The 243,793-nt window shown below is 32.6% G+C and overlaps 13 protein-coding genes across 25 annotated transcripts; 6 read left to right on the forward strand and 7 right to left on the reverse strand.

Annotated features, from left to right (window-relative positions):
- Positions 1-431: 431 nt before the first annotated feature.
- LOC105255330 lies at positions 432-3,610 on the forward strand. The gene is made up of 3 exons (XM_011264551.3): positions 432-718; positions 1,886-2,010; positions 3,189-3,610. Exons 1-3 carry the CDS (start codon positions 680-682, stop codon positions 3,379-3,381), a joined length of 357 nt encoding a protein of 118 aa, XP_011262853.1. The 5' UTR covers positions 432-679; the 3' UTR covers positions 3,382-3,610.
- Positions 3,611-12,144: 8,534 nt separating this feature from the next.
- Positions 12,145-47,304, reverse strand: LOC105255331 (single-minded homolog 2). Of its 2 annotated transcripts, none has more exons than XM_025409639.1 (9): positions 47,141-47,304; positions 21,938-22,228; positions 19,894-19,979; positions 19,609-19,698; positions 19,044-19,265; positions 16,515-16,726; positions 15,293-15,399; positions 13,155-13,637; positions 12,145-12,890 (listed from the first exon to the last, which is right to left on the reverse strand). In XM_025409639.1, exons 2-9 carry the CDS (start codon positions 22,110-22,112, stop codon positions 12,199-12,201), a joined length of 2,067 nt encoding a protein of 688 aa, XP_025265424.1. In that variant the 5' UTR covers positions 22,113-22,228; positions 47,141-47,304; the 3' UTR covers positions 12,145-12,198. The 2 variants fall into 2 exon arrangements, with proteins under 2 accessions (XP_025265424.1, XP_019884371.1); XM_020028812.2 differs by lacking the exon at positions 47,141-47,304 and adding an exon at positions 40,936-41,160.
- A 5,412-nt stretch (positions 47,305-52,716) lies between these two features.
- On the forward strand, positions 52,717-54,813 carry LOC105255332 (CWF19-like protein 1). The gene is made up of 3 exons (XM_011264555.3): positions 52,717-53,580; positions 53,711-54,362; positions 54,447-54,813. Exons 1-3 carry the CDS (start codon positions 52,967-52,969, stop codon positions 54,744-54,746), a joined length of 1,566 nt encoding a protein of 521 aa, XP_011262857.1. The 5' UTR covers positions 52,717-52,966; the 3' UTR covers positions 54,747-54,813.
- A 63-nt stretch (positions 54,814-54,876) lies between these two features.
- LOC105255333 (probable methylthioribulose-1-phosphate dehydratase) lies at positions 54,877-56,285 on the reverse strand. Its single transcript, XM_011264556.3, has 5 exons — positions 56,032-56,285; positions 55,824-55,918; positions 55,485-55,753; positions 55,197-55,398; positions 54,877-55,096 (listed from the first exon to the last, which is right to left on the reverse strand). The coding sequence occupies exons 1-5, from the start codon at positions 56,065-56,067 to the stop codon at positions 54,976-54,978; spliced, it is 723 nt and encodes a 240-aa protein (XP_011262858.1). The 5' UTR covers positions 56,068-56,285; the 3' UTR covers positions 54,877-54,975.
- Positions 56,286-56,551: 266 nt separating this feature from the next.
- On the forward strand, positions 56,552-57,634 carry LOC105255334 (COMM domain-containing protein 10). The gene is made up of 3 exons (XM_011264557.3): positions 56,552-56,791; positions 56,945-57,308; positions 57,413-57,634. The coding sequence occupies exons 1-3, from the start codon at positions 56,763-56,765 to the stop codon at positions 57,620-57,622; spliced, it is 603 nt and encodes a 200-aa protein (XP_011262859.1). The 5' UTR covers positions 56,552-56,762; the 3' UTR covers positions 57,623-57,634.
- Positions 57,635-57,918: 284 nt separating this feature from the next.
- LOC105255335 lies at positions 57,919-82,563 on the reverse strand. Of its 5 annotated transcripts, none has more exons than XM_011264559.3 (11): positions 82,417-82,563; positions 77,919-78,360; positions 68,303-68,608; positions 67,673-67,903; positions 66,267-66,578; positions 65,378-65,677; positions 64,246-64,554; positions 63,833-64,135; positions 58,746-58,899; positions 58,507-58,667; positions 57,919-58,386 (listed from the first exon to the last, which is right to left on the reverse strand). In XM_011264559.3, exons 2-11 carry the CDS (start codon positions 77,989-77,991, stop codon positions 58,052-58,054), a joined length of 2,484 nt encoding a protein of 827 aa, XP_011262861.1. In that variant the 5' UTR covers positions 77,992-78,360; positions 82,417-82,563; the 3' UTR covers positions 57,919-58,051. The 5 variants fall into 5 exon arrangements, with proteins under 5 accessions (XP_011262861.1, XP_011262860.1, XP_019884367.1 ...); XM_011264558.3 differs by having other exon boundaries at positions 82,239-82,562; XM_020028808.2 differs by having other exon boundaries at positions 82,220-82,562.
- A 14,086-nt stretch (positions 82,564-96,649) lies between these two features.
- Positions 96,650-147,737, reverse strand: LOC105255336 (phosphatidylinositol 3-kinase regulatory subunit alpha). Of its 3 annotated transcripts, XM_025409128.1 has the most exons (18): positions 147,433-147,737; positions 147,284-147,363; positions 147,064-147,177; positions 146,845-146,937; positions 146,505-146,552; positions 120,139-120,248; positions 115,478-115,612; positions 107,116-107,413; positions 106,594-106,692; positions 102,727-102,915; positions 101,690-101,818; positions 101,369-101,576; positions 100,750-100,962; positions 100,194-100,518; positions 99,859-100,106; positions 99,481-99,657; positions 99,209-99,385; positions 96,653-98,952 (listed from the first exon to the last, which is right to left on the reverse strand). In XM_025409128.1, exons 3-18 carry the CDS (start codon positions 147,146-147,148, stop codon positions 98,661-98,663), a joined length of 2,826 nt encoding a protein of 941 aa, XP_025264913.1. In that variant the 5' UTR covers positions 147,149-147,177; positions 147,284-147,363; positions 147,433-147,737; the 3' UTR covers positions 96,653-98,660. The 3 variants fall into 3 exon arrangements, with proteins under 3 accessions (XP_011262864.2, XP_025264913.1, XP_011262865.1); XM_011264563.3 differs by having other exon boundaries at positions 147,284-147,737; XM_011264562.3 differs by lacking the exons at positions 146,505-146,552; positions 146,845-146,937; positions 147,064-147,177; positions 147,284-147,363; positions 147,433-147,737 and having other exon boundaries at positions 96,650-98,952; positions 120,139-125,411.
- A 1,436-nt stretch (positions 147,738-149,173) lies between these two features.
- Positions 149,174-152,839, forward strand: LOC105255338 (armadillo repeat-containing protein 6 homolog). Its single transcript, XM_011264565.3, has 5 exons — positions 149,174-149,455; positions 150,587-150,918; positions 151,429-151,724; positions 151,842-152,107; positions 152,243-152,839. The coding sequence occupies exons 1-5, from the start codon at positions 149,342-149,344 to the stop codon at positions 152,606-152,608; spliced, it is 1,374 nt and encodes a 457-aa protein (XP_011262867.1). The 5' UTR covers positions 149,174-149,341; the 3' UTR covers positions 152,609-152,839.
- Positions 152,840-158,596: 5,757 nt separating this feature from the next.
- Positions 158,597-229,775, reverse strand: LOC105255339 (ADAMTS-like protein 4). 4 transcript variants are annotated; one of them, XM_011264568.3, is made up of 19 exons: positions 229,505-229,775; positions 209,314-209,446; positions 174,180-174,255; positions 171,366-171,517; positions 169,152-169,254; positions 167,459-167,561; positions 166,650-166,828; positions 165,847-166,051; positions 164,972-165,138; positions 164,455-164,560; positions 164,294-164,366; positions 163,677-163,873; positions 161,709-161,838; positions 161,130-161,409; positions 160,532-160,711; positions 160,067-160,231; positions 159,558-159,734; positions 159,274-159,439; positions 158,597-159,110 (listed from the first exon to the last, which is right to left on the reverse strand). In XM_011264568.3, exons 2-19 carry the CDS (start codon positions 209,415-209,417, stop codon positions 158,995-158,997), a joined length of 2,679 nt encoding a protein of 892 aa, XP_011262870.1. In that variant the 5' UTR covers positions 209,418-209,446; positions 229,505-229,775; the 3' UTR covers positions 158,597-158,994. The 4 variants fall into 4 exon arrangements, with proteins under 4 accessions (XP_011262870.1, XP_011262868.1, XP_011262873.1 ...); XM_011264566.3 differs by lacking the exon at positions 229,505-229,775 and adding an exon at positions 212,299-212,684; XM_011264571.3 differs by lacking the exons at positions 158,597-159,110; positions 159,274-159,439; positions 229,505-229,775 and adding an exon at positions 212,299-212,685 and having other exon boundaries at positions 159,560-159,734; positions 160,018-160,231.
- A 444-nt stretch (positions 229,776-230,219) lies between these two features.
- Positions 230,220-230,857, forward strand: LOC105255341 (39S ribosomal protein L34, mitochondrial). The gene is made up of 2 exons (XM_011264574.3): positions 230,220-230,405; positions 230,589-230,857. Exons 1-2 carry the CDS (start codon positions 230,365-230,367, stop codon positions 230,815-230,817), a joined length of 270 nt encoding a protein of 89 aa, XP_011262876.1. The 5' UTR covers positions 230,220-230,364; the 3' UTR covers positions 230,818-230,857.
- Positions 230,653-232,784, reverse strand: LOC105255340 (mitochondrial RNA pseudouridine synthase Rpusd4). 2 transcript variants are annotated; one of them, XM_011264573.2, is made up of 5 exons: positions 232,487-232,784; positions 231,814-232,000; positions 231,554-231,743; positions 230,970-231,470; positions 230,653-230,844 (listed from the first exon to the last, which is right to left on the reverse strand). In XM_011264573.2, the coding sequence occupies exons 1-5, from the start codon at positions 232,683-232,685 to the stop codon at positions 230,827-230,829; spliced, it is 1,095 nt and encodes a 364-aa protein (XP_011262875.1). In that variant the 5' UTR covers positions 232,686-232,784; the 3' UTR covers positions 230,653-230,826. The 2 variants fall into 2 exon arrangements, with proteins under 2 accessions (XP_011262875.1, XP_011262874.1); XM_011264572.2 differs by having other exon boundaries at positions 230,716-230,844; positions 230,964-231,470.
- Positions 232,785-234,073: 1,289 nt separating this feature from the next.
- Positions 234,074-238,533, forward strand: LOC105255342. Of its 2 annotated transcripts, XM_025409684.1 has the most exons (12): positions 234,074-234,097; positions 235,253-235,513; positions 235,735-235,836; positions 235,931-236,061; positions 236,270-236,360; positions 236,456-236,575; positions 236,668-236,866; positions 236,933-237,068; positions 237,228-237,448; positions 237,529-237,797; positions 237,886-238,059; positions 238,137-238,533. In XM_025409684.1, exons 2-12 carry the CDS (start codon positions 235,273-235,275, stop codon positions 238,478-238,480), a joined length of 2,028 nt encoding a protein of 675 aa, XP_025265469.1. In that variant the 5' UTR covers positions 234,074-234,097; positions 235,253-235,272; the 3' UTR covers positions 238,481-238,533. The 2 variants fall into 2 exon arrangements, with proteins under 2 accessions (XP_025265469.1, XP_025265471.1); XM_025409686.1 differs by lacking the exon at positions 234,074-234,097 and having other exon boundaries at positions 235,248-235,513.
- Positions 238,534-238,750: 217 nt separating this feature from the next.
- LOC105255343 (mitochondrial import inner membrane translocase subunit TIM50-C) lies at positions 238,751-241,322 on the reverse strand. Its single transcript, XM_011264576.3, has 8 exons — positions 241,041-241,322; positions 240,257-240,597; positions 239,916-240,035; positions 239,727-239,834; positions 239,480-239,611; positions 239,275-239,398; positions 239,030-239,133; positions 238,751-238,967 (listed from the first exon to the last, which is right to left on the reverse strand). Exons 1-8 carry the CDS (start codon positions 241,180-241,182, stop codon positions 238,875-238,877), a joined length of 1,164 nt encoding a protein of 387 aa, XP_011262878.1. The 5' UTR covers positions 241,183-241,322; the 3' UTR covers positions 238,751-238,874.
- Between the last annotated feature and the right edge of the window lie 2,471 nt (positions 241,323-243,793).

The following is a 243,793-nucleotide window of genomic DNA, read 5'->3' on the forward strand; positions in this document are numbered from 1 at the left end:
ACCGAATTGCCGATCGAAAGTAATATTAATTAATTAATACGTGTTCTCTCGCGAGTGTTTTTCCTCTTTTTTTTTCTTTCTCCTTTTTTGAGGAAGAGAAAAAGGGAATTCTGAACGCGGTTCCACTTAATCAACGACATTGCTGGATTTTCCCGCGGATACTTCGAGCCGAATTCGATTTTTCGCGACAAATCAGGAGCGCGAATGGCTCGATGAGATGTTTCAATATTTTGGAATCCACAGTGTCGCGCTTCGATAGATATGCGATAACGATCGTGATAACGCCGATATCGATCTTCGCTGATATCTTGAGTAAGTGCGACATCTTACACGAATCTAAAACGATATCGTGCGCAAGGTATGACAAGACCACATTCGCGGGTTCAGCTGGTTGATTCATACTCACGATGGTAAGTACATATTAGTTTCTCCCACTTTCAATGTTTACATATCTTTCAAATAATCCCGAGGTCGATTGTACGGTCCCTGACCGCAAATCACGTTCTCGCGATACGTGCGTGAAATCACGTGTTTTCCTTTTTTCCGGCGAAATTCCTAACCGTCTCTCGTCTTTGACGAAATTATCCGAATTGTTTCGAGTATCGTAAACAGTGTAAATCATTTTATCATATTTATTTGTGTAACGTTATTAAAAATTACATCTTCGATATAAGCCTCCATGGCAAAGTTGATATTATTTAGTGTATCTTTAACCATCGTAAGTTTCCACATCTGACAGTCGTGTTGAAATGTTAATTTTATCTTTGATGAAGAATAATAATTGTGTGCTCAAGATATACATATTTGATAGGCTATATTGCTTTTTTCTCTCATTTTGTCATGTTATAATTGATGATTATTTCCAAAAAAGAAATGCTTATGGTTTGAAAAAATTATAATAATTGCAGAATATTTATTTATTTATTAATATATGTTTTTATACAAAAAATGATCATAAAATGACAATAAAAAAATTATATATAAAAACAAATATATAATAACTCATTCAGAGTTCTGTCAGTTTTAGCACAATTAGAACGCATACAACTGATATGCTTATAGAATTGTCAATAATTTTATATCGATAAATATATCCTTGGTAGCCGATAACGATATTATTTCACAATGAAATATGAAAAAAATGTGTATATAGATAAAAACGAGAAATTCGAGAAAAAATATTTAAAACTCATGCAACCTATTCGTGCAAACCTTTGCAAAACCATGCAAACCTTTTTCCCTATTTGATTGCTCTGTGATTTTTCTCCTGAAAATAAAATAAAGATATTTACAAATGCAGATTCCTCGTAATTGATCATGTCCGTTCACAGACCTCGTTGTTAGAGATGCACTATGCGCACGCAAGGTCGGATACAAACGAGTCGATGAGATGCATAAGATAGATATTCATGAAATAAATTCTGTTTAAAGATAACGATCGCGCGTACGTTATAATATTTGATTCGAGAAAGGTGTTTTAATTCGTCATTCCTAGTACCTTAGTAATCGTATATCACATTGATATTGAAATTGAATATAGTTTACGAAATTCTTCAAGGAAGCGGATATCAATCGTGCATGATGCAAAAATCCTTTCACAATCTTGCATTTCCGTTTCCGATATCTTTGTCATTTGTAATTTTTGCGTCAGTATTTTAATTAATTCATGCTTGATGAAATCGCGATAAGATGCATAATAATATAGACTTTATCACGATAACAGAACAGATAGATAACTAATCTGTATTAGTCTTTCTCCATATTAGTTTATATATTATTAACAAATGATTGATAAACAATTGTTTGCGCTTGCATTTTATTTCTGAATTTTTTTATTTTTTCAATTTTATATAATTAAAAAATGATTGCAAACTCTTCTTTTTAGGAATCTCTCGAAGATTGGACGCTATATTTTTACATTGCATGTGGTATCACTGCCGGTGCACTTATTTTACTTTTCATTTTGGTAATCGTGCTATTCATAAAAGTAAATCGATTAGCTGGGGATGGGTGAGTATTACTTCTGCTTTGTCAACTGATAATAAAAGTGACAATTGCAGGCTTTGATAATGCTATTAACATGGAAAGAATTTTTTTCATAAAAAATTAATGAATACAGTTATATTGAATCAATCTATCATTAGGTGTAAATTTAATGACTAATATTTACATTCCAATGCATCAATTATAGTATTCTACTTGCAGTGAAAGTGCGTTTGATAGACAAGAAATGACGTGCGTCTCTGCACTCGCGTAATGTATTTCAAAATTTCCGTCCAGCTAAATCATAGCTACATACATATTACTTATTTCACTAGGTTGTTACATGCGAAATGCTAGGTTTTAAAAGTCTTAATATTATAGAACATTTTCGTAAAACAAATGTTTTCGTAATTTGTTTAGAATTTTACATAGTCTTGTGTCACTTATCTTATAACACAATTCAGTAACATTGAAATAGTGAAATTTAATCGTAATTTTGATTGTTTATTTAAAATTTTTCATTAAAGTATATATCTAAAATTATTTCTAAATCTGTATTTTACTGTAATTATATGATTGCTCCCTCTGTTTAGCAATATTCTTATGCGGCGAAAGGAAAAAGTGTATGACGCACGTCTGTATCGACGATAGACATTTTCATATTTTCATTATAAGAATGAAAATCAAATATTCAAGTTTCGTTTATGATTCATATTTCGTCGGAATCCTTGATAACGTATCTTTATTGCTCGTAGCGCGATTATTTAGCTTATCTCATCCAAGAATGTAGAACGATAATGATTAAAAAATGCTTTTATTCGTGAGTAATTTCTTAATTGATCCTTTAGCATAAAGTTTAAAATATTTCCAAGTTTTTTCCAGATTTTTTTATTAATAAAAATTTTTATAAATCTTTTATAAAGTAGTAGTCTGAAAAATTCTCTTTAAGTACCTTTTTTGTTTCGTAATTTTCTCGATAAGCGTTCATTAATGCTATTCAATTAATTAATTCTTATTTGGATGTACTCCACGAATATGTGTCATATCTATAAAAAATGTTTTGATTATAATCCATAATTTAGGATCGACTTAAACTCAAATAGATATTAAGAGAATCATCTTTATCAAATCCTTATATTTCTCTTTTTGATTTATATTATATAAATTTGATCGCTAAGAGAGTGTGAAATTAAAAACTGATTTAGGTCCAACCAACTAAACAGGCAGACGAATATGATGGCGGATTTTTGTTATACCAATCCTACAATCGTGCCAGGAGAATTACTCTCTCGTCGTGGTTTTTCCATGTATAGTGGAGCCGATAATTTCGATGAAGACTTCGGCAAGAACAAAAACGTTCATTATGGGACTTACAACGAGGCTCGCTCGAAATTCTAATATATCAAATTCGAAATAATTAACTCTATAAAACGACTAATCATTCGTTAGTCATTGGTGCATTTATCTGCATCAATTAATCAACCATTGATTAATTCAAACGGAGATTAAGTAGAATTTCTAAGTAAACCTTAGTTTAATTTTGAGTTATTTCTAATTATTATTAATTTCCCTTAATGTATAGTATATCGTTATGTAATTTATTGCGAAATTACGTGTTCAAGTTTAATTTTTCTTAATAACTTTATGTAAATATTAGATTTAGTTGAAATAAAAATTAAGTTTATCATAATCATATTTCTCATAAACAGTCTCTGAATGCTGAGAATTTGGACATTATTTCACTGCGGCGTAAAATTACATTTGCCAGTTACAGTTTGATAAATAAAAATATATTATTTTACAAATGTATATTATTTTACGAAAGTCAATTTTAATTCAATTTAACTTTTATATGTATTTTTATACATCTTCGACATTGTTGAAGCAGAGATTAATAATTATCTTGAAATAACAGAAAAGAGATTTCGATGACGAGTAAATATTAGGTAAATGAATAAAATCACTTATTACACATAAGAATATATTTGATTTTGATTATTATCTATCTACTTTATCGGCTATTTGAATCGCCGACAAAGCTGAACGTTTACTAGAAAATGTCCAGATGTCTCTATATACTTTTGCGCTGCAGAAAAATTATATATGATACTCTGAAATTATTGCATTATTATTTTTGCAAGACTGAAATAAATTCGAAAATACTTTACGCATTTATCGTGTATAATTCTGATAATATTTTGCAATAAATAAAAAAATGTTGGAATGCTTTATAAAATATCTTACTCGACTATGATTGATTTTGTAATAGATAATTTGCCCATTGAAGATTTAGTCTTAATACAGATGATAATATAATATAATTAATATATAATTAAAATGCAGAATACCAAAGAAATAAACTTTGCTTGAAATCTATAAATACACATGTACACTGGAAAATAGTTAATTATAGACTTATAAATTGAGAAGATTTTAATAAGTTTAATATTTACAATATTTATATAGTAGTATAAATAATACGAATATAACATATATGTACACAAAGAAATACTTTTGATTGACTAAATTAAATCTAATAGACTCGAAGAGACGATCAAAACATCTACGCGAATTAAATCTAATTATTAAATTATAAATAAAAATCCAAGAGATGTTTTATTTAGAAATACACACATTACATATATTCATAAATATGTAATATATATATATATATATATATATATATATATATATATACTAATGATATAAATAATTATTTTCCAGCCTACATGTTAACTGTATTATTCGTCTATATTTTGTATTATTTTGTATATTAGTTGTTATTAATTTAAATATATATATAAATATATATTAAATGTATTTAAATATAATTAAATGTATTTAAATGTATTTAAATATAAATATAAATATATATTAAATGTATTTTGTGCCATATGTGTTTTACTCCAGTATTCAAGAGAAAAGAAAATCCTATTTTATCCAATTTAACTATATTATAAAACTCTAGCAATCTCTTAGAAATTGATATTATGAATTAATTTATTTATTTTATTAGAACATTCTCATAAATTCCCCTAAAATCCCCTAAAAAGTGAATTCTAACGCGTGTCCTTATCTAAATGCTACATAATTAAAATTAATTCTTAATTCAACGCAACAGGTGTTATGATATTATATTTCAAACATTGTGAAAAGAACTATATAAGAAATAGAATAAAATTTATAAAAATATTTTATATTATAAACATATTTATATTTAAAGGTACAAATACTATTTTTCTTCGGAATCAAGTATAGTATCGATTATCGGTACTCATCAATAGTAATGCCGATACCAAATCTATAACTTGCGGCGATTCAATATCGCATGTGCTGAAAGTGATGTTACTTAGTTGCCGCTTCCGATCCGGAAGTGGCGACGGAATCGCGCAATGGCAATGATGTAACGGCGGCCGGTGCCGGTAGTGTGTAGGCAATGGCACGGGGATAGGCCGTAATTGGTATAAAATCATCGAGCAAACACATCGGACAAGACAGCCCGGGATTGTGGGCGGCATTGCGTGCCGTCGTCCTGGTTACCGCGGAGGCGATTCCGCTAAAGCGGTCCCTTCGTCCCCGATTGCGCGCAAGTTCGCCGCCGATACAAGCTTGTGTGCACGTGTGCGTGTACGTATGCGTTTGTGTGTCCTACCGACACCCTTGCCAACGCACCGCCCTTGCCTTTCCTCCAGCTACACGCCAAATTTACCGCCACCAGCAACGCCAAAGATCACCTTCGATCAGAGGTGATCTTTTCTCTCTTTCTCATCTCGCGGAAATCGACCGGTGAAATTATGGTTTCGAGAATTTTTTAATGTTTATTTATGACGATTAATGTTTTGACACATATCTATAAAATAACTCTAGGATGGATAATTTGTAAAATTTATGGAGATAGAAATTTAAAAAAATTATTATCATTAAATTAGATAAGAGCGTGTACTCATAATTAAGCTTAATTTATAGAGATCTCTCTATTTTATTGCATTTTTAAATATTTCTTTTGTATACATACGTTATAGCCCTTAGATATTCTACTGGACTAAATCTAATCTTATCTTATTTTATTTGTGAAAACCACGATTTATACAGGAGCCCCATAAATCTCCATAATCCGTATCTTAATGATAAGCAAATACTATATCCCGCGATACAAATGTTTCTATAGCGCACGCAACCTGTCAAGTGTTTAGTTAAAATCCCCCTGCTCCACAAATCCGCGTTTATATCCCTAATCGCTAGAGATAATAGTCATTTCTGCGGTACCCACGATGTGGCCGATGCATATGTTACTTTTCGGAGAGTGTCATGCGCAATGTTATTTTTTACTGATATAATCAGAAAAAAAATCAATTTCTCATACTCTTTTGCAAAAATTTCAAATTTCAAATTTGATGCCGCAGATAAACGTCCTGGGAATAAACCTTCCTAATGGAATAGAATATACATATTTTCAATATTAAAAATGTCAAAATTAAATGTATAAATAGTTTTTAAAATTAATTCGATTATAAGAATAATTTTAATATTTTACTTTTTCTTTTTATTATGTACAATGTGATAAAAATAAGAAATTAAAAATAAATTAAATGAAAGACCGTGGAAAGAAGTTTGTAATTACAAAAATATGGCTTGCGCAATCGTTCTTTGCTGATTATGCACGGCCTCATTACTTTTCTTATGTGTGACCCAGCTCTCTTATACAATACTCGCACGTTTTACGATAAAGTAGACGCGTAGCGCGGAGACGTGTATAAAAGTGTAAGCCTCCCTTTCAGGTCTCATATTTTTACGAGCGACCCACGCGAAAAGAAACAAAACCACTTGCTGTGGCACAACAATTATCCACAGTCTACACTGTTCGAACCGACCTATTCACAGTTCTTTCCGCGAGCTGACTTTTAGTATATATATTATCCTATTTTCGCGTTCTATAAATAATCGCCGTCTGTATGCAAATGTTTTGACTTGCAATAACAACGTTATCACGTAATAAATGTCGTTTCTAACAAGATAGAATGGATAAATTAAGCCACTGAGAAGCTCCTTAAGAGATTAAGAATTTTAAAGAAATTAAAAGAAAATTATTATTTTATAATACATGTAATAAATATGCAACATATATATCATACAATGTATCTTTGTTTTATTATTTATAATTTGCCACATCAATTTTGAAAAATAACATTACTTGATTAATCAAGAAATATTATATTTTTTAATATATTTTTTAATATATATTGATAATCATAACAACTAATTCTTCCGTGTGATTCTACCGATACTTCTTGTCATGATAGAGCGAACGGAAGAATATGTCAGTCATGATATGAGAGTGTATAATGAGAACATTGGAGGCGGAATAGTCTGTGAGAGATGCCATTATCGGTCGCGTGCGACGACGCGTCGAGCCGCGTGCGGCTCATTAAATTCTTCGGCCGGTGAACGAAACGCGACCACAATTCTGTAAAATCGGGCGATCACTCGTTACAGGAGGTACCAATTGTCGAATATCGCCCGCGGCGTCGACTTGGAGCACGTGCGATCATATGTCTGAAATTTTTCAGGTCACAGCCTCCGCAATCAATTATTATAGATATAAAGCTAAAAGCTTTTAAAACATGTCACATTTAAGGTTTCTGAAATTTCTTGAATGATTCAATTATAATAATAGTGATGGAAAATATTGTAATTAAAGAGCCTCCAAGTTTATAGAGATTTCATTAAAGTTAGATATATATTTACAAGGCAAGTTTTGCTTTTCAGTATTATTGAAAAATTGTCTTATATCTTATTTAATTAATATTGATTTTAGATGACTATCTATTTTAATTTTCTTTGTATCTTTAATTTGTGGGAAAATCGTAACGGAGTAAATCGACTTTGGGGGAGTTAATGATTTCTAGAAAACTTGCTTTTTTATATGCTTGCTTTGATTGAGCAAGAAAGAGAGAGAGAGAGAGGGAGAGAGGAGAGCTGAATGACGATTATAAAATGGCACGTGTCTCTTTCTAAAGACGTCAAGGGACCTCATGCCGACAGGCACACGACCGCCGAAAGCTAAGCGACGGAGAATCATACGCGGTACAATTAATTTATTGTTTGTGCCAGCCGAGTGACAATCGGGATTGCGCGGCAAAAAAGCGGGATCGCTGCCTCGTCGTGTTTGTTGCACAAGGGATCCCCGCTGGATTTTGTGCGATCTAGATCGCTTTTATAAGCGATTCCGCTCTCTTAACTTAATGGTGAGAATCTCACGAATTATGTACGTGAAACCCATTATTGGGAAGGATGGGAGGGCTTTTCAATGCTTTTTTAAAATAATTCGTTTGTTCATGCACATTCAACTGAGTCTTATTCTCTTTTATTATATAACGCGCACTCGATAGAAAATAGAAATTTGAAATAATCGTAAACTAATATGAAAATTTGCATAACTAAATTACTTTAAATTACTTTAAATATACTTGTAAACATTTTTTAGATCTTTTTTTAATTGTGATATCTAATAATAATTTAATGAATTTTTTTATAATCTAGCTTTAATTCTATTATATACACACACATATATATATATATATATATTTATATAATTGAATTAAAACTATATATATATATATATATATATATATATATATATGTATATAAATATATAAATGTATATGAGATTATATAAAAAAATTTTTTATGAATTTTTCTGCAGTTGTTTTCTTATTACCTGAGAATGACTGTTAAATCGAGGAGATTCGAGGAGAATCGAGGATTAAGCAAAAAAGATTGTTGAGATTTTTTTGAAATTCAAGGATTCTTTTAGTAGTATTTCAAAAATGTTTGTTTGTTCTATAGCTTAACTTAGCCTGATCTTGGCTCAATCTAAAGCCAACTAATCCTAATAATCTTTATTCTAATAATCTTAGATTTTAGTCATCTTTACAAAAATTGTTATCCTTGACAAGAAATCACTGAAAATATTTCTTTTGAAAGAAAATATGTCTTTGTTGAAAGAATATAACTAGCTACATGGTATATGAAATATTTGTGAGGTTTATTTATCTTGCACCTGACTAGAACTAAATAAATTGACTTCACTATTTTCACGCCAAGATTATTTGTACATGACATAAATGTTAAATCTTATGTCTCGTTTATCAAAGAATATCATTATTTTATTTAGTCATTTTGTAGAATGCAAAAAGTTTTTGTTTTATTAATTTTTTTTATAAAATATTGCGCCGCATTAATATATTATTTTACACACAAAACTGCACTGTTGCAAAATGGTTTTAAAGTATAGAAGCAGGAATAAGGCAACAAGTAGAAAATATTATATTTTGTCAGAGGAAAATATGAGATATATTTTTTCTTGTATATATAGGTTTGCAGTGCACGCTCTATAGTTTTACATATTTACAAAACTTGATGCGGACACGTCATTTCCCTCGCTACGAAATTTCACACTTTACATATACGATATAAATAATTTGACTTGTGCCATGTGTGTGTATAATCAGCGTTAAAATGGTTGAGACATTTTTTTCCTTAGTGATTTTCGGAGTTGAAAAATTACTGAGAAATTACTGAATATCTAATTTCTCCATTTTGACACTGATCCTGTGATTTATATACGTGTAACAATCTACGAATTTCTCGTAATAAAATATTTCGCGATGATTAAAGTATACTAAATCTTGCACTACACGTTTATATTTACAACGTCATATACTTCTTTTACGTATTAAATACGTTCAATTGAAACATGGACTCAAATAGTTGTTTTTGATAAAAGTTTCAAAATCAGTCTGTGTTTCAGTTGAACATACCATATGTATATATTGGATACTCATTATTATTAAATAAGTATATAATATATAAATATAAATATAATGATACTAAGTTTTCGATAAAAAGAACGCGTTTCTTTGGTCGATTGGCACAAGCACCGGTCAGTCTTCGCGAATCAATGTAAATGCTATTTATATACATTTTATATGTATTTTGTGTACATCTTAATTTTACATATAATTAGGACAACTTATACGTCTACACAATTATTTACATATTTCGGAAGATCTCGCATTAATGGTGTATGTACAGCAACAATGCCAGTAACCTTATCAGCATATTTTTTTAATATTAGAACACTTTGTTTTAGTGCTCCAGATTGAAAAATTGAAAACATACAAATGATTTCTCATAATCTCACACTTATTAAACTTATTAAATATTATATATTTAATATATATGTTTAATTATATGTATATATATATATATATATGTATATATGTATATATATGTATATATATATATATATATATATATATATAAGATGTATATTATATGTTATATAAATACATATTATATATATTATTTATATTATATATTATATTATATATACATATATATATATATATATTGACTACATTATATAAATATATAATATAAATAATATAATATGTTTCATACGTATATGAATTCAGTATATATTGTAAAAGTTAATTAAAATAGATTTAAAAAACTATAGAAATAGATAAAATAGACTATAGAAATAGATTAAAATTTATTTAAAGTTCTTAATAAATTATTTGTATGAAATTTATATATTTAATTTCACGATATTTTCAATATCAACAAGAAAGCCTATGGAAATTGGAATATTATTTTGAGTTTTTATCGCACGAATTATTTTAATTTTTCTGATGTTTTCAATTTTTCATGCATCACCTTTAAATTTAAATGTTTTAATATTAATTAATATGCCATCCAGGGTATTCTCTTATTGAATTACTTTTTGCAGAAAGTTTTCAGAATACGCGTCCAGCGCGTGTAAAATATTCTTATTATCTTTCTATATAACATGTTCATGATATTAATGATTATGATCATTATTAGTTGTGAGATATTTAGTGTAGCTAATAAATTATAATATATCACAAACTAATAATTACTGTCACATTTCGAAATATGTGATACATATTACTGTCACATTTCAAGATATGTGATACACATTCGTATATAGAAATTTATAAGCTTATTTACTCCCGGTATTTTTTATGACGCATAAAATCATCATCGATCGAGTGTAATTTGTGCTAATTTTCGTTATCACGATCATTTAACATACCCCCTTTTAATAATAATTGTGCCATTGAGATAGTCATTTCTCATATTATCATCCAAATTTCATTTTCTATTAAAAAATGATATTAGAATTGTCAGTTGCGTTCTATAGTATCGTTTCTACAGTATCGTTTTGTAATCATATTGATTTCTCATCAAGCCTTCGTAGTTTTCCAAATTGTCATTTTTTAATTTAATTATTAAAAAAATTATAATTGATGTTATATTTATCATTATTTTTATTCTAATAATATTTTTAATAATATCATAGCTGATAAAAAATATTGAAGTTAAAAAGGTTATTTCGATTAGCATTTTAATCATTAATATTGCAATTTTACTGTGGAAATAATATGGGTATAAGAAAAATATATGCGGCGTAGAATTATGAGCAGTATTAGTTATATGTTTCCTGAAGTCTAGTCCACAGATGGAATTCGCCATTTTGTTGCAACTTTTTCCCACTACGTGAAACTTTGTGAAGCATCTGTCAGCAATAAAAGAAATATCCTCAAATAATATTATGTCATTCTTATCAAACACACTTTCGAAAATTGTTCACTTGTTGATAACTTTCATATATACAAGCAAAAGTAAATATGAAAATCTAAAATGATAATATGATAAATGATATGAAATGAATAATATTAAACTTTTAAAAATTACACACATCGGAGTATTAATTAAATCAATATTAAAAGATGATAACTTATTTTTATTTTTGTAACATGTAATTATTAATAACAATAATTTGCCATTTTTCTGGCGATACTTATCTTTTGCCATTGATTACGAGTTACCTTTCAAACTCGAGACGTTTCTTTCCTCCATCTTCCAGAGTCGTTTGTAGGGCGTCATATAAGTGACGTGAGATCCCGAAGCATTATAGGAACCGCTATTCGTCTGATGTCCAGAATATTGTTCTCCACTACATTCCGTCTCTGCGCAGTGACGCTGCTGTTGCTGTTGATGAAGATGATGATGGTGATGACGATGATGACGATGATGGTGATGATGATGATGATGATGATGATGCCCGCACGCGCCATCGTCGCAAGCGGCGTCGAAGTGCTACGTGCAAGGCACCTCAAATTGATGTCAGTGAACAAACTGATGGTGCGTCTCATAATGAGCCTGATGGTGCAAAGGTGGCGTACCACCACTGACTGGTGCTGTTTGATGCGCGTGTAAATCCTGAGAAACAGTGCTAGGACTATACTGTTGGGAATCGACAATGACACTGGTGTAGCCGGTCGATGATGTCTCGAGGTGATGCTGATGAGGATGTTTTACCGTTGCATTGCCATTGCTGTGGTGAGGCTGACTACAAGAATGATTTTGCTGGTAGCCTTCGTGATGTTGAAGCGTGTTGTAGCTTTCGTTATTATTGAAACCACAGTTCGGGTACATGATGACGCCACCTGCTTCGTTTAATGTCGTCGACGACGTCGAATCCGGTGGTATGTGATGATGATGATGCGATGAATGATATCCAGATGGTAGCAGAGAATTCGTCAAGTGCACATCCAAACCATCGGTACTACCGCAAGAACTCGAGGACGTTGAATAAGGTCGTTTCTGTTGGCCACTTTGAGGACTATGTTGTTGTTGCTGTTCAAGAGATGTCAGAGGGTTTGCCTGATGTAGCAGATGCTGAGGATGCTGTCGTTTTTGCTGGTTATTCTGCGGACTCTGTTGTTGAATAGTCAAGGAGGTGGCGTGATGCAAAAGATGCTGATGATGCGTCTCTTGTTGGTGTTGCAGGGTGTTTACGGGATCTTGGTGGAGATCTCAAAATTATAAAATAAATAATGATATTAGATAAAATCGGAAATTGTATAATATTTATTTATAATAACAATTTTATTGAAAAAAATTGGTGCAAACGATAAGAAAATACGAAGATGTGTGATTAAATTTTTTATTTTTACTGTTCTTCATTTGACCTTATAATTCTTATCTCATTCTCAAAATATATAATCTGAAATTTAAAAAAAAAATAAAAAATAATTTGAAATTTAAATATGTCATTATTAAGTCAATTTTAGACTCACCACTATATTGATAGAATAAATCCGGACTATAGTAAGCGCTGTCCTCGTGAGTTGCACCGTTGATGTGGGACGCGTACGGCGATGACGACAGGTAATGATTATGATTCGTCGAACCCGTCATATATTCCGAATTCGGATAGCCAGAGCTATCGGCATAATCGGTGTCGGGTGGTTCCTTGGTTCTACTACGATAAGAAGGCGGACTCGGACTGTGATTGTCCAAATCATTCGTGCCAATCGTAGGTGTTGAAACGGGAGCGCTCGGCGGATTTCCGGGACTCGAACACGACGACTTTTGCTCGCAATTCAGGATGAGACCGGTACTTTCGGTGGCCGTCAACACATAGTTTACGGAGACGATACAGTGCGGTCGCGAACTTCTTGAATTATGCACAATGGTCACGTATGACTGCATCCATACCCAGCCACCGGTCTTGGTCAGAAACCTGTAGTATCTCGTCGTCACTTGACCTTTGCGCAATACTGTCAAGAAGGCAATAGTGATTTTTAGCAAGGTTTAATGTTATAGAAGACTTATAATATTTTTATGAAAGATTTTTTTATAATTATAATCTATAGTACTAATATGTGTGCATTAATGTTTATATGCACATTATTATTGAATTTTATTTCGTACATTCCTTTCATTTTTATAAAATTCTTGATTTAACATCTTTATCTTTAGCAATCATTCTAGGAAAAATAAGCGGGAAGAAAGAATTGTTTGAATTTAAAGAAAAGAGTTTTAATAATCCAAGGAGGAGAAAAATTATGTATACGATTTCTTCGGAAAAATATCTTTCAGATATCCATGGTGTCGCCGTCAAATTGCGAAAAAAAAACCGAGCAGGAAAGAATTGTTTGAATTTAAGAAAGAAAGTTTTAATAATCCAAGAAGGAGAGAGAGAGAAAAATTATGTATACGATCTCTTTAGGAAAAATATCTTTCAGACATCCATGATGTCGCCGACATCAAATTGCGAAAAAAAACGAGTAGGACAGACACAGCGACATCGCAATCCGCAGGCGCAGACATTAGCGGCATTATGTCAGGTTCCCTTCGAGTCGCGCTCGTGAAACTGCGAGTCTGTTCAAACAGTGATAGCAGTAACAGCCTCCTACCTCGCTCTCACCTCTCGCTGAATCTCCCTCATTTCACTCCCTCTCGTTTTTACGCTATTCTCTCTTTCTCTCTCTCTCTCACACACACACACACACACACACACACACACACACACACACACACACACACACACACACACACACATATAGAGAGGTATAGACACGCGCATGCCGGCGACCTCCTCTTTTCGTCGGCGCACTATGGCAGAGCATTGTTCAATCAATAATGTACACCCTGGGTATACCACGTGTGCACGTACTTAGAATAAACGCGCGGGATGGCGAGGGAGAAAAGATGGAAAAGAGTGGAAATACATTATAACTATGCGACACGCGAGAAACGTGAGAAAAGATCAAAGAATATTTCGTAAGGGCGATGTAAGGCGTGTTAAGCAGCGTCAGCTGCTTTCGGTCCACGAAGAGCCTATCCTCCTCGAGTCTCGACTTGAGAGGACCTTCGTCAGACCATCGGTCGACGTGGAAAATATCGAGGAAAATATTTTCAAACGTTTGTTTCAGTTATTCCTTTGAATTTGCAATATGATTGAGTCTCTTGAAAATAGACGTTGACTTTCGGTCTAGAAAATATATACAGTGAAAATATATCCAAAACAGAATATGCGACCATTTCTTTCGCGTAAATAATTGCATGCATTACGCAAAAAGAATCTTTCTATTCTATTAATGAATGCTTTTGATAGAATTTTTTTAAACGAAACATTTTAAACAAACTTAAATTTTGCAGTTTGTTAAGTAAATAGCTAGAGTATCGAATTAAATTAAATTATTTAAAAAATATGAATAAATTTTTTACAGGGTATATATACATATTATATTTAAAAAAAAATTTTATTGTAGACAATATTAAATACATTCTCTTCATGCGATTATATCATTAAAAATAAAATTCTGAATAATAAAATTATTTAACCTGTCCCATAAAGTGGGTTTCACAACCCATAATAATGTATAAAGGAATACTTACAAACATGAATAATATGTAAAGGAATACTTACAAATATGATGAGCATGTCGTAATTGCAAGACGTCGCAACCATGAACGTAATGGTACAATGTCTTCTCTATGAGATCCGGCGGGTCATATCCTGTTAATTGCGCTACCCTGTAATAACACAAGATATAACGATAATTTTCTTCCAATTTTTTTGCGATTTTATTACATCTCTCTGCTTAAAAATTCTAACGTATATTAAAGAAGCTCATATTTTCCCTGGAAGGATTTTTTTTTTTTTTTAATCTAAATGTCACTTAATTTTTTTAAATCATAGAGACACGTCTATATCCGTTTTAGCCACGCAATTATTTTTCCCGTGTAATTCGCAACGCGTCATATATCACTCATACGCAATGTTAACAGAACTACAGTCCAACAGATCCGCTGATTGTTCTTCGGGCTTGTTTTCGTCGGGATTTACGGTGCGAGCGTCGCGAGTTTGCACAATGCTAGCCGATTCCGGGGACGTATGTGTATGTATAATATAAAATTTCATCGCGCTCTTCTATCCGTGCTATATTTATACTGCATCACGTGTTCGTTCCCAGTGAACGAGCGGGTGCGTAACGCGGGCTCGTCAGCCTCGCCGGTGGTGGATATTTATTTGCCGCGGATGGAAAGGAAAAAAAAGAGGATATATACGCGGTATATAGCGTTCGGTAACACGAAACTGATTTTAATGGCCGTACCCCGCTCGATCGGGGGCACCGCTCGCGGGCCTTCCATCGAAATATTAACGGCGCAATACGACACCCAACTATAATTACATTGGAAATAAATAATCCACTGTGTCCCGGTGCTCGAGTCAACACTGCTCGCTTCCTCTTGCAACGCGGGGAGATCCGGCTCCACCGATAAAAAGAAGTTTATTCGAGAGAAATCATTCTTTTATTTTATATATATATATATATATATATATATATATATATATATTTCTATTAATATTATTACGCAATTAATACCATAGATTTTGCTTTATCTATGTGATCTCTTTGAATGCACAATTTTTTTATTCATGTAATTATTATGATTATATGACTTTAACTGACTTTTTTATTAATTAAAATTAATCGATTAATTTCTATTTATTTTGTATTAACGACTAAAAAATATGGGGAAAATATAAAGGTGCTTATATTGATAATTAATATCTTAAAAATACTTTTATGAAAAAAAAATGGAGAAAAAATGATTTAATGAACAACATATCGTCAAAATCTTACCGTGCATCGAGAAATATGAGCTTCAAATCGAGCGATGCCCGGAACATGAACATGTTGTGGTGCAATTTGATTTCAGTTATAGAACTTGTCGGCAACGAATGGCCAACCGCCAATAGACCGACATTACGGACACAACGACTAATACCGTCCTCGTATTCAGATCCGATGGGTAGCTCCACGATACACTTTAAATAACCGGAACAATGTATGACCTGAAACATCAAATCAAAAAAACGTCGCATAAGCTTCACGTTTTTTCTTAAAAATATTACAAAGTTCCTTAAATGTTACAATTTACAATATTTTTTTAAAATTGCTCTTAACCAAACATATTCAATATACAATATTATAATGGTTCTTTCATTTTCAAATTTTATTCTTATTATATTCTCAAAGAATTGAAAAATTCGACATATATGTAAAATCTGACAGCTCATTCAGTCAAACGAATTTTTACAACACGTGTAACACGTTGCATGCAGTTTGAAATGCATACGAGCCTTCGCGATATTATTCCTTTGGTCGAACGTAAGTGCGATACTCGAATGACTCCCTCACGCGCTGCCGTTGAAGTACAGATATTTGCGTGGGACACAACGTCAAATTAACAATTCCTGCTTAATTGAATGGCCGATGATGCGAAAAAAGCCTCGCTGAATGTCACGCTTCCGTCTCGAGTACTAGGGCGAATTTGTGAAGCAAATAGGCCCCTTATTATGCCCGCGTTGCATATGCCACCTCGTATGCAATTCCGGTGCATCAACGTGCGTTACGACGCGAGAGAGACTCGAGGAGAATTAAAGAAGAGGGCGATCACCCTTAATCTTACTCCGAATTCACGCATGTCTCGCCAAACAAAGCGATCAAAGCTATCAATAAAATATTTTTAAGCTTGACTTTCTTTATTAATGTTAAAGTTGCATTATGTAATTTTAAAAAGAAATAATCAAATTATGTTAATTGATAATTAGATTGAAAAATTGATTAAATCAAATACAAAAGATAATTTTGATTAAATTGAAAACATTTTATATAATTTAAAAAGGTAATTTAGAATGGTATAAATTAAAAGTTGAAAAAACTTAATTTAAATGATTAAAATTATATATAATAATTAAAGTTATATTGTTATAAATTATACTATAAATTATATTATATTTCATATCTATATTATATCAAAAAATAAACTAAAATTAATCAAAATAAAATAAAATTTAATAAATTGCATCGTCGATTATCGGAGCTATAATTTGATGAAATGTAATAGTGTTTCTGAAAATTTCTTGACACATTAACTTGACGCATTATATTTAGAACAGGTATTTTTTGTCATCTAAACTTCATGCATTTGTTAAAGCATTTGTGTTATTCAAGCATTTCCGTTCGCGCATTGACAAAAGAGAAGTCAACTATAATCCGTTCTTTGTACGTCTATAAGCATCAGGGATAAGTCCGCCCCCTTGTCCTCACGCCTTTCGGCTGATCTAACAGTTCGCAGGGGTTGCATTCATGACTTTTTGTATTGGGGATCTTTCGCTAGGGCTACGGTCATCATGGCACTATGGTTTGAACGACCTATTTGCCAAACATTTTCCTGCATAAGAGCTTGTCTTCGTCGGTTAGCAAGTGCAAGGTATGTCACGGCTCATCCCCCTTTGTTCTTCATCAGAACGATAACGTTGCCCGTTATTGCCAGAGCATATGTTGAAAGTTTGGCAATGACGGGGAAAGTTAACTCAAGCAATCTTACAGATTTCGGAAAATTAAGGCCCCCTCCCTTCTTTCATAAATCGAGATTAATGTCGGTTTGCGATTTTTCGCAATTTGCGCAGCACATCCCGTAAGTCTGATTAATTGAGCTAACATATTGGTTGAAATCGATCCGATAAATATTTGAGAAGGTAAACAATCAAAAAAGTCATATTTTATGAAAAAATTACATAATTATATAAGCTTTTCATAAAAATTTAAGAATATTTAAAATTATTAAAATTACATACTTCAATGTTAATAATATATATTTCTTTAATTAATTCAGCTTCAAATATATAACATATAAACTATCGCTTTTTCCTCTTCAACTTTGTTTTTTCTTTTTCTGATCAATTCTCGCTTATCAATAATGTATGAATTTATAGTTCTTCGAAAAAAATTGATAGAAATATAAGAATATATATTTTAGATTGAATATGAATTTTAAATTTTTATATAATATCATCCACCACATTTGATGTTTATTTTTTTTATGAATCGCACAATGTGATCGATACAATAGCATCCCTACTTTAACTATTGTTTAGTATTTAATTTTGTATTCTCTTTTTATGATTTCTTGTACAATGCAAGAATACTACAGTAAAATTATAATATCTCTTGAATACATTTTTGAGAATAATAGAAGGTTAAGTTTCAATTAAATATAATAAGAGATATTAAATCCGTTTATTATAATTCCTTTTTGAATTATAGTAAACGTGATTTTCAAGACATGCTATTTTTTATGAAAATTTTGTTTTCTTCTCTATTTACCTTGTATCCTTCCGTGACAAGACCCGCATTTCTTTTCGCCAGAATGCATTTCATTCTGAGGAGAAAGGCACGTTCCAGCTCGATCTCGCCTCGCGAATTCGGTGGTGGAAATGTGAAACCCGCGAGCTCCGCGGGGCTCTGCGGAAGATTCAGCACGGAAATCATCTCGTTGCGATCATCCGGATAAATATACTCGAATATACTATTTCCTGTTAATTCCACCTGTACATACGAACAGTTATCGGTAATCATCATCAGTAGTTTTTGAATTAGTGCAAATTTTTTGGTGATATAACATATGAGTAATATATTATATAATATTTATATTGCATAATAATGTAATTTTGCGCGAGAAAATTTGATCGAGAATTGCATGCAAGATATTTTTTCATATTATCTATTTATTATCTATTTTTATGGTGAAATTGTTTTTCATATATTTATGAAAAAGTAATTAAATCAGTCTAATACGCAATAATTAAATATAGTTGCGTAGATTTATCATTCTCGAAATTACCAAAATAACATTATTAATTAATTAAATAAATGAGGGGATATCTCCCACCTGGGACAAACCTAAGTGCACGCTAGCTGTCTCGCTAATGTACATAATTTTTCCATCAGGCGCCACGACGAATATAAACCCATCCAGTGTCTGCAGTCAGAAATCATCTGTTATCACAGTTTTAATTCACAACTTGTATGCGAATATATAATAAGTAAAATAATCTCATTGAATTTTAAATCATTAAAATTTTGCGAGTAGAAAATATTATTGCGTATTCTCAAAGTGAAAATTTCATGTTAATGTCAATATAAATTGATAGGAATATAAATTACGTTCACACACTTGTAAAAGATGAGAACCTAATTCCTTGATAGCTGCCTCTAAAGGATTGTTGGGCGGCGGTGCAGCGCCCCATTCGTCTCCGAGACCTGAAAAATTTGGATTCAATTAAAAAATCAATTTCTTTTTTGTTATATTGAAGCGTGCATATATTCAAAAATATATCTGTATTCGAAAATATATTTTTTTCACGCAAAATATATCGAATAACACATTATATGTCTGACACGTTGTACTTAAAATAATTTATTAAATTTTTATATTTTAAATGACGATAATAAAGTAATAGTATTTCCATAAAATATTAGTGTTCCATAATTACAATTTTTTAAAACTAATTTGTCTATTTTAATAATTTAATGAAATTTATCTTTTTTATAACTTGTTAATATAATTTATTTTATTTCGAAAATTTTCAATGTTTATTTTAACGAAGATATTACACAAACAGACAAAGTAATTCTTTCTCAGACAAACGATTTTTTTTTCATTCTTTATCTAATATATATATTTATAGCGATATTTCATACATAGTATGTAATTAGCAGATGTGTTCTTTGTCTGTGCATTAATCACAGTGTGTATACATGCAACGGAAACATTTTTTGTCACGTAAAACTACAGGAAATAATTTGATTTAATCACTTTTTTGCTGACGAATTAATACTCTTTTCAAGTTTTTTAAAGCATTTACTTTATTTATAGTATTTATGTTTCATAATTATAGATTAACACAATCAATGTGTTTAATTGATTTAATAATAAATTATTTTAAATTTTACTGTGATATTTACCGTGATATTTAAAAAATTTCGGAAATCATATTCATTGCTACGTTTATATGTCACAGATATATATTTTGGAGCATATTTCTTTAGAATTTGATTGTCAATTGACACACTCCTAAAATTTTATTTTAAGACACGACACATATCATATCTTTTTTTGATCAATATACAATAGTACGCATTTGACAGACAGCTCGATTCATCTCAAAAGAAAAAAATAATCTCGATTCAAAATTCTTCGCTATCATTGTGTTACATCGAAAATTCTATATATTTGAAATCTAATGTAACAGGTCTGGAAAACATGAAAAATACATCTCATTTCAATGAATTTTATCAAGATTTGATAGATGTCGATATTATCTTTAAATTTCTATTGTGTATTGTTAAACTATAAAGAAAGAGAGAAAGAGAGAGAGAGGCAAATTATTATACAATAAATCATATACTTTCTAGAAATTCAAAATAGTGTTTATAACACATTACATTTAATATCAATTTCTTTTAAATCGTAAAAGGTTAATCTTGTGGCATATAATCGATGGCAATCGGCCTCTTAAAAAATTTTACGCTCGCTTTTCAACGAAGCGTTCGAGAAAGCGCCCCTAAAAGCGTCGTCGTGAGGACGTCGTGTCTCTTTTTCCCGAGAATAAAGACGGGACGATCGTTCTAGAGGGATGCAGCCACTTGAAATTCAATTCGTCGATGTCGTAAGAGGGAGAATCGAACTGGGGAAGGCCTTTGTAACACTATAACAGCCCCCATGCTTTGCTTACAAAGCGCCGAGGACTAACAATGCATTAAGTGCGCAATCACATCCATCTCATCCGATACTATTTGCCCTTTGCGCCTAAGAGTCCGGCTAAATTCACGAATACCAGTTCTTGCAGCTGGTAAAAACAAAAAGGTTATTAAATGAATTCGCGGTTATTAGCGCTCAATTATCACCGTTAAAGGATAGCGTAACAATATTCTCTCTGGTGGATTTAGAGTGTTTGTGATAAGGTTTAGGTTGTTTGTGAATGGCGTTGTAATTTACCTGAATCACCTTTAATATTTTTGCCTTTTTCTTCCTCTCTCTTTTTGGCTTTTTTATTTCTTTTTTATGTACTTTCGTAATGAGTAAAAAATATCATTAAAAACGTTTATTATTACTTTGTTATCGTAAGATAACGACACACACGTAACGAAATAACGAATATAAATTTTTAAATAATTATTAAAAACGGAAAATATTACTAATTTGCAATTTTCATTACCATGAGGGAAAACAGCTCTCATTTTAAGATAACTAGTCGTGAGTCTGATGACGCTGGCCTTATCCAGTTGTGTCGTAATGGCGGCTGGAAGAGGTAGCAGCTTCGCTAGCTCCTGAAATTCCGTATTCTCTTTCTCTCGGCGCGATCGCGCGGCGTTCTTGCTTTTTTCTTTCATCACGATTTCCTGCGGATGTCCGGATGTGGCGTGGCTACCGATTGAATTATTATTATTATGAAGACAGTACGAACGATGCGAGCTCAAATCCAATGTGTCTGATGAAGGGCTGTCGCCTGTAAATGAAGAAAAGTAGGCATTTTAATTTGTACTAATTACTTTACAAGAATAATCTGCAAATTATAGAGAAATTCTCAAGAATACAAAATACGTCAATCCATATCAAGAGTTTATGATAAAGTTAGGTATGCGTGATCTATGTGCGTGCGTGCAAAATCGATACAGCATAACATACATCGCAATTGTGTTGCACAAGCGACAGCGTAAAATAGTCGCACTATCAGCATACCGGGGTGAATTAACTTAACTCCGCTATGCCTGACACGGCTGACTACACGAGTTCCAGTTCCATGCCCGCCCGTAATCGCAATTCCTCGTCATCATTAATGTCGTCGGTAGAGATGCCGACGTAACACTTGATATCTCGGCAATGTTGATAATCGGTTGGAAAATATGGCTGTTTGCCATATATTTGTTTGCATCTTGTTGTCGCCACTATATCTATAGAATATTTTCCCTATATTTTGTCAGTCATCTTTTTCATGATATAAATACCAGTCACATTACTTAATATTATTATTGGAAAATTTATACATATATATATAATTTATTTATTTAATTATTTTTTTATATATTATTTTATAATGAGATATGGTTATAAAATTTAAATTATTTGAAGAAATATGAATTTGTGTGTTGCATATATTTATTATTTCTAAAATGAGATGAATAATCGTTTTATGTATGAAATAACCATAATAATGGTATAAAAATTTCATACATTTTTTACGTTTTATGGGAAAAAGTCGCATCGGATGATTGAAAAGGTCATCGGTCTGTAGAGATCGGAATTTTGCAGGCGCAATTATTTGTCTTGCAGTATTGGCGGTCGTGACTTTATTTCGAAATCACGTTCGAAGTTGAATTACATTTTTCCCAGGTGAAATAGAACCGTCTCTATGGACACATCGTGTGCAATCCATAAAATTGGGACTACGAATTTTATTTTAATTTTCCATAACTTTGCGGGCGCGTGACGAATTTCGAAAGTATAAAAATTGTAATCGAACCGGCTTATATTAACAGACTGTTGAACAATGTGAGAAAAAGTTATGCAATTCTTATGTCTTAAATATTTCTATTTTATATATGATTCTAATCACATATATATATATAAATTTTTATATTTTATTTAGAAATAAAATCTTTTAAAAGAAAAGGTAATTTTCTCTCCTCTAAAACTCCATGAAGGATGCGAAATATGAATCACTTATTAAACGAAATTAAAAGTAACCAAATTATTTTTTTGCAAATTAAATTTATTTTATTATTTATCTGCTTATATACTTTAGCCCATTGCACAATTAAGTTAAAATTTTTACTATATTATTTCTAATTCTTAAATTCAATTTTATATTGATAAAATTAAATTCGATTAAAATATCTCCTGCTTTAAATCGGAGGCCGAAATAAATTTCTTAAATACTTTCTAACTGCGGTCGATACAAAAGGAATTTTGATGAGATTTGACTTGTCTCGTTATTCGCGACTGATACTACGCGAATGTCGCGTAACGACGATGTCGAAACTCCTTGTTCTAAGAAATGAAAGCAAAGGGAGCAAACTGTCATTAAAATGCCAGCAAGAGAGCAATCTAACGACGTAGAGCTACCCAGACTTCTCTCGAATGGAAATTCGCCTGAATAATGCATTTTTTTGCCGCTTTGCATTCGGTGACTGTTCTAACCGACCTACACGCCTCTCAATTTTTTTAGAAGAATATTTTATTAAATATATAAAAATGTGCTGTATGTGTTTTTGTATTTGACTTTAGAAAAGTCATTTTTCGCTTTATCTTTTTAAGTGTTCCGTTTTTATTTAAATATAATTTTCTTTTTAAAACAATTTCTAATTTACATGTATATAACAATTTTTTATTCACGCTCTTTTTGCAATAAATAATTCGATGAGAATGTTAACTATTAGAATACTATTTCATTTATCATACAACGAGCTTTATTTGATATATTGAGTGGCTGCCATTGCGAGAAAATTTCAGAATCCTAGAAATTCTGTTTTACAGCTAATTGGTATGTCTAACTCCTCGACAAATGCATTTTAAGACGATTAAGCAGAGGAAAATATTAAGATAAGAGTCAAACACAACCGTACAGAATATTGTGACAAATTTACATATGCATTGTTATGCTACCTGGAAATATTACTTTTCCGCGATAATATGCACAACATAACGTCGGCTGCCACGATTTCTACATTCGCGGAAACCATACTCAAACATCATTCGTGCTTGTTGCGTTATTAGGAAAACTGCAGGTTCGTAATAGACCGTAGGAGTGAATAGGTCCGGGGAAAAGTAATTCTACACCGAGAATATGTTGCTTTCTCATTGGTCAATTTCAATGCAGTACTCCCACGTTGCAACTACGAGACATTCAAGAATTATCGTGGTAGAAATTAGAGGTGGCTCCCAGCCAAAGACGCCACTTCAAGCGCAATAGAACAATTTCATATAATTGCCAATAACCAATTAAGAAAATAATGACTCTGATAATTATTCGTATTTAAAAGTATTAAATATGAAAATCAAAAATATGAAAAATAAAAAATTAGCTGTTAAAGTAAAAATATTTATATTTAATAATTAGAGGGAGGCTTTGATTAAAATGTGAAGTATGAATTCCTTATGAATTTTTTATCATTTATCCTTATGAATTTTTATGAGTATTATTTTATTTTTCAATTTATTAAATATTAAAGAATTTTTAATATTTCATAATAATTATTTAATCTTGTAAGGGACTTCAATTAATTGTAAACTTTTAAGCAGATATATAAGAAATATTTAATATTATTTTTGTATACTTTGTTATACAGTAAAATTAAATGTGTGCTTAAAATTCCAGCGCGAGAAAAAATTTAATTATTAATACAAATATAAATATAAATATTGTTATTTTAATGGTTTTCATATTATTATTTTAATATTTAATTAGAAATGTCCTCTGATTCAAATTAGTAAATTTGAAAATTTAAATAAATTTAACTGCTCAAATATCAAAATTTTAGATATATTCACTTTTTAATAATTAACTTATATGTTGTATAACATGTAATTCGAATATTTTATATATGTCACTAGAATCCGAATCGCATTTATATTCTAGGTTGTATAAATACTTAGTACCTTTCTGATTCTTTTGTTTGTTTCTGGTTCTCCAATTTCGGATATGAAGATCGCTTCTTGAGATAGTCAACCCACGTTCGTGATTTTCCATTGGTACCATACTGCATTCTATTACAATTATCTGAACTCCAACACCATGTAGATTGTTCACAATATTTTGCACGTGTTCTTAACGTGTTAGAACTACTTAATCATCAATTCCAAGCACGTATATATTAAGAAACTGCTATACTGTTACTTTGATCACCTGATCTTGATATTCAGCGCATCAATTTACGTACATGTTAATGGTCGAAAGTACCGATCGATATTTGGGATTTCTGCAAAGAATCTTTTGCAAAAAAAGGTTTTACGCTCTTATTTATATCACACAAAAGTGATTGCATAAAATCTTTATATATATATATATATATATATATATATATATATATATATATATATATCCGTTTCGAAGAACACTACACACGACAAGAAGAAGGAACCTGTGTTTCTCGCGTTGAAATCTCGACTAGCGTGCATTGGTTTTAAAGCAATTTATTGCCGCTTCTCACAGCTATATCTTCCTTTCGTTCCTTGCTCATCTCAACCAAGCTGTTTTCCAATGGAGTAGGTAAGCTGGGAGAAGTACCACCCTTATTTTAAGCTCCACCCTTCGTAGTGGGTCAGCCCCAGGGACTCGACAGTATACACGCACATGCGAACATTCGTGTATACGTTCCCTCAGTTTTCGAAAAAATAGCTAAAGGCCGAATGACAAAGACAAATTCCCGAATAATATGGAATTTATAATATTATTAAAAATTATTATTTTCGAACTTTTAACATTGCTAATTCAAAAGAGAAGTGATATGAAAAATTTGAATTACATATTAAGAACTCTCTATGGTTTGGAGTTTAATATCAAATATACAACATATGCGATGGAGAAAAGAGCTTTATATATTGAAATGTGCAAAAAAAATAAATGATAGTTTTAATTAGAGTTTCTGATCATATGTAATGCATACAAAAAGATAAAGATAATATACATATAATAGCAAAAGGCTAAACTTTTTTTTTTAAACAGCTAGGAGAGTTACATATATTAGAAATTACATTATCGATGGCAAGGAAAACTGATAAAATATCTTAAAAAACAAAAACGGTATTATTTTTATTATTAATTAAATAATTATTAATTAAATATTATTAATTAAATATTATTTATATTTATAAAAAGAAAAGAATTATAACAATAGTTATACATTTTTTTAAACTTAACCAATAATGATATAAAATAGAAGTAAATTCTGTAAGAATAGAAACATTTCCATTTATAAATATTAAAATTGATTATGTCAAACATAAAAACAAAAATGTAGATGGAATGAAAATACAGAAGCAAACATAAAAAGAAATTCCTTAAGATATATATTAGGGAAAACTTATACTTTAAACATAGATAAATTCAAAAATATATGGCGAATCAAAGCAATGTTAATGGTGATCGTTTATATTAATTGACAAGATTTTGCACGTTTTTTTAATAATTTCATATGATTCAATTTATAGAAGTAGTCATAGGACCGAAAATTTTGCATGTGTGTGATTCTTTTTTTGTAAAATTCATATTAAAGTTATATTAAGCAGCAATTTCAGATTTATCATGTTGATAATTATTGTCAAAATTGTTAAGCAGGACGATACATTAATCTTCATGTCAAATTTTAAAAAGTTTTATACTATTATAATTATAGTATTATTTTATAATAATATTATACACAAAATTTTGTTTCTCTTTCTCTTGTTTTTCTTATATAAAGATAATATAATTGTAAATTGTTTTTTAACAAATTTTATTTCTGAAAAATACATTTGATTTTAAATTTTAAATTTTATACAATTTAAAAAGAAAAAATTTGGAGCAGAGTTGAAAAAATATTATAACAATTACACTTGTTAACTTATTGTACGTACATATCATATTTAACATGTTCCAAGCCGCGTAGTATATGTTCCAGTCTAAACTTTCCGTTCAAGTTTTTTTATTTAGTACATCTTAACTTCTATATTCTTTTCTTCATCATAATTTTTGTAGTATTAATTATAAATATTGTAAGGAATATGTCATTAGCAAAACTATTAGTCTTGTTAAGGAACGAAAAATCATCTAAAATTGATTCGGCACAGAGAGTCATTCAAAATCGACCCGGCACGGAACGTATATAATAAAATTGTTAGTGAAACTGTAGAAAAGTTTCACACTTTCCAATTCTCCATTTTAAATAATCTTTAATGAAGAACATATGTGAATGTGAGGTTGAAAACATGTGTTTGCAATATATCTTATATTTAGTATTTTATCTCATGTATTATTCCTTTAAGGCAGGTAGTAAACAGCTTTTGCAGGTAACAAAAATTACTCATTACTCTCATTTTTCATTTCGCATAATCTTGAGTTGACAAGACAAGCATACTAGCATGCGAACGCCATATGTTTGCAATAATCCTATGATCTTTTAATTCCATTGTTTTCTGTATATTATTCCCTCTCGAAGAAGCCTATAGGTAAAATTATTAACAGATGTTAAAATATACATTCATCGATTTTTCATTGTCATTTCATTGTTTCGTATGAAAAATAAAGATATAGAGAATAAAAAGCTTTATATTTTTATCTCTGAAAGTCGGTCGAAAATAGAATAAAAGTAAGGCTTAAAATGTGACAGAATAATCGCGAATGTTCTTCGTACATTTGTATAATATTATTCATTGTTTTATGATCAGAGATATTTGCAGATATCAAAAAACTCGTAGATTTCTGGACATACCGTATGTTTGTTAAATATTCGTTTTCGTGGAAACAGTTTGCAGGTTGTGCTTCCTACATAAATCTATTATTAAAAGAGATTTACCAATCTTCCGCAGAGATCCCTGGTTTTGTATTTAGAGTGTTTACTTTCTGACACGCCAGCTTCACCCTTTCGTATCTCCAGCTTTCCCAAAGAGATGCGTTTTACATGAAAACAGGTTAAGATTTTTGGGGATATTGATTCCAAATTTACTATCAAAATTTGAGTTCGAAATGGCAGATTCGAGATGGATCCATGAAAAACTGAAATATCGATATATCGATATTTAAAATATGAGCTGGGATTTTACTTTTTTAAATATATATTATGTTTTTTCTATATATAATGCTTTCTTTGATTATACATACACGCTCGTGGTGTTATACACTTTTTTTGCAAGCCACGCAGAGCTTTTCGGATGTCCGTCGTACGCATTATACTTTGCGCACACTTTGATTACCCGGAGGTATGAAAGGGTTAAGTAAAGATGAATGAAATCTATAAATACAGTTATAACGCTCTGTCACAATTGTAAAAATATTTCTCATCTTTCATGTATTTATTCTATTCTATTATTATTTATTTATTCTATGTTTTCTTATCGATTTTATTTCACAGGTAATCTGAAAATTCAGAAATATACAAAATTTCGATATAATTTAATATTTGGAAGAATTAGAATTTGCTTATGCAAATTTTACATTTTTCCTAATAGCTTTAAATAAAATATTGAAATTAATATCCGAATAATCCAAATTCCTTTGCATTACTTTATTTTCTTTCTTTATTTTCGACACTTATATTTTAGATATCATTAAATTCTGTCAGCATGTATAATTCTGTATGACATAATTTTTATAACACATTCAAAAATAATATTTGTGTATTATATATTTTAATATATTAATCGGCACTCTTTTCGATAACGTTCTCAACGTTCACTCATTTACTTATTCTTCGTTCATCAAAAACGTGGTCCATTCGCAGATTTTCACAGCTATTACATACCATTACGACTATAATCGATATCCACGGTATAGTAAGTAAGCGTGACGAGGGAGGATGAGGCAATCCAATTTGCGACCACTGGTCTGATCTGTCCCCGTCGTCCAATTAACGGATCTTTCTTCTAATCTCATGGATTCATTCCCCGGTCCGCCGGGGAAATCGCGACCTTTTTGCTCGGAAAAGAGAAACGAAAGAGGAACGACGTGGAAAGAATGACGTGCAATTATCTAGGCATGTCGATTGTACTATATGTACTATCGAAAGTGCTAAATTGCTATGAATTGCAGTATGTCGATAGTCGATATTAATCCGATAACGATAGTGTTGTATATTGGAGTAGACCAAAAAATTCTACACGAAGAAATAAAAGAGGAAAAAAGTGACGTTGTTTTAAGAAATAATAATTTTTTTTAAACATTTTTACGCAGAATACAGAATGTGTATTTATGTCATCCGATATTGTATAGGAGTATTATGTAAAATATTATATAAAATGCAATCTAAAATAGAATCCTCATACATACACTTTACTACTCTACTTCACTATTAACATTAGAGTGAAAAAAAACAAAATTTAGTCTAAATTTCATAAAAATATTAGCGAATCAAGTCGAAAGGCTCGCGTATCATTATTTTTTTATTTCTGAGCACTCTTCATCCGCGGAGAAGAAGGGATGTGCGAAATGCAATAGTCTGTCCGATGGTGTGACCGTGTCGGAGAAACTTCCTTCTCCGGAATAGAGATCAGTGCGACAGGCGTGCGTATATCGTACGCATCTCCGGTAGTTTTCGCGCAAATACGCGAGATATCTGTTTACGCGCGCGAAACAGGCAGAGATAATATTTGCTGGGATTTGCACACGTGCCTGACCGGCCGGACGTTATTTTCGTATCGTAATGCCCCTCTGTGCATCCCTCCTCGCCTCGCGTATCCGTGAGAAATGACACATTTGCACGCGTATGATTTCGCGACACACGCGTCTCTATTGCGTAGTGTGTGTAGACCAGAGTAAATAGGTGTGCCTGTACCCTGCGTCGCCGGGAAGCGCCGGTGTTATCCGAATTAGAGAGACTACGTGCTTGCACTCGCTGCTATTATCCGGCGCTCCGTAAATTCACATTGCGCGTATTTGATTGTTCTCTGTGCATTATGTTTCATATGTCCTCTTTGTCTGAGTATGCGTATCTCTCTTATTTTCCTTTATTTTGATAGTTGGTCCAGTGGAGGCAGCGACGGAAACCGAATGAAATTTATTTCGAGAAAAGATCGCACTATTCACTCCAAATATATTATTTAATTGATTATTTAATTGTATTATTATTAAATTGAGGTCTTCATTTATATTTCAGATTTTCTAAAAAGCACCTATCGATTTCGAATATCAAAGTGAAACTAAGAAAAACGGTCCAAACGGTCTATCTTTTCAGCCATTTTGACGGAATCGTGTTGTAACGCTACACAAAAAACTTTTTATATTTAAAAAAAAAACTAAAAAATGGGATTTTCGATTTTCGTAAGTTATAGAAAAGTATTGTCAGGTGAATGCTGCGACCTACAATAACTATCGCACATTAAGATGCGTAGTCACACGCGAGCTGTTGTGATATAATCGTTGAATGAGTTTTGGTTCAAATAGCGTGCCCGTTGGGGTTGATGAATTGCACCCTCATATTCTCTAATCCTTGTCTTTTTGCCAGCGGGAGTGAAACACCATGAAAAATATCAGAAGGTTTGCTGGCATGGCTATTCTAGTAACGCTATAGGCCACCGATGTAAACGAACTGCAGATTTAAACTTCAGAAGTACAAGACCGCGCCTGCCAGATTGTATTCATCCAGTCACGAACAACAATAATGGACGTATTGTATTTTTTAGCGAATAACAGAAGAAGTATAATAAAAAACATCTGGTGAATCTATTAGACACACACCTGAATCTATTAGAAACACTTGCTTTTGTAAAAATACAGTCAAAAATACTATTAAAAGAATTTTAACGTACATTTTGACAAATCAACCAAAACTTTTGCAAATACTATATAAGAATAATTTTTTTTAATTAATTTTATTATAAATTATAAAAATATACATACACCTATATGTTTATTTCGTATGAATTTCGAATTACTCTTGAGTTTCAGAGCTGATATTTCAGAGTTGAACTTTTTATTTTAACAAATTTTTATTTCTTCATAGTATTCTTCATTCATATTGAATAATACCTATATAATATACATAGTTAAAAAATATTCAGAGGATGTGCTGAAAACATCCTTCATTCTAAAGATGTTTTTATGATATCTTCTGAATATTTTTTGGATGTGCATATTGTATAGATATATACCATGATTAATGCATTCTTTATATGTGTATATGTCGCGTTATTACACAATTCCGATATATATTCAAATAAATTAGCTTGTCGCCGGATAGAATATGATCTGTGTAATCGAGATTTTTTTATTGCATTTGATGAAATTCTTACGCAAATATATCCCATAATATATCCCATAATTCGCAGTTTTAAATTTACCTTACACGCGATAAATATTAGATAAAATATAGATAAATTAGATAAAATATTAGATAAATTTAAATGCAACTTTTTTTTTAAAAAGATACCATTATAAATTCTCTCGCTATTGAAAAAAATACTACAGAAAAATATAAAATCCTCCAGATTTTTACAATATTACTGTTTCAACCTTATAACCTCGTTTCGATTTCTGTATACGTCGATGACATAAGATCAGTGGAACGGCGGCCCAAATTATTAGCATATTGCGTGTCCTAGCATACAGCGTGCAGTTTATGCCGAAAATACGCTACGCCGTTAGCCGTTGTAGCTGTCGTACTGAAAGAACAAACAATCGAATCACCAGATTTCATCTTCCAATCGTGCGACGAAGTATCCATTTTATCACTAGTCGTACGACAATATGGAGTATTCGCATTAGCTTTAAAGGTTGCGACTGGGGAGAAAGCATTTGCCAGATGCATATTATATTGTTCAGATTAATTAATTTTTACACCTTAATTGAAAGAATACATAATGATAATAAATATTAAATAGACACGCAATTCGAAATAATTGAGAAAATAATTATCAAACAGTAATTACTATATATACGTTATTACTAATTAAATTAATTAAACTAATTAAATTATAAAATTATTTTATTCATTAATTTTAAATTCGAAAAAGTTCTTAAAATATGTAGTTGAAAATTAATGAAAATTTAATGGATTATGCTTGAAGTGCATAAGATGAATAGATAACAAAGTTTTATATTCTTTCAATTAACTTTAAGCATTTTATATTTTAGTAGAATTTTAATCTTAGATTTAATTACCAAGATAATTAACGTTGAATATTAAAGAGTTACATATATGAAGAAGATTAGTATCCGATTAAAAATTTTCGCGAAAAGAAAATCAATTCTGTAGATTGTTCGAAAAATATAATCAAAATCAAATATAATTTAAAATTTTTCTTATTAATATATAAAACTATATTTTTGATTTTTCTGATAAGAGCTCTAATTTATTACTTTTAATAATACTTCAATTCATTATTTTCTCACAGACAAGAGACGATGATTCAGGATGTGTACCAGATAACGCGATTCGAGACATATAAGTAGATAATTCTATCGTTCCTGTCGCGCGGCGCATTCCTTAGACAGATAATCCCGTCTGCATTCGAGTTGCACTCGCGTGTACTCGCACGTGGAGTGCGCCGACTCGGAGGTACCTGGAACCGCATTCATCTCAAACGGCTCGCCATGTTTTTCTTGCATTGTGCTGACCATGTATGATCCTAAGAGACGAAGTATACGGACTAAGCGTTGCCAACCATAATTATAGAATAAATACATTAGAATGAATCAAATTAATTAGGAATTTTTTTTAAATGCAACGTCCTTTGGTTGGATAAAAATCCATAATATCTTTATCGCATTTTGTTTATTTTTTAAATATTAAAATATAATTTTTTGTTAATTTAATTTATATATTTTTTAAATTGTTATAAAAATTATTTTAAATTATAAAAGTATAGTATATTTCGTTGAAATTTATAGGAAGAAACTACTGACTATTATTCAATATTGTTTTCAAGAAATGTCATTTTTTCATATATTTTTACACTATCTCTTATATTCGAAATTTATAATAGAAAAATATAACAAGGAATATTTATATAAATAATTTTTTCTTTTTGTCTCTATTATAATTTTGATACTTTAAACGTTGGCAACGGCAATGTCCACGTTTGCACGTGTTGCACTCCATTATGTAGACGGTACAATGTACCCGACTTCTCCTCTTTTTTCTTATTGCAGTGTGCACTCCACTTACTCACAATGTTGTTCGTGAACCGGCAAACACCGTCTCATGAGTCGAGCAACCCAGTGCGCGTGCAATCCGCAATTCTACACGCGCAACTCAAATTTCCACGCGTCTTTCGTGCACGCCGTCTCGCAACAAAGCTGCTCTCATGCAAAACGTGCGAAAGTGCGAAGAAAGAAAATAAAGCACAAACTCGCCTTTAACCCCCTTAAAAATTAATGGTTCGTTGCGCGAATGTTACAGTTGTGGTGGGCTAATTATATTTGCAGTCTAAAAAATTCTCAATATTAAAAAAATTTTTTTCCATTTTTATATATCTACTTTCATATGATTTTATATATATATATATATGATTGACAAAAGGTGAGGTTATAATTAAAGTAATAGAACATATTGTTAATGTGTATTAATTAAAGTAATAGAACATATTATTGTATACCTTTGCTAAACAAAATATTAATATAAATATTCAAAAATTCTTTTCATTGCATTAGCATTTAAAATAAATAAATATTTAATATAGCGCTTTAATAATAGCTTTACTTAAACATTATTACTTAAACTTTACTAAAACATTGTTCAAATTTTCCCATTACATATCGTGTATGTGCGCCTATATCAAAATATATTTGATTAACAAATTATTAAACTTAGTATGACTTGGCAAGATTTATCTAAAGTGATAATCCCGAAGATTAGGCTGCATTGTGAGTGTTGTAGATTGATACAAGCGTGCAACTAAGTGTATTTTTGTTGCATTTTGAAATAGGAGAAAGCGCCATGGCTGATAGATCGCGTAGTTTATTGATCATAAATTCAAGTCTGTGTTTAGACGACAGTATCGCGACGTTGTAACGCGAGAACTGTGCTTCACGTAACACAACAAGAAGGCAATAGTCGGACCAAATCGTTAAATGCCTCAGCGCCACATTTAACTTTTAGCTAAACGTCATAATAACCGAATATCTTTCGATTGACACTTTATATCGAAAGGGTTCAAAAAAGAATCCAAATCAGGATTGTTATAGATTCTAAAATTATTCTATTTCTCTTTCTCGTTCTCAAAGAATATTTTATATTATTTTATATCATCTATTATGAATTCTTTGAGAAAATTTGTAGATTCTTAATAGAAATATAGCAACCTGCAATCAATGTCTTTGACAACAAAAAATATTATATTTTTGAAAGAATTAATTATGCGCATCGCATTTTCTCTCTTAGTTCTCGTAGATTTCACACGATCGATGGAAGTTCTGAGCGACAATTAGCGTAACGACGAGATCTGCTTTCTCTTGCAGCCTGCGGGAGGTTCTAACAACCCTACATTCGAGGGTGAAACTTCGCGCTCCAGGGAAGAGTTTGCCTCACGCTATGGATAGACGCGTGAACGCGTAATGAACATGCGTAAAGCTCTTATTAGACGGTGCAATATTTCCATCTATCTAGTCCATATTATATTATCATAATATAACTGATCATATTATAACTGAGAAAGAGAAGTTTTTTATTATATATATTTATTTTTCCTTGTCTTTTTTTCTGAAATGCATGAAAAATTGAACTTCGAATGCAAAAAGAATAGATTATAGTGTGATACAATCACTTTCCTGGATAATTATTCAGGTATTTACAATAATATTTTATTTCATCAAGTTAATATATGTAATTTATATTTAAGTCACGCATCAATTTATCTAGGTAATTAATTAATTCATATATAAATTACACATTTTTTGAATATAGGATAAAAAATCGAGATCGAAGAAATATTTCTTAATTGTATATGTGGAATGTACGAATCTTTCGATGGAAATCTTGGTGGAAATAGTCGGATTTCATTAGATATAATTAATATAATTAAATTACAGCAGATTGTACTGTATCGCAATAAATTTGTAGGCACACACACACACACACACACACACATATGAAAGCTTCTACATTTTAGAACGGTAAAAGAAAAGAACTAGGATTGGGCGAAAGCCACCCTTCCGTTGTCATAACGAAGGAATAGAGAGGGTAGAAGTGGCCGGGCACTCGCGACCCTTCGATGCCGAATGGGCGAGGCTCTTGTCCTTTCATACGTACAGCCCGCCCTTAAACAGCCCTAAACTAAGTCACTTTAGCTTTGACGTTAAGTGTGACTGATCGTCCAGGCGTGCTTTTAAAATGGCTACGCGACGCCTTGTGCATCTTGATATATTTGAAAAATAATAAATGCATCCGACTCGCAACTGCGACTCTGAAAACGTTTTTTCTTTATATTTTATACCGGATGTACAGAATATATACGCGCAGTCAAATGCAGCTATTACAATATTTTCCTGACTGAGAGAAGATATAAAATAAATAAAAAAATGCAGTGTCTCAAAGAAAAGCTGTGCTTTTCGATTATATTTTCTAAATAATTAATTTGAAATCAATTATTCATGAATTCTAATACCCCTAATCTTAACATTTCCTTTTCCTCGATATATTTTAATACGAAATAATTTTTTTACATATATTTACAATGTAAATATTGAATATTTTGAATATAATTCGCGGTAAATAAAAAAATTTTAAGTGCAAAACTTTAACTTTCCGTATTATTTGAAAATATATAATTCAACTATATAAAGTGTAATATTTTTTTTCTTAAAATCAAACTTACTTTTACCTCTATCTTCATCAAGATATTTTTACATGGAAAAAAAGATTATAATTCATCAACAGTCACTGTTTTCGCGATAACGCGTGTATCGAGATGACGCGTATTCGTACATTGTTGGAAAAATTCAAATGCATATATACATGCAAGCAGCTTTTGCGGCATAATATACTTTGTAAAGGACGAGCATGTGACATCATTCGCGACCGTATGTACGTGCCCAAGTGGTAAACACGCGCGGTACCAATTATCCATTTTTGCACGGAATTATCGCCGACGACCGAGATAAAGCTATCCGAGGCATATACAAATCATTCGCGACAATTGTATGCAAATTAATCGCGGATAAGTTGCGAATTCGTGAATGCTATCACTCGGACCTTGTCGTTATCGTACGCGCATTTAAAACTCGTCTCTCTATTTTTCCATCCGTATCTCAAAAATGATAAACTGAATAACTATTGCAATGCCTTTATTCTTGAAAACTCCCATCACTATTATATTAAGCAATTTCTAGATTTAATTAATCATAATCAGTATACGAGAAACCAAATGCGTCAATTATTTTTATTTTAAAATATCGAGAAATATAATTACATATGTTTTTTTTCATTAAAATAGAAATAATTTGTATCTCTGATTTGACATATAAAATAGAACGGGAATCGATGTTTCGAATGAAATATCGAGCGACGAGCAAAATATTGCACAGCCACGCGTGACATCGCGAGAAAAAATCTTTCGAGAGGACACGCGGTGCGTATGGCCCTTACGAATGCAGGAACGAATGCAGAAAACGTAAAAAAGTTGTCCGTAATGCCCGTGACGTCAACGAATCACCGGGCACAAGTCGGGTCAGCTGGCCGAAAGCCAAGCTGTAAAATAATGGTATGTTAGTCCCGGCTCTAATCGTCAGATCGACGTGTCTTAAATTACGGCCTAATAACGTTCGTAATAACGCGAACACAATTGCATACATTGCGCGCGTTGGCATTTTTTAACCCTCTTTAAATTCTTCGATATTTTACGCGATTGTGCTCTTATTATAATGTGTGTATTGTTATCACCTCCCTATGATATTTATCAAATGTGTAATTGTAAATTTTGTATAGCAACTCAAGGCTCTCGATATAGCGATGTTTCATTAATTAATTCTTCGCAAGTGCAATTATTTTTCAATTTAATAACATGTAAAATTATTTAATTCAGAAAAATAAGATATTTTTTCTGTAGACTGTCTTCATATTTATTTATTATAATAATAATTTAATAGCTCTAGAAATTTTTAACAAGTACGCTACAAATCAAAACATTATCTCTTTCTTAAGTAAGATGAAATTTTAGATAAATTATTACTTTGAAGATATTTTTCTTACAACTGTGTATATTTACTTGAATATTTACTTGAATATTTTGCAAAGCTTTGTTTAGTTTATCGTCTGTTTACGCGCTTAACTGCTGATTACGGTTTCTACTAACTAAAGTAATTTTCCTTTCGCGGAATCGATGCGGATCCACTCGCGGTATTTTTCTCGCTTTGTTCCGCGTGCGCCATCATCATCGGGTTGATGTATCACACGGGGTGAGAGGACGCAAGCGTGGAGGTGATAATAAGCCGTAAAGACTGTGAGACGCATCGGGAATGCGTGAAGTATTTACTCCCCTTATGAACCGAGTGATTCCGCCGGTACCAACAGACCAGGTCCAATCGCGGACCGCCCATAATTCAACGACATTATGGCAAAAGAAGATGTCATTCGAGAGCGCAAGATGCATTTAAGGAGCGTCGTTTGATCATCGGTTAACTGACTCTTGAATCATCATGTACATAACATCACATGCGTTTTATCACTTTTTCCCTCGTCTTTAATATTTTATTCATTTTTTATGCAATTTTTTATGACCTCCTATCATATGGTTGTAATATTTTATACGTCGAATACGTTTCATACGAGAAAGTGAAGATTTATTCGAAAATTTGGAATAAATAATATGGAATTTCTAAAAAAGGATTCTTCTAAAAAAAGAATTTCTAGAAAAAGCGACTCAATATTTAAGTCTTAGCCATTATCTGATTAGAATGAACGCATCGAGCATTCAAATCTCCGGCAAGGCAAGTGCAATTGTCGCGCTATCAGGGGAGTTACGTTTATTTTAAAAGAATCGCGCTGAGTTAAGAAATATGATGAAGGCGCGGGGAGAGAAAGGAAGAAAGGACGCAATATCCATCGCACGTCGGCTCGCGGCAAAGTAACGCGGAATAGAATTTATTGGCGTAGGCGAGGGTGTGCCGGTGAGTTTTTGAAGTCCCCGGACTTCGTTGCCTTCGCCATTCGACTCGCCAGTAAACCACGACTCGTCTCGTGGACGTTGCAGAATGGAGCAGAGAACGAGAAGGTATCCCGCGCATACAGACCCGGTTTAAAGGCCTTAAGGACTCTTGGTGTAAAGAGAAGGACGAGTCGTTTGACATCGAGAAGAAATCGACTGTTCGCCAAGTTCGCTTATGATCATGAAGAAGAAAGCAAATATTAATGAAAATGCAAATATTAATTAAAGAATGATTGTTCTAAGCGCATGCATTCCTTCGGCAAAATATAATTTTGCAAGCAAATAGCTTGATATATGTTTTTCACACATTGAATTAATTCATTGCACAAATTTATCTCTTGCAAAAATATTTTTTAAATGATAATATGTTAAGTATAAATTATTGACATCTATCATTTTAGATGTTTTATATCTTGATGTATTTTTATAGATATTCATATTTTTCAAATGGGTGCTGTAGAAAAGTTTAGTTGCAGCAATCCAATGCAGTAAATTCTGCTGTAGATAATTACATGCCCGTCACATATCCAATATGAAATGCCGCCCTGTCTGCGTGCCGTAGATATAGAACTTCTTTTCTTTCACCTTTACGCATGTATTCGCTCACACTAACGCATCGTCTTTCGCTATGGGCTGTATAGGGCTTATGGGTTGCGCGACGCGGAAATCGCTTAAAAGCATCAAATTGCACGCGTGGGAATCGGACGATGCGCGATGCTGATTAGGAAAGAAAATAAACTATTCTTTATATTTATTTGAATTATACAAAATTAGCAAGAATAACAATCGCACATTTTAATTGATGCGCTAATATTCTAATCAGATTAAGTGACTATAACAGAATGATTACAAAAATTGAAAAGAATGATAACATTAGAAAAAGATCATTAGAAATACATTAGAAAAATATTTCAATCAATTTTGTCATGATAATGATTGTATAAATCTAAAGATATAAACGTTGCATTATATAACGACTTTTAATCATGTTTATATATAAATAAAAGAAAATTGAATATTTCCAACAACATTAGAGTAATATCAGCATTTATTTATTAATTAAGAGTGTTCGAATGCTATTAATCATTTAGTTGCCGGAAAAATTTTCACAAGCAACAAATTCAAGGTTGACCCGTATCTTTCCGAGAAAAGCTTTAGGCTGAACGTGAACAGCGCAACCTTGGACACCGATACAACAACAAGGATGTCTGTTATGCTGACGAAGCATCCTCTATCGTAATCAAACTTGTGATGCTAACTGGAGGTATCGGCGAATCGCAAAATTAAAGTATCGCGGCGTACGAACTCGTGCGCGCGATTATATTTCGGGAAACGATGGCGTTGCTCATGTTTATCACACTTTGAGCACGTGCACGATTATTTTTGCACAATGTTACCATAGCAGATGGCCATCGCGATACTCCCGGATAAGGAAGATTTTCATGGAATTCAAAATAAAATTAAGAAATAAAATAAACAAGAGATAACATAACAAATTAATAAATAAACAACAAATTATTTACAAACTTAAGATTAAACTCTTTGCAGAAGCCAAGAAAAATAATTTAACAAAATATCAGTCCTATATAATTGCATATTAAACCTAATTAATTGTATCTAAAACCATTTTGTAGAAAAAAAGAGTATTCTTTGCTACATATATTATATATGACGTATTAAATTTTTGACATAAAAGTTATATTATTTAAATCCTATTATATTTAAATGATTTAAATTTTTGTGTCGGATTAATTTCTCACATTTACATGTGCAGTTATTTTCCCAAATTTCAATGAGACATTACGATTATGACAATCTTTTTCTGGCGCGAAACGGAACGATAACAAAAGCGTGCAAAGGGACCTGGCGAAATTTGCAAGTCTCGCGTGGCAAAGTGCCATAAGCACCGGCCAGGGGTTGACTACCGTGGCGACCCGCGATATTCTTTTTATTATTCCACCGAGAGCTCCCTCGGCCGTCGGTCGGTTCTTTTATTTCGCGATTTCTCTCTCATTTCGCTGGACCGACCTGCCGACACAACCCGCCGGCCGAACTTGGACCCGGTCGCTCTGCTAATTTAGCGGGATTATTGGAAGTCGCCGATCGTGTCCGGCAAGAATATCGTCGATAGTTACGACTATTAATACTTCCGATTTCATAGCCATTATGCGCGTAATTTCTCCTTTTCGCATTTTTACAGAAAATATTAAGTTCCCTATCTTTTGATTAAATTGCATTTGTCTAAATTACATTTTAGTCTCACATACTGCAGAATATAAAAAACATTGTAACAAACTCATATATTATATTATTTAAAATAAAAAATTAATAAATAAATGTTTTCCATATTAAATAAATGTATATAAAGTTACAAATGTCACTCACGGTTCATGACGTTGAGGATTGTGTCTTTGACGTTGGAAATTTTACTTATTGTTATGTTCAAAATGTCGGTTAGATACGGCATAACGCATGGTCACTTGTAGGCGCGAAATATCTTCCGAAACCGATTCCGAGAATCATAATCATCCCTGTCGACCGCGAAAGGACCGGGTCGGGGGACAAGAACGATGCAACTTAGGTTGTCTTAAGCAAAACTAAACTTCGGTTCTTGCGTCCTCGACATCCCGGCATCGCGTATCCCCCCACCATCGGCTTCTTTTTAGTCATGTGGGATTTACGCGTACGGGGAGTAGCACGAGTTTCTCACACCCAGGGCGGTACCCGTTTAAATGACGAGCACCGGTGTCAACGTCGCGCGTATGTTACGCGTGTCACATGCAAACGCGCGCGAAAGGAACTCTAATCGAGCGGTTAATCGTCGGAGAATATTGATATACAAAGGATGTTATCCTATGAGGAAAATATATCGTGCATATTATGTCGATTGTAACCTAAACAACATTCAAATTGTCTAATTGAAATCTTATCGGTTTCCAAACATCTTAATTTTAAGAAGACAATATTTAAATTATCGAGATTTTTAAAAATGAATTTTTTATATTGAAAAATATTAATATCTAAAAAGCCAAATTATTCTTATAATACCCAATTTAAAATACATGAGAGTAAATTTGATGTACGATCTTGAAATCAAACTGTGAAATAACAGTTTTTAAATTCAAGCTGATTTCTAAATTTGATAGGAAAATTTTGCGCATCGCCATCTGCTGAAGTGAGCTAAGCGAGCTAAGGTGACACAACAATCTTCGTCGTGCTTGAGATATCAACGTCTTAGTCATTACGCGATATGCTGATTCGTAGTCTTTGCGAGATTATCAAATCACAAATACACTTCGCTCATCCGAGCACGGTGTAGAGTCCTTTAAATTGTTATTATATCCGTGTCCTCCTTCAATTCGTGTTTCGCTAGTGATATTCTCGATATGTATGTCATATATACTGGAGATCAAAGTATCTCGGATAGTCAGCAACAATTAAAAAGGCCAATCGTTCGAAAGAGACATGAGATAAAATGAATCATTTTTCATAATATACAATATGATGTTACATTAAAGATGCTCGGCTATTAATTTCATAAGACAGCATGATAAATCAAGAATATATAAAGCGTTCGCTTCAAATATTACTCATTTTTTATATATAAATAATATTATTTGTCTATTATATACACTGACAGCATATTGAAGCATTTATTATTTTAAAAATTTTTTAAGAAAAGGAAGAAAATTTACTGGTGCTTTTCACTTATTTACAAGATCTCACAATTGACAGTTAATGTTGCTTAGCATTGACTCTATTGCAATATTTTTTTTATTTTTATCTAAAATATGATACAAAATTTATCTAGATTTATTGTTTTTTATGAAATTATCTTGGATATCATCCTGCGACAATATTTTAAGGAGATATATATTCATAATTCGTCGGCGATTTGCCAGTTAGTCCCGAATCTCGAGATCGTAGATCACCCATTAATATCGATCGGATAGCTATGTCCGGTAGGTATGTAGGAAGTATCGAGTTTCGTGTTTCTACACATGTCCAAACGCTTAAGCCGTCTTCACCTATCCAGTCATCCGGGGCGAGAGCGTGTCCCAGCTGCGGCTTGCGGCCTCTCTGATCTCAACCACCGCCGGACAGTTAGGGAAATCTGGCCAATGCGTCTGGACCAAAATCACGATTGAAATTCGTGTTCTCGCATCGATCTATATATTCGAAATCGAACACTATAACGAATGAGTCAAAGTGCCATTGCAATAACGTGAATCGATTATAATACTAATACTAATAAGAATTGGGATGTCTTAAAAATTATATCAGATATTAAGAGAAAGATTCATATATTGCAATTCGTAATTATAACCATCGACTTTCCGATTCGATTATCGTAATACATTATCGAAATCCGACAGTAAAAAAATGTTACTTGGGATACACAGTATGATATGTTATACTATAAAATCAATTGTAAGCTGTGAAGATAATGTTATTAATTAATATCGTTATTAATTAATATCATTAATATTACCAGTATGATTATAATTAATTTCTAAAAATTAACTATAATCATATTATAGATCAATTACGGAAATAATATTATTAATTTAATCATATCTTCTTGTATATTATAACGTTGCGAATTATTTGAAATGTTTAGGCGACACTTTCTCATTTATATCGCGAATTTTTAATTTTAGAAAATTCTAACCGTTAAAAATTAATTGTTATTAGCAAGGATCGTTCTCCGTTCAACAGTCCGCGTAGAAATCACTATCGATACATCATGCATCAAATCGTTTGACGCTAAATTAGTCGAGACAATAAACAAGGGAGAACATAAACATAAGCCGCAACGAAAATTTTTACGTGTCGATGCGAGATTTTCTTCCTTTCTCTATTTTTTTTCTCGTTTGCGAGAAACTCAATGCGCTATACATTGTGATTCCGCCAGACACGTTTACGTCCGCGCAGCTTTCGAGAGAGCTGCGAGACAAAGCCTCTCTCTGTTTCTGGCATTACTCCGTTTTATGTAATGCCCGTAGATTTTACGAGGTAGTAAAAGAAGACGCGTAAACTATTCCTAGGACGAGGGGCAGAAAGAGAAGGCTGGTGTCTCCAATTTTTTGTTCCACCTAAGATTTCGTTTCACTGATAAAAATTTTAACTCAAACGCGCCAATGAGCGCGAATAAATTTTATTTTGAGAAGTTTCCAAAATTTTATTCTCTACAGAGATGCTATTTAAGAATTCAATCTGTCAAGGATTCATTATATATTTCTTTATGTTAAAGTTTTATATTGGAATAAAATCAGAAACAAAAAGATTGTGAGAGAAACATTATTCATATCATATTTTTAGAAAAACAACTTACAATAAAAAGTATTTTACACTTTCTCTGTTTCACATTTTCTTCAAAACTCGTTAATATTGATTAGTAAAATATAATCTTCATCATCGCGTATCGTAACATTTATATTTATTTTATTATGCATACATTAATCTTTCTAAATGTGTCAATAACTTATAACTCTTCCGGTTGGTCATGCTTATAATCGTCCCTAACAAAGTAGTATAACGCGTGATATAGAAACACTAGTCGACTTTAATAACTCTTTCGTCATCGGAATATTTTTAATACTAAAATAAACAGCAATAAACAGTGCCCCCAAAATTTTTCTACCATAATATATTTTTATTATAATTTTATTTTATTAAAGAATTTATGTATGATAATAACGCGAATAAATTAAAAAAAATGAAGTCTATATTACGCATATATAAACTTATCGACATTAGTTATTAGAGATTTTTATATAGAAATTTGAATATTTAGATGTATGAGTTAAATTCAAAGGGTTAAAAATTTTTATCGCTCCCGCAGAGAAGTAATGATCGGCGCGTGTTTCTGTAGAAAAGCGCGCTGCTGTTTGCGAGCGTTTTGCATATACGCACATATACGCGTCAGGCGTCATCCTGAATTACCTAAGAGCTGTTTACGCACGTGCCAGGATGTTGTAAGGCGTACACCCGCGCGCAGTTCATTCAATTATTGCCACCACCATTACAATCGCGCTATTATTAGCCATCGCGACCGAACCACGCTCATGAATTACTATTATTATTGCCGTTATACATATGCACGTCACGGTGAATGCCCGCCTCCGACGATTCGCGGATTGCTCGATCAATCAATGCAACAATCTGAGCCATATATATGCAGTATGGACCTCTACGTGATTCTACTAAAAACTGCAAAAAAATTATTTTTATCACTCACATCGTATTTTTATGAAAAATTTCTGTTAATTGTCAAGTCTCAGAAAGAGAGAAGAGCAACAGTTTCCGTCCGCGATTAAAAGAATTCTCTCGCATTTTGAGAATACCTTGTGAATATTTTTTTTAGAGTTCTATAACCATCGCACAAAAAACTTAGGTTTATTTTTACGATGTAAAAAAATGCGTTATCCCTTCTCTGTCGAGAAATATTTACTCTCACGTTCTAATCGAAAGGATTTAAATATGACAGGAGTTTGGCTTCACGTCAAGCACGACGTAATTCGACATTTAAAAAAAAGAGTTTGAAAATAAAGTCTCGGGGGAGTAGATTCTCGTCCAAAGAGCGCAATCCGGCGATTCACGCCGTCGTGACAGCTGTAGACGTAGACGCCCTTAAGTCTTCGCGCGAGAAGTCTTCCGCTGGGTGAGTCGCGGAAGGGTACAGCGGCCCAGGATCACGGGCAAGGATCACGTTCGGCGGACCTAGGTCTCCTTGCTACAAATCGCTTCAGGAAGCGACACGCCCCTTCGCGGCTGCCGCGATGCGTTACACGCGCGTTTCTATTTACCTAACGTCGTATTTCCTTCTATTTTTCTTTTCTTTCGTCCTCGTCGGCGAAATGAGAATCCGGCGCTCGCGCGTTAGTACGGTGACACGAAAATAGTCCGTTTCACACGATCCGTTTCACAAGCGCAGCGCGTGCTCACGAGCGGATAAATCATGCTTTTCAACCCCTTTTCGCTACGACGGCGCTTTTAGACGCGATGTGGCGGCTGAGTAGGTGCATTCTCGATGCATGGATATTTTAATGGCACGCTCGGAAGATTTACGATTATATTCTCTACGAGAGAATATAGTCCTCTTGGAGAAGGACGACTTCTCTTAGAAAAATATTTAGATTGAGATTTAATGACCGGGGAATGTTTTAAGAGCAATTAACGAATTTGGGAGTTAATTTTTTCATGGAAGAATTTTATCCAAGCCCAATTATTTAGTTGTTTTACGTCTTAAAAGAAAAGCCATCCAAGAAAAAAAATCGACTAACACAATATTTTTTGTGTTTGATATTTTAAAGCATATTTTTATTTTCCTTCATAAGCTCATCTTCAAGAAGTGTATTAAGTCAATTAATTTTTTACATTCGCGATTGAGTGAAATGTTACGTGAGGTAGAAATGCTTTAAGGTATAAATTTTTAAGATTTAAATTTATTCAGCTTTTGGAATGAGATGGCATCCCTAAAAGGAAAATCAATCTCAAGAAAGTATTGGCAAAAGAATGAAGGGATACACTGTGTCGCGTCTGAAAAATCATGCGGGTGCCGTAACACAATATCAAGATAAATTCGATGCGAACAATTTACCTGCATCCGCACACTCGAATTACACTTGTGAGAAAATAATATAATATAATCTATATTTCCTTATTCAATTCTTATATTAGAGACTGATATTAAAAGATGTCTTTGCATTGCAATACTTAACAACTATCAATTTAAATATTAATTAATATCAAAATTTGCTAGAAACATATTAAATGTAATTACATTGTTATTCAAATTCTATGAATTGACAATTTTATGATAATGTATTTTCTTTCATCAATTCTGTATCAAGCTTACAAAATTTATTTCTTATTTACTTATCATTAACAATTCATATGCTAATAATGAGTAAATATGATGTCTATAATTTTATTAGTATTTAATGTAAATTATCAAATTAATCCGACACATGTATAAATAATTTTGATACACATATAAATATAAGATAATTTCAAATGATCGATTGCCTAAAATACTTTTATCTTTTTCTCACGTCATTTATGTGCAGATGCATGTCGTAATGTGCGAAATATGGAGATTTCAATGATTACGAAAGATCACTCGTGCGAAACATTAAAGATATCGAAGGAAGATATTGAAAATATCGATGCGAATGCGGGTTGACATCAGTTTCGACTTTGATTGTTGTAGATATGCGACGGTAAGGAACAGGCAAGAATATGCATTATATTCAATGCATATTTATCACTCAAAATATGTAAGTGTGTAAGAAAGAAAGGAGACAAAGTTATCATTTTATGCATATCAAAAACGTAGAAAATTTTCTGCCTTATGTAGAGATAACTATAAATTAACAATTTGCTAGGAAAAAATAACAATTAATTTTAATCATAAATTAATAAGCATTAATAAATTGATATTTTAATATTAACTAAAAAATAATATTGCATTTTTCATATCGAACGTACATGTATCTCTTTTTAAATAATCCCGATATTTTTTTCATTTGCGATATTAAACATCTACGCGTAATTCTTCGAATACACAATCGATTGTTTTACGAACCTTTAATGAGAGCGGGCCTTTCATCGGAATCCGCCGGGGTCGAAGGGGAGAAGAGAGGCAGGAACCAATTAGTCTCCCTCGGCAGGAAAGTGTTTTCGGTTCGGTCAACTTCCCTGGAGACGCGCACTCTTATCAAGCCGACGGTACTTGACACATTTTCAGAGATGCCTCAAATTTCTTCACCATTTCCGACTCGGTCGTCATCTTCCTCAATCGTATCCTCTTGCGTGCGGAAAGAGTCAATTGCAAGATTTCATTTTATCATTTTTATTCACTCGAAATTTTATTCCGAAGAATTTTTTTAATCACCTCAACTATATTTGTAATCGTGTTGACGTAAATCTAATTATTTATTGTACATTTAAATGCGCTATATTATAGTAATAGTAATTTAATTCTGATTTTATCTTTGAAAAATTTTGATAAGATAGATAAATTTATGAAATAGTTACTTGTATATAATATTGCCTAATGAAAATAATTTTATTAATTAACAACAAAATACATATTTTTATTTTAAAGTAGTATTTTGAATATTTCACGATTTACTTTTGCTATATTTTAATTTTATTGTACATTTTCACTGCTATTTATTCATTATACATATAAACGGCTGTTATAAGTAATATTATTTCATTATCATTATTATTATTTATGTTTTATTTTATAACTTCAGAAATAAAATTGCATTCTTTTTTTTTATGTTTCTAGACATTATACTATTTAATAATTTTGTGTTCTGCTTTCATTAAGCTATTAGAATTATACTGTGTGAAATATCCGTTTTATATCCGCGAATTTATCGCATTTTTTGCACATTTATTCTTTTCAATGTCTATTGATAAATGATTTCTTTCGTATTACAATTTTTTATTGCAACAGAAAATATTATTTCACTGATATATTATATTTTTTATCAGCTAAACTGATCACACTGTCACTCTTAGAATTCTCCGTCGGAATGGAAATATTCAACTAGTTTTCATGCAATTCATTTCGTTTTAATGAATTATGCACAACATTCCTTTAATAATCATTTACACGAGATTGTAATTTGCTAAGCAAATAACACAAATCGTTTTCTAAATGGCATTTAAGCGCATATGAATTATATATTTTTATTCCCATTTAATTAAAATGTTTATTATTTTTGAAAACACATAATCAATTCTTTGAAATTTCTTCCTAAAAAGAGATTTATTTCGCGACAATTTTTATCGCATGATTCACAATTATTAATGGGAATAATATATGTTATATAAAAACGCACATCAGTTAATTCGGATTCGAAGTAAAGTTAAAAGATCAACACGTAGTTTTTACAATCTTTTTCTTCTAATCCTTAGTCAATGTATTAATATTCACCGTATAATGATCCGTGACGGTTCGATAACTGAAAGCAATTCAATCCTCTCAGTCATAACGAGATGACATCTTGAATTGCAATTTGAATACAATATTTCGTTTTTTTGGAACGTTATTGAATTTCTGCAACGTTCTGCCTCTTCTTTCTTCAACAAAATCAATATTTGCCGTACACTTTACGATCGAACAATCGCACTCTCTTCGTTCAATCGTACCGAAATATCATTATCTCGAATAATCGCGATTCACCGACTAATCACTTCTTAAACGTACGTGATAATCGTTTGACGTTCGCATCACGGCACTTTCTTCTTCGACGATAATGACACTTGTTCTCCGGAGACGATTGCTGGATGCGTACCCGATGTTTCAGCTTCGTGAGGCTGTTAAAGTCTGGTGGTGCGGTTTCATCTCGGCCAGTAGCGAAGGATACGTGCACCTTACGTGGTCAATTCATCTGACGTTTACAGCACGTGTGTACCATTAAACAGTGCCGTGCGTATTTAGTACAACTGGATGCACTGTGCACGCTGAACTCCCCGCCGAACGTGGACCAACAGCCGTCAAGCAGCCGATCTGTCGCCCCCGCCTTCCGCTGTCCTTTTCTCATACCTTTGCGCATCTCCTGTCCTTCTCTCCATCCCTCTCCCTCTCCCTCGCGTACCACCAGTTCTGCTTTAACATAATACGTTCATAAAGAGAACATCGTGCGAATCTATCTAGTAGTGCTAACTATATCTTCTCATTGATAGAGTTACGTGCTTGTATCTTGTATAAATCCTGATCGCATTTTCCGCATGAATCTTCTGTAATTTGCTATTTGCTTCTTAGAGCTCTATCTATATTTTACGTAGCGTGGAATCAATTTCTCTCGCTCTCTCCGACACCCCCCAGAATCCTCATCTTTCTCTATCCGTCTATGACATGCTCATGGGGGATGATAACGCAGCCGCACACGATTGCAACTTCCGCTTGTGTATCAGGGTAGAGAGTAACTATGTAACCAAGATAACGCCTCTCGCATCTCATTGGTGCAAATTCTCCAACTTCTCGGTCACGCCCACGTGACATTTATGTAGGTATCCCCTCTGCTTCCGCGGGTGTATGTATATACTCTTCGGGTTTCTCTCTTCCTCTTGGTCTCTCTCGCAATGGACCTCTTTTGCCGCCGCGAGAGAGCATCTTCTCCATTTTGCGCTCGTTTTTTAACGCGCTTCTGCGCACACGATACAGGGGAGGGTATTGCTTTACGCAATACACGGGGATGCTTTACGCGAGATTGTCCGCACATTTTCTGTGCCGAGAGACGATGAACACGAGAACGGCACATTCTGTCATTGCAAATTTTTGCCACCCCCAGTAATATTTAAATTTCGGCGAAAAATGTAACAAATGTCGAAAATCGATTGTCTTCTCGACTACGCATATGAATACAATTTATTAAACCATCGTATGACCGATTAATTCGATTATGCTCACGTTCATTTACATTTTAATAGAAGATTAATGTATTATTCTGAAAATATTTATTTAGTATGTATACTTATTATTCTGAAAAAATATTGATAAGAGTTTTTGAAATTTAATAAGAATACTCAAACAAAGCAAAGAACGATCTGAAAAATATAATCGAAGAGAACTGCGACATTTCAAAAAGCATGCTCGATAGTTTAACATATTAAAATTCATATACGTATGTATCTGAATTTTAAAAATATAGTTTTAAAAAATAATTCCATCCTTTTGTCGAATTTAAGAATTTGACTTACATTATTCATTATATTTTTATAAAATTCATATAGAAATATTTTTTTTACATAAATTATTTTTCTTACGCTATTGTCCTTATATCCACTATTTTTACTAATTGACAATTTATTTCTTAACATGCACTTTCTCCTTCACCTTTTCGCTTTTACAGTTAGATTTAACAACTTTTATAACTTACATCTGGCCAACATGTGTGCACACTGAATGCTGCACGTGTTGTTTTTGTTGTCTTCACGTCAACAAAAGCAAACAAAAGAAGGGCATTTTTCTTCCTATCTTACATTTTCTATATGTTAATTTTTTTCGACAAAAGCTTTTTATAATTTTTCTCTTTGTTCATTCTCTTCCCTTTGTCCAATTATATTCTTATTAAATTTGAAAAATCCTTATCAATATCTTCAGAATTATAAGATTTTAATAAATGAAGTTAAAGTTAAGCACCATTTGTTTCGAGATTGAAATAATTACTCTCTTAAACTGATTGAAGATGTCATTGATTAAAGTAGTGACAAGATTTTACTGAAGATATTATCAATTTCATTACTCTTTAATGACACATTCATATTTTCACATTTTAATTTCATTGATTATAATAGTCAAATTTCATTAAAAAATCAATCGTTATCAAGAATTAATACTTTGCAATGAACGTTATTTGCAGTACTTAACTGAATCATTATTTATCATTATTTATCAGTCATTATTTATCAGAGAGTACATTGATTTTAAAATTTTAAAAATAGCTTTTTTTTAAAACTTTCATTTTTCTGGATGTTTGCTTGTCTTAAAAAATAATATCGCTCTTTTTTTTCTCGCCCTTCTTATTTTACTTCAATTTCTATGCAAAAATTTTCAAATTGCCAATATTATTTCATATTGTTATATTTAAATTATCGATAATCTTTTATGATGTCAATGTTTTATATGTGCTCAATTTGATTTTATTAATTTTTTTACAAAACAATAACGGAGTTTTGATCATCTTAACTTAGAACATTTAACAATCTTAATATTCAACTTCGAGTCAATCTTATTTTATTATTTTATATATTAAAACACAAATTTCGCTTTTCGCAAAAGACAAACTCATTTGTTTTGAAAATTGTCAACAACAAATTTTCTCATTCAATTTATTTTAAAATCGATCTTTGCTGTCACGTGTAGAATAAAAATTGCTCTATATAATTGTTTTTTATTTTATTTTATATATTAGTCATATGATTGAAAACAACTTCGATTATTCTATTTCTTTTTTAGAGAAGATAAACCCATTTGTTTCATTTTTCGAGTAATGTATAATAGGTATAAAAATATTTATCTATATAATGTATCTATATAATGTATCTATATAATTTAATGTAGGTATAAAAATATTTATCTATAAAATATTATAAAATATTTATTAAGTATGTAAAAAAAATATTTCATAGAATTCGTTGAAATTTTGTTAAAATTATTATTGAATTGGTTAAAATAAATTTTTAAAAATTCCTTAAATATATTTTCAAAATTTTTAAATTTTGTTGTGCCATTCTTAAAATTCTAAATTTTGCTAAAGATTAATGAAAAACTTTTTTATTTATCATATATGTCTAATCTTATTATTAGAAGCAAGTTATATGATCGCTATCGAGACAGCACAAATAATATTTATTTTTAGAAATTTGTGTCATTAATCCGTGATAGTTAATTAAAAGATCTAATAATTAATTTTATCTAAGATTTCAATTGATTATTGGATAAAGAAGTTTAATTTTAAGATCTTTAGAGAGGCTTTTGAAAACTGTTGTAAATAATCCTATATTATCTGATAACACACACTAATTGATATCTTTAATATAAGTTATATGACAAATATTATCATACAATATTATCTAAAAATTTAATATAATTAATTGTAGACAAGAAATATTTTTTAGATCTTTCTCTCTCTCTCTCTCTTATAAGTCCCCTAATCCAAATAGCCAATTATATCCAACATTCATATCTGTTCCCTGCAATCTCCCTTTCTCTTTCCACCAGTGATATTCTTTCTCTATATTTCATTCTCTATAGGTACAATTTCATTGACGTAAAAAGTAGCGTCACCATTGGTTAAACAATGAAGCAACTACTTACTTCTTTGGTCAATCAATGGTTGACGCTATTTTTTAGCGTCAATGAAATTGCCTTATAGCTGCAGTCGAAATGTTACGGATGCTTTGAAGCGTTTGATAGACGAATCAGGTTAAAGAAATCTTTATTCCTTTTGTCCTGATTGGTCAATCAAACGCTTCAAAGCATCCCTAGGATTTCCCCGATCGTAGCCTTAAGTCCCCTTGCACAATGCTAGGCAACAGGCAATAAGAACAGAAATAGTATCTATTCTCTGCTCTTATTGGCGAATATTTTCTATTCGCGTATTTATTGGTGAATAGTTTCTATTCCCTATTTCTATTGCCTGTTGCCTAGCATTGTGGAAGTGCCTTTAGAGACTCAGTATGAAAACGAACTCCTAGGTTAGCTTAACCTAATCTGACCTAATCTGGCTTAACCTACAGAAAAGAAAATATTTATAGAGATAATCAAGAGAGTTCTTTTTTTCTTGATTGAATAATCCGAAAGTGTTTGAAAAAAGCAATGAAATTTATTGTTAATCAATATTATTGATATATCCACATAAATTGTCATTGCATAGTTATATCATTAGACATGAGCGATAAACAGAAAGTTCTCATTTGCGGAGACGTGGAGGGACACTTCAAATTCCTCTTCTCTAAAGTGGAGGCTATCAACAAGAAAAGTGGTCCATTCGACTTCTTGTTATGCGTTGGTAATTTCTTCGGTGAAGATAATTCCGAGTTAGAATCTTATAAGTCCTGCGAAAAGACCATCCCTGTACCAACATATATTATTGGACCTAACAGAGAGTCTGATCTGAAACACTATACCGATGGTGATGGATATGAGATATGTCAAAATCTCACCTATCTCGGAAAACGTGGTCTTTATGCTGCTAGTTCGGGTCTCAAAATAGCATATCTCAGTGGAATTGAAAAAACATCAACCGAGAGCAAAGATATATACTTTAATGAACATGACGTTACATCCATTACGAACAGTTGTTTAAAAGGCCAACCAAGTTTTCGCGGTGTGGATATCTTATTGACATCTCCTTGGCCTGAAGGCATAACTAATCTTGATGGTAACAAGCCGGAATGCAAATATCAAGGTTCCAAATTAATTGCTTGGCTTGCAACTCATATTAAACCTAGATATCATGTAGCGGCTTTGGAAGGGATTTATTATGAACGACCACCATACAGGTAAATTTATTTTTCCTCAAAACTTTTCAACTATTTTTAATATGGATCTTACAGTTCTTGTATAAGAACTTGTAAGATCTGCATTTAAGATAAAATATGTATATTTCAAATCTGAATTTTTCCATTACAGGAATCAAAGTCAGAGTGATGAAAATATGGAAATAGCCACTAGGTTCATAGCTCTGGCATCAATAATGAATCCTCAAAAAAGAAAATGGTTGTATGCTTTGAATTTAACTCCTGTTGATAGAAGTAGATTGTCAGATTTAATTATGAAAACTACAGACGAAACATTAAGTCCATATCCAAAATCCATGCTATCTGATGATCCAACGTCACAAAAGCAAATTCACACACAATTCTTCTATGACATGGATTCAAAAGACAATGGGAAGAGATTGCGGCATCAAAATAATAATCACAATAAAAAACTAAAATTGGAGTTTGATCAATCAAAATGTTGGTTCTGTTTATCTAGTCCAGTTGTGTCCAAGCATCTGGTAATTTCTGTTGGTACAGAGATCTATTTAGCATTAGCAAAAGGTGGTTTGGTAGAAGATCATTTCTTAATTCTACCAATAACACATCATCAGAGTCTGTCAATTCTGCCAAAGAATGTGAAAGACGAGATGGATCTTTACAAGAAAGCTGTGACTAAATATTATGAAAGTACCAACAGAGTACCAGTATTTTTCGAGAGAAATTTTAAAACATCTCATTGTCAATTGCAAGCAGTACCAGTTCATAAGAATCAAGCACCTGCATTAAAGGAAATGTTTGAGGTATTTCTCTTATTACAGTACTAAAATTTAATGTCCTTTATTATCATCCTTAATATTTAATGTATACTAATTTTTGTTTTTTAGGAATTGGCTGAATGTAATAATTTTAAAATAACAGAATTGCCCCAGTATACTGATTTACAACAGATCGCAAAACCTGGAGTTTTATATTTTTATGTAGAACTACCAAACGGAGAAATGTTATTTTATAGGATTAAAAAAGATTTCCCTTTACAATTCGGCCGAGAAGTATTAGCGTCTGATAGAATATTAGATATTAATGACAGATCTGATTGGAAAGATTGTCATATGAGCCAAGAGGAAGAAACTGAATTAGCAAAAAAAATTAGGAAACAATTTGCGACATTTGACATAGATACTTGAAAATTTATACTACTTTTTAGAATAATGTAAAATTTATAATTTATATCAGCAAAAAATTGTATATACTGATACATGAAATATAATTATAATCAGTTCTGTATAATTCATTTTTTATCTTTTTTATAAAAATTTTTCACATGCATATTTAATATGCTAAATATGTCCATAAAGATACATAGATTTATATCAAAGTTGTGATATCAAGTTTGCATCAAAATTCCTGGTTATTCTAATCTAAATTATTCAATTCTTGATATTTTAATTCATAATCATTTGGAGTTGCTAGTGGATCTAATCCAGATTGTTTCATTTGAATTGCAATATCAAGCAAGTAATCATAACACTCGGTCCTGTTAAAAAAGAAAAAATATGAGATTAAGATAAAAAATTATTACAAATTAATTTTATTTTATAGAAAACATTTAATAATATACGGATAAAGTAACTTACATAGTTTTTGCCTGCTGCCAAGAATCACCCCATACATAAATCCCATGCCTGCGTACCAATACTGCACAAGTTTCGGGATAATGAATAATAGTGTCATCTAAATCATCTTTTAAATCTCTCTCAAAGGGAGTATTTTCTATGATTGGTATTACCAATTCCTCATCATAACGATATGTTCTACCCTCTGACTGATTCCATATACCTGTATTAAATTATTTTAAATCATCTTCAAATTTCTTTCTCATTTTCAAGTGTAAAATATTTTTATAAAATAGTTTGAGTGTATACCTTTTATCATTTCGAGATGAGTGAGTCTAACTTCTTTTCCAGGCCATAATAATGTTGCCATTACGGCAAATTTAGAATGTGTATGAATCACAGCACCTGCATTCCTCCTTAAATAAGCACACATAAATAGTGGAGTACATTGTGATTTCTTCAATTTTTTTTCTGATGGTGGCAATTCCAAATCTGTTCCATTGATATCTTGCACAAACATATCATTGGGCAACATTCGCTCTTTTTGTACACCAGAAGGAGCTATGTAGATCTTATCTCTGTAACAAGATGAACATTTCAATGAACATTTTTTATATTTCTTTCTAAATAAATATTGCAAATACTAACTCATGTTTGATGGAGATACCGCCTCCTGTACCAGTCACCCATCCAAGATGATAGAATTGTCTACACAATTCTGGAATAAGATTTCTTGGATGTTCCTGCATAAAAGAAATTGGTGTTATTAGAATAATTCGATAAATTCATAAATTATAAAATTTAGATTTCATAAAAATTAATTATATTTAATATGCATATATAAGCAGCTTCGTACTTTGTCATAATTTGGATCATAAGCTTCTGATGACATTTTCACTTCTGAAATGAATGCAAGATGAGAACTGCGAAGTAACTATCTGTGTTGTAACTATCAAAATAAAATCCTTATCACGTAGATAACTGAACATTGATAATAGAATATAAAGATATATTTTTGAATACTATTGCATAATGTATATGTGCAGATTTGCACATATGTGAAATTACAAACAATTTCTACACAGTATAAAAAATGTCTATTTATGTAAATACTAAATCTATTTAATTTTAATTAGACAGACACACACATATATAATCGTGGACAAAAAATTATTGACACTTCTCATCGAGTTTCGGAACACATAAAGCTCTCAAGGATGATTTCATTATGCATATTTACTAAATATGTATAAAAACTTAATATTATTATATCATCATATTGCAATTCTGACTTTCCTCTTGCAAAATAAATCATTATTTCTTGTAACTTTCGATACATATGTTATTTTTACCCACGTTGAGGTAAGAACATCTAGTTCATGCATGATCTATGGCAAAAGCGAGCGCATGTTTAGTGAATGAAAGATCAGGTGGTCATTCATGAGTGTTTACGATATCACATGAATGGTGCAATATAATTTCCAAGATTTTGTTTCTGTGACAGAGATAGAATTATGATGAAAATTAAAGTACTATAAAAGAGAAGTAATATATAAGATTTATTTTTCCAATTATATATAATATATAATGGCTGCTTGGATCAATGTAACTTCAAAGTATGTATATAGTATGTAGCAAAATATATTGTAAATTCTAAAAATAATTATGTGCATGATTATATCTTATTATTATCATCTTAGAATGGTCATAGTTTATTAAATTTAACAAAAATACATAAATGCAATTTTCACTTATGTCATTTATTATAGATTAGAGCAAGGTTTAATAATAGTGGCTCGGCTGGATAATAGCAAGTTCCGTCTTCTTGTCAACCGTATATGCCAAAGCCTGCAATCTAGCATAAATACAAAAGTATTTAATGAAGAGGAGGAAGAAAAACTGCTAGTTTCTTTAGACCTAATGAAAGATGAATTAATTCTTCTATTAGATACTATTACATCGATTTATATGCAAGCTGCATGTAATGTTGTTAAACCATCTCTCATGGAAACAGTCATGAAGGACAATTTTAAGATAGATGAAGAGAAAATATCCATTTTTATAAATGCATGGATAACTTATGGCAAAGGCATTGTGGAAAATTTTAGGCAAAAATCTATGTTTCCTATCCAGGTAATTTAACATTGACAAAAGGAAATTTTAATTAATAGCAATTATTCTATATTTATCATAATAAAGTAAGAAGAAAATTTAATTATATTTTTATATTTGACAAGGTAAAAGATATCAATTGGTGTCTAAATGTTCAATCATCGTCCTCTGCAATTTCCAAAGATGCACGACCCATAGCATTACTTCAACTTGGTCTGACTGGTGATGAGACATCTACACTAACAGTAGAATTTGATAAGAAACAGTTGACAGATCTCTATTATAATTTAGAAAAAATTCAAACTCAGTTAGATGCTTTAGAAGCAAAAATGTAAATATATTTAAAATTATATGTATGTTTATTATAAGTGAATAATGATTTATCATATAAAAATATATTTTGCAGTTTTTACATAATTTATATACAGATGTATTTATATGTATTTATTTATATATATTCATTTTCTTATATGCTATACTCGTGAAATTATATCTATACAAATTTATTAAACAATCAAAAAATTTATATATATAAAATATCGACGATGTTCGTAATTTTTATAGGAACAATATATTAATTTACTTTTCTAATCTCTCACTGTGTTTATATATGTGAAAGAAAAATTTTTCACAATTTTCTTGTATCTACTAAAAAATACATCTTTTCACCTATAGTAATACAGTTTTAACTTCTGATATAAAAAAAATAATCTTATGTTAATTCGTTAGAAACAATTTTTTATATCGACGAAGAAAATCATGTGTTACATTCCAACATTCTCAAATACTTTAGACGGCATTGCATGAATTTTCTCCATGCGATCTTGCAAGCGTGGACTTCTATTGGGTAAAATGCTTTTGAGACTCGATGTACGGCTGTCCTCGGTGAAGTGAAGATTTATCTTCCCCTGATCTTCGGTATAATTTTCACCACGGAATTTCACACTTTGTTTGTTTACGTTGGAGGGTAAGGTTTCCAGAACTTCGGACGTCTTACGGACGAAAATTCGCGCCTTACACACCACTAATACTACGACTATTATCATCAGGAATAAAATCATAGCCGTTAAGGCACCCACGATCCATCCTAGTTTTTCATCTGTAATGATACAATGAATAATTTTATTTTTCGTACTATAAAAGAAATATAAAAATAGAAGAAGAGAATGGGTATAAAAGAATCTAATATGTTTTTTATATAATTAAGATGTTAATAAACCTGCTACGGTGTTGAGCAGAACGAGTGTCGCGCTTCCTATCTCGATGTCAGTGTTTTCATTCGTTAGAGTAAATGTGCAAGTCCACTTTCCTAGATCGGAATGATCCGGTTTGAAGACTAGCTTGCATATACCCGTGGTGTAATCCATTTGCATGTTATGCCTGCATATAAAAGTACGAAGAGATGTATTAAATGAATACGTGACAAAATAATTATATATATAATGGGAGATTTATTACCTCGGCTTCTTCGCAAGCTTGCTATAGTTTTGATGTATGTGAACATTTGGAACGTGGATCCAGTGGCAGTTGGCTTCCGATGACACAGCTCCGATCCTACATGCAAGAGTAACCATCTGATGAGGCGTAGACCAAACCGCGATAGTGACGGGTTCTAAAAGTGATCGATATCTCATGAATTAAATTTATTTTTAATCCTTATAGCCTCAAGAATTTATTGATAAAATATTATTTCTATGAATTTTGACTGCTAATAATGATTTAACGAAAGAAGTCATGTAAATATAAGACATTTATGTGACTGCAATTTCTTTACATTATTTGTATATATTCAAACTACAAACTGGATTTTACTATGGATCTTTCTTGAGGCCATCGGAAAAAAAATGTTTTTTTTTTTAACTTTTTATCCCACTCACCAAAAACCGCTATCTTCGGTAGATTTTATTCGACGATTATTTTGACCACCAATCACCGTTTGTGCATCGATGACTTTCATGGTTTGATGTGCTTAAACGGCGTTATATAGAGCGTGTGCTGATCTCGTGTGCATTAATGAGATTGATTAATCCCAGAAAATATTATAAGCGCTAAATTTATCAGAAGTATTCAGACGTTAAAAAAAAATAAATGTTCGTATATTATGAAATAAGAAACATAAACTATGAAATATATAAGATAATATTTCAATTAATGATTTTTATAATTAAAATCAAAATTATTATGAAGATAATAATTTACGCATTAAAATGTCATCTAATAAATTAAAATGTCACATTAATGATTGTTTTATAAAGTGTAATAATTATATAAAGTTTTTTATAAAACTTTATAGTTTCCTTAAAAATTAGCATTTGTAATATTTTTCCAGGGATTCGTTGATTAATTATTATAATTTACGTTGATTAATTATTACAAATTACAAAGATTTAGATAAGGAGAACTTTTCAGTACTAATGCAGTTAGTAATCGAGATGATGGAAGTGAGAAGACCATCGTGGCGTTTTCGCACTACCATTTATTTCTTTATTTATTTTTTTAGACAAAACAAAAAAGTTTACAGCAACTCAAAGACTCAAAAACTCGCTTGAGAATGCGCGAATATTTAACGGAACTTAACGATACTTAATGGCACATGAAGATTCATATACTTTGCAAGTAAATCGTCGTTCTAGTTTGGTCTATGTACGTCATCTTTTTCTTCAGAAAAGATAGTACTGATATATTTTAATCTTTTTACTATTACATCAAAATTAATTCTAATTAAATTCTTTAAAATTTAGACTCTCTAAATTAAATTTATTCAAAATTCTTTATAATATTTAGATATTAAAAAAGAAATTTAAATAGTTAAAAATTCAAAATAAAATTATTCTTAAAATATACGAATGATGAACGATAACGTTTTTGCATTATTGACCAATGAGAACGAGCGTTACTCGTTGTAGACATGAATTTTCTGGACGCTGAAAATCTTAATATTAAAAATTGTCTACTTAGCATTAAAGTAGTCATAATAATAATGATTGAGTATATATAACAGACATATGTCAGAATTGGCTATGAATTAAGCAATAAACACATGAACATAAACGCGATGTTAACTTAAGACAGATGATTTTTTTATAATAAATAATATGATATGTAACGAGAGACGCAGTTTGCAATATTAATTGTGCCTGTGAGCAACTTTGTTAGATAACATCATCATTTAACATTCATTTGGACAATTCCTTGGTAATATGTGGCATGTTTCTCTCGCTTTTACCTAAAATACATACATTATGAAAGATTCATAGCACTTGTCACTTTACTAAACTATCTACAATAATTGGAAAATAGAATAAAGTAAACACACACAATAAACAATTATTATTCTATTATCTAAATATGAAATTATTTATGCGCAGTTTCGCTGAGAATATAAATAAGAATGATAAATGAAAAATGGAATTCAATGTTGGCGATCGAGAACAAGTATGTAAAATAAAAAATTTGATAATCTTTTAACTTTAAACTTATATTTTTAATAGCTAAAAGATTATTCTTATATTTCTTATTTTCGTTTCTTCATTATATTAATATTAAATGTTTCTTCATTATATTAATATGAAACAATGCAATAATATACTTTGTTTGGAATTTTCATTACAATAAATCATTCATTTTTTTAATATCGCTATTACTTAATTATAGATCGAAGAAATTATGCTGTGATACGAAAAGAAACTCTAATCTTCTTCGAAACTGTGGATCAATATTTGCATAATTTTTCAGATAAAATGTACTTAGCACGTAGTAATATACATAATGAGGAATGAGAAAGTTAATGCGGCGATATGCATTGCATAATAATGATGTGGATGGACGGATTACTAAGGAGAAAATCACAATAAATTGCGACTCGTGTGAAGCCTCCTTAATTAGTGGAGATACAAGAAAAGCTGACAAGATTGTTAATTCGTGGTTTACCACGCGGCGCACGACAAACCGATAAATCTCGTTTATCGGAGAACTGCGAGTGAGAAACGGATGCGCCAAGACTGAATGATAAGCTAGGACGATTTAATGCTAGTAAATGCAAATGCACGACAATGTAATTAAGTTAAAAATAGATATTACGTATTGTGGTAAAGCATGGGACTGATGACATAAATGTATGTTCGAATATTGCAATCCTTACGTGTGTGACATATAAATGTACTTGCACTCTCTTTAAAAAAAAAAGTAACAGAAAAATGCATGTACTCTTTCGTGTTCTGTTCAATGGAGATCTACTCAAGAAATACATAATTAGATAATTGAAATGTAATAATTTACACAAAATTTTTTATGTAACAAAATATTATTAAATTCAAATATTTTATGTACATTGAAACTGACCGTTCAAAATTTTTGTGCTTGGTATAAGCAGTTTATCTTCGTGTTATATCTTATTAAATGAGATATATAATACTGCTTGATACTGACAATTGGACAGAACACGAGAGTTGTTATTCTAAGCGTCTTAAAAAATTTGGCTATTCTCACAAGTAGCGTCGCGCATTAAATTAAATGACACAATTTAATCAGTGAAATATGACGATCGTAGTGTAAGATCATTCTTGTATGGATATCATAAAATTTCTCTTTCTCTCTCGCGGTCGCGATTATCTCCCTAACACACATGGGCTGCTCATGGGCAGCCCAACAGCTTCACTCACAGGCACTCACTTCCACCGCTAATCTAGTGGCATGAAGCTTCATCGGCATGCAAATCCATTACCTCCCATCCACGAAAGTCTTCGGGGCGTTCGCGAGGATCCGCGTTCGAGCGGCGCATACTTTCACTTTCATTGCAAATCCTGGCCGATTGCTCTCCGCCGATATCGAGCGCGAATCCTCATCACTCGGAATACACATACAGATGTGGGATGATGAGTTATGCACAGTTTGTCTTTCGATTGGACAGCTGGATAGCCTTGTGTTATAATGAGAGCTGAGCTTATCAATGTGAATCAATTCCGCATACATTGATATCGATCCTTCTTATTGGCGACAGACATTAAATGCGCTGCTTAATAAGAGGAATAAATGAAAAATTTGCAAAAGCAATCTTAGTCAGTAAAATTAAAATCTTTTTCTTTTATGGAATTTCGTTCTTGCAAAATTTTATGCCATCTATTAGTCATATCGAATATAAAAATTATGATACGTATTTCTGCGAATAAATAGCGAGATCGATTTCTTGGGGCCGGCTAAATATATATTGATCGCATTCGTTAATAACTTACTAATTTCGCTCAATAATGATTTGGCATCAAGAATTTCCGATTATTAATCCACTACGGCATGTAAAAACCGTTCAATCGATGCTCGTGTGCCGTGAAGCTTCGTCTACCGCAGATTGCAAAGACGTGCGTCAGGATCCATGGCCTACACTTATGTACACGCACACGCAGCGACGCGTGCAAAGCTCACGTGCAGCTCGTCTTGGTGCACTCGCGATCGCGGATGGTTGCGACAGTCGTCGCAACAATGCACAGGCCACGGATCCTAAAATATATATAATATATGTGTGTCCTACGATTTATTATACAGTAATATTTATCGTATATTGTTTTAATCGATCGAATGCTGAAGCGACTCTAGCCAGGCTTTGGGCGAAAGTTTTTCGGCGTATTTCATGAAACTCGACACAGAAAATGATGATTATGAACTTGATTATGAAAAGTTATAGATTTGATTAAAGATGATAATAAATGTGGCAATTTAAATATTAAAAATATTCAAAAAAAGTCTCTGATATGTGATTTAAATCTATATATCAATATATTGTTGAACTGCTATATATCGTGATTGTTCTCATTATTTGTTGCTTGTCAATATGAATCTCATGAAACAGATGCCTAACTGATGCGAACAAAGTCCTCCCACGTGAATCATCGCACACGAGAGATCCTTGTACACGTAACGACTCGTATACACAAGGTCCTTAAGTATTCCTATTGCACGCGAGATCCTTCTCACGCGAAACGAAAATTTATTATAGTCCATGCATATACTTTACGCTCTGTACGTTCAATAATAGCCTTCTCTAATAAAATAATTAATGAATTTTACTCACGTACGTCATTAATTATCTGTTTTAGTCATCTTTAAACGTGCTGCTGAGATAAAAAATTCTAATTAAATTAAAATCTAATTTTTTCGATGATTGATGATGCTTCAAGAGTATTATAATCTTCGCACATTAACGCGACGCACGAAAACGTTTTATTACAATAATTGAATGCTGTAAATTAAAAAGGATTTAAATATTACAGAAATATAAAAAAAATTGAGCAACGTAGGCTTCAAAAGAAAAACGTCAACAAGTGATATTTTTAAGGCATTACTAGATAAAATTGAATAAAAAAGTAGACGCGAGTATTGAATAAATTTTCTGCTTTCCAGATTTTCGACAGATCCTTTTTAATTTACGGTACTCAATAATTAACGAGTACGCGATTTACCGAGCCCAAGCCGAGCGCGACGATCGATTAATGGTGCATCCACCCTTCACCTGTGGCGGTGGAGAAGCGGCCGCCTTTAGGACTCGATGATACCTGGTTCGAGGAGGCTCAGCTTCGCGGGCGGCGCGTCCGTGTAATTTTGCCGGCCGTGTATTCTGGCACCGCAGGTCCAGAGTCCCTCCTGTTCGGCGAGCGCGTGACTCAGACGAACGCTGCAGTCTCGCGCCTCGTTGCCAGCCGCCGGAAATTGCTTCACCACTACGGTGGTGTTGGAGTTGACGGGGGTGAGCGACCAACGGCACTGATCCACCGCCGAGGATGTCACACAACGTAGCAGGACACTGCTACCGGAGGAGATCTGAATGTCCTGCGACAGCTCTGAGAACTTCACTTCGTCTGGGAAGAGTTATCAGAGAGATTTAGAATTAATTAAGACATTATTAGTGTCAATTAAGATGTCAAATTGAGGAGAGAATTCTTGTCTCTGAGTATTTTACTCATTTTACCTTGCTCGAAGACCGTGAGTTTGGCGGATGGCGACGTTAGGACGGTGTTGAGCGATGAGATGGACACCTGGCAGCCCCAATTTCCTTGTTTCTCCGCCTGCACCTGCGGAAGATGAAGCGAACAGTCGCGACCGAGATCGCCGTTGCTGGGAAATTCGTTGATAACAACGTTTTCGGAATCAATGCTGTTCAATGGTCTCCAGGTCCACGAGCATTTCTCGACTCGGCTGCTGGTGATGCACTTCAGTACGGCTTCTGTACCTATCGGCACCGCCGTGTCCGTCGGCAAATCGACGAAGCTCACCTTAGCTGGAATTGATCATCATGATAAGAAAATTGTACAAGAGAAGGAGTAAGGACGTTTGTATTCAAGTTGATAACGTGATAGATTTTTTTCTATTGCGAGTGCGTAAAGAACGTAACTTCCTCGACTTTCGAAAAATTTGTAAAATGATGAAAGAGCGCTGTTGAAAAAGGAAGATATTTTTGATAATTAAAACCAAGTGTGATTGAGATTATTTTTAATTTAACGCTTGATAGCTCTTTTCATTTCTGATTAGCATCAACGCGCTTTTCCAGGATATCAGAAGATTAAATCGGATTCAATATAATTAACAATTACATTACGTTTCTCGCTGGGTATAAAGTGCTACATAAATTAAGCGCGAAATGCGAGAGAAAGGTGAAATGTATATGAAGGGAAAGTATATAAAATCGAATTACGAGATTATTTCGAATTCCGACATCCATAATTGAACTGTACTCCCCTGCTTTTTTTCGATTGCGACTGCATTTGAATTTCATACATAGTTTCTGCATTTTAATGTGCAATTAGATAGAGAAAGACAAAAGTTTAAATCACAGATATTACTATGCACTACTACTTCGAATTTTTTACATCGGCATCTGATAGAGTTACACGTCATTGATTATTTTCCCTATGCAAGAAATCAATTTTTACATCATCTCACGTTAAGATGTCAATCAATCCGTAATTGCGAGAACATTAACGTAATTACAACGAGTATCGCCCGTAGCCATCATTCGCGATTGGATCGGACGTTTGATAACGACGCGTGATTGCAGGGTTTCGGGTGTATTTATTTCTTAATTAAAATGATCGTCACCGTACCAGTGGGCAGGAGGCTGACAGTGGCCGCGGGCGCCGTATGCAGGATCCCGTCTGGCGTTAAACGGACCCCACAAGTCCACAGTCCTTCCTCCTCGTACAGTATATTCTTGAATCGCACGGAACAGTCGTGATCGGCGTCCTTGTTTGGATTGAACTTCTTGACCAGCAGCGGTTCCTTGCTCGAGTTCGACGCCCTCCACGACCACTCGCACTGTACCACCGGCTTGTTCGCCAGGCATCGTAGAAAGACCGACTCGCCGGCCGCAACCTGTACGCCGCGCGACAACTGCACGAACTCGACTATAAAAGGGAAACGAAAGCTCTCTTGACGGCTTTTTCTTCTTTTCAATCAAGAAACGGGTCGCGTAGAACAGGATCAATCGGTGTGTGTGTGTGTGACGCGAAGTAGATGACGTTGAAATATTTTTCGATGACGAAACTTAATTATTACAGAATCGTTACAAAACTGATTAAATAAATATGATGCAATTAAAATTATTGCCGATTATTATTATTGAAAAACAGTCTTCGTCACAGTTTTATTACAAATTTTATTTAAGATATTATAAAGATATGGAAAATTTGGATATATCGAGTTTTCATGGTTGATTTTTGATTGAATTTTCCATCATTTGTCTTTTATTAAAATAAATATAAAAATAAAATAAAATGTCTTTTACTTATGTTATCAGAATAAAGCTTAAAACTCTACCTCCAAAAGTTACGTAAAGTGGATAATATATTATTATTATAAAATAATAATATATTATTGTTATACTTTCTTGAATTATTATATTTGCTATATTCTTATAATTAATTGCTATATAATTTTTTGTAAAATGTAAGTAAATTTATGTCAATACGAAAACAGCATAATTAATCAAAATACCTTCCGATATGAGGAAACGAACAGGAGTCGCCTGGGTGAACGAGGAATTCGGATCGATTCGCGCACCACAGGTCCAGTAACCCTCCTGCTCCGGCAGAACGTTTTTGAACTTGATGCTGCATTCCGTGCTGTCATTACCAAAGGCCGGGAATGATTTCACGTCGAGGTTCCAGGGCTGCGATTGATTCAGTTGCCGCCAGGACCACTGGCATTCGCGTACCGGCGACTTGGTCTGGCACATTATCTGCGCCGAGGATCCCGCGGGCACCTCGATGACATTCTCGTTTTGCTTCGCGAACGTGATGAGGATACCTGAAACGTACGAATGCACCAGTTGCACTTCTCGATATCCCTTACGCAATGCGACGTTCTCGCGTGGGATTCGAAAGTCGATCGAGAAGATTTCGCGAAAAGAATTAAGGATATATATATATATATATATATATATATATATATATATATATAAGGATATATATATATATATATATATATATATATATATATGAATACGTTATAGATCATTATTTCTCTTAATTCTTTCAAACGAACTTGTAATTTTCGTCTTCAGATTTTTTCTAATTTAATTAAAATTGATTTTTTTTCTAAAAAAATCTAGAAGAAAATTTATGTTTCATGTTACATGACTCATCCGAGATGATTAACAAAATTCATATGAAGGCGTTTCTCCGACCAGTCTTTCATTTTGAATGATTCACCCGGAATCGTTACCAAAATTAAGTGTAAATTTATTTAAACATAATTGCGAGATATTCGAAAAATATTAAATACTGACAATTTGGCGTTAAAATTCTTAAATAAATATTTAAATATAGTCTGTATGATAAATGTAGTGACGATATTTCTTATCGAAAAGTACTTGATGCGAAAAATATATTGTGACAGTTGGCATAATTGATGAAGACAAATAACGATGTCATATTCTGTCACCAAGAATTCGAGGTCGAAAGCAACTGCGCAAATACATCGCGCTTATTCACTATGCTTACGCGATTAAAATTCTAATTGAAGAACGGGACTACGACTTAAATAGCTTTTCCTCCTAGAATGCCAGAAAATATACAAGATTATTAAAAAATAATAAATGATAGCAAGATAATATTTTTATAAAATTCGCAAATAGTATTGTCTGGAAACATTTAATTTCAAACTTAATTAATCACGATCAATGTATATCAAATAAAAATACATAAGAAAATTTTATACAATATTAAGAAGAATGAAAGAAACCGATTACATACATGTGTTGTTTTTTTAATAAATATTTATTAAAAATATTAAAAGTTTTTTCTCTATTGTGAACTAAAGGTATGACAAGATATGATAATCCGAAAATATATTAAAGAGTGAAATTTGTGAAATCGAATTAAGAAATTTGAGCATTCTACCGTGATTGGCGTTGACGATGCTGAGTTTGGCAGGTTCAGTGCTGGTGAAAGGATCGTTGGTGGAGACTCTCGCCGCACAAGTCCAGTATCCTGTCTGCTCGTGTTTCGTGCTGGAGAATCTCACGGAGCAATCGTTGCTGTTGTTCCCGAATGCCGGAAATTGTCGTACCGGCAACGGATGGGTCGTAGGAGTTGACGTGATCGTTGAGCTCATCCACGAAATCCCCGTAGCTGAAATCATTGAAAGATTCGAGAGAACGACTCTCTAATAAATATTTAGCTCGAATATAAAATTATATCCTATATATATGTGTAATATAAAGAGATAAAATAATAATATCGTCTACAAGAATGGTTATTGCATAAACTAGAGGAGCTAAAACATTTTTAGAAAGAATTTTAGATTGATTTAGTTTGATTAACAAAATTTTTAATTCTGACTTTTCTTAAGAAACTTCTTTAAATTAAGAAGATACATTTTTTGCAATTTGCTATAAAATGTAATCAATCATCTTGAAGTTAGATCATTTATACGAGTTTATTATCTTTGTGATTTTTCGTGTATATCCGTAAGTCAGATATGAATATTCTTCAGGAAACTAATTGCGGAAGGAACAAATTCACGCTTACTCGTAGAAACTGATGGGCTTTCACTGATATCCGGAAGTGGCAGGTGTATGGGCGGTAATGGCTGCCAGGACCATTGGCACTCGGCTACAGGATTAGCGGTTCGGCATGCCAACAACACGGATGAGCCCAGTTCCGTTTCCGTATGTTCCGGAATATCGACGAACACCACAGTAATCGGTGGTGGCTTGGTTCCCGGCATTATATCATCCATAGAATGACCTTTCACTTCGGCAACAGTGGTTGCTTCTGAGACATTTCCGATATCTCCAATGGTGCTCGTATCAGCAAGCTCGTTGGCGGGAAGACCTGAGTATCAAACAAAAAATTACGAATTAAGTTCGATTACTTCTCGCTTCTAATATTTTTGAAAATGAATAATATGAATAATATGAATAAAACGAATAAATAAATAATAAAATAAAAATGAATGATATAAATAAATGAATAATAAAAAATGGATAGCTAGTTTCTATTTATAAAAACAATATAGTTATATGAGAGAAAGAGTGCGAATTAAAAAGAGGCTTATCTCAACATTCCAAAAATGTTCTTCCTTAAAACTCTGACGTAATATTCATCATATAGAGATTTCAAGTTATGTAAAATGAAATCATTAACGCACTAGATGCGTCAATAGAAAAATATTCTGGACCAAGCGTTGCGTGAAAAATTGAAAGCGCGGTCGGAAAACCGACGTCGCGAAGACACGAAGACACCTAGCACGAAGAAGAACGGATATGTGGGACACGTCGGGCAGGAAGCTACGAAAGTCACGTAGACAATCGCCTTGTGCGTCGCGCGTCTGTCACCACATGCAGATAGAATCAGGGTCGGATCGATAGATTGGTTCGCGGCAGGAATCGTTTGTGTCTCCGAAAATAGCTTTATTTCCATATGCGGGACTGATAAAATTTTATATTGTGCAAGAAATCGCTAAAACAGGCATGTATCGCACAAGTTACAACTGTTTACAGATATATATTTACATTAATATCATGTAAGTTAAACGGTTTGGCAGGTGAAGGAATTAATGTGTAACATTGAAATGAGTATAATAGATCGGAAACTTAAAATCAATGTAATAAATAGGTTCAACCTTGTAAATTAATGATAAGATAATTTTGACAATTTTTAGTAATATATAAACCTTGCCATCATGTAAATCTAAAGTAAAGCAAATAAACCTTTAATTTCATAATTTTTTAATAATGCAACAATTAATAATCTTTATTTAAGTTGTATTTCTTTTAATTAGATTTTTATAATTTAAAAAATCTAAGAAAAAATAATCTTTAAGGAATAAAGAGACATTTATTCTTTCGATTTCTAAATTGTCGTCAAAAATTTAAATTCTTGAAATGAACCAACTTCTAATAATCGCATTAGATTCGTTCATCGATGATCGTCGAAGGAAGAGCGCCCCTGCGATCCATCATCGCACGCTTTCTACATGACGGGTATGTAGTACGTGCACAATTATATGCCCGAAGTTGGTCCTTGGTATTGTCGCGTAACGTTTGCCAGCTAGCGTTAAAGCCGACGCCGTCCTCAAGACGGGCAGAGTTGGTCGCTGACACTGGAAGGTCGTTTCCATTTTACATTGACATACTGATCGGCAATTTTATAGCTCTACGTGCCGATCGATCGATTAGACTCGATCGGATTCCTCTGTCGCAATCGGGAGCTGCACCAATTTCGTAATAACTATAATTCCTTGTGAGACATCTTCTTGAAAAGAATGCAGTTTGATGAAAATTTGCAGGCAAATCGGAAATATTAGCGCATTATATTATGAAAATATCGTAAAAGAATTATTACGATAATCTCGAATGATGAGAGACGATTTACTTATCATACGACAGAGAGAGTAGAGATGAAGTAACTTTTTACAGATCTGATTTCATTTCTATTCCACACTTGATTTTCTTGTATTTTTAGAATATTTCATATGGTTATGCTTGCTAAACAAAAATATTTTTCATGGTCAAAAATATTTTTTATATTCTTTATCAGGGATATACTTCGTAAATTCGTTATTAATTTCACTCTTCTTCGCATCTAACTTTCCCGTTTGCTTGTAGAACATGGTTAACTGCGGGGAGTCAACCAAGAATTTTTAGGCTGAGGAAGTGTACGACCCACTGAATTATTCCGTCAGCTTTCTTACACTTTCTTTGACAAAATACGTGTATCTCAGCAGAAAAAATAGGCGTACAATATGTTCATAACGTATCGAACAACAGGTTAGTCACAATTAGTACGACTTTTTTTTATTTCATATTCGAAGGTTTTAGCCAATTGGGCAAGGACAGGACAGATTCGGGATTTTTCGGAAAAAGGAAGAAAGAGCTAAGTAAGGAGACAAAATCTCGAAACCTTCAAAAAAAAAGATGAATTAGGAAGTATAATTGCCTAGTATAAAACCAGTAGTAAAAAGAAAAGAGAATTAAAACGTTATAATGAATCTCGCTTTGTAATTAAAAATATAAAAGATGATCGTTAACTCGCGATTAAAAGGTGATTACGATCTGTTTTTTAAGACCAACTCGATTTCATCTTTGTCTTTAATTGATTCGCTTTGTCATTTATTGCGATGTACATACATTTAGTCATAGTATAAATGTGTATAATTTTAATGAAAAGTATGAATGATTATATAATAAATGTGTACACATATTATAAAATTAAAACTACTAATTACCATTAATAATTACAAACATATGATAAACTTGTATGATAAAAATAGTAGACTTAATATTATTTAAAAGCACAAAAGTAAACCATAAAAATGAATTATTTATTTCGAAAGTGTTACGCGCTTAAATAAAATTATACAAATTCAATTATATCGAAGATAATAGTATATTTTTGGAAGAAAATTTTCAAACTTTAACTTTCGATTTTTACGATGTTAATTTTCCTGAATGTATTCCTTTCAAAATTACCAAATATTCATGCCACATGATAAAATTATCTTCTGAAATTGTTTAACGCGAAAGTTTAACTGCTGATAATTATAGAAATTATTAATTGTTGCGAAAGATACGAAGTAACATCAAATTAAGTATAATTATCGTATTTTTATTTATAGGATATTATTTAAGATTAAATAAGATCGATTACAAATATATTATGATAATTTACTAATAATATATTAATATTTTTAAATAAAAATGGATTTATTGATAATTGATAATATATTGCTGTTTTTTAGACAGTTAGACATTGACAACCAACTGTGGTACGCAAAATTATTATCAAACCTATTGATTAAACTAAAATTATAAACGTGATAATAATTCGATTAAAACTGAAATTAAAGATATGAAATTTATAAAATAAAATGCTATGCAATAATTCTATGAAATATTAGTTTTTTCCTTAACTTATGTCTCGTTATTGCAAGCGCATTATATCATGTTTTTGTTATAAGATAAATCTTTCCGATAAGATCTTTAGTTGACTTCGCTATAAACGAAATTCTTCAAGAAAAGAAACTTTTATTTATCAAATTTCTTGGAAGACGTAACAATGATGGTCCAGAACCAACAGATTTTTCGTGCGTCAAGAAGTTATTCGAATTCTTCAAATAATTGAATCATAAATCAGCTGTTTTCTGCGAGACGTAAAAAATTCTTTGACGTCATGACTCTGGTTGCGATTTGAACAGTTTTTAATTGGCTATTGTAAAACTCTTATTAAGCTGATTATATATACATGAAGTAATAACGAGTGATATATCTAATATATCTTTTATTTTTTTTGTCATGAAAACACTTTCTACAAAAATATATTAATTATATTTATTTTTGACAAAACAAATAATATCAACAACTTCATCTTTATTAAATTTATCCTGTAACGTAAAAGCATTATTCTTCTTTTATAGTCCCGTCTCATTACTTAAAATAATTATCTAGGTTCCAAGAGAAATTGTTTTTCGATTCAGTTTCTCGTCTCTGTAATCAACCGCGGAAATGCGGTTGCAGCCCTCCGGTTTCCTGTCGACGGATCGACCCGCCGCGAATATTAATCGATCGCACCGTTACTAGTCAGACCTTCGCCATCACATTCGTTTCCGTTCAAGGGATCATTTTTACGAGTTATATCCGCACTTTCTCCATTTGCTATATTCGCACATATTTAAATCATCTTGCTCGTTAGATCTTTTCATGATAGATAGCGATACCAATCCCGCAAAATTTTTTAAAACAAATTTTTCTATTATTTCTTTTCTCCTTTGTTTTTTTTGTAATATTCATAACATTTAGTGTGTCATAATTTCGTCATTAATTTTTATTAAATATCTAGATAATATTTATTTTCTTATTTCGATGCACGCAGAGTTTGAAATAATAAACTTCCCTTACATGTTGCACATATCATTCATATAATGTTTAAATTTAATTTTTATTGATCACACACATAATATTTCTATTATTTACACATAATTTGGCTGACAATATTTTATGACACTAGTTTGTATTTCCTTTGCATATCCTGGACATTTATCCCAGTAGTAATTAGCTGATATTAATGGATAATAATTAACTGATTTTTCTTTTTCTTTCTTTCTGTTCTTCCTCTCTGTCTTTCTTTTCACGCACCGCTGGTTTCGCGTCGAGGCATGTGCACGTCCGTTTTTTATATTTGCACGGCGGTGACGACGTCGACGCCTTGAAACCTGAGAATTCCGTAAACGGTGAGACGCACGTCTGATGCGAGAACCGAGCGGATCGTGTCAAGGATATGCAGGAATGTGCATCCTTCGTTCGCAGGACTCGGCTGCTATTTTATGTTAATCGCGCGAAGTAAATTTTTTTCAAGAATATCGTTATGAAATATCGATCTCCTTCTACAATTCCGCATTTTTTTCACTTTGTTACGTCCATTTCTCACTTTTTTATGATTACCTAACATCTCGAAAAGAAAGTTTTTACTTCATTTTTATGGAGTGAAAAGTCTCTCACTAATATGATTGCAATCAATGGGTAGGATCATATGTATCGAATTATTATGACATCTTAAAATATATTAATTATATATAAAAAATATATATTATATTTAAAAAATTAAGATACTGTTTATTTATTATAAAATTGAAATCATAAAATGATTCAATATTTTGAGCATAATAAAATCACGGTGCAAAAACGGCAGATAATTTATGTGTCACTGTATTTCATATAAATTGCACAATTGTCTCCAACGATTGATAGTAAGACGCGGTTCAGTGAAGTTCGATCTATTGACGCGTGACGTTCGCGCGACTAACAATAAGTACTTACTACACGTGTTCCCGATGAGCATCCAGGTTACGCATTGCTCAAGTCTCCTCATATCTGGCCGCTGGATAGTCGAGGGCAGATTGCGAGCCGCGTAAACCATGATTTACCTCATTATACCCGCCTAACGTCTAATCTTTTCCGCAAAAACATCGCGCATGTACAAATCGCTATTGCATCATGCACTCTGGTAGTTGCTATTCTGCATGACAAGATATCCACTTTGCAATTTCCGCTATTTTTTCACCTTCAAATTCTGCCAGCGGTTCTTTTTGCCCTCTTCATTCATATTTCAAATTAATTCATTTTTTGTACACGTATAAAATTGTATAAAAATTTGACACATTCGAATTTCCTTGTTGCAGGCATAGTTTAATTGCATAAGCGGAGAATAATCCATGTTTAATTATGACAATAAAAATGCAGCTATTATGATGTAAGTGTATTTTTCGATATGGCATCTCTCCGAGATTGCACGCGTCTTAATGACTGTCGTGCAATTTTTATTATGCAAAGGATCTCTGAAAGAGACGGGGAGGAACAGTGGCAGATTGCGATGATCCGAGCGTGGAATGATAATTGTGGCTCATTCTTCTCGGAGTTTCGGCGCTGCTCCAGGTCTCTTGTCGTTTCCTTTTTTTTCAGACCTCCTTACAAAAAAAACGTTGTCTCGCGATGCGGCCCCGAAAGAACTGGTTCTCCCTCCGGGAGGGTGATTAAACCCGGTGCAATGCGTGCATTTAGTGAAACATCGCGCTGGAATGCAAACACGCGTGTTGGTATGGGCTGGGAAGAGGGGTGTGTGCCGCCTGAGGGCAAAGAAGAGAGGAATTCGTAGGAATTCCTCACCGCCCCCCGGTGGCGGGATGCATTTTACAGCATGTATGGCGTGATGCACCGGCCGACCTATGAAGATCGCCCAAGATATCTCCTTGACCGCGTGAAACACATATATACATACATGTCTGCATATAAAATATAAATATATAATCTTTGATTATTATATTTATATTAATATTTATTATATTTATTATTACTAAATTTATATTTATTATTATTATATTTATATTTTATATTTATATTTTATATTTATATATCAAGACAAATTATTATTTAACGTTATTATTATGTCTGTATGCCTAAAATTTTTTATCAAGATATTTTCAGTATGAATTTTTTTCTTATAATTAATCTTATAATTAATTAAACTATATTTCCAATCGGAATTTTGATTCTCCATTATTTGAAAAATTTTATTATGGATAAAGTAAAATAACTGTATTGCGATAAATGAATTTTCAGAGATGTATATTATCTTATATCATTAATTATTCAATTTCTGTATCCATGTGTTCTAACATCTTATAAGCTGGGCATTTATCATCTTACAGCTGGCTTATGCAAATAAACTATCGCCGACGAAGAAATTGCGCGCGAGGGATAGCCGTTGAAAACGGTGCACGCGATGCGCTGCGTTTCGCTCTGATTCCGTCCGCGTGAGAGATCTCGGCATAATTTCGCTTCGTCATCGTTGTCGGGCGAAAATCGTACGTTGCCACTGATTTATTATTCCGGCGACGCGCGGGATGAAAGTGAATCCGTTGGCATCGAGTTAAGACCCATTCAGACGGAATAATTTACAAACACATCGCGTGAGAACAATCAGTCACAGCGAATTTAACTAATTTTGAAGTTTGCTTTTTTTTGTACTTTGCTAGGTTTTTTTCTCTTTATTCAAATACGTTTTTTACATTTTATTTAAAAAAATTTATTCCCGAAGATATCTTATTTAATAAATATTTGTACATATATTTATATTGCAATAAACTACAAAGAATGATATAAGATTATAATATTGCAGTAAATAATAGTACAAATAATGGATTTAAATTATTCCAAGAGATAATACATACATTTTGTATAATCTCTTTTCATCAGAATCAAGATGTAATTTTTTTATTCAGCGCAACGCATTCCTTTTAAATTGCTCTTTAAATTAATGCAGCTGCGCGGCTACTGACATACCGCCGCCGTGCATCGCACGTGCTTCTCCCGAATTGCGTGCTGAACTTGTTAATGAAATACAATCATGGTACACGGCGAACACACGTAGAAGGAAAAAAGAGATCCCGAAACACAGATCGCGCGTGCAAGAGAATCGCCTCGGGCCGGTTTCACTGCCAAGGCATGGACTACCATAGAAGTAGACTTTAACGCTAGGAAAACAATGTCAGATCGAAATACTTTCTCTACTAATGCAAAGTTTTCAATATAGCAACATTTTAGAATATTTAATCTGTGAAAAAGTAAATTGAAGGGATAGAGTATAAAATAAAATTTGCAATATTAATCAATTTTGCTTTCTTCTTTCTTGTTTCGTTTAATTTCGATGATACCTCCCGAATATTGAAATATTGCAAAATGATATTTTGTATGTTCTATTTTGATTTTAAGGTGTAAATTCTAATATTTAAAGATTTCTTTTTTGAATATAATTTTTGAATATAATTTTAAAAATAAAATTATTACATATCACAAAATGATTTGTAAAGATATATAATTTCATTAGAATAATGATTAATAATATAGTATAATAATTAATAATATAGTATAATGATTAATAATATAATACTGTGAGACTATCAACATCTCGAGAATATGTACGAACAATTTTGAATAAATAATATGTGTATGTGTGGGGATATACACAAGGAATAAATTATAAAAAGGAATTGTAATTATTATACAACAACACACATTATAATCGCTTTAAACATATGTAAAAAACAAATGCATAAAAGAATATATGAAACATTACTGATATTATCACACGTTGCTTACAATGTTTATTAATGTCTCGTAACAGTTTAAATAGTAACCGATTAGAAGTGAGCAGTATAAAAGTATTATATTATTCAAGGTGATCCTATGCGGACATTGTGAAATTATATAATTCTACAAGAAGGTTATATTGTTAAGAAACTAGAGAAAAATGTTACATACTACTATACAATCTTTTTCTTTTTATTTAAATTACAGAAATAATCAATATATCGAGTTTTTTGAAAGTTATTTTGGAAATTAGTTTATCTTTTATCACAGATAAAATGTTAAATTAAAGAAATAAATGTTAAGATATTATTAAATATGATATATACAATCATATGTAAATTATTAAAAGTCATTATTAATTCAAATTTTTCAGAAATAAATATCTTTTAATTTTTCAAATATAATTGTAAATAAACTTTCTCTCCTTTAACAGTAATTTCATTTAAAGTTTATGTGTTAAGAATGTATAAAATTAAAATTCGGATGGCCTAATAAACGGATGGAATCCTCATTAATACTAAGTTTACAATTTTTCGAAAATTCAAGCTATAAACGTAAATAATTTTTCGAAATCTTATATACATAAAAGTATTCAAAAAAGCGAGAAATTAACATTTATTTTAAATTCAAATAAATTTATTAATATTAAAGATTATGTGTGACTCCGATTTAATGAATACTTTATTGCACATGTCATCGAGTGGAAAAAAAGTTTTTTTCAAGAACTCCGCACTTGAATGAAGAACGACGCATCCTGAGTTACATAACGCATTAATCTCCATCGCGAGTCCCTGTAATCGCTCAATTACGTAAGTAATTTTCATCGAGACGATCAATTGACGACGTATCAAATTTCTGTCATTACATACGATGCATATCCAAGCGGTTCATGTGACAACGAGTCGCATTGTCGATTTATAGCCGCGTTTATAAGCATCGCGTTTGCGCGCTCGATCACCCTATCTAGCCCTCTATTTTAAGACGTTGCGTTTCGATCAGGTATCATAAACTATATCGAGAACGCCAATTAAGATGCAAATAACCGGTCGTAATTTACGGATGATAACAAGTGTTGTCAAGATTACGTTTGAAATTTTAGAAAAGAGAGAACTATATCATATGTAGAAATTTAACTTATATTCCTTTAATAATAATTAATTAAAGAATTTTTTATCTTATAATTCTCTCAAAAAATATAATAATATTTATAATAAATTGTAAAAAATTGTAATGTTTGTTTTAAATTGTTGAATATTGGTATAAAGTGGAAATTAAGAGAGTTTGTTATTTAGCAGCAATCAATTTTTTTCTTAATAAAAAACGTACTTTTTATAGTTCCCAATATCTTTGCAATTTTAGATATCATTTTATTATTAATAATTATTTTCACGCAATTCTTTAATAAATTCTATCACATTTTTATAAACTTATATCAAATCAAATATAATTTAAAGAATTCTAATGATTAATTAAATCGATTAATAAACAATTGTACTCACCGTGACAGACGGCGCCGAGAGCCAGCAGGACAATCCAGTGGGTGATCATCTTGAAAAACGTACGGGACGTCATCCGCGGCAACGACGACGCATTTATTGTTGCACGTGCGCGACAATGGGACGGAGGCGTTGGCTGTCACAGCGTTCGATGCCAAACGTTGTGGTGCACGTGTTGTACTGCCGTTCACGTGCAATGCTCACGTGCGATTTGCACCCGCGATAGCGCGATGACGCATGTAAGGGCGTCCCCCTCTTCGTGCCTCGTTAAAGATACGTGTGTTCTCCGCACTGACTTCGATTTCTGGTCGTTACCTGACTATCTTAGGTGTTGAATGCCCGCGATTTCGTTGACCTATCGATCGATGTAATATTCTCGTTCTTCAAAGGAAAATTCTTGATCTTGCGGGATGAAATCGCGAAGGGCGTCTTATCAATTGATTTGCTAAATGGATAATGAAGAATATTATTGTATGTTAGTCTTTATAAACACGTTATAACACGATGTTATTAAGAAGGTTAAAATATCCAGATTTAGTACACAGAGAAAAATGTATACTGTATTCGAGTAAATATTATTTATTTTAAGTATATCATAAGTTTGTATATCCGCAAATATATCACAAATTCACCACAGGCATTAAATTTAATTGAATATATTCTAAATTTTAATAAGTGCAGTATTTTAATCAAGAATATTAAATTAAATTGGTTTGCTTACTACATGAGTTGGCGTAAAGTAAGTTTGATTTTTCTTTGATACAACTTTACAATATTCTTGAAGAGAAAATAATTTTTTCTTTTACATGATAATGAGATTTTCTAATACTTGTGATGAGTATAATTTAATAACTATATCAAGAATATATTCTTTATTGAAGAAAACTATTAATTAAAAAAAAAATTAATTGAGTAATCGCTTTTCTTGATAGTAGAATGATATTTTTCTCTGTGTGTTTATAAACATTTAAATGAGAGAAAAGCTAGGATCAAAAAACGAAATCATTTTGTTGATTTTAAAGTTTGTTCTTGCTACGTCTTCGATCGAATTTATTTATATTTTACAATTTTATTTTTTCGACTGATACAGCAATCTATTTTTATTTATCTTTCTTTTATTATATTTAATTTTAGTGGTGATATGTTATTATTTAAATTTATTCAATGTGTCAATATACTTTATATCCGTTTACATTGAAGAGGGTCCGAATTAGACCGAAACGTTTATAATTATATCTTTTATTGAAAATTAGGCTTTTATCATCTGCGCTCTATTTACTGCGTTTCTTTATTTTAATAGCCTTTCTCTCATTTATATGATTTTATCTTGTCGAACTTATAAGGATTTAGATTTACTAAATTATTGACAATTATTAATTTATATTGGTATGTTCCTATACATTTTATATTAGCATTATTTTATATTAACATATTATTTTATATTAACATTATCAAAAAGACTAAAATATCGAATTTTAATTTTTTCCAATTTTAATTTACTACAACAAATATAAAGTTAATTTTATCTTTAAAAAAAGTTTAAATGAGCCATCTCTTATGATTTTTTAAATATTCATTGCTGAACTAATATGCTATACTAATTTTTAAAGTTTTGAAATAACATTATACACTTTTTGAAATAACATTATACACATTTCACCAATGCATAAAATGCTCGTGTTAAGGTGTGTTGGTTTTGCTCAATCTTTATACGATATCTATGCATATGAACTTCTATATGAATGAATTATTCCGCGATAAAGTTTGAAAACTGTTCTATCGAAATAGGTCTCGAGCAAAGGAGGTGATTACGGAAGGATCGATGAAAAGAGGGGTAATGCTGTACAATGAGTGCCCTACTCTTTTGCGAAGCAAGATTAATTATCTTTTTCTTTACTTTATTGCTTCTTGAGATTTTATTTTATCGCGAAAAAACAGTAGAGGAAAATTTTTTAACCTTCCATATAATGCGTTATGATAAGAATATTATTACTTTTTGTTTTGCCATAACACATTATTTTAATATTTTATCTAACAGAATAATATTTATATTTTATATAACAGAAGAATCAATAATATTCATGATATGATTTGATATGATAATCTTTAGTGTGCAAACTTTTTTTAAAGTAAAAAATTGGATTATATTTCAATTTACTGAATTTTATTATGCAGAAAACTCTAAAATTTATAAAACTAGTATAAAAAAAATTGGACTTAATTATTTCTTTGAGATATATAATTTTCTCAATTGGTTTGTTATTATATAATAATTTGACATTGCTTGTAATTTCGTTATCTATGTCAATAGCATTTTATTAATCAAGATTTTTTAATTTATTGCATTTTTTGCTGACAGAAAATGAGCTCAATATCCACGCATTCAATAAGTCTCGCATAGAATTCTTGCGAGGATCGTGAGTAATTCCGTTTCTAACATGGGCAATTTTACTCGCATGTAAAGTAATGTGGTTAATTGTCGGGTTGCGGTTTCTAATCAGCATATAATGGAGTGCAAAGAGAATGTAAGTAAGTAATCGTCTAAATATAATACCAGCTTTCAGGAAATCCAGTACACTTAAGTACATTTCCTTGAACTTTCCATGGCTAAATGTGAAACGCCAATTAACTAGGTTGATTCATCAAATTATAAATATTTCACGAACGAGAGAGGAATGTATTAATTTGCATAAGTACTGTGAAATTATTAAGAACTGATCGATATATTGTTTTTGATATATCAATGATATATCAATTCGATGATTAACGATTCTCAATTTGCATTAACATATCGATTGTAATTTAAATATATATAAATAATAAATTATTAAAGATGTTAAAAAAATCTAAAATAATTTAATTAATAATATTCATAAGTTATTTAAACTTTATATAGATTACATTGACAGAAACATATAAGTAAAATATTTCATGTTATAAATATTAAACAATACATTGTAAAAAATAAACATTATCTACAAATACCTATTGATTATTTCTTTGTCAACGTATATTTTAAAATCAATAATTAAAAGATAAAAAGAATATTCCCATTTAATAAGAGAAAGAAATAAATTAGCATATTTCCGTTATTTTATATATTTTTTGATCCCATCTTTATATAAGAAAATTAAAAAGAAAATTAAAAAAGCATATGTGTATTTAAAAAATATTAGCGTATTTCTTTCTTTATGAAGGCGATGGAGTTCCGACGGGATACACGCACTTTCTGATTCATCCTACTGCATTCACTGACAATCGTTTGTGTCACGCACATACATCTCGATCGCTCACGCATCTCTATTAACGTAATACTGTCACTGGCTGTCACCATTATCGCACGCGCGAATACCGTACATTAAACATCTTCCGTCTGTGCGCTTTTCTCTCATTCCACTTAACGACAATATCTTCTACGTACCGTATGCATGTAATTTTGCGATTCACGCGTGTTAGCAATGACATTTACGACATTATCACTTTTTTGACGCTTAGCGTCATTAATTCATTAATGTAATCAATATATCTCTTAATCCATCGAAACATCATCTATAGAAGATTTTTTACTTCTAGTGAGGATATTGTTTATGCGATAAGGTACATTCAAATATCAAAATAAATAATTAATTAATTATCAAAATAATTAATTATTAAATTAATTATTTAATTAATTATTAGGGCATCCTTTTAAATTCTATTAAGATTTCTTAGAAGACTTTTATAAAGACTTATTTATTCCGAAACATTAGTTATAAAATTATTACAAAAAATATACTTTTTTCCTAAATATCTCTTAAGATATATTCTTTTCATACTCGTTTTATGCTCGTAAACTAACTAATGATCTTGACAATTTATGATTCTACTTTTCTCTGGAAATATTCTTGTTGTCTAACACTGGCTATAAAAATCCTATAAAATTTCTTCGCATTCCTAAGTTTTTTCAACATTATTTCTTTACTTTATCTTCAAAATTATTTGGTTCATTATTTAATGAATCACCAACACATCTTTATTCTATTAAAACCAACAATCCGAGTATAACATTGTATTTCTAATACTTTCATCATTACTCACTGTATTTTTTTTATTCTGGAAGATATCTTTTATCTCTCTCGATCGATTAAATATAATATTCTCTTTATTAAGTAGTGAATATTAATATCGAAAATCGTAGCACTGAATTTTTCGCAATTTAAATAACAAAACGCGAATTTCAGGCAATGCAAATGCTGATTATTCTTTGCTCTCGCTGATCTTCAAGTATTCAAATTATTCATTAATAGGTACAAGTATATCTATACGTAAAGTATGCGCAAGTACATCAGGCACGACTCCAAGATTCTTCGTTAAATCTTAGAGACGGAAAGGAACGCGTTGTTTCCGCCGATCCCGCCAGAAGCAATCCAATTTCTCACTGTCGAATACAAGTATTCACGCAATATCTATCACCGAAAGTGCATTTACATTACAATTACACAGGTAGAGGATCGCGTCTCACCCGATTTCCACCCAAAGTTCGGATATATCTCTACGATTTTTTTTTCTCGGTCGTGTGTCGAGAGGATCGGGTATTCTCGCGGGGTATCCGCCGCGCGCGGAATGTCGCGTGCTCGTGGAATGGTGCGCCGACTGCAACTGTAGGCGGCGGGACGCCACGGTCTCCTCGATGATGGTCATCGCCGGTCACAAGTGGGGGTCCAATGTTACGGGGGTACGTGCATGCCGTGGGAGCCCGAGGGGGGCCCCTACCTGTCTACCTGCCTGCCGACGGGGACCCTACCGAGACTCGTCACCCGTGACTCCACCTCCCACCTGAGCGGCCCCCACGACGGATAACCTGCGCCGAAGGGGATAGCTCCTCGCGAAAGACGAGCCGCGATAAGGTGTATCCGCCCGGTGAGGAATTCCTAAGCGGAATCGCTGTCGGCGCCCGCGTCGCGCTTCTCCGTCTTTTTACTCCGTTAAATGATTTTTATGGGACGCCAGTGGGTCTTCGGGATAGCTTTAATAGATAACCTTAACGCATTATTGAAGATAAAAAGATGCTTCATGCAGCAGGGTTTTTTTCAAAAACGTGTCGGGCAGCCAATAAAGATAAGAAAGCGTATTGTCTAGCGATATAAGCACAGAAATAAATGGATGGGTACACTCTTTATTACATGTTTAAAAATATAAAATAAAATATTCGAGGAGAGAAGAAAGAGAGAGAAAATAAATGGAAATAATAGAATATAAAAAAAGAAGCATGAAGAACTATTAAATTTATATTTTATAGGAAAATATAAATTTATATAAATTTATATTTTCCTATAAAATATAAATTTAATAGTTCTTCATGCTTCTTTTTTATATTTTATTATTTATATAAATATAAATTTATATAAATTTATATTTTCCTAAATTCAAGAATAATATAAGAGAAAAATTTTTATGTATTCCTAAAATAATTGATAGTAATTTTATTTTAATAAAAAAGATGAGTTGCTTCAGAAAATATTTAGTTTGATTTTTTTTATTTTCATTCTTAGAGATTGTTGAAAGATTTTTATATTAAAGCGATACTTATAACTTTTTTTGAAAATATTTATAAACTGATATATTTCAATTTAAAATGTGTTGATAAATTTTTGAGATTAATCAAGCTATTCAGATTCATGAGATGATTTTTCCATAAGCTCCAAGCGAGGAAGCGATATTTAGCTTCTTCTAATAGTCTGAAGCACGCACCCGGAAACGAGAAACGCGTACATAGATCGGATCTTGCCTTCGATCAAAGGCTGTGAAAAAAAATATCGCGCATAACAGGATGCGTCAGACGAGTATGTATCTCTCTCCATCAAAACGGATAGCATATTGCGAAATCATATTGCTTTCTGTGACGGTGATGTTCATCCCCGCGGGGTACGATAGACAATAAGGCGTATTTGCCATCACAGAACATTAATGCAATAACGGAACTTTTATTACGACTTGCCGTGAGTGATGATTAAATAATAACGCGTCTCGAAAGATAATGAGCGATGCGTTTATTTGACCTTTATCGACTAATAACGATCAAAAAATTGTATGTGTGTGCATGGAAGAAATATTTTTAAATGATTCACGCGATGACTGTTCGCATGAATAAAAGCGATGATACCGGAAGTAGAAACATCATAAATTAGAAGAATTTTATATATATAATAAAAATTTATGTATATAAAAATTTATTAAATATATATTAATAAATTATTATATATATTAAATATATATAAAAATTTTATATATATAATAAAAATGTCGCAAATGTCGAAAATCTAACATTATTCAATGTTAAATATAAAATAATATCACATTATTAATGGATTTTTTGCGATGAGACAATTGGCAAGATCGATGAACGCGCAGAATGTTTGATCAATCGCGATAGCTCCCTGACTCTCTGGATTATGACAGTCATATTTAGCTCCAAATGTAAAATATGCTAGAGGCCTTGTAAAAATTTTGAAAGAGGAAGAAAGAGAAGAAGAATGAGATATACGAGTCTCTCAAATCTTCGTCGTCGATGCAGACTTAAGTAAACCGATTTGGATCGTTGCCAAGTTCGTACGAGAATCTTCGACGTGCAAGTTCAAGGCTTGCAAGATGCTACGGATACCATCAAGGTCACCAAGTGTGCGAATACCGTGATTATGATCGCGCAAGTACGTCAGCTTTCACATTGTCGGTCCAGATCTGACATAAGTATATCGCGCGCCGTCAAAGTATCCCGAGGGGACGCGATCGATGCTCTATAATCGGCTTAATAACACTCGGTCATTAGGTAGTGAGCCTGAGAGAGTTCACGAGTTGTTCTCCCTTCCTCTTTCTCCTCTTCGTCCTTCTCCGGTACATTCCTCTGCACCATTTGATGAGAGAGAATTCCTTCGATTTCCTCAGATCGGATCCGTTCGAATTACTCAATGGAATTAGTCATCGTACACCGTGAGTCACACCGGCGCCCAAATTTCTGTCATAAGCGCAGGTAGAAAATACGTTTCGAGAGAAACGAACTATCGGCTGATCACTTATCGAAATTCATTCAAAAAATAACCTTTATTGTAAATAAAAAAATACTTTTTTTTTATAAAAAATTCTACTTTTCATTTTTTAATAGCACTAATACTTAGGCAGAATAAATACTATGTTTGCTATCAATTTATATTTCACATGCATATTATATTGGAAGTAAGAATCTAAATTTTTTTACAAGTCAAAAGAAAATAAAATAAAAATATTCTGCATTAAAAATTTGAAATGTATTTAAGAGAATAGATTTAGTTTTAGCACACGTTTCTAGATTTGAATATATATATCATGAAACTTGCGAATATTAATAATTGAAACATTCTGTACGATTCTGAAACTTGAGAATTAATCGTCGCGATGGAAAGAACAAGCATTCTCGTTAATTTCCTAATAGATATATAACCCGGATACGTGAGTACATATTTCTAATTCCACGTAATCGTCCATCATGTTTTAAACAAGGGGCACGTAATCACAAGATATATATCACGTTAGTACGCAACTATTTCGAGGCCGTGAGTCGGATCGTTTGTTTCACGAAACGAAAGGCTTCATTACATCGCTGGAGCATCGTGTACAATAACCGTGATAAGGTAGCCAGGTAGTATCGATCGTCGCTGTTCGCCATTGGTAATTATTCGGGTCGAACCCATCGCGGTGGTACCATCGTGTACCATTTTAATCCACGATCCGCCGTTTAACAGATTCCCGTAAACATGACGATGCAATACTGGTCAAATTGCCATAAATTAATTTCTTTTTGAATGAAATACAGCTGTTTTCTTAAATAACTTTGCCTGTTAACTGATAAATTTAATTTCATAAATTTTGTATAAATATATTATGGTTATAAATATTTGGTTATAAATATATTATTAAAATAATTACTGTTTGGAAGAAACAAGTAGAGAAAATGACTTTGAAAATAATGGGGAATTTAATACAATCTTTCTTTGAATCAAGATTATATTATTTTAATAATAAAATTTGCATTCTTAATGAATACATTATTGCATAAATATTATAGAAGTTAATTTAATTTACTTTTCAAAAACATAAATATATAATATACTTTATAATTTATTTTGTTATTATAATTTGAGATAAGATGATTCGGCAGACACTTGTATTTGCACGTTATCTTTCTTGTGTAATGCGATAAATAGAATTTTGACAGCTTTTAAATTTATAATTTAAATCTTAATGTAATCTCCGACATTTAGACTGCAGGAAACATTACTTAAAACACATATAAAAATTTTTTTCGCTGTTATCTTCTGTTGTTCGATTATTCGAGTAGACATAAATAATAAAAATATTATTGCAGTTGGGAAACGGTTACAAAACAAATTTGTAATTTAGTCTACTTGTCAGTATAGTCATTTAATTTATTTCCTCCTCAAATTGACAAGACAATTTTGCGGAAAACGCAAGCATAGAAAAGAGACTCGAAGTAATCTAACATGAATAATTATATTTGTCGTCTCTTGTCTGTTTGAATTAACAGCCAGAATATTCACGCTATAAAGCTGTCGATTTCATGCAAAATTATAGTTTCTCCACAACACGTTAATGACACATTATTAGACGATGAGTTAGTGCGTCATCATTTACATTATTTTCTTTTCAGCATTCCGAGTATTTATTGCTACTTGTACAAAAGCGATTAACGTCATCAATATCGCGAGAATAAACATTATCGGACCAGTCTTTCTTCTTGCATTTCTTGAGATAATTGTGATAAAGTACACGTATTGTGCGAGCAGTCAAGGAAATCAGTTTCCTTGATTATTTATAAAACGCGTGAATAAAAATTTCATAAAAATGTTTAAGAAAATATATTTATAACGTATTTTCATCGATGAAAAATATATTTTAAATTTTGTAAGTTCAAAAAAATTATTACTCAAGATTAAACGCGGACAGAATATCCGAAAAATCCGACTTTAGTCCGTTTAGAATTCTCCGTGAAATTTCTATCATGTTAGATATCATGCGATAATAGTAATATCAATAATTAGGCGTCAATTAAGTGTTTCCGGGCGGATTACATAATTATTCATGTACAACCGCACAGACACAGGATTCCGAGGAATGAGACAAATGGGAATCGACATTCCAAGCTCAAAGTCATCTCTAATATCACCTTTTCCTCTGTCATAATTGGTAAATTGCGGACGTGCTTCTGCATCTTGCGACGTTCATAGCTCATCTGTTAAAGAATCCATCGAGAAATCCGTCTCGTAATAATCCGCACGAGTCTCCATTTAATTTTCGATTGCATAACGCGAAGAAAAAAATATAGGCATTGAAAGCACATTTTATGATTTCAAGAATTTGAGAAATAATCAATATCTTAAGAGAATCTGTAATTCATTGCACGTTGATTCATATGAAATGAGTCGTATGAAAATAATCGTTAGTAAAAATATGATGAACAGCTGTTATTAAATCTCTTCTAATTTGATTAATAAATCACAAACATGATATTTGATTAGATAAATCTAGTTAATATTTTTTCTAATTTATTGCTTATTAAAAAAATTGTTTCGAATTTAACTATTTATTTATAATAGAATCTTCTATTCGAGAAAGGAGCAGAACATCCCGGAACCGGCTTCGAAGCCGGAACGAAAGATGAATAATACTTTTTGCATGTGTGCGGCTGAAAAGGAATGTAATTCAATTATGACATTATAATTGCAAGATCCTTATGACTCAGGCGTTTCGCACGATTAATCTTACTTTCAAAGCAGCTCTATGCTCAACTACTTCTGGTATTGTCGCGAACAGATCGCCAAGAATGTGTAGTCGTCTCATATAAATTTATGTCATCCGATAGATCAGTTAACTAAAGAATTCGCGTTTATTTTACAATCAGCCACTCAGTACGTGCTTGTTCTCGCTTTCGAGCCGTGAATCATATCTGTTTCTCGAGAGAAACTCGGAGAGTCCGAAGATCACCCCGGAAAAATTCATGAATGATTTGTTACCACATCCGGAAATGCATAATGGAGGATGTATATATATTATTTTTAAGAGTACTAGTTGCGTAAAAAACTGAATAAACTCGTAAATTGCACGTATATTAATATATCTATTATCATATATTTGGACTGATGGAAAAGGATGACGACGTTTTCAAAGGGATAGTGAAGCGACATATACGACGAGTTTATATATAAGTAAAACATATTAATCATATGCAAATATAAATGATTTTACATGGTAGTTCTAGCAAATAAACGATACAATATGAGGATGACCGTTGCGCAAAGAAGCGAGTAAACATCCATTATACCATCAGTTTTACGCATCCGAAGGGTAATCGAGAATCTCACCAGTTATCAGTTTCGCACGCCCATCTCGATTTCGATTGAAACGATTCGAACTTAATTCTTGATCGAGCGCAAATTCAATTCCGCTCGATTACACTCCTTCTTTACTTATTTTACAGAACTTTAGGATTTTAATTACGATAGCATGTCTGATAAATTTAATGCAAGTAGATAAATTGAAAGAATTATTTTTGTCTAATTTAATAATTAATTTTGAAAATTGAAGAAATTGACTTTATTATGTTTTAGTTTATTTTTATTTTCTTTCAAAATTTTCATTATTCTATTTTTTCAAAAATTTTTATAGAATAATTTTAGTATTTATATAATAATATAATTCTGTATTTATTTTTTTCACTTTATTAGAAAATAATTTAATTCTTTCAATTATCACAATCGTCTAATATTTGTGTAATTAAGATTTCATCAATTTGCTAAAGCTGTAAATAAGTAAAAAGGGAATGTATATAATTGAGTCGTGCAAGTTTTCTGTAACTTTCGTTCTTTCGAAAATTTCTACATGATACGATATGATGATCCATGGTTTTAAAAATCGATCTCGGTGACAATCGAAGAGGCAAAGGTAACGATCGCGTTGCTCGTCCCACTTTCGTTGAGAAAGATCGCTTTGCTTCGCGAAATAAGCTACAGCGAATTATTTGTCTCTCTTAATCGTTAATCTTGGTGCGATGCTGGACGAATCATCTGACTACGAGATTCTGGACAAAAATGTAAGAATTGACATTCGAGGTAATCGCAGGAATGGACGTTTCCTAATACGAGAAAACAGATCGTCAGCTTAGCCTCTTCGATTAACTCTGATTGATCGTACCCCGCGAAAGAGCTTGCGGAAATTATAGGTAATTCTCGAAAGACACCAACATAGCATCACGACAATCGAATTATTGCTAACGAACCTGAAACCGCAATTCTCCGCGAATCGATGTATGTGTGTGTATTTTTGTGTAATAAAGGATACAAAAGGATTGTGTGTCCGAGTGTGCCTAGTTCGATAAGAATGCTTCAAAATCTCGGTTGCACATCATCGGCGAACGGTATCCTATATATTCCGATATTTTTCGAATGTACTCTATTAACGGTAATCACAATCATAATTTGTCCTTCGTCAGCATATATGAAGATACGACGTACGCAATAATAAAAATCCGCATATATCTCTACGCTCGCGAAATGTGTACGATCGATCATACAATATACATACTTATATTCGCGTATATCGCGTATATTCGTGTTCATATACGTGTAAATGTATATATGTGTGTATGTGTGTATGCATATGTGCGCGAATACGGATATACACAGAGATTATCCCGATAGATCCGTCATCGTGCACATATATTGGTATACCTGTACCTGCGCGCAACATCATAACTCATACTCTCTCTTTTTCTCGCGCGCGCTTATGGCAATAATAGTAGTATATATTTTTACATGCAAAAACAAAAGTTTTTTTTTATCACAGTGGGACAGCATATATTCGTTAATAATGTAATATTATGTCAATAACGTTTTTTTTTTGCTTACGCCCACGTCTTCGTGCTTCCTTCCGACTTTCGCACACGGCACGATTCCCCTTTTCACCGGCATCCGCATCATTGATTAATGATCGATAATTATCGCCTTGCAGCAAACACCCATTCCTAATCAAACATACGATCAGACTCGCATGTGATGTGATGATTATTCGATGGATGATTATTGAGAGATGACGCGAATATCAACAACGGTATAATTTTATATAATCAATTAATTACATTGTGGTAATTATGCATCACTAATTGTATATCATGCGGATAATCAATTAATTATATGAAATTGTCCGATTAGCACTCGTTTTGCGGTTACATCGTTAAATATACAATGATTACATCGATTAACGGCAGCTTCGCGCATCTGTTAATTTCTACATTTAAAAATAAGTGCACATACTTTTTTTTTAATTTTTACTTTTATATTATATTTTTATTCTCTCCTTAAAAAAAAAATGGTTTTGTTTCGACGTTAAGTCAACGCGAGAGAATTTTATCATTTGTAACTCTGTGTCGTTACATGCTAGTACATACAATGTTCATATATAATTTGATTATCATCGTATCTCGTTCTCTCCCTCTCTCTCTCTCTTTCTCTCTTGCTGCAAGGCTATCTCTCATTTTCACACATTCACAGCTACTACGATAGTTTATTAAATTTATTAGTTCTTATCACACCATTTTATCGTCAAAATCGATTAGCCTATCGTCAACCTATCGCGAAGTTTCGCGCCCATCCGGCTCCTTCTTTTCTCCCTTTCAATTTCTCTCATACTCTCGTTTGCTTGTACAAAAGCTAAGGCAAAGTTTATTTTCATTCATTCTTCCTCTCTTTTCTTCTTTATTATTTTCTCGCTCTATCGCTACCGGTCAATTCTCGGAGATCACAATGTAACGTAACAAAAGTACGTTGGTCGACGAAACAATCTTCCACGTGGTTTCACACGCCTGTTTAGGGCCAGCCCTTTCTCGTCATTAAATCGCGATTCTCTCTCGCATTCATTGCGATCGCGTCTTTTCGATTCGTCCTGGACACTGAGTAAATATGAAAGACCAGGTATGCTTCATGCATGTATTAATATCATTAATTATCGACGATATTGTGGTTGTTAATTCTCTCAAATCGATGCACAACGCTGATTAATTTCTTTAAATCGGCATAATTGTAAGCAATCGATTTCGTCGATTCGATACCGCAAGTTGACTCGACGAATCACACAATCTCGACAATGCACATGTCTATGCAATAATAGTTAAGTATAATCAAGAAATATAAGCGTTTTAGCGTTTCATCTATCAAGGGATTTTATAATCCTCCGAAATGTAATTCGTTTTTAAAAATTTATTCGTTTATTCAAAATTTCATTCATCAAATAATTCTCATTTTCTCTTAACTATTATTGCATCATTCCCAACGTTCACATAGCTCAATCGTTCTACTTCGACATTTAGCATTTTTCATGGACCGGTCCTGCCGAAAACATTCGCGCCACTAACAAGTACCATCTTCGTCTCCTCTTTCTTTCGTTTTTTTGTACATAAAAGAGCAATCGGCTCGGATATCATGAAATGACACTGTATTTTCTCCTTGGCCTTCGTAAAAAAAAAGGAAACAAAAAAATATTAAAACCAAGTTCCAACAGTCATAATATTGACTCTGACGAAATGCATGTTTCACTCGTTACCCCTTTGATTTTGCCATTTTTTTCTAAATGTTAAATGATTATTGATGTGTGAATTAAAATTTATTAAAATTTCTAAAATCTCAAAGAATTCAGATTTAATACTGGATATAACTTTTAGGATTTGGGAGGAGCTATACATTATTCTTTATATAAAAAAATATTACACTTTATATAAAATTAAATCTTTTAATGAGTTAATTTTCTTTTCTTTCAGAGATAACAAATGGATCTGCAGAGTCAAAATATACTTAGAATTTATTGAATTTTTTCGATTTTAATTCCAGCTTATTAGCGCTTGTGATGATGCCCGCCAATCGCTTTTTCATGATCATTAATAATCTGTATATGCAATTTTTCGAGTAATGAGATGACAATAAGATTCTCTCAAGATGTTTCGTCACCTTCATTTCCGAAATATTCAAAATCGCTTTCGAAAGCAATTCTTCGAAAGCTCATTCTTATCCAAATATTTTTAATTTGAAAAATGTTTACGATGGCATATAGTATCGATCAAAATTCTGATTCGTTCACAGTTCAATGATAATATTTTTATTTTACAAAAAAAATCATTACACAATTCACAAAATTTATATCCTATGTTTAGATAATGAATCGTGTGAATATCATGATAGGAACAATCTTAAAATTTTTATCAAATAAAATCCTATCTTTTATTTGCTATTTTTTACATTATAGTATGCGATATCCCAGATTTTCGAGCAACACTATATGATCTCTTAAAGCATATTTTGATTAATTTACGAAGTGTTGTTAGTAAATTATTAATGCTAGTAAACAAATAATGTTAAAAAATTTCGTTGACTAAAAAAAATTAGAATAAAAGAAAAGTAAATGATAGAATTTGTTCGCGCACGCGCGAATAAATCATTAATGAAGAAATATCACAAAAGTTGAACAAAAAAAAGCATCGTACAAAATTGGACGAAAAAAATATTTAATATTGGTAAAAAATAACGCATCATATGCTTCGTCTTGGCAAAGACGATAAATAAATTTTAGTAGAATTTTCCTGCATACACCAAAGAAAGAATAATAAAATAGTAAATTTGATGAAAAAAAATATCACGCATTCTATTACCACGAATACTACTACATATAAGGCAAAGCAACACGTGACAACGTGTGCGTAAATTTAAAAAGGATATACGAAGTTCGATCGTATTTTCGCAATTTAGAATAAAAATTATTAGGCGCATAATCGACGCGTCTATCAAAAATATTAAGAACCAATTTACACTTACATTTTCGAAACGGTCGTATTCCGAATCGCAACTATCTATCTATCTCCGGAAGTACAATTCGATGTTGTCCATTGATCAAACGGATCTTTTGATCTTACGCTTTAATTCAGCGACTCGACTCAATCTATCTTCGAATCCCGTGGGATCAGGATCGCACTTGTGTGTGGCTGCTCGACACTTTTGCGCGAATCTCCTCGAAGAAACTCGCAATCGACGAGGCTCGCGCAAACGTGTGATTAATATAATATAATATGACACTTCATCACATATGATGTATATATATAATATGTGTATATATATATATATATATATATATATATATATATATATATATATATACACGCGTACGTATATATATTATAAATAATCAATTAAAGGTTGCTTTGAAAGTAAGTAAAAATATATATAGATATATTATATACTCGTATATATATATTTTTTTCATTTTCCTCTTTTCTCTTTGTCTCATATCTGCACCATATATATTTCTCGAGGAAATGCATATCGCATCTATATAATATTTATATATATATATATATATATATATATATGTATAGCTTTGTTTATATCTCGTACATATATATCTACTTTGTGTGTGTGTGTGTGTGTGTGTGGATGTGTGAATTACATGTTGCACCATGCGCGATATATAAATATGATCTTTTCTCACTGGGAGAAAACAACGACGAGTGCGACTCATGATAAATATCGAGATAAATAATTATATATTATTTTCTTTAATCCGAATTTTTCTTTACGAGTTTTATGTGCTATAAGAAATACGTATGCTCGTAAAATATAACTATAAATTAAGAAAAGATTTTTAAAAAGAATTTAAGAAAATTGCTCAAACTCAATTTAAAACTTTGAAAACAATAAAGAAATAGAAAATCATTTTATTTTAATGAAAATTTTAACAGTTTATAGAATTTAAAACACTTATTTATGTAAAGCGTTAAATTGAGATACATTTAAGATTATATAATATTAAACTTTATGTACAAATATATAATTGCATTAAAATTTGTTTCTATAAGATTTATAAAAACGGAGCACAATTCTCTTTTTCATTAAGCTCAACTTTTACATTAAGAATTTTTGGAACTATACAAATATGTAACACACACATTAATATAATACATAAAATATTCATATATTACATCTGATTATTTAATATTAATTATATTATTATTAATTATAATTATCTTTTACCATAACATAATTGCGCAGATATTGCATTGAATCGCATCACCAAAGATTTTATCGCGAGTCGTACTCGTCGGTCATAATATTTTTTATATAACTTGCTCCTAACATTATATATATATATATATATATATATATATATATATATATATAAGTCGTCCTTCGTCGTCGAATCATTTTCTTCGCACTTTTACACCAAAAGATTAATTATTTTCGTTAGAAAGATCATAAAGAGCTATCTCAACCCGCTTTGCAAAAAGATTCGATAACTTTCTCCCTTATCTCACTACAGTTTTACTATTGTCCGTTATGCGTAAGGTTTCATCGCCAAGACTGACATCTATTTGCCTTACAACAAAAATTAAGATAATACTTTATAAAAGCTTACACAACAGATTATCTTGACATAAATAAAAGACTTGGGCAACAATAACTTCCTGAGTAACATGCATAATTGATATATAGAAAAATTGAAGAAATAAAAGACGAGAAATATAAATAAATTTCAATTTAAAAACTATATATTTAGAGATTGTATCGATTAAGGAGATGAAGGAAACTATAAGACAGTGCCGTCTAATTTCCAAGCGCATGTTATTCAGGAATGAACCCTTTACAATAATGTGATTTCTGCGTAAATTTTTATAAAAATTTATCAAAGTTGAAATTCCGACAATAATAAGGCTTAAATTCTAAAAAATGGAACACGATGAATCCTTTTTTTATAAAATATTAATATCGTCGCTATCCTGCTCTTCAAAGCGCAAATATATGAAACGATATAAAATAACAAAAAGCGAACAAGGCTTCCAAGAGCAAAATAGCGAGAAAACACGAAAACATCAAAGAAAGTGAAAGAAAATGGACGGACGACGACGGACAACGAATTAGACAATCACGTAGTACAAGCCAGGCCGCTTGCCTCTCCTTTCCTCCTATATTTCGTTTGTATAAAAAGTCTTAAACTATTCCTAAGCCTACGTAATCCGAAGCATTCGAAATGAGCAACGAGCCTTTTATTCACCGTTTTTCTCATGCAACTTCCGATTGCGATCTCATCTTTTTTTATTTATTCATCTCGCGCGGCATCCCGTTCTGCGTTTTCTTTTGGGTTGAAAAAGAGAGACGTTTCGTCGATCTTTCTCGCTTAATACATAAAATATAATTATTGTAAAGAGAGAGAGAAGGAACAAATATATAAAACATCTATATTCATTCAATCTCACATAAACCGTATTTTATATATGTATAAAATTTATATATGTCAATGGAAATTGTGTTTTGAAACAAGATATTTTGTATCTTTTTTTTTAACGATGTATCTGGAGCTAAAATTAGTTATCCGATTTTTACGTGTGATAACAATTGAACAATCGTATTCTGCTCCAAATATCTGATGAAAGTACATCTATGATGCAATATATTGATAAAATTTTCTAACTCTACTTGCACCATTTCTTATCTGATACATTTAAAAGCAATAATAGCGAATAAAAGAATGAATCACACTGAATGAGAAATCAGGCTGATTTCCATTCATTTCGCCTTCCATACTTACAATGCAATTTATCTAATCAGATCAAATCTGTGTCGGCTTACATTTATGTTAGCTTTCTATTGATTACGGTAGCGCGAGAGGAATTCGAAGAACTATCGATTTAAACGTGTGAAAGCGTTCCCAATATATTCTCAACATTTACCGACCGCTCTGTAAACGTGAGATTTCTCAGGTACGCATTTGTATTTATTTTGTTTCGTAATAGTTCGGATCAGAACACAACTAAGAAATAATTGCAAAAGAGTAAATATAAATGTAAGAAATTAATGACAATGAATAATAATTATTCCATTGATGTACACAATAGAATTATAAAAAATAAAGATAGGAATAAACGTTTCCTACATTCTAATTTTTACCGAAAAAAATTATTATTCAATTGTGTTTCATCAAGAGTGCATTTTTCCTTGTTCATTAATAATCTTACTTTTCATTTCTTCTTTTTCTTTCTTTATTTTTAATTCTTGTTACGCCCTGATCTTTCCTCTCCCGTCACCGTTATCATTCGAGGTCGTATTTAGAATCGAGATAAATCAGCGAGAAAGATCGAGTCGATGCATTAATCGCAAGGGCATACATTGAATTTTTGGCAAGAAAAAAGCTCACGTACATTTGAGGAAAAAAAAGAGTGTAGAAAAAGAAGGAAACAAAGACAACGATAAGAAACTAGGGACAAAAGTGATCGGAAACGACAAACGTGATAACTCTTCTCCCCACTCACAGACAATCTGAAATCACAGATAATATTTATATCTCTTCTTCTCTTATTTATCAATCTGCTTGTGGCGCAGCGTCCGAAATCTAACGTATAAAAAGAAAGTTCTTACTGACAAAACTTTGTCGGGATCCGCTACGGAATGCGATCGGGAAAAGACGACGAGATATTCAATTCATCATCGCGTGTTTTAAACACAAAGAATTGACCGCAAAAATTGAGGATCTACTTTCTTAATGGTTTGAAGAAATTTGAAGTACAATCAGACATGGAACGTTGTAGCAGATAAAAATTTGTATATGTAATTTTCATAAAAATTAATATATATATATATATATATATATATATATATATATCATGTGCAATATTGAGTATAGTTTAAAAAGAACATTTCTTTAAATTTTCCATAAAAAAATGGATTTATCGAGTTCCCTCGCTTTTCAATTATTATCAAAACGATATAAAGACGCTTTATTCATATAAGATTTCGCTTGATTATATTCTATTATTATTGTAATTTAGCAAATTACATAAAAATACCGCCGTCTTCAATGCACGCGCTCTTCATCGAACTCGCGTATGTTTGCGTATGAAGCATTTAGGAATTTCGAGTAATAAGAAAGTGATCATTTAATTTTATTGATCACGTTTAACCCTTAAAAACCTAATGTATTATGACAATTGCATTGAAAATATGCAGATCTTGATTCATAACGGTGAATTAAAATTAATACATTGAAATTAACAAATGTAATTTTTGTAGGAGAAACAGAATATATTACATTTAATAAAGGCATTTAACAACATTGAATAGTAACACGTGAACTAGTTTAATTTATTGCACAAAAACTATACGATTCATTGTGAATCTTTCATCAAAAAAGCATTAACGTATTAAACGCTTTTACAGTAGTATAAATACTGTAATAGCTATAAATGAATATACCACTCTATTATAGCTTCGACTTATTATATAACTATAGCAAAAATGTTAGATTTTCATGAATATTTCATGAATGATATTTTAATTATCTTTTGTCAATAGTATGATTTAAACCATATAGAATTGATACAATCAATCCTACACAAAATCGAGCAATAATGAACACTAATTCAAAGCTAAATTTAAAACTATATTACCGCTCGATACGAGCTAATTAATTTCTGAAAATGTTTCAGGCTGTTAAGGGCTAGACGGTCATAGAGATATGACTACCCTGATTACCTGAACGATAAAATCTACGCGAATGAAGCGAGTTTCGCTATCCCCGTCGCCGAAACAACGACGCGTCCCAACGCCGATGATTCCGAGCGGATCAATTCTGCGCGATGACGAGCGTCAAGATTAAAAACATATTTGGCGGAGAACAAAATCGGTGGCGGTAATGTCGCGCCATCATTCCGCTGTAATCTCCGCATAAACCTTCGACAGGGCTCTCTGCGTTGTATAAATCCTGAGGGAGCGTTGATGACATCTGTCGTTGGTGTCGTTGGTCCTGTTAAGTGTCAGAGGTTTCCAAACCTTTTTGGTTTATAACGATTCTTTGAAACTAATATTCTTTTCACGTTTGCTCTATATGTCGAGATAAGAAAGTACAGATATACGAAACATCTAATTATTATTTGGTAAACATTCCGAAAATAAAGTCAAATCCTGAATCTTTTAGAAATTTAAGCAATTAACTACTATTAGCTTACTAAACAGAAGCAGTCAATTACTTTTAACTTGATATTCTGGTATCATTTCTAAATTCTGATTGAAAAATGTTTGAATATTTAATTAAAAAATCGCTGCTGATATAAAGATTCAATTTTATGAAATTTTCTAAGTTTTTAATTTGTTATTAAACCCTGTGAAAGAAGACTTGCTTATCTCTTTCTTGTATCTTTTCAGATAAAGACCATCTTTTAAAGTATGACGTTTGGAAACCTCTGTGTTAGTCAAAGCGATCATTACCACATCACGATAACGCGTGTACATCTAATTCTATCACTAATAGTTCTTATGTTTATTACTGTTGCGGCTATTAAACACGTTTTTTCATCGAAGGAGTTTTCGTGGATTTCGTGACTTACCTATCTATCGTTCGATGATGCTCAAGCATCTGGTTGCACGCTTTCGATTGCGCGCTTTTATGATGTCTATTCGCGCGAGATATTGTTTCCCCTGACTATGTGCATAATTATTGTACGTGGTTTTGGAAAATGTTCCTGAACGTTCTGTTTCACAGTGGAACATGTTCGAACTCATCAAGAAAGGCTTGCGTGATGCAATCGGATTCGCCAATCGTGTCGGCGCTTGTAGCAGCAGAATTCACGTCTGCGTAAACGTATTCGGATTCAATCGGATACTGATCGCGACGCTAATCAGCATGCCAATATTACGTATGCGACATGAGCTGATTCTCGTGGGGTTGTCGCGCAATTGGCATTTGGTTCTGAGCGTAAATCTGAAATTGCTTCTGCTGGGATTGCAGTTGCGCGAGCGCCGCGGGTGGCGCAAACGCGGGATAGGCCAAGGTGGTGGTTAGGCACTCGTTGTGTTCCTCTAAGGAGTTCTGGGCATAGTGCAGCACGAGATGTTTCAGGCTCTGATGGATGTTGTAAGGTTCGGCAAAACCATAGCCGCGCTCGGTGCCGTATATTATGCAATGTTGTACCACGCCGTTACACCTGCAACATTGTAATTCTCGAGTAAGTCATGACACAAACTACTAAATTATATATATATCTTGAAAATATAATATTTTATACTATAGATTTCGAATAATAAAAAAATTTTATTATTTTACTTATCACATGGAATGACGAATTATTTGATAAATACTATTATTCGTGTGTTATATTCACGGTATTCACAGTATTTATTCTAATTTATTTTTATAGATTCGAAACATGATGGTCATTGACGGCAGAAAAAAAGACTTACACTATAGAGAGCGCGTACTGGCCCGTTCTTGATCGGCGAACAAGAAAAGTACCGTCAGGTTTGCCCTTGAGAATGCGATCAGCATCGGGACGAGAACCCTGTAGATAGAGCCACGTTTTCTCGTCGGAATGGATCGCAAAGTCCTTATTCTGTTTTATCCCATTTTTCTTCAACCATCTGTGTTTGATACAAAATGCAAACAAATTAGGTAGTTAGATAATTTTCCAATGTAAATGAAAAGAAATATTTGATGCTTAAAACAGGATACGTACAAAGCGTAGCGATCCCTTTGTCGCGCGAGCTGTCCAGTCTCCGATTTCAACCTACATGTTTCTCTCTCGAGGGTTCTATTATAAGCAGTTTGTTGATTCAGATTCTCTTGCAATTGAATCTTGCTGTCTCTTAAGGCCTTTAGTCTTCGTTGCAGCAACTCCGAATTATCCGTTAAACTGTAATCATTTAACGCAATATCGATTAATAATTCTATTGATTTTGATATGTGCAGAATCAGAGTCTCATGAATATCATTATGCTTTTTATACATATTATGTTACATATTCTTTTAATCTCAATATAATTCTCAATGGAATATGTAATATCTTTGAATAAAATATAAAGATGCTTTGAAAAGTGAAGAGTACAATACTCACGTGGAAATCTCGTGGGGCTGAGCTTCTTTACGGAACTCATCTTGTAATCTAATCTGTTCTTCAAACATCTTGATGGCTTCCTGAAAGGCTTCCATCGCCTGAGTCTTCAGCTCAACTTCACTAGATGTTTTGGTATATAAATCCCAACAATTGTGGTACTGCCGGATACCGTCACTTACTTCCTTCTCTAAATCAAGAAACTTCTGCAGCACCTTTGCCATATCGGTCGTATTCGTGATTTCATCCTCCTGTTTTTCGATAAATAATATAAAATTAAGCTCAAAGATGAAAACCATCACTTTGTAAATTTAATCTGGAATGTTCGTGAAAGTTACCTGCTGAAATCGCGATACCGGGTAGAGTAGCTTAATGTCCAGCACGGCGTTGTATTGTGCGAGGGAGCAATTTCTATAGTAATCGACCAGCTCGATGACCGAATGGAAGTTGTAAGGATCCGAAAATCCATATTTCCCATTTCGATGGCTGATCTTGATAAGTTTGTTGGTCCCGCCCTTACGTAGTGTTAAAGTGTACTCGCCGCACTTGGAAGACGCATTGCGTACCAGAAAGGTGCCATCCGGTGAATCAATCATCATCTCGTTCACATCATCTCTCGTGATGTCACCCCAATACCATTCGGCTTCTTGAAGCGTGCGCGGCCTGGGATTTTTTCCAATGTTAATTATAATTATTCATTATCTAATTATACTGTTTAATTATATAAATTTTAAATAAAACAATTTGTATGCGTAAAAGGAACAAAACTAAAATTACAGTATCATGGTAGGTTGACAGAAAAATTCGAATTCGTTGCAGAATTAAAACTACAAACAAAAATTTGTAACCTAGATTAAAATTTGGACCGAAATCAAAACCGGACTTGAGAATCACCTGTGTGGTTGTTGGTCCGCGCCAGGTTGGACCGTTCTGTCTACAGCATCTCCTTCGAGACTCGGGTCCACGATTGAAAAATGCGGTCTCGAAACTTTACGCGGGGGTAATTGAGGAGGACTGGCAAACTCAGGCAACCTCTCGTTCCAATCGCCGTGTAACAACAACAATTCCATTATGCGTATATGAGCTTCCGTGTTGTGGACAACTTGGCTGTAATAAAATATGTGTGTAATTCTTTATACTTAAATATTATTACAGGTAATCTTAAGCACAATTTTATCTATAAATAGCAACGCAATCGCACAAAATCAGACAACTTTACTCATAATATAATAATATATTATAATCATTATATAATATAATTATATATCTTGAAAGTAACCAGAGTTATACAATCTACATGACGTTTCTTTTGCAAGAGAATTTAAACAACACACAATAGTAACGAGTTAAAAAGTTGAACTCTTTTAACTTAATTAGTCAACGAGGCGGAAAACCAATACCATCCTTGATGCTTTTTTTCAAATCGTTGTTAGTAAGAAAAAAAAACATCGTGTGAACCACGTTCTACTCTCGACTCTTCCACTGCAATTGGAGAAATTCATGTGGTACTCACATGATTCGCTCCCAAGGCGGCCTGAGAAATATGTGGCAGAGCATTTGCACGAGGATGGTCGGCTGTTCCGTGTAGGCTCTCGCGTGCTGCAACTGGCAGATGCGACAGAAGTGCGCCATCAAATGACACAATGTGCTACGATGATGTTCCGGTAGCTCGGCTACTAATTGATTGAGGCGCGCCGCGCATTGCTCGTCGCTTCTCATACCTACACAAACAATTCACGATCAACATTATGTCATTAGAGTTATATCTTGATGAAATCTCGAATTAATTAACAAGAATATTTAACTGTAAAATATATACGTATTATATACTCACTTGACGCCTCTAGGAATCTGTCGTACCATTGTACAGGGATCACCGGATCCGGCAATTCTCGCAGGAACTTCTTCAGGACACTCGCAATGCACTGCGGAGTATACGGACTTAAATCCGCGTTGTAGACATCTGAAAATATTATATCACGTGCGTTTTGTTTTATCGTCGATCGAGATTACTGATATATACTTCTAATGATAACAATGTTACGTGTTAACGATTAATTATAAACGCGCGTGAAAACTTTTAACGGGAAAGTACTTCTGATTATAAAAGTTTTGTTCATTTTTTTTCGAGATATCTGCATGATCCTGTTTGCTTTTTACGAATTGTCAATTTCTTGCGTAACAAGATTTCACGCGTTGAGAAGTTTGATTTATTAATCAGAAGTATGTAAATAAAAAAAAATATAGAGTGCATTTATTTTAGGTATATTATAAAAATTGCAAACATTAAATTGATAAATTCTGAATTTGTAGAAAGCGCTTTTCCAGTGTCGGGGCAAATAATTGCGCGTGCTAAAACGCTATAAAGCATCAAGTGCGACGTGAAATCTAGATCTAGAATCAATGCATAGATCTAGAATGAATGCACGATGTAGATAGATATAAATAGCAGTAATATATCTTTCTCAGAAAATGTGGGAAACTTACTTAACGCCACTCTGAAAACAACTGATACCGTGCACTTTGCGAGGAGTTAAAATAAGTTTCGACGATACGCACGAGTGAAATATTTTCCGCATAAACAGACCGGATCTTTAGTCTCTTAAAAGCCCGAAGGGGGTCCTGAATTCTCGTTTATTGTGTCCGTTTCGACCCGTCTCGTGCAAAATAAGCGCGCACTCGCAAGTTTTTCTGTCTTCCTCTTCTCTTTCTCGGTTATCGGGAGCGCCTCGGCAACGCAACTCACTCCGTGAGTGCATCTGGTAGCGCGCCTCGAAATTTTTGCAACACCCGAACATTGTGGAATGACTGCTCCGCCGGCTATTTATAGCGCGATCCGGCCTGCCGCGGTTTCGCCCGCACGCTTCTTACCTTCGTTCAGCTTTTGTCGCAGCTCGAGGGTCTGCTCATTAGGCGTATTGCTGTTGTGGTAAACTTTGTAGAGGTCCAGCTTTGTGTCGGCGAACGCCCGCTGCTCGAGGGCGTGGGTGCACCGCTCCACCAGAACCGGCGCCGAGTGGGTGACGATGTCGAATTGCAGGCACAGACCGCGACCGAACACTGTAAAGTGCGATAAATATCGTATATTGTTTAGTGCGACGAATATCGAGGTGACCGTGAACCGATCCCAACTCGAAATTCCACGTACGAATTCATAGAATTGCTTGCGGTGGGCAGATTTCTTTTTATCACGAGAAAGCATTTTTTTTTTCACACAACGCAGCGCGCTTAGAAATTGCGAAATTAATGCTCGAAATTTCAAAAATATATTTACGCGCACACACAACGTCAGGTTTATCGCGTCATTATAAAATGTAATGCACGTTATTATCGATCTTGAACTTTAGCCACGCAAGTAATTAGAGAATACAAATACATTTTATAATCGCATATTTTTCAACAATCCTTTATCGAACATGTTTCATCGGAGGAAAAGATAGAGCGACGCTTAAAGATACGCTCATTACACGGTTAAAATATAAACTGAAAGATCTTATCTACTTGTAAGATGTTTGATCGTATCTAATCTGATAATATCATGATTTTTCTTTTTTTTTTTAACAAAGTCAGCGATTTTAATATAACAATGTAGAATACGTTAGATCACCGGCCTGTATATAAACTTCAAGACAAAGTGTAATAAACATATTCCATTAATTTAATCCAATATTATCGATTGAAAGCACGCACGCCATATTTTTTGCTTCTCTCGTCTTCTTTTTAATAAGATCATCAATTATATCGAATTGTGAAACCAATTCATCTCGTTAATCTCACAATTTCAAATCATAAAAAAATAGCCGCTCCGGCACTCGCTTACTTAATTGAGACTTAAATCGTCCAACTTTAATCCTTACGAAGTTTAAAATGTTAAGGTCAAAGTACGCCATGCAAAGCGCAATCAATCGTGGGACGATATTAATTCGCAGGATGAAGCGAGAAGGCAGCCTTCTCGCTTGTCTCTTCATTCGAGAGACATTCGCGTTTAGCCGCGAAATTCGGCGAGGACAAAGAGGAATTCTCCAAGATTTTCTCGCGGTTCCTCGCAGATTTTCGCGCCGGTCAACTTTTCGGTCTACGGCCGTCCGTCTTTCTCTTCAATTTTCCCGGTTTTCTTGTATTTTTTTATCTCGACTGACGAACCTTTGACTTTATTTTCGCGCGAGGATATACGCGCGATCATATTTTTGCCGCCGCCGAACTCTTTTTCGCTCCCTCTCTCTCTCTCTCTTACATCACACACACACGCCACTTGTACAATCAAAGACGCGTGTATGCATGCATTATGACGAGAGAGAGAGAGAGAGAGAGAGGACGAGAGTGCGGCGAGCGGGTCGGACCTGGGCAGAGAACATTGCGTAGGAAGGGAGAAGGAGGAGGAGAAAAATTTATTTTTACGACCGCAACGGCGACGTCTTGTTTCTTCATGACCGTATCTTCTTCTTGTTCTCTCGAGAAGGACGAGTGACCGAGAGAGCAAGAGGGAGGGACGCAAAAAGGTCGGAATTAAAACACGATCTACGGGCGTGAACGCATGCGAATTTTATGCGCGGAGGATTATACCGCGGAGGACAGTCGGGCCATTCGATATTCGTCACGAATCCGCTGTTGCACACGCGAAAAATCTCGAGAGCCATCAGACTCGAATAAATCAATACGCGGAGACATATAATTCGAATTTTGGGGGTGACTCGCGGCTTTCGAAATTCAGTTTTATGGCGTCGATCTTAAAAAACTCTGTTAAAAAAAAAAAAAAAAAAGAACACGAAGCGAGAGATTCAAATAACTGAATCTTGGGAATGACAAATTACATTTGTCGCTGCGTCGTTGAATTTGCCGAAGTTAATGCGATGAATAAACGTAACACTGCAAATGCATGCATTATGCATCGAAAGCAATGATGTCGAGCCTTAGCAAATACAATTAAAGATTTAAATTGATTGCTGCGTCATTTTCAATCAACTTTTCAAACAGGACAGATGCAATGTGCGAGACTGTCAATGTCGAAGTCGCCGGCGTGCGGTCGCACGTGACTCGAATTTTTGCTCTCGCGGGTGAGGAGCGTAATTGCCGTCGTTACACCTCCACCGAGCGTGCAACCCGGTCGGAGAGACGGTAATGTGTGACTCGCGTATAAGCGATTAAACGCTACCAATTACTATAAATCAACCCAAGCCGATGCAACAATCGCATACACGTATGATACATGTGAAACCGCACCGGGGATTGTCGCGTTCGACGCGAGACACCGTGCCTTCTCTTTCGTAAAACGCGAAATTAGATTGTCCAATCGATGGGCCACATATTTTCGAGGGTTCATTAGATCTAAATGACCTCCGAATAAAGTGGATAACAAAATCAAGGCGTGATTAACGAGGCTCCCTCGCAATAACCTTCGTAATAACCCTCTCTACTCGTTGCTCGCCAAATTTATTTATCCCGTTGATACATAATTTATTAATTCATCGAGTTATATCTGAAAATTGTTATTATCGTCATTAGTCACGAGTGAGCATCGCGTTGGATAAACATTATCAGTCGGACGATAATTTCCAGCGATCGATGCACCGTCGCGCGATATGTACAAACGCAATTGGCAATGGGACCCGGAATAAATGAATGAAGGATCGGGGGCAGCGAGGCGACGGGGTGACACGGCCCTGAAGACTGGCGCCGTGTTCGCGGTTTTGCTATGCACAAATATTCGATTCCGTCATTCGTACCGCGGCGTGTGCAGCGTTAATTAAATGCATCATTGGAGGCGCGAACGTAGAGTCTCGCCTGCGTTGTCTCTACTGATTATCGTTGTCTGAGAGATACTCGCGTCGTTTAACTACCCGCTGTCAAAGGCACACGTCGCCAACTCCAGCTGGCGACTGGCGCGACTTAAGAAAATACCGACCATCTAAACAGTCCGTAGTTACAAGCACAAGTGAAGATAATTCATTATTGATACGTTGAAAAGACATCCAAGACGAAATTTTTTCAAATTTGAATCGCGAGATATCGTAAAGTTCGGTTATAAAAATTTAGAAAAGAAATGTTAAAAAGATTGGAGAAAACGAAATTTCTTAATTTCTCGAAAATTATTTCATAAATGTGAGGATATTTTGGTAAACTTGAGTCACTTTTAGCGATACTTAATTGAAAATTGATAAAACTCTATCCCTTTCTCTCTCTACTTTCTGTTAAAAAATTGTATCAAATGCTAAGATTTTGTAAATCGTCTTTCTCTCGTATGGATATTTTCCTCTGGCAGGGAATGCGTCGTAGAGCGAGGCACAGTCGTGTTGAAACTCGCACGCTTGGTTAAGAATCATTAAATGCCAGCAAGTGAGGCGACTCCCACGCGACCGCGAAGCGGAGGGATTTCAATGGAAGAAAGTCGTCAGCCGTGAAGTGCAAGTCTCCGTGAAGTGATCCAGGTTATCGTAGAGCGAGGTGCAGGAGGCGCAGCCAGGCGCCAGAACGCGCGTCCTTGCCTTGTTAACTTCGTAACTTCGCCATACGATTCGCCGGACCAGCCGGTTACGATGCCACCGAGCGTGTTTCTGACGCAACCTCCCATTTTGGAAGACAACTGAATTTCTCAGCGTCTCTTTTCGCATTCTATCTATTAGGGACGTGACGCAGAATTAACGAGCGTCCTGCATTTTACCTACTTACGACTGTGCCGCGCCATAAAATTTGCAACTGCGACGACGGCGCCGAGTCGGCGATTCAAACGACGTGACTTACCTGAAGTAAACCTGCCGATACGATTGTCCGTGTCGACCGATATGCAATTGGAAGGCAAACCCGTCTTTGAACACGTCCTGTGAGCGACCAGCCCGCAATCTATGCAATGCAGAAAATTCGCAAGATCAACAGCGCGAAACGCATAGTTTCTTTCTTTTTTCGTCTTATTGGTTCTAGGTTTAGAATTAATAACTGTCATGCAGGAATAAGCATGAAATTATGTGCTGCCGAGTATTTTCAATGATAAATTTTCCTTATAAAATCTAAAAGTCATACAATTATTTTATAAACAGGAAATAAAATCACTATGAAATATACCGCGGCTTCATTCAAAATTAATTAAAAATACAATGCAATTATAATTTGTAATTATCATGAAAAATATAGAAACCTAACGAATGTAAAAGATTAAATTGCGTGAAATGACTCTCAAGGAAGCTCCTTCGCGTCGACTATAAAATTCAATCAATTTTAAGTTTACTTGATGAATTGCGATTCGATAAAAGAGAAAACGGGACGTACCTTGACAGAGAAAGCCTTGATGTAAGAGACCCCTGAGGTATTTATGGCATTTGCCGCACTTCTCCAAGATGCTGAAGCTGTGCTGCGTGAGTTTGTGCGCCTTATTGACCACGTTGTTGCCCGAATAGTTGACTCCGAGCGAGCAGCCCGATTCCGCGGCGACGCCGGACGTCGGTATCGTTGTGACCGGGGAACTCGCCGTCTCCGTCGCCACTGGGGGTGGCGGCGACGATTGGCAGAGTTCCTCGATGCAGACCAAGATACTCCTTTGATGGAACTCATCTTTTATACCCATATTCTGCAACAGGATCACACGAGGCGATGTTCGCATGAAAAAGTATTCCAATGAAAAAGAACACTAATTTATCTTTAAGAGCGTTACGTTTCAGACTTAATCTTCTTGCGATGAGACATCGTAGTAGGATTTTTTATTTGAGACAACAAGATTCAAATAAAAAATCCTACTACGATGCAGCAAAATTCGAGTGCAATTATATACTTCAAATGTAAAGTTAAAGTACATAATTTTATTGGCTGATTTAATAAGCAAATGAAAAATAAATTATTGTAAATTAATAATTAAAATATTATTGAAGCGTATGTTTACTGATCAAATGATGGATCAATAGTTCTTCCTACTTGGCAAAAATTTTCATTGGATTATAATAACTTCGTAACAAGATAATTAATTAGTTTGAATATGAGTGTTGTAAAAAATTAAAGAATTAATTAGTTTAGATAAAAGCGTTGTGTGTGAAAACTTTCCTGCATAAAATATTATCCTATATAAAATATTTTCTTCACAATTTCTGTTACGACATCAAATTAAAATAAAAATAAAATTTTAGCGAATTAAAATTTTTTAATTATTCAAATTTTATTTTAGATTTGCTTATTTGTTATTATTCTCGAATATATGATATACGAAATATATAATGATACATATATAATTACATATAATACATGAAATATATAATAAATATATTTTACATAAACGAAATGAAAAAAATAAAATATCTCGAGTTAAATAATTTGAAATTACTAGTAATTATTATCACTTTTTTAAAAATATTTTTCTCGCACTCAATTTAACGCCACAGTGTGGCATCGAGTCGCAAAGATTTTTCCGTCGCATTATTGGTAAAAATGCGCGTGTATCTCGGTGACGGTTGTAAATCTGTAAAGGTATAACACGAGCCAAGAGAGCGACTATAAAGAGCGGGCGCATAACGCGTGTCAAAGTCGAGCGTGAAGACAGTTACATGGTGACTAATGAGGAAAAATAATGTACTCGTCATAAATAGCCGGAATGCTAACTAGAGTTCAACGTTTCAAAGATATAGTAGATTAAGAGATCTATCGGCTTACTTTTTTCTTTTCATCAACCACTTTTCATTAACCAATTATTATAATCTAATCTCTAATGACACTTTCGTTCAATTGCATGGTTCTGTGAAAATTAATTACGATCTATCATTTTATGTAGAAGCTTAAAACGTCTCTTATAGGTTTTTTTATGACAAACATAATTTGCTTGATAGAGAGAATCGAGTTTCTACTTTTGAAGGACCCTCAGAGATTTTCAGATAAAATTTTATTTTATTATTAAATATTAAAAATTTATTAACGTTATATAAATTGCAAAATATATTTTATATATTTCCTACATATTGTTTACATCTTCCAATTGGCGTCTAGTATATTTATACATATATAAGTTAGTTAGTTCAACAAATTTGCCGTAGTCATAGGCTTTCTAGATTCTAGCGATTGATCGCGATCGTTTGCGCTATAAATTATAGCATGCCTTTCTTTTCGCCAACGAAACTACGCAAAATACCTGCTCTCTAAAAGTAGCGATATCGCTAAAAAGAACGACAAGGGGGAGAAATAATTCGCGGGTACCGCAGCGGTAAATCAGTCAAGAGGAACTTTGAAGAGTCGGGGGCACCGCGCTCGTAAAAGGGGTGAACACACGGACGATCGTAATTTATATGCGTCGTTACGACCCTCGGTCTCTCTCACTCTCTCTTTGTTCTCTCTCCCGGCAAGCATCTCGTTTTCTCTAGAGCACGGCCGAGGCAACAGGTGTCGGGTGCACGCCGTTGCACAATACCTGCACTGCACTCGCGAAGAGATACGATGCACCCCGCGGTTCGCGAGTTAGCGATGCAGATCGCATTCGCATAATGGAAATCTTCGAGAGGACTTAAAATGTCTTTGCCATCTGCTCCAGTTTCTTTGTCACGAGATATTTCGTACGTTAATTATAGCGTTCGAATCGACACATGTAATTGTCAAAGAATGTAGCTGGTGCAAAGGACAATAGTTGATCGATTACGCAGCATTTTAAATATATAATTATATAAATATAAGGATGAGAGAGACATGTACAAGACTTGTTAATTGAGAATTAAATAAAAACTAAATTGGCGATGCAGATAAATATATGCGTATCGGGAAAAAAATATAGTTAGTGTATTATGAAAATGTCATAGTTCTCGAGATGCTTCATAATTAAAATATTGTAAATAAAAATATGATAGAAGATCGTTGAAGGATAAAAAATTAATGAAACATCTAAGTTGTTTGTATTAATATGAATGTATATATATATATATATATATATATATATATATATATATATATTCATCAATGTGTTGAGAACTCGTCAAATACTTTGACTGCTAATTGATTATAGGTAAGAATAAAACTGCTCGTGACCTTCACACAATGTAAAGCGATATGAGTGAATAAGTTCCATATTTGCTGCTGGGTGCGCTTGATGAGATAATCATCATGCGATTAATCGTATATTATAATCACATTATTTTAATTGACCTATATCGGCTAATCCAATGTCACGCACGTTTAGTTCCTCTATTAATTTTGTCTCGATGAATCACTTGACTTGTAGCTTTTTTTTTCTCGCGTTCAATTTAAATTCCTCGCATTCGCGTTGCTACATTTATAAGCGTGACCCGAACTGCATTGTTTTTGTCCTGTCGACGTGACTAACTGAAAAAAATTGCATTTTTTGCATTCTTATTACAATCTTTACTTTTTTTAAATATTTTAAAATTAGGATAGAAAAAGCACATATCTTATTAAATATAAATTTAAAAAACATTTTTACATAAAAATTACTTATAAAAATATTAAAAGTATCAAGAATTGAAAAATCAACGTACATATATTTCTTCTAAATATAAATTCTTGTAAATGTATATGAAAATGTAATTAAAAACCACTACGTTATATTGCAAACTTCGTTTTTGTAATACAGTCTGAAATGATGAATTGTTCGAGCAACGATCTCGTGAATATTAATTTTAAATCGGACTCCTACTCATATATATTATATTTATTATCATATCAATACATACACATGAGTTATTCGAAGTTTCAAATTTATATGTGAGTGTTATTTCCAAAAAGAAAGAAGCTGTATAAAAATTTCTTTAAGTGTTAAAAAAAGGAAACAGCACACGAGAGTACCCGTAATTATAATTTCATTTTACGTACACGTAGTCTTTATTATAGGAAAAAAAAAATAAATTCAATTCCAGAGAGAGATCGGGAGGAAGAGGAGGAGCGCTTCCGGCAGCTGGCTTCTTTTTCAGATTATGGTATTCGGTTGTGGGCGCACGTTCTCGCACGATGGCGCGCTATTTCGACCGGCGCCACGGCGCGCAGTGGGCCAAACGCTATTATTAGCGGCGACAAGCCAGCAAAAGTAAAGTGATCGATATATTACGCGGCCGTGCGAGAGCGCGGCGATAAAATTTGACGGGCTCGTTATTTTATTCCAAGTGCCAAGAAATGCTCGAGAGAATTCGCTGTTTCGCGACAAGGAGAAAATCCGCTCCGAGTAAAGATACATCTCCGCCGCAGTTTTTTTTCCCCCATAAAACGATATCGAAAGTATATGTGTATATATATATATATATATATATATATATATATATATATAAACACACATACATTTCTTAAAAAACAAGTGCTATTTTAAGAGAATCTATTATTGACCTTAATAAAGTAACTTCTTGATAATGAAACTTTAGCGACACGTCATTTCTGGAATGAAATAAATTCTTAATAAAATTGCGAATAAAACAAATTTCTCAATAAAATAACAATGAATATTTGAAATATATCTTAGACTATGGCGAAAATAATAATAAAATATAATAAAATAATAATAATAAAGTAACTTCTTGATAATAAAACTTTAGCGACACGTCATTTCTGAATGAAATAAATTCTTAATTAAACTGCGAATGAAATAAATCCTTCAATAAAATAACAGTGAATCTTGAAACAGTCTTGAAATATCTAAGACTATGGTGAAAAAATTAAGGGAGATTTTTTTGTCGCACGGTCAAAACAGGACAATTTCCTCTCGAAGGACGAGCCGAATCAAAGAATCAAACGATTTCTCGCACTAAAAGGATAAATTTATGACTCGATTAGCATAATACGCGATTTGCGTACGTTTCCTTGGCGAGGCGCATCTTTGTCCTGCGAGAAACGTGTCGAGGCTGAATTCGTGAATCCTTGAAAATCCGGAAAATCTAGAGAATTTAATTGAAAAAAACTACAGTGATCTATATATAGGAATAAATAATAATCCCGAGCGCGGACTGCGTTGATTTCACAATAATACGATAATATTTCTGCACAATTATTAATTCAAAGCCTGATTTTCAAACATGAATCTGTCGCATATCTTTGCAATTCAAGTCTCTTTTTTTTTTCATTTTTTTCATTACCCGCCCATACGTAAACGCGTGCAATTATCGTTATCGTAGAAATTGCCGATATAATTAAAGGCAGTTCGAAGAAACGCCCGTTTTTCCATACCGTATATCGATGCGAGAATACTTAAGCTAACACCGACCGGTGTAATTCGATTGTCCATCTTGACCCGTTACTCCGCGCGCAAGTTTCTTGCATAATTATGATAATGTGGCGCGTGGTAACGCACAGGGAAAACGCATGATACGATCATTACGCGCGACGTAACTGCTGAGAGTAAGAAAAGCGTAGGAATACATGTATGTGTGTGTTATAATGTGTATGTGTGTGTGTGTGCTTGTACATACATCATATCGAACTTTTCTCTTTTTTTCTAATACTAAATTAAGATGTTGAAAAAATGCCAATAGTTGAAATTTTTATACTGTATCTCGCTATAATATATTAATCTTATGTGTGTGTGTGGGCAATAAAATAAATATTGAAGTTACATTGGCAACTTGTTCATTTTTTCGTAGATATTTATATCAAAGGAAAGGTTTTGCAAATTTATTTAAGATTGATATTATAATAATGATATAACACATCCACGAGAAAATATGATAAAAGCAACATTTAACATTTGCATATTAATTTTATCCACGCAATTGCGTCAATCCAATATGAACGAATTCTCTGATTGGATATAAAATATCGTGTCTCGCAATGCGAAAAAAAAGCATCTTTATTCTACGTTTTGTAGCGTTGCATTTTATATCTATACCTCGGCGATGTGTGCGTTTTCGTTGCGACAGCGTTTATTTAGCATTTTAGCATGCACATGGCGAGATCATTAAGAAAAAAAAATTAGTCAGCCGATATAAAAAAAATTACGATTAATTTTAAACGATGAAACTGCTTTTACGATATATTTTGTAGCATTTCGTTTTACGTTTTATGCGCTAGCGATCTCTGCCTACGCTTTCAAGACCGCAACATTTATCTAATATTGTTTCAGCGTTATCAATCGCAAGATGTATATTTCGTATCTTATCCTCTAAAGGTTAAAAATATTTCTTTTCTAAACTCTTTGCATGCACAGTATATATATTTTATATAACAAACATCTTATGGTTATATTAAGAGAGAAGCGTTTATAATATTTGATTATTTGCTAAGTATTTTTTGAAAGAAATTTCTGAGAAACACCGCTAAATATTTCGATGTAAAATTCGTATAAAATAATAATAATAGCCTCCATGATAATAAATGTATCGTTACCTATGTTGAAACACCAAACTCCGCGAGTGGAGTTATAAAGAACATTATCGCGATATTCCGCGGCGCGGTAAATTATACATTTTACATTTTCATGCACTACGCAGTAATTCTACCGCAATGTTTGGCACTGATAGCGATACAGAAAGCGCCGCGATTGCATTGGATTAAAGTAGACGTGTGGTAATAGGATGCGCGACAGATGTTCATTCAAAATCGTGTCGGCCATCAAACGTTGTCAATAAAGACTTCTCGTCGAATCGCGTCTATTAAGAAGATATTAAGAGAAAAAAAAATGATAAGTGCATCGGGGAGCTGCGCCAATAAGTGATCTCATTAAATCCACCGCATACCTCGTGTCGATTTTACGTGTTAGACTTTACAATAAGCATGTAATGTTGCGAAGATAAGTCAAATACAAAAGCTTCTCGCGCGGCGACAAGAGGAGAATCGTCGAGCTGTAAGCTCCAAATCGTCGCTTCGCGACTCGAAGAAAAATCAACGCTGAATGGATGAAAGAGAGAGATGTGTAGAGAAAGAGAAAGAGAGAGAGAGGGATATTCGATAAAGACTCGACTGTGTGGCGCACTTTAGCAGACGCTATAGGGCAATTACAAGGTCAACGGGCCAAGGAAAACGTCGTCCAGATACTCTCGACTCGAGGTCATCGTCTCTCCCGAGCACTAGCCGAAGAATTTTTGATCGCGCGATTCCAACTTCGATCCCGACACGACCCAAAACGAGCAAAAAGTAAGGGACTAATGATTCAGAATAAGAAATAGAAAAATTTTCTCTTATAAAGATTTTCTCTTATGCTATATAATTTAAATTTTTTTGTTTCTTTCATCTATTATTTTATTTCGAAATTCTGAGTTACATATTAGGACATTTTTTATAGTATTTTTAGAATAGTATTGCTGTATGTGTGAAAATGTTTCTAATATATTAATAGATATCCGAATAATGTAATTCTCAAATTTTACGCAATTTTTAGACGGACTAGAGGAAATGATTTATTTAATGGAATGTTAAAATGAAATGTACGTATTTCGCGATATACTCTTCCTCTTTAAAAGATTAAAGATTTTGACAGAGGATAAATAAGTGGGATTTTTTTATCGGTCATAAGACTGGTCAAATATACAACGTTAAAGTTTGAGAAAACGCGCCGGCGATATATCGAATTTAAACCTGAAGAATTTAAATCTGTGCGGATTCTAAAATTAGAAATACAGCACATAGCAGACTGCTGACGATTACATGTCGCAGAATTAAATTTCAATCAAGCAGGATCCAGGAAAATAAAGAACCTTAATTTGCAGTTTAGTTTAGCCTACTTCGTGAGAGCGCGCGTTTCATGCATCATTAGTATGCATCGTAAAAATCGGGCAGCGCCCCGAGAGTACATTCGACTCGCCGGACAGATATCTCTCTCGATTATAAGTTAAATAAACAATCTTTCATGCGATCGTTTCCCGCAGCAATCGCTTCGATGTGGCACATTAATTCTTACTGCTAATTAGTTTTAATAAGCATCTAACAGTCGCATTTCTCTAAACCTCGGTCGATTAATGGGACGGGATTAATTAATCGATCGAGAAGAAAACGGCCGGCTATCATTAGCGAAATCGTCGGCCGGTGAAGTCTTGGAGCTGCCGGTGAATTCGAGAAAAATTCCGTAATAATGTAATTAACTGTTGGCAATGAGCTACGGTAAACTCGCGCGCGAACGAGGACATTGCACTATCGTTCATTAACTCAGAAACTGTGTGTTTCGAGATTAATATTAAGCTACGCCTTAATCGGTTCCATGTCACCGTTCTTTTGCAATTAGAGGAATACGAATGCGTTGGAAAATAAAAAAGCCCCGCTCAACCTTTCCTGCAATATACCAGTTTTACGAGTTGCTCTTTAATTAATGATTTCTAATTGTAATTGACTTTTTAGTTACTTTATATATCGCATCTTTTGTTACCGCTTCTCCATATCGATGCATTAATCTTGTAACCGGAGTAAAGTAGGGTAGAGTACATTATAATGACTCTACTATATGCCCTACTCTCTATTTAAGTATCTGCCTATTCATTAAATTAAATTATTGTAATCTGCTTGCTATTATTAAAATAACTATATTAGAGTAAAAGCAGAAAGTAAAGTGGCATGATAATGGAATAAAATTTATCTTGATTATAATAATCTAATATCGACGGGAATATCCTGAATGTCCCACATTCAAAGTTCTTCCGTTCGAAGCGACTCCCAAGCCGCTAGAATGGCATTGGTTACTTTAATCCCAAGATATATAGACGACCGATATGCTAATATATAATTAAGATGATCGGCTTACCATGAGCTTCTCCCGATCCAGATGAAGCAGATCGCTGCCTTTGATGTCCTTCGACTTGAACACGTCCGCATAGCGGTACAGATTTAGGGCTGACATCCATTCAACTACGTTTAATGACGTCCACTCACTGACGGGCTGTGAACAGAGAAACGAGACGTAGATTGTAGGTGGACATCGATGGCACGAGAATCAGCGACGACTAATCGAGCCAAGTTCACTTGCGCACACACGTGAGGCGCATTTACACAGCTTGTGCTACTGGCTATCATCCCGGCTAAATTGCGCGAATTGTAAAAAGATCAATCGAAATAAAGTACAATCAGAAGGTTTTCGGCAGAATAGAATAACGGAATAATTTCCACTAATAAAAAAAATTACAATAAAAATATATATAAGATGTCTTATTTCAGTCATGCATGAGAGATGCAGAATCTGATTTTTTTCTATCGAGGAAAATCAATTTCTCGTAATTATCCAATTTTCCAATATTAAATATTTTTAATAATATTCAATAAATATTAATAAATAATAATAAAATAATAATAAAGTTAAATATTAATAAATAATTTTTAATAATGTTTAATAATATTTAATTTTAATAATATTATTTAATAATCCAATATTAATTTTTAATTATTGGTCAGAGACACGATATTGTGTGAAACTAAAAATTTTTATTTAAAATTATGTCGCGAGTGAATATCATTAATGATTTGTCCCCGCTTTAGAATAATTATCATGATATCAAATAAACATTAATAAGCATTAAACTCTATTTTTGATAATGAATAAAAAATTAAATCCGTGAAGAACATCAACAGCGAATCGTGTAAAGTCGTCTTTAACGCGTATGATTAATCGATTCTCTTTGCAAGCGGAAACGAATAATGAGCCGGAGCGTTCCGTCCGCCAGCCAATATATACACGCTTATTATCCTCGAGATTTTCAAATGAGGACGTGTGGCAATTTTCCGGCTTCGCCGAGATCCATCGAGACTCGTGAGTTTTTATTCTAGCAATCGTCATGTTAATTCCTTTCTAAATCTACAGTTCCGAAACCGTTTTATGGAACGATTTATATAGCAAATTGAAGTAATATTATAGCTAATTGTTCGAATTAGAAGAGTGAAAGTCGGAATAATTTAGATCTCTTCAGATATGTAATTTCAGATACTCAATTTTTTCTCACTAGTAAAGAGCAATGTATTAATCTAATATGTATTAATCTGGTATTTGGAACTGTTACTTTTATCAGCATTACATTTTCGATAAAATAACAGCTGAAATATATATATTTATGAGTAATTTAACTTAAATAATGCCTCAATTACGAGTCTCAAATAATCTTGTTACTAGCAACCTATATATTATCATTAAGATAAAATCTTGATTCGATTAAGATGTCTTCTGTGTACAAGGAATTTTAGCAAGTTTTACAATTCTTGTAATTACCTCTGCAATAAACGTGCAAATTTTTTTAAATTTAATTGAATCACTTTTATTTGCTTTTGTATACATACTTAAAAAATATTACGATTTAATCATGATTTATATTATCTCTATTATAGCGCACTTCAGAGAACACATCTATAATCATATTTCTCTTTATCATTATATGATCATTTAAATGGAAACTAAATTGCTTCTATCACTTCAATCACAATAACGATTTTTTATGAAAATTTTTAAATTTAATTAAATTAATCTCCAATCAGAGCTTTTTTTCTGTAAAAACAACACAATATTTTAAAAATTTGTTTCATTCACTTTACTTAAATTAAAAATAAATTAAAAATAGATTAATTCATATTAATTCAAAATCTTTGTCAATTTGAATCGAATAGAAAATTCAAATAATTTTTATTTAATTATCGATAAATTATGCCTTCGATGATAAAAGACACACATGTAATGTTATCATACAATTATAACATTATTTCTACTCCTACGATCGATAATTATGATTTCCACATTAATGATTATTTAATGCATACACATAATATGCATAATATAATACTTACACGTGTTTGACATTTATTTATTTATGTACGTAAGCATGTAAAAAAGCGATAAAAGGAATAAAATGTTTCTTATTACTTTTTTCCCTCTTCTGAATGGCTCTATTCTCTGTCTAGACAAGCTGTTGTTATCTGGTGTCGATCGCCGAAGATTACGTAAAAACCAAGCTCGCTCGAGCGCGCGCGAGGAGCATCTCCCGATTTTCTCGATCCCCAAGATACGGAGCGTCGAACGAACGATGCGATTGAACGCACCATACGAGCGTCCAAGTCCGATTAGATAAATCGACGGATTGCGATCGCGGAGGCGCGGCGAGACGGACGGGGACCGCGCGATGCGATACGAGAAGAGAAGAGACGTCTCCATGTATCGTCGGCTGCCGTTATCGAGCAACGCGCGCCCGATAAAGCAGGAGAGTGAAAAAAGAAAAGAAGGAAAGGAAAAAGCGCGGAAAAGAGAAAAATGTAACCTCCCCAAGTCGTAACCCCGAGCCCGCGATGGTGACGACAGTCGCGAGATAAGGCCTCGTCCGAATAATTCACGTCGATCAGCAACGCGTGTACATTTGCGCGTCCGCTCGATCGACACGCTCGGTTAATCCGCGCCGAGATCATTTCTTCCTCGCGCTCTGTATCCCACGGATCGCTGACGTTGCGAATTTTTGCGACCCGATCCGTCATCAGTTGACGGAGACGCCTGCCATGGGGAACTTATTTCGCGGAAGTTATCATCTCTGCGACGGAAATCCTACCGCGATAGAGTGACATGCAAATAAGGATGATTTTATCGGAGTCATTCTTCGAAAAAAGTTTCGTAATAATCAATGGTGTTCGGACGGTATCTCTAAAATAGAACGCAAAGAGGAGCTGAGAAAAAAATCGCTCATGATCTCAATAAGTTTTAGATAGTCACGAAAAATGATTTTTATCTTACACTCATTAAATTTAATTGATAATATCTATAATCTGCGCGAATGCGTGTACTCCGTTCCATCGTCCTCTACTTTTACGCTGCAATTAAATGTAAATGCACCAGACTAACTTCATTTAATCTGTTCAGTCATCTGTGACATACTTGTATGTTTTGTATCGCTGCGAAAGGTTATTTTAATTTTCTTAAATTGCGATGGTTAAAAGATTTAGAAGGCATTCATCTCGCATTTTTCATGTTTAAATGATTAATTTCATTACAGCTTTCACTTATCGATTTTCATTCTGTACAAAAATAGAATAGTAAGACGTAATTATTTAAACTCTGCATTAAATCTATGTTAATTTATGTAAAAGAATTATTTTAAAACCTGCATTATTTTATAATTTTGTCTAATTTATATTTTTGCGAGAATACTATATTTTTTTAATATTATCGTTTTTTTTTAAGTACACCGTGATTATTAAATTTTTAATGTTATTAATTTTGTTTTTCCTCTCTCTTGTATTAATAAGAAATACTCGTAATCTTGATTTTAGTTTGATATTTCATTCACTTTAGTTCCAGCGTATTTATACCTTTCATAAAAAAGGGACAGCGTTCGAATCTTTTGCTCCTTTTTTCGCTTCAATTTTATGCCGAGCGTTGTCGAATCTCGATCGTTACTCCATCGAGCCTTAGGCAAGTCTCGCCCTGATAACGAAATGCTCACACGTTTATGTAAAATTCGCGACTAGATACGCGCCTCGGGATAAACTTTCGTAGTCGACAAATAACGGCAGCGCTATGTAAATCTTATATCTGGACAGACTTCAATTCAAAACTGAAACAGTTAACTTTTCCTTTATATCGAGACGATATATAATATATAAAAATAGATAAATATCATTAATTTATAGTTAATGCTTAGTGTTTGAATATCAATTATTAAATAAATCGAAAAACTTCAAAATTCAAAAAATAATAGAATTAAATAATTATTAAATAATATAATAATATAAATAAAAATAATTAAATATTCATCGCGTGTAAGAGGACGAAAAAAAATCTCAACAAAATATAAAATTTTTTCACGGCGAAAATTTTGTACATTTTTACTATTTTATGCATTACAAATTTTTATACTCATGATAGAGCGCATTAAAATTTTCTGCATTTGCTAAAATTTGCCTTAATCACTATAAAATATAACTAAAAATATATTTGCACACGTAGACTGGAAATACTTTTTCTTTTTTTTTCGACGTTCTTTGCATCGTCTCGATATAGGTAAAAACTTTTTATTTTAGCATTGAACATTATAATTTTGCCTTGGGCATTACACGAGATTTCTGCATTTTTGTTTCGTTAAACTGTGATAGTGCATGCGCGAAAGATAATTCGATCATGTGAAATTCTTGTATAGAAAAGCTGTGACTTGCAAGTCGATTGCAAAAAAATACCGAATAGTACTAGTAAAAATAAAAATATTTACTGCTAAAATGTGTGGATTTCTCACAAATCAGCATTTTCTTCAAGACACGAAGAGAACTATTCCGACCAAGGTATAATAATGCAAAACATTTATTTGACCGATCGACGAAAAGAATCGTATCCCGGGACGATTCCTGGGAAATACTTGGAGACGCGGAGACTCGACTCGAGTCGACGACTAATTCGAATGCGCGCATCGTTCGTAATGTAATGAGAAGGCATTGAAGGCGTTTACTGACCTTGTCCTTGTCGTGAACCTGGCCGGGTAGCGCGTGACCCTTGGTACTCCATTGGCACAGGTGCTGGCTGCTGTAGTCCGAACACACGATGTGGAAACACGCGTGGCACTCTGCGGGACATAGAGAACCGCACATGCAGCAGCATAGACTACTACTATTAAAACTATCGTCGCGCACCGTTCGTCTCGCGGCCGGCCCTTCGTACGGGGTGGCCGCGCTCTTGCCGCCCTTGGCGCGATCGCCGATCGAGTTCGCGTCAACGGCCTCCGCCAGGCCACCGGCAGGCTGGGTGCCGCACCAACACATGTACCGATGAAAGGACACCAACCTCGCGCACACGAACTTCGTGAAACCGAGCTCGCTCTCGACGCCCTCCGCCAACGTCGCGGACGTCGTTGCCGTACGCGATTGCAGCTGCAACTGCTGCTGCGGAGATTGTTCCTCGGCCGTCACCGTTCCCTCTCGATGCTGCCTCGTCACCTGGTTACCATTACCACCGGCGTACCATCTGGGCGACACGTACGTCCCCGTCGATCTCGACGTCGTACGCGTGACATCGCACAGCTGACCGACGTTGACGTGGTCGCCGCCGCTCGTGCCGTACGTTGTCAGGATCGACGGCGCGGCGGCCGAGCCGATGGCGAGACCCTGCATCTGCCGTTGCAGTTGCACGCTCGCGGAACCGTTCAACGACGACGACGGCTGCGACGACGAGGAGGCGGTGGACGACGTCACCGGCGTCGCCGTCGTCGCCGCGGCGCCCTTGCGCAGCATGTAGTTGTCGGAATCGACGGCTAACAATCGCGACATCGCCGTCGACTTTGCCTTGTTGTCGTCGTTCGTGCCGGGGCTGATCTTCGGCGAGCCCTTCGGCTCGAGCCAGGTGGATATCGTCGCAAGTTGCTTATCCTGCTCGTCGGCGCAGGAGTCGCCGACCATCGCCGTGCTCGCACTCATCGTCGTCGATATTGGTCCGGGAGCGAACAACTCCTGGACCCTGGCCTGGTGATGCACCTGGGTCGCGGCGGCCGTGGCGGCCGCAACGGATGCGCTCGTCACACGTTTCATCGTCACCGTAGCCGATCATCAAGCGAGCGTACGCGATGAGACGGCTAAGTTTTCCTCGACGACGTCGACGTTCTCGCAATTGGCGCCTCGCTACTCGACCCGGGTGACCAGGAGTCCTGCTCCTTCCGCGGGCTACCCAGGTCCCCTGACATCTTTTCGAGCTTCTCTCCTCAAGATTCTCTATTCGGTTCTACGCGCTCGATCGATTCCGTGATACTTGAAAACACACTTGGTCCTTCGACACACGCTTTATGATTAAACGTAACGCACTAATTCACATAAATGTTGAAATATATCTTATATTTTTGTTTTCTGTCTTTCTAGAAATGTTCGAGTTTTTATTCCGTTATAATTACTGAATCGATTTCATTTGCCTACGCGATCGAAAATTTTATTTATTTTACTAGCTAATTCTGGCATCAATTGTAGAATACGGTTTGACGGCATAAAATTCTTCTTATCGTAAATTTCCTGATAAGTTAATTCTGATCTTAGGTATTCTAAAGACCTGAGTATTTTCACTTTTGTTGGCAAATTTATTCCTCGACTAAATCTTGTGGATTTTATGTCATCGAACACTTCATTATCCTCGTGCCGCCGTTAATTCTTCGCACGGCGACCCGGAGAAATTCTTCAAGGCCGTTGCAAGTATGGTATCTTTATCCGGCCGATTGATATCGTTCTCTCATCGATCGAGATTCCGATTCTTTAAGGATTCGTCAACGTGATCGACGCCCGACCGGTGTGACTTTCGCTGTTATCGCACAGATTCCGCAGTTGTTATTAACAAAGGTAACGTGCGGATAAAATGATAGATGAACAGTGGGAAATGAGGGAAGAGAGAGAGAAAGAGAGAGAGAACGAGTTACAAGGAGATGGACGAATAAGAGAGACCAAGATACAAAAAAGGAGAGAAAGAGAGAGAGAGAGAGAGAGATAGACAGCCGCTCCCGTGGGTGTGACTCGTGTAAATTCGTTTTCCATAAATCTCACTCCTACCACTCTCTCGTAGTCGCGCGCTCAGCGCGCTCTCACACACGACCTTTGTATAAACGCCGAGACTCGCCGAGCCGAACGAAACCGGTTTTGTCAAGCAACGACACCGAGCGATTTTCAAGCGTAGCCCCGCGCGAGTGCGAGCGTACAGGCGATGATCTTCGTGGGTTATCGAGAGCGCGAGATCGGGAGTAAATTCCGGATGATATCGGAGCAAGATCGTCTGGGAAGGAGAATCGTCCTGGACGAATCAATCGAACCGATCACCGCCGGATTATCCTCGATTATTAATGGTGGTCCGTGCCAAGCGAATCTATGGCGCGCCCGATCTCCTCGATTTTCAAAGAGTCGTTCATCATCACGTCCACTCGCCAAGATCCAGGATTTTGCTCGCCTTCTCGGGGAATCGTCGACAGTGCGCACGTGGAGATCGAAGAGTCTCGTTCTGGTTCGATTCCGTCGAGGAAAGTGTTGATCCGGATCGAACGATCGTCCACGATCGTTGTGTGCGAACGTGAAAATTACTCGCGGATAATCATGAAATCATCGCGGGCACTAATAACGTTGAAGCAGTCGGCTCTCGTGTCCGCCGAATCAGCAGTTGGACTCAACTCGAGACGGCGAGAGCTCCGCTTATCGCCCGGGTTCGCGCTGATCAGCAAGTAGATCCTCTCTTCGCTTCGTCCCGCCGTCCTCGCCGCGTTGTCCGCCGAATGGTGCGAGTAAAACGTGGGTCGCCTCCTCTAATCTCCCCCGATGTGACGATGGCGAGCTAATGTCGGTCGCGATACAGCTCGATCACGTAGCGCCGGATGGCCCATCAAGGACACTCGGTTGCTTCCTTTCTTCTTTTTCGGCTTCCTCTTGCCTTCCTCCGCGCTGTCGACCGCGATTAAATCCACCTAGTGCCAAATCGCTGACCAAGGACTCGTTTTCTCCTTCGCAGATCTCAGTTCCTCTTTATTCTTTCGCTTCCTCCCTCGCTCTTCCTTTAATTCGCCGATTCCTAACAAGATTATGGCACACGCAGCATCGGACGTAATATCAAATTGAAAAGTACTGCGTTCCCCTCGCCGGATATCGCCGATCGGCTCTTCGTTTCTTTCCTTCCTTCTTTCTTTCTCTCGCAACTCGTTCTCGCACGGTCGACCGCTTTGCTCGCCGGATCGCACCGTTCGTCCTTATCACGTCCACCAGAAAGCCGCGACTGCCAACCGCCGCGCTCGTTCGCGAACGCTAGTGTCTCGCTGGATCACCGCCACCGTCGTCCCGATGCTTTACCGACCGCGAGTCAACGCTGAAGTTGGAGTCGGAGTCCGTGTGTATCAGGTTCGTTCGCTCGCTCACTCTTGTTCTCTTTCTCTCTCTCTCTCTCTCTCCCTATCTCGGTTCCCCTCTCTTGCTCTCCTTCTATCTTTCTCTCTCTCAGCCGGCAAGGTAGACCTTGGCGGACGATCCTATTACCTCCTCTTCTCTCTGTCGACGAATCGCGCTCGTTTCCACCCGGTAAAACCGTCCACGTAGGTATTCTGTCGACGTCGGCGCCGCGACGTCCACCTCCTAGTCCCCCTCTCGAGGATATCCCGCTATCTCTTTCTTCCCTCGCACTTGACGCGCGTACTCTACGAATCCGAGTTAGCTGCCCTTCCGACCGCTCTCTGTCCGCTTTCGCCCGCTTCTCCTCTCATAGCGGAATTACCATATAAATCATGAAGAAAGAGAAGAGTCGGTCGGTCGGTCGATCGGTCGCGGCTCTCGCTCGTCCTCGTTCGCAGGTACACGGCCGAAAACTCGCCGGTGTGTCTGTCTCTTTGCGAAGGCGGCGCACGCACTCTCGCGCATACATGTACGGTGAGGAGGGGGAGAGAGAGAGAGAGAAAGAGAGAGAGAGAGAAAAATAAAGAGAGACAAAGAGAGAGAGAGACACGTATACACGCACGGACGGCACGGACGGACGGCACGTACGCACGCACGCACGCACGTACGTCGCACGCACGTACGTACGCACGCACGCACGCACGCAGTTCTCTTCTTCGGTGATGAAAAAGTCTACGGAGCACTGCACTTTTTGCAACCGGCGGTCTGCCTGAGCCACGCGCGCACACCTGCACACGTCACTCGTCGCACATAGATACACGGACACCTATCTATCTGCCTATTCCTCTCTCTCTATTTCACTCCGCGTCTTTCCCACACTCGATCTTTCTCTTTTTATCTCTCTCCTTTCCACCATCCCCTCCCACCGTCTCTCTCTTTCTCTCTCTCTCTCTCTCTTTTTCCGGATCGCTCGTTGCCGCTCTCTTCGTTTTCTCGTGGGATCGTCTCTGCACAGCCGGTCGATCTCTATATGTCGAGTGTTGCCCGTGGACCAAGACCCTCCTTCTCTCTTTTTCCTCTCGTCGTTATCTTTCTCTCTCCCTTTTTCTTTCTCCGTGCTTCCTGGTTCACTCTCCTACTCCGGCTTTATCTTTCGCGGCGAGATGTAGCGGATCGTACGTTTTGGGGCTTTCACTCGGACTGAGCCACCGACGATGATGATGAGACCAGGCAGTGTCTTTGTCTCTCTACTTCCGACTTTACTCGCTGATGTATGGCGAGGACGTGGTGCGAGAACACACCCGGAGATCGTCGACGCGATCTGTCATCCATCTGTCCATCTATCCGAAGCGAGAGCGATCTTGGGGCATCGTCGCCGCCGGACTACTCTTCTCCTGGAGGGTTCTCTTGGTTGGCTCTACCTCGATTTGACTGGACGGACAGGCTCGTTTGCTCGTTTCCGGTTCTTCGTCACCGATTCTCGCGACGACACACCGTCTCGTTTACGTGGACGGCTTCTTCCTGACCGCGTAGGAGAATACCACACCGCCGGCGAAGCGCACAGCTGACCGGCCGGTCTGCCAAGCTCGGTCAATAGCCATAGCCAGTCGTGAGCTGCTGCCGAGGGTAGCTCGTGGCTCGGCGCAACCACACCTCGGCCATCTCCGACACTTGTCGGCTTTTCCCGTGGCCTTTACGATGGCAGACTCGTATCGGGATGATGCCAGGGCCCCGAGTCGTTCTATACAACCCGATCGAATCGCTTGAATGGAAATTTCCTGCCGAACATTCCTAGGCAACGAGCGAATCGACTCGGTTCAACTACCGAGAGTACGCTTGGATATATTATCCGTTTCGAAATCTGTGATAACTTTTCGAAGCTTTCGTAATCATTTTATATTGGGTCATCGTAATCTTTTAATAAATGATTTCCGATATTAGAAATCGGCAGATTAATTTCTGTGATAACAAGTAGATAACATAAATTTTTTTGTTCGATCCAACTTTTAGTTTACCAAGAAATCTCTATTATTCAATGTTTATATCAGGTTAAGTAACTTGGAGACTAAAGATCAGATTAATCGACTACTTCTTGAAGTAAAGAGTAAATAAAAATTATCTGTTTGATGAAACTTGATTGTTATATTTAATTTTTCGAGATACTAGGAGATTCTTCTTACTTGATAGCGATGTTAAACTACAATAAGAAGTCAGTAAAATCGGTTCTGGGATTGAAAAGATGCTTGATTATACGAGTGCATTGTGCATGCAAAGTCGTGCTTTAAACGGAGCTCGGTTGCGAATTTGCTGATATGCTTTCAAGATTTTTGTCCTTGTGGCCAGCTTCTCTAGAAGAATCAGCGCTAAAGATACTATCCTGGAAAAACTGGAGCAGTTTCGAGGTCGAATCTGTCTTGTCGTAGGCTCTGCCGGGATGGCAATAAAGATAATAAATTGACGTGTTTTCAACTTCTTTGTCTTTGCGCTCAGTTTTTCAAAAAAAAAAATGACTAATAAGTCGAAAAAGATTTTGACGTAATATTCTCATAAAAAAGAAACAAAGACATTAATGTTGCTTCCAGGTCCCTCGGAACGATGACTATTTTCTTGTACACAGATTCGATCGCAAATGGAATTTCATCGCTATGTGAGGGTTCAGATCTTCAATGAAAAGACTTACAATATCCGGCGTTCTTCTTACTTATTTTCCAGTTAGTTGTGAACTGTCCATTTTCGAAATTGAAATTAATTCTTTTGTCTTTTTTCGTTTTCATGACAATGAGATTAATCGCTTGTTCGTGATGACTTTGTGCGCGATAGCTTCGACGACGAAAATTCCTTGTTCGTTTTCATGCGAATTTTTAAACTCGCAGCTTGATTTTTTTCTCGAATTATTTAACGAAACTGCGGCGAGCGCGCACGAGAAAACCGCTTCGCAACGGATATTGATCGGGCAACGAGAGCGAGCGTTGACATGAATTTTATAGTTAACATGGCATGCATGGCTGGCGGAGGTTGATAATGCTCAATCAAATTCACAGACGTCATTAATAATAAAAATAAATAAATCTTAGAAACAAAAGCGGAAAAAGTTCTGTCTTAAAATTTATAAAAAAAAAAAAAAAAACCCGATAGATATCTCTACTGCGCGAGAAAAAATGTGTTTTCATTCCTATCATAAATATGTTATATTTCGCACACACAATAAAATAAAAACTGTCCATATTAAATTTGCAATTAAAACTTTGTCGTTGTCAGTCAAGGATTTTTTTCAAATTACAATGATTATAACATCACTTATCGGAAATAGCAATTAAGAAATAGCATTTAAAAAATAGCAACATTTAAAATAATACAACAATTTGTAATAATAGGAGAGAAATTATGGAGAAAAATTATCTTGCAAAATGCATGTTATTAAAATACGAATAATATATGTGTGCGAAACATTGTAATTTTAACGCTTTATAAAACCGTTTACAAGACCGTTTCTTTTTAGAAGATTGTTTGTCCGCCTTTATTTGACCTGATAGTTCGATCGATTGCCTAATATATAAATACGATTCGAACGATTAATGAAAAATTATCATCGAATCGTAATCTATCAGTTCTCTTATCTAACAAGAAGACCAGCTGCGATAAAAGACTGAGCACTCATCGGAAGCATCTGCATTAGCTTGTGTATATAAAGATCGCTGTTAAATAGACAATACAACGTTCACGTAACGAGAAAATAATAAATTAATTTTATTACGTACATCGATTCTATCGATGTACGTAATTCGCTGCTCTGTCCTAAAAGCTCTGTTTGAAACTTTTCGTGAAATTCATTTGTGTCAGACAAAATTTTAATTTCGTCAATGGTTGTGATTAATTAGCTTAATCTATATTTCTAGATAACAATTTTTTAAATCCATTTCGCAACGAAAAAAAATTATAGTTATTCGTAATCGAAATAGATGCAATATACTAGAGATATTTATTATATTTTTATTCAAAATTATATATTTTCAAGACTACTTATATTATAGTGTATATATATTGTAGTACAAAATAAGTTTACTTGGAAAAATAAATAAATAAAAATAGTAATTAAAAAATATAATAGTTTATATATAAAATAAGAAAAAATAATAAAATTTGTATCACTTGTAAAAACTATGTTCTATCGCTTATAAAAACAATGATAATGATATCCAATAAATAATTGATCGCGAAAGCTTTGATTTTCCAATCAGTTGAACGGAAGGAGGCGAAGACCAGCTAACGAGGCAATTTAAGCCCGAATTTCAAGGATGCCCTCAAAGGGAAACACGAAAGGGCTTTTGATCAGCCCTGCATACTCGATCGAGCGTCAACGTCGATACCTTTCGTCCGCGATCGTTTGCGCAAAGCGTATGCATTTTTTTCGCTTTTTTTTCAGGCTGAGCATATATCCTCGATTGCGCTTCCCCGGCCTGCCACGCGAGATTCTTTTACGAGCGGATCCGACATTCGCTCTTATCGTAAAAGCGCGCTGCGTGGGACGACGCAAGCGAGCGGACGAAGGGACAGGGAAAGGGACGTGAAAGTGAAAAGCGACTTTCCAAGCCAGCCGGTGCGGCGAAGGGTCCCCGGCGACGAAGGATGATCGAACCCTGCGGGCGAACGCGCCTGCGCATCGTGACAGGCACGTCCTGTTCAAGGTCACAGGGCCGCCCACGCCGCACAACCGTCCCTTCGCCCAGCGAAGACCCGGTGCCCTTTATTGAAATTCGGCGGATCGATTGTCGTGATTGTGCGAGGAACGCTCTCGACGACCCGCCCTCTCGACGATCGCGAGAATATGTTTAAACGCGATTGCTCAGAGTTATTCTATTTTGAGATTCTATTCGAGCACATCTAAAATATGCAATTTGTCTGCAGAAAAATTACCATAATGACGGAATGTTGAACGATCAATGGGAAAGAGGAGCTTGGAAAATATTTTCGTTGTACAGAAAAGTGTATGTGAATTTCTCAGCTTATATATATTATTTAACAGATCCCTCTATATATTTCATTACAAAATAGTCATCTAAATTTTTCTTAGATATAAAAATCGTCAAAGTTTTATAAATATTGTATATTTATCAATCAAGTTTTTTGAAGCATTTGAATTAAAATAAATATCCCAAACCATTTTAGAGATTTAACTTCTTTAATATTATCCTAATTATAAATCCTATATTTTTTGAATATATTTTTAGAAAACAATTTAATGTACCTTTAAATGTTTAAATTAAATGTTCAAATTATCCACATTGATCGAAAAATTCTTTTAACAATTCTTCTACAATATTTGCTGTATCGCTTAGCAAAAAATAAACGCAATTAACGCTTTCTCTTATCATTTTTCTTTACGCTAACAATTACCGAGTTCGTTGCACCGTTCGCGTTGCATGCTCGCCGTACTTATTCTCATCGGGTGCAGATCGCAAAACGCGCTGCGAGACACGTTTCGCGGCGATTTCGCAGGCCGCTAGATATCTCTAACAGGCGCACTCACGAATCGCACTCGATAATGTCCAACTATACACAATTCCAACAGGCAGCTGAAATAACACGCGACAAAAACTGGAGGTCCCGGATGCCTGCGACGGGTGTTTACTCGCGAATTTATGGCGCCGATTCGCAAGCGATCGCAGATTCCATCGAACGTGATGCGAATTCCCGAGCAGCGAGCGGGCCATCGATCGCGTGTTCGCATAATCCAGGGATCGATCAGCCGAGCATATTGGACTCCGCTCGTTAAGTTTTGCTCCAAGATGAGAGAAAACCGATGTGGAATCACTCGAGGAGCCGAAAGAGTTAATGAATTATTTTTATACTTAAAAAAAAATTTAAATTTGAAATAATCATTATGTGATAGTTCGTGACAGGTGATCATTTTCAAAATTCCCTAAATAGAATATAATCTCAATTATATTAATTTCAGAATTTAAAAAACATTATTTCCCTCATTGTACTTGTTTGTTAAACTTAAAAATACTCTAAAGGTCCTAAAGGATTAGATACTTCGCTGTCCTGACTGAGATAAACAACAAGGGAGAGCACTTGTTTTCGTGGCGAGGTTGCAGCGCTGGTTGCACGTGATGCGTGCGGTACGAAAGTATCAAGAGGACAAAATGGAGCAAAAAGGAGCCGTTCGCTCGTATTATACGGGCGCGGCCAGCCGCGTCAGTGCTGGTTGCACTTAATGATCGACGGAAGCTGCATCGCATCGTATTCGTATTATGCGAATGTGATTGCTATGCCTTTATTTAAAATATGAAATATGGAATATAGAAATTTATATATATATATATATATATATATATATATATATATATAGAAATTTAAAGTACAAAAAAAAATATATATATATAATTCTTATCAGGTTCTTTACTTTTCTCTTATCTTCAAAGCAAGTTAAAAATAAAATAATATTTATGCAAAATAAATTTCATGCTTTTTTAAACATGTTTGAAAAGCCGAATCTACTCTAACAGCATAAAAAGTTGATAATTTTTAAGAATTTGTTTTTGAAGAATATTATAAACTGATCTTTTTGGTGTTTTATACATGTTTTTGTCGATATTTAAACAGTACGTCAGTATTTTTACATCTTGAATATGTAGCTCTCTTTTTGCTCTTTTAAGCTTTTGCGTGTTCAAAAACAACGGTGACATGCTGCTTCTCGTAATTATCGTATAATTATCCGAAATGAAAAAACTCGGTTTAATTTTATACCACAGGATACTTTTGGAATATTGTAGACTTAATTAGAATTAGAAAATAAAATTAATATTATTGTGATCTCCAAGAAATAAAAAAATTTCAGCAAAATTGAAATATCTAATTTTGAAATGACACTATTTTGTTATTTTTCAATTTTATCTAATGAAATTAATTTCGATATTTCCAAAAATATCCTGCGAAATAAAACTGGATCGAGTTTTTTCATTTCAGACAATTACACGAGGAGCATGTCACATGATCCAACCATGCATTTTTGAACACGTTATACAGAAATTTGATTCGAATTTCATTCAATACAAAAGTACTCAACATTTAAAAATACTAACGTACTGTTTAAACATTAATAAAAAATAAAAACATTAAAAAGATTGATTTTTAATAATTCTTAAAAAAAATCTATACTGCTAGAGTGAATTGGATTCTTAGTAAATTTATACTTATCAAAAAATTAAATAATAATAATATCTCTTCGCATAGTCTTATGTAATGCAAAGATATAATGTCAGTTCTAAAAAATAGCCTTACGAAAATTGCGACAATAATTCGTGAAGAATGCACATCCTTGTCAGGATGTGCACGATAAATACGACTAATGAGCTTTAAATTCTAATAAATTATACTGTAGCTATTTAAATAGGATTTTCTTTCGAAATAGCCATATTAATCATTGACGCCGTCCTGCGTTCTCGGTGTCGCGATTATCTTTCATGGAAATGTCGACTCATATTTACGCATATTTCTCTAATCGTTGAACACACAATTAAGAAATAACGAATCTGACAGATCGAATCGATTCAATTGGTATCAAAGATATAGTCGTAGAAACAATGTCGACCAACAATTCTTCGAGAGCTGACGCAAGCTAACTTTCTTTATTAATTCATTTAATTGGATTGGAAATAAAATGTGCAGGATAAATCCATTTTCATGGTCGCACTCTTTTAAATACACTATTCCCCAAGACTGCGCGATCGGATCTTATAAAAAACTCGCGAATTAGACGAGGCGATAAATGTGAATGCTACTTCGCAGTTTCGCTTTGCGAGTGAAACTCAATTATGCATTCCCTCACGCTAGCTTAGCATTAATTTATCTGTACCGAGAAATGTCTATCATTACAAAAATCATACTCAGCTAGTGTTATTATAACCCAGATTTCTATATCTCTATTAATCGCCTCTCTTAAGGAAAACTAAACAGATGATTGATGTGTGGAGAAATTATAATGCAATTCGCAAACGTGACAAAAATTCAAATTTTTTATCTTCTTATATATATAGTTCAATTGAACTGCATTAATAAAGTACGAACAAAATTTTTATTCTAATTATATTAAGCATAAAATAAAAAACTGAATAATTAAGGAATAATTTTCGCACGTGAAATTTATTGTATCCAATTAATAAATAAATACGTCTGTTAGAACCTTTAAAACATTTTTTTTTGGCGTGAAAATTATTCTGTTTAATCATAAAAGAATTTATGCGATTCGAGGAAGAGTTGAAATTCATGTTATCTTTTATCTTAATCGCGGGCAAATGTTACACATTCTGAGAATCGATAGCTAAGTTCTTTCGGAAGGTTTAACGTCAGGAAGATGATCGCAATTTATTGGATTATTATGTCGCAATTTGCAAAATCGCGCACAAGAGGAGTCGAGCGAAGAGTTGTTAACGCGTTGCATTACAATGACACGATGTTACATAACTCACCGAACTGCGGATACTTCGAATACCGATAATTAGGCATGTAATCGTCGTTGATGACGAATCTACCGACTCGCTATGGCAATTTCTATTTTTGTAACATTTTTAAAATTTTGCCGAGCAGCAATCTTTATTCCGTGTTACAGGCTTGGTCATTTGCACTTTATTAAATAATAAAAAAAGAATAAGAAAGGAATAATTTAAATAAATAAATGAAGATTATACTAATAAATTCGATTCATTAAATCTGCCACTCGTATAATATATAAAAGTCATTTAAATAATCAAATACCGAATTAATTGTCCCGTTTCCTTATTTAGCAATTAATTAAGTCTCTCATCAATTCCTAATTAAAAACATAAATACAGACTGCGCTTACCCTTTTTTTTTGTTTAAATTATAAAAATTACAAGGCATAACTTTCCTCACGCGCGCTCGTTTTATATGATTTTCGCTTAATTCATTTTTAATTTATTCGCAAGGCAGTTTGGCTCGACTCTAATTAATCTGTCATAGCCATCGGACGGTCGGACGAAACAATGGAGCATAAAGCACATAAATAGCGATCGTCCGAGGCAGCCTTTCAATATCGCGACCAGCTATCCTCTCGCTGCCTCGACCCTTACCCGGGGAATCCCGAATTTCCCATAGCAACGTGACGGTGCACTCCATTGCCCATGACCTCCGCGCCCCGAGCGCACCTCCGCTGCGCTGCCTCTGTATCTGCGAATCAATGCAGCTCCGTCGCGTGCATCCCGGCATTCCCCGAAACGCGGCCGTAGGCTAATTGCAACGGAAATTACGATGAAGAAAATCGTGCGCGCGTCCACGTACTTGATGCCTCATCTCCCCGTAAAGCGCATATTCGCCGATATTCGTCGCGACGTAACGAAGGCCTGCATTTTCAACGTGCTCCTGACGTTAAACGTTCCCGTATTTATAGAAATTAAATGCGAGCAAAAAAATCATAACATTTGCCCGCACTCAGTCACAAATAGAGCATATAATAAACGTTATTTTGACTCTTTTCGCGCGTTAAATGTTTGATGATCATCGTAAGAAAATTTTTATTAGATGCACAAAACTTGAAATTAGATTGATGAATCTAGAATTGAATACAGTAGTAAATATAAGGAAGAATAAACGTCGATATATATTTTCGGTGTTTTAAATGTCAAATGTGTCTGAATTTCTGAATTTCTTCAATCTTAATTTGATGTTAAAAAATTCATACAGTTAAATCATTGTGAGCTAAATAACATTTTCAAGTTCGGCAAATAAAAAGATACAACGGTTAAATTATATATATATATATATATATATATATATATATATTTTTTTTTTTTTTTTTAAAGTGAACGATCGAACAAGATAATCGCATTCGTATTTAAAATAATTGAATTCACGTCACGGATCGATCGGAATTAACTTACTCATGGTGACAAACTAAGCGAATCTTATGTTAATCCAGATAATTGATAGATCTAAGAAATTCTTAATAAAAAATTATTACAATTTAAACTGTATTATTACTGTTATTTTATGAGTTTCTCGATGAATCTCTTCATTGTCTAATATTTAAAATAACCAGACAAAACGTTATGCTTCTTTCATATGACAACTGAAAATCATTCATTTTTCACTGCCATGAATAATGAGAGACAAAGTTTATATGTGACAGATTATCTGATTAATAAGCACGGTGCGGCTTTTAAAATATAAAAATTAAAAATTGTAAAGGATTGCAGAAATATGCGAGAAATATACTATATGAAAAACGTATTTTTGATAAAAATTTCAGATTTTTATTTATATAAATTGCTTGCTATGAAAAAGAGCTTTCCTCGTTTAGTTACAAAGAATTTTATTTGATTAAAAAGTCATTTGAAATGTATTATATCAAATGACATTTTTTAAATATACGTCACGCACATAGTTATTTGAACATATTATTTTTATACAATCATGTCATGATATATCATTTAAGTATCATTTAATCATCTTTCTACTAAAATCATACAGAAGCATTCAGTTCATCAGTTATATAAGAAATTATATAAGGAAATGAAAAAAAAATTAATGGTAAGGCAACGTTTTCGGTGAAAGAAAAAAACTTATGAATAAACAATAAAAATAAAATGCAAAGTACTGATTATTCTAATAGAATGCGCATTCGCAAAGTACAAGAAAATATATTAAATCAAGATTAGTCATTAATCTCGTCCAAGGCACGAGCATTTAAATAGACACGGGAGCAATATAGATTCGCATAAAGAATACTTAGAAAAATTATAAAGATATGCAATTATCGATGAATATCCAACGCTAAAATTAATTCCAGACTTGATCATTATTTATCTCAATCTTTCAATATTAATCCAATGAGAATGCATTATTGATAGGTGTTGAATATTGGATATCTCGAGACAAACGCTTTGAAGTGATTATAAAATTATACATTTATTTAAAAAATATTAAAATTAATTATTTTATATTAATCGTTCTAAATCAGAATTGTTCTGTTAAAAACAAGATATAATCTCGAAATTAATTTTAATATCATAAAGTAATACTTCTAATTCAAGATAAGAGATTCTTATAAACTGAAAATGTTTCAAATGAATAAAAAATACACATTTGTGCTACATTAGAATATAACTTATTAAAAAAAAATAATGTTAACATTTAAATTTTTTTAAGTTAAGAAGCAGTTGAACTTACATTATAAAATTTGAGAAAATCATAAATCATAAAAAATATTAAAAATATACAAAATATGAAAATGATAAAAATTTGAAATCCACAATGCCTAAAAATTTGATATGTTAATTATTTTACAATACTATTAAAAATAAAATTAATTAAAGAATAAATGTATATTTTATCTTATATGCATTTCCGGATAAAGGTCAGAATATAAATTTGATGGAAGAGCTTTAGGACGCTTAAGGACACGTCAACGTGAATGCATTGCTCGAATGTGCTCCGAAAGAGGGAACTCGCTCGCGCAAACGAGTTAATTTTAGTTTAATCGACCGACCCGATACGGAGAGCCGAGCGTACGAGCAGCGATGCACGTACGAGCGTGCACACGACGGCGAATTAAACAAAGTGTCACTAAACGAACGCGTCTCGAAGACAAAACGCGCTTTCGATGACAAATACCGCACGAGCAATCAACGGAAACTACATCTGAAAAAATATTGATTAACGAAGAAAAGAGAGAAGATAAATATGCTATAATATATATCATAAACTTATACATATATATATATAAACGCAATAATAAATTTAATATAATAAATAGTATAGCGAATTTTTAAATGTCATTTATATAAAACAAAAATAGGCTTAAGTTAATGGAGAGAAAAAAAAGAACACACGAGAGATATATACTATATTAATAATAATTTCAAAATGTATAATGGACAAGAAGCTAAAGAAGTTAAAGAACATATATCAGAAAAAAAAATCATCGATATAAAAGATATTGTCGGTTGTCGGAGACAAATTATTATATATAGCGATGACTGTATGATATATATATATCGATAGGTTACGTGCATATCGCCACGAGCCTCATTTTCTCCTACCGCGGAGTATATTTCCGAGTTTTCCGACCCTTGGACAACGAGCAACGTCATTAATGCCTAGGATGCAAAATCCTTGACAAGCGTAGCTAGTCAAGGCCGACATTTCATTATATCATCGTCGAACGCGATAGTGCGTTGAGAGAACTTAACGACTTCGGTTCTCTAATATCGGCCAGGAAACCTTGGCGCAACTATAAGTTGGGGTATTTATGTGGATAGATTTCTTAATAGTTTTATCATGGTTTCGAGCTTAATGATTGATCAGATTTTGATAAATTTACTTCTGACGAATTAATTTCTCTAGGAAAACTTTTAATAATAATTCCTAAAGTGTATAGTCTCAATTTAATTAAACTATCAATTTAATTAAATTATTATTTTATAATTTAATTCGAAACTTGATATAAGTATTAATTATTAATTAATTTTAAATTCAATTATAAAATGATATTGTATAATAGACAAAAATATTATATTTTTAAATATTTCTTTCGTTTTATTATCTTTGCCACGTCTTTTAAAAAGCTATTATATTTCCTTTCATTAAATTGTCATATTTTTCCGTCAATTTCTAGTTGTTTGAGAAACATTTTTCAACAATTATAAATCGATGAAGAATTAACATAAATTTTTCTCTTGCAATATTCAATATAATCTTTTCTTCAATCAAAGAATTCTTCATCCTCTTTTCAAAATTGAACAAAAATTGATTTTATTTATCGGAAAAAAACAATCTCTGTCCTTTTTTAATATATTCTTTTTTTACATATCTACACGAGATCGATCGCTTTTCAGACAACGATTTACACCGCCCATGGATCTACATCGCTCGATTTCGATCCCACAACCTTTCGTTCCGGCCCTATTCTTTCCAATGGATGATCCATATGCACATCAGCCCCCGAGGGAGCGAGGTAGCCGGAGTTATGGCGTATAGATCATCGCGTTGAAATCAGATAAACGGCGATGCCGGTCGGGCTCCAAAAAAAAGCAAAAGAGGCACTGTCGCAATGCAGACCTCCCCCCTTGTCACGATAAAAATGAAAAAGCGTCGTGCGATTTTCGATCTTTTCTGAAATAATTCCATCTCACGGTTCTATCGTAGATCATCGTAGATGCCGAGGTTGTTAAAATATTGCATGGATAAGATTGAAGGGATACTCTATCTACATATGGATAAGATATGGAAAAATATACTTTCATATGCGATAAAAATGTAGATGATTTAATTATTACTACAAAAGAGTAAAAAGATCGAAATCGTGTGACACTTATCGTTTGTTCACGAAAAAATTCGTGGAAGATTTTTTTCCGGGTCTAGAAATTATTAAAATGAAGACACTCAAGATTGATAAGATAGAAAGATAATATATCTAAAGGAAAACAAAATTAAAGAAGGAGAGAGATATTGTATCTCTCTCGATATGAATAAAATCATGAGAGATCCCTTTTATATATATCTTTTATATATAAATCTTTTTATAAAAATCCAAGACATACTACTAGCTTTTTATGGAATACTCTTGATATCAAACTTAAAAAAAAAACATTGTCTATTTAATTATAAAAAATAATCGTGATATAAAAATTTCTGATTTTCATAAATTTAAAAATTTTCCAAATAAAAACTTTGCGCTATTTTTTATAAAAAATTCTGGTGGTGAGGAATACTTCAATTTTGCAATGCGGGTTCACATTTAGACTCGAATTGCTCCCGTAATAACATCAGCTGACATCGGGACAATTTTCCTTCGTCAATTCGCGGCAATTTACGTACGCGGTCACGTAAGAGCGATTTTCGCGGGCGGCAGAGGACTTCTCATTACAACCAACATCGTCTAATTAGCTCGCTCCTTTAGAAATACGGTAGTCTACACAATGAATTACGTCAGACTCGTGCATTTTTTCCATCGCTTTTATTCCCGCGGCTGACGAGATGACGTTGGGATATCTCTGCGAGACATTAAGCCGCGTGACTTGCGAGTCAATCGACAGATCTCGGCACACTGCTCCCTTTTCGGCATGAACATTAGTGACCGGCGCGAAGGTAATGTCGCGTCTCGAAAGAAACGCAATTTTGGATGCATTAGTGGCTAATCGATCCAAGAATGTTAGATAACTCAATGATTCGCTAAATTATTTTCGTCATGCGTTTAAATAACTAATGCTTAAATTCAAGTTCAAGCTATGTTGATTATATAAGCGATATATTTAATTTTAATAATATATTTAATTTTAAGATATATTTTTTATTTAATTTAAATAAAAAACAGATATAAAAAAATATGCAATTCATTTTACACAATTTTCTTTCGGATTTATGGAATTAAAAATTTTTTCCGATTTTAAAATTTTAAATGTTTAATTCCTTAAATTTGTTCTTTGAGATATTTGTACATTTTTTCCCTTGAATTTTATCCACATTTTTTGCTAATAAAACTATTAAATTTTATCAATTTTGAATTTTAACATTCTCGAATTCTCAGAATTAAAGTTATATTTGTCATGAACGAAATTTGTCGAATACAGTCGCGTTGCATCTCGATTTGCACCGGCGCCGGTTAAAGTGCAACATATGCTGGTCGCATAAACGGAGGAAGAGAAGAGAGGAAGGAGGGCTTTGAGGTCGGTCGTTTGGAATTGCTCGATTAAGGCCATAGACTGCAGGGCCCACTATCAAAAGACTATCGCACGAGATATGTGCAGTGAAATGCAGTGATGCATCGAGATTGCCGGCACGGAAAGCATGTATCCGCCCAAGATCGGTAGGAAGCTCGAATGATCGACGAATTTTCGCCAAGTCTGCAGAAAAGTTCATCGGAGTTTCCTGATCATTTTTATGTTACTCGCTAGATTTCGATTATATGGAGATTTACGAGATAAAGATATGACTATAAAGAAAAGAAAAAGTTACTGGTATAAAATATCAAAAGGTTATTTCTTTTTAATATAAGAATTAACAGCAAATCAAATAAATGTTGCGAGAAGAAAAATTTATATTAAACAGATTGATTAAAAATAATATATGCATAATTTGCAATCACTATTGAGCAAGTAAAATGAAAATGAAACGATGCACAAGGGAAAAATTTAATAGTTAATATTAAAATCTGAATATGAGTATTATAAATAGTAAATAGATAATGTAAAAAAAATTAAAAGTACAAATTAATCTGTCTTAATTTAAATTTAACGCGTACGTGAATAAAATATGCAATATAAATTTTAATTAAATAATTGATAACTAGCAACGCATCTTTATTTCTCGCGGATGCAAATTTGTCAGGGAAATGGAGTCTTCAACAATTACATCGCTCTTGTGTGTGTGTGTGTGTGTGTGTGTGTGTGGAAGGGACGAAACGATTTTCAGGGATGGCTGGCGATAATTGCGCGGCCCAAAGCGCAACAGTAAATCGTACAAATGGTGCAGAAGAGAAAGGTTTTGTCGTTGGAAATCGGTCGATTAAGGCCATAGACTGCAGGCAGTGCCAATCAACTATCAAAAAGCTATCGAGCGTGTGAAATGAAGTGCGGTGATGTGCCGCGGATGCGACAAACTAACGCGGAAGTTACGGAAGAAAGATAAAATTGATATTATCTAGTTTTGCTATAAATCGTTACTAACCATCTAGCTATTATTTTGTTAGGAACAACACGTGTAAATACGTAACGTAGAAATTAATAAATAATATGTATAATCAAATATGTATGAAGTTTTTTTTGAATAACAAAAATATAAGGAAAATATATTTTATATCAAATCTAAACTACATTAAAAAAGCTTTTTTTATAGTTCGCAGATAGTGAATATCTATAATAATAAAGTATGTGTGTGTGTGTGTGTGTGTGTGTGTGTGTGTGTGTGTGTGTGTGTGTCTGTGTAAATTACTTGTGAAGTAAAAAAAATGAAATCTTATTTTGAGATGTATATATTTAAACATTTAATATTTTAAAAATATTTTTCCTGTCATTTTTATTCCCGCATATTTATGATAGTCTTTAAATTAGTTATTATATTAAATAATAAAAAGGATAAAATGCATAAAATTTCACATAAAGCTAGTCTTTGAATGAAAAATGAATTTCACTAATAGATCAATATCTATCACTAGTAGAAAAATGAATTTCACTAGAAAAAATTTAATGTTAATTAAATAAATTAAGATACAGCGTGCGCGCATTTTTCCATAAATTAAAATAAAATAAAAATTTGACATTAGGAAGATAAAATCAAGAAGATATGATCAGAAAAATAACACTCGTTCGATATAAAAGTGATGGATTTTCACTGTCACTGGATAATGAATAATGATTAAAGAGTGCAACCTGATATCTGCGATGGCAAACTATAAACTATGCATGCAATGGCGAGATGTAGCGTGACCGATACATTAAAGACAATATAAGAATGCAGGTACCGGCTTTATAACGCGATAAAAACGATTATACCACTATGCCTAGTCACAAATAATTGATTGAAGTCATCCTTGAAGTCAATGAACAGTGGCACCATTTTTAGCCATCGAGTGGTGAATTTAGATCGTGCTGTTTGACCCAATATTCGTTGCGTGATGTACCGTTGATCGATCGATCACTATCGCATACACGCACGAATTCGCAAACATTATTCTGCACGATGTGATTTAAATTTTGTCCAAAAATTGTACGGTAAAAATATAACATAAATATTCAAATTCTTCTTTTTGCTACCTATTTAAAAAATCAGTAAATTTCAAAATTCGTTATTTCACAGAGAAACATGTTTCCATAATTATGTTAATATCAAAATTTTAATCGTAAATATTTTCCAAAATACGAAATTCCCAATTTTAATTTTATCTCTCTGTTTCAAACTAAATAAAAATATGTATAACTCATATAGAATTTGCAAACTTTCTAACTTTTTTTAAAAAAACATAAAAAATACATTTTTCATCAATGAATTTTAATTGTTTTAATCTTCAAAAATTTAACAAAATTTATGATTAACTATATTTTCCATATAAAAAATATATAAAAAATTTTAATTATTTCGAAAATTAAAAGAAATTGATAAATTAATTATAATTAAAAGTGATCAATAACAAATTTAAATTGTCTAAAAGATAATTATTGAGCGAGCAATGAGAAAGTTTTGCAACAAGTCAAGAAGAACATGACTTTCGTTCTTTCATAGCGGTCAACAGCCGTAACTGTTGCGACATCGCCATTTTCACCTGCGCTGCTGCACATGCACCCTTGAGAGGCTAACTATGCATCATCCGCCGACACGATTTTCCACTATTGACTCGCTTACTGTGGTATTCTTACTTCCATTTAGCACATTGGACGCTAAAAACTGCTATGCAATTGTGAATTTCAAATGTTAAATATGAAGGATAAATTAAACAGTCACATTTTTAGCATTAAATATACAACTGAATAAATTTATAATATTCATGTGTTAAAAATAACAGTAAACGAATAGGAATTTTTTTTATTTCATAGATTGTTATCTATTTCCATTTATCAAGAGAGAATTTTTTTATTTCATAGATTGTTATCTATTTCCATTTATCAAGAGAGAATTTTTAATTTGACTTTTAAGAATTTTTGTGGAAACTTAAAAAAACTCGATTTAATATATTCTTACATAAATACATCACTTAATCTTATTGTTAATATCATTTAACTTAATATATCTCTTAATGTCATTTTTTTATAAATATATTTTAGTGAATGATTTATATTTTAGTGAGTAATTTATATTTTAATGAATAATTTATATTTTAGTGAGTGATTTATATTTTAGTGAGTGACACGCTTATGATAAAAATAGAAATTGTATATATGTATGAAGACGAAAAACGTGACAAGCGAAGCGACAACGATTCATCAAGATCATCATAATGTCATATGAAAATCTCTACATTCGTTATATGTGCAGGATATCGAATAAGCGCGTTATGCATTGACAGAAGAAGCTAGATTTAGATATTAAATGTCGAGGAGCGGGAAAACTCGCAACTTGCTTGGTCGGAAATCGAGGAAAATAAAAAAAAAAAAGAAGAGCACAATAGGAGAATTCGGAGGGGAAAATGCAAGGCGCTTGCGCGACCAGCTCGTTTCCATGGCTTCATAACGTTTCGCGTAGCAACGCGAGGACTTTTGACCCCGTTCGATTGTCCTTCGAAACGGCTTCGTGCGCCGAGGAAGCGAAGCGCATCGCGGATCCACGGTGCCTTTTTTTTTTTAGTCTTATTGCCTTACTGACGAAGTTGTCGATGCATCGCGATGCGCCCTTGGCTACACGAATCGCGAACCTACAAACTTCACGGACGAGAAATATCTTATTGCTATCTTTATTGCATATTTGCTTTTATCAAATTAATTATTTTAAAAGTTTCAAACGAGTAATTACTAAACCGCGGTAACAATTTTTCTTTGTTATTGTGTTTCTAATAAAAATAAAATGTTTATTAATATTTTTTAATTTTTGTGAGATAGATTTTCAAGAAAGACATGTAAAATATAAATGGAAATTTATTTTTCAGTTAATTTTAAATAGACTTTTTAGTCAATTTTAAGCGGACTTTAGTTTAAAAAAAATGAATATTGACATATAATTACTGTTGTCTTAATTAAATAATTAGAAGAGATAACGAAATGCAAATGCAAATTTTTATAAAAAATCTATATTAAGAAATATTTATATTTTTTTGATCGCGTCAAAATATTATAGTATGATAAAAAAATTATTTAATAAAATATTATATAATAAAAAATTAAATATCATATTATAAATATAATTATATATATAAAGAAAATTAATCTCTCCAATGAATATGTAACTCATATATAATAATAAATGCACATTGTGCGATATTTCTAGTTTTGCCTCTAGTCAATTTTTATGCTTCTGGAATCGTCTCACGTTTTAATACACTTATGGGATTTACCTCAGAAAAATGCACAGTAAATTCTCTCCCTCTCTCTCACTCTCTCATTCCTTTCGCGCGTATTTATTCCACGGAGGTATTCTGTTGACATCGGCCGGTGATTTATACCGAAGCAACTGATCGCAATTTGGCATAAAGCGTGTCTCACGAATATTCGCGCGCGCTTTATGTTAAAGTATCAGGAAAATTTAACGGAATGTGCGCAAAACGTACGAAGGTGAACACGATCAATTAAATTCTCTTAGACGTTCCGCGGAGCGTCATGCAAACGCTATGCAATGACTATGTTTAATTGTTTGATCAATTAATATTTCATTTTGTGTACCACTAACTTCATCATGCGATCAATTAAACATATTATTATGGAATATAATTAAAGAGAGCACGCTGCCAGGATAGAAAAAAATATAAAATTATTGTTTTTTGAGTGCAAATTATATATATGCGGCACTTTCACGAAATTAAGAATGACAATGAGATATTAATAATGAAGATATTTCATACATATATGTACACATGTCAATATATAAATAATCTATATTAAACACACTTGGCTATACATATAAAAAAATTTCTTTCTTCCAAGGAAGACATTATTTTAAACATTGTTTCTTGTAAATATTAGAAAAATAAAAAGTGTACTTTCTATGAAGCCAAAAAAGAGAAGAAAACGTCATTGATAATATTCAAAATATCTTTCTGCAAGTCAAAGTAAAATCATAATCGAAGTAGAGCGAATCCAGGTCAAATCTATCGTGACTATTATTTCGGAAAAAAAAGAAAAAAAATGGATTTGGCAGCGTTCGACAAACAGTTCAGCAATTCATCGTTCGATGCAAAAGCAGCGTCGCGTGGGCGTGTAAATGCGTCTTGCTCACTCGCTAGCCCGCTCGTTCGTGGCTTCATAATCGAACGCGCCGATTTTCAAGGATTACCACGTGCCAGCGCTATTCCTTCGTGTGTGAAACGACCACACTTCGAGCGTCACTACTCCCAGAGAGAGTGAAACACCTCGACCATATAAAACTGCCGTTGTATATGTCGCACACGCGCGAGCAAAGTTACGCCGAGCGTGTGCGACGATTTTTTTTTATGCTACCAGAACAGCAAAGCTGAAAGCGTAATTAACCCTTAACGCTCCCAAAACCGGATCGCGCCAGTTTCCATAGTATTTTTAACTCTAAGTACACTTGTCGTTGCATAAATATTGAAGAAAAGTTAATGCGATAGGATTTCAATATGCGCAAAATCTGCTGAGAGTCGAACTATTACGTATCATTTGAGTGTAGTAGAGTTTATATTTAAAAAAAGAAAGATCTATGATAATATATTGCAAATTTGCATTAATGTGATTTTTAAAATTGCTCGATCAAATCGGCTGTATCTCCCAATAACATCTCTATTTGACTTTTAGTTACATAAGATCGTAAAATATTTATCGGCTCGATCTTCTTCCATATTTTCCTTGATAAAAATTCTATTAGCTACAAAGCTTCTATTATCATTAAAATTATTGTAACGGAAATGTGACAAAAATCGCGGAATTATTTTATTATTTTGTAGCTATTTATAAAGTTACATGACAGAGAGAAAGAGAGGGAAAGAGAAATAATATAATGGTAGTATATAAGCAATTAGATTCAAATTATAAATAGAAAATCATTATTAAATTTGCTAACGATATATCGAATAGTATAATTCAATCGAAGAATTAAACCTGTTACTTGATATAATTATAGCGTTAGTTTACTTGTATGAAAGACATGCTGAATAAGTCATGTAAAAACGACAAAAATTAAACTAAAAACACTTGTTTTATTGCCTGAAGCTTAAAGCGAAGATATACTCCACGTGCTGTATGAATAATGTTTAGCATTTTATCGCAAAGTATTTGTGCTTCGTATTTTATAGCCTGTACTTCTGTTATTGCTGTCATGACAAATATCAATAAAACTTAGCCATATAAGTTAGATTCGTGACATACGATTAGCAAAGTATATGCAATTTTGTTAGACGTGTGAATACATATAAATGTAAATATGCAATCGAAACAAGTAGACAAAAATCATCAACATAGTTGATTACATCTTTAAGACATTTATTTTTTTATGTATTTAATAAGTACTTTTCTTTACTCATATATTTATTTTTATTTCTTTCTATTTATATGAATAATTGAACTAGAGTAATTGATTTTTTATTTATTAGTATTATTATTATTTATTTTTATTATTTATTTTATTTTTTTCTATTTATATGAATAAATAATTGAACTGGAGTAATTGATATAATGAGCATAATTTGATATAATAAACGGTCCATTATCAAATTAAATAAAAATTCATATTTTTCAAAATATTTAGCTAAAATCGAAAATATTTTATTCAATATTTACTTCATTTCAATTCATCTAATCAATAATAGAGCCAAATATAAAATATATTAAATTAGATCAATTATATATAGAGTATGGAAATAAAATATGCATCTGTCCATTTATCAAATGCATCATCTGTAATAAACTAAAATATTACTTTCATATTCCAATTTCTATAATTCAATAAAATATTGTCAAGTAAAAAATGAGCTTTTTCAATTAATTTTTCAAGAAAAAAATTGTTGAAATTGTTAAAAATTGTTTTAATTTGTACAATAATTTTCTCTCTTCTCTTCTTTTCTTTTTCCAAAAATATTTTATTTATTATAATTATAATAAAAACAAAATAATCAAACAAATATAAAATAGACTAAAACTAAAATATCTTCTTAAGACACTGTTACTATTGAAATATAATTGGAGCATGATTGTAATTGAATGTTCAAAAAACATAATATTTTTCATAATGCTATTAAAAAAATGTATGTATGTATGTGTATGTATAAATATACATACATACATATATTTTTTTGAGATTTCTTAATTATTTATTATATATATATATATATATATATATATATGTTTTTTTTAAATATATATTCTTTAAATATATCATGATGTATTACCAATTTTATATGTATTTCAATTTTATATTGAATCGTATAATCATTTAATTATGTTTCGATTCTAATAGAAACATAATTAATAACGATATGACAAGGATAACATATGAGAAATTCGCACGAGAATAGTGCCGAATTGAGAAAAAGACATGATACCTGCGACTGAATCGGAAATTTGCACTTTCATTAGGCACGGCCCTGAGCTCGTACGATGTCGAGAGGAGGAGGATCGGTGGGACCAGAGAGGGCTGCGGAGTTTTCGGGAAAGAAACCGGCGCGGCGAGAACACGCGGTAGTGAAGGTGAAGGGGGACGATACCGCTCTCGAAGATCGGCGCGACTCGCCGGCGTGTTACTATGCTACAGTGCCGCCCTCGATGGTGGATCCACGCAAAATTCACATATGATCCATGCCAGCGAAATCCACACGTGATCCACACACGTGCGGATCTCACGACGAGGGTATTGCTGCGATCTAGCGGACGCTCGCATTAACTTCATCGCACCTGGCGACTACTGTCACGTGACATCTCGCGCGATCGTATTTAAATCGCGCACAAAATTATACGAAATATTTTTTTTATAATCAAACAGGGCAACGTTTGCGTTCATAATAAACCTATAATAAATTCCCAGGAGAATTGATGTAAAAATATTTTTCATTTATATTCTTCTAAAATTAAACAATAAGTTGACTATCATACCTAAATTTGTTTATAATGCAATTGCCTATACAAATCTATATATATGAGATATTAAAATTAAAATTTCTTTTTTTAATTTATAAAAAAAATATCAAGAGAATATATTTTGTGAGAAGAAAAATCTTTAGACCCATGCTGATAATACCATTGTGCAGGTCAAAGATGCATTACGTACTTCTATATATAGAAGTTTATGTGATTACATATCATACAAAAAAGTATGTCTGACACAAATGAAAAACACAAAATTTTGTTATATTTAATGATTCTAATAAATCGTCTTACCTTTACATTTGGTGCCCACTCTGCCAGTTCCCCAGATATAATCGTCACCTGTAATAAAAAGATTACAGATAAATATTTGTGTATTTTTTTTCAAGATATAAAATTTTCTCAATTACATTAGAATTTTTTGAAATAATATTAAAGTTTTGTTAAACTTTATTCAAAATAAAATTAAATATTTAAACTACACATTTTTGACATAATATCTGACAAAATATTTGACAAAATTGAAAAGATATAATAAATTGATGAAAATTACTTTAATAATATAATAAATCTTTTTATAAATTGCAAGTTAATCTGTTAATTTAGTTTACTGTGCTATTGCAGTGTTACTTACAGTGCTTGCAGAGGATAGGCGTTACAAAATACACATCTACGAGGATGTGATTGTACGAGTTGTGTTCTGCACTCGTCGAATCGGCTACATACGCTGAAACAAGGAAACAAGGAATTAACAGATTTAAATTAAACAAATTTAATTTTCAGTTACCGAAAAATATGAAAATAACGTTCGCTATTATGACGGTATATATGTATTAAAATTGTTAAAATTTACCGTACGGTCCATTGCTAAGCGTTACATAAGACGACTCTTCTTCATTGTGAGTGTCGAGGTACGGTGACAAGCTTCCTTTCAGCATTAGGGATTCGTCAATCGTATCTTTCGTATCTACACACAAAATTATACAAATATAAATTAGATAAATTGTGGAAATGAAGAAGCATCCAAAAACAAAGTGCGTTAAATATAATGTATAAAATGAAATTATTCATACCAGGCACAAAGTCTTCCACTAAATTCTGGTATCGTACACTAATGTGCTGTTTCCAATCTTCACAGATGTATCAGCAGGTGCTGTGTTTATGAAGGAATGATCATATCAGCAGATCGTCTTCATAGAAAAATGTATGTAAATTTACTCACTTGTTTGTCATACATCATATGTAGGAAATATGAATGATTTTGTGCAATACTATAATCACGAAACATAATCTCTTTTGGCCCTTATGCATTCTCTTCAGAGACTCAAAGCACTTTTTTTTATGGCTTCATAGCTATCAAGGAAGGCATTTATTTCATGTGCGATCTCAGATTACTTGCAGCTATTTGAGCATTATTTAGGAAGGCCGATCTTTATGTAATCGACGATATAGTTTATCTTCTTATTGGGCACATACGAATCTCACACATTGATTTGTAATTATTAAAAATAATGATTTGCTCTCTGTTAAAAAAATTATTATATCCTTATACACTGCTATTCTTTTAAAAATTATCTCTATTGCTGTACATGAAATATGTAAAATGCAGTGTGACAATGTTATTCCAAAGATGTTGGTTAGCCAAATATCTTTGAGTTTCTCCTCAATAGCAATGTGATATGAACACTATGATAATTATTCATGCGTGACGATGCAACGCATCATAATGTTTATCATTCTCCTTTGCATTTCTTTCGTGGACATCCGCTCTGCAAATGTACTTCTTCTTGCTTGTCACTATTTCTACGTTTCATATCCAAGATATCGTGAGCCTACGATGGTGATCTGCGTAACACATAAAAATCATAATATTACAGATGGATCAAACAATTGTCGTTTTTTAACTAACAATAATTACTGTTTTTAACTAACTAACGACAATTATGTAAATATCATCTTATTCTTTTGTAAATTTGATTTCAAAAATATATTTGACACTTGGATTAGTAATAATGAAGTTAAAGATATTACTCCATTGATTAAACAAGCTGCTTCCTGAGAAGCTAAATGCAAAGTTAAGATCATATTTTATACATTAAAAAAGACTTGTGTGTCTTATAATATTTACAATTGTTATATACGAAAAAAAATCTCTAAGCTAACCTCTTCCACCTCTTTTTACAGAAGAAACACAAGACTTCTTTTATGTAAAATACATGTTCAATGTTTGTTTATTTAAGATTCAACAATACTACGATATTCTATCGATATCCTTAATTCAAATCCACAAAACTTTCACTTGCCATTTGCTAGATAACTGTCACCAGCTTAAAAAACATATACGACGTGCATGCGTGAACCGCATGCCTCGGCGAAGCCGTAAACGAAAGTTCACGTGCCAAATATGTGTACGGGAAAGAGAGAGATCAAGATAGGTAGAGAGAGATAGAGATAAAGAGGGAGAAAAAAAAAGATCATAGCGCGAACAAAAACGCTTACCTTACTCAACGTTGCCCTCGTCGAGCGGAAGGCGATGGGAGCGGCGAAAGGGCGAGGTGGATGCGCTTCACCACCTCGCCAACGGGATCCTCGACGACGTGAAGCTCGCGACGCGGATACTCGGGTCGGCGCGCGTGAGCGACAGCTACGGTGACAACGCTCGGCGACTCGGTGGAGCTCCTCTTCTCGGATCGACTCCGCACTCGTGTTAACCGCACACGCCGGAAACTCGCGGGTGAGACCGTCGTCGTCACTTACCAGCGACGGGGGTGCGCACAATAATAATATCGTCGATCGTGTCGCGACACGAACGAACACGGTTAGGCCAGCTTAGGCAGCTGAGGTCGCCACCGGTTGTCAGCTCGAAGAGCGTAGATCGACCGCGCGATCGAGACTGCCATCTCGAGCGAGCGGCGCCCCCTCTGACGGCAACGACTCGCGTTATCGCTGGCGGTGGGGGCTCAGCTGAGATGAGTTTGCGAGCGCGAGTCGCGTTGACAGGTCTACTCTTTTTGTTACCACGTGGACAAAGACAAACCAGTGCACGCTCGCCTCGCTCGCGCGACTCACACACGATCGTTCATCTCCTTATATAGCGAATTGGAGCACCGTCTGAGAGAAATCTCGTTATCATGAGCAGGATTACCCAGGAAGCCTACGACGAGGAGATCAGGGAGCTGATGGAGGGCCTCGGTATGACCGAGGAGGAGGCGGTCGAGGACGCTATCAAGTGCTTCGAGATGAAGGTAATACCGCATCCTTTGTTTACACTGCTCGATGATCAATGAAAAATATCCTTTTGGTCCTTGCGCGCGCGACTATATGACTCATACTTCAAGTGGTCAAGAATTTTCACTCTCGATGTATGTACTAGAAATAAAGAAAACAATGAGAAATTTTTCAAATTTTGAGGAGAACTTTATAAAATCCCTTTTTTATCTCGAATTTTTTAGAAATTAATCTTGATGAATAAGTTGTATAATGAATAAATAGAAAGTATCTGTTTTTGTTTCGCTTCTTTTATACGAGAAATTATGTGAGAAAATTTATAGAGCTATGTGAAATTTTATAAAACATTAGCGAGAATTTATTTGGAAATTTACATTGTATTTTTATACTTTAATCAAAAATGTTTTGCTTCTGATGTATACATTTACATGAGTCATTAGCGAATAAATCATCGAGAATTTTCATCGATGTCATTGGAAACACGAAATATTAAATCAAAGCGAAAAACTGCACGGTTAACTATAAATTGTAAAATTTTATTTTATTAATTGGAGAGCAAAAATACTATAAAAAAGTTTAAATTTTAATAATACTTTCGTGAATATTTTTTGAAAGTTTTAGGTTTTTTTAACTGATTTTTTTATTATATATTATTCTTATTAAAAACGAAACTTTAGCACTTATAGAAGAGTACTTACAAAAGTATTCTGTGGTATAAAAATAAAATTTGTTACGTGTTCCTTCCGCATTTCTTGACGGTTTTAGTTTCGGAGCACTCGGTGTCAATTGCTATCTTAAGACATTGGCCCATTCTTTATCGTACTGTATCTATCTTAACGCATCTTTGATACTGTAAAAAAAGAAAAGATAAATTTGTATAAAAAAGATGAAAAAAGAATTTACTTTAAATTATGAAGAATATTATAACTATTATCTACTTCGTCACAAATAAATTATTGTTAAAGAAAGTGATTTCATTCACACAAAAGACATTAATTATAACATAAATACATAGATCTTTAAATATTTATAAAATAAATTAATTGAAACTTTTGTGCACAAAATTAGAGAAAATTTCATATATTTGATAACAAGGCTTAATGATATAATTGTTGCGATATAATTAACATGGAGTTTATTTCGTGCAGGGGATAGATTTGAGCAACATTATCACAGATTTAGTTCTTGAGGACAAATACAAACAAATAGTGATATGTCTGGAGAAATTAAAGCGCGCTGTAAACGACAAAAGTTATGAATGTGTGCCCGAGACATTGCAAGAATTGCGAACTGAATTGGATAAGGACATTCGATACAGAGTTTTTGCGGGTAAACGCAAATGTTACAATGTCCTGCTCGATCTCTTGAAGGATTGCAAGAAAAATCACGTGATATTTAAATCCGCGCTGGAAACGATTACCTCATTAATGTCCGGTTATCCAGATTTATTGGACGACGACGGGATTGCATTGCAGACAGAGTAAGGATTATTCCTTGCAAGACTGATTCTAAAAAATATATATATATTAATAAATATATTAATATATTAATAAATATCTTTCAAAGTCACAAAAATATAGAATATTATAAGTATTATAAGAAAAAAAAGATCATACTAATTTAAAATCGAGAAGAACAAAGTAATAAAGAAAAAGTTTCTTAAAGTTTTAATCGGATAAAAAGATCGAAATCAGCTATTGATGTCATTTATGAGAATATCGAAATATTCAATATTTTTCCAAAAATATATTTATACATTCTTGTTTAAATTAAATATTATAAATATTTTTATATGTTTATTTTATAAATTTTATTTTTTACATTTTTTAAATCCAATAATAATTAAATAATTTAAAAAAAAACTGACATAAGATGCACAAATATAAAAAATCGTGATTGAAAAAGTAAAAAATATTTTATTTCTATTTTATAAATATTTATCTTCTTTTTTATCTCTGAATCTTTTTCACGGAATATTATTCCTTGTCAGGATTTTAGAGAGGCATCATGATACTGCGACATTGCAGTGTCTGTTGCATTGGATACGAGAATGCTGCATAAAGCATGAGCTAAACAGACAAAAGATCTTTGACACTAATATCTTTGAAAAACTCAAAAAAATATTGGTGCGCGAGGACGTAAGTGCGTACGAGATCAAGGATGCATGTTCAGTGATTCGAGCATTGGTCCTGGATGATGATATCAGGCATGAATATGGAAAGGCTCATGAGCACGCAACTGTCATGGCAAAGGGCGCTCTCGATGTCCTTACAGAACTGTTGACAAGTAGATTATATTTTCAAATAGATTTACAATTAATCTGAATTATTTTTGATGATTATTCTTTTATATTAAGTAAAAAACATTACATTGTGATAATATATGCATTTGTCACGCGAACAGGATTTAAGAAAGACGCGAAGGTCGTAGGTGATTTAATGATCACCTTGGCTGCATTAATCGTTCGAAATGAATTCTGCCAAGAAGTAGAGGATGCTGGGGGTTTGAAATTTATTCTGGATATAATGACTGATCATCCAGACTCTGAAAAATTAAATTGGCAGGCTTTAAAGTTACTCAAGGCGCTTGCTGGCAATGACAATGTGAAATCTCATATTGTGACTTCCGGATGCGCACCTTTAATCGTATCCGTTATCAGTAGAATGAAGGTAAATTTATATCTGTGGTAAATACATGAAATCTCTTTTTTGGAGAATAATCCGTCTCCAGACATATTTCTTTTTATCATACAGTGAAACAAATAGTTTTTAAGACGAATTTTCATTAAAATATATATTTGGCAGAGATCGGAAAATGTTGTGACTGCCGGATTAGGTTGCATATCCGCATTATCTTTACGAAGCACTTCAAACTCTGGTGTATTTTACGATTGCGGCGCAGCCCAAGTGATCGTAGATGCTATGAAGGCTTATCCTAACAATGTAAATGTCCTGAAACAAGCCTCGTGGGCAATTAGAAATATGTCAGTGCGAAACAGATCCGAGTCCAAGGAGTTTTTAGCATATGGCGTTGAAGAAGTGTTACGGGATGCGTTACGTTTGCACGGTCCCAAGTTGGAGGACAACATAAAAGCAGCATTGAGAGATCTAGGACTGAAGGTAGATCTAAAAGAAAGATGGACAGGAAAAGGTATCGGCGTGAGTAACTAGCGTTATTAATAATTGTTGTCAACAATATTATTGATAAAAGTATAGTATTAAAATTATATTTACTATACATTGATAATATGAATTTTGTACTTCGCTTTATCACCTCGCAATGCTATATTTGATAATAGTCTTGATTAACATAATTAATAAGATTTTTGTGCTCAAAAAATATGAATTTTGTAAAATAGCCGCGATTCTTCAATTTCATAAAACGTCAACATTTTAATTTATGTATATTGTTTTTGTTGATTAGAATTATATTTTTATTGGAATGTTTTCAAAGCAAAATTAAATCGTAACAATATCTAATATAATTTCGTTTATCGTGATAAATTGTCACTCATTATATAAAATAATTAGGGATTTTATTTATACACATATATAGTGCCTGAAATTTATATAATATACTTATCTAATACACTGCCAGAATTTATATATATATATATATATATATATATATATATATTGCATATTTTTATTTAATTAATTATGTTATCTGTACTTAGTACAGTCATTTTTACTCAATTTTACTTTTATTAATATGTATAGATAATTCTATGAACTAGATTTTAAACAGTGAACACACACTATAAATTATTTCCATATATACATAATTTAATTATAGTTATTAAAGATAAACAATTAAATGTTTTCCTCAATTTGCATTATAATTAAAATTTTGAGATAGATAGATAAAATATTTTACTAATTAAAATTAATAATCAAGGCTGCTGGTACAATCATAATGTACCTAGGTAATGTAAACATTGCTGAACTGAAAAAAAGACAAATTAATATCGAATAAAGAATAGTGATACACATATATACCGATTGCATTTTATAAATTATTTTCTATAAATGTAATGAAAAATTTTATATGTATGTAATATATTGCATATGAGAAATAAAAATTCATTTTTAATTAGACATAATTTATTAAACATGATTGATTCATTAAAGGCTATCTCCTCTTCTTCTTTCGGTTCACTTCTCATAAAGACTGTCTCCTTTTTTTCCTTTTCCTTTTCTGTTCACATCTCATGAATCTAATTTTATGCAGCATAAATAAAATGCAAAAATTATTAAATATTACATAATTCGAAAACACTTATTTTCGGGGACTTAATTATATCAATTAATTAATTTACACGAAAACACTTACTTGATTATTTGTTGATATTAAAAAAAATTATTACCTCGTTTGATATATAATAAATTAAAAATAGATAGTTAAAAAGAATAAATTAACTCTTTCAACGATAGTATTGGAGAAAATATTGTGAAAAAAAATATAATAACATATTTTTATTCGACCCATTATATATATGTTCTGTATAGAGAGTTTTTCCTTCAAATATAAATGACATAAAAAAAAGGATATTTTATTTTCAACCAATCTGTTAATATTCATTTAATTCCTTACTTTTTCAAATTTCCTTGAGCAAAAACAGGTGTTCATTGAACCGCTTTATTAATATCTAATATAAGAGAGAACGCTCGAACGTCAAACATGTAATTACAATCTGTAATACATAAGTAACGCATGTCTATTCTTATCAGTCTGATTCTCTTCGCATCTTAAGTAGAAACATGATCTATATTATTCCAGAAGATATTATAACATATAAGATTCATGCGTAGGATAATGATTTTTAGTAAAATTGCTTATATATATTATTTCGGTGATGTTGCAAGAGAAAAGTGCGGAAAATCGGATTGAACGATTCTTCATACTGCAAAAATATTATTATAAAACGCATTATAAAACGTACGATAATTAATTAAATGTAGAAATTAAAGTATTGATTTAAATTATTAGAAAATAAAAAAATAGTTGCTTTATTCTTATTAGTCATGTTCTATCTATGTAAATTAAATGCAAATATTTCGAATAGATCCGATTTTCTGCGTGTAATGATGAGTCTTTTTATACAAAGAGACATTGTAATGTTATTATATATATGAGCAAAAAGATTGACGTAATATACTTGCAGATTATGAAGTAGCCAAATTTCAAATTTTCTATTTGCAAGCAATCATTCTCGTTTTTAATTATAACAATTATATTTTTAATAGTGTATAATTTCGTCACAATTAATTATATATCGATTGCAATATGATTGTCATATGATACTGTTTTCGATTAAGGCTTTTATTGCACTACGAGTGACACAAAAGCAATTTTACAAAGCGCCAAACAATTTTTCTTTCTCGGAGAGCAATTGATTTATTGTATTAATCATTATTAATCATAATTGTTCGTTATCGTTCGTTGTACTTCATTCCTGCAGACTACGATTGTATCACAGTTCTTGACGAGATCACACTCGCGATAGTCGAGCTACGCGATTGAGACATATATGTGCTTGCGATGACATAGAACATATATTTACGGACACTAGTGGACGTTTTGCCTCGATAAAGGAGCACGATAATGATTTTATTATATTCATTTTCGTACTTCTTAATGTTAATGATATTGTACAGTGTACTGTCTTAAAAATAAATTTGTTTTTCGTTGAAAATGACTTTTATAAATTTACATTAAAACTTACGTAGTCAAAAGAATATCCGCTACAATCAAATATGTAATTATTTATATTAATCAATCAATTAATAAATTGTATATAATAAATAAAATATTTTTCCAAAAATTTTTCTCTACAATTTCTATAAAATGTTTACTTGTCAGATATAAATATATTTTAATGCAATATACTACAAATATTTTATTTATTATACGCTTTTTTTCTAGAGAAAATAGAAAAAACTTAAAGTTTTAAATACTTATAAAATATTTAAAATGATATTTGCAGTAATTTTTTTTCTGAGAAATAGATGCAATTAATTCGAGTGGCAATTGTTCTGTATTTTCCAATCAAAATAAAGTTGATAAAGTGATTTAGTTAAATATATAAGATTATATCACAGCCATTGACATTTAACACTCAAACAATTACTGTTACACAATTGTAATAGACCTTCGCCGCATTTATACATTCACGTTAAAGCATTTCTCCAAAGCATCTCGCATAATCTATCGTTTTGCATGTAAAATTGCGTTATTCGATGATGTAAGAAACTGTAAATATTTATAATATCATTATATTCAAGTGACATCAGCATTATTTCGTTATTTGATAAAAATCCAGACACTTGTAATGAATATTCAATTGAGCAATTTTCGTTCTTGAATTGAAATCTCAAAGAGAATTGAATTTTCAATTTTAAATATAATGATAACAATTAAATATAATATATATTAAAGAATTTTATATAAAATCTCAAAATCTATGTATAAAAAAATGGAAATTGTAACAATAAAAAAATATATATATGTATATATATAACATTTAAACAATGAAAATATATTATGATAAAATTAATAAAACAATGTGAAACGAAATCAATCTGAAACAGTTTTAATTTAAAATTCTAAAATTCTATAAATTCTTATATGTTTTTGACTTAAAGATACATTAATTCAAATAAAATATAAACATAAATCTCACATTTATTACATAAATTTTATAATAATATAAATATTAACATAATTTGAAAATATGTTAATTTGTTAATAAATATATTAATAAATATGTTATAATTAATATGTTAAGTTATCAGAAAAAGAAGATAAAAATTATGAAATATACACTTACCTGTAATCAAAATAAATAAATCGATATAAAATTAATAATCGAAAAAGGAATAAATAAAATTTTTGTATAAATAATTTGTAATTGCTAGAAAAATAAAAAATCTAAGCGAGATATGAGAAATACAACTCGATACAGAATTCACTTGAATAATCCTTTAGAAATGGTAAAGGAATTTAATCGATACAATTTGGATTAATTAATCCAAACACTTTGAGACTATAATGGCATTAACAACTTGTTTCCAATGATATATTAAAAACGAGTTTAACATTGAATTAATATGCTGACAATATACATAGAGGATTACTCTATTTTTTAATTTTATATATATATATATATATATATATATATATATATATATTTATGTATTTATTATCTAACGACGAGATTATATAATTTACACATACGAGCATATATTTCTATTACTGTATATATTATCATGCTTAATCAACTTACTCGAATGAATTCATTACCTAATGACATATGCAGAACGAGAGTTTTAATATCGTAATTCCTTCGAGATCAATTAAAAAAATTTGTTTCATTTCAAAATTTGTTAATTTGAAATATCTTATCATGTAGTTTCATTAATCAATTTCGTCAATTATAAATTTTTATAAAAAAAAGCACACTTTTCTAATTTATATGCTTATTTTCTGACTTATATGTATAAAAGCTGTTATTAACATAAAACATCTAAAAAAATTATTAATTCTTAATAAGAAATCAAAATTAAAATCATGAGGCCACACTGAATACAAGGAAACGTTAACAAATATTTACGCTTTGTTAGAAGAAATGCTTTCATAATTTTATCGCGACGTTAGCACTTTATTTAGTACATTATTTTGCAATATATATGTATAATAAACTGCGTATTTTCAGAACTTATTTACAAAAAGAATATTTCTTTCCGTTTAGATTAAACTCGTATTCGAGTACCAAGTGTGGTGTAGTAGCATTGTCACATTAAATTGTCATCTGACGGATTTTCATATTTTAACACAGAAGATTGTATTTCCGTGACAAAATGTTTCTTTTCGGAAACAAGCAATGTCGATTTTTTATAGCGATGTATTTTCTGGTCTGTGTAACACAAACCTGTGTGCTCGAATGACACCTTTTACATCGTTTCACGTCGATTCTGGAATACAAACTCACTGGAAACTCGTTTAGTTTTACGCGATCGATGCAGAGATGGATATAGCAGCTTCAGAGATTTCCATGAGCATACAGGTTTTGCGCAAACATGCATGCAAAGAGAGGCTCGTTATCCAGGGATGTAATTGGATATATTTGAGGCTTCATCTTCATCTTCGAAAATATTATTACTCTTTAATAGGACTGTTTCGTGATGTATATCGCTTAAAGCATACATCAGATTTAAATTAAAAACGCATTAAAAGCACGTATAAGCACTTTTTTTATGTTGATGCTATGAATTAAATTGAAATGATATTTAGAGAAGAGTAACATTTTTTCAGTACGTATATTCATCTTTTATATGTATATATTTTTTTCTTTTTTATTTTAATTCTATTTGTAGAATAAAGTAATATATGGCAAATACTTCTAAATGCATATTTTAATTAAATTTGACAGAAATATCTTTTTTAAGCAATAAATTAAATTAAATTTTTTATTGAATTAAAATTTCTAGCTACAATTATGGCGCCACGTTTAATACGAAATGTAATAAAATTTACCTGATTTACTCATTATACATAAATTTCATATTTAATAAATAAAATTTAGAAATAGCTATATATGTACCGTTAAATACAATATTAAATAGAGATAAAAATATGAGTCTTCTTATTTTTCTTACATGAATCATTAAGATATTTCGGGTCTTCAAGAATGAAATCCTCATATAACTTTCATTTCGAATACAGCAAATATGCCGCTCGATAAAAAGCACATAAAAATTAAGCTTGCGATACTGCATATAAAAGCATCAGAGCCGACTGCGTGTATGCATAGGCGCCTGTTCGAATCGATAAAATTACGGTCCTGCATCCCCTGTTCGCGGCGATGATAACACAGATATCGACATTGTACATGCACGCAACGCGACGTAAACGACCCGTACATGTATCTGCAGGTGGATGTATCATATCACATCGCACACAGAAATATCAAACAATACAAAATCTAAACCTTCTCGCTATGTTCGAGATCCTCGAAAAAATCAAGATTAATTTACCGAGGATTAGTTTCTCTCATAAAAATGTCTATTTTTAATTCGAATAGAGAGAAACTTATTGTGTTTTTAATATATAATATTTTTATACCTATATTTTATCTTATTTTATTTGATTTATTTGTCTTCAGAGCACAATTTTAATATTTCTCCAAAAGTTGACTCGTAAAACTAAAATGAAAGATTAAAACGAAGAGAAAAAGAAATAAATTTTGCGTTCTGAATTCATCGATTCTTTCTGATTCGTCGAGATATTCTTTGAAAAAAAAAAAAAGAAAAAATTCTGCAATTCTATGAAAATTACATTACTCTGATTGGCAAAAGAAAATATGACTACATAAGAAAACGTGTAATTCGAATCCATGTCGCGTAACATAAATAAAACTATACATATATAATCATCTTTCTGTAGCAGTCTTACGCTCGGCATGATTTGCCTCTGTGACATGATATCTATATTTTATTCAATGAATACTAACATCGCATTCATAAAATTGTGAATGAACGCAAAATTACTGCCTTAGCTACTGGCGACATTGGCAACACGAGTGCTTGTAATATTTGATTCGGCATAAACCGTTCTTTACTACTAAAGCGCAATTCGGATATTTGTCAACGCACTCGGATGGTTCGTGCACTTCTGAAATGTAATATTAAAATATATCTATCAAGCACATCTTTAAACAGAACTGATAAAGAGATAATATATCTTACTATTATTATTGAATAATTATTAAATAATTACTCGAACTGTATTTGCTAAAATTAAAAAAAATTGAAAGAAGTAGCGTAAATTTTCTTACTTTTCGGTGGTTTGTTCACTCCTAGTATCTCCTTCTTACACGGTTCCATATTACATTGTTGCTCCATGGTTGGTTTCGTGATTTCTGAACAATTGATGCTACTGATACCCTCGAAAATGCATCGTACAAGTCGTGTTTGTACTCCAATTCCGCATGTTACAGAACACTAAAGAAAAGACACAAGAATTGCATTAAATACACTTCCTAAATATAAACTGATAAAATTCTTAAAGGGAAAAATTTCTGTAACGAAAGATTCTTTAAATATAATTCATGCATTTTACCGACGACCAATTCGAGGTGAACCATTCCGGCGAACATGCCGAATTTCTGCAGACTTGTTTAGTCGCTGGCTTCGGATCACTGCAATTTTTTGCAGATAGTATGACAAACTCATCATTGGTTCTAGCTATGCAAGAAATATCTCGATGTTGCATACCATCCCCACACGAGACAGAACACTAAAAACATACAAGATACAATTAATATAAGATATTACATTGCTATAGTGATTAAATTATATTATATAGTAATTAGAAAAAGAATAAAAAAAATTTTTTATTAAAAGGGATTATTTTGTGTGATTCTATTGTCATATTAAATCATCTAGAAAAATAAAATTATAATGTAAAAATTGTGCAACTTTGTAATCTGTATCTATATAATTAAAAATGTGCATTTTAAAATTAAAATTAGATTTATTTAAAAAATTAATGTCATCTACGGTGATCACTTTAGCATTACGTGTTGCCACGAAGCGAGCGTTTTATTTTCTGAGTCATCTTGTACTAACGGAAGTCCATGGACCGATGAACCATTTGGCCCGATCACAGTTCATTCCTCGTTCGAAACAAGGGATCTCCGTGTCCGGTCTCTCTTTGGGATTGCAAAATAATTCGCTACCGTCAGCGCATGCCACTCGTCTAATTTTCAAACCATTTCCACATTCCGCAGAGCACTACAACAGTGACAAGTAAGTCTATACGCTGCATATCTCCCGAATAAACGTATATATTTTATTTTTATTTTAAAGACAAAAAGTATAAAATATATAAAATTCAATGTTTGTGTCAAATATACATATTTTTATACCAATTGTCATTGAAAATATTAGATTATGTATTTAAAGTATATCGAATGTGAATATTCTTAAAATGCATGAGAAGAATCTATAATTTTTGAATAAAAATATTCTTTTTTAAATTTAATGTTTGCTTATGCTTAGAAAAATTAAATCAACAATGTATGTATTTTATACTTTAGAAGACCATTCTGAGTACAGCCAGGGTGAATGATGTCCTATGTCCGTTACTGCATTACAAGTTGTAATTTCGCACGCTTTTTCAGATTCCGGCTTATTGGCTAGTGAACAAGGTTCTCCGGTCGTTATGCAAGTTACTGTTCGATTTCGGATTCCACGACCGCATGTCGTCGAGCACTAAAAAGTTAGCAATTATGTGACAAATCAGACGCTCGATAAATAGAGGAATTGAAATCAATTTTGATAGTATAAAACAAAAAGTTCCGTTAATGTCATTTAACTACTCGTTAGAGAATCATAAAAAGCGAAAAAATATTGGCATAAAATTAATAATAAAGAATTTATAAAAAATTAATTTTATAATATATTTATATAATGGAATTTTATTATTGCGCTATTATTCGTCGAAACTACATAATAATTTTTGAGCTCACATTTTAATATCTTTTTAACTAGTCTGTATCGCGTTACACAGACATTTTAATAAGAGATTAAGATAAGAGATTTCTATTTTCTAATTCCTCATTTTCTGACCTACTTCCTAAACTGCTAAAGATAAGCGTCAACAAAAGTATTTAACAAATTAATGACTCACCGGACTCCAAATGGTCACTTCCCACCTGGGTGCGTCGTGTTGTGAGAGCATATGCCTCAATTTTGGGCCTACGACAGGGCCTGCGACAGGGGGCTCTGTGTTGGGACAGGGGGGCAGATTGCAAGCTTCCGTGGTGTTCAGATCTAGCGGTTGAATGCACGCACCGGCAGCGACGGGTATTGTCAATCTTGCATTCAACTCCTGAACGCATTCGATTTTCCGCGTTCTGATGCCTTCTCCGCAAGTGACCGAACATTTGCTCCACTGCTCGACTCGCCATCTAATAACATTTCCATTTCATTGAATACGAGAATTAAACTATCTGAATAAATTAAATTCCAAATATAAGATTATCTTTTATTTTTGTTTTATCAGAAATTCCTTAATATTTGACTCTTTTCTCAGCAAAAATGATTAAGCATTGCAAGTTCTCGATTTTTAAGCAATTAAATACGTGATAAAAGAATATCGATCTTGTGAATGTATTAAAAAAATTAAGTGAAAGAAGATACGATGATGATCGGAGGATTTATTGGAAAATCACTATGAATAAAAAATATATCGATGTACAATAGATACCTGGCGGAGCAAGGATGATCGTTGCATCGCAGCGGGGGAGGATTCGGTTTTGCCACGTTGCGACAACGTTTATCATTGACAGGAGTCTGATTACTCTCACGAATGCACTTTAGAATCGTTGAACGTATGCCTGTAAATAAAGATATAGCGAATAGCTTAAATGATGTGAGTCAAGTTTTCTTATTTGATTCTCGATTAATTAAAATTTTATTTCCTTGGCAAAAAATTGATATTAGCCTTGTAGGAAAATTGTTAATATAAGATATAAAATATTATTTTAATAGAATTCTATTAAAATATAATTTCAAAATGACAAGAAGATTAAAAAAGATGAAAAGAATAAGATTATAATTCTGTAGCTTAAATTGCAAAAGACTTTTCATTTTCAATTAATTAAATCAGTTAAATTCATTTTCAGCTAATAAAAAATAATAAAAAAATCATTAATTCCTTATCTTATTGTTATTAAGGAAATTTCAATTTCTCATTAATTAAAAAATTAATGGATAAAATAAAATGCGAGAGAAATAGCTTGTATTATGATCGACATGTATTATGATCATCGCGTTCTTTTTCTTCATTGCTTTCCGCCCGTATCGTGTCAATTTGAATTACGACATTTATTTAAATCACAGCATCGACTAACGGATGCTGTCACCTGTAATGTCTATATGTCAAATAAGTGAGCATGGAGCGAATATCAATTATAATTTCCGGCTAGAGCATGCTTTAGCATATCTTGGTAAATGTTTACGTCTACAGTCGTCTGTTTCATTCATTTATATTTTTCATTTTATTTATCTAGTCCGATTTATATAAAATGATTTTTAAACGCATAGATTTTTTTCATTATTGTATAAAGTAGATTCAAAATATCTCATTCGAAATATTTGATTATCACACGCTAAAATATGTACAATTGTACCGAAACGAACATATCTCGGGTCACTTCCCACGCAATGCCACGGTGATGTCTAGACAAAGTCGTTTTCGTAATGACCTTAATTATCCAGGCGCTTTTTGCTTAATTGTCCGTTTAATCGACTTCTTACGACAGATCCAAAATGATGACTTGAAATTACATGGCCTTTTTACATCGACGACATTTTACATTATCGTTGAACTTTACATTGAAATATGATATAACTATCATACATACTTTCAATTTATATATTTTGCAATAATATTTATTTTTTATTAGCGATGAATTATTGTGTATTCTCTTCAAGAATGCTTTTATTATACTAGAAAAAATATCGCAAGAAGTAATTAAATGTTATAAGTAAATAATTATAAATAAATAAATAATTAAATGTTATGGAAACATGCCTCATATATTAGGGAAATGCTTATACATCAAGATACATGACGGTGACTATTAATTTGACCAACAAGCTTTATACTATGGCGGTCACATAATTAAACATTTATGTTATATAATCATAAATATTTAATCGCATGCAATTTAGAATATATTTCGCGTAAATTAATAGTACTTATTTGCTAAATTCATTTATTTCGCGGACACTGTAATATTTCATAAAATATATGAGAGATACACGAAAATGCATTATCAGGGATACAGAAGTTAATATCGAACGAAATTCAATATCAATTTCAACGTTGGAATTATAATATCGCATATCACATCTCAAAAATTACATGTGTTGAAATATTTATCAGTGTTCGCACAATCTAAGCATAATAAAATTTCGTTTCCACCTTAAAATTCCATAAAATCGCGAAATATGAATTTTACTGAAAATTTTTTATTTTTCCAAACTATCACTCATTATTTGCCATATACTGAATAAATCGACATTTTAATTATTTTATTTCTAAATCACTAATGCCTTTTATTAAATAATATATCACCAATATGAAACTTTTCCTGTTACAATACACAATATTCTAGCACACAAGTATTACTTGATATTGATTACGTGCGATTAATTATTGCATTCTTACCTCCTCCGCATTCCTTCGAGCAAGGAGAGTAGCCGATTATTTTCCAGGCAAACTTTTTTTTCTTTTTCTTCATCGTCTTTGACTTTAGCTTATTACCCACTATCACGGTAGTCGGCGGATCCGTCACCTCTTCCTTCCGTCCGCCGTGTAGATTGCGATTGCGACGCGTCGGAGATAAATCGGTTCGTCGATTTGATCTGGAAGATAGAAAGAGCAACGTGCTGTACGAACGAAGACAAATCGTGCAGTTTGATTCGCGAGAAGCTCTCATAGATTCCTGTGTCATGCAAAGGAGTATCGGCGAAATCTGAGTCGAACGATCGCTGCATGAAAGACTTGCCACAAGATATATTACAGATGTTACAATAAAGATAAAAACGAAAAATTAAATGTTAAAGATGAGAAATGCAAGAAAAAGGAAAAAAATGTAAAATTATTCAATATAATTAAACTATAAATATATCTAATATATCTAATAAACTAATATGCTATAAATACACAATTTGTAATTTTAATATTTGATGTTAAGAGAGCATCTTTGAGAATCAGTATCTCCAATAACTCGTGTAATATATCGCTATAGAGATTTTAATAAGAGAGTGTGTGTGTGTATTTACATTCTTGTAACTGGTACCCGCACGGTCACATGAGCATCTGGACTAGGTATCTCATTGCCCCGATCATTCGATCCTGCGGAAAGAAATAAAGCATTATAAATTTATGATCTATAATTGGCGATTTTTAATTATATATAATTAATTGTCGAGGAAGCGATTACCTGCGATAAGCAGCGGCGGTGCAATCACCGCTTTACTATCCGGCACTTCCTGTATAGGTAGCATGTATTTGTACACAACGCCTGAATTTAATTCTATGGATAAAATCTATGAAATGTATGAACAATAATATTAGTAACAAAGATTCAATTATGGATCAAAAGGTTTAAATGCATTAAAAAAAAAATATATATATATATATATATATATATATATATATATATATTACGTAAATGAAAATTGCAATGCAAATATAAAATATACAAATAATAAATCAACAAATAATAAATAATAAATCATATAAAAAGCAAGCAACAATTACTTTATCTTCAAATTATATAAAAATGGTATTGGTAATTACATAATAAATAAGTAAACAAAATTAGAGAGATAAAAATTTATGAATAAAATTATGTTCGTAAACTTTCCTGTAACATAAATTATCTACATAATTAAACTGCTCTGGATAATTAATCTGCTCTGGATACGATTAACGAAAAGACGATAATGTAGCAGTACCTCTAAATGTAAAGACTCGTTCAACGGTCCAGTCGCTAAGATACACTCCATACGGTTTCTATCGCCCCTCTGGTATGTTAATGTCGTACCAGCCGCTTTATAAGTACCACTGGGACTGTAAGACCGCGGACCGTTTAGGATGTAACTGCCGTTACTGTCTTTCAACGCTGCGAATAGATCGATCGTTTGTTAACCAGCATACCACTATTGTAGCATCGCGAGTAAAAACCGTCGCTTAATATTACTCGCCTCTGCTTTTACTAGTATATTACTAACATTTTACTCCAGAAGTAAAAAAGTTTATGATTATTAGCGATTATCAGTGATTATTTTTATCGGATTATTTTTTTCTAATGTAACATGATCTTTTTAAATAAAAAATTTAAGAGAAAAGAAGAGGATATTATAACTAATATTTTTAACTAATATTTTTATATTTTATAACTAATATTTTTATTTTTAAAATTATTGTTTTAATTTCTTGAAAAAATGCATTAAATCAAACAAATGCAATTTTGTCAATCGATTTTGTTGATTGAATAATAAATTGTTGATTGCAAGTTTCCAATGCTGTTGCATCTAATCTACTTAGGAAACATAGAAGATGCGATCTCCCTTCAATTTTGTCAAACTCAATTCTCAAGTTCTATTCCCGATATATTCCAAGACTGCATTTCACGATATTTCTAGATAGAGATATTAAATAGACTCTTATTCTCTAACATATAAAAATATATTTTTTTTATATGTTTTTCAAAGAAATTTTCTAAAAATGATTTTGTTAAATAAAAAAATTTTTCTTTAAATCAGAAAAATGATAATTACTTTATATTAATTCATAAAGTTATTTTACATTGATAAATCATCAATGTTACCTAAAAAATTGCTGCTGAACCGTAGCTCGGATATGTTGAGTGACATGGCGCCCTTTGGAATCGTGGTCACTTGCTGATGACCCTTGGGCAAATTCGGTTCCATGAAGATACCTTCGAACAATCTGCATTCCTTACCCTGACCACCACACACACCGCAGGCATCCATCGTCACTCCGGATCCCACTACCCCGTCACATCCTACGGGCTAAATGACAAACACAAGTTTCCAGTGCAAGTTTCCAGTGCTGCTGCACCTAATTCACTTAGGAAACATAGAAGATGCAATCTCCCTTCAATTTTGTCAAGCTCAATTCTCGAGCTCTATTCCAAGACTGCATTTTACGGTATGTTTTTAGATAGAGATATTAAATAGACTTATTCTCTCTAACATATACAAATGTATTTTTCTTTCATGTTTTTTAAAGAAATAATTTTCTAAAAATGTTCTAGATGTTTATCGAAAAAAAAACCGACTGTGTTAAATCAAAATAACAAAAAAATAACTGAGAAACACACGGGCTTATTATTTTTTGTACAGTGCTTGGGAAACTTGTCAAATTCGGAGAAGTTCCTAGCATTAGATAATAAACGCCTGGTGTATCGAGCGTAAGGTACAATGAACCCCGATGCCGACAGGAAAAAGAAATGAAAGAGGGGGTCGTCGTGCGCGGCAAAGGGCCGAAAGCACGATTAAATGTACGGGTCAATAGCGATCTCGTCGATCGTATCGTATCGTATCGCACCCCGGTCGGTCATTAATTTCCGGCATCGTTCCTCTCGCATATCGCTCGCGCTATTCATACCTTGCATTGTCCGGCGACGCAGAGCCACCGTTCGCCGCTGCGTTCCGTCAAAATCCCGTTGCTGCCGCGTCCGCGAAGATTCGGAGCATCGCAGGGCGTGCCATCCATTACTGCCGGTTCAAGCGTTGCGTAAAAACGCTCGCCGACTGCACGGCAATTGAGCGCGCAGGAGTTCGGCGCTGGAGAACAACAGTGATCGCGATTAGGCCAGGCGGAAGTTAGGTCACCGGGCCTGGCCGTTAGGCTACGCGTCATCGTCGCATCGGTCGGACACCGACGTCACCGGCTCATTTAAATATCGCACAAACGTGCCTTCTTGTGTTATTTTATAAAATAATATTTTATAAAATCGCACTTTTCGAAAGGCATAGAATTTTACATATGTATCTTATATATTTTGTATACTTCGACATCATTAGATATTAAAATTGATAATCGGCATATCGTGACGATCAGCTGATTACTTGAAATTTTTTATAATTTTTTTATAATTCTCATATATAATATAATAATAATGAGTAAATTAAATAATAATAATAAGGAACGAATTAAATTAGACTCTTGAAATTAAATCGATAGTGTAAAATTAATTTCTTCAAATTTTAAATTTTCTCCCGTAATGTTAAGAAATATAAAAAATATATTAAAATTCAAATTATTATATCTATGTGAATAAAAAAAAGAATAATCTTCCTTTTCTATAATGTAATTATTCAATTATATTATTAATTAAAGGATATTTCCTAGAGAGCGGTCTTTCTTTGCCTATCTGAAATTGGAAATTATCACGTCATCGTTTTCAGACTCACCGTCCACGAAGGGTACCCAGACGTAACTGCGACCCTTATACGTCTTCACATTGTACTTGGCGCACTGTTCTGCCCGCAGGTCTTCCGCAAAGTTCGGGCATTCCTGCACAAACGCATATTGGATTAATTAAACTTGCAGTAATTAAGAATCGATCGAGAGGGAGGACGGAGGGGAGACGATGGTCGTCGAGAAAGAGACGGTCCGGTTTCCGGGGAGGAAAAAAAAACCCGGCGCGATCGATCGCGTCGCTTTTTACAGCACGTCGTGCTTTTCCCAAAGCGCCGAGGGTAAATAAAGGTAAAATTATTTGCGGCCAGGCGAAAAAAAAGAAGAACTCGCATTCCGAGCCGCCGTGCACGCCGAGAGGAAGTTCGTATATTCGCGCAAACATGCGAATACCGGCACGTGTAGTGTGTTACGTGCGCGGCCGCATTGCAATTTCCGGGTAGACTATTAATTGCCGGCGAACGAAACGGTGGTTACTTTGCCCGGGGGCATGTTTGCGAATCGCGAATGCAGCTCGGAAATGTAGTCCCGGGTATCGAGCTCGAAGATAAATATTACTGCACGAGGCGCCGCCGCTTTTTTTCCCAGGTAATAACGGATAACGAAGCCGTATGGTTCGGTTAACTTTTCAAGCCAACTTCATTGTATCGCTATTTTAATTTCAGAAGCAATTCAAAGCGATTTTAATTTAAAGCTTTAACATTAACGAAAATTGTTATTTTAACAAGAGAATATTTTAAACTGGCAACAATGTGCAAAATAATACGTATAATTGGCCAGGAACACCGATGAGTCTGATCGGAACGCGTCGAGAAGTAAACAGACCTTCTTGTAAAATTTTTATTACCACGAAGGACTAATCGACACCAGCAAAGCATTCTTCTCTCTCCCTCCCTTTGTTCGATACCAGGCAAAGCCATCCATTACACGGGGATCTTTAGTCTCGCAGATGGTGATTATTCTTATGAATTTTACAACACACGCATGCCGGGCCATGGTATATAAATCGTCGTCGTGCGCATCCTTAATTGGCTTACGCGATGATTTGTTCGCGACTCGTGACGCACCGTCGAGAGGAAAATCCTAAGGAGCGTGCCCTACACACGCATGGGTCTACGTGATATGGACACATTCATTGATATATACGGCATCGTAGAAGTAGTGATACGTATGAGCATGTATATAAATTTTATGGACGAGCAAGTTTACATGGTTAATCGTCGGTTCAGAGCTCTAATAACCGCATAAGAAACAAGGCCACCATCCGACATGAGAAAATGGAGCGAGTGCTTATAATTCGAAAGAATGCTTACTTCATAAAAAGAATGTGATTATCTCTTTTTGCGTTGCAAATATTTTTCTTAGAGGAAATTTAAATTTTAGATTAGAGCATCGATAAAATTACACAGATACTGATATAATCATAATTGACTAATCAACAAGATACTATTTATACGAACTAATCTCATTGTAATGTCATTTCGAGAAACTTCGCAAAAATATATCTCTAAAATAATTCTTCAAATGCATATGCTTTATATTCTAGTATCTGGTTTTTATACAATTTAAAATTTTAATAATTTTAAAATTAATTTAATTAATTTAAAATTGTTTAAAAAATTTTTAATTAATTTAAAAATTCCTCTAATTTTTCTCAATAAAAGCGAAAATTATGCGACGACTTACCTGTGTATTACACGTGTGGTAGCGCTTATATGTGCCGATACAAATAGGTCTGACGCTACTCGTATCATTCTCCGAGATAATACTTCGTCTTCTTAAGAGTCTCCTAAAATGAATCGCTCGCATTAGCTCATACATCGACTCAAACGAGTGAATGGCACGCAGTGTATCTTGATTTTTTTAATGGCGAGTGTATAAGTTTTTTATACAGCATCATGCTAATCTCGAGATCAAAGGAGAGAGACTTTATGCGATAAAAATGAACGAATCGATTACCTGCGCATCTCATTTAATAATGTTGCTGTGCTATGCGAAAGAAACACACACGATTATGCTTATTATTGCATGGAAGGATAATTGCTCGATATATTGTACTTTTTATATTTTCTGTAAAATCGAGTACAATAATTGGAGTACTTAAATTTATATTTTTTCTCTCTCTTTTTCTCTCATAAATTATTTTATCTTTATTTAAACATTTTAATATCAATTAAATTGCCCCCTTAATTTTTATTATCTGAGGTGATTCAGTAATTTTTATTGTATTAAAGGGAACTCAAATTTAAAGCCACGAAACGATTTGCAATTACGAGAAATTGGGTATCCCTCATTTACTATAGTGAACTCGTCGCAAGATTTATACTGCAAGTCACGTAACGGCTCACAGTAGCGTTACGAAGGTGTAAATGTCAGCGGCGATAACAACACGTTTCTGCCCCCGAGAGAAACTCGCGAGAGTCCTTCTCTCTTTTTCTCTCTCTCTCTCTCTCTCTCTCTCTCTCTCTCTCTCTCTCTCACTCTCAACGGCCTGCCGGTATATAATCTTCTTACGCTACTGATCCGTAATTTGCACGCTGCTTTATAGCTAACCGGACAGAGCATATAGGGTGTGCGGAACTTGTATGCTAAACTTGTATCTTCTAACTTGAAGCATATGAATTTAAATCACTCACAAATACTTTTTATTTTAATTCCATATTTTTTTATTCTTTGAGCTATTTTTTTATTTTAACAAATATATAATCTTGAAATAAAATTTTACCAACGACAAAATTCGTTTAAAAAATAAAGTTTCAAAGGGAACACATTGTATTTACTTAAGTAAGTAACGGTTCGTCAATTCGGTTTCAAATTCATATGCATGAGTGCATAGTAAATATTTATACGAATATATGGCAGTATACAATCTTAATATAAGTTTCAAATAAGATAAAAAGTTTCATCGACGCTCTCATGTTTATGATGTAAATAAAAATATATATGTTTATGTTATAATATATAAATACTATCCTATAAGAGAAAACTGTCTATATTTTATTCAAAGGTCTATATTTTATTCAAAGATAAAAAAAAACACGTTTTATAATATTGCAAATAATTTTTCTTCAAAAGATAAAAAATACATTTAAAAATCAATCTTCAGACTTATTCTTCTTGCTCTATATTTTATTTAAGAAAGTTTTCATTAAAAGATTTTAAATAAAAATCTAATATATTTTTATGGCTGCTACATAACATGCTGTATTATAGTACAAAAGAAAAGAATTAAATAATCTGTTTAATAAGATACGCGAGATTCGCGACGAATCCGAGGCACCCTGTATGCGTTTTATGGATAGGAAGAAACCGAAGAAGATCGATGGTGATCGATCAATTGAGGAGCAACTTGTAGGAATAGCGTACTCGCGCACGTGAGTTCAAAGTTCCGCGCGGTTATGCAGCGACTTCGCCTTGCGAGTGCTTATGATCTAAATTGCGCGAGACCCTAACGGTATCGTGAGGCGTGTGATTATTGTTAGAATCGACCGGGCATTATCGCAAGGTGCTTTGCATTCGAACCGCGATGCCATACGATTACCGGTCCCGTCATGACCTCCCGCAAAAGATGCGTGGCCTCCCCCGTCCCGCGAGGACAAAGGTGAAGCAAGGTGTGGAAATCATTAATTGAGCGTGAAGATATTTGGCGTACCATATGGTGTTCGATCTTCGTGCTTAACAAGCGCTCGTCGCTTTTATCTTATTTAAAAACACGAACAAGTGTGAAACGTCAAGGAAATCAGCTGTAATTTATGTTTATAACATCGTGCATTTTTTTTTCTTATTAAATTGTCAGCTTTATAATATGATCGGCTGTGTCATTTAGCATTTTATATTCATTGTGTATATTTTAAGATTTTTGATATAATTCATATTATATTAATGTGCATACACACTCACCGTAAAGGAATGCATTCTCGAGATTGAGACTGGACACCAGTGCCACATGATCTGGAGCATTCGTTCCACGAGCTCCATGTGCCCCAAGTTCCTCTCACCCTATTATCACGTCCAATTCCAAATTGTGTTCTTTCTTGTAACATATGATACACCTGAAAAAATCAACACAGTTGCATTAATCAATCTTTTAGCGAGCGATAATTTTGAAATTTAGAAGCAAAATTTATTTTAAAATCATAAAAAAGATAACAATTTTCGCAAATAAAAAGAAAAAGAACTTGGTATATGTATGCATTTTTACATTAATAATAACAATGCAAATTTATAAAAACTGCATTTCATTAAAATCTATATCTATATATATTTTATCTTTCAAAATTTACAATACTTTTCTATTAAATAACTTGTATACACTTGATCATAATTTTATATAACAAATATATGTTTATATAAAATTATCTTGAGAGATATTATTTCTGGATCTTCAGTTATCATCTCTGTATCTCTATCTTTTTACAAGAAATATCTTCACGCTCGCGTGAAGAGCGATGATAGATTTGTAGAAAAAAAAGTAGCAAGTATCCAGGTGGTAATTAAACGATGGAGATAGATGGAAAAGGATAGTATGCCTCTAGTATTCCTGTTAATCACACGCCGGCATCATAGAGCACAAACTGTTTGTTCGGTAATTAATATCGCTACCGCGAATGAGATTCCAATTAGACCGTGCGCTTCGGTATCGTGGACTCTTGTCGTGATTAATTAAACGAAGGATCGATTACCGTATTGCATACACAGAGCTGAATTTACAGTACTTCGATCTATCTCTGAGCACCACGGGCTGTCCGTTGTATTAACTTCTGCCGGAAGTTCGCTAATGTAGCATCGCTCTACGGTAAGAAAGGCTCGATTCTCACGTGAAGATTTCCCGTGCTTCACGCTTCATATCCGATCCTCCCTCCAATCAGGCTCGTCTAATTAATCAAACGGACGAGTCGCATATCTCATGCTCGCACGCGAATTATACGCGTAATATTTCGAGCCTGGAATACAAATTGTCGATTTCGACGAACCTCGCGCGAGACGAATAACAACCGTTAAATCTTGAACGGCTTCTTAAATGCGACTTTTGTTCCACCCACGTTCGTCGACCGTTGCTAGATCACTTCTATTTTTAACGGGCCGATAATGATTCAGATTTCGTAGAGGAGAAAATACATTACGCGCGATTAAATTTTTCGTAAACATCATGCAAAAATATACGTCTTTGCTAACGGCGAATTTTGGATTCGGGCGGGAGCATTTAGTCGCTTTTTTGTAAGTCGTTAACCCCGAGACCAACAGACTAATACTTCCTTAATGCCCCGGCATTAACTCCGGAACGTTAATCACAGCACTTATACAGTACAGCCGTGCACATAGAGGAAAATATATACTTCACGTTAGATATACATAAAAAAAAGTTTATAATGCAATATAGAGAACCAAAAGTTGATTGAGAATAAATTCATAGTGCAAAGACACAGTATTAAACAATAATAAAAAAAACTGACTATACGATTTAATCGAAATTAATCAGAGTCGAGTCAACATTTTGTTTAAAATCAATGAAAATTATGGGAAAATGATACATGCATCTTAAAAATAACAGATTATGATTAAATATTATTCGTATTTAAAAAAGATTTAAAAAAATTAGCTAACGAAAAAAATATTTCTTACAGAAATATCCAGATATACAAATTCTAAGAAATCCACAATGTATGAAATATTATAATAATTATAATTAAATAAATAATAATTAATAATAAATAATAATTTAATAAATATTATAATAATTATTTCCGACATTTTATATTCTTCTTATTGCAATACCGATTCGGAAACATGCATATACATATCAAACACTTCAGAGAGGCGACCTTGACGTAAGCTCTTGCGATAAGGGTCGCAGGTGTGACTTCAAGTGGCAAGAATGCGCCGCGTTTTCTAGGCCGTGCCGTCTATTTTCGTGTCATTCGTAATGCCACAACGTTTTCCAGAATAAACAGACTTCTTAAGTGTAATTATAACATGATACCGAAGGAACAACGCCGGCAATACGTAATGTTTGCATTCTCAAGCTGTGCGACACCGTGGCCTTGCGCTTTGCGCCAGTGTAATTTAGGAACTTTTCCTCGGTGTCGATTAATTATCCTCTCGGCGCAATGCCACCCAGTATAGTGGCCATGTAATTGCATATTAATTCTCGCAGATGAATTGAATTAATATGCGCGCACGGTGAAGGTTTTTATTGAGGAGATCGGACAGAGATCTCCATAATAATCAATTGCGAAAGCAAATCACGAGCATTATTATTTATTAGTGTTTTTCATCATTAATATTGGTTCTCAATGAAAATTAGCTTACCAAGACTGTGTGATAAATCGATATAATTAATATCTCTTCTGTATTACTCTTTTTATTACTTATTATTATACTTATTTGTATACTTATTATTTATTACTGTATGTATATTTATTATTATTTATTAATAAAATATCCGACGATATTCTGATTAAAAACTTCTTGTTTTAAATTTTGTGTTTATATTTGAATATAGAAATTTTGTTTTTATCATTAATAATATTTTTAAAACACACATAAATTTAAATTCGGAATTCACATAAACAGAAATTTTCAAAGAATTTGGAAGAAAAATTGTCATGGATAATATTTTTATAATTTAATTTCTCACAAAAATATTTGTTTGCCAGTTAGACACATATGCTAATTACTATCAATAAAATAGAGAATATTTCTACGGAGACTTACTTCTATGGGATATTTGTCGGGCATGTGAAAGGACGAAACACCGGCCGCACTTAGTATCATCAGGACTAGAATCGATCTGCAACAAAGATAAAAGAACGCATATAAATCGATCCATTGTATAAATACGAAGATCGATGAACATAATTTACACTTTCGCGAACGATAACTATTCGCGTCGAAGCAATTATTCTTTCATCGCATCCTCTTTCGTTTGCTTTCATTGAGTTAGAAATTTCAAGAATGCGATCTTAATCTTTATTGAATGATTAACCGCGCACTTTCGCGAATGTGCAATAACGCTGGTGAATTAAAGTCGGTAATGCCAGCGATAAATTTATCTAACTCTTTGTACTCCAATTTTTTGTACTCTATATCTCTTAATACTCCATATTTTTCAATTAATACGAGAACAACTTATAACAAATAAAATAGAAAAAATGTATATATTTATAATATACATTATATAATAAAATAATTATGTAATTAGCTTATCTTTCTTCTATTAAAAATTAACGATTATTAAAATACAATATTTATAATTTTATAATTAAAAATACAAATATTTGTAAATAAAATATTTATAATTTTAAATATACAAAATATTATATTTAATTTAAGATATATGATTTCTATACTGTTATATTATTCAAAGTATCACGTGGCTGGAACGTATTTGACAAGCCTCGGACACATGTTGCTTCTGTTGGCATAATCATCAGTATGTTGATCACATACATAGATGTAGATCTTGTGATCGATATAATCGATTCGCGTCGTCTTATCTCGGCTCGATCAAACAACACTACATGTACGTCCCAATTTTTCCCACCATATACAGTCGTTCTTTCTTCCATCTCTATCTTTCGTGCATCCCAGGATCGAGGTCGACATGCAATCTCAGCATCCGTTGCTCCACGGGATAACGATGGCGCACTGCGATCTTTGCTTTTACCGCTTAGGTGGCTACGTAAACTGCAGACTAATGTCGGCTCAATTCGTCATGTTGATTGTACCAAGGTAAGCGTTATGATAGTATCTTTCAAAAGTGGGGGTATCGCGGGTAGTCTTTAAATAAACGCAAAATTGAACACATTAATTTAGTCTAAACAATAGAATAGTAGGTATGATTAATAAAATTAATAAATAGTAATCTTTATAGACAAAAAATTTCTATAATCATTATAAAAATTGATAAGATTTTTATAGAGATTTCTAATATACGAAATTTACATTAAAACACATTAGATTTCAAAAAAACGTTTTACTTTTAAAATTTTTGCATTCATGTCTATTCCCTTTTATATATTTAACGAACATTTCTGACATTCTCCCCAAGGAAAATTTCGTAGTTCAAATAATGTGTCTTATAATTATTCACAAATATATTTTTAAAAAATGCCATTCTAATAACAATCATAAATCTAAGGAGAATAATTATGTCAATATAATATATTTTTTCTAAATTTTGATATTTTTTTCTTTTTCTTTAGCTTTCAAAATGTCTTCTCAGTATCCTGAATTTTTTTCCGTCAAATTAAGAAAACAGAAGGAGTAAAGTCAGAAGTGTGAGTATGAGCGATGTTCGCTACGTAGAAAATACATATATAGGTACCGCGAAGTATGCTGATGCGCCTTCATGCGCGCAAGAAGCGCAACTGTCTTGTCGCTTCTCCATACTAATTATTCATGAGCGTTAGCTTAAATACCGTCTGCGAGTTGGGAAACGTACGCGAACAAATAGAAAACGCACACGGCGATGATAGGTCGCTGATGCGTGCAGACGGCAGCCGCCGTATCATCTCTCCGCGGAAATTATTCAAAAGCGTGCAAGCTTTAAATAAAGATATCGATGCAAATAGGAAATAAAATAAAATGCAAAATAATTTTGACAAGTCGCTCGATTTATGCATTTATTAATTAATTTTGTAATCAAAAGTTGAGATGAGCCAAAAACTTTTACCTTTAAATTAAGCAAAGAAACATTCAACACTAATATTAATAAACAATTATTTGCAGATTATTTATAAATTATCAATATCAAAAAATATCTCTTTAAAACAAATTCACCGATTTCTTGAGTTTTCTTTAACTTGTAAAATAGTAATCGTTAATTTAGATTTTAAAAATGTTATTAAAAAGAGGGAAAGTTAATGAATATGATAACATAAATCTTGCTTTATCAGAGCGTAAACAATTAGAATTTTTTATTCCAATCAGACCGTAACGACACCTAACCTTCACACTTTAATTATTTCCAACAGATATTAAAAAAAAAATACATAATATAATTATATCATGTTTAATTACATTTAATACTTTGATAAGAAATAAATTTTGATCTATAAGTGCATTTCTTACTATTAAATGGAAAAGTTTACAAGCCAAAATTATGCATATTATATATTTGCCCACTTCATTGATCAATGTCAAGTTATTAAAAGCTGATAAGGAGTGGGGAGGAACTCAGACGAACAGGAAGTGCGTACAAACCAATGATTACACATAAGAGGGCGAAGGGGAGAGACCTCGACTGCCGCTGATCCGAATAAACTGTGCCACTAAGCACTAATAACGTTTCACTTGTTGCGTTTTCTCAGAAAGCTTAATTAATCATTAGACCATGCCGCGGAAGGGGGAAGGAGTAAGGGAAATGCAGGGTCCGAATGAGTCGCGATGCAACCGCGGGATGAGAAGAGCGAGATGCGCAGACCGCCCGTCGCGGCATTGCGTACATTACGGGAATGCGTGCGTGTGTAATCACAGAAAAACGCACTATCTCGACTTTCCACGCGATGCGCTCGTAAGTGGTGCATCCGAAGGGCGGCATGGATCTCGCATTGCGATGCAGCGTGTTAGTTGGCAACGGCCAACAAGACGCGTGGGTTCTTCTCGGCAAAGCTGAGAGCTTCGCGAGCTCGCTTCAAGAAGATTGCGCGAGATCGGAAACGAGGAATTTTGATTTTTATCCACGACCCAATCGAGCGAGAGACTCACGTCGTCGTTCATTCACCTTCGCGCATTAATTCTAAAATCGCTATAATATGTGCTATCAGATAGGGCATTTGAACTAGAAAGTAGTCAATATTTATCTAATGCATCGAATAAAAAACTAAAGTATCAGGCTCCTGTTGATCATGTGATTTCAAAAACGCGACTGTATAAAAAATCAAAAATTAACAATCAGTTGGATTATTTTCGATAATAATATTTTTTTAGTAATTGCATATCAAGAGAATCCGAGTTTATTCTGAGATAGAAAATTTACAGTAATTTTCAGTTATTCGAGATTTCTTTTAAGTGAGTTTTAGCTCTTTGAGCGAAACGACTCCAAAGAATTCTATCATACCATGTAACATATCTAAAGTTTAAATGTCCTTTAAGATTTCATCATTTGATCTTGATAATAGTTAAGTAGCTTATATAAAAAAAAATCGATATTCGAAATATAAAATATTTTGGTAATAGTTGTTAAGACATTAAAATATAAATAAAAATATGCATTACATCTATTATAATTAAAAATTCTCATTTTCTTTTAGACTAATGTAAAATAAAAATCGAATTAAATACAAAAATTGCTATAAATAAGTATATACTAATTTATATAATTTAATTCTGAAGAAATTAAATTTCACAGGAGTAAATTTAAATCCAAAGAATACTGATGATATTTATAAAAATGACATTTATATTCATATTCACATTTTTTAATAGAAATTAAAACAACAGTATCATCTAATTCCCTTCAATTTAATTGACATTAAATCTTGGACTTTCTGTATCAATTTGCTTCCGCAATCGCTCCTTTTCCGTACTGTTTAAAGTACGGTAGGTCTTCAGTAGAGATTCCGCGCTTATCAGCGACAATATGATCACGAATTGCGCTTCGCGATGCAAGTTGTAATGCAAATACATTCTTGCCGAAGGATCGATCTCCGCAACAAGAGCCTACAATGTTACGGGCAGCTATGAACCGTATATCCGCGACCCGTTACGACTTCCCGTATCACGCGGCTCGTCTATCGCGGCTCGTATCTTGCACTTACAACAAACAATGCCAGTCTTGTACTCAATAGCGTAGGAATGCGAAAAATCGATCAATAAGAAACAGCAGCTCGCCTCGGCCGGCTTTATAAACCCGGCTAGAATCTTTCTATTGAAGGCGAGAACAGCACATCAATAGCACGCCACCATAAAGTCGAGGAGGTCTCAATGGATCCCATTAAGAAGAATGTCGAGCTCGCTTTTTGTCGTTAGAGCGAAATTACTAACGCTGTATTCGATGCGACTCGCCACTTTCGCAGATCTATTCTGTAATATCTGTTTGTAAACACATTAATATATATATATATATATATATATATATATATATATATATATTCTATTTAATTATATTTTAAATAGAATATTTAATTATATTTAAATTGAACAAAGAGTGAGCGAAGATTATAAAAATATATTTAATCGATAACTATATAATTATGTTTTTATCAAATTCAATAAAAAAAATTTTAGTGCTACTGCATGCGCAGCAATCGGATAAAATCAGTGCAAGTCATTCACTGGGAATCATTACACGACGGCATCATTAAATTATTGTATTACGTGGCCAATGAACAAATTCTCTTCTAATGATATGTGCTCAGACGGAACAATTGCGGGTCGCGCGACGGGTTTAACGGCGTCATATATTAATACAAGCTTTCGCCGTGTCTTCAAGTTGCGGCTGCACATTGTAACTTTTACGGCGGTATTATAAATAAACGGCACTTGCCCCGCAATTACGGCGGATCGTAAAAATTACGCTGAGTTCTGCGCGTCCGCCGAGTAAAAAGTTATATATACCGTTGCAGTCTTAACATTGTGTATAAGCTTTCAAAGTTTGAGTTATGATTCACAATTTGAAATTATATAGATCATATTGAAATCATATAAGACAATGCAACGTTAAATCCAACTAAAATCGAACGACCATGTTTAATATGTAATTTCCAACTGTGCTGTTTTATATCTTTTCAACGGAGAGCTCTCTCTCAAGTATTCCCCCGTAAATTTCTCATATTTTATTTTAAAATATTTCGATATTATATGATGCATTTAATCTACTCTTTTCAATTTTGAATTGCCATAAAAAGTCCTCTTATTAATTTTAAAATAAAAATCATTGTTTTTTTCTCTCATTTTCAGTCAAAATTTATATGTGCCAAATTTCAAATATTCATGTTTCCCAAAGTCTTTAAGGTCTCTGATGCGGCAAAATGAGAAGACGCGAAAGCAAAAGGAAGAGATGCAGCGTTGGCATCCGGCGGCACGGGAGGCCCGCAAATTCGGTATCACGGTGGTCCTTTGAAAAGAATTTTCGTCGCCATCGGGGTTCGGATTGGAGCGATGCACACGTAGCGGGCATAAAAAGAAATGACCGTGAAATATGATGCACGATACGCGGCACGGTATTGTCTTGGGCACGAGGGCCACCGTATCCCTTCTCGAAGAGAAGTCGCCATCGGACAAGGGGGAGGAAAGGGATGTGCGTGCGAGTCTCGAATGGTCTCTCTAATGATACCGGAGCACTTCGATCGGCTTAAAGAGGATTTCTACTACTGCCCTACGACGACAGCTCGAGCTCTATCCCAATCCCGCGCGTTTAATCCTCCTCCGGATCCGCCAAAGCTCCCGTTTAAACGGAGTTACCCGTCGTTAAATGTCGCTATATTTTACTGTAATCTAATGAAAAATAAACAGCCACCAGAGAGTAGACGTAATTAGCAGCGCTATCTCCGGAAAAGTTTCTCCAGAGAAATACATTCCGATTCAAAATGAAATAAACGAGTCTAATTCTAGGTTTCTCATTAAAATTTCTTATATAAATTTAGAAATTGGTGGTTGTTTTCTTTTTTTCAAATATCAATAGAGAAATATTTGATTCGTGCATCATAAAAATCCGAAATGTAATTGCAACATACAATATGAAAGATACGAAATATGTATCAATTTACATATGACATTTTGTAATATTAACTATTTATCAACAAATTATAAAAAAATTACATAGTCGTTTTTAAAATTCTGACGAAATTGCGACGTTGTTAGCATTTGTGATAAATTTCCCAAAAAATGTAAGAAATTAGAGCTCACTCAATCTGCATCTCATGGGGTAATTCTGACGAAATATCATCAAATTGTAAATCAAATTTTATGTGTGCGTATATGCGTTGCTGTCGCACGCAGATGTGTTCGATGCGAGATACAATATGCCTTACTGGTGCACTGACTGCCTCTTACCAAGAGGCGGTCAGCGCCAATTTCCGATAACCGAAACGGCTCCGCATTGCTGCTGTTGTATTGTGTCGCAGCAATCTTTCTTTACTTCGGTGTTTATCTTTCATTTTCGAAAGGCCGCCGATCGTCGGTCTGGAACCTCGTTATATCGAGAACCTCGCCCGAAGGTGCCTTCCGCATGCGGATGGCGCCTGTGCAAAATGCTTATGATATCTCGATACGATTGAAGTATCGATACTACGCTTTCGCATCGAATATTTTTATTATTAAGTTTTTATAAAATTTGCTTATTATATTTTATTATCATTACATATTAATAAATACATTAATATATTAATATATTAATAAGAAATTTTAATATTATTAATATGATTAAAATTATTATATATATTATTTAATTTATTATTATATTATTATATTATTTAATTTATTATATTAATATATTAAATATTAAATAATTTATTATTTAAGTTATTTATTATTAAAAAATTTTATTACTAAAAAATGTTACGACATAAAATCTTGTATCCTTTTTTTCTTAATTGCATACTCTCAATAAAATAGAAAGGGAAATGACTAATGCGACAATTAAATTGAAATACCTTGCAATGGTTCGCGCATATAAATTTATTGTAAAATAAAAACATTTTATTATTATGAATTAATCCAGAATTATAAAAACATTTTATTATTATGAATTAATCCAGAATTATAACTTTTAAGTAATCAGATATGCAAAGAGAGCACTGTTAGAACCAATCATGATGAAGCACATAAACCATTCAAGGCCTTTCAATCGCGCAATAAAGATACTACAGCCGGCTCCGCATTTGTTGCGGCGCATCTGTTTAAATTTACGCCGCCACGCTGTAATGTGATATCGCAATCAGAGTAATACAGTCGCTAACTGGTCGTTACTTCGTTCATTATCGAACGTGCCGCCGCCGATCGACGCAATTCGAGGCGTCTGCCAAAGGTGTTTAGTGACCCCGTTTTAACGTTTGTTATCTGTGTTAACTGTTTCAAGGCAATCATCGTCTATCTAGGCGAGCATTGTTCTTTTCACCCGTTTCAGATCAATTCACCACGCGAGTGTTAGGCTAACAACAGCAGCCACTTAGATGATGTAACGGCCTCGTTCGACCAATAATCGACCATCATTGACTAGGTCCGCTATTACCCAGATATTCGGAGAATGCGGATACTACCCGAAGATAAAAGGGTAATTGTCGATTAAGCTTTTAGACGGAAAAGAGTTTATTAATAATTAAATATAAGATCAGTAATTAAATATAATTAATTATAAGATTCGAATATCATGCAAGAAATTGATTCAGTATAAAAAGTCGCGAATAAACAATTCCATATAATTTTGATAGAGTAAGATTAAGATTTTAGATTTTAAATATTAGAGGGAAATAAAAAATAAAGAAAAGAAAGGATTATATATAAAGTAAAAATCTAAAGTAAAAAATATATAAAGTAAAAATTATAAAAATGATAATCTAATATATCAATTTTTGAGACCAATTTATAACAAAATTTTACGTTCTAGTTTCGCTTATCAGAAGTGAAGCAATTCGGCTGAATCGATTTCCTTGTAAGACCGATGCATCCCCGAGGACCTATATATTACGTTCGCGAGGCGCATCGCACGACTTTGTAGATATGAGTTTAGACATATAGCTCGCGAAAATAGATAAGGAGACCATAGTATGTACACAGTGGCAAAAACATTCGGAAAACCGGCCTGCCAGCCGACTGCGATGGCGGGGCTTGGCGGGAAGTAAAATTAGCGCGAATCACCCGCGGGCGGTATACCTCCCTACATGAAGACGGGCCATCAGACGCCAAACAGCGTCTTGTTAGCTGCACGCACGACTGCGCGTACGTGTATCTCCGCATGAAACTTAATACATCGAAGTCAAGCCGAGACGGGCGGTTAGCTGGATCAAGAGATGGACGGGGAGATCAAGGAAAGAGGGGGGGGTGTCCATTTGATGACGGTCGGAGCGAGGGACGGAAAGGATATACTCAAGCTTAGACTCAACGTGTGACCACACGCGTGATTTGGGTCAATTTTTGGGAGCCGGATACGCGCAAACGTGGACAAGATCAGTGATAATAAAGGAGAATGTCTTCCCCCCTCCCTCTCCCATGTGGTCGCAGACTGATCCGATTAAAATTTCTCCGTAAATTATTCGATTATCACACGAGTAGTATTAATTGCCGCTAAATTTTTTTGGTAAAACAATAGACGAAAAATTTACACTTTCACAATTTGTAGAGGCAACGTTTTAAGAAATTATAAAATTATAAGTGAAATTAATTTATAAAGATATTTATAAAGAATTATAAAATCATAAGCGATTTATAAAGATACAATATTATGCAATTTGTGTATATTTACGAAATAAATTATATGTATTTATTAGTAGAGTGGTTTTCTTTCTCAAATAAAACAGTTAATATAAACCGCGGTATGTTTCAATAATTCTTTTTCTTTGCACAAGTGAAACAATTGTAAATAAATATATTAAGAAAATGAAAAAAAAAATATAAAACTAAAACATAAATTTATAATAAAATTCCAAAACCATGTAATATCGATATCTTTATGCAAATGATTTATTTATCCAAAATAATATCGATATGTGAAGTTACTGTGAATTATAAAAATCTATCGCTTCATACAAATGCAATATTCAATTTTTTCGCGCCAAGATTATATGATCCTATCGAAGATTTGATCGCAAATGTCAGAAGGCCAAGACGCCTGTTGATAAGATAAAAAATGTTAAGCTACTCGACGTACACGCGCACGGATGTCAAGAGGTCGAAAGGATTGAAAGGATCGAAAGGATCGCGAAGAAGTCAGAACAAATCCTTCGGAGGAGTCCAAGTCATCGAGTGACTCATGATTTCCTGTACAATCAGGATTTAGAAACTTAAAACCAACAAGCGAGATCCAAAGTTATTTTAATACATTTACGTGAAATATATTGAAAAAAATTTTGTCTTATTGTAATTATTTTATATATAGATTTGCCTTGTAACAATTAATTTAAATGTCAAATTATCAGTTAATTAATTTAAATGTCAATAATAAATTTTTATTGAATTAAAATCAGCGACAAAAGAAAGTTGATAATATATTCACCGAGACTACTTCATTAAATTTAACTGACACTTTATATATTTATCGGAGATTAATATAAATATTTTGAATATTACGTTACTTCTTTTGTAGACATATATGATGAAATTAATTTTCATGGTAATTTTCCTTTTATATTTTAAAATCAATTAATTCTATTCCAATGTCAATCTTTGAACAATTTTGATAAACTCTTAAAAAGTATGTAAAAACATAACAGTTATAAAATTTAATAGAAAAAATGGTTTTGCCCATGTTACCGTACTTGAGATGCATTCATGCATGTTGTCAGATAAAAGAGGTGTCGCGAATCGTTCGTTATTCGACGCGTGTAGCGTTCTCGCATCCTCCCACGCTTCTATTAATATCCGCGCACGTGTATACACGAACGTCATGCGAACACTCATGTATTTTTCCGTTTATGGGTACCATAAATACAAAGAAACTTTAATTCCCTTTTAAGAAACGCATATACGAAATATGTATTTCACAAATAAAAAGAAGAAAAAGTGTAGGAATTATATATTCATACATCAATTTTCTGCAAAATTAATTGCATATTTCAAAATAATATACTGATTAACAAATTTCATAATACAGAAAATAAATTGCGCTATATATTACGATATACTCTCTCCTATTTCATCGTATTATATATGTAATTATGTAATTTATAATAACAAAAATATTGTGTTATAATATTAAATGTTTTATCATAATATTAATTAATTAATATAATAAAAAATTGCGTACACGACTTTGTGCGACAAACATGTTGTACATGCACTGTTTCCGAGACATAAAGGATTAAAGTAAAATACCCTTGCGTGAGAAAAGTTTCAAATTCGTACATCAATTATGCATGGAATTAATTGCGAGCCACGAAACAGCATATTATGTTGGCCATTTTAAAATGACTATCGAAATAATTGAATAACAGTAAATATTCATTACATTATATTTTATAATAATATGATAATTTTACTTCAGAATTTCTCTCGCGCGTATTTTTATAATCGTATAACTTTGTACAAAAATTTATTTTTATTCTTGTTATATATCTTCCATCATTTTAATAATATGCATTGCAAATATTTTTGTAAAATTTTTCTCCTTCTTTGGAATAAAATCAAAAAATTAAATATCCTATTTAATTTTATCTTCATAATTTTTCGTGTGAAAAATTTTATTTCTAAAAATTACCTTATAATATCCTTAAAATATAGAGAGAAAAATCATATTGAATATTTAACATTATTCGATTATTAGTATCAAATATTGCAGTTTAGTTCCAAGATTAATTCTTTCGTGAATAAATTTATTATCAGAAATAAATATTATTTTTTCACGAAATAAAAAAATTATAGAATAATTATGTATGCTCCAATAAATATTATAAAAAGAATATTACACAATCATATCGCAGTGCATCATTAATAATCAATATCGTTCTATCGAAAGAGTTAAGACCGTTAATAATTAACAATACTAAAGTGTTCGTCCTCATGCTTGAATTATTTACTTCTAGAATTGAATTATTAAAAATCGTTCTCGTCGCACAGGTCATTGCCATATACGTTGCATCATCGTGTATTATTCACGCGCAATTCACGGGCATCGTCACCGCGAACTCTTGGGATCGTCGGAGTCATCCCGGCGACTTATTAATATTAGGATCCATTGAATTAAGATTCCTCCGTGCCGGAGGCAGTCACGCATAGATCATCCGATTGCATACGACAACAGTGAGACGATCGAAGTCTTACATTCTATTACTTCTCGACACGGAACTCGTGGCTGATTAGCGAGCAAGAAAGGGACTGCTGTGAATCGATAATGATCGACGGCAGGAGCGTTCCTTTTAATGACTTGCTGTACGACACCGTCGCGATTATATTTCCGCGTTGAATTATTCGTACAGTGCGAGATAATGGAAATTTTAATTATTAATATAATAATAAATGTAGATTAAATAAAATATTAGCACACTTTCTCGTACAAAAGACCGTAATTAAAATTGCTTAGTTTAGCGAAATTAAAAACTACACAGAGGAAACGACTCATTAGCAAAACCGCGATTCTCTAATATGCACAAATAATAAACATTAAAATAATAAAGTTTTATTACTAATAAAGTAATGAGAAAAAGGAAGATATGCAGATAAATGTTTATATTTTTATTAAATAAAAATATAAACATAAAATAAAAAAGATACCGTTTATATATATATCAATTTTATAATAAAACAATATTGTGTGTGTGTGTGTGTGTGTGTGTGTGTGTGTGTGTGTGTGTGTGTGTGTGTGTGTGTGTGTGTGTGTGTGTGTGTGTGTGAGAGAGAGAGAGAGAGAGAGAGAAAGAGAGAGAGCAGTCTATTAGTTTAATTCATTATGATTTTAATATCAAAATATAATTATTAGAATAAATGCAAATAATAATTTGAATAAAATATATATATATATATATATATATATATATATATATATTACACATAATTGTAATAAATATATTTTAATTATTACGTATATTAATTACTAATAATAAATTGCTCCAATGCAAATAAATTCCAGAGAAATGAATGACAGAGACCTTCTTTTATTACACGGCTTGTAATAAAGCACGGATCTCTGATCTACCAGTTAATACTTCAGAAGCAAAGCCATGAAAAAATGGTTGGCATTTCCCAAGGGAAAGCTCGTGCGCTGTTTTTAATTTCAGAAATATGCGACGCGACATTTCGTCATAAAACAGCCGATATACGCTTCTCCAAAGATAATTAAATCCATGCCGCATACACATGTCATGTCGACAAAGACGTGCGTCATCAAATTTGGAAGTCTCATCTCACGAATATTTCATGTTTCGAATTATTGCCATATCAATGTCCAATAGATGCCGTCTATATTTACTGGCAATTGTAACACGTGATACGCGATATCGCTGTATTATTTTATATTTACGTCATAGGTACAAAATTTATTCTTTAATTTGGAGTTACAACTTTTCATAACTTTTGTATTACGATAATTTCTAAAAGGATGTTATGATTATATATTATACTTTATATTATACTTTAAAGTTTTTAAACACAATATTTACAATTTTTAAAGGAAGAAAATGTTCCATGTTTCTGAAGTAGGAAAAAGAGAAAAAGAAAAATATATAAAATTGTAAAGTTTTAAACTACAAAGTTTCAACAAATTTTAAAGATTTACTTCGTTACTATTTGAAAAAAACATATTAACTTTAGCTTTTTAAATTAATATGTATTCAAAATTCTTTATAAGAGAATTTTCGAAATTAGTTGGAATTTTTTCCTGAACATTTAGGAGAGATTTAATAATTTGAAAAACTTGATATTCAATATCCCAACAATAAAAAATCAAGATACACAATATCGACAGTAAACAAAAAAAAACACTTATATATCAACGATTAACTATTATAACTCATTGTGCTAACGATGACAATTAAAGTCCGCGGTACTCAGCCCGATTATGGCGATTAATCTCCTATAGAGCAGATGATCGAGAAAGGTGCAATATGATCTGAGGGATCAACCTTTCGCGGATTCGCAGTAGCCAAGAAAGATATGATTGACCTTCCCAACTTTTCTTTTCTCTTGCTTCTTTGCCTCCTCTACACGTTCCACGTATTACGTTCGGATTCGTACCGAGTGACGTGAAATTATAATTCCGTAAAATTAACGTTGCATATGTTAATTACTGAGAACCGGTCTATGCCTCGCAGTCACCTTCAAGGTTCTCCGTTCAGTCGGCGGAACGTATATATATACGTGCACGAGTTATGATGCACGACTTATGTGCATCCTTGTGCATCGAAGTGGTGCACGGTTGCATTTGATCCTATGAATGACGCTAAATTTTTGTGGAATTCAGCAAATTTTTTTGAATAAAAATTTTTAAGAATAAAAATTTTGAATATCAAAAGAATAATAATTATACCTCAAAAATCTTTCAATTCTCGATTTTTCGAAACATGAAAAATCCTTCAACTTCCAATACTTTTACTTTCTCATAGATATAAATTAACGAAAATTAATCTAATAAATGTTAATTCATAAAAATTGTAGATGCTAAAAATAATTAAATTTTTACATAGAGTATTAATTTACTATTCCATATTCGCAGCACCTATTAGCGAAAAGAAAACAATATATTTTGCACAAATAAAAAATGTAGAAAAAAATTAATTATTCTCAAATATTGAGTTTTTTTAATATATGAAAATTATCTTCGAATATGCAAAATCAAGGAGGAAAGCGGTCAGGAAGCGCCAGGATGGACTCATCGACCGTTGCACTTTTTTCGTCTATGCGAATCACCGACGTCTGGAATCGAAAATGAAGACGAGTCACCTCGAAGAGAAGAAGGAGATTGCATTAGGCCGCGGTTGTGTGCCATGGGCAAACAAATCCGTAGGATACATAGACGGCCTAATGTGTACAAAGCCGGTGTTGTCCATCGTGTCAATAACGGCCGACGAGAGAAGAAAACGCGCGCGTTTGGTCGGCAAACGCGCGCCGTTTTAAAGCGAAAAATCGCGATTTACGGCGCCGATCTCTTTGCGCTCTTTGCGAGAACAAAAGGCCCAAGCTCGCAGTGTCGTTTCAGAGCGGAAAATCGCTTCGACGCGCGCTCGATAGCTCGCAGCGAGTAATATCGCGAGGAAAATGGAAACCAGCCGCCACAAGCGTTCGCAAAGAAACCAACGTTTCGCATTGAATCTAAATTTAACAATAGCGCGCTGTTACAATGCCGCTATATGCGTCTGACTTAGAGACATCTACATTAAAATCAATACTGGGAAAAATTGTCATTGAATAATATAAAGTGCAAAAAATTGAGAGAGAGAAGTTTGCTTTTCACGATTTATATATATGCGACAATGATGAATATTAAAAATAAATATTAAAAATGTTTATAATATATTTAATTCTTGGCAAGATTTAAACTTTTTTTCGAAAAATTTGATCCTACTCAATAAAAATTAGCTTTATATAATTTACGAAAATAACTATACAAAATATTTTTGACTTGCAATGTCAATTTTGTGAGAAAAAGATATGTATATATACTAAATATATGTACATGTATAATATTTTTTGTTTATAACTTTTTTGTTAGATTCTATTTAAAATTAAAGTTTCAAGAATTAATACTCGAGATCAAAAAGTTGTGACGTTATAATGTCCTATCAACAGAGTTTATGGACCAACAAACTTTTACCGCATGAATCTAAAATAAAATTTAAAGTTTATGGACACAGAACTTTTGAAGAAGTTGCGTAACTCTGTATTAATAGTAGTACGATTTTAATCAGAAATTATTTTAATCAGAATTAATTGCCGATGACAGCAGTCACGGTCGGATACGCTCGCACTTTGCTAATAGCTAATTAGTTGGTAAGTTCTTCTAACAAGAGCAAGCATGGATTCCTGGAAACGATAAAAATAAAAGAAGTATGCGCTTCAGAAAAATACTCCAAGTGATATGTCTCAGAGTTAAATTCATGGAAATTCTTTTCGAAGAAAAATCGAGTTTTATCTACAGCGCATCCTTCTCTCTTCGAATGAAATAGACATGTTCGCCAAAAGAGAAAAACACGATTTACGAGATAGAGAAGTTGGTATTGAATGTGCAGTTCGTTGGTACGTATATTTCTCGAATATCGTGTATTGTCTCTTTTGGAATGAATCGGGAATTTAATTTTTTCTTAACAAGCGGACGACAATTATATTCACATTTTATTCAGCTCGTGGAGAGCTAAGCGGAAACGGAGAATAAAGAAGAGAATAATCTTCAACATTATATTATCCGAATTTTCTAGTTATTTACAGTTTGTTAAATTTACTGAAACTCCAAGACTTTTCGAAATATTTCCAGAGAATCAAAATCAAATCTTCTAAAAGATCTGATTCAATTTATAGAAATTTTCTGCGTAATTAAGATCTCAAATCCGACATCAGCGCAGCAATAGCATGTAATAGATTATTATACGGAATAAACAATAGTAATCGTTGAAAATAGATTCGAAAATAAGGCTGACATGCGCAGCTTTATTCTCGATAAATGTCGCGAGATCGAAATCGAAGGGAGTCTCGATAAGAACCGCGCTTCCGTCGTTGCAGCGGACAGGAACAAACGGTACACGTGAGCTTACCGATATATACGTGCCTCGCGGTTCGTTAAACGCGACTGCCACCGACGGAAACAATGGCTTGTACAATGGAGGGATACGTGTGTCGTGTATTCGATTCGACCAGAGGGGGATTCCATACGAGAACGGCATAGCAAGCATAGGGACGGACCCAGATATCGCCATCGCTTTACATCGTAAGCGTCGGTGCGTACCTATAGTAATTTTCGGCCACGATTAATTGTGTCCTGCAATAATTAAATCTATTCGAGTCGATTATACTAGATGATTGTTCGAATTTTTTTTAATATAAACAATATAAACGCGCAAATGTTTTCTATAATATCAAAATTGATTAAAAAATATGATTTCTTATTGTAAGATATACTCAGAGTCAGAGATCTCGACCTTTATAAATTGAAAAAATAAAATATGTATTTGTTAATATATATTTTATTTTTTCAATTTATACTTATAAAAAATAAATAAAAGAGAAAAAATAAATATTTGTTTAGCTATATATTTTTTCACCGTCGATGTAGACGTATAAAATAGAAAGCAAAAATTTGGGATAAATTAAAAAAAAATAAAATTATGTAAATCTTTTATCTCTGAAATAAAATAAAATTATTTTATATCCATAAAATTATTTTATATCCATAAATGTATATAAAAAGGGGTTATATGAGATTAACATGAGATTAGCACATCATATAATAAATATGGGAGAAATTTTTAAACATAAAAACTGGGAGGGCATTGCCCTTCAGAAGATTTCTCGGCGGAAAACATCTCTGCTGTTTCGAAAGGATTTAACCGTGTGATTCGATATAATTGAATGCCAGATTAAAAAGTCAAACGCGTTCGCTCGCGCATAAATGGCGATGCATATCTTGTCGAGGAAGATGGACAAGTCCGGCTCGTATAGTGGACATCGCGTTTAATGGCCGTAAATTTCCATGTCTCACGTCTTTATGAACTCCGGATTTATATGCGCTGTTGAGTGTGATGTCACGTGTAAAGATGTCGATAATATGCGAGATAATATTTCGGAAGCGCGAACAGTGTGAAAACTATACGCGTGTCCGCGTGCATAATTAATCCATCAATTATAAATACACAAATCCGGATAAATATCAACATATTAACAAAATTTTCAAAATATGCAGAATTTTTAAAACAATTATTGTTACAAGAAAAACTGAGTTTAAAGATAAATATTCGAAGTATCTAATTATTTGATTATATGTATTTAAGAATTTGCAAATTTAATATCAAAGAAAAGAGAAGGATTATTAATATATACTTGGCGTATATATTAAAGCTCCAAGTATTATAAAATTTACGGAAATCCGTATTCCTATTACATATTTAGCGTCAAATATATCCGGTTTTGAGTTTTGTTTTGTATAATTTTTCTTACACGTACGTAATGTAAATATCCTGTTTTCATGAAAATTTTTTGTGTTGTACACAAATTAAACATTCAAACATTCTTATCTTGCAGCAATCGCGATCGTCTTTCCTGAAAGGTGCGAAATTGCTAGTCATCACGATCGCTTGCATCGATGCAACATCAGCGCTGCACTAACTGGGTGCAATGCACGATGTAAATCTCGGCGTAAAGGAGCATTCACATATAATCAGGCAATATACGATTATAATCACTACAGACAATATAAGTGGTAATTCAAAATACGGATAATAACTGTTAATCATATAAGAATCTTTCTACCTAAATTATTCTACTTGTGCGTTATTAACAAAAATTAATTATAATATTATGGATATAAATAGATTGTGTGAAGAGACCTTAAAAAGACAAAGATACGCAACAAATCTTAAGCGATAGCTCGCTCAATATCTCGCGATCCCGGTACAACGACCGGGAATGTACGACTATGTACTACGCAAGTACAAGCCGTGAGCGTTGCTCGGCTTATTTGTGCAATTGCACGTGTACACGCACATGCGTAAATGGTGGGAGGAGACGCGTGATGTTCTCCATGTAACGCTAATGCACGAAAACGATCGCTAGAATCGCATAACATACTAAAGATGCCCAAGTTAGAGTCTGACTAACGCAACGATTTGCTGCGACTGGCTTTGTTGCATTCGCTTAGCAAGTGAAATAAAAAAAAGCACACGTCATTGAACTAAAAAATACGCATTTAAAAAAATTCCCAATTTGTTTCTATAGAATATATAAAAATAATTTCACTAATTAATAGAATTATATATGAGACAGTCTCACTATTTGTTATAATAATAAATTTTAAAGGCATAATTTTTTCGTTTATAAAAACCTCTTTTTTAATATATATTTTGTATAAATTTTTTAATAATATATTTTAATATATTTTAATATATTTTAATATCTATTTTTTAAATATATTTTAATATCAATCAAATCATTTATTGAGGAATTTTAATAAATCGGAAAATAATGGTCAATGTAGCGGCTTCTTGTATTGTCTATTAATTCGATTTGGATGTTTCTGACAGGTACGATACGCTTTCGCAAATTCTCTGTCGTATGCTGCACTTTATTGCATCGTATGGTGCAACGCGTGGGCGCGCGCGGTGATATTTACTGCTAAGTAGTCGGCGCGATCTTGCCGGGTGGCAAGAAGATCCATATGTCTGGCTATACGTATCAGATTGCCGATAAATCTTCGAGGGATTTCATTTTGGTTATTATGTCGCGTGGAAGAAGGACCATGTTTGAATTCATTTTCGAACAGCCTGAATCTGTGGATCTTTCGAAAGATCTTAAGTGAGGCAATTTGAGGCGTTGGAGAAATTTGAAAATAAACTTGTGTATATGTAAATAAATGAAAAAAATATATAAAATCATATTATAAAATATTATATTATATTATAAAATTATATCTTTAACATTTTTATTTCAATATATATAAAATGTTTAGATATTTTATTTTATTACATATTTAGATTTTTAAATATTTACATAGGGAATAAAAAAAAGAATATATATATATATATATATATATATATATATAAATTGTGACATTTATAATAAATTTAAATTTCATTTATCTTTCAAGATTTAATTTGAAGAAAGAATATCACATATTTAAAATAAATCACAATACAAGATGCGTTGTGATTTATTTTTTAATTTCGTGGGATTATTTATGATTGCAATGATTCAACTTCACGTTAGATAAAATATGCCCAATAGTTTGGATATTAATCATCGTACGAAATCCTGCTCGGATCCATGAAATAATAATTGCGATAATACCGCGAAAGCTATGGGATATCGCGGTGAATTTCGCATGAAGCGTTCAATCTCTTCAACCTAAAAAGTTTTTGTGCGATTTTTCATGGAAACAGAGCGCTTTCGGAGTCTGCTCTTTGACCTTATATAATTGCAGCGAGGCCACGCGGCTTCTTCTTTGTCTCTTTTTCTCTATCTCTATCTCTCTCTCTCTTTCTCTTTCTCTTTCACCGCATCGCGCGTAATACGCGCTCCATTCTAGCACAAGGAGGTTTTATTAAACAGAAGAGAGAAACAACCGCACGGTCGTCGTAAATTTCAAAAAGCGGCGAGTATATAGACGGCTGGCATAAACGGCGAGCAGCAACGCGATACGCGCTCTGCGTATTTTTATGAGGAGCTCTTGCGCGTAAGTTCTTTTTAAAGGCCATTCTTCGCGCATTTTGCTTATGCACGGCTCTATTAAAATCGTCATCCAATCGCACAAACATGCTCGCTATGTGTAAATAAATAATAACCGCGCACCGCTCAAGGCGCTCTCGTACACCAATGTTGCTGCATTAATGTGTTCTAATTGCACGCATGGAAAATCTATTTCTATTTAATCTATTTCTGCAAGGTAAATTATATATCTCGTGCGACAAGATTGTTTATTACATGCAGAAATTATGAACTTACTTATGATGTATGCTTATATAAAAGCTATATTTATAAATGACTTCTATAAACCGAATTAAATTATAATTTCTCTTCGTACTTTGCAAATGTAATAATTAATATTATACAATATTAATTATTATATCATGTAATATTAATTTGATATTATAGTAAGTATCTAACAAGTATAAAAATTTATTTACAAATAAGAATATAAAAAAGAAAAAAAAATTTATTTAAAAGATTGATAAGAAAAGATTGTATTTCAAATTATTTTAAGCTCATCGACAAAATCAAATCTTAAAATTTAAAAAATTCTTGGAAGAACTTCAGAGAAATTTATGATATAAATATCGATATATAATTCACGTATGACGACATCGACAAAATTGTACCGCAAATTTAGCGCTAAGTGGGGCCGTCTGATTCCAAGTGTTATTCGCCTAATACAAAGATCGCGTTCAACGTTAACGTAAATGCCAGCAGAATCAGATAGTTCCATTTAACGCTAAATATACGCGGCTCCAAGTGCTCGCTTCGTTGTAATGCATGTTACAGTAACGCGATAAATTACGAAGGGCAGAAAGCGCGTTCCAGCGGGTCAAGATCGTCTCGAAACGCTAACGATCTCAAGGTCCACGTGCGACGAATCAGAATTTCGCGTCTTCGTTCACGTTGCAATTCGCAAGAATAATTATATGTTTCGGCAGAAAAAAGAGGCAGAAAAAAAGAAGAGAAGAGAAAGAGAGAGAGAGAGAGAGGCACGATAAGAGATGAAATGACGAGATGGCACCGGCGGCGGTAGCCAGCATAGTCTCTTTCGACGGAGCTCACTGAAAAATAAATGGAATACGCCTGTTCTCGTGCCTTCCGGTGCATCGATGAGGAGAGACCACGCGCGTGCACCGTATCTCCTTATCCGAATGCATCCGTCCAACGTCCATCCTCGAGACGCGTCCCAAACGTCCTGCCGTCTCACTCGCGGCTACTCACTCTCTTTCGCGATTGCACCGCGGTATGCAATTCTTTTTTGCGGCAATTACATGGTTGATAAACCGGCATTTCGGGCCAACGATCCATAAGGTCCGTGTCTTAATCGCGCTCTTAATCGCGACTGTAGGGAAAGGAGACTTGAGTACCTTTTTGCGAAAGCTGGATCTATATCTACGTATATAAAGCAACAATAAAGTGAAAATAAATAACATAGCCAATTAAAGTTTTCATCATCATGATAAGAAAAATGCAAATAAAGTTTTAATTAATTAATATATTAAAATAGAAAATAAAAAATAAAAGATAAAATTAGAAATATTGATATTATCGAATAATTTGGAAAAAGCAATATAAAAAGTTTCATGTATCCGAATGACGTTTAACTTCTGAAGGAGCGTAGTTTAAATTAAAATTATTTGATAAAATTTGAAACACACGATATCCGAATGGACACAATTACCGAATGGAATTATTTTTAATCTGAGTGCAGCATTCAATGGTGGCAAGCATCCGTGGGTTACTGTGTTTGCACTTTCGTCACACGCACTGTTGACCGATGACCAGGCCCGAGTCATTAAGCTGTCCATTTAACGACCGACCGAAACAATGTGATTAATAACAAGGCTGCGCCTTGCGTCGTAAAGTACATCGCAAACGAGTGCTTAATAATATTCGTTGACAAACGTTAAGTCCGGCTAATTATGAATACTATGCGCGAGATTGGGCGTCGCGAGCTTCTCCGATGAATCCCGTTGCTCGCGAGATTTATGGCGATCCAATTTAATAAAGCCGCAAGTGTGAGATCAATTGCTATAACACGTTGGGAAAAATTATATTGAATCGATCAATATTTTATTTCGGACAATTTTTAGGTATTTAACTCAATCTACTATCAAGTGATTTAAAATTGTTGTATATGTAATGTAATATAAAATGAAAGGAAAGACATTATTTTCATAATATACATTATATATTATCGTACATAGAAAAAAAATAAGTGTCAAATCAAAATTTATATACTTAAATTAACGCGTTCTTTCATATATTGTTTCATACGCAACAATTTATAATCTTCTTAGAAGAATTTAATAATTTTAAATTTCAACAGTATTATAATCTTATTTCAATATAGTAATTGTCATCTCAAGAATATATAATTATTTAATCCTACTTTAAGAAAATTATATATAATCTTTGATTTAAAAATGTTATTTTCTACCTAACATTTTTTCCTTTCCATTCAAGAAAATTAAATCTTAAATCATAAGAATATATTTTTCTTGACTGAACTATATAAAATGACTTCATTCAAGCAATTATATTTTTCTTTAATTAACGCAATATAATCTCATTTCAGGATTTCCATGTTAAAACTAAAGATATTTTCAAAACAAGAATATCCTTTTTTTCTGTGTAGGTATGCAATTGTATTAATTATTACTTTATTAACGCCGAGAGAAAGTTAAATTTTATATTTAATTTTTGCGGAAAGGGAAATACTTGGGAAAAAAAGTTCAATAACACAATTGATCGAATCAATTAAATTTCACGATACGTATTGGCGTTAGAAGTGATACACTCTCTCTTGCGTTCAAGGGCTGCTTTTGTCAGTTTCGAACAACGGGAATGTTTCCTCCGTGATGACGTATGTTATCGACAAGGTATCAAGCACTGTGTTCCCACGAGCGACGTCGTCGCCGAGATTGCAGCGATATGTTGCACACATGTAGCCCCGGCGCCGGTTATTATACGGCATAGCGTCGAAACAGAACCATCAATTAGGCATTTGAAGCGAGACGAAACCGTTTCCGCATGCGGCGGCGAATCGCGCAAATTAATTCCTGCCAATTCGCAGAACGGATTAAAGCTTCCTCTAGCGAGAAACGCTGAAGAATGTTCGCCGCAGTGATTAATTTAACACATGGACCGACAATGACCAGTGTAACGAGCGTAACTATGTAAAGTTCGTCCCATGACACCGGCGGTCAGATCCGCATGCTTTTAACACATGCATCGGTCTTTTATTTTCGACGCAATGCGTTTAGAATAAAATAAATTTCTTGCTATTTTTTTAGGCATTTATACACATTTATGTATAATATATTTGCATAAATTGCAAAATGACTAGAGAATTTTTTTTTAAATTATATAATTAGTGTTGTTACAGTGCGATACAAAATTGCACAAAGATTCGCGCAATTTCCCTTCGAATGTTACCGCAGAAAAGTCATTTTAGCGCGTCATCCCCGCGTTGTTATTACAAACGTCTTGAAATAGACGCGCGCATACAACGTTATGCCGGAAATCGCTGGTTTTCCTAGTCAAGTTGCGGTATGTCACGCACACGACGGTTTATAGTCACGTCGTGATGTGTGATTCCATGGGGAACATAGTAATGCATTGCGATTTTGCAACTGCTGAAACAGTGGTAACAACCACATCCGTTCAAGACACGCGTGCGAAGATATTTTTCATCGGATAAGTGATGAAATCGTGAATTCATAAATAAAATTGATGGAATAAACGTTGGAAAAATTTGATTTGTCTTAACCATGATGGATGAATATCCGTAGAATTATGTCGGAGTCAATCTCGATTCAATCTTGCAACACGCGTATAAAAATAAATTTCGATACAAATGAAAAATATATAACGAGTAAAATGATTTAAAATTATATAAGGTATGAAAATATAAATTAATAAGTATTATTTATTTTCATATTTTTGCAATTATCTTTCTTATTTTAAATTTATTTTATATTATTTGTTTTTATCTGCAATTAATTAATTAATATTTGTTTTTATCTGCAATTAATTAATTGTTAAATAACTGACAATTATATCGGAAAATATATATAAGTAAAATATATATTTATAAATATCTATTTCAATATTTGGAAATTGATTATTTAAAAAAAAAACAAATATATATTTTTACGTGCAAAAAGTAGAAAGTATGTATCACACAACAATTCACGTTTATTCTGGCACGTTATATGAAGAATCAGTAACACAAATAGAAACATTTGATAACATATATCCCTTTAATCACTTACGTTATAGCACTGACGTGTCTAATCAAGATAAGACACATAACCGGTAACTCACTTATGAAATCATATACATATATTCGTTAATAAAATGCAAATTAAACCAGTATCAAACATATACATATTTGCAAATTAAATTAATTAATTCATGTTATCATTGACAATTATTTCTTGCTAGATAGATAAAGAAGTTTCAGACATATTATACAACAGACTTGTAACATAATTATAAAGTAAGAGATAAATAATCTTTCATACATTTTAGTTCAGAGAAATTTAAATAATTGAAACAATTCTTGAGTTGATTTTTAAACATTAGTTTCTAAGTTATCGCGTGCCGAATCGTGACGTCAAACGTGATCAATGCATTCGCAAATCCGAGAAATTATTTTGCAATTTCTCCAAGAATAAGCGGCACGGTGACCCTGTTACAATCAATCATGAATGACATTTCAAGATTTCCCCGAACGTTATCAAACATGCGCTCAAGTTTGTTTATCATTTTGTACTCACATATTTTATATAATTATAAATTATTTCATTTTCTTTCGTATGGTATCTATTTATTATTATTATTTTTTTTTATGCGTGTACAATATTGACTCCGATATGAAATATTTATCATATAGTTGAAATCAAGATTTAAAAAATATTCTTTTACTTTTGATTTATTTTATAGTTACAATTTATATAATGTATTTTTGCATTTAATTAATTTTATTTATAACTTATTCGCATTCATATTCTGAAGTCACTAGTGCTATCAAATTCCTATTCATAGGATAACAAATATATTTTCAATAGCAATAAATAAATCAGCAAAAACCTATATAAAAATTTCAACTGTCTGACAGTTCGTTGCAAAATATTAGACTTTCAGTTCTGAACTAACTTTAAAGGAATGCTTATCAGGATTACGACTTTTCCGACAACTTTGCATGTTAGATCCGACTCTGGCGCGACAACAAAGTCGGCGACGCCGTTCGTCGAGTTCGTCGGGCCGTCATAAAGTCCGTCGGGGCAGATAAGAGCCGTGTAACCCATTTTTTTCGAAATTATCTTACGACGCCGGCGTTCCCGAGCCTCCCGCCCCGATGTCGTACAATAGCCGCGTTGTATGCGTGCAGCCTAGGGAGAAGTTTATAAATGTTACGCGAGGTTTACACGATTTACACTTGTCGCCGTCACATCGGAGTAAGTGAGGAAACGGCGTTATCGCTGCACGCTCGAGTGCAATGCCGCCAATACACGTGCGCGATGCGATGTGGCTGCTTATCACGATTACAATATTATATATGACATTTTATGTTAATGAGGTTACTGATGCTTGGCTAGTTACGTTTAGAATGCAACAAAAATTATTTTTAAAAATCCGATATGAGATTTGCCCTATATTTAATAAATTAAATAGTTTTTAAATAAGAATAATTAAACGCCTATTTTAAATTGAAAAAGTCTTTTGCATGTTGAACATTTATTATTATAGAAAAAATAAAAAATAAACATGTACATAAATTAAATAAAAAATATCTTATAAAAAATATCTTATTAAATAAATATTATAATGCATTTTAATACATGTACGATATTTTAAGTTATGTTACAACTACTCTGTAAATTATTTAATTATTGTTTAATTGCAATATTAACTGAAGCAGTTAATAAAACGCTAAACTTTTAAACTAAACTCGATTCTCGAGTGACTTCTTAATATGCTTCTTCCTAACCGTTATTAACTTAATTTAATAAAATCTCTATGAATTTCAAATATAATAACGTTATTAGAAATGCAAAAATTTGCCATGAAAAGCGGCACCTCATTGACGAGGCCATTAATAATAATTTTTAAATTGAATTAAAATTGATCTCTCATGCTGCTACCGGTCGTCTCGAGTTGAATCGGGATTGCCATCGAAGATAGCGGGACGGGGAAGGTATTAAAGCTAAAACGGGCCTGCTCGTCGATCGCGCGCGCGCTGTAAATTACAGGCTCCGCGATAAAAGTTCGTGACGAGTTTGAGGAGAGGCGATGTAAATCCGCTATAAATAACGGCGGCAAAAAGCGAGAACCGGCGCGACGGCAGCCTTCCCGTCAATATCCGGCGGTTGATGGGAGTCTTGTCGTCGCCGATGCGATTAGCCCGACGCGAGCAGATTCTCTCAAATTTGTTTCAGCTGACGAAGCGTCGAAAGAAAATCGGAGTACCCTGCCAACTCGAGCCTGCTACTCGTGATTCCGCGCCTTAAGTAAAGCCGTTAACGCCTCCTCTACGCAACGGGCGAACGGAGCAAACACTGTGTTAACGCAGTGTAAACGCATCGCTCAAAGTGGTAAATTGATGCTCTTGACCCGTTGATAATGCACGGAGGTCTCTAACTCGTTTGCACGCGCGCCGCAAACCCGGTACTGAGCAATTTAGAGCTCTCGTTTCTCGGAGAGACACGAGTTTGCGTTTATTTGAAGATACGCATTGCAACTTCTCGTCGGTAATTTGTTTGTTTTTCATAGAACTTAAACCTCTTTATATTCTCTACGCTACGTTAGGGATCTTAGTGTTTCCAGAAATTCTACAAATTTATATTTATATTTATTTTCCATTTAATTGTGATTCAATTAACGCATGAAATGAACGTTTGCAGATAAAGAATTAATATTTTAACAAAGTATTTTTTGAAAAAAAAAAGAGATTCTTTATCGTTCATAAAATTTTTGTACCTTAAAAGAAACACGCAAAATCTTGTATATCTTTGCTTTGGATAATTTTTCCTCCCCTTTATTGTAAAAATAAGAGTTTTTTTCTATTCTTGAAGATCAGTTCATCCCCTTATAATAATACGGGAGGCTGAAAAAAATACTAATAAACAACCTTTTTATTAGTAGAAAATATCCACCTAATTTCATTTCTTTAACTTGTTCCCAATTTAAGAAAAAAATAAAAACCTAATTTTTACCTCTATTTTTGGAGGAGTGTAACTTCACAGGGATATAGGAGTATATGTTTATGTGAAAATCCCCCTTAATTTTTGACAAAGAATCATCTTCTAAAATTTTTCGCCTTATTAAGAAACACTGTATTTTAACTGTATTTAAAGTACTTTTTGACAGGAAAAAGGATCGTTCATAAAATTTTTGTACCTTAAAAGAGAAACACAAAATCTTGCATATCTTTGTTTTGGATAATTTTTCCTCCTCTTTATCGTAAAAATAAGAGTTTTCTCTGATAGAGGGAACGCGCGCGATGCGTATTCTATCAGCGTTCGCGTGTAACTCGCGCGAATCTCGACAGTCGCATGCCGAATGAACGCGTTCCTTTACGCCGACAATAGGCGACAATAGGATCTATGCGACGAGAAAGATCGCGATCGACGCCAACAAAAGCGTAGAATAAAACAGTGGGAGGATCGTTCGGGATCTGAATTGATAGCGAACTAAGAGAGCACCGCGGGAATGGATCGCGGCATTAAACATGCAGCTGGTCGACGAGATGTAACCCAGCACTGCGATTCGTTTGGCCGCGTTAGATGGAATTTCCGAGTGGTCACCGCAATTCCCCTGAGATTCGTTTGACGCGCACCACTAGAAATTCCATGACGGGAAACTCGCAATTTCAAGTTCTTCCAATGAAATTAGTTTCATCTCGATCGATTCCCTTCGCAGTTTCATGCGCGTCCGGTGTTTTTTAATTATTATTAAAAACATTGTTTTTATTCTCCAATGAAATTCCCGTTTTATATCAAGCGATAAAGTTTATATTCCTTTCACTTCATTCTAGGTATACTCTTATACGTGTCAATATTAACAATGCGCTCAAAATATTTTATATTTAGGGATGAAAAATATTAAATTATTAAGGATAAAGATATTTCTTTTCTCTGAAATATATTTATGGATAATAGATATTTCTTTTCTCTGACATATATTTATGCTAAGAAAAATAGATAATTGATAAAATTATCTTATCCTTGATTAAAAACAAATTTTTCTAACATAATTCAAAAGGATTTTATTTTTAAGTTTTGAAAATATATATTGAGAATTAAAATATCAGTTCTGAAAGAGAACTCAATATAATCGACGACCCAGAGTTCAACGCACTCTATGACAAATGCAATTGTAGACAATGCATTTGTCAAGATACGCATCTCTGCTAAGATACGCGCAATGACGTGAATGAGCGTCATCGAGTCGTCGTCACGATCGGCGTCGCAACTCGATATTGCATTTAGTGCACTTGAATGATGACTGGTCAATGTGCAAGCACAATGCTGGTAATGGGGTGTGGATCTTCTCGAGACACAAAAATCTGACGTGTGCATTAGTGTATGTTAAACGAGCGATACCTAAACTGTACACAATTGACGAGAAAAAAAGAATCATTTTCGCGCGCACCGTCAAACTTCTGTCAGCGGGACTGCTTTAACGTAAACGAAAGTCAATGACTCGCTTGCAGTAACACGCGTTACATCGCTGTAGCCACAAATAGCTGCGAGAAATAGACGGATTATTTAAGAGGAGCTTAGAAAATTATCGATCACCGGAAGCGAACGCACACAGATAAATCTGTTTGCTTGTAATATAAATACAAGTCTTCAACGGAATCCCACCACACATCCATTATCTTTTACTATCCCCTCGTATAACGTTCTCTCTTTTTTTATAATTGTTTTGCTTGACAATTTTATTTCGTTCACAATAAAAAAGTTTAATAATATCGCCTTAGATCACTCATTTGTTAACAATTTTATAAAATTTCAGATAAGTCAAAATCGGCCATATTATGATATATCGATTAAAAATGATATAGTGTAATTTCAATTCGATAACGTTGGCAATAAGGTAAAATCGATAAGGCTGACGAGTACTATAAATCTCTTACAAGTGAGATATTATATGTATCGTGTAACGAAATTTATAAGCGTGCTTTATAACACAACAGCTGTTCGCAAATGATTTATTCGCGGCAAAAATCATTTCACTCGAATTCTACGACGGATTGCAACGAGTTTCGCCTCTAATGGCAAAACGGAATCGACTGAGAGTAGTCGTGCCTCACGCAATTTCCTAGCCGCTACAGGGTCGACCGTATTTCAAATTCTCTCAGTTTACATCGCAACCACCTGTTCGGCACGTCGGTCGCGAGAAACAAGGAGCAACGGGTGCAACGCGAGTGCATCCCGTTTACAGATGCCCGGCGCACGATGTGCAATGTGCATTACTTGCCGCACTCCTTTCCGGGAACGCAATGTGGGAATGTAATAACAGAAGCAACACATCGCTGTATAAATTTCATCTAATTTTATTTATTCTGTTGATAATGTTAATTTTTTATCAATTAACGTATGGCATTATTAGTATTTTAATTAATATTTCATTAAAATAAAAAACGTAAATCTTTAATATTTAAATAAAATTATATTTTTAAAATTCACTTTGTTGCGTAAATCATAAATATTACGATTGAAAGTAAAAATGTCGTATATAAAGATATTTTTTTTTTTAATGTGAATGTGGGACACGAGATTGAGAAAAATTATGCAGCATATTAACGGTCAGTATCATGTACGATTGTATTTAATAGACCCAGATAACGACATGGAAATCGACTTACCGAGTCCTCGATAACGAATTCGTGAGAGGTCCGAGTCGGCGTCTCGACATCCTCGAACCGACAAAGCGCACTGCGACTCATGCATGCATGCACGATTCCATGACGGAGAAATATACACTTGACAATAGCTGTAACCCGCCCATGACTTCAACGCGAAGTTCACTCTTGGGAGATTAATGTTATTCGCGAGTGGAAGATAACCGTTTTATTATACGAAAGAAAGCTAAAGTGCAATCGTGTGAGATTTATTTATTTGATAATTATTTTTCAAAAATATATTCCTTATAAATATGTGTTCTTACTTTAAAAGAATATTTTCTTTTATTTTTATTTTTATTCTTCATCTTTCATACATTATTTTAAAACAAATTTTATATTCATAAACTTTACATTTTTAAAAGTAAATTGTAACTTATAATTTCCGAAACGATTGTTAGAGAGAATTAATTATATACAATTTACTACCTGGACGATTACAATAAATAATTTTCGCCAACGCAATTTCGTTCCGTGTATTTCAGCCTTGATAAAACGACAAAATCACGCAATGTCGATGTTCATAAATGCACGGCCGCGAAAAAAAATTTTCCGATGAAAATAACAAGATGATTACACGTCGAGAGGTGCCATGAACAACCTTTAGGCCCGTTCGATTTATGAATAGTATTTCTTGTATTATGTATATACTCGCGAGACGACTTCATTGCGGTGTTTCTATCTTTAGTCCCGATAGGATGTTCTCTCTTTCTCTTTTGCAAGAGTCTTTCAATATTGCCTCGAAATAAATTGATCGAGATGCGCGTTCACGCGAAATAGAAACGCTCAATTTACAATTCGCGGCGAGTCTGCCTCGAGCATCATTAAAGAGTTCTTTAACAGTCGCAAAGATACAACGCTCTATTAAACCGTCTAATGATATTAATCGGCCCCGCCATCGAGAATTATTAATTGCGCGCGTGGAAAACACGTAATTTTCTTTTAAATCTACGTCGCCACTGATAAATGCACGCATAAGCCTGTGACAAAGATTTTAATGATGAGTTTCATCGTTTGTCGGTTTAATGATAGATGATCGAACAAACAAATTACGTATGCATGCGATACATTTCTATATTATTATTATAAAATAAATTAATTAATTCTTTCCACTCTAAAATAACATATCTATATCTTAATTAGAATAAAGCTGTTATATTATGTTTAAATATGTTATATATTAAATTTAATCGCTTACACTTTATATATTATTAAATAATTATTTTGTAAAAAAATAAAATATATAATTAATAAAATTAAAAAATTAAATTAAAAAATTAAATAAATTAAATAATTATAAATATATAATTCAAATAATTCAAATAAATATATAATTTTGTAGAAAAAATAAAAATTGTAAAAATGGTCACATATTTTTTAGTTTTATGATTTATTGTTTTATAAAATTATCTTAGAATATTTCATATTCCGAAAGTCATGAAATATGTATTTAGAGTATTTAAATAAAGTTATTTGCAATTCTTTCAAATGCACAAGGACGCTTTTACCTACATTTTAGTATTAATTTTTTACATTTTAGAACTAATTTTTTTACATTTTAGTACTAATTTTTTTAAAAAAAATTCTTATTCGCATTTATAGTATATGATATTTCATATGATTATTTGTTCATTAAAAGTGGCAGCTTCATCAGATTCTCATCACGAGGGTCTTTTGCCATTAGAGTACTGACGGATTAAGAAATGCACGGCGCAAAACGCTAACGCGATCCGATTGCATACGAGTGCATCTCGGCGGGATGCACGACGTGGAAACGCGGTGTCTACGCGTATTTCGCGCGTACGGCGGCAAAGATCAAAAGACGTTCGCACGTCGCGACGTGGCACGCCGGCTGCCCTTCAGATTTCTGACACGTTCGTTTTCGAGGCGCGGCTAATGGACGTAAAACGCCGCACACGTGACGTTTACGTATCCGTTCGTCCGGTTGTCGTCGCCGCGCGATTAAGCCCCTTCTCGCTTATACATGCGAGTGCAACGCATCGTAAATAATCGATATTAATCGCATCGCGTTCTCTATCTTGGTTTTAAATTCGCACCTTGCGACTTGCCATCCATCCTCATTCGTTTCAGGTTTCAGGTTTTCGTTCGTCCGACCTGATACGATATGAAGCGTATGTATAGAGAATTGTTATGTATGCATTTTTTATACACATTCATGTTTACCTTTGCGATTGAATTATACATGTTGGAATTTGCAAGTCGTTCGAAAAAATATTGAAAAAAAATCACAAATCGATTTATCGAAATATATAATTGTTTTAGTCACAACACAGCTCAACTAACTAAATTTATTTTTAAATATATTTAGAAATTTTATTTACAAATTTGTATGAATAAATTGTAAATTTTTTTACGAATATAATATGATAAAGATTAATATGACAAATATGATTTTTATAAGAAATTACTTATATAATTACATGTATCAGTTATATACATGTATTCATATAGCATTTATATTTTAAAAACTTATATATGGTTTAATCTTTTTTCTTTTCTATTAATATAATAACATTGGAAAAAAACCTATCAACGGTAAATATTTTTGCGCCGAGTATGCTACATATGCAATATATAAATATGTACAGAGCATTGCAGAAATATTTTTCATGTACAAAATTTTTAATCAGTACAGGTTTTGTAGAGATATCGAATTTTTGTCATGTACAAAATGTTTCAACCAAATTGCCAAGATAAAGAGAAATATCGTATTTAAATATCTTGCTGATTAAATCGTAAATTAAAATTTTATTAAATTAAAATTCGTTTAATATTAGCCGCGGAATCAAATTTTTTTAATTACTCATATCGTTAAAGTATGATTCGCTATAATTGTGTATCATTCAATTATCTGTCATTCTGGATCTCTTAGTTTTTTTCGAAAATAAGTAAATGAGGAAAGTATGTAGATTCTGGAATGCTCTGGATATTGCGGTAAACGATTAGCGCGATTATATATCGTATGTACACGGTACATATCGTATGTAATCTACGGAAGGAAAGCTGTATTCGTGCGAAGTAATCGTGCGCGTATTGATAGACTGGATATAATTATTATAGGGATATGCTACAGTTTCCTTGTTCACATCGATTTTTTTCCCAAGAGGATTCATCCTCTTGAAGGGATTAACGTTATAGGGTGATGCACGAGTTATTACATTTTCACGGGCGTCAACGTCGACGAGCTCTTGAATCACGCTGAATGATTTTATTCGTTGCAGCGTTATAAAAACATATTCGAGATAACCGAAAGATTTAACCTCCCGCAGTTTCGGATCATCTCCAGAAATGGATTCATATATAAATTATTTTATTTTTATATGAATATTGTCGTTATGTAATAACTGACTCATGTATGTTATAGTGATTTGTAAAGATTCGAAAAACGTATATAATTATAATCATTTATCAATTATAATCATCTATTGTTTATAAACATAATAATACAAACATATCTTTATTTTATTCAAATATGAAAATATTTGGTAAAAAAAGATATGTTTACATATTATTACGTGTTAAATTCTGAAATTATGAGTAATTTCGATATAAAAGTGAAAACGGAAATTATATTATTTTTATGATTAACTCTGTGCATTACATTATAAAATATTATACACGTAATCTCTGATAGAAAAACCAAGCGCTTTTATCTCGGTAATACTTGCACGAGATAGCAGATAACCACAATATGGCATGGCTAATTTTTCGCATTTCTATGCTTTGTGTCCGTTTTCACTGTTAAAGCTGAAGTTTAATAACCCCGCTGCGAAAATTTTTATGCGCTATAGTTATTCCGCTGTAATTAAAACAGGAATAATTAGCATTTATTTCGTACTGCAAAGAAATTCCACATAAAGAAGCGGAGAATTTCTCAGAGATTCATATTCTTTCATTTCTGATTCATTTTCCATTTCTGAAAATAATCTGCGTTAAGAAATAATAAATTTTAACAATTCTAAAATGATTAATTTATTCATATAAAAAAATTAAAAAAATAATTAAATGATTTGATAAAAAGAATAATTGTAGAAAAAAATGCTAAATAACATTCTTCAAACAAACTGATACATATCAACTTTTAAATTGTATATCACGTGGTTTGATAACTATAATAAAAATTATATAGTCTACACGTGTATTTTAATTATATAACTACAGATTTAATATAAGTTATCTTTTATGTAATAAATATTTTGTAATTTTTTCAAATAAATAAATATTATTCTAAAAAAATGACAAATTTTACTTACAATTCGAGAACTTTTATTTTTTAAAATTCTACAATTTTCTTATATAAAGTTTTCAATAAGATGATAACGTCAGAATAAAATGAGGGCATAAGAAACGGATTTCATGCGAGAGCACGTCTCGGGAGAAAAAAATCAAATGGAAGACAGGATGCGACCGGGAGAAACAGAGCTGCGCGTTTTTTCGAGAGACGCGGAAACGCGATGATGCACTTGCCTGATCGAAAACCGGTAATTATGCACCGACATTGGCATACGCACGGAATAAAAAAGGAGATGGAATATCGCGAATAACAAGGGCCCCTCTGCCCGAAGCATCGAAAGTAACGAGTATGACGATTGATGTCCGGTTTTGCGGGTGTAATATACACACATCAAGACAATTATTATAAGATACCCGCGTATTAAAATAACCCGACGTACTTGCGGCGCAGAACGACGAGGGAAAAAAGAGATATTCTCTCATTAAGATGAGTTATCGAAAGATTGTCTTTTACTAATAGATGCTCTCTTATTTATTTCATCTTGAATTTCCCTTCCGTACAAGATTGATCGCGGTTCTCGAATTGCACGCCATCATTACGCGGATATTATGCGGATCATATTATGCGAATTTGTCTTTAGACAATTCTAGCTTCATAGCTTAATAAGAACTTGTCAATTAAAAAAAAAAAAAAAAAAAAATTATTAAAAAATTATTTTTTTATAATATAAGAATAAATCATTCTCTTTTGAATTCTCAAAAAAATAGATTTTAAAAAATTTTTAGAATATCTTTACATCATCTTTTTTTATTTTTATAATTTTTTTAAAATCATATCTTTTTCTCATATTATTTTTTCAAGATTCTACACTGCTTTGTGTTAATCATCATATAAATTTATTTTAACAATGTGTGTATACAAAAATTGAGAATATGTATTCTATCATATATTTAAAGATTAAGAAATACGAGATGCTATAAATGTCTCGTTTTAATCGCTTCCTTCACAACGACACTTATAAATTCATCAGTGTTTTATCGAGTATCTCCCGTTTTGCATACCGGCGCCTAATTATATCGTAACTCACTCGCGTGCAGCGAATTACTCTCGATGTATCTACCACGAATGCGCTTCATATTTTGCACGTAGAAAGTGCGTTTTCGAGTAATATCTCAAGCCTGCGTGTTATTCGAAGATGAAGCTCGATGCCACACAAGATGTTTGGCTCCAACATATGTTCAACGCGAATATCTTGAATAATTTAAATATCCAGTTTTGTTTTCAAAAAGTGTAAAACAAGACTTTAAAACCGAAAAAACGAAATCTTAAATTTTTCTCATTATTATGTTAAAAATATTTTTAATATTTATATTTTTTTCTTGCATATTTGATATTTTTTTCTTGCATTTTTTAATTTTCATATGATGAGTTAAAGAACAAGAAGTTCATGCCAATTAAATTTAAATCATGTAATATATTTAATACATGTATCATATCTTCAAATTGTATATTCAGATAACTGAATGGTTATACTATATCGTTCTATTTTCAATCTATTTTGCTTGCTATTTCCTTGTTTTCGTTTTGCGTTAAATGTATGTATTTTATAGCACTTTTATCCGCATATTTGTGAAGGTATCTTACTAACATGCTTAGAATACATATTCTAATACTGGAATAATGTCGTTACTTACCCCAGATCCATCCTGATCACAGTTGATCGCCAGCAGCATCGTCGATGCGAAAATCCTGGAAAGATGCACAACGAATCATCCTCCGATTTTCGTGGACGGTCCATGGAAGATTCGTTCCGAGGCTCAGGCCATCCTGCGTAAAAGAAGAAGGGCAAAGTTCATTATCAGACGAATGATATAGAGAGCGTAAGGAAGGACGCAACAAATCACGATGGCCGCGTCGGCGGCGAAGGGCAATGCGTGAGGGACAGGAGGCGTCGTTTGGGCAGACCGATCGCCTTAACTTTCAGAAGATTAAGCTTCCCGTTTTTTTTCTCGCCCAAACGTCGCGACCAAACTTTAATGCGCCATCCGTTGCCGAACTGGCGCTTATTAGATTCGCTTCGAGTTCCACTTAAAGTTTTACGACTTGCTTGAAAACACTAATGGTTCAGAACGTCAATGATCCAGTAATTATTTCAACACATGTCGTAAATATATGTAGACGTTAATGAATAAAAAGATTCGAATAAAAATATTAAATATATGTGTTTTTTTTCTATAGACAATATACTATCATAATCGTTTAAAACATTATAAATAAAAAGAACGACATACACACTTAGTAAACTGACTTAAAATTGATGCTATCTAAACTGATTAAATATGCTAATTATGTATTTTCTTATTCTTATATACGATAATACGATTATTTTATTAGAAATTAATTAGCAAAGTTTCTTTTGATAATTTAATGACTCTACAGCAAATTATAAGCACGATTAGCATTATTTATAATTAGATTATGTTAGAAAAATAAATTGATATGAAAATTACATCAAGACTGCAGATAAAGTTATTGAAGTTATTTTAAATATCGAGAATACAATTCTCGATATTTGAAATAACTTCAATAACTTAGTACATATATATGAGCATCAAGTATACATATAAATTAATATTAAATTTTAAATATATATTTTCTGTTAGACGATATAAATTTAAAATTTAACATTGACCAAAGACATAATAGAATTACGTAAAATTTCACGAAATATGTATTATCAATAAACAATCGATATATATCTCTTTGTCGCTTAAATAGATATTCTCTGTAATTTTGCTTGTCGCGGAAAGTAATTTATTGCGCGGAAAAAGAGCTACAAAGTAGAAATAAAGATCCGAAAAAAACAATTTTTAATTTTTGTGCTTTTCGTCGCTTTGATTTCTACTCAAAATGTAATCACACTTACATACTTTGATAGATAGTCTTGATACGTTCTTCAGTTGTCAATCGTGGACATTAATTAATCGCACAAGCTGATAATTGTTAATAGGAAATAATTACGTTTCATATCTTTTAATATATGCTCGTACGTACTTCTTACGATCGTGTGTCATAAATGTGACAACATACAGAATATCTCGCGCTGATACCTGCCGCTCGAGTCTCATCGTGAATGACAACAAAGCGATGTAAACAAACACTGTACGGTAACGCTGTGGAATTCAGAGAGTTCCCCCTCTTTGCCTCCCTCTTTCTGTCTCTCTCTTTTTAGTGAAAATATGTTCAATAATACAGTATATTAAATACAATTATATTTAATACAATTATATTAAATATATTAGAGATTTTAATATAATTCAAAACAGCAATCAAATCAAATAACCAAGTATAAACGACCAAGTATAAAAAATATAAGCGAATAAGAGTAAAAAGACATTAATTATTAATTTCTTTTATCTTTATAAATTATAAAATAATTTTAAAAAATAATATATAATAAATAATATATAACTTAATAAAAAATTATAAAATAATTTTTTATTAAGTTATATATTATTACAATATATTATATATAATTAAATATTAATAAAATTATTAATTAATTATATAGCTTACACTTTTTCATTGATTTGTGACTGTTCATACTCATTCTCTTGGTATTCTTTTAATACAACAAAGCCCTGAATATATAATTATCGCCATGTTATATGTACCTTTCTTGTGCGAAAATATGCAAGTAGAATTTTCATAATTCCCGAATGTTTTCCAATATGTAATCTCGATTCTATTTTAGCTATTCTATTTTAATCGGGAAAACCATGATATGCGCGATACGTGAGAGCACTTGCGGAAAAATTGGTTAGATAAGAGTCATAAAGGCATAATTTACAGCACTGATGTATTAAGTCACTATCCGACGGGTATAAAGAGGTGTCTATGTCGCGGTTTTCTGATCGCGAGACAGCGTATGCGATTCGTTTGTGTGAACAGCTGCGAAGAATATACATCGTTTCGTGTGTATATGCAAGAGAGAGAGAGAGAGAAAACCAAAGAGAAATACGGCCCTTTGATAAATTACGTTACGAAAAATTCACGGTAAATTCGTCCCAGTCCTCCTCCTACGTCTCGTGTCCTCAGAGTCGTCTTTCCGTCGACGTGCTTGGCGTCTTTGACTCTTTGTCCGCCAGACGATCTTTGAACGCGTGAACACGTTCGAAGATCACATACATAAGATTAGCGTGAGCATTATACCGATCGTATCGAGAAGCAAAATAAATAAGTCATATGTAAAATACTTGAGAAAAAGAATTTAAAATGCTCTGCCGCGAAAGAAAAGTGAATAAAAATGTTATATTTATGAGATTATATTTTAATGCGATGCTAATATTTTTCGACATCAAATAATTACACAGAAACATTTTTTTTTAAATTGAATTTAGTTTTTTTTAATATTATTCTCGTATTAGCATATTTTTATGGAGAAACAATATTTTTCGTGTCTCCAAAAATCAATTGTACGTCCCTTTAAATTTTTCGCTTATATTTTATAATCTTGCAATTTCCATATTAATCGAAAAATTCACAAAAATTAATAAGACATAATTCATATCATTAAATTTTCTTTACAAAATATAAACGAACATATAAATTTCCTGATTAGGTTAAATAGTGCCCCTCAATTTCGGAGCAGCGCTTTATATTGTTCCCTCGTCACTCACCGTCGTGCCTGCTCGCCTAATCCCACTCGACAGCGCCAGCAGCAGGTGGATCTTCCGGCTGGATCCACGTGGCATACATGTCCCATATAAAACCCTCGCGCACCCCCGCGTGCAAAAAGATCTACGTCGTACGATCTCGATTTGAAATTCAAAAGAGCACAATTATTTTCTTTTTATGGCGTTAAAAAAACCGCGTCACTGACGATTTCAAAGAGAGAGGGCACAGGGGGCGAGGGGTGGACACGCGTCAAGGAGGCACGTCAAGACGCGTGTACGCGCGAACGGATCGCAGCTTCCGGTCTCCGCGTGAACTTGCCAGGAAGGACGGACTGCCGGGCGTGTGTGGCGCGTACGAGCGCCGCCGCGACAGAAATGATAGTGGCGAAAGTGGGAGACTCTCCGTGAAATATATAAGTCCGCGGGACTCTGGTGGTGGACCACACGAGTGAGCGAAGAAAGGAGGAGGAGGAGGAGGAAGAGACGCGCACGCATCGCATCCCTTGGTGCGCGCACCGGTTGCGCATCGTGCGCTGCATCGTGCGCTGCATCCCAACATCCCGCGAGACTTATGGCAATAATTCGACGATTAACCCGTGATTACTCGCGTTGCCAAGCACATGCTTAGCTTAAAAATAGTACGTTTGTAAATGTTTGAATTATTTATAAACATACACAATAAACATACACACAGATACAAGATCTATCAACAAGGTTTATCTGGTTTATTGACATTTTTACTTTATTTTATTTTATTTTAAAGAAAAGAGGAACTAGATAAATATATAGATTTATATATTTATAATATTTATATATATCATTTATATTATTTATACATAATATTTATATATTTAAATATTTATATATCGTGTTTTTTATATATTGTGCTGTGAAAAATAAAATTTTAATATCTATATATTCTTCATTTTTATTGAAAATAAATTTGTGTAAAAAACTTCTCTTTTCATTTTTTATTGAAAGCAAATTAAATTTTTAATCTTTAAATTAAATAATAACTTTATTTATATTTTATTATCATTGATTTCAAATATTCACTTGCAGTGTAATAATATTTTTATTTCAGTTATATATTAATATAATATAAATAATGTGATAAATTTTCTTTCATAGATGCATCTCGTATTTTATCTTAAAAGTATTCCCTTAAAAAGTAAAATATTGTTCTATATTTCGATATATTTATATTTTAGATACAACACAATTATATTGCAACATGTCGTATCTCTTTCTTAGGAGATAGCACAGAGAGGATCATTCAAAATGAAATTTTTCACTAGCAACGTAAACATTTCTACACAAAACAGAGGCGCACGTTGACTATGTTATCACTCACTATCACGCCCATTTACCGGTGAATCTCATCTAGATAATTGGAAGTATTGTTTAAAATGTTATCTGCGCGCTAAATAGACTGACGGAAATCCCGACGTGCCCCTTTTCCTTTCTCGCGCGCCCTTCGCTCCCGGTTCAACGAACTGTAATTGTGGTACGGATGGGACCGTAAAATTTCTACCTACGAGATTAGACTCGTGCTTTTCCTTTATCATCCCGATGTAACGTTGCAAGGAGAACTGCCCGAGCACAGCGTTCCCTTTTTCTCTTTGTTTTTCCGTCCGTTCTTTTTCGTTTTCTCCTAGTCGCGCGTCGCTAATCGTTCGCGAGCTTTTCTTTTTTTACTAGCGCGACGGATCGCACGTAAAATACTGTGGCGAATTGCGACGGAGCCGAGAGAACTGGAAGTGTCTTATAATGCGATACAATGTAATGCAGAACCAATTACGTTGGACGATTAAGTCCGGTAATTAACTCACTAGCAATCAACGTCCCTTGTGAATGTTGAACATAGCTTTTTTCACAATGTTCAATCTTAAAGTCTTTAAATTTCATCTTCTTTAATAAATTAAAGTCTGAAAAATGTAACAAACGTACCAACAATAATGTAGAAATAACATAATAAATTTTTAAATGTAAAACAGAAAGTAACCGAAATAATGAATAACAAATGTAAGTAGATAAATGTAAAAATTTAAGATATAATATAAAAAAATATGTATCTTAATTAAAAATAAGTGAATACGATAAATAAATAAAAATTGAAATTAAAACTTTTCAATTGTGATTCTGTGCAATCAATTAATGATTGAATTCAGATTGCATTCTCCAACTTAAGAGCAACATCACTAAATAAATATGGTATACGATAATTCGAGGAACACTTCAAGCATTTATTTATTTTCTGTCGGATATAACAATCCAGCCAGTGATATACCAGTAGCCTGCACCCTTGAAGCATTAAGCTTTTTTACCGTACAATGGACTACAGTTATTGCATTTTACAGCATATTTAATATTCTTAGAGTCACAGATCATAAAATATTGCAATATATTAATACGGAATTTTTAACAAAATTACTAATTTGAGTAAGAAATAAACTATAAAATATAAAAAATATAAAATTAATATATAAAATTAATATAAGTAAAAAATAATATATAATTTCTTTTAATTTAAATACTTTTTGTGCAAATTTATATAAATATTTATATTAAAATATGCTGGACGTGACAATATATAAATGTATACCTAACATCTGAAATTAAAAAAAAAATTATAATTTTCTTTTTTTCGATTTTAGTACATATTATCGAATTTGTGAGTGCGTTTCGTCGAACGATCGACTCTCGCTCGAGTCTGTTAACAAAGAACCAGTCATGGCGATTATATGTCGAATGCTATTGTAAAATGCGACATCCATAACCATCCTTCGAGGTGGTCGGGGCCTTCGATAAAAGTTCAGTCACGCTGTGATTTATTAATTATAAAGCATTGTGATCCGCGCGAAGCCGCATAGTTGCGGTTTCACGGTGATAAAGCAGCACGCAGCGCTAAAGATTTCTACCTCGAAAATAGATTGCCTGATCGACGCTAAACACTTTCGCGATTTATTTAATACATTGGCTTTTAATTGATGAGTTAATATGGAATACACTTTTTTTATTATCTTTCTCCCTTCCAAAGATACATTCACATTTTTAAAATTCCAATCTTAAATTTCAAATCCTAAAAATCAAATTAGAACAATTATGAAAAATATTAATGCATACTCAAGATAAGGAATATAATATCTTTATGCATTATAAAATTTAAAATATAATAATATTTTTAATCTTTTTGTTAGAAATTCTAACAAACTAAAAAGAATTTGAAATAATAAATGATTATAAATGTTCGTTGCATAAATATAAATAATCGAGCTTAAGAAAATTATTAGATAAAATAGAATAAAATTGCATTTCATTATAAAGCGATACATACACATACAAAATGTACACTTAATTAAGTGAAATATAAACTGGGTAACAATCAAGTTTGAAATTAAGATGACATTAGAGAAGTTCAGATTAAAAGAAATCTTAGATGACAAAACAAGCAAGAGACCCACGATGCTTCATTGCCTCGTAGGCCCAGATTGCAGCCCGTATGTTTAGCCCAATAGCTCCTTAACTGGTTATATCATAGTCTTTCAGGCCGTTTCTTATCCCAAACTTTATCAACATTTACATACTGAACGCGTGTATGAACAATAATTTATGATGTAACGTGATAACGTGATAACGTGATAACATACAAAACAAACAGTAGGTTATTAAATCAATCTCTTTGATTTAAGTTAACAAAAATTATTATTTTCAGTTATATTACAATATTATAATATGTATAATTTATTATATAATTTATCAATTCTGATTAATTTATTACATATTTGATTAGTTTGGAAATAATTTTATTTATCTCATTCTCTGTCTTAAAAGCGTTTGCCAACAGTTGTATAATTTAATTTCAGTAAATTATATTGCACAATAATACTGACTTAATTAAAGAGGAGCATACGTAATTTCGAGATAGATTTTGAATCATCTATTATATAGGATGGCGCGTTTATTGCAATCTGAAATGATTTATTGACATCTATATTTGCAAAGAAACTTTTACTTTCATCATTAAATCGTCGACAAGAACAACTCTCGATTTTCATATCTGGTGTTGAACCTTTCGCCACGTGGAAAATTGAAACCGCAACGTCATAAAGCCACCTCGTTCAAACGAGCAAATATAGTGAAACTTGGAGAAAAACTGACTTCTTATGACTTCCATTAACCTCCTGAGAGAAATCGCGATCGTTTGCTATGCCGATAATATTTCAAACAAGTTTGTATTGTAATTTTTCGAAAGTGATATATACGTCTAGATTGTCGCGTAATGACAAAATACCGCATGAGATTAAAACGCAGTCACTGATTAATCGTTAATTGATTATCATGTTTTAACGCAGTATGATAATTTACACACGAGTCAATCTAAATAATTAAATCGTGATCGACTGAGAGAATTAAATTAATCGCTCGGAACAACAATATAATAATAATATAATTAATTTGTTCAACTAAAAGAACATTTATTAAATAGAAATTGAATGATATTAAACGTGATTTCGTTATTATTGCTTTATTGTCAGTTGACAATTATTGTCTAATTATTTAAATTTAGACTGTTGATCATGAATTATTGCATTGTAGCGTTAATTTATTGATATCGGCGAATAGAATTTGTATACATATTTAATTTGTCCTTTATTAAAATATCTAGTCTTCATTATATTTTAATTGTGAACTTTTCATATTATTCTTCGCACATCTTTTACAATTCTAAAACGAAATATCACGCGATTAATTGATTAATTGCCGGTTCTTAATCTTATTAGCGGCGCGATTCTCGGGAAGATTTAAGCTGCTAAAAAGCCGTGATTTCGCGTATCTACGAAGAAAAATGGGTACGCTTGTTCCCTGGATCGCGCCCAACTTACTTTTTTTTCGGCAATGCACGATTCTGCTCAACGCTTCGTCGAATTATACACCATGACCTGTAATTTGGACACTATTTCACATGCCGTAAGCATGCAATCACGAAAAGGTGTTCCCTTTTGTAAGTGGTTCCACCTAGATGAAGAATTTATCGGCTAACAGCCCTTCCTTTAGAGAGATTATAATACACGTTGCACATATGATCCGATCGAAGATCACGGCGTTATAATGCATCGAGACGCCATATGAAGCGTTTAGTACTTTCGTCCTTCTGACGGTATTACAAAACTTTCTTGATTCCACGTTAAGAAATTCTTACGTAGATTGTGCAAGAATCGCAACTGTTGTATCTTTACTAGTTGCAATTAATTTCTCATCTTAAAAGTTTAAATTTATGAAAAAATTTTTTGATTTAAAATATTATATAAAGGAGAATGTACTCTGTATGTATAAAGAATTATTTAATTTTCTTTGTCAGTAAAGAGTGATGAAATATTTCTATAAATTAATTTTCTTAATTATTTCACTTATATAAATCGTATTTGTGTACTTAGATTCATATATTCAATATCCTTACATAGATGTATATGTCATTGAGTAAATTCTCGGAAGGAGGATGAGACAGTCCAGGAAATGTGAGATCTCGAATGCGGGAGACCGGAAGAAACGCAATAACATCCAAGAGATTTGATTTATTCGAGAGGAAACGAATCTCCAGAATGCGTCGTGTGTGTTCGAAGAACAAATATCCGGTCACTCGAATGGCAAATCAATCGGAACAAAGATTGGATATATGCATTTGATTACATTTTGTCCTTCTAAGCAATTTTACGTTTATATACATCTATTATTTCTTGAATAAATGGTATACAAAATCAAGACAATTTACAATTAATTCTAAATATCATTCAAAAATAATTTTCACTTGTGTAGCGTAACTGCAAAATAATTGTAATTTTTTAAAAAATATTGTATTGTGCATATCTATACGTAAATACTAAAAATAAAATAAAAAAATAAAAATAGAAACAGAAATTATGTTGATATTTATTAATTTTATATCTCTATTAAAACTATAAAATTTTAATAATATAACATTACAAATTTTAAATTAGAAAATTTTCTAATTATGCAAATATTTAATCGAAAATAAACTACTTAGTTACGTAATACTTTTCAATTAATTCTGAGCACATTTTTATCCTTTTTCTGACAAAGATACTATTAAGTTCATTTCGCAGCAATCTCTGCAAATCGAGTAAATACGAAAAAAAGGATCGAGAATCTTCATTAGCCGGCGATTTTCTGCGCAAACGATTATTTGGAAAGCATCGATTAACGTATACTGATCGTTCAGATTGGTTCACAGAAACAGGAAGTCCTTTCCAAAAAGAGCAAGATAGAATTAGACCTCACATGTCGAAGGTAAAACGCGTTCGTCAAGTTTCTTGGATCTTGCCGACAAAAATGCGTGCATCGCGCTTCATCATAAAAAAAATTACATTCGTATTAAAAAATATTCCGAAAGCACGCGCAATTTATGGTACAAATATAAAAATATGTAATATTACCTTGAATAAACAAAGCTTTGCTCATGGATATTTGTAATTTATATATTTAGATTTTATAAAATACAAGATTTATTTTTAAAAAAAGTTTACCTTTATAGAAAAAATTTTCATTTTTTTAATGCTATATAAAGAAATATTTGTCATCTTCATGTAAAAATAGACTGAATTAATATAACAATTTTTACACCTATCTCGCGCTAAATACTTCCTCGTATTGTCAAATCAAATCCGCCTGATTAATCAATGGGAGCAAAAAAGGCCCGCAAAAGAGACGACCGGAAATTTAACGCGCGGCGAATTGTCGCTTGTTAATTGTATCGCGAATGTATAAGGTGCGCCGGGGCGCGACGATAAATCGATATTGAAATTTCAACATTAGCCGGATATATATATATTACACATACACACATATGGTTGTGCACAACTCGCAAAATACACGCGGGCGCGGATTAAGGCATAATGCAGCCGATCGAGAAAGCGAGAGGGAAACTTGCAGCGATTGGACGCAATGTTCAACTTGGTCTCGAAATGAATTTATGGACCCGTAATCAACCAATTGAGATGGGTACTTGTTGTATGCGGTCGGTCCGACCAAACCTTCTGGCAAAGCATTGCACTCTCCTCACACTAAGAATTATACTGTACTACTGCATGTCGCATCGAACGCTGCAAAATCATGCGGAAATTAACGCATGACCATTTCGATCGATAAATTTACTTGATATATTATGTTTTATCATCTAACAATAAATAAAATACGTTCACAATATATTTCGTTATTCTATATATACCAAATTTAAATTCTTATTGGAATACATAAGAGAGTATTATAATATATAAATATTACACTATATTAAGTATAAATTATGCAATTTTTTAATCGCAAATGCAAACAGTAATAAATAAAAAAAATTAATATGTAAAATCTAAAATGTTGATTTGCACAAAATTACATTTCTTAACCGTTATCATTCTTTATCTTTATATATAAAAATAAATTAGATAGTGAATAACAAAATTTTAAATTTGCAACATCCTGTAGAGCGAATTTAGCATCGATGACGCAGAGACGAGTATGCATTGGAAATGTCAAGATTAGCTATAAGTTTAGTTAGAACCTTAAATGAGAAAGATTCGACTGTATCTGTTTTATGTAAATGATCAGTTGAATGGAACCGCTCACATCTGTAGATTATCATTTGAGATGTTTATATTACTGCATTTCTCTCGTTTTGCAAATACGCCTTTCAACGATACATTATGGCATGTCTTCGAAATATAAGGGAATATCATAGATTCGTTAACTATCAGAGTGAGACATTTTTAAAAAGATATATTACAAATAGTTTTTATGCACAAAAGCAACGAATTTAATTCTATCAGATTAAAAGGATTTTGTAATTTTTTAAATGTTTTAATCGTACATATATAAAAGGAGAATTAATTAGTTTGTAAAGCACATAAAGTGTCAATATATATTATATAGTTATAACGTGCTCGAAAAAAATTTTTCTTTTAATATTAATACTAACAGATATTATATCGTGTTTATGTCGCATTGTGTTTTATCAATATATATTGATGTGAACATACTAGACAATGTTAATGTAAAGAAAAAATTTGTAGAAATCAATTTTATTTTAGAAAATAAAATAAAATAAAATAAAAAATATAAATTACCATTTAGTTTCATTCTCTCTTTCAGTACTCTCTTGCACTTTTATTAGACATGTTTCTTTCTACAAGTTGTATTACACACATATAGATAATTATTTTACTGCCAACAAAACGATACATTTAAGAATTAAATTGCATACGATCGATGTCACAATATGTCTCACAAATATGTATTTGTTACACGTCAAATATATATTTATGTTATCTCTGAATATGGTTAAATAGATTTATGAATCGGTTATGGGTCATGTGTGTTTTTTCTGAAATATGAACCGTCATTCACTCTTGGTAGCAATTTTTTTAGCATGTCTCGATAATGTCATACACTGACCGAAGCAACAGCGATTCTTTTGAAGGTTTTTTCTAATAATAGCGCATATCAGCGCGCTAAATACTGATTAGAAAAATCGCTCGATAATATGTCAGCCAGGATATCCCATTAACAAATTAGCACAGACTATATAGATAAAAGCATCGTTACGACCCGTGTCTTATCTGCATTTATTTGGCCATAAAATACTACACCGAATCTTCCAAAAATAATTATATAACATCAGAATAAAATGAAAATTTGTTTAAAAATTAAAAGGGGCTAAAAATGTATTTCTTGCACTAGCATGAGATGTTTATTAAATATAAGGATTATAAATTAAGATTTTAAAAATGAATGTTTATAAGTTGTTAAAAGAAATAAACATGATAATTTCAACTATTTTGACATCTTTTGATCGTTTTGATTTATTCTGATTAATCATAATGTAATTAATAACATTAGATAAAAATTCATGAATCTATGATAAAAATGATATTATGATAAAAATCCCACAAAATTAAGCCTATGTGTACGTGTCTCATAAGATATTATATAAGCAATGGCACAAAACGTGATTTATTTTAAATGAACAGACATTTATTAACAATTAATTCACAACAAGTAAAACATGAAGAGTTTAGCAATAGCAAATAGTTTCCATCTAATTCATAGGTCTTGTCAGACAAGTTATGTTTCCTATACGAAAAACTATTTTGATAAATTGTATTGCATTAGTTTACATATACAGTATACACATTACGTTTATTACATTCATTTAAGATTTGCATGCTGGTTTCCTCTTACTTTATGCACGGATATTACAGGAATCAATATCCTTTAGTGAATGTCGGTTATCCACTTATACGTAAATGCGAGTAAGATTCTATTGCATGACGAGTTATTAAAGGTCTCGAGATGAGACTCGCAACTTGATTATTCAATTAAAAATTAAAAGTCAAAATAAAATTATACTTGAATTATAATAAAATTATAATACAATATACTTAAATTGTAATAAAAGAAGATAATTTTTAAGAATATATCTCTCATATAATTAAAAAATATGCGTGCAATGACAAATCTGAATTATTGACAAGTTCTGAAAACAACTTACTTTATACTGATTTTTATATCTTTGCGATAACTGCAATCCATTATATTTGGAATGTATAATATCCGCATATTAAACAGTGTCTTTTTACTTCTCGCTATTTTATCGTGATAGGCGTCGCAAGTTTATACCGCGGGCAACGTAATCACTATTATTTCATCGTGAACAGTAATGCTCCGGCTTAAAGCCGCTCTACTTATACGCATTATCTCTTGGTAAGAGCAATACACAGAGAGCGAGAATAAGAGCGAAAGAGAAGGAAAGAAAGAGAGAGCCAATCCCCGGGCAATCATTGTTTTCAAGCGTCATTATGAAATTGCTTTGGTAAATGAAATACGCGGTTATATGCGTGCATACGCTCAAATTGAGATTTATTGGAAAATCGAAAATACGTTTTCCCGCCTTCCCATGCATCCTCCTACCTAGTAACGGGTCCAGCTGATGTTCCGGTACATCGAGCTGTATCGCCCACGCGATGCATCGGGTTACACGGAGACGGCTGCAATGCATGCAATTACGTCGGTAGATTCGAGGGAGATTCAAGGAATCGCTTTACCGAGGGTCAAAATTACTCCAATTTTCGCCTGCGCGTCTTCTCTTTCAGCATTTACTACGTGTCGAAAAAAAAGTGCGGACAAATCAAGGATTTAAAATAAAAAAATATTGTGTAAGTTCAAGAACAATGTGTGATTATATTTTTAAAATTATATTTCTAAGATTTATTTTTATAGAAACTTTTTTAAAGCTTTGTTATTGTGTATATATATATATATATATATATATATATATATATAAAATTTAAAAATTTTTATAATATAATAATATTTTTACATGTATTATGCAATAGAGATTCCTGTAACAATTTAATTTCGTGCGATATAATCATAGTGCGACAGATATGTCTATCTTGCCATTCGAATTAAAAAATGATCGATGATTTTATAATCTATTGCAATAATTTTAGTCATACGATATCGGTTAAATTACCTTTTTTGCAATAAATTAATTAAATTACACTAACTGCGATGTATCGCAAGATCGAAATCAAGAAAATGATCGATCGCGATGCGACCAAGGGCAATTCCGAGTCATTCTTTATCATTGATGCATCTCTGAACTCGCCGACTCCATGATCGATCGATCAAGCAGCGGGTGCCTTCAATTAGTCGGCCGAACTAATTAATTTGACTCGATCGTGATTTACATAATTAGACACGCCAAATGCGCCCTTCAGCTCTCTCAGAAGCGTCGTAATTGCCGCATCGAATTGCGCACGCTTATGCAGGTTGCAACTACGAATGATTACTGAGAGATGCTTGCTACCTTCCTGCTTCTGGCAGCATGAAACTACCCGATGACTACATCAAAGTGCGCTGATTGAAACGCACGGAACTGCGGTACATCCCGCGCATCTATAATAAGACGATGCGGTTAACTTCAACGAATCGACAGAGCAATCCTTGCAAGTATACCGGCGATATTTCATTGCACATATCGCATACTTATGATATAATAACGGAGGTATATCAATTTCTGCAAGTTATGCAGCAGTTATACAGCAAAAAATATATGACATTTTATCCTTTAATGAATTAAAATTAACAATTTCAAATGTAATTAAAAAATCCAATGTTTAAAATTTAAAAGTTGCAAAGTAAAATAGCGTTCTACTAAATTTTATACATATAAGAAAAAGTATCCAAGTTTGATACTAATCTTGATATCCAATGCAACCTAATGAATCAATCTTTAATCATATATTTGAAAGAATATGTGTGTGTGCGTGTGCGTGTGAAGTAGAAAATACACACACATACACACACACACACACACATATCTACATATCTATTGAAAGGAAGAAAAGAAAACCGAAAGTTAAAGACCATCTCTGAAGCATACAAATCTAATTCCCATCACTCGTCGACTGTCAACTCATCAATTTTCTTGAAATAGGGCTCAGCTTGTCATAAAACGTGAATATAATATATTCAAGAACTTATCCATTGATGAAAACGACAATCCTTACAACATGAGCTGCCTTTAGAGTCAGATTTCCACGGTCAAATTTTTTCGATATATTTCTAAGGGACTCAATGGAATTCGTCGCGACAAAGGGCAAGCCTATAGTGAATTTTTTACATTCGCATGATCGAATTTAAAGAAACGTGTTCAGCTGATGTATACGTGGAAGATATATTTTCGCATAAAGAGCTTTTCACGCTGACAATGCGACGCTGTCGACACAACGAGACCGATATATTGTGTTTAAAATGTCAAGGGGGCGGATGTTGTATCATATATAAGTCATAGCATTAAAATGTTTGTAAAGCTCCGTGGAAAAATGGAGCAAGGTATGAAAGGTCGATCAATGCACGGGGCGGTTACATTGTATGATATAGATAGAAATTGTACAAGTAAGATGTTAAATTTCTTTATAAATAAAATAATAAAAAGTTATTTTTCTAAATTAATAAAAATCTCATTGTTAATTAATAAAAATATTAAAACGATGAAGGATGATTTATATTTTTATGGAATAAATTATATGTAAAAAGAGTCTGCCTCTAATCTAAATTATCTGAATCTTTTTATTAAAAAGGATGTTATATCTAGTCATTATATTTAATCATATACGTAATTTAAAACACGAATAAGAGAAAAACCTAAATAAATTTTTAAAAAATACGTAAAATAATTTAATTATAAAAGAATTTTAAAAAGAGAGATGTGTGACATCATTTTTAACCTCTTTTTATTTTCCAATTCAATTTTATTTTAATCTTGCTTTATGACAAATGATAAAAAATGATTTATATAATCTGAATCGACTTAGAAAGATATACATCGAGCAATCTGTCGATATATTTTTTATTAATCAAAACAAAGTCAAAGAAGATTGTCTGTATAAATCTTTTATATCCTAGTCATATATAAACAATGAACAATCTCTCAAGCATATTTTTCAGCTTCACGTATGTCACTCAATGTTTTGATATTATTGAAATTTTATGTTATCCATAAATTTTTAGAAAATAATTAAATAAGCGCACACACACACAACACATAATACACACACATATTCATTCAATTCATAAAGGATCATACATACACAGAAAATTCAGGATAATTGTCAGATTGTTATTATATTCTATTTGCATTTAAAAATTTTATGTTTAATGAGTCTTTTTTCGCTGAATTTTTAAAATATAAAGAAGAAATATTAACTAATATTACGTACATATTAGTACATCATTCTGCGCTTTAAACACTAGATTTAGTTAGAGACCATAAGCAACTATAGTCGCAGCATACTAATATTTTTCGGTACCGCACATTTTTATCGTTCGACTGCGAGCACAATGAAATATCGACGACGTAACATAAGTATGCACATAAGTTACTGCGTATGCTTTGGCGGTAATCGCGAGCCCCGCGGTCGTAGGAAGAATTATTTGACAAGTAAATTGTCGCTGAGAGATGCGTGTGTCACGGTCGAGAGCCGCATCATGGCTATTTCGAGATTCGGCCGACAAGAAAAAGTAATGTTTTGCAGTCACAATCAGTCTAAATGAAACGTAAAAAATTACTTGTTATTAAATCCTTTTCATCAAATTGTACTAAAAAATTCGGGCGGAATAACAGAAATATTAAAAAAAATTAATTAAATGTATTTGATAAAGCACATACAGAAAACTTTATGACGTAAGAAAACAAAAAGATATGCATGCATACGCGCGAGATGATCGATAATAAGTCTGCCGGCGCTACGACACGCTCATGTTGAATCGATGGACGATTGAACGCGATTCTATGGGATGGGAGTGCCGGTTCGGAACTCTTACAACGGAAAAGGCGCATCCTGTATCTTGTCAACTGACAGTTGACAATATACCGGGTGCCTGATATGCTTTCCTTATTTAAAATAAAATTAATAAACTCGTGAATTTTTTTAATTTAATGTGCACAGTAAAACGCTTTGATTTTGAATTGTATATTTACATCAGCGCACGCGCATATAAGGTATCTACATATATAAAATTTCTATTTTCCTATGTAAATATATTTATTAATAATTTTTTCATTAAAATAATTTAAATTTTAGTATTTTTTATAATATTTATGTAGTTTCAATACTGTAAATTATCATGATTGTACTCTTTTATCTAATAATAGAAAAATATAAAAATATCAAATGATGTTATTTTTATTTTATAATTTATAATTTATTTTATAATACATTGCAAAATACGTACTCCGTATTTTGCAATAAAACTTTAATATGTAATTTCTGTAATGTTTCGATTTACTTTTTGGAGAAAAAGAAATTACATTTGAATTGATGTTCGCGAGAAAGTTATGAAAATTATTATTATTGAATTTAAAAATTATTATATGTATGGATTGATGGAATTAATTAAATTTTTACTTTATATGTTAATAATGTAAAGTTTAATTCATTAGATAATTAAATAAGGCTAAGAACTATAAACCAGAAGATAATGCGTGATCAAAAGCGAAATGTAAATATTAGATATAAATATGATTTGAAAATTATCGGAAACGCTGAAAGTCAATCCCATGAATCCAATGAATTCATTAATTTTTGATATTGAAAAAGATCTGGAAGAAGGTCGAAACGTCTGTCGACAGATTTTCAATTATGTATTATAATTTTTGCGTTTATATTGTATGTAAAAGTCTTATGATCTATATGATTTTTTTCTTGTAATATATTTTACTTGTATGACTATCACGCACTACCTTCTGCGTTTATGATTCTTAATTTTATTTAATTATCTAATGACTTAAATCTTATGAACATCTCGTTACATAAATCTTTACATTTAAAGTTTAATTATAGATAATTAATAATAAACTTATCAAATGTAACGAATGCTCCATGTATATTGAGGTAAATTGAGGTAAATTTTTAATTAAATGAATAACTAAATTATAAACATATATAATTGTATACCATATATATATGTTTCGTCTTTTGAATTTGTAAAAAAACTAAATATTCTTTATCTCAATAAAAAATTAACAAGACATAGCCACGCTTTTTGTTCTATATTATTAATAGTCACCTTTTTCTTGAATTTTTCCATCTTCGTTTGTATAATTAATGAGAGAAATAATTAAAAAAGAAGTTCCTTTTGCTCTAGTACCTTCGGTACAGCGCTTTCACGGATTGTTGGAGATGTTCTCAACATTCTAATAAAAGCGGATATTAATCAACGCAGTGATAATTCAATTTACCAACATCATAAAGTAAAAAATAATATTCCAATGATATATGTTTCAATTTTTCCATTGTTAAGTAAAATAATTTTAAATATTTTAATAATTAATAATAGCAATAATTAATAATAACAAAACTATACATATATATAATTAAAAATATTAAAATTTTAATTGCAATTAATTGTAGTTAATTGTAGATTAATTATAGATTATGAAATTATAAATAGATACATTTAAATAAAAATATAAAGATTGTATAGAAATCTAATATAGAAATATAGAAATATAATATACGGATTTAAAAATTTTACGTACAATTTAAAGCCAATCTACTTTAGTACCTCTATGTATTAAATGAAAAAAATTAGCAAATTTGCTAATTTCAATTTAAATAATATCAATTTTCTCTTTCTCTCTCTTCTCACACACACACACACACACGAACACACGCGTGTACACACACACAAACACACATGTTTATTCTCTCTTCACTATACTTAATCGATGTGGTAATAAAAGGTATGCGATAATATATTCGGTGATACATATTCGTATTCGAAGAACGACCGCGTGCATGTTCCACATGATATAGCAGCTAGGTCACAGCCCTATCACGGGTATAAATGAAAAAATTTATCCACCCACGGGATATAAGTTTATTCTAACAATATCTAAGTGTGCCCTTTGAATGACAAGTATATGCATCATTTTCCTATGTAACCAAACCCGGCTGTATCCCATTAACTTATTCATTAAATTGATTAAAAATAGTAGAGATAGTATCATTATGTCATTCTCGATAATCATATGATAGTATTTTCATATTAACATAATAATATCAAGATTTTAAAAAACATATTCAAGTAAAAACGATGAATAAAATTATTGTTAAATAGATGGAATATTATTCTAAAATATTTCTATAAAAAATTAAAATTAGAAATGAGTTTTTATTCTGTAAGTTTTTTTTAAAGATATTTTAGGTAAATTAAAAAAACAAATAATGAAAATAGCTATTAATTTATGCTAGTACCAATATGATGTATTGATCTATATTATTATTCCCTCTAGCATTATTCACATGTCAAATACATCAAAATCTTATCGGGACAAAGGACCCATGTGATCTCAAACTCAGACAATCATCGCAAGATGGTGATGTCATGAGTGTTCGTATATTTGACAAATGTGTATGCGTTCACGCGACGTGTTAAAGGAGTCACAGCATCGACATTCGATTACTATCAATATAGAGGCGAGATCAATTCTTTCATAAGGTATATTAGCACTATAGGACGCATTAGATGAAAGAAAAAATTTCTCAAAGTAGAGGATACACGACAAAGAGAAACTGAAAGAAAAATTTTATTATCGAGATACTATTACATCATTGAGATTAATTGTTAGTTTAATCGCGCATTTTTAATGTGTAATAGACTTTTCAAAATATCCTAAGCAATATAAAAGATGAAAATACGGATGAAGAATTTGAAAAATTATTTTATATTTTTTACGTATATCTTTTTCCTGTTTTTTAAGATTAATATTGCATAAAATTAATACATATGAGATATAAAAGAAATTTTATATGTTAATGTGTATACTTTAATTAAAAACTCGAGTAATGAACGATGAAAATCAATTTTAATTTCTAGAATGTAATTTATCTCTAGAATATAATTTATTTCAAACTATAATTTCAAATACGAATATAAAACTAAAATAATTATAAAACTAATTTCAAAAATAAATATGTATTAATTACACAATAAAATATCATAAAACTTTTATTAAAATTTATATAATAAAATAAAAATTAAATTATATTTGAAAGAAATTATGCACTTTTTCACAAATATAAATTTCAAAACATTGTTATTCTAAACGAAATAATCAGTTTACTCAATTGATTTAAAGTTGAATGAATTTCTATTAATCTCAAAGATAAATAAAAACCAATATTTAAAAGAGATGCTTTTCTGTTGGCTGTTATTTTCAATTTTTATATTATTTGAAATATATTTTGAAAAATATTGTCTAATACTCATATAGAAATGCCATGATTAAACTCAATAATAAATTGCAATTAATAATTAAAACTATTTTTATAGTTTCTCTGTATCCTCCTAAGGATATTTCACCTGTATTCTTTCTAGAATATCCTAAGGAATTTTTTCTTACGATTAATAAACCGATTACTTAATCAATTAATAAAAAGATAATCGGATATACATTTTAAAATTGTATATGTATATAATTTTTACATATTATAAAATTATCAATTTTCTTGATAAAGTTTTAAATAAGAATAAAATTTGAATGAAATAATTTTTCCAAGATTGTTTAAGTCATCGGTGTTCCATGCTTCTATTTTTAACATGACACACAATTTTCAAAATATATACATACCTATCTATCATGCAGCGATGTTCCTCGTTTGCTTTTCTGCTCGGAAATTTGTCGGATGCCTTTTACGATGCTTATATATGTTGTCGATCGGTCGAGGTCATCGTTGTCGTGTCGCATTCTCGAGGGTTGTATTCTTTATACTGCTACGCCCTTTAGCAACCTCCAGAGTATATATTGTAAACCCAAGAATAGGTTAATCAGTGAACACGGTCTTCACTGATAAACCGATTGAAGTCAACCGGACCAGGTATCCATAAATTCTTTTGATGATCTGTAAATATTTGACGTGCCTGAAACGAAAATGCCAATATAAATTTAAATTTAATGATTTATTCGAAAAATCTAATAATTTCATTACATTTACGATTAAAAAAATTACGACAGCCATCGAGATATTTGATTAAAATTAGCGCCCTAAAGTTGGTTCCTAAAATTTTATTCTATATAGGCTGTCTTATAATTATTATTACACTAATTTAAAATCATACACATTCGGTTTTGAGAAAGTAACGAAAATATAACAAACAGTTTAATTTAATACATACTTTTATCCTGCAAAATGTTCCAATTTTTTGACGATTAATTGAAATATCTCGACAGCGATAATTAAAACCGCGAACTTTCGTTCCGTTGTCATAGTAACTACGTAACAACGCGTTCTTCAATCTTCGGAAATGTTCGGCAATCTTCGACAGATGCGCATGATCACGTGATTATGACGTAACCGAGCTTATGTATACAGAAGCAGAAGGCGCAGAATTAACCTCGAATTTCACACCTAAAATTTTTCGAGATACACAACAAATTGTTCAAGCAACGATCTTGACCATCTTGTTGTCACACGTTTACGATATAAAAATATGATCGGAAAATTAATGTCCGGCATATTTCAATCTTTACCGTACGTATATAAAATTTTATTTCTAATTATGTGACAATGTGTTGTATCATTTCGTGTTGTATCATTTTACATAAAATTAACATAATATAGATACAAGTGTATGATCTCGAGTAATAAAATTATCTTGTAGATAATAAAGTAACATACTAAGTAATATATTAAGTTTTATTAACATTTTTTCAGACGTGTGGGAGTTTCAAGTCAGCTTTCTTCAACAGTGAGCGTGACATCTGCGGTATGGAATCCATGGAGTTTGACACTCGTTAGAAATAGAATGAGGTATCACTTTCCTCAACCTAATGAACGTAAGCGCATTAAGAAACATGGTTGGCTTGCAAGACTGGCGACACCAAACGGAAGGAAAATTCTCCAAAGAAGAATTTTAAAAGGCAAACATGTATTAAGTCATTAATCATAATAATCATCCAATTATTTGAATCTGTAAGAATGTATGTTAAGAAATAAATACTTTCTCATCAATTCAAATAGAAATTCTTTTTATTACAATACTTTGTGTAACTTATGAACATATATATTCATCGTATATTACATAACTACCTTTACCTCATCTTCCATATTGTCATTGTTTAATTCAGGTATGTTCTTAAACATGAGTTGTCTGCAAGTCCAATCAAAAGGATGTATTAAAGGTGCTTCTAAAGATATATCTTTTTTCTCTTTGCCAAAAGATATTAAGTGTATATTTCTCAAATGGATATGAGCTGGAATAATTTCTTGCTGATTTTTCTTTATATCTAGCAATTGGAGCAGTTCTTTACTTATATGTGGCATATCCCAACAAGATTCTGCAAATGGATTGACTTTTATCCATGTACCCATAATATTTTGAACTCGTGAACCGTGATAATTATCTCCAAGAATTGGACTATACAGCATAGTAGAAGCAAATAATCTAATCGAGTGCCATTTTCTTGTAGATGCTTCTATTTCTATTAAGGAACTTAAATTGTGTGTTGAATTGGATATAACTTTATAATTTATATTTAATATTTGAACTTCGTCCTTTTTTACAGCATTGTTAGACCATTTTGTTATGATAATAGGCTGAAAGGTATGCATAATTATTAATTTAATAGAAATGCATAATTAATTTGTACATAGCATATGTAAAACATAGACAAATGTACCTTTTTAATTCCTAATGAAGATTTTTGTAAAATCATTGCCAAATTATAGTTTCCTTTGATCTCGTTTGAAACTCTAGTCGTAATTGCCCAGTATTTTCTAAATTTATGAGTGTGAAATCGTCTTCTCGCTTTTTCTAGCTGCTGGCATACATTGTCATTAATTCCAAAAATATAGATGCCAGTCATATATCTATAAAAAAAATAATTTTTCGTAAAAGTTATAAATATATTTTTAAAACAAAAATGAGATATATACACACTTTTCCGATCCCATGGATGGTATTAAGGCTGGTACATCTAATTCCTTTGCAAGATGTGGCAAAACATCATGTACAGAATAATTAACTGGATTTACAATCTTGTGACAGATTTTTGATGAGGACTCATCATATAATCTTTTATTATGTATAGGTATACCATATGGTTTGTTTATTGCAACAATTCCATCTGAAAGAAAATATCTATGCATTAATATATAAATGTAAAATGTAATATATTGACATACCATTTTAATTTAAATAAGCCGTAAATTTATAAAATAAGTATCTCTCTACAGCTGGCAATTAATAATGCAGCATTAAATGTTACTGCTTCTTATAATTTTTCATAATAAGACTTGACAATTACGTATTGTGTATTTAAAAAAATTATCGTTACACGTATTGTGTAGCGAAAAAAATTTAGAACTGTCTTCTTTTAAAAAAGATTTAAAAATAAGCACATTTATAAATTATAAAATAGACATTTATAAATTATACAATAGACATTTATAAATTATACAATAGACATTTATAAATTAAAAAAATAGAAAATCAAGAGAATACAAATCTTGATAAAATCTTATTTTAAGATAAAATTTCTATTTACATATTTTATTATATATGGATAAAAATATTATCTTTAATCTGCTCTAAACAAAGAATGATAATTTACCTGCATTGTAAATAACATTCTTTAACAAATCATTTACAAATTCGTTTTCCGATTTCCATGGATGGATTCGACGATACGGATGGACCAGGTTTTTCGTATATTCATCCCCCGCAGTACAGTATTTTTTATAACATGTGCAAAATGCCATCGCGAACTCATTGTTTCGCGTAGTTCTAAGTAACATCATTGTACTCATCATTTTTCTAATAAAATTTAATATTATTCCTTTTTTTTCTCTTGCAGGAATATTTACAGAAATACTCCTATATTAGAATGATACACACACGAGGTCTGTTCGCATTGCTTGTACTCTAAAGGTGCAATTTCATTGACGCTAGAAACCAGCGGCAAATTAAAATCACTAGACTTTCTCTAGATATGGCGTCAATAAAATAAAGTTCAAACAGTTTCAACTTTTTCAGTGTGTAAAGCGGCCTTTTCATTGACGCTACTTTTTAGCGTCAATGAAATTGCACCTTAACAGTTGGCAGCCCTACGAGATAGACTGTGCAGCACTGCGCGTATATAAAATAAATTTGAAATCGCTTCTAGCCTAACCATCTTCACGCGATCGACTTTATTTGAATTGCACGGCATCGCATCGAATTATGATGCGGCGTCGATTTGTTCGAACGTAATTCGGAACATCGCGATGCTGTATAAGCGTCGAATGAGCACGAATTGTCACGTAAATATGATAAATCACATCTACTCACCGCTCTTCACCAGCTGTTCCACAGGCCGCTCCACTCGCTCGCCTCGGGATGTTCCATTCCGATCTTGATGCACACGATATCATCAACGCGAACGCGCGACACTTTATTCGGCACTCCCGATATTCGCTCGCATCCGATAATCATCATCAAGGGCGCAAATAACGCGACGCGACTTCGTTCCATCTTCGCGATCGCGCTATCACTGAACTGTGAAAAATAGCTGTCGCGCACTTTCACCGACATATTATGAAAGTCGCGCGATCATCCTTGGACACTTTCGACGCTCTTTCACTCGCGATATTCGTTTAAAAACGGTTAAAAGACGCGAAAAATGCGGACGTACGACGATCCGTGTAACTGCGTATGACTCCGATTCACGTATGACGCGTATGACGTAGCGATCACGCGCTAACATGGCGGCCGAACCAGTGCGCATTCGTTTTTGCGCACTGGTTCGGCCGCCATGTTAGCGAGTGACTGCTACGTCATACGCGTCACTGCTACGTCATACGCGTCATACGTGAATCGGAGTCATACGCAGTTACACGGATCGTCGTACGTCCGCATTTTTCGCGTCTTTTAACCGTTTTTAAACGAATATCGCGAGTGAAAGAGCGTCGAAAGTGTCCAAGGATGATCGCGCGACTTTCATAATATGTCGGTGAAAGTGTGCGACAGCTATTTTTCACAGTTCAGTGATAGCGCGATCGCGAAGATGGAGCGAAGTCGCGTCGCGTTATTTGCGCCCTTGATGATGATTATTGGATGCGAGCGAATATCGGGAGTGCTGAATAAAGTGTCGCGCGTTCGCGTTGATGATATCGTGTGCATCAAGATCGGAATGGGATGTCCCGAGGCGAGCGAGTGGAGCGGCCTGTGGAACAGCCGGTGAACGGTGAGTAGATGTGATTTATCATATTTGCGTGACAATTCGTGCTCATTCGACGCTTATACAGCATCGCGATGTCCCGAATTACGTTCGAACAAATCGGCGCTGCATCATAATTCGATGCGATGCCGTGCAATTCAAATAAAGTCGATCGCGTGAAGATGGTTAGGCTAGAAGCGATTTCAAATTTATTTTATATACGCGCAATGCTGCACAGCCTATCTCGTAGGGCTGCCAACTGTTAAGGTGCAATTTCATTGACGCTAAAAAGTAGCGTCAATGAAAAGGCCGCTTTACACACTGAAAAAGTTGAAACTGTTTGAACTTTATTTTATTGACGCCATATCTAAAGAAAGTCTAGTGATTTTAATTTGCCGCTGGTTTCTAGCGTCAATGAAATTGCACCTTAAGGCCCGGTTCCACAACTCACTTAATCCGAGTTTAATACGTTAAACTGGGTCCTGATTGGTCCATTTGCTACTTAAACTCGGATTAACTGGATTGTGAAACTGGGCCTTAGAAGCCTTAGAGCTTTTATCAATAAAAAAGGCTTCAGAACATGGATCCTAGTATATAGATATCTGTGGATTCAACCCAGGATATAGTTTACTAGATGTCACTAACCAATCACATTCCATGTAACCATAGATTCTTCAGAAGAATGGCTATGATTGGTCGATGATGTCTACTAAACTATCCCGGAATCGGACCAAATCCGACCATTCGAAAATGCTATTAATGTCTAACAATAAGTTTCATTTCTATATTATTTATTCAATCTATGGTCGTACAACGCACGTGTAAAGCATTGAAAATTGAAATTAGTCTGATTAGAAGAAATGAATTTTTCTTTATTTTAGGATATTCACGTGTTATATATGCAAGTTTTTTCTCTTGTTATATAAGGATTGTTAATATTAATATTAATATATTTTTTTTCTCTGCTTCGAGACAAATTTCTCATAATATAGGTATTTCTGATCATATTTATATTACCTGTAAACATAAAAGTGTTGTAATATATAGATATGTTTATGATGGAAAGAGTAAAGAGCTTTTCAATAATCTTTCTATCGCTTTCACGAATATATTTAAAATATATTTATAATATTATATATAAAAATTACTTTTATATATAAACTGTGCATATTTTATAAACAGATAAATAGATTCAGTAAATTATGAGTCAACAAAAATTAAAATCAAAAGGATTGAAGCGTGCTGAAAACAATTTACTTAATAAATTCAATACTACATTTTTGAAGAATTATCCACATCATGTAATGCCTGGTTATAATTTAAATAAGTCACCGTGTATTGAAGAATGGGATGAGGAAAGTGCAATGGGTCTCTATCAAGATTTTCCATATAATTGTAATTTACCAAAACCATTATTACCACCAGCAAGATTATCAAGAACAGGTAATAATAATACCGATATGTGTGAATTTTTAATTTGTGAGATATTTTTGAAATATAATTTTTATATAATTTTATTCCATTCTCTCCAGAGAGATATTTTAAAAATATCTTAATTATTGTCGTTATAATTTTCTCTCTTTCCTTTGTAATATTTTCTTTTTTTCTAATTTTATTAAGTATATTTTATAAAAATATAAACATCTCCTTTTTAAATTTTGCAGTGCTTATTGAAGAAGATCCAGCTTTACAGCTTCTTACTCTAAAACAACACTTAAAAGATGATATTGACAGAATAATGGGTTATTATGAAAGACATAAAACAGGTTTATACAAAAAAAAAAATAAATAATTTGTAATGTTAATAATAGTAATAATTTTTTATATTAATTTAAAATAAATAAAATTTATTTTTAATAGAGTTTAATGAAGTACATAAAAAGAAAATAAAATGGGACAGAGGAAGTAACGGATATAATGCACAGATTCCCAGATATGTTGCAGATATAGCAGAATTACTTGACATGGATCCTGATCCTTATTTTGAAGGGGTATATTTAACATATATCTTTTAGAAATTTTTATTAAATAAAATGAGTGAAATACCTAGAAAAATAATTAGTTATTAATAATAATTGAATAAATAATAATAAATTTATAAATAATAATTGAATTATTATTAAGTAAGAATAACTTGAAATAATATATTTGATAAAAATTAAATTTATTGACTTTATTACTAATAAAATATCATTTTAGACTTATAACTGGTATTATACTGGTGGATCATTAAATAATATTCAGTTAAATGGCTTGGATGTTCTGCTATTTCCATTCATGGGAGATTTAGGTACTATTTTGTATATAAAACATGTGTATTTATATAATTATATATAATATTCTGTGTATGATTAAATATGTTTTAATTTCTTGAAATATTTTCAGTTGCTGCAAATATTACACCCATGAAAGATTCCATATGGAAGCCATTACTGCAAAATTCAGCTAAATGTAAATTACATAGATTATTATATGAAATTAGACAAAGTGAAAATAATAATACATGTATGTATGATAATTATGTAGTTAAACAATGTAAAATAATTACATATATAAATGTTTATTATTATACATTGATATAACAATTCATATTTTAGGTAGAATTCTAGGAAGGCATAGAAATCAATGTACTATTTATATGCTTACAAATTCAGAGAATCATATGGTGCTTAATGAAATTCATAGGCAAGCATCAAAAGTACCATATGTCAGTGCTGATTTGAGTTTAACTAATGTCAATTATCATTGTACATTAAGTGCAGAAAGAAAAATATGTTTATGGGATATAAATAATATGTGAATATCTTTTCATCTTCAAATATCTATTGTGTGTTCACAAAATTGATGTTTTGTCTTTTGTAGGCATTCTATTAATAGTGGTTCTCTGTTAAATAATGCTAAAACTTATGATGCTTGGGGATGTATAAGATTTCAACAAATGGATCCAAATGTCTTGATTTATATGGATAGATGTTGTTTACATTATGTTGATATAAGAGTAAGAAATAGAAAAATTTTAAGATACTTATCATTTATACAACAATACAGATACACAAATTAGAAGTTATTATTTATTAGCATTATTTATTAATAATAAAAACGTATTTGTTTCTTAATTTTTATACATTAATGGTAATTACAATTTTACTGTTCTCAGACTGCTTTTGACCAACCATGTCTTACATTGTGTCCAAAATTTAACTTAGAAAATTGCGAGAATCTCTCTGTCGAAGCACCGAGTAAACACAATTGTTGTCGATATGTGGGAACTTATCATTCTCTTTTATTATGTGATAATCGTTCTCCAAAGCACTGCATACGACAAAAATGGACGCATCAATTCAAAGATACTCCACTATTGGCAACTGTAACTAACAAGTAAATAATATTTTAAATAAGAATTTCTTAAAATAATCGCTCTATTACATAATATTAATCATATTGTTCATTAATTGCAGCAATGATAAGGAAATTATTGTTTTGTCATCTCAGAAAATCGGCGAAAACGCTATAATTTTGAATACTTGGATGGGCGAGGAGGAATCTCATTCCTTTAATTTGCCTTTTATACCTCCATGTATTGTAGAAACATTAAATGAATCTCAAATTCAAGGAATGTGCTTGAATCCATATTTACGAAGTAGATTTGAATTGTCTAATACTGGTAGCACATTAGTCACAAATACACAAAAAGGAGAAGTGTCTTACTTTGTTCAAAATTCAATTGGTACAATTAATATTTTTTTATATGTAATATTTTCTAGATAACATTATGCTGATGTTTGAATATGAATATATTTTTCTATTATTATTAGGTGACATATTTTATCAGTGTATAACACATGAAAATATATTGGACAAATATTCTCCTGTAAATGGTAAAGCTTGTTACGCATTAAATATGTGGGAAAAAGCTTTATCAGCTCAAGCCGAACCCTTAGTACCTCTAACGTTATCCAACAAATGTAATATGAGACATATATATGAAAGTAAGAGAATATATTTTTATATTTAAATATATTTTCTCACAATCGATATAATATAAATTATGAAAATAATTTTACAGATTTTACAAATAAAAAGCTCTGTTTAAAATCCAATAAAGATGATGCAGACGATTTTGAACCAAGTTGGAAACAATCGTTGGCTACATTAGGATCATACATAGATTTATTAGCACCAGAACTTCTTACAGCTTGGGAAATACGTGAAGAGGTACCAGTACCTGAAACTGCAGAATCCCATCATAAAGTTTGGAATTGGTTGGAATCGTCAACTTCGAATTATCCGATGATGCAATCAGAAGATGATTCTGGATGTATATCTACATTCATCAACACTCAAGAATTCTCTCACATTTCTCAAGAACAAGATCTCATATATATTGAAGATGACAATGTATTACAATAAAAACTATTACTGAAACTAAAATTTAGAAGTTCAATAAAGACACATTTAAGTAATTTATCTAATTGAGAATTAAAAAAAAGAAAATGCCACATACAAGTACAAAGTGTTGATTATTTAAAATTTATATTTTATATATCTATGAGAGAGGGAGAGAGAGAGATGTAATTAAAATAAATTATATAGATACAAAAATACTTTATTGTATTTATATGTAATTGTGATAATGAACTGTATAAATATGTAAATAAATAGAACAAATTTTGGAACGTTGTTTTTTATTACAATAAAAATTATACAGTAATCACAATATACATATTCCTTTTGCAATGAAATGATTGAATGTATTGCATATTCAAAAGATGTACATTTCTCAATTTGTAATGTCATTAGTTGACTAGCGGTTCCGTAGGAAAGATGGTTTCCATCTCGAAGTAAGTACTTTGCTACTATCTTGTTGTGCCTTATTCTGCTCTTCTTCCATTTGCATCTATTAATTATCATTATACTTGAGTATTCTGATTATATGCTGCTTATTTTACAGTAACTTACCAATAATTTTCGACGATTTTCTTTAAACATTTCCAATGGATTATCAAACTGTCTATAATAATTCAAAACATCTCGGACATCTTGCACATTTGATGTTAATATTGCTAAAGAAAAAAAAAACATTAATACTTATTAAGAAAAATTATACATAACAATGTGTTGATACTTAAAATGTTAATAAATAAATTTGCAGGAATGATGTTAATATGAAATTATTAAGGCAAATAATTATAAAATATATTTACTTTTTAGGAATGCCGCTAAGTCATACAGTGTAGTATCATCATCATTGCCTGTCCATCGAGGAAGTTTAAATGCATTTTCTGGATGTAACTTTACACTTCTGTCATTCCAATCAACAACAATGACCTATGTATTTAATAATTTTAATATAAAAAGCACCACAAAACTAACTAAGAAGATACTTTTTTATAATGAGAAAATAATTACTTTACTAAGATCGCGATTAAGAGCTCCCAGATCTTTAACATGATGTCCATCCACAAAACGTGTCGCATCTCTAACTAATCTGAACATTATGTACCCATTTGGATCTAATGCATCCAAAATGGGGAATACCGTCTGCAAAAATCAAACAAACATTTATTATAGATATTATTTATACAAATTTAAATAATTTTTTTATCAATATTAAAAATAATGTCCTATTTTTAAAAGAAGCAAAGATTACAATTACCATTCCTTGCTCAGCTGTATAAATCACAATTTCAAATTGTGGGGGTGCTACTGCTTCTAAAAACTGATCCACTCCAGGCCGTTTTTTAAATCTCCATCCAGTTTGATACTATAAATAAGATACATCCATAATATCCAAGTATCAAATTAAATTATATATTCTATCTCTTTAATTAGATTAAAAACCTACTGTCCAATCTGGATGCACAAGAAGATCTGTCAATTCCAAAACTAGAGTGTATGGTGGCTGAATATATGGATACTTTAATGGATCGGGTAATAATTTTTCTCTACTAGGTTCCTGTACCAGCTGTAAACATCAATATAAACATTATAACAAAATACTTTCCATATATATGAATAATTTCATATAATTATGTTTTTAAAATTAGGAAATATATATGTTGTATAAAAACTTTAATATTAAAATAATTATAAAAATATTTTTTATTATAATACAAAGCAAAGTATATATGTATATATTTTTTCTTTTGCAAGTATGAGCACAATAAATTAGAAAAGTTATCATACTCTTGTATAATAATTGAGCTCTCTCTTAACCCTCTTGTAAATTTGTTCAAAGAATGGTAAATTGGAAAATTCGTCCTCAATGACATTCCCATGTTCATCATAGTTAGGTCTTCCTAATTCATATATTAAATAAGTGAAGCCAATACTCATGACTGCACCAAAAGCTGCAAATCCATAATTCATCATTTTCTTCGATCGCTCACGATTTGCTTTCTCTTCTTCATCTTCTGTTTGTGATTCTTTCTGTTTTTTTTGAGTCGTTGCTTCTTGTCCACGCTCAGCTTCATTTATTGACGATTGTATATTTGTTAGATTACTAGTAATTTTTGGACGATCTGTTGCTGTAGATAAAAATCACAAATTATATATGAAATATAAACATGCAATATTTTTATATATGTATACTTATACAAATAATGATTTAATATCTTTTGATTACATGTGATTAGCTTAAGTCATTTACAAATTATAGTTAAAGTATTTTCGCGCATTATTATGTAGTAAAATAAACAATCTCCTTTAATTAATATATATCTTTATCAAATGTTAAAATGTAAAAAGTATTTATTTCTTTCGTATTTGTCGTTTTTTATTTTTTATTTCGATATCATTAATCGATACCATTTCGATATAATTAAACGATATTATTTGTAATTTATGACTGAAATTATTTTAACAATAAGATTACCATGCTTCCCATTTTTTTTAAGTATATTTAATGTGCCTTCAATCAGTTTAGATTACCATGCTTTCTATAATGCATAGAGGTTATGTTGGTACTTACTTTCGGTACTGTAACGATATTTTTGTGCCACTTGAACAAGCGATATTCGATTAAGTGGTCGTCGTAAGATACAATGCGTTGTTCCCGCATTTGCATTGTATATTTTACACAAAATTCGCAGACTTCGCGTCGCAAATGCCATACCTTGAAAATATCATGAGAGCTTTCCGGCACCCTTTTGCGTACAAAATCTAACCCCAATCTCAATTCACTCTCACATTTTCCGGCCAACTTCTGCACGGCCGATAAATCCGATCATTCATCTTGTCGGCCAAGAATATTAATGTATGTCGAAATAAACAAAAGTATTACTGAAAATTTGAATTAAAGATTTTAAATAAAGAAAAAAATAACAGATTTCGAACGGCAAAATTTTATTTTGTTATATATGGATAATTATGTTTATATAAACGAATGATTAGTCTCGAAAAAATGATGAATAAAAATTTTCTGATTCTACGATCGATATTATATATATATATATATATATATATATATATATATATATATATCTTTTTCATTGCTTCATCAACGATCCTGAATTAATTAATCACTGATATTATTTATATACATGAATGTAAATAAAAAAAGACACTTCCTTCGGACGATCCCGACGACCCGATCTTTTGTGGAAGAAGACGCGAAATCGGAAAAGGAAATGTATAAGAATTTATGAATTAAAATATTAAAGAAAAATCAGAGAATATATTAATACTTTGTACTTTCATTATACTTTATTCGAACAGGCTTTACTTTCGAGAAAAAAAATCCTATAAACAGTAACCCCAAATTTCGCCCATTTTTAGCCCTCGAATTTCAAATCAAACTATATGCCAAACAGTTCTATATAATGGGACATTAATCTCAGAAAAAATTTAAGTTGAGCATAGGGGTAGTTTTGGAGATATGGGGGAGTCAAAGTGCCCAAATTCTCAATATTTCCAATATTGTCCAAGCGCTGTAGACACAAAAAGAAAGTCAATACTTTTTTGATAACAGTGGGGATTTGATTAGAATTAGTCAAAATAGTTTTCTCCTCCATCCCTGTTGCTTAATATTTTAAGGGTTGCTTAATATTTAAAACTATCCTCAAAACAGTTTTTACTGAATTTCTCGAAAACGAATGCAGATACGAAAAAATGTTTTAAATAAAAGATGTTTGCCTTAAAATTCTACACAAAAAAGGTCTCTTTCATTTTTTCGATAGGACTATCTTTGATTTTTTTTGTTTTTTATCTTGCAAATACTTCTGCATTTTTCCTGCATCCATTTATTGTATTCTTTTGCACATCTATTTTATTTTATTTTTCTCTTCTCTCATCTTCAAATTAGTATTAACATTAGTTCAGCAAACACCAAGTAACACTTATATAACTGTTACATGGTGTTTGCTGAAAATATCCGTTGGCATGTATCCGCAGATAAAATTGAAAGAAAAATTCGTACCTGGATGCAAGTGCTTTGATTTTCTTCCATGTTTTATTTTTTTAAATTGCTGCTTCAATGATTCATCATCAGATTATCTTTGTCTGTCTCTGCTTCTTTTCTCCTGTGAGTCTAATCAAGTGTCTATTTGGTGATATTATTGACGAACGATGTAAAATCCATTTTTCCTTTTAAATTAAAAATTGAAATTAAAAGGAAAATTAAAAGTACCTCGAAAATGATTCAAGTAAAAATTCGCTGATTAATTTTTACTTAAACAATTGCAATTTGTATTTTATTGCGAACATTCCAGAAAATTATCGAATTAAATTAATATTTAAAAATTTTTAATATTTTTATATATTATTTATTTTGATTTATAAAAAATAGTCGATTTTATTATAGTAAAAAGTCATTTTCATTTTGATAATTTAATATTTCTAAAGATATTTATTATTTTACAAATATGCAATTGATGAATAAGAAACATGAGATCTCATTAAAAAATAGTTATTAAAATAATAAGTCTCATTAATAATCATTTTCTTTTCAAAATTTTTTAAAATTTCATATTACATCAAAATTATAATAAAGATGTGTATAATCATACAAATAACATGTAGCAAAAACATTCATTGTTATTTTTTTGTTTTACCTTTCTCCTGTAAATATTTTTGTATTTTGTTCTGTGTAAATGTCTTGGTTTCCTTATATATATTTTATTTTATGTTCGATGTTTTCAATTTTTGCTTCAATCATTTTTCAATCGTTTGCTTTCAATCATTTGTCTACCTGTTTTTCTTTTCTCCTACAGGTTTCAATCAAATCTCTTCAGAGACTAATTATTAGAGTTCACTGACATATCCAATAAACTGTCAAGATTGATGAAATACGAGAGACCAGTAAGCACCGGTATTTTCATGGACGATTAGTGACATCGATTGCGTTCGTAATTCGGAGTCGAGTTAAGCATTAATGCGAATATCGTCGCATAATTGGCGACGACGTATCCGTCACGATGAATATCAATAGCAGTAACAGATATATCTGGCGACAATTTATTCCCAAAGCGGTCAAGCAACGTAGAAGCTAGCGTAATATTTTGAACTTATTTGCGATCCAGCCGAGCGCTCGATTCCTATCGCATAATATCGACGTATTATTAGACGTTATTAGAATGTGTGTGGTACGAAAATTTATATCTCACATATCTGAAACGCCCATACACGGTATCTCGAAAATACACACCCCGAGCGCGAACCTAATTAGGTCGCGTGTTTATGCTTGCCTCTGCATCTTAATTTAATTTGATCATAATTGAATCTTAA

Source organism: Camponotus floridanus, unplaced genomic scaffold (assembly GCF_003227725.1).
Source record: "Camponotus floridanus strain SB8 unplaced genomic scaffold, Cflo_v7.5 scaffold10, whole genome shotgun sequence".
In the NCBI taxonomy this organism is placed as follows: Eukaryota; Metazoa; Arthropoda; class Insecta; order Hymenoptera; family Formicidae; genus Camponotus; species Camponotus floridanus.

Coding starts and splice junctions, on each gene's coding strand:
- LOC105255342 (XM_025409684.1), top strand. CDS start 235,273: ATGAGTCAACAAAAATTAAAATCAAAAGGATTGAAGCGTGCTGAAAAC. Junction 236,576..236,667: donor AAGTGAAAATAATAATACAT/GTATGTATGATA, acceptor TTCATATTTTAG/GTAGAATTCTAGGAAGGCAT. Junction 237,798..237,885: donor CTTTGTTCAAAATTCAATTG/GTACAATTAATA, acceptor TATTATTATTAG/GTGACATATTTTATCAGTGT.
- LOC105255335 (XM_011264559.3), bottom strand. CDS start 77,991: ATGACGTCCCGTACGTTTTTCAAGATGATCACCCACTGGATTGTCCTG. Junction 68,609..77,918: donor TCTCGGCGCCGTCTGTCACG/GTGAGTACAATT, acceptor TTTGATACTCAG/GTCTTCCCGCCAACGAGCTT. Junction 65,678..66,266: donor TCGTTTCCTCATATCGGAAG/GTATTTTGATTA, acceptor TCCCTTTTATAG/TCGAGTTCGTGCAGTTGTCG.
- LOC105255332 (XM_011264555.3), top strand. CDS start 52,967: ATGAGCGATAAACAGAAAGTTCTCATTTGCGGAGACGTGGAGGGACAC. Junction 53,581..53,710: donor TATGAACGACCACCATACAG/GTAAATTTATTT, acceptor TTTCCATTACAG/GAATCAAAGTCAGAGTGATG. Junction 54,363..54,446: donor CATTAAAGGAAATGTTTGAG/GTATTTCTCTTA, acceptor TTTGTTTTTTAG/GAATTGGCTGAATGTAATAA.
- LOC105255334 (XM_011264557.3), top strand. CDS start 56,763: ATGGCTGCTTGGATCAATGTAACTTCAAA. Junction 56,792..56,944: donor TGGATCAATGTAACTTCAAA/GTATGTATATAG, acceptor CATTTATTATAG/ATTAGAGCAAGGTTTAATAA. Junction 57,309..57,412: donor AATCTATGTTTCCTATCCAG/GTAATTTAACAT, acceptor ATATTTGACAAG/GTAAAAGATATCAATTGGTG.
- LOC105255331 (XM_020028812.2), bottom strand. CDS start 41,017: ATGCCGTATCTAACCGACATTTTGAACATAACAATAAGTAAAATTTCC. Junction 22,229..40,935: donor AATCCTCAACGTCATGAACC/GTGAGTGACATT, acceptor CTTCATTTACAG/GCGACAGCCCTTCATCAGAC. Junction 19,980..21,937: donor GAGAGCTGTTTTCCCTCATG/GTAATGAAAATT, acceptor CAAATTTTTCAG/GTCTCGGAGACGAATGGGGC.
- LOC105255338 (XM_011264565.3), top strand. CDS start 149,342: ATGAGCAGGATTACCCAGGAAGCCTACGACGAGGAGATCAGGGAGCTG. Junction 149,456..150,586: donor TCAAGTGCTTCGAGATGAAG/GTAATACCGCAT, acceptor TATTTCGTGCAG/GGGATAGATTTGAGCAACAT. Junction 152,108..152,242: donor CCGTTATCAGTAGAATGAAG/GTAAATTTATAT, acceptor TATATTTGGCAG/AGATCGGAAAATGTTGTGAC.
- LOC105255333 (XM_011264556.3), bottom strand. CDS start 56,067: ATGTCATCAGAAGCTTATGATCCAAATTATGACAAA. Junction 55,754..55,823: donor GGTATCTCCATCAAACATGA/GTTAGTATTTGC, acceptor ATCTTGTTACAG/AGATAAGATCTACATAGCTC. Junction 55,399..55,484: donor TCATCTCGAAATGATAAAAG/GTATACACTCAA, acceptor AATTTAATACAG/GTATATGGAATCAGTCAGAG.
- LOC105255343 (XM_011264576.3), bottom strand. CDS start 241,182: ATGGCATTTGCGACGCGAAGTCTGCGAATTTTGTGTAAAATATACAAT. Junction 240,036..240,256: donor AGCTCAATTATTATACAAGA/GTATGATAACTT, acceptor TGATGTTTACAG/CTGGTACAGGAACCTAGTAG. Junction 239,134..239,274: donor CTTAGCGGCATTCCTAAAAA/GTAAATATATTT, acceptor TTTTTTCTTTAG/CAATATTAACATCAAATGTG.
- LOC105255341 (XM_011264574.3), top strand. CDS start 230,365: ATGATCGGAAAATTAATGTCCGGCATATTTCAATCTTTACC. Junction 230,406..230,588: donor GGCATATTTCAATCTTTACC/GTACGTATATAA, acceptor ACATTTTTTCAG/ACGTGTGGGAGTTTCAAGTC.
- LOC105255336 (XM_011264562.3), bottom strand. CDS start 121,206: ATGAAACGTGTGACGAGCGCATCCGTTGCGGCCGCCACGGCCGCCGCG. Junction 99,658..99,858: donor CAGCCCCACGAGATTTCCAC/GTGAGTATTGTA, acceptor AAATGATTACAG/TTTAACGGATAATTCGGAGT. Junction 98,953..99,208: donor CAGTACGCGCTCTCTATAGT/GTAAGTCTTTTT, acceptor ACAATGTTGCAG/GTGTAACGGCGTGGTACAAC.
- LOC105255330 (XM_011264551.3), top strand. CDS start 680: ATGGCAAAGTTGATATTATTTAGTGTATCTTTAACCATC. Junction 719..1,885: donor TTAGTGTATCTTTAACCATC/GTAAGTTTCCAC, acceptor TCTTCTTTTTAG/GAATCTCTCGAAGATTGGAC. Junction 2,011..3,188: donor AATCGATTAGCTGGGGATGG/GTGAGTATTACT, acceptor AAACTGATTTAG/GTCCAACCAACTAAACAGGC.
- LOC105255339 (XM_011264568.3), bottom strand. CDS start 209,417: ATGGACCGTCCACGAAAATCGGAGGATGATTCGTTGTGCATCTTTCCA. Junction 174,256..209,313: donor GTGATCAGGATGGATCTGGG/GTAAGTAACGAC, acceptor TCTTTGTTGCAG/ATCGATTCTAGTCCTGATGA. Junction 159,111..159,273: donor AGTGAACAAACCACCGAAAA/GTAAGAAAATTT, acceptor ATTACATTTCAG/AAGTGCACGAACCATCCGAG.
- LOC105255340 (XM_011264572.2), bottom strand. CDS start 232,685: ATGATGAGTACAATGATGTTACTTAGAACTACGCGAAACAATGAGTTC. Junction 231,744..231,813: donor CCATCCATGGGATCGGAAAA/GTGTGTATATAT, acceptor TTTTTTTTATAG/ATATATGACTGGCATCTATA. Junction 231,471..231,553: donor CTTCATTAGGAATTAAAAAG/GTACATTTGTCT, acceptor CATACCTTTCAG/CCTATTATCATAACAAAATG.